Source organism: Patagioenas fasciata, chromosome 3 (genome assembly GCF_037038585.1).
Source record: "Patagioenas fasciata isolate bPatFas1 chromosome 3, bPatFas1.hap1, whole genome shotgun sequence".
In the NCBI taxonomy this organism is placed as follows: domain Eukaryota; kingdom Metazoa; phylum Chordata; class Aves; order Columbiformes; family Columbidae; genus Patagioenas; species Patagioenas fasciata.
This window is the reverse complement of record NC_092522.1, coordinates 55121058-55368018: the sequence shown is the minus strand read 5'-3', so window position 1 is coordinate 55368018 and position 246961 is coordinate 55121058. Positions and strand designations below refer to the sequence as shown.

Sequence of the window (246961 nt, the reverse complement as noted above, 5' to 3'; positions counted from 1 at the left end):
ACAATAAGATTAAATAGGAGCCAGATTATGAATGTATAGGCAGGACAGCTTGCTGTAATTAACATAAGAAAATGTTTAAGGTGAAAATAACCACTGCCTTTTCATTAAGTATGTATATTGTGGTTTTATCTCTGTTTAAGAGGCCTTGTGAATTGTATGGTAAAGTTGTCGCAGACTCTCTCTCATCTCTGTTTGGCTTTGATGCAGAAGTAGATGGAAGAAAGTGGGCGACTGTCCGGACAGGAGGGACATTTGGCATTGGGGTGTCCCCCCACTCCCCTGCCCTCGGCCTGGCCCTGCTCGCACTCCCAGGGCCTGCACAGGGATATTGATGGAAACGGTTCTCATTTTTGCTTTAGTTCCCTTGAATGACGGCGTGCCATTCGTTCACCTAATCATCCATTAACTGGAAGGTTTGTGACTGTTCAGGCCTCCCTAGTTCTGAGTTTCCTTCTCGCCCTGGTTTGGGCCAGAAGCCAGTGGGAACAACGCGAGTGCCAAGACGCCCCTAAACTCAGAGGGGTGCTCTTTGTCCCCTTTTTTGGCTCATTTTTCTGCTGGCAGCCTGTCACGCCTTCGCTGGGCCGCTGCCCCCCGCACCCCGCGCGTGGTGGGACGCCCGGGGACGGCCGCTGAGGGGCGCTGCGTCGCCCCGCGCGCGGGTCTGCACTCCAGGGAGCGGCGGGGCGAACGCGGGCTTGGAGCCGCGCTATTTGCGCCAAAAAAGGCTCAAAATAACAGCCTGCAGGTGAGGAAAGCGTTGTTCAGAATTTAAAAAAATGTTTAGAGCACTGTTATGTACGTTTCTTAGCGCTGAAAAGTACCTTAAAATATCAGGAACTAAAGGAAGGCTCATCAGTTCTTGCAGGAGTCGTCGTTGACCGGCCAGGACATGGGATGGGGGAATGCAAGACCGCGGTACGCCCGCTGCTGGAGCAGAGAGTGGGCTCCCGGGGGACACTGGAAAGGGCTGCTGCAGCCTGCAGGTGTGGGGAAAGAGAACAGGTGTGGCTTGCTGTGCTGTGATCCTGAGAGGTACCTTCAGGTAACTACTGGGTAAAGATCTAGGCAGCAAAAAGCCCAAATTTGAGTTCTAGGAACTGTCCCTCTCTTAGAGAAGTTTTTTGAATACTAGGCTGAAGGCTTAATCCTTTCTTTATATCCCCTGATAAGACTTTAAGAGTCTTACCGGAATTATTACATGCTTTTCTTCCATTGTTAAAGCAAGAGGTAATCAATCTTCTTCAGAAAGCTCTTACAAGGACTCCTCTTTTAATTACCAGTATTTTTTTTTTATCGTTACATGTATCTACAAGGCTCCATGAGAGCAGGTAAAATCGTCAGTATGATGATATACAGCTCCACAGAACCAACTGGACTTGCCACTCATGGCTCCAAGATGGCAACACTTGCGATGCTACCGCACACCTGTGAATTGGTGTGCGCAACAGGGTGGTCAGGAATTTTGTTACTGTTGGTGGCTGAACACAGTGGTGAGGGAATTCCAGCACCTCTCCTGAATGATAACCAGTCAAGATAAAATTACAGCCAAATGGTGCCTCGAGTTGAATTCAGTTTGTGGATGCTTGATAAATACAGCAAGCTTGCATTTGAAGTACCAGTAGGCATATTGTTGCTAAGGATATAAAACCAGGTATTTACTGTATCCAGTTTTTAAGCCATGATGGTTTTAACAATGCAAAGGTTTTCCTGTCTGAGAGGAAGACAGCATTTTTTACTAAACACCGATAAGATTATGAGCTTTCTCTGGCAAAAAATAGATTCAAGGAAAGCACAGATTGCTTGTTACACAAGCCAAGAACATTTTTTGCCTATCAGTGACTTGATTTCCAAGGACTGAGTCAATCAGGTTGTGGTTTGAGGTTGAGGAATTTTAGAAAATACAAATCTCATCCTCACTGGGAAAACAGTTTGTTGTTTGAGGCATACCTTAGGTGCCGAACCTACCCAAAGACAACTGAGTGTCAGGCCACTGTAAGAAAACCTGGAAAAAGAATGAGTTGTCTTTCTAGACCTGAGAAAGAGCCTTAAGGTACTAAAGGTGCTTAGCAAGCCTGAGTGCCCTGCATATCCTTACACGATGCCACTGTATGTGCAGAAGGGGAAGTATTTCCTCAGCTCCTTCTCAAGTGAAGAAGGCTCTGGTTTTAATGAAATTATGCTTGTTGTTAAGCTGACTTGTTTTGGCAGCTGATTTAATTTTTTTAAGGAGAAAAAAAGGATGCCTTTGCTGTCCCTTTGTCAAGCTGGTTTTTTTCTTAGATCAACCAAAAACCAATTCCTATTCCCTATGAGGAATAAAAGTAATTGCAAGCACAGATGAAGGACAGAAAAGCTGTATCTAAAGGGTGAATGCCTCTTAAATGGTTTTAGATGAGAACTATGACCCAAAAGTGTCAAGGATTATGAAGTGTCTTACATAATTATGGGGCAAGGTTTGTCTTTGAAGATGCTGGTTTTCATGTACTCTGCTGCAAAAGTAATCAAGTGTGTTCCATACTGGCAGAAAAGAATAAAAAAACGAAATAAAGAAGAGCAGAAAACTCTTATTGCTATAGTAACAGAAGCCCCAAATATTGGCCAATTATTTGACATTGAATTTAAGTATCATATCCTACAGCAAAGGGCCAGTTCCATAACATATGGAGATGGAACAGTTCTGCTTCAAACTTGCATCTTGATCATGGCAACACATACACATTTGCTTATTTAATTGCCGTGTTCCCACACAGCTGCAGATGAACTGAACACTGATGAGGACTTGAATAATGTCATATTTTCGCAAGTGATGAGAGGAGCACACCACTTTCTTCTGGTTTTATGATATGGGATGATGGAAGGGAACACCAGCGGGGAAGAAGAGGAGCCACATCTCCTTCCCTGAGGAATCCCACATGCATTTTTTTCCGCAACAAAGCAGATCCTAGCACCATTATTTAGGTATAAGATTTTAAAGACTAGAGAATTTCCTGTTACAGGAGAGTTTTTAAAATATCTTTTTTTTTTTTTAATAATAGAATGATCTCTTATCAAGATTTACAAATTTAAAGTAATTGTTCTTTGCATTTTTTTTCTTGTAAAAGGTGCAGCTTAGTTTTTATCAAACTTGCATCCCCAACAGAAGTAGTATTTTTTGTAAATATTCACTGACCAAGTGTCAGATTTATGGTAAAAAGCAAGGGTTTCACATTTTGGTAACAACACTGACCTCTGTAAAGGTTAAATTTAGAAAACTTTGGTTTTTTTTAGCAGAAGAGTAAATTAGTGAACACTGAAACGCTCTACATTTTAGCCTATTTCTAGTAAAACTGAGCCACCATTACCAAAAGAAAATGCTAATCTTTGCACTTTTGAGCATTTCACATACGGCATAAGTCCATTTCATTGTGTTCAGAGAAAGGTAATAAACAAACTTTGCACAACATAGCTTTACTCTTTTACTGATAGCAAGTAAGCTCTTTGTTCTGAATTGATGACCTCATTTTTACCGATTTACTCAATTTCACAGAGCTTAGATTTCTAAGAAGTGGTAATATGTACCAGCATTGGGCAGTAGTTTACTATTGAATATTATGCTGCTGATTAACTACATTGAATTTAAAAACACAGCTGCCTAATCATGTTCAATTGTTTCTCTTTTTTTTCTACATTTAAATAACTTTGCTTTGATCTGTACCATACATGTTTCCTAATTATTTGCCTTTATGCAATTGCTACATTATTTTGTTTCTGTACATGTCCCTTTATGCACTTGGATCTCAATCCTGGAGACCATCTAAGTAGAGTTAAATAGGGTACCGCAAGCCTGATAAAGATTCAAACGCTTTCCATCTGCTGTTGGATTAAAGGTGAAGTGCAGAAAGGAAGGGACTGAAGCCTCAGTTCATGTTCTATTAAGTATTTATAGTGATATTTTAAAAGTTGTAAATATAAGGGAATCCTGTCTGTAAGCCTTACTTCAGGTGTATTGTCGTTTTTGGACTTTGCATGCCTGATAACATTTACTGTTAATCTGAGCTCATCATACATTGTTGATTTTGTGTTTGCATTGATGACCTTATGTTGTAATCAGTCAAATATTACGTCAAGAATGACGTATTGGTATATGGTACATTCCATAAACTAGGTTACTTGGTGCTGCCCTGGTACATCTATATTACTCATTCTCTACTGAATTTTGGAAAGGTGCAGAGACTACATTCAGTTGTATAGGGTTGTTCAGGAACTGTACAATAGTTTTCTAAAATACTCTATATTGCTTGTGTGGTAGATCTAATTACTTACTGATGAGTCTTATGAAAAGACACCAAACATGTTTTTCCCATCCAGATTTAATCTGAGGTCTTTGTTAGTATTATCAGCTGTCCCGAGTGCACAGCATCATTAAAGAAAAGCTGTAGCACATGCCCGTTACCTTTAACACATCCTTAGGAGACTGGTGGATCGGTCCACCTAAGCATTTGGCTGCCCATGTAATTTTCCAGAGATTTCCTTTCCTGAAGATGTCTGACGGGATTCTTCTCTTGACAAAAGCTGGAAACCCAAAGTGACTGAAGAAACCTTACTACACATGATTTCCCTCCTTTTGCCTTATCCTTCAGCCAGACTGAAATATCTAAAAGGAGAAACCTATTTTGAGTGTTGGAGTTACTCTGACCAGCATGATTTAACAGAGTTATTGCTGAAATCCAAGACAGCAGTCTTGCTTTCCATAGCTGAAGTGGGTTTATTTTGGTTTTTTCCTATCTAGGGATGCTGTAGCTTTTTACATTGTAAAGCAAGAACAGTGACTGATATGAGCCAGAGGAATCCAACTCAGGTATTGCATTGCTCCTATTACTCAGTGTTACCACACAGAGGGTTCAGATACATTTTATGTGTGCAGATTTAATACCACAAAGTTCAGATTAGCCAACATGCAGAATGAGATCACAGGTGTATTTAGTCACACACATTTGTCATCACATACTATGTACTTTTCTAGGACTTTGTATCTTTCTTTCCCCCTCCTTGAAATCCTGCTGAATTTTACTACATGGATTAAAAAAAAAAAAGAAAAAATCTCCCAACTCTGCTGATACTTTAGCTAAGGTAGGAGCAACAGCGCATTTTCTAACATCTTCTTGGTCCTCAGTTGCAGCTTCAATGTGGTGCTTTGGCAGGCATGTCCAGTAGGCTGAGTATCAGTTCTGCAAACAAGTCAGCACAGGACTTAGCACACGAAGGAATGAGGACCGAGGATCTGGACTGTGAGACAGATGAGTGTTTTCAGCCCTTTTTTTTTTTTTTTAAATTACTGTTACTTTCTTTGACTTAGGCTATTGGTTCCTCCCTTTACTCTGTCCCTTGTTCCTCCAAATGTCTTCATATTTTTGCATCCCAGCCCGCATCTCTAGGCTTCCTAGCCGCATTTCCCCACAGAGAAACATTTGTCTACTCGCCCTGCTAAGGGTTGGGGACATCCCTGCTGCCACCTCCTCTCCTGCTCCCAGCACCGGGTCCCTCTCGGCCACCCCGGCTTTCCCCTCGCAGCATCCACCTCCCCGGGGGCAGCCGGGGAGTAGCACCCTGCTCCAAATGACAGTTGTGGTTTGTTTTTTGTTTGTTTGCTTTTGTTTATTTTTTCTGTTCACATAGATCTTATAAAATTCTACCATGTAATAAGCAAACTGCCTATAAGCAACAATATAATAATAGGGCATTTGATCTGCATCTTTCATTTTACGGAAAAGCAAACCCGAGTATGGGCAAGAGCTGACCCGAGGCGGGTGCGCAGCCCCCGGGTGCAGCAGCGGGCAGGCGCTGGGAGCCGCGCAGCAGCCCCACGCGGGCAGGCGGAGGCGTTGCCTCTGTTCCCTCACCGCCCCGGGAGGGAGCTGAGGGGCCGCCCTCACCCCACCGACACCCGGGGGACGGGTGGGCCCGGCCGCGAATCAGCTCCGTCGCCCGGCCCCGGTGCCGGCAGCGGCCCGCCCCGCCCGGCGGCAGGCGAGGGGCGGGACCGGCAACACGCGAGGGGCGGCCCCACCGCCGGCTCCGCTCTCGCTCCGGACGTGACCGCCGCTCCTCCGACCGCCACTGCTCCCACCGCCGCTGCTCCCACCGCCGCTGCTCCCACCGCCGCTGCTCCCACCGCCGCTGCTCCCACCGCCGCTCCCACCGCTGCTCCCCCCCTGCCGCTGCCGCCGCCATGAGCGCGGACCCCGTCGTCTTCGTCTCCGCCGCCAGGACAGCCGTCGGTGAGGGGCGGGGCGGCGGGTTCCCCCCAGGGGCCGGGCCGGGCGGCGGGTGCTCCCCCACCCTTGCCAGGTGTCCCCCGGGCCGGTGCTGAGCTCTCTCCCTCTGTCTCCGCCCAGGCTCCTTCAACGGCGGCCTCTCGGCGCTACCGGCACACGAGCTGGGGGCGGCCGCCATCCGGGAGGTGCTGCGGCGGGCCGGGCTGCGCCCCGAGGAGGTGTCGGAGGTGATCCTGGGGCAGGTCCTCACCGCAGGTACGGGCGCTGCCTCCCCACGGCCACATCCCCCCAGCGGCCCTATTGGAACAGCCCAGGTTTCGCGTTTCAGAGCGTTATTCCTTGCCATTGGGAACGTGGTTCTTTAACAAAGGCTGGAGCAGCATCCTGGGCGCTGCTCCGTACCCATTGCAGGGCTTTGGAAAGGATGTGCTGGGGGGAGAGCTTGTTTAACAGTTTTTTGGTTGGTTGGTTGGTTGGTTTCTATCTCGAAACAAGCCAACAGCGTACTTGTGAAAGTCAGTTTCTTTTCTTTGTTGCAGCATCCCTTCTCTCCCTGCCTTGTTCGTCTCTCGTAAATTTAACATCATGAATAATGGTAACTCTGAGATTTTAACAGTGAGGCCTGTATTTGCATTTATCTGCAAGATCTGTGATGCCACTTGCTTGGAGACAAATACTTTGATTTCATGAAAATGTGCCTGTTAGGGAATTGTTTGTTTTGAACGGTTGTCTCCTTTTACCAGGGTAAAGTTTAATCAGCAGAGTCATAGGGCAGGTTTGTATTTTTAAGATGAAGACATAGAGGAAATAATTTTTTTTTCTTACTTAAAGCTGATTCAGATTCTTGTCTATTTTTAGCTCACCGAATGATGTGCTCTCCTTATCCATTTCTTTGTGCACAAGGAGCTGGCATCACTTTGGCCTGTGGAGATGCAGATAAAAAATGTTTTCTTTGAAAATAGTGCTCTTATTCTTTCCATCAGGATTACAACAAAGAATAGAAGCTTTCAGGACTGTCTTTGCATAATTGTGCTTTTACTTTCCATAGGAACTTTTAGGGAAAGTTGTCCGTTCGTGATGTGCAGGAGATGTCACAAATAAACCCTTCAGCAAGTAGCAATTGAAAGGAGCTTTCATCTTATACATGTGCAACAAGCTAATGCTAATTTGAAGTTGGTGTTTTATCTGATCTGCCATCAAAATCAGAATGGCAGATACAAAACTACCAGTAGCAAGTCCCTGATCATGCAAATATTTTATTGATCATCATAAATGAGAGAGGTCACTGAGCTCCTGTTTACAGATTACTGCTGGGAACTTCTCTATCTAGCAGCTGAACACAGGAGCGAGACCTAAACTTTTGGTGGAATCAGGGTACCTGTTGTGAAAAGCGACAAGGCCAACATTTGTTTCTTAAAAACAGAAAAAAAAGAAAAATACATCCTGTTCCTGCAGGTGCTGGCCAGAACCCTGTCCGGCAGGCGAGCGTTGCTGCGGGGATCCCTTACTCTGTTCCTGCTTGGAGCTGCCAGATGATCTGCGGGTCGGGCTTGAAGGCCGTGTGTCTGGCTGCTCAGTCCATCCTGTTGGGAGACTCCAGCATCGTGGTCGCAGGAGGCATGGAAAGTATGAGCAAGGTAAAGCAAATGATTGCACTTGCATCACGCTGGCTTACTGGGAGCAAACAGTATTAAGTTATGTGGAAACCCTGTGTTTCTAGGCTAACACTCTGGAGGCAGGTTGAAAGAATAGCTTCAGTTTCTGCACTTGAGAATGAATTTGTGCATGCAACAATTGACTTTGGTAGTTGTTTGTTTTGTGGTTTGTTTTTTGGTGTGTTTTTTTTTTTTTTTAAAGACCTGATACTATAGCTACTGAAAAGGTTCCATGCAAAGACACACTAGATTTAAAATTCCATTTTAATTTCCATCTAGCCCTGTCATGTTGAATGATTTGCTTGTAACAGCTGGCAATAGACAGGCTTTTTGTGTTGCAAGAAGCCCAAAGAAGGAATAACTGGAAAAGTTGTTGTTCACCAAGCACTTTGAGCTTGGAAAGGAAGCAAAGCACTTTCATTTCAAGGTGCTCAATCCAAGGCTGTATTGAGGAATGGTGCTGGGATGGTGATCTGATGCCTAAGAAGGGGGAGGTGTCTTATGCTGGGGCTCACTAGCTTCCTATGCTGGGAGTGATGCTGACGTTTGCTGGCAGTGAAGTGCAATTGGGAACCACCTAGAGCAGCCTGGTAGGATGGGGGACCTGTGGCCATATGGCCCCAGAGATGATTGATTTGATCTATGGAGAGAAAACACTTGCTGCTTGGTGATCTGCTGCTTGGGAAATGCACAGGCCAGCTGAGAGACATCAGGGGGTAGAGATGGAGCAGACTGCCGAGGGGACTGCTGGGATTTGGGTATCTACCTGCAGCCACAAGGCAGGGGTCTGTCTCTTCAGCTGTCTGGCTGTATTGTGCACCAGAGATATGAAACTTCTCACTCTTTTTGAAATACCTTCTTGCAGGCTCCTCATGTCATTCACATGCGAGCTGGGGTAAAAATGGGAGAGGCTTCTTTGCAAGACACTATAATCCTTGATGGCCTTACAGATGCTTTTTATCAGTATCATATGGGTATAACAGGTAAGCGGTGAGAGTCCAGAAAATGAAATGGCTAACTGGGAAGGGGAAGAATTCACAGACAGGCAACTTCAAAATAAAGTATTTCATGCTGTTCTTAAGTTGTAGTCATGAAAAAGAAAGAAATCCATAATATTGAAATGCATTAAAGGCATTTTCTGCTTTGTTTGTAAAAGTACCTTTTTTTTTTTTTCTGTCTGAGCTAATAAATTATTCCCTCCGTAAAAGTACATTTTTTGGACTTCCTGGCTTGTGCCTCTTGGCATCTTATCCCACTGCATGTCTTTTGCATTTAAGCAATTTAGTTAAACGTCAGGAAAAATAAACAAAATAATCCCTGTATGTTACTGGAGCATTCAGCAGCACAGATTTATGCGGGGAGCAGAATTACGTAAAGTGTACTGTGGATACATGTGGTTCTGCACCTCCAGGTTATTCCACCCTGGATGGGATAGTCAGCCAACCGCTTTTTCAGTCCCTGCTTACAAAACAGAGTAACCTCAGAACTGTTCCCTCCTCTGTCTGAAGTGTTGTAGCTGTAGAGATGTAAGCATAATAATCCAGAGAAGCAGTAAACTCGAAAAGCTTGGTTGCATTTGTATTTAACTTGATATGCCATCTGGGAGGAGATCCTGCATAGGAATTTTCACGCTCAGGAGAAAATAGAGAATCGTGAGCAAACAGAGTGAGGAAATCAGAATGAAAACTGACAAGCTTAGATGCTTGCTACAGCAAATATTAATGACTATGTTTGTGCTTACAATTTTACAACTTGGAATTTTAGCATTTCCTGATGGCAATTTACATTTTGTTCCTATTTCAGCTGAAAATGTGGCCAGTCAGTGGCAAGTCAGCAGAGGGGAACAAGACCAACTTGCAGTACAGTCCCAAAACAGGGCAGAGGCAGCCCAGAAAGCAGGCTATTTTACAAAAGAAATTGTTCCTGTTCTTGTACCTTCTAAAAAAGGTAGGTGTGAATGGATAATGAGAGCCGATTTTGATGAAAAATCTGTTTTCCACTATGATTGATGGATGATTTCCCAGTTATACAGCCTTTTCAGTAAGCTGTTCTGTAGGTATGTAGCCGTTGCTCTCTTCTTCAACTTTAAGTAGTTATTTTTTTGAAAGAGAAACGATGCAAATGTGGAATACCTAAATGTAGCTATCTGCAAATACTCTCTGTTTTATTGGAGATGTAATCACTACCCAGGCAAACCACTGACTTAACATTGGCTCGGGTATGTTACCAAAATCAGTATTTTTGTTTCATTAGACTCCTGGCTTCACCCAACTTCAAATGGTCATGTTGACTTGGAAAACCTTGCCCACCTTAACTAGGTCAGGTTACATATATTAGGCATGTTCTCTTTAGGTTTGTTGGGGATATATTATGGAGTTTGATCCAAAGGTCTGTTTCTAGAGCAGGGGAATTCACCCAGCTCCATGTGAGGAGGATGCAACAACTGAATTTTCCTAACAGAAATCAAGAGTCAGATGTTCAACATTTGCATGGAATAGACCTTGTGGGGAAAGTTCTGGCATTAGGCCAGTTACAAACTGATGATGGGCTTTCCTGTTACCAGTTTAGATAATAATATTTGATGACACTTGACTACTCTTTGCAAGGAATAGCAAGAACAAGATCTGCTTTTATACAAGTAGACAGTATTTTAGTTGTTAGTGTTTGTGTCAGAAAACCCAGCTGTTGTCCTCCTAGAAGCAGCTGGAGGGGGGTTTAATAATTTGCACAGAGTTGGAAGCTGTCTCCAACAGAATGGCTCGTTGGTTAGAAGGAATGTGGCGTCTATCCCCGATCAGCCTGTTGTTTGTGCCAGATTTCTGTTTGAGTCAAGTACATGCAAATAGACCCACCTGTGAATATAACGCTCTGTTTTTCAGGTCCTATAGAAGTTAAAACAGATGAACACCCTCGACACGGGAGCAACTTGGAAACAGTGGCAAAGTTAAAGCCCTGTTTCCTGACAGACGGAACTGGGACAGTAACAGCAGCTAATGCCTCAGGTTGGTCTGTCTGGCTAAAAACAAAATGTAAAAGAACAGTAGTCGCTTGTGGCTCAAGGCAGAGTCTCTGCGAGGAGTTAGGCTGCCGGGTGGTTATTGCTGAATATATTTTGCAGGAAATGGCAATGATGTGTTTGACAACATAGGTAGAACTCAAATATAACTGTGGTGGAGGATTTCTTTATAGATGAATTGCGTTTTGTTTGCTTGCTTTCTATGAAGCAATACAAGTGTTTGGACAGTAACAGTGGTTTCTAATACTGTGGGTCTGGACAAAGGAACACTTAGCATTCGAGTTTGAAATTTCTACTCCTATGGGACTAACTTTCCTGCTGTAGGCAGCCTTGAAACTTCTTCCTTGGTCCTTGCACTGCATCTTCCAAAGCCTGCCCAATAACACTGATGTGCTTCTTTTTCAGACTGTGCTTCAACTCTTCCACCTGTGCTTTCTGAATAGAAATCAGAAATGTGTCACATTTACAGCAGTATAGATGTTAACCATTTTAAGTGTTGGTGCCAGAGGTCAGACTTGGCTGATCAGAAAAAAAATACTGAGCTAATCCAAGAAAAGATCTGTGATTTTTTTTGTTTTGTCCAGATTGAACTTTACAAGCTGGAAAAAATGGTGCAGTAAAAGCCATAAAACCCAACAGATACATACAAGCTGTTTGTCATTACACAGGTATAAATGATGGAGCTGCAGCTGTAATTCTAATGAAGAAATCGGAAGCTGCTAGGAGAGGTCTTATGCCTTTGGCTCGGATTGTATCTTGGGCTCAGACAGGTGTAGATCCATCCATAATGGGAGTAGCGCCCATTTCAGCAATAAGGAAAGCTGTAAGTAGTTATCTATGTGTCTTATTTAAAAACCCTTGCTTGTAATTGTTTTTCATTTTCTGGCCATGTTTTTTCTATATTCTAAGAAAAACTTACTAGAAAAAATAAACTTAAGTTAAAACAACACTTAAAATAGTGGAGAGTACATAAGATGAACATTTCTAGTGCTACCAGGCTAGTGCCTATTCATTGGGAAAAAAATTAAATGCATAGGCATATGAATGGAGTTCAGGGTTTGGATGTGTATACTAACCTAATTTGGGGATGATTTGGTCCTGCCATTATTTGGTTCTGCTGCTGTGTCTGGCCAGGTTAATTTTCACATCGCTGTCTGATTGTATTTGCAATAGTACAGCACTGAGAGAAGGGCCAGTGGGTGCACCTGCATTAGCCAGGGTGATGGTTCCCTTAGTGTTTTAGTTTGCCCTGCAAAAAGGGTTGGATCGTGCCAGCTGGATCCCTTTCAGGTGAAACTAAACAAGAAGGTGCACTCCAGAACCACATCTAACATGCTGGGACCATTATTGCACCCACTGATGTGCTCTGTGTTTGGTCCACAGGATGAGATTCTCAGCTGAAGTGCCGGGAATGAGCAGCCCCTACAGTACCACACTACTTGTTAGTACAGACTCAGCCCTGGGCAACCCCAGCTGAGGATGTGCTAAAACTGAGCTATGAAACTGAGCATAAAAAGAGTTTTTGTACAGCTGATAAGGATAGTTTTGCTTTAGTATTCTTTCTTAGCTTTATTTATACTGTGCAAAGGCCTTATTTTGTTCATCTCTGAAATGTCATAGCAATGTAGAAGCCTAACTTAAACTCACCTGAGCTCTGTGGCTTTTAACGGGAAAATCAGAACTGTAATGCTGAAGCTATTTCTTACTAGATCTCAAACTGTTCTTTTAAATGAAGAATGCTATAAATATATAGCAAATACATATTTTTGGTTGTAGAACAGACAAGCTGTGTTTAACAGTACCTGTAATCTTATAGGTACTCTGAAAAAGGGCACATCACTTCTTAATGTAAGCTTTGTAATGTATGTTGTCAAACACTTCACAACCTCCATATATTATCAGTTTCTCTCCAGAATTTTTAGTAGCACTTTATAGTGATATAATGATTAAGCCATGCATTTTAGTGTTGCAACAAAATAGTAAATCTTTAAAAGATAACTTTTCCCACAAGGTGAATGGTTTCATAGAACCATAGAATTGCTTAGGTTAGAAAATACCTTTAAGATCATAAGAGTCCAACCATTAACCTAATGCTGCCAAATCCACCACTAAACCATGTCCCTAAGCATCAGATCTACACGTTTTAAACACCTCCAGGGATGGTGACTCCACGACTTGCTGGGCAGTCTGTTCCAATGCCTGACAACTCTTTTGGTGAAGAAATTTTTCCTAATATCCAATCTAAACCTCCCCTGGTGCAACTTGAGGCTATTTCCTCTCATTCTGTTGCCTGCTACTTGGGAGAAGAGGCCAACACCCTCCTTGCTACTGTCTCTATAAGAGGCCCTCCTCTCTGACTATATGGTCTTTCTTCAAGATGCACCAGCCTGGCTGGCTGTTGTGGAACATAATTGCTGTTAGAAACCGAGTGAACGCAAGTAAAAACACAGATATATGAAACACACCTAAGCCTGTACCCAAGTAGGCAATCACACCATGAGTTTTTTAAGTGAAAATACTAGCCAAGTAATCTAAAATAGCCCCTCTGTGAAAAGCTTCAAGAGGCAACTTTCAACTTAAAGGAAGGAGAGGCTGGAGAAATGACACTTGACACCCACCACTAATGATCATTTTACTATTTCCTGTGTAAAAACCTGTATTAAGCAGAGAATCTCTAACAGTCAGACTTCGATCCTGAAAAACCTGCTTTTAATCTGTTAAAAACCTACTTCTGGAAACATTGCTTGTTCTGTTACTGGCACCACATACAGTTTGAGTCCTACAATTGCATCACCACCAATACGTGTATAAAATTAGTCAAAATTTTTTAAGAGTAACCAGCATGTTATAGCACATTGTACTGACTTCTGCTCATATTGAAAATTTTGTGTGTTGTCTTCAAGCATTCTGCCATCACCCTGGCTATAAAAAAAAAACCAAACCAAAACTAAACAAAAAAAACCAAAAAAAGTTTCCTTTGATTTTTAGCAGTGGCCTAGTATGAGCCAATTTAAGTGTTACGAAAAGCTTTCTCCAGTGCTGAGAAAAACCTGTAAGATAGTAAAGCCTCTCTCTATTTTTTCTCAGATTGACAAAGCCAGCTGGACTCTGGAACAAGTTGACCTCTTTGAAATTAATGAAGCCTTTGCATCACTATCTGTTGCAATAGCAAAGGAACTGAAAGTAAATCCAGAAAAGGTAATCAATATATTTCAGGCCAGAATTTGCCTCCTGTACTTGAGGTTTTCCATTCTGTGCAACTGGATTGTATCCCAAAGAGGCAAGAGCAGTGTTCCTGCCATCACCTTGCCACGAGCAGAAAGGATGGGAACCACAGTAGGTGTGTGTTTCCTTGAACTACTGGGCTGCAGCCTTGCTTTGCTAGCAGGCGTGTTGGTTCCTAGATGAACAGGCTGTGGCTTTATTGTAGTGGATTTGTATGCAAATATAGAGAACTGCTTGAGTAACCTCAGTTGTCAGCTTTATTGCCTTCAGAAAGTTAGGCCCCTTTCAGAAGAAATACTAACAGCTGTTGCATGCATGCTCACTTTCTCCTTCAAATGGTGGCAGCAGTTCTGGTCTTATTCACAATCAGGGACTATATCCAGTGAGGTTGTTCACATTGAACCTCAGCTTAGCTAGTTCAATGATTCCTTAACTTGACTTTCTTCTTTATTGGCTTTTGCCTTTTTTTTTTTTTTTTAGATTAACATCCAAGGTGGAGCTATTGCTCTTGGCCACCCTCTTGGTGCCTCTGGTTGCCGCATCCTTGTTACTCTTCTACATGCACTGGAACGAACAGGTGGAAAACGTGGTGTTGCTGCTCTCTGTATAGGAGGAGGAATGGGAATAGCCATGTGTGTTGAGAGATGAATGTGAATAAACGAATGACTAGTGCTAACTAGCTCTGGAACAGTTTACTAATAAACTTCTATTAATGGAGCTTGGTTTGTTTTGCCTAAAATTAAATAAGCTTACTTTATTACCTCTTGCTACTCAGTCATTGCCCTGACAAGATTAGCGGCTACTGCACTCTCCTTAGTTCCTGCTCAACACAAGGACCAACCTCATTTTCAAAAATTGATCCTACAGGAAAATTGCAGCAGCATTCAATCACTTGTTTTATTAACATTTTAGTTGTAAGAGTGGGAGGTGTAAGTTAAACAAACATAAATAAAACCTAAGTTATTCTTCAAGTGCTCCAGAGTGAACTGCGTCCTCGTAGCACCCTCTCTCTTCTTTAGTTTCAGGATGCAGTTTAATAAGATCATCAATTCGAAGAATAGTAATTGCAGCTTCTGTTGCAAACTTCAGGCTCTTAGTTTTGACCATGGTTGGTTCAAAGACACCAGCTTGCTTGTTATCGCGTGGTTTTCCATTGATCAAGTCAAGACCAATCCTGAAAAGAATGAACAGTCAGATGGAGAGGTAGAAAAAGCAGAAATACAGTTGCAAGCATGCTGCTTAACTACTACTAGGTTCCAGTGCCACACATATAGGACTGTAAGACACAGAAAGTCAGTGATCACCTACATCCTTTTACATGCAAATCACAGTTTAGTAAACTGGCAGAATGTTTTTCATCTAAGTCACCCACCCACTTAATTCCAAGTAGCCTTCCTACAGACAGATACTTGCCATTTCAGATTTTTGCGATCTGGGTTAACTTGGGCCTCATTGTGGAATGCTCTCAACTTCGCAACAAGATCTGTTGCATCTTGAGCGGCATTTACTGCCAACGTATTTGGAATTATTAAGAGAGATCTTGCAAATTCTGCTATTGCAAGTTGTTCACGTGATCCCTAGAGAGAGGAAGAAGTTTTTAAACCAATTGCTGCAACAAAAGAAAAAAATACAACCATGACCAAGACTGTCAGTAGTAGGGAGGGGTTTTCACATGCAAAACCTGTTTTTAGGTTAAAGAACCATATAGTCAAATTATTAGAGAAAGAGTAACTAATATTCTCCATTTTAAAGACGCATCTTACATTCTTTAAGATGATTATATTTTCTTGAGCCACAGAACCAACTTCTACTTTAAAATAAATGTTTTAAAATTCACATTATCCAAGTCTAACACATACACACTGTTCTTCATGTGAGACTCACCATGCTGGTTGCATAATTTTCAAGATATATTGAAAGTGCTGCCTCTACAGCACCACCACCTGGGACAACAGACTTGGATTCCAAGACCCTTTTAACAACACAGAGTGCATCATGTATAGATCGTTCCATTTCATCACACATGAAGTCATTAGCTCCTCGTAAAATAATTGACGCTGAAGTACGAGCCTTTGTACTAGGGGAAAAAAGGAATCAGAAGTCAGTCTTGCTGAACAGAATCCAAATTAAAACTATTACTGCAAAACTTTTTTGTTCTACAGCCAAGTTCAGTTGAGTCAGATTCTTTCAATATCTGAAAGAAAATCTTGACATTGTTATGCACACTTGCAGTGTATGTACACTGTACCTATTAAGTGAATATTCAAGTTCTAATATGCAAGAAACTAGTTTGAGTTTAGTCTTTTAGAGAAAGCTACCTGACAAAAGTGTGACAGACAAGATGTCTTCCCATCAAATCAGTGGAAAATGTAATTAGATACTAAGAAAGTTCTGTTCTGTATAGCCATCGAGTGAGCTCATGACTGCCAGCCAGCATTTACAGTACAAGCAGTCACATAACTGCCACACAAGTGCCATAGTCAAAATATTTAATTCACACACAAATGAGACTACAGAAGCTGAACACCAAGAAGGGATACTGAAACAGTGCAAAAGCCAACATCCAAGGTTTGTTCTTGTCAAACAAACTGATACTGGAGTCTTTATGTACCAGATAAGAGTGACATACTAAAGGGAAAATACCATGTGTGGACAGTTAACCATTGCTCCTGTTACCCATTAAAAAAAAAAAGAAAAAAAAAACACAAAAAAACCCCACACTAAAAAAAATACCCTTTTGACAATGTGGTCCATTTCATGCTGCCAAGCAAGTGACTGATCCAATGAAACCAGCACAAGTAAACCCTGTCTTCCACTATAAATCGTAAGACTTAGTTTGCACCTCCTTATTCAGATGAAATTACACAAATGGTACCCATTTCTATTCCCTGTCTGTAAGGGAAGCCAGTATGACTATACTGCTAAAAGCCAGGTAAAGGAATATGATATGAATGCTCTTACAACATTCCTAGCAATTTAATATAATTGTACTGTAAATTTTAGAAAAAGTTGTTAATAAACAAAACCTTAAGTAAAGTCTACCTAGCAATCTGATTATGATTCATAAAACAGGTGTCCAGCCCCAGCAAAAGAGATTCAAGACTTCCACTTCTAATTCTTGGTAGACTTGCATACTCTTCCCATGCATATAACTACTCATACCACTGAGATAGCATCAAAATAAAAAATGGGATTTCATCTCCAACTTAGTAGAAAGTGTACAGAAAGCAGAGTATTTTAAAAATGATCCTTACTTCTTGATTAAAATGAGCTCATCATCGCAGATTCTCTCTTGAATCACCTCTTCTGCCTGTCCCAGCATTAATGCTTCAAAACTCTCCTCACCTTCAAGGTTTGCAAGGGTTGAACATATGGTTGCTTTAACAAACAAAAAAGTGCAATTAGCATTCCATTCCAGCACGCCCTTCGCCAACTTCCCAGAACAGCCATAAAGAAAAACAGAAATTGGAAACAGAAATAAAAGGAGTATAAGCAGATTTTTCTTAAATTCAACAGCACTTCTAATTCAACAATTCAACACTCCACAGTTTATAATCAATACTACTCTTTTTTTTCTCAGCTTTTACAGGGCTTACTTTTTCACAACTAGTACAAGTTCCTGTCCTTTACCACATGACAACGTCTTCATGCAAACTTAAGAACTGACAGATAAAATCTGTATAGGACCAGAACTTTTTTCACTATGTGTTTAATGATTTAGGAATGCTTAGTTTGTCTTGAACTATATAAACAAAGTACTTAACAGAACCCTCCAGAGACTTATGAAGGTGTGCTCGATAAAGACTTCTAAATAAATGCAGATTCTGGCTCCTACTTCTACAAGAGGACAGTCTTCCCAGTGCAAGGCAGCATTTGTTTTCCCCTCTGTTTATCTTCAGCACTCAACTCTTACAGTACTTTCCTACTGTGACAAAATGATCACTTAAAAGCAACAGTCAAGTTACAACCTAACAAGAATGGCTCAGCTCTACTTATCCTCTCCTTGCATGGCTTGCAGGGTAAGAAGCAATGTTTTGAAATTCATTATTAATACTCTAACAACATCTTTTACTTACAAACCAAAACAGACAGAGACATACCTCCAGATGCCTTAGCAATTCGCTTAAGGTCCTTTTTCACAACTCTTCGTACTGCCATAGCACCAGCATCAACAAAGTATTTCAGACACATATCATCAATGCCTCCAGTGGTAAGAATAACGTTGGCACCAGTGGCCAAAATCTTCTGGATCCTTTCTTTGGTAATATCTGATTCTCTGCAAGGATAAAGCCAAAGTTATAAAAATATATTTAAGTCTTCAATCACATTCTACCACCCCATGTCTCAAAATCTTAATGCAGAGCTCCAGAAGAAGGAACCATTGCACAAACATACCTGGATTCCTCAAAACCTGTCCTAATACTAGTTCTCCCTCCAGAAGTGAAAACTTTTAAAATTAATATTTGCTATCATTGGGAAATGTAAACATTTACAACATTTCTGCCTCTTGTGCTCATCCAAAACTACATCGAGCCACCTCAACTGAAAAGAACAAAACAAGCCTGTGAAGCCCCCATCTCAGTTACTCAAAGCTTCCACGCACCTCTGCCTTATCTGGTCCAGCTTCTCAGGGTCTGAGATAACAATCTGAACACCAAGCTTCATTTTCGCTTTCTGCAGGCTGAAGTCAAGGCATGCAATCTTTGCATTGACTATTCTCTTTGTCATACCTGACGAGAGAGAACAAGGATTTTGTCAAATGTAGTTAACAGTAAATCAACTTAGCAGCAGAGACTAAAACTAATGCTATTTTCACATTTCAGATTTGTATTCAGTTTGCTTTTCTGCCTCCAGTTCTGCCCCAGTACAGAAAAATGCTTAGCAAGGACTTTCAAAGATGATTTTTTCTAAAAAAATCTCTACTATAACCTCTGTTAACTTTTTACAAACCTCATCCTCAAAATGTGAAGGACCGTGAAAAGCTGACCCAACAGTGTTGCATTCTTTAGGTCAGCTTATCAACACAGCTCTGCTAAACTAATAGTTTCCTACCAACATGGTAAGGGAGGTGCTTACGTTCCAGAAGATCAGTGTTAACATGCAGATGCTGGGTTATGTTAACTACAGTAACTTACCAACACTTTGTGGATCACTCACTACTAGCTGGCAGGCCCTAGCCTAGAAACTATGGTGAACTGGTAAGGTTTTTTACATTCTTTTTCAATTGTTCCAAACTGAAAACCTAAATGATCTGCAACTAATGCAGTCAATAAGAAAATCTATGCAGAAAGACAAAGAGGACTGAGTTCACATCAAAGTTTTATGAACCATTGCATGTTCTTACCCTGTGAGCCCACCACACAGTTCAGAGCGTAACCATTCACGAGTATGCTCTCTTTTTGGCTGCGGCCATGTGCCTTCAAAACATTAACCGAGTTGATTGGATACCGAGCCTGACCCTTCTGGTCTGTGTATTTAACTGCCAGCGCAGCATCCACCACCATGTTAGCAAAGAAATCACCATCACTACAACGCTGTTAAGGTTAAAACTGAAGAAGAAAACTAGTACTATGCTTAAGAGAAAAAGAAGTCACTGACAGTGCCCAAACTAAGAGTCAAAAACTGTTTCCAAAAAAAGAGCTCCAGAGAGGTATGGAAATGCTAGCTTTTTGCACCACTCCCTTACAGGAATGAGTTAATTCTGGTAAGAAAATTTGACAGGCTAGTGTGATACCTGCATTTTACACACCTTTTGTTCCTTAACAGAAATACTCTTCTTATGGGCTGTCTCCACTCCCTTGGTAGCACAAAGGCTAAAAATGCAGGTTTTTCTATGGCTATGAAGCAACCTTCTTTCCTCTAGTTTCACTCCCCTGGTACTTGACTTCTGCAATGCACTCTTCCATTCCCACAATGCCTTATCTAGTCTCACTAAGGAAACAATGCACTGTCAAAGCTATTGTTTTGTGCCTAACCAAGTTTAGATAAACAGTAGTATCTGTGGAAAGATTTTCACATCTGTGTTATAAAAATGACAGCTGGAATACTATCTCCCATTCGTAAGAACTGCTGCAAAGGGAACTAGGCTAGCTACTCAGTTCTCCAGCTAATCACTCTCACTTAAATAACTTGACGAAATTAAAGGATACATTCCTATAATTTTAGAGGACATCGATGTTTTAGCAGCATTAATTAGGCACTCTCTGCCCAATTCATCTGTGTTAATAATAAGATTTTCATTGATGTAGCGAACTGCTTCCCTGCAGAAGAGAGAAAAATACTGATAAAGAATTCCACACACACAAAGAAAAAAATCCTGCAGGATACGACCCCTTTCAAACGTTATCTCAAAAGAACAGAGGGACGAGATCAATTCATCTTCTAGACAGCAAAGTGACATTTTTATGTGAGACTACAGAAATTCTAAATAAATAAATAAACAAAAAATTACAAAAGAATTAAGAAGAAAGCCCAGAATACATGCCAAAAACAAAACGCTGTAAACACTTTGCACAAGAAGTCTGTATTAATGCAGTCACTAATACAGAAAGAAACAAAAAGCATGCAGTTATTGTACCTTAAAAAATGCAACTTCAACTGTATTAGTTTCTTACTTGCAAGCAAGTCGGTATCCACCAATGATGGAGGTAGGATGAATTTTCTGTTTCACTAGCTCATCTGCATTTTTCAGAAGTTCTGCAGCAATTATTACCTATTTGAAATACAAACAATAAATATATGTATTCCACACAAGCAAAATAACTACTTGCTGCTACCAAGTGGAAAGCAGAATCACAAATAGTTGTTCAATGGCTATTCAGTAGAACAAGTACTTGCAATCTGGAATTATTAATAGTTCCTGTCATTAGGTAAAAGCCACCTCATTTGCGCCCCCCCCCCCCCCCCCAAGATATCAAAAGTTTCAAGCAAGTTTTCAACATGCAACATCCTTATTAGTCCTAACACTTCAGTTTCTCATGGTTGTTAAAAATTAAGAACTTTAATTCAGAATCTATCCTCGAAACCTCAAGAAATGAAAAAACAAATATCGAAACTGAAGTAAGCAAATTCCATTCCAGAGCACCAGTTGCATATGGAGACTAGCATCTCTAAAAACCCCTCAAGTCTAACTGCTTTATTCTGTAACCTACTTTAAAAAAACATTTCTATTCAGTCAACCGCAAGGTTTATCATTCTGTATAGCTGATCCCCATTGCATCAAGATTCGTAACAGATAAATCAAAAGCAGCACTGTGATAATGGAACACTGACTTTTGGTGTATCTGCCTGTAAAACTTTCTACATACCACTGAGGTTGTCCCATCGCCAACTTCTTTGTCTTGCAAGTCTGCCAGCTCACAAAGAACTTTTGCTGCAGGATGTTCCACTTCTAGCAGTTTCAAAATGGTCGCACCATCGTTGGTAATGGTCACATCCTAATTTTCAGAAATCAAACATTAACATGATGTATATTTCTATTACGCTTTTACCGCTGTGTTTCATACTGTTTATGCAAGTAAAAGTCAATTATTCTTCGTGAATTGTCATAAAATAACTATACCAAGTGTTCAGAGCTTCTATTTAACCAGGAGTCCCACTCTCATAACAGAAATGTTATCAGAGAAGAATCTGCACTTCCTGTTTATCAGAAAAGTTTTTATGTTACAGAACTCATCATTTTGCACATACCAGATTAATAGTAGTGAAATGACTACTCTCTAATACTGTATATTATACAGCAACCTCTAAAATAGCAAAGTTTCCTCATTTGCTTGAAATACTTTAAAATATGAACTACTGCTTTTAAATTGTTATGGGATTATTCGAATCTCTTTTTGTTATTTTAGCAGGATATACAAGTCAACACCATCACAAGGCCTAACTTCAATGCAACAGTCATGCCTGTGAACTTGACCAACACTTGTAATAGGTGAGAACTTACATGTAGAAAGCAGAGAACTGTGCCGCATAAACTACAGTACTGAATTAAACTAAAATTACGTAGCGTACATTACCTGATGCTCAATTTTACCACATTTCTCCTCCTACCCCCTCTCAGAACCACAGAAAAGAACAGGTATGTGTATGTTAGACCTTTGAAGCACACCAAGTCGAAGAGCTTATACCTAAGAATACAAGTCCTCCTGACACTTCTTAAAATAAGTTTACTTACCCCAATATCATCCACCAACATCTTATCCAGACCAACTGGCCCAAGAGAACTCTTTACAATGTTGGCAATTGCAGATGCAGCAGTAACTGAATAAACAAAAAAGAAAAAAAAAGTTTTATCTTTCCAACTTCAAGACGATTCAGGTTTACAAGAACCTGTAATTCAGAAACTTCAGTTAAAGTAACCTGATTTGGCTAAACTAGTAGTGGCTTGTTTAAAGAATGTTCTGCCAACTTCATATAGGAAAAAGATACAATCAACCTTTTCCTTCAGACCGTGGCAAAAACGCTCTATCCCACAAGCATAGCCACTTAATCTGGAAATTGAAAAAGTGGTAGTTTAATGGGAGTAGTGGCAAGCCAGACCTTCACTCTGAACTTCAAACAATATAATCCATTTTGTTTTGAAGGAATAATGGCAGGTTTCTGAAATAAATAACCGTTGTATCACCCAAGTCGCCATTATTAACTATCTCAGCCATAGAATGAGGTAATTCTAACTGTTCTGTCTAAAGCATCACCAGAACTGCATGCCTCTCACGATCATCAGAAACACGCCTTAAGCTTCTTCCTTTGTGTTTTACCTACTCAGAAATTAACAACAGTCTAGAAATTTGCAGCTTTCCCCCAAAATTTAGTATAAAAGTCGGCAGAATGTTCAACATTTTCGAGAACTAGTTAAAAGACACTCATCTTGAGAACGTTCCCCACTTTCCAAAGCAGGTTATTTTCCTCTGTTGGAAAGCAACACGCTTCCGCAGCCGCCCCGGCCTCACCAAGGCCCGTCTGCAGGCCTTGCCGGTTAATGCCCTACGAGTTCGGGGTGGGACCCAGCCGGTCCCTGGTCAGCAGCCCCCCCCGCTCCCGGTGTGAGCTCCCACAGAAACACAGCCCACGGGAGCGGCGCGGGCCCGCAGTAGCCTTCCGCCTCCTCGTGGAGTCCGCGGAGCACGAACCGCGCCACCCGCCCGCCCTCCCGCCGGCAACGACCCTCCCAAGGCCCCGGGACTGAGAGCGGTCGGTGGCAGGCAGAGGCCGCTCCCGGGTAAGCACATGGCGGCGGCAACAGCCACGCCATGTTACCTCCTTCCCGCCCCTCCCCCCGCTGGTCATCAGTGTCGTGCCGGCAGCGCGCAGCCGTTACCGTTCTGCGTGCGAATCGTGTCGCCGCTGGTCCGATCGCCGAAGACCGCCAGGGGCCCGTCCATCGCCGCCATCTTCCCGCCCAGCCGCGGCGCCACACTCACACACCCGGCAGCGCGCCGAACCGCGGAATGGCCACGGCGCCGCAAAGAATGCTGGGTACCCCTTCTCCCCTTCGGGAGAGGGTGGAGGGACAGTGGCCAGCCTCGCGCGCGCGACGGGCGGGGCCACATTCTGCCTGTCCAATCCCGGGGCGCGGCACGGCCCAGGCTGAAGCCGCGATTGGTGCTTACGGTTGAACAAAGGCGCCACACCGCGGGAGGGGCGGGAGGACTTCCAGGAGGTTCTAGAAGCTCCGCTGTCTCCGGTGCATGCGCGTTGGCTCCTTTGCCTGTCGGGGGCGCGGCCCGGGGCTGGTGGGGTGCTAGTCGCCAAGGGGTTACCCTTGACGAGGACTTACAGCGTTGTACTGGGTGTGTGCACCCTCTAGGTCCCAGCAAGCGGTGTGGCGTTGGGCAGAGCTCAGGGTAACTGTAGCGGCGGGTGAGCTGGGTGGCGGCTGCCGCGCGGCAGGCAGTATCGCATGCCTGCGGGCGTCACTCGTAGCGATACAGCCGCAGTCTGCAGCCAGGAAGAAACAGTTCTGTTTTTACTAAGAGTATGCAGTTCTTGTAATGACTCTGGTCTGTGTCCCATGGCTTCGATAAGCGCTGGGAGGACGGAAGCCCGCCTACCCGCTTGCTGGGCTCAGCTGCCTCTTAGGCCCTGTTCCAGGAAGTGCAGCCCCGGGACCTCCTCACGCCCTTTTGCTGATGGAGGAGAAAAAAGAGGTTCTCTGGGTCAGGGAAGAGTTACTGCCTGACAGACTCTCCACTTTTCGCAAGGAGCTTGCGCAGGGGCTCACTTATCCAGCGGAACGGTAGCTGGCCGCTGCTACACCGAGCGGGCAAAAGAAATCAGTGCTTCCGTATGACAGCATCCACTGCGGGCGGAAGCGCTTCCGAGGCCGGCCCCTTCCCCCGGAAACCGGCCTCACCGAAATGGCGGCGCCCGGGTACCGCTGAGCGGAGGTGACTGCAGCCCGAGGCCACGGTGGGCACCGGCTCCCCATGGCGCTGAGCAGCCGCCTGCTGGCGGCCGGCCGGCTCCGGACACGTGGAGCGGGTAAGCGCAGCCCCTCCGCGGCTCGCCTTGCCGGCCTTTCCGTGCTGCCGGCGGAGGGCCGGTCGCTGGGTGACCCGGCAGCCGGGTGTCTTGGCGCGGCTACTCCGCCGTGCGCGGGCACGGTCTGTGCCGGTCTCCTGCTTGGAACGGGTGTTCGGGCTGCTGCAGGACGGGGCGCTGCTGGTGCGTTTCGGCCGGGGAGGGCGATCTGCAAGGGGAGGCCCTGACACTCTGGTGAGGGGTTCCTGCTGTCTCTCTGGACCAAAAAGTTGCGTGGCAGATTGAGTTTGCAAGCCTGTCTACACATCCTGTTTGTTAATTAGCGAGAGGATTTTTACCTTGTTATTTGGTGGTGCTGTCATTGGTTCTTTGTGTATTTCATTTTCAGTATTTTGTAAAGCCTTAGTCCTATGGATCTTTTAGTCATGCATCAATTTATATTTTATGAGTGGGTTTTGAGCCACTGTTAATATAATTTTCGTTTTTAGCCTACAGCTCACCTCATAAATTGTAGAAACAGGTTGAACTCTGGTAATCCATCTATATACTGGTGGGTTTTTTTTAAAAGCTAGTTTTGTCCTGCTAACTTTTACAAGGTGCATCATTCTGTGTTGTATTTGTTCTACTGTCTGCAGTATATTTTTTAACTCTGGGGTTTTTATTTCTTGCTTTACCTCAAGGTAGTAATTTTGCATCAACTACAGCCAGTCTCAAAGCTGAGACTGAAGTGGACACAAGCGAAAATGAGATTGTTGCCCCAGAGTTCACTAACAGGAATCCTCGGAACCTGGAGCAGTTGGCCCTGGCTAGGAAGGAGCGTGGCTGGAAAACAACATGGCCAAAGCGTGAATTCTGGCATAGGTGAGTCAGAAAGTCACCAGCAGAAATTACAACTCTGAAAGAAAAACCAAAAACCCAGCAGATGGAAATGCTACAAAATGTGCTTTTGGGCTGCTGAATCAATTGCCTCCCTTAGTTGTTCTTAATCAACAGGTATTGTCCATGTTCAGAGAACAGCAAGCTAGTATCGCATGGTAGTTGGCATATGTATTGAAGATCTTGCCATGCGATGTAGCAGTAATATTGCTTAAGCAACTGCTGCTTAGCTTAGGATTCTTCTAGTTGCGTGCTGACCATGCATCATTGTTTTATTTGGGACACCATAATAGTCTGAGTTTTTGTTCTTAGAAAATGCTAATTGCTTGTCGTCTGCAAAATAAGTTCATTTTAAACTGGGGATTCAAAATCATTATTTTGTTCTGGAGGAGAGAACCATGTCCAGTTTGTTCACACCTGGAAAGCTGATATTGCCTCAGTGCAATAGAAAGTAGTTGCTCTTAGTACTCTGTGGTTATGTGTTATGGCTTAGGATGTCGTGCTTGACCACTTGCTCATCCTGACAAGTTGTTACCCGCTGTGTAAGCAGAAGCCTTTAAGAGACTGCGTAGCAAACCTAGAGCTACATTGCAGTTACTGTTGGAATTTCAGCACATTGGACTGACAAAATGAGCCCTATTTGAATGTGTTCTCTCTTTAGATCTGGAAAAGACATCACATCCCGTGTTATTTCTTTCCTTCGCTCAGATTACGGCTTGAGCGGACGCAGCATTATGTAGAAGCCTTCGTTGAGCACTGTAATGGGGACATTGTGGTATCTGCCTCTACCCGAGAGTGGGCCATAAAGAGACACCTGTACAGCCCCAAGGGAGTAGCGGCGTGCGAAAACCTCGGCCGTGTAATGGCACAGCGCTGCTTGGAAGCAGGAATCAATTTTGTGAACTTTAAAGCTGTTATCCCCTGGGAGTATCGTTGTGACTCGGCAAGTACCCATCTCCTGACACTCATTTGATCTTTTTTTTTTCCTTTGTAAACATTATTTTTCTCCGCTGTTAGTTTTCTTACATGGCTTGACAGTCCGTTCTTGCAGTGCTCAGAAGGGTGACACTGACAAGCTTCAGTTGCTGGCATTATGCTTTAGTGAGGCTGTTAACCTCTGCCCCTCCACATAAACATGTGCTTCGGTGCTGTGGCTTTTCTTTGTACTTACTTGTGTCTCCCTGTCTTTTATACAAGATTCAGGCATTTGAAAAAGCTGTGCAGGAGGGTGGTGTCATTCTGCGTGAACCACGAAGAATCTATAAGTAGATGGAGACTGTTGGGAAAACTTTCCAGAGAACAATGAACGCTTCTTCAGGTGTGTGTAGAGGCAGAGTGAAAGTCCAGCGCTGGAAAAACTTGAAATGTGGCATCTTATAATAAAAAGTTCTTAAAGGTGTGGAAGTGTGTCACATTCTTGATTTTTTTTTTTTTGCCTTAAGGCTAGAATAAACTGTTACAGTTCAACCTGACAGACTAACAGAATTAACTTCAGAATTCAATAATTTTAAAGTATATTTTCTCTTTTTTTTGTATTTGATTTTGTGTTTGTTCTAAATGAACACCTTGAAATGCTTGATCCAGCAAAATGCAGTCATTATGTGAATGTTCAGAACTGTAATAAAGTTATGTGGTAAACTTGGTAAAAATATTAAATTCCCCTAATTCATCCTTGCTTCTTTCTTTGTTTGCTTTGTTTTCTTATCCCTCGCAGGTGGAGGGATGAGCAGCCCGTTTCCCTGCGCCTGCCCGCCGCCTGCGCGCACACGGGTGCTGGCAGCTTCCCAGCCGCCGCTTCCGCCGGCTTCTGCCTTTTTTTTTTAAAGGCGGGGAAGAGCCGCCCCCGCCGCATGGCCAGGGGCAGCGCGGAGGCCGGCGATGGAGGTGGGGGCTGCGGGATTCGAGCGGCACCTGCCGCTTCTGCGGGCCCGCATTCGCCGCGCCGCCTTCCTGGGTGAGCCGCGGGGGGCGGCCCGTCGGCCGCTACCGGCGCTCTGAGCCCCGGCTGCCGTCTTGGCCCCTGCCTGCTCTGAGGGGCGGCAGGCCCGGCGTGGGGCCAGGCCCTGGCGCCGCGGGCACTGGGGTGTGTGCTAGCCGGCAATGGCGCTGGCGTGTGCCAGAGCAGCGAAGGCTGAGGCGCCGCGTTCTGGAGCGGGCAGCAGAGGTCGGGATGGGAGTCCGCTCCGAGGTGCTGGCCTCGGTTCGGTGGGGCTCACGGAGTAGTTAGCGGGAGAACACTGCACAGAGTGAGGCAGCCACCCCAGAGGGTGTGTGTACATGAAGGTTGGCGTTCCTGCCCTGCCCCAGGGGAGAAGGAGCAGGAGGCCTCGCTTCCACAGCAGGCAGTTGTCTTTTCTCTTGAACTCATACCACTGGGTCTGAAACAGGTTAGGGTGAAGAGAGGTGCTTCAAAGACCCTCCTTCCGATACTGGGGAAATGCATGCTTCATATTTCAGATTTTTTTTGTGTTCTTTCCATCCCAACAGCCTTTGATATGGAGTTTACTGGCTTGCATTCAAGTTGCCCAGAAAATAACGAGCCCAGGTAAAGCTGTTGGACTTGAAATGTGAGGGAGACTTGCTGCTCTAGCTCTGTGAGAACAACCTGTGTGCTGCAAACCGTATTTCTACACCCCCCAATTCTGGTTTTGTTCATAGCCTGTTTGATTCCCCTGTGGAGCGGTACCTGAAGGCCAGGCAGAGCGTTCAGCGCTTCACAGTTACTCAGCTCGGTAAGTGCTGTTCTCACACAGAAAATAATCTCCTGAGGTCTTAGTGGTAACTGGCTTTTTGCCAGCCGGTGAGCCCTGCAGGTAGCTCTGCTCTTAACTCACTCGTTACAGACACATTTGTTTGCTGTGCTAGTTTGCGTGTTTGTTTTTTTCCTTTCTGCTGTTTAATACTTTCAACTACTTTAAATAATGTGAAGACAGGTTGACTAGATACTTTTTACCTGTCTAAAGTTGTTGATGTTTAAAGATTGCAGGTACAAATACAAGGCTTTTAAAACAGAGGATGCAAGCAAGAAGTAGGTGACAGCATCTCCTATTCAAGGGTGTGCCATTTAATACAGTGTATGATTAAGGGGACTATCAGAGGAAAATGAAGGCTAGTATTTCTGATATTCCTAAAATTAAAAAAAAAAAACACAGGGAAGGGTCTGTGGTAGTGAAGGGCTACAGTTAATAACCAGTTAGAGGTCAAGAAACAGCTCCAAAACTGTTTAAAATATTGTTCAAAGCCATAGACTATGTAAAATCTTAATGTGCTTGTAGCTGGACCTATAGATCTGTGTACACATAGCTGGAGATTTTTGTCACCTACTCACCTCTTCTCACCCATGGCTTAGTCTGTTTCCTGTTTAATCAAACTTAAGTCCTTTTCCCACTTAGCACTAAAAGCTTGTCCCTCTTCAGCTCTCAGAGAGCTAGGGAGCAGCCTGGCAGTGGCGGTTCCTCGTAGGATTTGCATTGTGGCATCAGTGAATGGCAAACCTACTCCATCAGGGGATCCCCACATCCCTGACATAGAGATCCAGCTAAACATTGCCATGTCAACGGAAGTTTCTCTCTCTTGCAGGGCTGGCAATATTCTCAAAAGAAAATTCAAACAAGTAAGTAAAAGAAAAAAGACAGTTTTCTGTTATAATGAAGACAGTGCAGTTGAGATTTTACGCAGAATTCTCTTGGGAGGAGTTATTTCCTGTAACTGTCTTCTAGAATTATTTTTCTTTTAATTGTAGGTATGTGGTGCATTCATACAACTTTTATCTCTTTCCCGCAACATTGGGCATTATGGATGTTGAATTCACCCTCTCTGCATCTAGCATTCAGTTCCTGTCTCATTATGGCTTTGACTATAATAAGGTATGTAATCTCTCTGCCAGAAATCTAGAACAAAGGAAGTCTGTGCAATTACAGGAGAAATTAGGATTAATATCCCTAAATGCTCCATTTCTGGGGTAAGTACCATCTTGCTGAAGTATGAATGCTTCATGTGGTTCATTATCAAGAGAGTAAGTGGTGGATTTTCTGAACTGCCATAGGGTCAATAACCACATCTTTGTCAACCTAAGACAGATTTCCTCACCTCTGAAAAAGAAAACCTCTCTCTGGTGAGATGAGGAGGTACTAAAAAGACCCCAGTGGGAGTCTTTACTAGCTGTGAAGGTGGGGAAGTCTCAGTTTACCTGCATCTTACATATCACCGCATTTCCCATAACATTCAGACTATGTCATCACATAAGAGCACTGTTCAGCAGTTTTGGACAGGAAGCATCACGATATCTTGACATTTTAAGTATCTCATTAAAGGAAACATAAAAGCAGAGCAAAAAAAGATCTTAGAGGTGGTAAAAATCCTTTTCTTTCCTCCATACATAAACACATCTTCCTTTATGTAAGAATGCATCTTGGATTACTTGCAGTTTGTATTTCCAAAGAGGATATCCTGAGAATGAGGAACACCAGCGTCTTTTAAGTATATGCCAGTTTTGGACCTACATAATCTGTTATTCTCTAACTTGCTGCAAGAAAGTCCAGGAGAGAGTAACCAACCTGGCGTATTTTTTTCCCCCCGCTTAGTTCCTCAAAGATGGAATCCCATATGTGAATGAGGAACAGGAGAAGATCTTTAGCCGGCATCTCTTAGCAGGTAGCTGGAAAGTCAGCAGGTGAGCACTATTCAGAGAAGTAGATCCTCAGTACTGACTGTGTTGACAGCTCACCTGCACTTAGATCACATTTTGTAGAAATATTAAAGCCTATTGGTCTGAATGCCTCGCTGCTAGCTGTTCCAGCACTCTGTGGTCTGTCTGAAGGAAGACTGAGATCGCAGGACACAATCTGGAGAGCTGTGTGGATGTTGGGAAGTGATGCTTTTGTATTCCTGCGGCAAGGCACAAGGCTCCCTCTGTAAAGAGCTCTTTTTCACACTCTCCCTCTTTCTCCCCAATACTGCTGTAGTGACCTAGACAGGGATGTGCTGAAGAAGGCTATTGATGAAGTGACCTGTTGGATAGCTGCAGCAGAGGAAGATGATACTATGGTTTTGCAGGATCTGAGTGGTAAGAAACAGGGTGCCTCCCTTTGGCACCTGTGGGCTCTGAGGGGCTTCATCACTTCTCCTGAACCTCTGGGGCGGCTACTGTCCTTTGCTGCCTGTTCTGTTAAACTGCTTTGTTGAGAGTGAAAGCATCTGTGCCCGTCCTACATTCACAACTCTTTGCCCCCGTCCACACCTCAGTTCCTGAGAGGCATTCATCTCTGGAGTCTACTTTTCTGCTCTGTTATGGTGATGGGTCTTTCTGTAGTGGAAGTGGGTGTCTAGGCGCTTGGAGCATGCTTTGTGGTAACCAGCTTCCATTTTGTGCTGCTTCAGAGCAGCAGCTGGAGAATTTGTAGTTGCTCTGGGTCATGACAACTTTTGACTTGTTTTAAATCCTGGGTGATCTGGTGTTCACTTTCTTCACCTTGGAGAAGGGAAAGGCGGGCCCCCTTTCCGAGTTTGTTCCTTCTCATGGGTAGCAACAAGGAGCCCCATGGAGACACATATATATGCCAGGGAGGATAAACAGGCCACTTACCACCTCTGGTAGCTTTTGGGAGCACTGTAGCAGAGCTGAGGAATTTCTGTGCTGGTTTGAAGGAGAGAAAGGTTTGTAGCAGAGGATAGTTTGTATGTTTTCTCACAGAGACCGAGTCTTAATCCTTTAGGTCAGGGAGTAAAATACAGAAAAGGTTAAGAAGGACAGAAACTATTAAAGGCTTTGTGTATTGTTTTTTTGCAGAGTGTGAAATACAGGGGGTGGGGAGTGTGCTGTGTTTTGTATCTGCTATGCCAGCTGTAGTAGATATGCTACTGATACTGCAATAGGGTCCGGCAATTGTGAGCACCTGTGACAAGAAAGACATTTATTTAAGTAAGTAATAAGAGTGATTAGGGTGTCTTTTTGTGTACTGTTCAGAAGAGGGTTGGGTTAGTTCTTTATCAGCTGTGGTTGAAAATGTGCCCGTACCTTTCATCTGTGCTTGGCTTCCGAGTGTGTTGCTCTGAAACTTTCTAAAACCACAGACAGTGTTTTTCAGAGTAGTAGCCTTCCTCCCTGTTTTCAGATAGCTTTTTCCTTTCCTCTGTGTCCCCACAAAAGCTTATTTGCCTGAAATTCTCACTGTGGCTTTTTTTTTGGGGGGGGGAGCTGGGAGGGGGATGGGTTTGGTGTTTTTTTGTGCGTTTTGGGGTGGGTTTTTTTGTCTTTTTGGGGAGTTTTGTTTTTTTCCTATTATGTATGGTAACATACCAAGGTCTTACATTCATGAGTATTTTCTGTACACTGGGGAAGAAACATCTGGTCAGTCCTTCTGTCTAGAAGAATGCATTTTCCTGAATAGGCTTGTCTGCACCTCTGAAGTTTTTACTAGTGGTGTTTGTTTTGTTGTTTGGTTGTTTTTGTTTTTGTTTTTGTTTTTTTTTTCCTCAGGCTATCAGATGTTTGAAGTTCAGCTGGTTCTGAGACAGGCTCTCCAAAATGTTTGGACACAGCCTCTTGGAGACAAGAAGGTGAGACAGTAATGTGGACTTACTGAAAAGGGGGGTTCTGTCTAGGCAGATAGAACTGATGTTCTTGCAGGGACTCTGAAATGTTGCTTATACGTTTCATGATAAGGTCCTGGAGGAAGAGAAGAAAATTACACAGGAATGTTCTGGGAAGTGTTTATTGTGGGATCTCAATAAAAGGGATCCAGAAAACCGAGTAACTTTGCTTTCTGTTTGTCCTGTAGCCACAAAATACCTTGAGGTGGAAGTGCTTGTCTTTGGGGCACTTCTGGAGGGACCCTTTCTGTGTCTCTAGACTTTGTTAGATCTCTCCTTCAATACCTCCACAAGAATGTGCAATTAGCTTCTTTTTGTGTTTTTCCCTTGTTGACTCTTGTCATGTAGTTGCTTTGAAGACTTAATCTGTTATATGGCTTGCTGTTTTGCTATTTGCCGGTTTACATTTGATGCAGTATTTTGTGAATTATATCTATGGTTGTGGACTTCTCAAAACACGCATCAGAAAACATACCAGTCAGTTGCTTAGAAGTAGATTACAGAAGTTTTTGTTGTTGGTTGGTTGGTTTTTTGTTGTTGTTTGGTTGGTTTTAATAACTAGTGTTATCAGAGTGACAGATTTACCCAGACTTCTCACCTGAAGCATAGACTTTGGGGACTCTGTGTGATTGCTGTTTGATTCTGCTTTTTGGTGCTATGAACTTACTATATTGGTGTGAAATTGAATGGTGTTCATTGTGCTTCAAAAAAACATGTGATAGGAGCCATCCCCTTATCCAGAGAAGCATTAATAAGACACCCTTAGAGCAGGTCTCTTTTGTTACTGGAGCACTGATCTCCATATCGAAGAGAAGTGAGACAGTTCTGAGGACCCAGGGGATGTGCTGTTTCTGCATTCTTCATAGCCTAGAAACTGAACTTGTCCTCAGCATTACTGAACCCCAGTAAGCAATGTACGTAGAAGTATCATGGGAGGCTCAGATACTCAATGACTCTTCTTTTTAGGTAATGGTGAAAAAAGTGAGTCTCCGGCATCGCCAGCTTCTGGAGAACTCTCTTTATGATTGCTGCCAGAAGGAGCTCATTCTCCTGTCTGCCCGTGGCTTCACCAACCTCTTCCAGACACTTGTTAAAGCCAAAAAGGTAAAATGCCTCATCCCTACTCTCTTTTTCCCTTTCTTATGTTCTATATGCAGATTACTGAATGAATTTTGGCTTCAGGACACTATGGGTGATGTGTAGGCAAAGGCTGTCCTTCCCATTGTGACTGAGCCTATAAATCTGATCACTGGAGGATTTTACCAGTGTTCAGCTGAACTGAGAATCCACTTAGCTCCTTAGGTCCACTCAAGTTGGAATGCTGCTGAGAAAATATCCTCCTTAGAGAGTCCACAAGTCTGATTTCCTGAAAGCAGTAGTGTTCTCCTATGAGCTTTGCAGCCCGAATGACTTCTGAGTGAACATGTTTGAATGCTGTCTGCAGGAAGAAAGCATTACAGCTGTTGAGCGTCCCTGAAATTGGTTTTCTCTGAGCTCTCTACAAAGTTATGCTCCAATGGGCTGTTATGTTTATATTCTTCCCTTAGCCCCTGGTGGGACACAACATGCTTATGGACCTTATGCATCTTCATGACAAGTTCTACAAGCCCCTTCCAGGTAATGCTATACTTTCTGTCCGCAGGCTGCTGCCTTTGCAACAGGGATGGGACAGAAAGCACAGTGGTCATTCACTGCCCCAGCCACCCACAGTGCTTAGCAAACAGCTGTGCTAGATGCCTCTTCTGAGCTCTTAACTGCTGGAGAGGCATATTGTTCCTCTGACTTCACCTCTTTCTTATTCATTTGAAATACCTTTGGCTTTTCCTCAGTTTTACAGTGCCTTTATTCACGTGTTTTGCTTTCAGAAAGCTATGAAGATTTTAAAAGGAATATTCACATTCTGTTTCCTGTCCTCATAGACACCAAGACTGTAACAAAATCTATCTGGAAGGTGAGATGCAAAGGTCTTTTTATTTAGAGTTAAAGCTTGTCTTTCACCCAAAGGAGAGGATATCTTTCCTCAGTGGTCTGTGGTTACAGAACTGTGAACAGTTCTCAGCGTTGCCGTGGGACGTTCTGCTTTTTAAACTTCATCTAATGCATTAGCAGGACCACTAACTGAGCTCACTTACCACGAGGTCTGTCTTGGTTGGTTTTCAGGCATGTTCTTCTTTTATAGAAATGTCCGTTTCCTCGAGTATCTAGTCTTTTGGAGGTGTATGAGGTTCTGTGCAGGTAAGTGGTGGGCTATAAAGCCTTCAGCAATCCCTTTGTTTTCTTGAGAAATATATTTCAAAGTCAGTAATTTCGTATGTTCATAATTTCCCTCCTCCCACATGTTTTTTCAGCTGCTTTTTTGTTTTTCTAAATTTAAGAGCAAAATATTTGCTTATCTTTCATATAAAGTAATTATGCAGTAAATTATGTGTTCTAAGTCAGTTCTCATAGTGTACCACCATTACTTTGGTCAGAGGTTTGGCTTGCAGACAGCCTTACACACAACTTCAGTGCTGTATGTTGCTTATGTCATGTTATAAAATGGGTGAGTTTCAGTTCTCAGTGAAAATACACCCTAATTTCAAATGCCAGCTCCCAAGAAAGAGCTGCACTGAGCCCAAAGCAGTAGCTAAATACAATGTTCAAATGGAGCACATGAGTAGATATCGGGCTGGTGAGCTTAGCTGTGATATGGTAGAAGAGTGCTCTCTCTCTTTTTTTTTTTTTTTTTTTTTTAACACTTCTTTTGTCGATAAATTGTTTTCACATCAATTTTGCTAAGAAAAGGAAGATTTTTGCAACTTTCCCCTTACCCCCTACTCCCAAGAAGGAGATGTGAAATTAGCGCTTATAGAAACAGTACTGGGATTCTGGTTATTTTTGTTTATCAGTTTCAGACTGCAGATTCTCATGAGCTTTCGTGCTTGCTCATTCTTTTATTTCAGTCATTCCATGGGTATCTTTATTAATCTGTCTTCCCAAGTTCCTCATTCAAATAGAACCATCTAGTCAACCCCTTTCCTTGGAGTTTTCCGTGGATTTTTAGTTCTGTTCACATGTTTTGCATGCAGTTAGAGCAGACTTGGTGCTTAGAAGGTTTGATCGGGGGAGGAGACTGAGAAGGTATTTAGGAGTTAGTTTTCAGGAAGAAAACTGGTCAATATTATTGAGCTAAGTATATTAGCCTTTTCACAGAATTCTACCAAAAGTCCTTTTGAAGTCTTCAGTAGCTTTTTCCGAAATGAAGCCGCTAGTCACTAGAGAACAGTAACTTTAGTGTAATGAGGCAAGAGAAAAATCTTACACATCCACTTGTCTTCAGCAGCAACCTAAATCCAACAGATCCAGCATCCCCAGTGATCACTCTTGCAAGTGACTGCTCAAGATATGGTATGTTCTTCAGTAAATCTTCGAAGTCAGGTAGCCAAAAGGGGTTTTGTTTTACTTTACGGCTGTACACATGCAAAGCATGAGTGAGGTCCAGTGGGTCTGCTGTATTTGCACCGAGCTGCCGATACACTTTTTTGTCTGGACCCAAAGCCTGGGTTCCCAAAATGTCACGTGTCCTGCATGTCCCCAGTAGCTGCTGAGGGTAGTGCAGGGCAGATTTGCATCACACTAGCACAGACGGCGTTCATGTTAAGTTGGGTTGAACTGAGCCCAACTTGGGCCTGTGAGGAGTCAGTAGCCCTTGGAAGGGGCAGGGCAGGTGAGAAACAGTGGTCCTAGAATAGAAAACAGCAGGAGTTGGTGGCTCATGTGCAGAGTTAGCGGTGCTGTGTGTGCAGGGGGCTGTGTTCAGTACATGGGGTGATCCTGGCTGCGAGGCAGATGTTTTCTGGCTTCTCTCGGCAGTGTCATGTCCTGCAACACAGGGCCTCCTACATTTTGAAGTGGTTCCTGGTTCCTGTACCATCAATAACGTATACAACACAATTTGGTTTAGATCTTCATGGGAGTTAATATTTTGTAATGTACACCTCGCTAAGCTTTTTGGTGATTTCGTGTAACTGCAGCCTTTTTGTTGGTTTTGTTTTAAAATCCGTGGTAGAAGCATTGACTTTCTATGGGGTGTAAAGGTTTCAGGGCGAGGAAGGAAACAAAGCTGAGGGTGGGGGCGAAAACCCCAAAACAGAACAGTAGTTCTTATGAATGTTTGGATTCTGAAGTGGAGCAGTTTCCACAGTGTACTAAAGGTGTTTACTTCTTTTCTAAATTGATTTTGTCGGACACTTACAGCTGAGAAGAAATCTCCTCACGAGGCAGGCTATGATGCATTTCTCTGTGGTTCAGGTAAAATGCTTCTGAAACACTTCTTTAAACTTTGTGTAGGGACTTGGTAATTCCTTTCCTGCTCTGTAGCTCTCTTTGATGCTAAGAAATATTTGTTTATATACAGTCTGTTGCTATTAGTAACCTAGCTGCACTTCAGTGAGTTTTTGCTTTCCATTTGTTTAGTTCTGTTTCTTTAGCTTTGTTCTAATGTCACCTCATTGTTCCTTCTAGTTCTTCTGAAGTCAGCTCATTTGCTACTGTGCAGATCCACAGAGTGAGTGATATTTCAATGTTTACTGAAAATTGCCTTACATGAATGGGTCCTACAGAAAACAGTTGTCAGTTCTCTCTGGCTGACTCTTTGTTTTGCAGGCTGGCCTTCCTTTTGGATAAGAGGAAGTGTTACTGGAAATGTCACTGTTCTAATTAGATTTTTATTTTATAAATCCGAAAGTAGTAGCTTTATGTCAAAGCTGACATTTACAAAATTAATTAAGGGGCCATGCAATGGCTCAAAGGATGGGAAATGGCATTGTGACTCCTTTATCCTCGAACAAGCTCTCTCAAGTTCAATTCACTTGGGTAAGGGTCAAATAATTTTCCACTAGTTTCCATTTTTGAAATCTGTGTGATTCAGTGCCTTCAGTTAAGTTGCTAAGAGGCAGCTGTTCAAATCCCTTCCCTTTGCTTGCAGCTTTTTAACTTTTGTAGAACATACCAAGATCTGAAATACCTATCTTGTCCCTAGTGACAGAGCTTCTTCAGGAGCTCTGTGCTCCAGAGACACTGTGCATCAGTGCAGCACTGGAGAAACAACACTTTGTTCCATTTTGTTTTCTGATGTAGTGATGCAGTGGAGGCTGATCCTTCTTTCTCTCAGTATCTCACCGTGTTAGCTGAGTATCTGAACGAAGTGAATTTCATCCGAGGAGGTGTTTCAAGCATTGTGCGTATGAATTGCAGGTCTGTGACCAGTTGGTGGGGTGCATAGGTCAGTCGCCTACTTGATGGCTTTGTTAGAGGAGAAAAATCCACCAGTGTCTGGGCCCACCTTAGCAGAAGTTGCCATCATATAAATGGCACAACTGATGTTTCAAAATGGCAAATGAGTTGAATTTCTGCTTTGTGAAATGTTTTCATATTGTTACCCGTTAGAGAGCTTGCTGTTTCTCTGGTGGTTTCTTCATGGTAATCGTGACAGCTTGCTTTTATGACTCATGTTCAGAAGAATCTTGGGACAAAAGAAAAATAATTTTGCATCAACAGCTGTGTTGTACAACCTGTCTTATGTGTCATGTACTGCGTATTTTCTGATTATATTAGTAGTGCATCTGTAGTATTTCTGAACTCAGAACTATGTCTCCATATTGCACATTTTCCAGAATTTTTCTGGAGAAGATGCTTCGTGCCAACATCTCCCTCTCCTGGTTGTCCATGTCAAAGGCCGGCCAGGGCTGAACGAAAGGCAAATCTACCAAGAGTTTAATGCTTTTTGTCGCTTTGATGTCAGACGGCTTTCAAAGAACCAGTTCCTTCTGCTCTCCAATAAATTTAAGGAGTAAGACTTAATTTCCTGCCCCTTGATCCTCTTTGATCTAAGTCTGCTGTGACCACTCTTGGATAAAGAGATTCCTGTCCTGAGCTGTGGGATGCTGTAGGCAGCCTGCAAGCTGTGGCTCCTGACATCTGCTTTCATTACAGCATCAGGCGTGTTCTGAGAGAGTATAAAGACCACCCTCACCTGCGGGTTTCCTTCTATCGCCGCTGGAAGCACTCTCCGAGCGTGAATTGCCTGCTGCAGTGAGTTACGGACACCACGGGAATGGGGAGGGGGAAAAACATTCCTTCCAAGGGGGCCTGGTCCTGTCCCAGCAGCAGTCTGGTGCTCTTTGCCATGTTCTTCTGCCAACCCTTCAGGAGAACAAGGGCTTCGGAAGCAGGTTTACTTGCCGACTGCTGGGTGGCCACCTGTGACATTTCAGCCCTGGGCAACTGGACTTTAATCTTGATACTGATTAACCAGGGGACGTTACCCCATGGATAGCACAAAACTACGGATATGCTATCATAACAGACGGACTTATCTTAATGAGCTGTAGTGCTAGCTCTAATAAGCTTGAGGAGTGAGAGGCAGAGTCTTCCGCTTGTGGGATGGATGCGTGTTTTCTCCAGCAGAGTCAAAAGCTCAGGAGAAAATTCCAGATTCAGAGTGCATCCCTCTCGTGAGGTCGTGACAGCAATGCTCTCAAAGGGTGAATTTCTGGACTGACACAGTTTGGAATCAAATCTCAGAGCTTAATAAGAACAAAATTGAGCCCTAAATATAAGAAGTCTAACAGCATTTTAATTCTTGCCCTTTAGAGTCTCTGGTATTGTGGCGCTGTGGTCTCTCTTGGCCTTTGTACTTGGAGGAGCTCCTTGCTCTTAATTCTGAAGGATTGCCTTACAGATGAGATGTCAGGAACACAGTTTTTATTTTTTGTGTTTCTCTGTTTTGTTTCATTTCATTCAATAAACTATGAGAAAACTATGAATAGTATTTTCAATAGTTTTATTGCAAATGTGTTTTTAAAGAGGATGTGTTGGTTTGCTTTTTGTGCTATTTTGTAATCTGTTAAAAGCACAGTCCTCTCCTGAAGAGGGAGAGAGGGTTCTTCTGATGCCTAATTTACTTTGATCCTCTGTTGGTTCTTCACAGTTATTCATAAGCCCAGTTATATCCCAGTGCTTGTGCTGCTGTATAAAACACAATTGTGTTGAAGTTTGGGAATTTATGAAATTAAAGAGGCTATTTTTAGTTTCAGTTGTAAAGCAGAGGAAATGTTATAGTTTACAAAATGAAAATGGGCGGAGTTGATGCAGAAAGTACTCTTGGGCCACATGAAGAATTCTGGTGAATAGTAAATAATTTGCAGGGCTGTCAGTGTTGTGCAGAAAAGCTGAGGACAGATACAGATAAGTGGAATTTATCAGCTTCCAATTTGTAGAATATACACAGGTTGGGTGAGTTGGCACCCATTTTTGTTTGCTTCTAGCGCACAGCACGTGAGCAGTCCTTTCTCTAAAACTATCACGAGAGAGGCTTTGTAAATGTGTTTCTCTGATATAGTTGGATTATTTGCCAGTCCAGGAACTGTGGTCTTTATTAATTTCATTCTCTGCTTAAAAACGACCTGCCGATTCATGATTTCCATATAGTGGTCTCTAGATTTCGTCAGTCAGAATTGGATGGGGCCCATGATCATCCAATACCTAGAATCTGCCTTTTAATCGACTGTAAAATCATAGAATGGTAGAATGGGTGTAGCTGCAGGGGACGAGCAGCAGCAGAAGGGCATGGCGGTGTGCCCGGAGGTCACGTGCGCTCTGCTGCCAACGGCTCATGCTTCGCTGCTCTTCAGGAGAGACAGGCAGCGTCCCTTCAGATGTGGTTCTTGAGATCTGCATGGCTTGTGGTTTACAGCTCTTACTTCATAAGCCACCTCCTAGCCAGACAAATAACTGACTTCTTGATGCCTTTTTTTTAATAACCCTTCAGTGACAGAGTTCTCTGTCACAGTGTTTCTTCAAACACCAGTGTAAGTATCTCCCTATTTATTCCGTAATGGTAGGTTTTTTTTGTCATTTAGCATCATTAGGCACCCCCCCTTGTGTCAAGGAGAGCACAGGCTCTGTGTGTTATGTAGATTTGAGAAAGCTTTCACTGAGTGTTACACATAGGAGCATGCATTTTCCCATAAAAAGCACTCTTGTTGGTTTATGATATGGGAAATGTAATACCCTTGTTCTGTGGGGTCCGGATTCAGCTAGCTGCTTAGACGTGGGGAAATACAGCCTCACTGCGCCTCGTCTTTACAGTCTGGGGTTCATGAAGCTATAGATACTGTTACCTTTAAGAAGCACAGCAGTTTTTAAGGAAGCATGCACTTTGAAGGAACAAATAAATTGTTTGTTCTGTGTTAAATTTTTCTCCTTTCCTCCCATGTTTTTGTCCGAGTGGCACACAGACAAATAATGAATTAGTTCCCTGCAGTACTATTCTCTTTCTCCTGTTTCACCATCTAGAGAAACACACTTGCCTGTGGAAGAAAGCAGAGATCCTTTCACCCCTTTCTGAGAAGTCGCCCACAGGTCATTGCTAGACCGCTATCCATCATTTTTGCCAAGTCTTGGGAAACGGGAGAGGTGCCCGAGGATTGGAGGAAAGCAAATGTCACTCCAGTCTTTAAAAAGGGCAAGAAGGAGGACCCGGGTAATTATAGACCGGTCAGCCTCACCTCTGTCCCTGGGAAAGTAATGGAACAGCTTATCCTTGGTGCCATCTCAAGGCACATCAGGGATAAGAGGGTCATTAGGGGCAGTCAGCATGGCTTTACCAAGGGTAAGTCATGCTTGACCAACCTCATAGCCTTTTATGAGAATGTAACAAGGTGGATGGATGATGGCAGAGCGGTGGATGTGGTCTACCTTGACTTCAGTAAAGCCTTTGACACAGTCCCTCACAGCATCCTCACAGCTAAATTGAGGAGGTGTGGTCTCGACAATAGAGTAGTGAGGTGGGTTGCAAACTGGCTTAAAGAGAGAAGCCAGAGAGTGGTGGTCAATGGTGCGGAGTCCAGTTGGAGGCCAGTATCTAGTGGAGTGCCTCAGGGGTCAGTACTGGGGCCAATATTATTCAATATATTCATTACTGATTTAGATGAGGGAATTGAGTGTACTATTGGCAAGTTTGCTGACGACACTAAGCTGGGAGGAGTGGCTGACACGCCAGAAGGCTGTGCTGCCATCCAGTGGGACCTGGACAGGCTGGAGAGTTGGGCGGGGGATAACCTGATGGAATTTAACAAGGGAAAGTGTAGAGTCCTGCATCTGGGCAGGAACAATCCCAAGTTCCAGTATAGGTTGGGGCATGACCTATTAGAGAGCAGTGTAGGGGAAAGGGACCTGGGGGTCCTGGTGGACAGCAGGATGACCATGAGCCAGCACTGTGCCCTTGTGGCCAGGAAGGCTAATGGCATCCTTGGGTGTATTAGAAGGGGGGTGGTCAGTAGATCGAGAGAGGTCCTCCTTCCCCTCTACTCCGCCCTGGTGAGACCCCATCTGGAATATTGTGTCCAGTTCTGGGCCCCTCAGTTCAAGAAGGACAGGGAACTGCTGGAGAGGGTCCAGCGTAGGGCAACAAAGATGATTAAGGGAGTGGAGCATCTCCCTTATGAGGAAAGGCTGAGGGAGCTGGGGCTCTTTAGTTTGGAGAAGAGGAGACTGAGGGGTGACCTTATTAATGTTTATAAATATATAAAGGGTGAGTGCCACGAGGACGGAGTCAGGCTCTTCTCAGTGGCAAACAATGATAGGACAAGGGGCAATGGGATCAAGCTGGAACACAAGAGGTTCCACTTAAATTTGAGAAAGAACTTCTTCTCAGTGAGGGTAACAGAGCACTGGAACAGGCTACCCAGGGAGGTTGTGGAGTCTCCTTCCCTGGAGACATTCAAAGCCCGCCTGGACACATTCCTGTGCAACCTCACCTAGGCGTTCCTGCTCCAGCAGGGGGATTGGACTAGATGATCTTTTGAGGTCCCTTCCAATCCCAAACATACTGTGATACTGTGATACTGTGGTCTGACCGTGCCTTCTCCCTCTCCAAGGGACAGATGTATCTCATGGAGCAACCTAGTGTAGTGAATCTGAAGACTACATTAGAGATGGGACAACTTATAAATAGTAATTTCTGTAGATCTACTAGATATTTCTACTATAAATTGGTTAAGTGTATATGTAAATACATGAAGAAGAAATGAGAGCAGGTTGAGTATATTCTAATTTTTTCCCTAGGGGAGAATTTACAGAAACAAGTTGCTTGTCTGTAATAACCCAGGGTCACTGCTCAGAGCCTTTTAAAGACATCAATGAGATGTACTAGCAGTCAGTTCCCATGAAATGGGTTAGCTGGGGGCTATTCTAACAAATCAGAGCAGCAACTTTTAGCTATGGGAATAGATTTACAAATTTTCCTGAGTGGCTGAAGATCAAGACAAAATCTCCCTGAACATTCCAGTCTGGCCATTCCGACCTCAGCTATTGCTTTTGCTCCAGACTAGGGAACTGTTATTAATTGAAGTTGAAAGTATCAAAAGTAGTTCAGGTTATGCCTGTTCCTGTGTGTCTCCTGCAAGGAGTAGGGCATACTTTTGATTCTTGTGAAGTCAATTCAAAGTGATGCAACCTGCCTCATTACTCTGGCTCTGAAGAGGTGCCTGTCAAAGTTGCTGAGTGTCCCCGAGGGCTGGCAGCTCAGAAAATCAAAACCATCTTCCTAAGACAGTGATAAAACCACAGCTAAGTCCCTAGCAGCAGTTATAGTACATCTGCTTCTCAGTGCTGAGAAACTTGTACTTTAGCTGTAATGATTGAAAGGATAATTCCAACCCCCAATGAAAGAAGATCTTAGAATTCAAGTCTTGAAGGTGTGCAGTAAAAGCATAGCCCTGCAAATGGAGCATTGCAGATCAAGATATAAAGAACAATTAGATTTTTGATATATTGATTTTTTTTTTTTCCACATGTTAAAGATTAAATTTGTCTTTTTAAGGTAACATCTCTACTCTGGTGGGAAGCCTCTCAGAGTACCTCCTATTGCTGAACACCCAGAGTGCAAGTCTTGCCGTGGAGGAGCTCAGCATTGTCTCAGATGCCCAGTCCCCTCTGTAAGGCAGGTGTGTTAAGGAGATACAGACCAGCGATGCTGGGCAGAGCACAAATCTCTCTATCTCTTGGTTTGCTCGAGGTGCCCAAAAGCACTGAATTAGAGCTGCGCTGGAGGTGTGGCATGTCTCCTGGTGGCGACGGCCAACAACTGAGATGGCTGGCTCGCAGAACCACCACAGGGGCCAGCCCAAATCCCCCCAAGAGTGCTGGTGGAAAGCCATCCATGTCAGAACACATAAGCACTGCCTGTTTTGTTATAAAGGCTGTGGCTGAGCAGCAGGGAGGGAGGAAAGCCATCTCCAAGCCCTTACCCCTGCTCCCAGAGACATGGAGCTCATGGGGCAGAAGATGGCTGAGAGTGGCTGTGGGGCACAGGCTGGGGCAGGCAGAAGGGGGAGGCTCAGCAATGATGGAGACTGGAAGGAGAACACGTGCAGGCGGAGGTGATGGAAAAGGAAGATTTTCTTCCGCATGTCCCCAAGGAGCTGTGAGTTTGTTGCAAAGCAGGAGGCCAGAAAAAGTGGAGAAGAGTCATGCTGCCAGGATGCATGGGAGACAAGAGAGGCTTTATGCCCAGTGTTTCACCCAGCTCATCTCTGCTTTCTCTTGCTGCCATGTTCAAGTTTGTGGTTTTAACCAGTTTCACCAAAACCAGTACTTTAATTATTGTGTGAGCACCTTTGGACTCAGTTTCAGGGAAAAAAACATGGAGCAGTCCAAGCTCTGAGGGGTACCTGGGCTGGGGTTGCTCACTTTTAACACAGACGCTGCAGCCACAAGTGCTCCTGCGTGACATTCAGCCCTATGCCCTGCAGCTTCGGTGGGGGAACAGAACCTGGATCCTTGGCATGAGAGGATTCTAATGTGCCTTTTGGTATCCTAACACACAGGCAAGTAGTTGAATCTTCTTGCAACTTCTCCCCAACCAGGTGAGCATATAGAGATGAACAGACTTCTTACCAAAGGCAAGATGAATATGGGGCTACTGTGCCCCCTTCTCCCTGTGTAGGACAGCCAAGGGCCCCCTCTGGTCACAGGAGTGATTGACACTGGTTCTGTTCATGGAGCAAGTGTGCTCACCCACAGACCTCTACAAGACGTTCTGCAGCCAAGCTTTAAAAGAAAATGACAATCAGGAAATCAGTTGGCAAAGAATTTAATGCCAATGCTGTAAGCTAGGCTTGTTTTTAAAATACCTGTGCAATGGAAATCTGCAAGAGGTAATGGTTACAATACAGGAGAAACACACGATGTCCTAGCAGAAACACATCCAGTTGAAAAAAAAGCACTATTTAAAACATGGAAACATGTTACTCAACACCACCTAGGCACACACAAATTGAGGAAATCCTAGAGTAGTTCTAAGTCTGGACCTGGTCCAACTCACTGACACCCCTGGCGTTCACATGGGTTTCAAAACAGTGGAAGAGTAATCGGTAATCCTTATTCTGTATTTTGTAATACAAAACTATTTGACTTGTCCCATAAAACCTGGCACTAGAGATGGGACAGAGCTGTGGCATGTTCTGAGTTTGCTCTGAAAGACGCTGCCAGAAATTTCTGCTTTGTGTCCAGCTTTTGGTTACCAAAGGTCATTCTGTCTATAATTTCCCATTGTTTAACAAGCTGCTTGCTTACAAGCGCAGCCAGCATAACCAAAACAGGCAGTTGTTCACTTACCCACCAGAACTCATCTGTCCTCTGCCTGTAACACATACAACAGACTTTGCCATTCCTACATAAATTTAAGGATTTGCAAACCCACAGGCTCCCACAGCTGCCTGCAGTGCTCAAAATTTGCCCCCTCCCCTGGGATGTGGGACTGAAGAAGCCTGATGTAATTGTTCCATAGGGCTGTTGGGTCATGGGAACCGATGCCACAGGAGACATGCTGGGCTCCTGGACCTCCCCTGCGGTCCGGCAGCCTCCAGCAGCTGGGCAGCCTCCAGGGGATGGGCTGGGGCTGGCTGCTCAGCAAGGGGTGTCTGGGGGTTGTCTGCAGCCAGGGACATCCCAGTGGAGGGGGGATGCTCTTTTTCACAGCTTGCATGGATGAATAACCTACGTGTACTGTAACTTAGCACAAGAAAAGAGCATGGTGATGGGGGACAGAAATGCAACCAGGGCTCTTCCTAATCCCATAGGCACCTGTCACTATCTTTAGACTCCCAAATACTTGGATAGTGTGGCAGACACCTCTGACTTCACACCTGCTCGCTACTGAACAGAAATGTAGAGTAGTGATGTAGAAGTCTGTGTTCCACAGTGCTTGGCAGCCTGACAGGCACAGGAAAGATGAGGGCTGCCATCATGGTGACAATGATGGCAAGTTCAAGCCTCATCTGGGGGCCCTGCTGTGGAGAGCTGTTTTGGACAGTGATGAACAAGATCAAACTGGAAAGAACAACAAGAGGGGTAAAAGGAAGGTAATTAACAATAGAAATAAAGATAATTATTGCATTGCTGTTTCTAGGACCCTTGGCAAGCAGAGCCTTTGAGTCCCTCATGTGGTGAAATCCCCCATTCCGCTGAGCAGGCAGGACAGGTGCCGAAGAAGACCGTGTGTGGGATGAGAGGGGCTCAGGCTGACTGTGCCGGTGATGTGTGGGGGACAGGACCCTCAGGCACTGTGCTGCACTGGCAGTTATCAAAAAGAAGGGACCAGCATTGTTCCCAGTGGAGAAAACAATGTCCAGCACCAAGCTCAGATAGCTGAGAAGCCCCTCTGAAACTGCAGGTGACTGCAGGTCCATTAGTATTGGCATGGAAGTCACTTCAGCAATGGTGTATGGGGATATAGCGGAAGATTTGGCGAGGAGGTTAGTTAAATGTAAATACGCTCAAGTGACTTGCACCTGTCTGTAGAAAAAGCACACACATCACACTAATTGTCTTACTGACCTTGTGTGCTTGATGAGTAGAAGCTCTGTGTTAGATAACACAGGCCTGGGAGAAACTCTGGGCACCTTATCACTGTGTCTGAGATTCCTGCTTTGTTGTGAGAAAGAGCGAGAGGCTGCGCCTGCCTGAAGCCTTGAAATACAAGCGAGCTCAGCAGGCCCAGCGATCTTCCAGCAGGGCTGAACTGACCAGCGCCTGCGTCCCCGTTTGTGTCACCTCTGCCTGGGAGCTTAGGTGTCGCTTCGGAGATCCCCCAGTAGAGAGGTAACTAAAATAAAACTTGCTCTTTGCAAATGCATCCGTGGCCTCTGGCTCTTCTTGCGATGTGCCTGCGTATGTGCACACAGATGGCCATATTTAGGACATGCACAGTAACTTTGCTCCTCTTCATCTTGAAGCACAGAAACCAGGTGATGACACTATTCCCACTTATCCCCAAAGTGGCAATGAAAAGCACTCACCTGACAAAAACTGCCTTCAGAAATAACACACTGTTTTCTCAGCCCTTGGATTCAGTCTCATTTGGTTTTGCTGGGTCTGTAATGACGGATAACACAGTCTTTGACTCTGTTAAGGCATCACTTGAATCAAGAGCTGTTTCCTCTGTCAGCAAGCAGGAGATGTTCTGCTATCAGTTTGCGTTACTGAAGCTGACTGAAAAATAACGTCATATTATTAAATATTTTAACAGGTATTATAATTCAGAGAGATTGCAAACAATTTAATTCATCATTAGTCCAATGTATTAGGAACAGTATAGTCTCTGAATGTTACTTTTAATAAACAAATTACTTTTACAAATTACTTTGGGTTTATCAAACACCTTAGAGTTAAAGCCGATACACGTTTTGTACTGTATATTCTACTCCAGCTGTTTTAGTGAGTGATTCCGAATTCCCCGTTACAGCAGGTTTACAAAGATCCCACCTCAGGCAGGGAAAGCGGAAGGTAAAACTAGCTTCTTGCTGAGACAAAGCTGCTTGTTGGTGAGGGCTTCTGCAAAGATTAGAAATAATATTCTGCAAGTTATGCAAATGTCCAAGTGGACAGTGTTGAGCTGATGGCACAGCAGAGATTCTCGTTTAAATAGCACTGCATGCAAAGAAATAACTAGAAAAAAAAATGTGAGCCTACTGATCTTAATTTTGCAGATATTAGGAATCCAGAGCCCCAAAGCAATGAAGGATGCTTCTCTTATGATAAAGATCCAGCAAATGTGACTATGTTAGCAAATTATCTGCATTAGAATACACTTCATCAGCTACTAAGTCCTTTTCATGAAAACTAAAACTAAAAACCTAAACCTAAAACTAGAAACTAAAACTAATCTGACAAAATCATAAACACAGTGAAAGAAAAAAAACAACACAGCTTGATCAAGTCTTGCTTATGTAGCCAAAAAGTCTGTAATTTTTTAGAGCATATTAAGTCATTGATCAAAATTATTTTTGTCCCTCTGTGTTAAAATGGCAATTAATGCATTGTGTTAATAAATAAATATACATAAGTATATATACATAACTCACGATATAATTTGATCTTGTGCCTTTTGCTATCTAGTGTAGTTTGCTCATATATATATAGGCTTGTACTTTTTTGTACAAGGTAAAAGTACTGAGCACAAAGTACCAAGTGTCTTTTACCCCATTCATGCTAATAACAGCTGATGAAGTTCAGTGCTTTGTGGGATCAGGGCCTACGTTTTCCATGAGTCCTGAACTTCATTGTAATTTGTCTCCCAGGATCTAACCAGGGGTGCAATGCTGATCCCTCCAGCTCTGGTGTGCTGAGTTCTATTGTTCTCTACGTTCAACAGAAAAGGGGAGAGCTTGTTTTGTTTTGTTTTGTTTTGTTTTGTTTTGTTTTGTTTTTTGTTTTGTTTTTTTATAGCCTTGTGCTCCCTGGGGCTGCGTCTCCTTGCTCTGAGACACAGCCTCAATATGTGTGTTGTGAGCAAGGGCTGGGTACTCAGCCCTGTCACCCTGACCTTCCCCAGAGAGTGCTGGGTTATCTCCTGTCCACAAAGGCAAAGCACCACCAGATCAGTCTGCTTTTAGAGAGATAACAGGGAATACCCAGGACATCTTAAAGGTATATAAATAAGAACAAAATCCTGCCATCGCTCTTTAAAACCAAGACCATGAAAACTGGGAAACAAAAAAAAATTAAGTTCAGGATGAAATCTTTATTCTAATGCATTTGATCTCTCAGTTTTGAATTACAATGGCAAAACCCCTTCAGGCTGTTTAAATACTTCTTTGTGTACTCCATTAAATAAAAAGAGTCAGAAAAATTTTAGTACTAAATGGCATTGATTTAAACAGTAAGACAACCAGTATTACAATTCAAATTACTTATTTCGTAAGTAAAGTAGGCCAGGAGGCATGTGCCATAAGGAGTCTTATTTTATGCTTGCTGTGCCCACACCTACCATCCCCATGTCTTCCTTGCTGGGGCAGGACATGGGCCTTGTGGCAGCCTCACTTGCTTTTTCAGCTACCTTGAAGGAGGAACCGTGGGCACAATGGTGTACACTGGCTATTGAAATTGTTAAAGGCTACTCTGGTCTCCAGGGAATGGTAGGAGATGGCCACCTTTTTTCTCAGACAACGCTCTTGCTTGCAAGACTTGCTAAACAAAGCAAATGGTATGCTGAAGGTTTCACTGGTCATACAGGAATATGAAGTCCCAGACATACCAATGAACTAGATTAAAGCTAAATAAGCAGACTTCATTAGAACCACTGCTGCAGACACAGCACTTGAATACAGAATTCCCAAGAGCAGAACGTGCAACGGAAAATATATCGATTTTTTTTTTTTTCCCTAAGCTGAAGTAAGTGGGAATTCAGGAGTAGATCAGAGCTCTTACTTTCCAAAGCCCAATTTATTGATATTACATTAAAAAAAAAAAAAAAAAAAATCCCATATTTAAGCTGACCATACTGCTTCCTAAAAGTATTCAGGATTTTCTGCCTGTTCTTCTCCCACCTTGCCAGGAACTGCAGTCCTGTGACAACCAGATCTGTTTCCAGTCCAGATGCACTATCATACTAGAGGTAATACAATCTTGTCAGCCAGGCCAAGGCACTCTGACACTTTTAGATAACGTTTGGCATGAGTAACCATGTAATTTCCTAACTGGAGGAAAAAAATGTGCTTCACAGGCAGTTTTCCTCAGTTTTTCAGAACAAAAATATAAATCAGGATTCAAGCAAGTTTCAGGCTTGGGGCCTGTTCCCAGTCAAGCCATGGGGGGAGCTGTGCTGGAGGTTTTGATGGGAGTTGCTGTGGTAATTAACATGTTTAAGATACATGCTTAAAAATAATTACTTTTATATTTAATAATGCCAGCATGCTAACTTTTGCAGAAAATGGGTAGTTGTGCATGTGAAGAACTGAACACGTTCAGTGGCAGCCACCACAGTTGTGGCAAAGGGGACCCCGGCTAATGCAGCTCATGACTTCTTTGCCAAGAAAGTCAGTGATGTCCCATGATCAGTAGATGAACCGTGTGGGAGGAAAAGCAAAAGGCAAAGCCAAAGCAGGTCACCATGTGTGCTCGAACCAGCTCCAGGGTTGGCATTGTAACTGGAGGGACAGCACAAAGCTTCCAAGCAGGTAACATTTCTTCGATGCTCAGTGCATCTCAAAGGTTAAGATTAAAGAGAAGGTTTTCTGCCTAAATTAGGAAAGTGAAGAAACTTCTGACATTCCCTGTTTCATGTGTATGTCTGTGTCCTGGAAGACCTCTACCAAATAAAGACTTCATGTAAACAATTGGACAAAAATAAACCATTTGTCTGAGGTAGAAGGAGCACATTGTAAGCAGGGGTGATTTTGGAATGAGTGTGTAGAGAGATAAAAGGTTTTATCGCTGGTGGTGTGACAGGAGAAAGGCATGAAGCAGGATATGATGAGACCTGCTGGGTAGAAGTGCAATGATGGGATGTCGCAGGGAGATACTGAAGATGCATGCTCTCCATACTAGTTTTACTTGTGCTTCAAGGGCTCTGTCTGCACTGAAGTAAAAAGTCACTTTCTTTTCCTTAGAGTTTTTTTCCTTTCCATCATTCTTCTCTTTTCATTTTTGCAATCTGTCAATCTTGTCTGCACTTTGAGTGGTCACAAGAAGGAAGTGAACGTCTCGAGGGAGAGCTGCAGAGCATGTAGGTGGTGAGAGAAAGGGCAGAGCAAAAAAAATAATCAAGAAACAGGCATAAAGAAAGAACAGAGGAAATTAAAAAACAAAAGCTATGGACATTGGAGTGATATGGAGGACACAACAATCATTTCAGCGCTGCTTATTCAGCTTGGTCCAAATCAACTCAGGGCTGAAAGTCTGAAACCAATGCAATGGCAGAAATACTATTTTAAGGTTTGTTTGTTTTCAGATCAGTTGTCAAACAGACAATTTGGCAGATCAGGCCTTTGCCTAGCCCCAGGAGGGTATCTCTGGCTTCTACATCTATCAGATTGTAAAGTTATCCAAGAGTAAAAGGGACCAGGGCAGAGGCCCAAAAAGGCAATGCTTCCCTTCTTTTCCCCAGTAGTGTTTCCAAATCCTCATCTGAGAGAAACAGCTTGGCTTTGACATATGAGAAAGAAATGACCCTAGAAGGGAGGGGCCACCTGTGCCCATTCCAGAAGGATTTTGACTCTTATGCAACGTTTTGTAAGGAAAGAAAGGCTTTTCAAAGCACAAACGCATAGTTCACCTTGGTGTTACAACAGCCATGTCTGAAAGTGACACAAAGGCCTGATCTGCTTGTGATACAACGGTGTATTTGAGATATGCAAGGAACAAGTGAAAATATGAGTATTGCTGCTCTGGAAGATCATGCTGGTTACTGCAGTTGAGGAGTGCTCTCAGCTGTGAACTAGAGCAGAGAATGTATCTCCTGTTGCATTAATGTAAAGGGCTGTTCTTGGAAGCCAGAAGGTGTAATTAGGCTTACTCAATCACATTTCCACCAGGGAAGTCTGTTTCACCACTGACACATGAGGATGGATGCTTGAAAAGCCTGGCCTTGTTTTGCCTGGCACGATATGCCTTCAGGAAACCCACACCTACAGTTTAATGATCATCATGAGAAAGATTTGCAATTGCAATTAGGAGACAGACAGTGCCACCCCCTCAGCTGTTTCTTCACAGCTGATGAAAATGTGAAGACTGAAGCATTTCAGCCTTGATTGAATAAAGTGCCTGAGCACAGGCTTGAATTTTGGTGATGTGATTTAAGTCATGTGCTCACACCATGCTGAATTGGGCTTTCCTTTCAGAGGAGTTAGTGGTTGGTATACCATACAAAGCCTTTGTATTCAGAAGCTCCACCCTGATCCCATCCTCAGGTGTGCATACCAGTTTGCTTAAGTAGCTGAGAAGATGCAAGAAACCCCTGTAAAACTAGTTAGCTGGGATTGGGAAGCACCCCATAGCCTGGGGCTCATTCCGTTTTGTTGGGCTCACAAATTCTGTACTGTTAACTGTGCCAAAACAGCATTAGTAGATGCACATGGAGACTATCACAGTTGACGGGAACAGAAAATGCATGTTTACAGGTCCCGGTCAGCATCCTCCTGTTTTGCCTCCTTTGTCACAGTGCAGTCATTAAACTGATGGTCGTAATCCAGGAGACAAGGACTCCAGTGACTTGTCTGCCACATGAGGGATGAATCCCACTGCCTCATCACTCTGACATGGTGCTGCATTTAGCTCTTGGGATAACCAGTTGCTGTCTCCACAGCTCTCCTGGAGATCCCCTTTATGCACAGATCATTGCCGGTGTATGGAGACAGGAGAGCATAAGTGCCATGACCTACCTCAACACTCTGCAGGGGTATGACTGCTGGTAGACCTTTTAGCACCAGCTTCAGGAATTAATTCATCTGCACGGTCCCTGGCACCACAGCAAGGCATGGCAGGAGCAAGTAGGGCAGCTGTGCACACCAGGGATGATGCCACAGAGGTTCTGTGTGGGTGATGGACCTCTGCACCCTGTCTGCAGGGTCCATGGGCTGCTGCTGGCCTGGAACTGTGGTGACCTGCCGGCCACTGACAGCTTTGAGACCATTTATGTGCTCTGTCCTTTTGCAGTTCTGCTCCTCCCCTATTAATTCTAGTATGTAATTTATTTGTAAAGGAGGGGGCAGCCTATCACCCCTCTAGTGCCTGTTTCAGGGCTCTGTCCCTGGAGTCACCTGGCAGCTCTGAAGAATGGCCCTTGATTTCTACCTGGTGTGAAAAGATAGCTCTGGTTTGGGTCTGCAGCTATCACAATGCCTCCAAAACCTTCCCATGAAAGAGATACCGTCCATGTAGTTATTTCACTAACCTATTTACCTGCTTTTTTTTTTTTTCTTCCAACCAATATGGTTTCTACACAGTCAACTGTATTCTAGTCTCTTACTGATTCTTCCTTCCCCCATCCCTGTTCCCAAAAAAGCAACAACTAAGCCTTTCTTCACCTGGGAGAGTAGTAAGTTTAATTGTGGCAAGATGTGTGTATGTGTATAAATACTATGCAAATTATATACTATACAGTCATCAGGACTATTGTTACATTCAGCCTGACAAGGAGGCCCTGTCTGGCTCTGTGACTGACACCCTGTTATCTCCTTCCATCAATCCATATTTGGAGGACTACTAAGGAAATAGCTTTGCTGAGAATATATCTCAGATCAGAATCCGGTTTCTTTGTACTACAGCAGAACAATCCACGTGACAACATAGGCGGAGAAAACTCAGTCTTTTGTGGATATTAAGCATGCCTTGAGTCATGCATGTAAACTCTGCTCCTAAATGAGAATGCATATTCCCATCAGTGGGAATGTAGGTGCATGTAAACCACAACAAGGTATTAAAAGATTAGGCCAGGAACTGGGAGAAAAAATATAGGACAGTGAGGCAGAGAAACAGGACGGATGAAGCAGAGCTACCAGCCTTCTCGCTTTTTAGCCTAAATGCCTTGTGAGCAGTTAAAGTGCAGTTAAGCGCTTCCTTGCTAGGGCTATATCCTGTGATTTTTCTGAGACTCTGTTGGCTAGGTGGCTGGTGGTAACCTCAGCATTTCTGTGCTACCCTGGCTCTCCTCTGCACAGCCAGCCCAGCCCCATTCCATCCCACCCTGGGTGCACAAGCAGACTGCCCACCTGGGACATGCGCTGGGGCCCGTCCTGCAGCTGGCTACGCTGTGGCCAGCAGCAGCTATTGCGTGGCCAAGAGCCACACAGAAATGCTGGTGTGCTGCTCAAAGGGCAAGAAAAATCATGTGTCCTTGACATCAAAAGATAGAGGGAAAGCATGACAAAGAGGAAAAAGTACAGTCCTAGAAAATGTGTTCAGCAGGATGCAGAGGCAGCAATAGTCCCTGGAGCATCTAAATTCTGAGGAAATATTTTTTATTAACAAAAGACTGAGACTTCAAGTGCTGGAGGTCCCTGTTAAGGGAAGGGAGAATGCAGTGGTGTCTTTAAATTATCCAGCTCAGATGAAGAAGGAACCTGATGTTTTCATGCAGGAAGAAGTGGAGTTCCTAAAAAATGCAGAACTTCAGTTTCTTTCTCTCCAGCTGCAGTTTGGTTGCTTGTTGTTCACAACCTAACCTCACTGTACCTAACTTATTTTGCGTTATCTCAACTCTGCAGAGCAAATGCTGTTATCAAACCAACCTATGAACAGGAGAGGACAATCAGTACTGTTTCTGGAAGCAAGAGATGCCACAGCCAATATAGATCTTCATGCTGAAGCTTTGACAAGATGTAGCACCACATCACTATGGGAGCTAGAAATCCTGAACCTGGAGTCCTCAAGAGCAGCTTTTCTTCATGTGCAGGGGCTGAATTGCTCCCTGGTTTACTGATACTTATTTCCATGCCTTGGTGATGACTTACGACAGCTGAGCATCTTGTCCCATTTCTGTCACAGGTACAAAGGAGAAAGCTAGAAAAGGTGGAAACGTAAGAAAAGCCAAGCCACTTGTTTTTACTGTAATAGAATAAAACTCTGTTCTTATTGTGTTAGTGGGGTTGAAGTAGTAGGTGAATTCCTTTTATTTTTAATATTTATATTAATGTGCTAGTTAAGCATCTCACAGATTTGAAGTTATCCTCCAAGTGCTCCCATTTTGCAGAGGAGGAATTTTGATGAGGAAGTCTGAGGCAGAGTAAGCAGAAGCCTTGTGAGTTTTACCCTCAGAATCATTGGTTTGTAGTGTTGCTACATTTATCCTTTTGCATAAAATATAATGGCATTTTTTAAAATGTATTTTAGGATTCTGTATCTACTCCAGTCATATACACTTGATAGAAGAGAGAGACAGTTCAGTGTTTTCATTCAGTGACCTTCTGGCTTTATGCAGTAAACCTACTGGATGAGTTTGTTTTGCACTTGTTTTCAAGTTGGATCACCTTGAAAAGTACAAATTATCTCTGAGTCTATATTTTGTCTTTGAAAAGAGACTAGTATTAGAAGCAGTTTAAAATACCAGAAAAACTTTACTCATAGGAAAATGTTTGGCTACTTGAGATTCTTAATTTGAAAAATTCAACACTTGGGAAAAAATCCTAGAGCAGGAAGAAGTATTTTCCTTCTGAAATGACGTTTTGATGCACTGTGCTCTGGTTCATCTCTGTCAGCCAGGCTCCCAAATCGGGTGGCAAGAGAAAAGAGAATTGTATTACAAAGTCCTATTCCATGGTACATTGTGGAAGGTTCATTCCAATAAAGGAGAAATGAGACATGGGAAAACTGGACTACAGTTTCTCTGCAGAACCACAACATGGTATCCACAATGAAATTTTGATTTTAAAATACTGAATTAATCCATAGAGTTTTAGACCACTTTCACAGTTCAGATGGAAATTCCTTTTTTAAATCCCAGCATCATACAGCAATACACAGCTCTTTCAGTCATGTCACTACAAAACTCTTTTTGTTTATTGCTTATTATCTAATTACATCTATACAGAGTAATTACATTTGCAAATATGCCATTGGATAACTTGTATAGGTGTTGCCCTGAGGAGTCACAGACCTATCCTGGCTGAGTCCAAAAAGTGTTCAGAAAAGGCTGTCAACAATTCCTATGTCATCTACCTTGATTTTTTGAAGTACAACAGCTATCATCCTTTTAAATAATTTTCCAATACAAGGCATCCTTAGCACTGTAGCTATTTCTCTTGTGTGTAGTGACAGAGCGCAGAAAGATAGGTGGACCACCAAACTGCAGCTGAAAAATCATGAATGTTCAGTGAATCCAACCAAAGAAACTAAGGTTTAACAGTAACAAACATCAAGGGTCTTACTTAACCATGTATTCCTGCAGTGCAGAGAGCAAATAAAGAATAATGGCTAACCTCTGTGATGGGTTAGAAATGCATGTAAATTATGAATATGTGATACAGAATAAGAATAAAAAGAGGTGTAAGAGAAAGAAGACGGGCAGACTAGTGCAATCAGGAGTAAAGATTATTTCAGGGCAGTCTTTCTTACTATGGCAGGCACTTCACATAGCATAGTCTGACCAGCAACTCTGTTTCAAGAAGGATTTGGACATCTGTTGATTGGAACCTCCAGAAACAACACAGGTTGAGGGACAGAGCACCATGGCACCAGACCCTTCTTTCTTTATTGGTAATAGAAGATTTCTTAGCCAATATGAGGTAACTGGATAAAACCAGACCATCTTATCTCAACCTAAACAAAGTAAAAGCCTAGTTTACTGACTACTTGGCACTCAAAGTTTTCCTTCCAACCTTTTATCATGGAAAGGTCTGACTCACCACTGTCACGAGCCTCATATTTTCTAATCCTGTAACTTCTGCTTTGCACAGCTAAATGTAAAATGATCTAAACTGTCTACACCAGTTAATCATATATGCCAAGTTATTACTTTAATTCTCATCCTATTCTCTCCCCAATGGATTCCTGTATTGTCTTACACATATAAAATGAAAATATAGAATGAAAATACTGCTTCCTGTATTGTTTTAACACTGCATAGCAGTGGTGGCCCTAATGCTTGGTAGCTCGTGGGGCTGTCAGCAGGCAGGTGACATGTATTTTCTCTTCTGATGTGTGATGATTCTTGGTATGGTGTTAGCGTTTGTGCCATCAGTGATCAGCCCAAGAGAGAAATAAGACACAATTATTTTAGCAAGGGCAGATTTCTACTGGGGACAAACCCCACCATTGCAAGGTAAGAACTACTACCTGCTACACATTAGGACTAAAGGGTAGGTCTACAAACAGTTGAAGAGCCTCTGAAACCCAAGGATAGAGGAGACCTCACATTCAATGTGGCTGAAGACAGCAGCTGTGTCAATAAGCAATGTTTTGTGAGGGTCTCGCTGTGATTTTTCATGAAGAGGGAGACAGGGAACAAAATGTTGGTGAGGCTCTGCAGGAGACTGACTGCTAACAACCGAAGTCTCAGACAAAGCATGACCAAGAGTGGATCAGAGTACAGAAAGCTGTGAGGCTGGTTTGTGAAGAAAGAGACGGCTGCTCTGCACTTTATTAAGGCCCAGGTTCCCCCTCTGCATGACACGGTGGGAGGCAGGCAGAGAGTGGGAACACATTTCCACTTGCAAACGAATCTTCTTCTAAGCCAATAGATACAGAAATATGTTACGGAAATTCTTTGAGAGGCGAACACGTGTTGGTTTTAGTAAAGATACACGTACTCTTTTTCTTGCATAGGAATACCTTTTCCATTTATTTTTATAACTTAAAAAATATGTATTTTTTCTATTCCGCCCCAAAAAAACAGAGGAAGATGGGCAAGATGGGAAGATGGGCATATTTGTTTCTCCCAAGCTCAGAGCATCACTAAGAGCTTGTCGCTTCCCAGTACTCTCCCTCTGCTCCCCACCCCTCTCTGATGTGGGTAACTTCCTGCAATTTCCCTCTGGCTGCTTCCTCACCAGCACCATGACAGGACACAGAGGTACCAGCTCAGATCCAGAACATCATGTGTGGTGCACCCAGGCGGGTAAACACAGCCACCTGGTATGGTATGGATGCATCTGTACAGCTTCTGTACCCGAATTGGCCAATTTCCCCTCTGGTTGTGGGGCTGCATGAGTGGAGGCAGCCTGAGGTTGCCCTCCCTTCCAGGATGGCTCACACCTCCAGCTGGCCCTGGGAGCTGGAGCTCTGCCCCTCCAGCCACACAGCGTGGCCGCTGAGGGCCCTGGCACACCACCCGAGCTGTGAAGGGAGAAGGAAGGGGCAACTCAAGTCAGGAGCAGGAACATCTCCACACCCTCCCACACACACATGACAGCAAGTCCATGAAGTTACATGTGAAAAATTCCTCTAACCTGCCACGTGTCTGGGCAATGCAGTAACAAGACAGACACTTCACTTTGCTTCCAAAGATTTCCAGAGCCCTGCACACTGTTTTTGGGCCCGTCTACCCTCCAGCTTTCTATCCACTATTAACTACTCTCTTCTCGTCCGTAATTTCAGAGAAGAACCTAAAATGAATTAATAATCCAAAATCAACTCTGACAGAGAGTAGAAAAGTAACCTGAAAACAGCTTTACCAAACTCTTTTAGTTGCCTGTGTGGTCTCAACAGTAACCATGAACTGCCCATCTCTCACTAGCTGCCTTATTCTTGCCTCAGACAAGGTTCTTCACAGGGTCTCAGAGCACACTTAGTTTTCAGGCTCCCTGCTACAGGCCCTAAATCCACTTTCACAAACAGGCAGCAGGTCTTATCCACCCAGAAAAAAATACGCTTAATTCACCCCTATCAACTTTATTTGCCACAATCTCTCAGTAGGGCTTCAGGATTAAGCAGTAATCCTTGTTTTTGGAGTCTGCTATTCCATACCATTCTCATAAAACCACAATCCTATGATTACCATTAACTGGATTCTAACAACCGAGCAGCCAACCAAGGAGTCTTCATCCTAACCCTGATTCTGTACTTAGTCTTAGTCTTTATCTTCTGTTTTCTTGAATCTTAACTTGTACCATAACCTCACATTTAACTATGAAGAGAGGATCCCTTCTGGCCTCAAAACTAGCTGGTGACATCTACTTTCACCTTGCTTTGCAGAACCCAGCAATAAATCCAGGTCTCATGCCTGTTGCCTATAAAACACAACCCACCAACTACCACCTTTTCAGGGAACTGGGCATATGCTAGGTTGATGGCTAATATGAGTGGGATAAAAGATGTCTAGCAAGGTCTGTAGTGTGTTTTGGATTAGGGTTACCTTAACTCTAAGGTTTACCCTAAGCTTAACTGCTACTTGAACAATATTCCAGTATCATCTGTTGAGGAGCAACCATAAGTTATTCTGGCTCTTCTACTATCTGTTAGTCTTGATGGATCTTAAGAAAGTTAGGTACTGTGTATTTGTCCCCAGTGTTCCCCAGAGTTCTCTGTTTGCTCTCCATGGCACCCCAGAGCACTCTGGGCTTTGGTCATCTTACAACCCCTCTGTTTTTCAGTGTGCCCCTCAGCCCTCCGTCAGTTGTTTGAGCCCAGCTTCTCTGTCCACACACCTCAACCTAAACCCAACTCCTAACCTTTGTTTGAGCTGAATAATTATGGAATTATTTTCAGCTGGAAAATGGTAATGACTGAACGACCAGCAGGAAAAATTGCACTGCCTGAAAGTGCTGCCAATGCTCGTGCCTTAGGGGTTTTTGTCACGGCTTGTGTAAATGTATAATTAGGAGATCTGACTCTCAGGTACACAAAGACTCTTTATATACTGGCACCTGTATCAACCACATAAATCCCTCTAATTTGGTTTATAAATCCTAGGTTGTTGAGTTTTGTTTAATGAATGGATTGTGAGTTCTTTTCAGGTTCCCTTCTGCTTCTGGGAACTGGAGGTATAAGAACATGTCATTATTCAAAGGCTCAAAGCAAAATGATAAAAAGGTAACACTGCTAGCTTCATATCTGCAAGATACTTGAAAGTGTTAGAATATTCAATTTACATCCACTGCAAGGCTGCTCTTGCAGTGGATATACATTGACAAGGCTGTCCCACCAGGTTAGTGTATGACAGAAACTTTTTAGGGTAAAACATAATTTGTGTCACATCTTGATGCATTTTCAGTTTAGATTGAAATTAACAGAGTATCTATACTGTCTGTCATGTCTTTACTGTCTATACTATTTTCTAGTCCAAGATCTATTGGGGTTCCATGCTTTGTTATCGTAGTCCCCTTGTTCAATCTGTGAATAGTTAAACTGATTCAGAAACAGCCACTCCATCTCTTAGCAGCATCTGATGTAAACACTACAAGGGTCAGCAGGCATGGGGTCCCCCTGTGCTATTCATCTTTCCTGTTATTCCTGAAGTCACCAAAGACAAGCTGTGTTCATGACCTATTCCCCTCAAGACCAGGTTTAACGCTGCTGCCCAGGCCATGTAGATGATGACTGATCGTGCCCCAGGGAGCAGCCATTAAGGAAATGCTGTGTACATGTGAGAGAGGTGTCACAAGCCACCCGCACCATGGAGACACAGAGGCCAGGGCATCCCCAGTTTTGGGTTGTGCTTGCACAGCAGACTGAGTGGGCTACCAACCCAGGTACCTAGTCAATCTTGAAATGTTAACATGTTCCTAGAATGACCCTTGTCATTACTCATATGCAGACCTGATTTTATGGGAAAATAAGAGGTTTTTTTGTTTTTCCAAGGTAGCTTGTAATTTGTGGTCCCATAGCTGTTGAACCTAAGGTGGATTACAGCTTAAGCAAATGAAAAGCAATTAGAAGTTGTTTTTATTTCACTCTGTTTCTTTCCTAACTTTATTCTGATCCTGCCTTTGGGGTCATTTATTTCTCACATTGGTTAGTAGTTTCTCCCATTTGGGGATTTGATAGTTCTAGTGAAACATCTAAAGGAGAAGACCAAGCAAACGGTCTCCTTTTTTGGCTAAGAATGTTTGTTCTGCTAATATCTGAATATAAAAACAACCTAATACTTAGGGCAAAAGCAGGGGACATCCTCATGGGATTTTTCAAAGAGTCTAGCTGCTCCTAGGCCTGTTTGAACTTTTCAGGGGAGACTGTTTAAATCTCAAGAACAGATTTTCACTTCATATGTGTAAGGTTTTTTTGGTAGAAAAATCTCAAGATACAGTTTTTACCAAGAGGAATGGATGTATGAGACTAACACAATGATGTGGCTATCTTCTTTGCTCTGTGGTTTCCTTCCTTCCTTCCTTCCTTCCTTCCTTCCTTCCTTCCTTCCTTCCTTCCTTCCTTCCTTCCTTCCTTCCTTCCTTCCTTCCTTCCTTCCTTCCCTATCTCTTTCCTTCTATTTCTTTTTCTCACCTTGTATCTTTTTTCTCTTTCTTTCTCTTTCTCCCTGTCTTTCTTGCTTTCTTTTCTCATATTAAAAAATATAAGACAAATTTACGAATCAACATGTATTTTTTTAGATGCCATTTGGTGGTACAGTTCTAAATTGAGATTTTTCCTTCAGATCTTATCAGCCCCAAATAGATTTCCTACTCACTTCACATTTGTTTGTTTAAACTATGTCTCTTGGTATTGTAGCAGCTCAGGACTTTCCATATATTGCCATTCAGTTCCCACAAGAGTTAACTCCCCGGCTCTCAGCTAGATGACTTGCCAGTTACTGAGTGATGCCATTTGAAGCACAGCCTCAGTGGATGAGCCTGGGGCCCTTTGCTTGGCATGCCTCAGACATCTGGAGCAATGGGAGAACTGCACACTTCTTTTTGAGGGAGTCATGGCACTGTTTGCTCCCCCTCTTACCAAAGGCAAATGGTTGGAAAGGTAACCTGCAGCTTCTTCAAGAAGTTCTTCAACAACTTGGGGAAATCTGAACAGGCCATGGATGTATCTGGAAGCAGAGGATTTTTTCCATTCTCATCTCTGAATGCTCTCACTTGGGAATGACCTTGGTAAGTCCAGAACGTTTTCCTCTGTTTTACTCTCCAGATAGAAATACTCCATTTATACAGAGATACGAATCAAGAACTTTCTTGAGTCTTTTCATACTTTGAGTCTTTTTTTCATACTTGAGTCTTTTAATATTTTTTCCTTTCTTATTTGTTTTAACTCTTGAAGCAGATAGCTTCTCCTTTTCTCCTGTGAAGCTTTACTACACTATCCAGCAGCACAGTGTTTGAGCACCTTCCCTCTGCACTTTTTGCAGAACATCGCTTTTGGGAAGCTTGCCACTCACTCTGGTCACTGCATTCATTTGATGCATTCACATTTTCAGCTATGTTGTTCGTTCCCTCTGACTGTGTCTCTGATGGTGGCGTGGTCAACATGCAGGTGGGATCATCATTAGCATTTTTGTACAGGTTTAAATGCCAGCAAGCCCTAAGGCTTCCCAGGTTGTTTACTGAATGCTCTTTTTCAGACTGCGATATCCTGTCTTAAGAGGCTGTTGTGAACCTCAGAAACACAGGGTTCATGAGAGAAAATTTATGACTGGGGTCAATGCCTCAGTAAAATTTATTTACTTTGCATTTGATTTTCTTAGCTGCTTGAGGATATGGGTAAATTCTCATTATGGCATGTTAATGTACAGGGCTGCTTACGTGGATGAACCAAGTCAGCTGGGCAAGCTTATTGCCACCAGTCAGTCCCTGCTAACATCAGTAAGTCAGCAAAGGTCCTGAATGCGACTCTGTATCATCACAGGGGCAGCTGGGAAGTTAACAGGGAGGAGAGCATGAAGTATTTGTCTGAAAGTCAGCTGAAGCCAATGCTGCTAATTCTCTGTTATGAGATAAAAAGAGACATACAAAAGGATAACTTGTTCTATAACTCGGCAAAATAACAGTTAAAACCATTATAACAATGGCAAGAAACCCAAACAACTAGTTGTCCTTGTGATGGGCTGGATTTGTAATGTTTACAGGATATTTGCAGTTGTGCTAAGTGTTCTGAGTGTGTAAACATGGTTAAATTATGTTATGCTATGATAAATGACTCTTAAAACTGGTAAAAATGACTGTCTCAAAATAGTAGCATTTCACCTTTCTTCCACCTCTGTACTTGGAGAGAATAAAATGCTGAGTAACTACATATCATTTTCACTGACTTAATTAAAGACTTTCCTTGAAAAGTGACACTGGTATCAATTTATTTTTTTAAATAAAAATTTATTAGTCAAATTAACTTGAAATACATACATTTAACTTAAATTTAATGTCATTAGCTTCAATGGGAGCTGAATAGACTTGTCTGAGAACTGTCTAGGGCTCTAACAAGAGCCACCAATGCTATCTGTGACCAGTAGATCGTTAAACTTTGCAATGTGATGGAGGCTTTGCTTGTCCAAGAGCTCCTTGAGGGCATCTCTTTAGCTGTGGTTTAGCAGTCATATGCTGAACCCCATAGAGATGAAAGCTCAGGATTCTTGTAGCATGATGGGCTTGGTGATCTTGAACATTGCCAAGAGTAGTTCTAACTGGGTTTCAGCTAGTGTCAGTATATCAAAGCTGATGTTCTTTTTTCTGAGGCTTTCAGATACGACCAGAAATTGAGGGTCCACAGAACAGAAAGAAAAGGGGGAGGGGAGGAGCACACAATGCTCACAGTATATTTTTATACATATTTACAGAAGGAAGAGCTGTGCTATCCAAACTTGAGCTTTCCCCATGGATGAGCCAAACATAACGTTTCATCCCAGTGAAGGCACAGAGAACATCTCAATGCACAGAAACTTTTCAACACAGGAAAGAGTCTGGGAGATATTGACCCCACTTTGGGTAATTATGGTCATCTCCTTCCTGGGTTTTTGTGAAAATGGAATTGTCCTCTGGTGCCTCTGCTTCCAGATCAAAAGAAATCCATTCACTGCGTACATCACACACCTGTCCATTGCTGACATCTCCTTACTGCTTTGTACATTTATTCTGTCCATTGAGTACATTGCTGGCTTTGGATTTGCGTATGGTTTTTACTATTATATAACCACCACACTGTCTATTGTCTTCCTTCTCGGATATAATACTGGTCTCTATCTCCTGACAGCCATCAGTATTGAGAGGTGTCTGTCTATTGTTTACCCCATCTGGTACCGATGCCACCGATCACAGCACCAATCAGCAATTGTGTGTGCAATTCTGTGGACTCTGTCTTTTCTGATGACAGTAGCCGAATACATAACATGCAAAGATGATTCAACAAAGGAACAATTTGACGATGGCAACCATTGCAAAGCACTGCTCATCTTCACATGGATTCTGACTTTCATGATCTTCATTCCTCTAATGATTCTGTCCAGCCTGATCTTAGTTATCAGGATTCATCGTAACTCCCTGAGACCTCATTCGTCAAAGCTCTACATCATCATTGTGGCCACGGTCATTGTCTTCCTCATCTTTGCCATGCCTATGAGGCTGCTGTATCTTCTGAATTACCACCACTGGTCATCTTTGCTCAGCCAGAAGAACCATGTCACCATTGTTCTCTCCACCGTTAATAGTAGCATCAACCCCCTTGTTTACTTCTTCGTAGGAAGCAGCAAGAAGAAGAGATTCAAGGAGAGTCTCAAAGTGGTTCTTAGTCGAGCACTCGCTGATGGGTTACGGCCAAGAAGCCAGGAAGTTGGCATGAGTTTGGATATAGCTGAAACAATTTTTTAAAGCTTGGGGTGTATGTGGGGGGGGAACTCTAGGGGCAAATAATTGGACTTCGACGGTTTAATAAACCACTGCAAAGCTAAAGGTATTTTTCTTCCATAGAATGCAAAAAGCAGTGGTGAAGTGGTACTATCATCTTCGGTGACTGAGCAATGGAAAAATATGGACTAGAATAACGATAACTTTTATTTGTATTTTCTTAATTATTCAAACACATGCTACATCCTGATGTGACTATGTCAATCAAAGATACCACAGTGGAAAACAAATGGGCCAACAGAGAATATAAAAAAAGGACACAGAAATATGTTATAAATAGTGTGACATTTATACAAGCACTGAGCACCCATAAATGCTATTGAAGTCATCAGGGCCTATGTGTATTTGCATTTTTGAAAGTCAAATCCACTAAATGCAGGATTCACGTTACATACTGGGATTTAGTTTCAATTGTTTCCAGCTTGTTTAAGTGCGCAAAAGAGTTGCTCCCTGGGGGAAACAGAGGAAGAAAACCCTGTATGAGAGCAAGTACCCATACATACCCACAAACATATGGTGTAGTTTTTGTCTAGCAAAACATTTAGGTAGATATTAAATAGTCAAGTTCCTCTGTTGTTAAGAGTCTGTTTTCAAAGTGTATGTTGCGTAAATTCCAGTGACATCAACATTTTTCTGGGTCCTTGGATAATTCGGTACCTGACACACAGGAGCAGCTGGCAACATAGAGATGTTGTCAAGTCACAGAGGGTTTCTGCCCTAATTATGAAGGGTGGGGCTGGCTTATCCCCAAAATGTCAGTGTTCCAGTAGGTTTTGTTATTCAAGGAGTCTATGAGAAAGTCAGTCCCAACACTTGCTGTCCCAGCCACCTAGTATTTCATGGTTCCCTGGGGAATATATATTCCCTGTGTGGTCTCCTTGTTTTATAACATTCGATTTTAGACAAACAGAAAAAAAGAAAGGTGCTTCACACAACGCATGACTGGGGCTCCACGCCAGCAACACCGTTCCAGCCGACTCCCTCCAGCTGTTGAATGCCAGGGTACCAGGGCTGGTATTTTGTGTCATTTAATTCCCAGGGCCACTCACCCAACTATAGCCAAGCTGCAGAGCACAAAGGAAGACAATAGAAAGGAGGGGTCTGGACAGAGATCTGTGGCACTTCCAAAGCGATGTCTGGGAGATGCATTTGCTTCTGGCCCCCACGGAGCTCCAAATTCAGCAGGAACTGAGACCTCCTGCCACAGGCAGAAGCAGCATCTTCAGCTTCCCGCCAAGTTTCCATTGGCACACTTAATAGCTAACTGGGGAAAGAAAAATACAACCTACCCCTCCTTTGCTGAAAGATTGCCAGTCCTGGGATAAGGAAGACGGTAGGTTAAGACTGAGGATTGGATGGGAATTTACACAGAGAAGAGATCTCAGAGGGAGAAATATTCCTTCTACGTAAGTGCCCGTTTCTCCTTACATTGAAGTGTTGTAGTGTATCACTGCAGAAAACTCAGGAAAAAGAAGAGGTTACCCTTGTATCTTCCGAATTCCCTCACTCCATCAAAACCTTTATCTGCGACAGCCCTTCTGCTTGTCCCAATTTTTGTCTTTGAAATTCTAGTCCCAGGCTCGTCACCTCATCTACCACCTGAATGGTGGCAGATTAGTGCAGTCTGCTCCTCTCCAGGGGCAATGATCTCTGTACTGCTGGAATGACAAATGAGCAGAGCAGCTCCCCATTGCCAATAGTGAGTGCAAGACATGGCAAACAGGTCTGTGGGCACCCTGTGGGGGTCAGAGGGAATGGATGTGTGTGATGTCCACATACATGTGGCATCTTTGTGCATGCACATGCTGGGGGACTGTTGAGGAAACTGTCGACACTGACAAATGCCATAAACTTGAATACTAGGGTACATCTAGCCCAGAAAAACAAACAAACAAACCAAACCAACTCTTTTCTCTAAGGCTATTCCCTACCCTTACCTCAAGTCCCTTTATAATAATCATATGGAGAGGGGCAGAGCTGCAGCTGCTGTAACCACGCATGTAACCTACTACTCTCAAAGTGATTCAAGTGACACAAGGCATATTATTTACAGTGCTTAAACACACCCAGATTATTTTAACAGGTTGGAATTGAGGATCACTATGCATGCAGCCAGGGCAGTACATCTGAAGAGGCAATGATATGCATCGGGGCAATCTGGGTACATGTGAGCTGAAGAGGTGCTTTAGGACTTTTAGCTTCTTACCCCTTTTCACTTGTGCCTGGCCATGCCCTCAAATCTTTCAGAATTCGGACTGCTGCCCACAGATCAGTTCACAGAGCAGAAAAAATTAACATTCAGCACAGGATGAACATCTAGAAGGGTGAATGAGAATGAACAGTTAACAACTGAAAAATGATTAATATTTCCCAATCTACAGATAAAAATATCTCAGGACTGTTCTTTCTCCTTTATCACGGCACCTGATGACTCGTCTTCTGCATCAGGCAGACAAGCTCCAGTACATGCGGAACTTATCAGCACATTATTCCATTATTAAAAAAAAAAAAACAAAACACCAAAACAGAAAAAAACAACAGGGAAAATGTGACACTTCGTTTGTTGCACAACAGGAATGTGATTGTCCAGAAGCCTGCAGTTAAAAAAATTATTTGTATCTGTGGGAAAGGGTGAAATAACCCTGTGCAGATCAGGTGGTGTTAATAAGCACTTTGCAGTGGTGCAGAGCTGGAAAGATTGTCTTGTAAGTAAGTAAAGTACTAGCCATGGAGTTCAGAGATGTGTATTCTGTTTTAATGCAGTCTTGGCACGTAATTTTTCTGTTCCTCCCTTTCCTGCCTATAAAATGAGGATTATTTTGTTTCCAGTGTTGTGCCTTCACATCTAAACTATAAACACTTCAGAACTGCAGCTATCTCTTGGTTATATCTTTTAATGTGCAGGGCAATAAGGATTCAATTTTGCTTTGTGGTAAGACGAGGAATCATTCAGGGAAGAAATGCCCAGGATAGTGCTTACTTTATTAAAATTCTCTTTACCAAATTTCTGCGCTACTTGATACTACTGAGTGTTGTGAGATATAAAAGTGTCATCAGAAATGCAGAGAGAAACACAGAAATGCACTTCCCTTGGGACTGCACAGAGTTTTTTGTTGTGGTAGCTACTCCCTGGCTGGAGAGGACAACATGGGGCAGGTTGCTGTACAGGTTCAGGTCCAAAACTATGCAATCAGTTTATGCAGCAGCTTTCTTCTGTAACTCACAGACTTTGTGAATGATCCTTGCGACAGCAAAGGCAGAGGGGTGAGGAGGAGCATACTGTCCAGTTTACTTCTAGCCTCGAGCTTAGCCTGGGAAATGCTAAAGGAAATTGAAATACTTCCCAGCTGTACTGGTTGCTGATGTAGGGTTTTGCAAACAGAGAGGTTCAGTACAAGGGATCACGTATTACTCCTTGAGTTCCCCGTATCATGGATGCCTGATGAGACGGTGCCCAGAGAGGGCGTTTGAATCCTTAGCTGACTTTCATCCTCCACATTCTGCAGTTCTTTCCCCACACTGCTTTCTGGACCTGCCAATACCCACCGCTCTCAGTCTGTTATGCTAGACCTGGACTGTGTACTCTTGTCCTGGTGGTGGGGTGTCCACCCCTTTGGTAGCCCCAGTGGGTATCAGCGTGGAACCTAGCTGTGTGTGCACCTCTCCTTCCCCAGCATTGCCTTGTTTCCAGCAGAAAGGACAGCTGCTGCCTGTGGCTTGCAGCTACTCCTTTAGTTCAAGCAGTGGCATTCCTGGCTTGCTGATGCTGTAGCGATGATACTGGTCAGCAGAGGTACCATTGTAAGATGGTACCTAGGTCAAGAGAAAGTGGAAAATTGGTGTGAGCTTGTGTGTAGCTGCCATAATATGCTGACTGCCATGTCTGTACTTTGCTGCTTATCTTCCTAACTGCATGCAGAAATCATCTGTTAAGATTCACTACTGGGGGCTTCTAGCTACTTAGGCAACAGGAAGGCCAGTTTGCTTTCCATTTGGTTGGCCAGGTGCTTTCGTGATGTCCACATGGGGTTATTTTGCTTTTCCAGTTGGCTCCTACAAGCCTAAAAGATGAAGCACCAGGGTCCACATTGAAATAAAAGAACTGTAGGTGCAAAATTCAAAGAAAAGGTACTGAGATCAGGTAGCATACATGATCCTAATACTTTTGCCTTGCATGTAGTAATTCCATTTTTAATTATATGACTACAACCTATTTTTTTCAAAACTGGACTCTTACCTTATTACGTACACAGTCTGGACCTGCTGCTGGTATAGTCAGCATTTCTAGAAACCTTGCTTCACTTGTTCCAGAAATATGGAGGGTAGGAAAATAGAGGGAGTGGACATGGCAGTGTCCCTCTGGTCCCAAATGCTATCTTCAGCAGTGGTCATAAGCAAACGCCTATAGAGAAGAAGAAACAGGGCAAACACATATGACACTTCCTTCTCATTCCCTCCAAGCTTTCAAGAGCTGTTAGCTCAGAAACTTCCCGGACTAGAAATCTTTGTATTTGATAACCTTCAATGGATTCCCTTCAACAATTACATCTGACCTCCACTGGAGGCCATACAAGTATTTCATGTCATTGACACTGCTTCACAGCTTAATTAAATGTTTCCTGAAAAATATCCTCCTTCAGGTTGTTTTGATCTGCCACTTCCTAGACCTTTTAAGGCCCCTAATTCCTGTATTTGTACAAAAATGCTAGCGATCTGTTCTGACCAACCTGTCTGTGTTGCTTGTGATCGAACAGATATCTTTGTACCTCCCAACAGCTATTTCTCCTTTGACTTCTTTATTTTTTTTTTAAAAAAACCCTCTCCTTGCTTTTAAGGAGCTCCTTTCTTGACATTGAGTGCAATTGTCCACAATTTTGTTACTCCTGCAAAGATCTGGCTGTATTATAGTGGCCACTGCACAGCAATGTTTTGACAGTGGCATTTTGAACCAGGTTCTATATGTTACTTAGAAGTCAGGGGATGCTTTTCTCCTCACCAGCCCCTGTGCCAGTTACTCCTTGGAGAGTTGGTGACTACCTGAACCAGTGTCCTTGGCCCCACGCTCTGACATGACCATCACGCTGCCATGGGACAGCTGCTGCCCTGCATCGCTGCCCCATGCTCTGCCTTCACAGCAGCTACAGTCCCCCTCAGCACCTTGGCTGGGCAGCCAGTGAGACAGAAAATAGAAAAAAGTATTTTTTAAATTCCAACTGGAATTTTAGTCCACAGGTTTGAAATCTAGACTAACATGTTAATCTGTAACAGTGATTTTTATCCTAAACTTTCTCCAATTTGCTGCAATTATTCCACCACTAACACTGTCTATGTATCTTTCCTCTATAGTTTGTACCTTAGTATTTCATGGTCACCCTGAAGATGTGTTCTCAAGAGTAGAAATAAATTCTCACTTGGATTCTATCATTCTAACACCATTAAGCAAGAAATGACACTACACAACTAATTTTTTTTTTTTTTTAGAATAGGAATAACTTTAAATTAGGTATTTATTTATCCGATTAAGAATTTGCTTTTATGACAAATATGGGCCTTGAAAATTGGACTTTACAGCAAATAAACATATGATAAAAGGTAAAAGATTGTTGAGGTAAAGAATAAATTAAAATATCTATAGAAACAAGTATTTTTATGTATAAAGAGTCTACAAAGATATGTAAAACTTTTAACAGTTATCTGCAGAAGATGGAGTGAACATCCTGGTGTCACTGTTCTATCTCACAAGTAAAAAGACATTTGCTTAAATGTATTGGGGAAGGGTGTTTTATGTTCTATGTTGTCTTTGATCTATCTGGATTTATTTTTTGACTCAAAGAACAACATGTGTTTCAGATATAACTTTAAAATATTATTTATAGGACAAAAGTTCTCTTTATTACAAGTGAAGATTTTCAGATGAACACATACTTCAAGCTCGCTGAAGATACTCAATTACATACTACAACAAAGTGTAATTATTTTGGTGAAAATAAAGATGAACAACCAGCAATTTTTGTTTTGGCTATTTTTTATATTTTTTTCCTTGGGCTTGGCCTGGAAGGGACCTGCCTTGAAGCAGGGGACAGGCTGGGCCAGTCAGACCAGTGTTGGAGCAATGAACAATACCTCTATCGCTAACCTTGGCACGGCTGAGGTCCTCTGTAAATATACCTCTATTTACTAACTATATTCTTTGTTATAAGCTCTCTTTTGGTTCATTTATCAGTTACCATGTATCTCTTTGAGCACAAGACTGGCCTCTGTTTCTTAGCAGCCTTCAGTGCTGAGAAACTTTTATCTGTACTTTTCCCTGTCTGGATTTGATGTCACCTCCCAAAGCATCATTCAACCACTCTGTGTGCCGTCCCTTGGGTTCCCCCTTGCCTAATCCTTAGAGCAGAAGACTTCTAAGCCTACAGCACAGCTATTTTAAGTTTTTGGGCAGTCACAGAGAAATATATGCCATGTATCTCTCATCTTTCTATCCATCCCGAGTTTTCCTACTCATACTTCCCTCCAGTTTGATCCTTAGCATAAAACTTATAAAATTCTGCAGAGGTTGGATGACTCCTACCTTGTCTACTCAGAGTCACTGCAGCCATAACCTTCTCTTGGCCATGAGATCATGTACCTCCTGTACCATTAGAAAGACAAAACACTGGCAAGAGGATTGAACAAACTTTCAGTTCACGGCCCATCATCAGACAGAGTCAGTCTCCATGTTATTGCTTTGTGTGCGGTAGCAAGAACAAAAGATAAAGAAAATCCCTCCAAGTAGTTTTACCAAAGGTTTCAAATATGAACTAGTGCTCGCATATCAAAGCAGCAGCTCCTCCAACACCTGTTTCAGAGCACAAGCTCTGAGGCTGGAGTGCACATTAGAACACTGTGAAGGTGAAAGTTACGCCAAATAATATACAGAGAAAAGTATTTTCTTTCCTGTGTGACGCAAACATTCCATCCTATTTTGGGAGAGAATGTACATGGTATGTCCTAATATTAGTGTATTTCAGCTGCTAAGGAAATAACTGTCTGGAAATATCAATATTTAGCATTAGTAAATTTTCCACCGCAGCTTTTATTCACTTCAGTAAGAGTGAACTGTAAGATTTTCTTTCCCATGATCGCATTTATCATATCTGTAAATTTCGTGTCAGTACATAAGAAAATACCACAAAACTCTTCAAGAGAGTTGTCATTCGATGTTGATCTGATGCATATTTCTTAGCACATTCAGTATCATATTTACATGTGTTCTGTTCACTTAACTGAAAAAAGGTAAGGAAAATCTGGATTACTTCCACTGACTCAGGTGGAGTTATTACAGATTCAAAACAGTGCAGTTTGTAGATCTCTCATCTTGTAATCTATATTTGCAATCTATTATTATAATCTAATGTGAATCTTTAATTGAACCATTTATACAATATTTTTATTTGTCATTAATCCTGGAATGGCTTGATTGGGTCTTCGTATTTATTGATATTTTTTTTTTACCCTAGCTCCTTCAGCAACTTGTGAATATAAAACATACAGGGGAACACAACATCTCTTATTAAAGAAATGGATTGTCACTTTTCTTCTAAATGAGTTTATATGTAACCTTATTTCTTATTCTTCTACTTCAGATATATTAAATGTTTTACAGACAAATGTAATGGAAATAAAATGCATACCAAGAAGACATTTAATATAGGCCTAAACAGATTTATGAATGTGGGTATGAAAACAAATGTGTATACATGGACAGAATATATAAATATACTCTAACAAGACAGGGCAACAGAAGAATCAACTGAATGAATTATACCACATATTTTAGTTCTCCACAAATAGCACATTATGCAAGAAATGTCTTGCATAGCTTCTTTCCCCTGAGAGGAAGATGAAGAAAGAAAATGTAGGTTGAGCCTTGATGATTTAAACAAAACTGATCCGTTAATTTTTAAGTGTGATGCTGAAGATGGTGTTTTCATTTTAGTATTCTTCATTTACAAGGGAAAGTAGTCAGAGTACACAGAGCCAGGAAAAATGAAATGAAATCAAAAATTATCAGCTGTCTTGTGACAATCAAGATGGAACAAATGACAACTTATTGCCATGCATAGTACTAATCAATTAGGTGAAGTGATTCCTGAATTAGAAAAAGTTGCTTATTGTGTCAGAATAAAAATACAGCATGATGGGGCAGTAAGTCTTCCAGATGTAAGAAGTTTCATTTATTAACTTCAGCTCCAGAAGAGAATACCTGCAGGTTTTTGCTGTGCCAAGTGGTCTTTATGTATCTTGTAGCAGCTTGCACTTCTCACAGCAGAGGAACCACAACTGTTTTCAGCTATTCTAGGTGAGGGAACTGGAGGTTAGCTTTTCCCATTATCACATCCTTCTGTCCTGATCTGCAACTTACATTGAGATAATCATATTACAGATCAGGTCCCAGATACAGGAAAGAGAAACACTTCACCTCTGGAAGTTAAGAAGTGATGGGAAAAATGAAATTACTGGAGAGTGAAAACAATAGGTTATCACATTTGGAAAGAGACGGTGATATTTTTGGAGTACACAGTTAATGGCAAAAGATAACAGCCTGGGAGATTGCTGACAAATGTCAGTTGGGAAGGGGATAGAGGGAACTGTCAGCAAATGCATTTAGGGACATTTTCATTTCCAAGGCCTGCCTCGCAAGTGGGGTCGGTGTTTGCTACCAGCATGCTTACCTCTGCTTGTCTGATAGAATGCTCTCTGGGAACACAGCAAGGTTGGCAAGAACAGGTTCACGTTGCATGCCCGTCTGGTATCAGCATGGGTCACAGAACCAAAGGATGGTGGCCAGCTCAAAGATGGTTGTCAGCAAGAGGCCACTGAGACAAAAGTTCCCGGGAGAAGAGCAGACAAAAGTGTGAAAAGTGACACTGAAAGAAAGGAGCCCAGGACTGGGTAATGAGGTTTAAATCACTGAAGAGTCTTCCACTCTACATTTACTGCCTTGGTAAGGTGCTCTGAGGTTAAATTTTTTGTGATAAATTTCTAGTGTGTGCTTCAAATGAAACACGATCAGCAGAGAAATCAAATCATATTCCTCTAACATAAAAAACTAGTGCTAGTGAAATTTCATTGACTACCAATGAAAGTACCATTGGTTTACTCTGGTGAAGTAGTTTGTATTTTACAGGCCTTGCTCTGCTTGCTGAAAATCTACCAAGTAACCTAGGCCCTAGCTGGTGAATCAGATCCTTTGTCACTATAAAATACTGAGTTCTTACTCAAGCATAAATAGCCAAGAGTCATATTCCTACAGCTAGACCAAAGATGTGAAAAGAGATGGAGAAATACAGAAAAGCTCCTAAAGATTTGCTTAGGCAATGACTCAAGACTGGCCTTGACTGGCGCCATCTTCTGATCTTCTAAGCCACAGTACGAACCAGTGTCCTTCTCAGCACAAACACCGAGTACAGTATCTAAGGACTTTCTCAACAAGACAAAGATTTCAAATAAAACCAACACATTTAGACAAAGCTGACATACTTTTACAGTTTCATTAAACAATAACAGCTAGATTAGGAAATGTCATTAATTATCTCTCTGACTGCATGGGCAGCCTAAACCTAAGTTCGTGAAACAAGGTCATCAGTCACAGTTTTCCTCAACAGTCTTCTTTTACACTGTTATAAAGCAGGGTAACTCATCATAACAAATCAGGAGGTAACTCTTGTCAAGGGCTTGCCTTTCAAAAATGCTAAAGAAACAGAGAAGAGTAGAAGTGCACCAGAAAAGGAAGGGAAAGCAGTAGAAAGCATTAGAGAAATGGTGAAAGACTGAACAAGCTACCGAAAGAACAAGGAGCATTCAGAAATAATGGCAATGGTTGTAAGATTGGGAAGACTAAAGTTTAGGTGTAGCAAGCAAGTAAAAAGCAAAGAAGAGAGAAAAACTTGGTGCATGTTGCCTCTGTGCTTTCTGAAGAACAGCACGGGTCCCTGGAAGAGCCTTATGAAGAGTCTTCACAAAGTACAAAAATAATTGTTTTATTACAGTATAGCTTACAGACAGCTAGAAATAAACTGTCTAAATCTCACTGAAGAAACAATTTCCCACAATCAAATGTAAAACCAGCTCTGGATTCTGAAAGTTTTTGTTCCTATTTGCTGAAAAGACAGAGATCAGATACGAGTGTTAAAGGCAGCTGAGACGGTAACAGTAGAAGCAAGCTGCCTTTCAGCCAGCCTGTGCTGCACAGCAGATACTGGCCACATGAAGCAAAAGTGGGAATCAGAAGAACATTAAATGATGTGACATTTGATACCTGCCAAGCTGCCAGGAAGAATCCTAGAGGACCTGTGTATTCATCACCTATCGTTGATACCCTGACTACTGAAAACCACCCGTAACTTGGAAGTTTCAGCATGAGTTTCAAGTACCCTGGGATTTAGTTCAATATAACTAGCAGTCATTGTGCTGAATATCCTGAGGAAAAGGTAAGATTATGAGATCACATTTCAGAATATTTTAACACTATCCCACAGTATCCAGTTAACTGATATGCCAATATAATTAAAGATGGATGGTAAATATTTAAATTATAATTTATAAATTATATTCATCATGAAACATTCCTGCCTATTTGTAAAACATAGTTTATGATACAAAAATGACTGACACATAGTTCACATCATTTTTTATGCATGTACTTAGCCTTAAACATGGGAGAAATTCCATGGACCTTCAGAGAACCACTGAATCCCTCAGATTATAAAAGTTAAGGAAAATACATAGGAAATGGAAACAGTCATAGGATTGGAATCTGCAAACTTTTACTTTATATTTTTACTTTAAAAGTATTTGTATTTACAATGTATATTTCATTATTTATGCAGCTCCATAGCTATCCAGCTTTAATTCACTGTTATGAATATATAGTAGTACTTCCGATGAAAGTAGAATTCCTGTTTTTCTCCTTTCTAACTGGTATTTTTTCCTGATGTTTCAATTTCTTCCCTTCTTGTAGGGTAGCTGCTCACATACTTTTCTCTGTATGCGAAGAATCCACTCTGTATTATCTGAGCCTTGTGTAAATATAGGGGCCTACGCATGGAAAACAGTATGCAGAATGAAGAACGTAACTCTGATAAACTTCTTCATTCTTTTGTCAGTAAGCAACTTTGAATTAGCTCTTATCAGATAACTGAAATTAGCTGTTTATACACTGCCAGGGTCTGAAACTGCAGCTCTTTATATGTATTTCTAATGTTAGCAAGGTGAGCAGTAAAGTCACTCACATGCTTAAATGTACACAAAGATAATTTCAGGAATAACACTCTATTTGCAGAAAGTCAGGGAGCTAATCAGATCAAAAGTTACAGTATGTCTGCCTGCACTGCTGTATGCAGTGAGTTTCATGGTCAGTACATTTTTAATTCAATTTGGTAAGCACAGACAGAATTTACCGGTAAGTCTTACGTATTTGCTCTGCTCTGTCTAGTGTGATGCTGGAACTGCCAGCAGAGTTTAAGAAACATAACCACAGAAACAATAGACTTGGTATTCCTTTTGTCTACTGCTTTTGTCCTCTTTTGAGCCTTTGAGTTCATGCCATTAAGCTCATCTTTAAACTATACAGGCTGGAGTCTTAAAAGCAGATAACTGGGATTCTTGGATTTGGATTTGGAGCTTTAAGGAATCCACTGAAGACTAAAACAAAAGAGCAAGAGTTGGCAATAATTCATCATATAGGAATAGAAAGCTGCCAAGGATAACAGCATTTATGCAGTACTTTTCATTAATATTTTTCTTAGGTTCTGAGCCAAGATAGATTGATCATCGTTTAATGTCACAACGCTCTTTCCAGCATAAAGATTGAACGTCTTCCTCTCTTCATCAGCTGAGGACATTGCTATTAGGTTAGGTTGTGATAACTCCAGAAGCTAAGTTGCTGCTACAGCTGAACTGACTTACCATTGTGGTCTTCTTTCTGTTTTACCTGCCTCCTCTTCCTCCTCTGCCCTTATACCAGGATTCATCACTTCACTAAGCTGCTAAAAGTACTGAGCTGGCAGAAAACTATTCCTTTTTTTTTTTTTTTCAGCGGGTGATTTTTTTCTGTTGGACTCATGAGTTAATTCATGAGTTGAGTGGCTTTACACAAGGACCAGCACATCTTGTGCAAGCAGACAGGCAGAGGGGACTGGGAGCTGAGGCCACATGTGGCAGTGGAGAACAAATGGCTAGACTTGAGCTGTAACTTCTGGCTGCCCTGACTGGTTGAAATTTCACAGCAGTTGAAGCTGAGATTACTTGGGGCCTACTTCCCCTGCAGCACTAGCTTCGCCCTCCTGTCCCCCTTCTCGAGCTGCTGCCAGTGTTTGTGCAGATACACAGTGAATCACAGAAGACAGACAATGGATATTGCTGAAAACTTGAGCAGAATAACCAAAACTGTCTGATAGCTTTCAGCCAGAGCAGCATCTCTAACCAGCCGACTGCCCTGCTGCACAAGAACTGATGTTACGGAAAAGGAGGGAAGTGGGATACGTAACTGAGAGAAAGGAGGAGGAAAGGTGGAGGAAAGGAGCAGATCACGGCAGCTTGGAAGAGGGTTAAACCACCACAGAAGCAGATCTTCAGAGCTGTCTTATTCCTTTGGATGCCAGAGAATGGGGCAAGAGAAACAGAAACAATTTCACTCATAGGCCTGTTACATTTCTTTGTGCAAATGGCTTTTGGAAGGCATTAATCATCAGTGAACAGAATTTCTTCACACAAGTAAGACAGCTATTTAATAAGTGTTTATTTTTCTTTCACTCTCCCTGCCTTTATGCCTCTTACCACACTCAAAGGTGCTGCTTCTCAACAGCAGTTTCATAAAAAATTAAAAGCTATGTCTCTCTTTTGAATCATAAACATCCCAGTTAAAATTTGCTGAATCCTGGAAATGATCTATTGTACAAGCTCTGGGCTGGCTGTCTCTTCTCATTGAGGCAGAGGTGGTAGGAGAACATCTCTTCCACTTCTCTGGCTAGGCTGCTGCCCTGTCCAAGCCTGCCCTCCCGCCCACGGATTGAAATGGGGGATTCATTTCCACACTAGATTCCCTGCTGTAGCAATAATTCTTGCAGCCACATAACCAACCATGTTGCTACTATCGCCTCCTCAGTCTCCATCCCTCACGGGTTTAGTTTTCTGGTCTCTCCCAAGATGTCATGGCACGTTTTGAGCAACCCCATGTAACTTCTCCCAGTGTGCCTCCAACTTAACCACTATGCCACCCACAGTGCCTTTCACAGGATGGCTCCCCGCACACCTACCCCCACCTACAAGCCGGCCAGCAGCCGGCACAGCGCAATGCCTCAAGTCCCCCTCCCGACAGCACAAAGTGGGCTGACCGCCCGCCCCCCTGCGCCCGGTGCTCCGCAAGAGGGATAACTTGTCCCCGGAGCTGCTGAGGTGGCAGCTGAGGTGGGCAGCGGGACTGCCCTGCACACCTACACCGGGGACACGGACGGCGGGCACTCCGGGCCGCTTGTCTTCTGTGAGCGGGTAGCGAGGACGCCGCTCGGTCTGGCGGCAGCGTTGACATCCGCGGTGGCTGCCAGTGGCTGTTATGCACCCGGCCCGGCCCGGCCTGACAGACAGACAGACAGACTGACAGACTGACTGCAATCTGGAATATTGTGTCCAGTTCTGGGCCCCTCAGTTCAAGAAGGACAGGGAACTGCTGGAGAGAGTCCAGCGTAGGGCAACAAAGATGATTAAGGGAGTGGAGCATCTCCCTTATGAGGAAAGGCTGAGGGAGCTGGGGCTCTTTAGCTTGGAGGAGACTGAGGGATGACTTTATCAATGTTTACACATACATAGAGGGTGAGTGTCATGAGGATGGAGCCAGGCTCTTCTCGGTGACAACCAGTGATAGCACAAGGGGAAATGGGTATAAACTGGAACACAGGAGGTTCCATTTAAATTTGAGAAGAAACTTCTTCTCAGTGAGGGTAACGGAGCACTGGAACAGGCTGCCCAAGGGGGTTGTGGAGTCTCCTACTCTGGAGACATTCAAAACCCACCTGGACACATTCCTGTGTAGCTTCATCTAGGTGTTCCTGCTCCGACGGGGGGATTGGACTAGATGATCTTTTGAGGTCCCTTCCAATCCCTAACATTCTGTGATTCTGTGGCTCACTGCCCGCCCGGGCCGCGTCGCAGCACTAATAGCGCGTAACCGCCACCCCCAAGCGCACCGTTGCGGGCCGGGGCACGCGCTCAGCGCCCGCCACGTGCAGGTTCGGGAGGGGGGGGCGGGGCGCGGCCGCCGGAGTCTCCACCCACTCCACGGCAGGGGAAGGGGCGCATCATGTGAGCGGCGCGCCCGCACATGACGGCGATCACATGACTGGGGAAGTGGGCGGGCAGCAGTCACATGACGTGCCGCTGGTCGCCGGCACCGCCTGACGTCCCGGGGCAGCCGCGTCCGCCCGGCCCGGCCCGGCCCATGGCACCCGCCACCCCCCGCACGGCGCCGCCGCGGCTCCGCCACGCCGCGCTCGCCCCGCTGCTCCTCGTCCTCCTGTCGCTGCCCCTGCGGCCGGAGGGAGGTGGCGGGGTCGCTGCGGCCCTGAGCGACAGCTACCGGGACCTGTGCAGGTGGGCAAGCGGGGGGTGGCCAGTGAGACGGGACGGGCGGCGGCTCGGGAAGGTCTTCCCGCCGGGAAGGGCTGTAGCCGGCGGGGTGCCGGGCAAGGCGGGTCTCCCGGTGCCCGTGCTTGGTCCCACACTGCGTGGGGCCGCGTGTGAGCGAGCGGGAAATGCGGGGGCTCGGTGTGTGTGTGGGGGACCGGTCCCCGGGGCCACCCGAGACGGTCTTTTCGGTGGGGGTCAGGCCGGGGAGCGCTGGGGGAAGCGGCGGCTGTGGCTGGGCGTGCAGGTATTCCGGGCACAAGAGCAAGCTCGGTCTGTGCCGAAGGCACCGCGGTGCTGGTGTGTCAGGCTGTGGGAGCCGCTGCAGAGCGGATGCTAGGGATGTCAGTTGGGGCGGGGAGCAGCCCCCGGTGGGACCTCGTCCCATGGCTCTGTACTTGCAGATGGGAAGGTGCGGAGACTTGCTCTGTTCAAATCGCCTGCGGTCAGGGCTGCTGGTTTATGTCACTGCATCCGTTCTAACGTGAAAAAAAAAAAAAAAAAAACACAACAAAAAAACCAAGAAAAACCAAAACCAAGCTTAAAAGTGGTTTGGAAGGGGCGTCACTTGATAGTCATCTTTTGACTAAGGATATCATCAGGTTCCATTAAGTTACTTGCTGGGGAGTTAAGAAAGCTTTGAGAAATGAGATCTACTCTGTGGAAATGGCACTATTTGGCATGTTTTGGCATGTTCCTACTCTGAATTCAGCCATGAATTTATCTTGGGAACAGTATCTTGCTAGTCTTCATTTCTTCGTTTATTAGCCAGAATATGCAGTGGCACTTACAGGAATACATTATCTCAATCAACGGTACTGGGCAGGCACTGATGTACACAGTAAATGTAGCGCTGAGAGCAGAGGCTGAATCACTGGAGAGAATGGGGTTTCTGGAGAGAATCTGGGCTAGGGTACTGGTAAATGATGAAACAGAGAAAAAGTAGGTTTGTTTGCAAGGTTAACGCATGAGGGGGCAAAAATTGGTTTTGTCAGATGACCGCCTGAAGTGTAGAATTGAAACAGAAATGAGAAACTGTTTTTTGGTTGCTGGAGGGAATTTAACTCCTCTGACTCTAACGATTTTTGAAAAGAAAAACAAACAAACAAACCTACCCTGAATGACCTGACTCTCAAGAGGTTCCTATTCTGAGAATAGTGTTAAGTCCTATCAATGTCTGTCTTGGTTTTGTTGCATGTCTGTGGCTAGAGGCATATTTGGGAGTGCCATTGGGAGACTTGCAGTCTCTTTTTGGATGCAAATTACTGAAGCTAGTTTCCTTTTATTGCTGGCAAGTGAAAAAGAAATTGCAAATAGATACCATAATTAGCACTTTTCCTTTTAAGATGGACTGCTTCAGAAATGTGCTCACTGTTGTGCCATGGTGGGAAAAACTGCTTTGAAGAACTTATGCCTAGTAATTTAGAATGGGTAAAGGATGAAACAAGAACTTGCAGTCTGGCAGGTGGGAAGACCCCATGGAGGTTGGTGGTGAAGTGTCATATCAGGCACAGTTGCAGAGAAGATACCAAGTGAGGGATGATGCATTTAGGTAATGCAAACACTTAAAGTACTGGCTGATGTTTCAGCCAAAAGATACAACATGGGTGTGCAGGACTAGTTCCTGACCAACCTATTTTTGCACTGCCTTAAGATGAGGTTTTGATTTCTTTTACAACAATTAAGAAAACTGTCCTGACTTTTGTGTGGCACAATAGGGCTGATGAAGCTGCAGTAGGATCTGTGTCTGGTGTGTGAATGACAGAAGGTGGGCAAGGAAAGAAAATGTTGGCGATTAGAAGAGGCACTCACTCTCCTTTAAGTAAGAGTAGATAGAGTAATACTCAGGTTAGGAAGGTGGTTTTCCAAGGAGGAGGAAGGGTGTCAAAACTGTTTTGCGCAAGAACTGTGGCAAAGGGCTACTTAAACTTGAGCTAGTGGTTTTTATTGTTTCGTGTAGCCTTAGTGCTGGTAAGCTTGGACAGTGTGGGGAAAGAAAAGCTTTAATTCTCTGAAACTTTGTCAGATGTCGTGGCTTGTAGTGACCGGTTTCATCATGCTTTCGCCTTTGTTCTTGTGTGCTCTGATAGCTGACTGTGCTGTCATGTGACTTGCAATTGGAGTTCTCTTTTTATCCTCTCTGTAGAGATGTCACCAGGACTGCTGCAGTATGAGCACCTGGGAAAGAATATAGGGAGCTGGTTGGATACAGGAAGTTACTAGTCAGTTTGGTCTGTTTTGCTGTTTTTTCCTCTTCCCCTTATCTTTCATGTGACAACACAGCAGAAACAAATTCTGGAGTTAATTCTGTGAACTGTTCTTTAAATCCATCTACTTTAAAAACAAAAGAAAACTTGACAGTTTGGCTTCACCTTCTATGTAACATTGGAGAAGTCGCTGTAAAACTTTCCTTCACTTCTGAAAAAAAGAAATTCAGGAAATGTTTATAGTTTTAATGAGGGCAGCAAATATAAACTGCTTCCTCTACATGTTGTTTTGCCTGATGATCTACCCTGGATGAGAGATGATTTGGTGACAGGTAATGTTTTCATCTCCTGTGCAAGGATAGAAGTTAGTGCATAAATTCTGTAACTTTTAGACTTGAGTGGAAGGAAAACTCCTTAAACTGCTGTACATCACAGGAGTGCTATTATGCAGAATTTCAAATTTTGGGGTTGTAACTCAAGTCTACTTTACATTTAATGTTATAGTTCTTAATAATGCAACTCCTACACTTTACGTACAGTACTGTTCATTCAGACACTGTCTTTTCAGTTTTTGTTGTGAAACCACAACTCTGCTCTTGTGTGCCACTGAAAGCCCTGGGTTTGGTGTTCAGCTTAGCCTTGGTGAAGCAGCGTGTACTGAGTACAGAGATGTGACCTTTAAGTGAACTTGCTCAGCTCTATTAAGTACTTTGACATATTTAAGTGGGAGATGTCATAAATAAGTAATTACTGGACTTATTTGCATATGAGCATGGTTGCTTCACATGTCTGGGAAGCTACCATTATAATGGCTTAAATATGATTTCTCAGCACATAAGCTTCCTATTGCTCTTGCATACTTGAACTTCAAATTGCTATACCTTTTCTTATGCATTCTGTAACATGATGTAGTAGATGGAGTTTAGAGTATGGTGTGAAAGACCAAATGTCTTTCAGATGGAGAAAGCCGAACAGCTTGTGGTGCAACTGTGAGGCTATTATGCATGATGCATATGCAAGAAAACTTGCCTGAAGACATGTACTGTGCATGATGGTTGGAAAAAGTGACAGGTAAGGTAGAGCACAGCTAAGCATGAGTTGGGATGCATTGAAAAGCTCTTGCAGCAGTGATAGCTTTGTACTGTGTGCCATTCAATGTTTCATTTTCTGTGAGGAGAACTTGCTTTGATATAGAAATGAGTTTCTTTACCATAGATACTTGTGCCAAAATGTTGACCACGTGTAATGGTCATTTCTATGGCAAGTAGTGGATCTGATGTGCTAGCTTCAGATTTGAAGTGATCGCACTGGAAATCATTCCTGAGCTTGTGTGTCTGTGATCATGCTGGTTGAACCTGCTCGTAAAGAGCTTCAGATGTTGGTTTCAACTCTGATGTTTTCATAGGTGAGAAGCTGCTGAGCATGAAATTGTGTAGATGCATAATCACGTATTGATCAGCTCTCCAGCTCTGGTTGTAGGTTACCGCGTCTCTCTGTGCTGGGTTGTCCATGTAAGACCCCTTCAGCAAAATGAGCCACTTGGGTGCGTTCACCAGAGAGCAAGCGTGTGTTTCCTTGTTAACTGTTTTATAGCTGTTAGGAGCAGGGTGTGCTCCTCTTTCTAGTGGTCGTCCCCTAGGTCAGAGTTGGGAACCAAAAACTTCAGTGTGGTTAGGAGAACAGTAGCAATGGTCTTGCTGGTGCTCTGTTGGCTTTGGAGTGGTTGAGTAGTGCTGAGACCTCAAAGTGGCTCCGGCATGGGGACGCACGTGCTGTGACAGCTGTTAACCATCTGCACCTTGTCTGACTTCAATGCCTGGGCTACTGATCTGCAAGGTAAACTAGACTTCCTTTTCCCTTTCTCATTTTTTTCAATCAGCTACTGCTTTGCTTTGTCAAGAAAATGCAGAGCTCTCTTTTGATCTTACACCTTGCTGGAAAGTAGTTTTATTTTCTTTTTCATGCCTTCACTTGAGCATCTTAAAAACAAAGCTAGGTAGCTGGAAAGGCTGACCTGCAGGGAAGGTTATTCAATATAACTTGCTTGGACCTTGCTTGCACAACTGCTTTCGACAGTGGCCAGGGTTGGCACTGCCTTCAGAAGGGGATCCTGCCTGCTGCTGCCACTGGTGCACAGCCAGACACCACAGCCAGCCAGAGCAGGAACTGGCTGAGGTCAGTCCTCTCTCCACACACATGCACACACACCTGTTGTTTTTGCACAGTTAATTTTGAGATAGGGCGGTCCCTGGGTCCAGCTTGTGTCATGTGCTGGGGCCAGCAACTTGGAGGAGACAGAGAGGAGGAGAGCCTGCATTGGGGGGTTGGTGCAGGTGTATGCTTCAGAGCTCTAACTGGGTTTATCTGGAAACAGGCATCATGTGATTTCAGCATACATACTGGACAGTTTTAATCAAGGCAGATGCCAGGTTTGAGCCCAGCTCTTGAACTGCACCAGAAATGGCTGCTGGAATGATGGCATCTGTGAGGCAGCGGCTGTACTGATCCCCCGGGACAGAGGGTGCATCCACCCCACCTCATCAGCAAAGCTGTTGCTTTTTAAAGCTGTTGGTGTAACAGCTCCCTAAACCAGATCAACTGCATTGACTCCAGGATAGCTTAAGCCCTTCAAATGAGATAACTTTGGCAGGCCCTGGTGAGGGGCTAATTACATGAGGCATTGTGGCTGGTGGAGGTGAGTGCCAGGCTGGAAGAAGCCTGTCTGCCTGGCTCAGCTGCGGTCGGGATGGGCGATGTGATTGCTAACATATTGTTTCCATTATGGGGTGCAGCGGAGAGGTCAGCTTGTGTCTTATTGGAAAGTAGAGCACATGCAACTTGAAACTATTCCCAGGCACAGATTTAGTGCCAGGAGTGTTGTGAGAGAAATAATTCCGGCTTTTACTGTGAAAGTGTGTTTTGCATATCTCTGGTGAGAACAGCTGCCTAGGCTGCATTCAGCCTGCTGTTACTCCCGATGAATAAATCCTGCCCTGCTCCTCCCACCTATTAAAAAAAATGTCCCTTGAACTTCCTTGAAAGTAATTCTATTCTGAAACTGCATTACATTTTCTTTTTTTTTTGCAACACAGAAGGTGTGGTTTGGAGCATGATCACGGGCCTGTGAAAGGGTGGAGGGAAGGGCTGGCTTCAGTGACAGCTTTGCTTCTGTTCTGTCAGCTGCTCATCTTGTTTCTGTTTTGCTTCTGGCATGTGGGTGAACTGACTTGAAGATGTTGATTTGCTCTGTTTCATAACATGGAGCTGGGAAAGCAAAACCCTTAATCTCTGAGTGATAATTCTGTTGTGTGAACGGCTTAGATTCTTGTTCAGTTCAGAAACAGATTTTAACTTTCAAATTCTTAAAACAAAAAAAAATCCCACACTGAAGAATTCTTTAGCTTGATCAAAAACTTCATGCCTTAGTGATGTATGTTACCTCTATGTTGTCTTCCAAAACCAGTCAAAAAAGAGTACTGGAGCCCTTGGGAATTTTTCAGTGTAGTGGTAACTTTCTGGGTCTTCGTTGTGAAGAAATTGAACTTTGATTGAAGTGCATTTTCTTCTGGAGGTAAAACCAACTTTAGTCTTAATCACTTGCTGTTTTCAGAGCCCTCGAAGGTACAGTCAGGTTCTCCTCTAACTTTTGTGAGTGACTTGTCAGGCTTTCTTCTCTTGCTGAAGTTTGGTTATTCTGTACTGTAGCTTAATTCTCATAATCGTCCTGCATCAGAATTGTCTTTATACACTTCAGAAATGCAAGAAAGTAGCTCAGCGAACTAATCAGTATGGTTGTAAAATGTCAGCTCTGCCTGCTTACGAGGAAAGAATAATGACAAGTGCTTGTCTAGGATTGAGACACAGTCCTTAAATCTGATTAAAAAGTAATATTACGGGTTGTTTTAGGTATGACTCAGTACCTGGTAAGTTATTTTTTGAGCCTTATGTTATTATATTTGAGCCTTTTTGGGATATAAAGGATATAATTAAGATGTAAAGATTTTATTTTTTTTCAGTTCACAGAGAGAATTCTCTTGTAGTTGTCCCTGACTTGTTCCAGCCATTAGCAGACTGAAATTAGTACGGCTGCTGTAGTATAGGGAAGCCAAAAACCTTATAGTCAGTAGTTAAATGGAAAAGTGTGTGATATCTTACTGCTGAATCTTTGATTAGAGATGGGATGCATTGGATTTGAGAGGAGTTCTCATAGGATTTAAAATGTAAAATAGCTGAACTGCTGTTTCCCTTCCTTCACCTAAGGACTGGGCTTCCGAGTGGAACAAGAATGAGTTTTCCTCCTGTGGGATCTGGAGTATGGTCACGTCAAGTGGTGAAACACCTATGAGTTAGAGATTAAGGCAAACAAACCTTGTGGCTGAAGCTTTTGGTCAACTTGTAATTTCTTGATAGCTGAGAGGAGGGAGTTGAGCTCCCTTGCTGGATTTGGTACTAATCTGTAGATGAAGACAAATGCTTGTGAGAGTCAGATAGATGCATTAAACCCTTTATGAGTTGGAAATAATGGGAATACCTACGAAGTCACTGTGCTGTCCTCAGTTTTTTTGTGTGATAACTCTGTATTAAACCCTACTGAAGTTGCCCCTTGTGACAGAGTGGAAGCTGAGGAATCTCTTATGTTTGCAAAAATCAACCCTGTGCAGAGGATGCAGGCTGCTACCAGCATCAGAAGAGCTGTAGCTGAGCTAAGCTGACAGCAAATGTTTACTGAACTGTGCCTTTTTAACAGAACTTGGGCAGAGCACTGTGCCAGCAAGCCAGGCTGCCTTAAGAACTCGCTTTACCCCTGAATTACGCTGCACATAGTTGCTTTCTTCTGTTGCTCTCGTTTATTCCCCATTGTATTTAACCAGAGCTTCATGTTCATTTACCAGTTTTTAGAGAGCTGAATTTCTGCTATGGCTGTAGCTAGCTGGTGTGATCTTTCACTGAGTCTCTTGTGGATTACTCTGCTTGTTTTCATAGAGTGGTTTGGATTGGAAGGGACCTTCAAATGTCATCTAGTCCACCTTGTGATGAGCAGGGACATCTTCAACTAGATCAGATTGCTCAGAGCCTCATCCAGCCTAGACTTGAATGTTTCCAGGGTTGGGGCATCTACCACCTCTCGGGGCAACCTGTTCCGGTGTTTCACCACCCTCATCTTCTTCATGTCTAACCTGAATCTCCCCTCTTCTGGTTTAAAACCATTATCCCAGTTTTCCAGCTTCTGACACCACCCTTCAGAAACTGTGCTTTCAATATTGAGATATATATGTATCTAAAATGTATAAATGTGTAGCCAGGCCCTCATAAACATTATTAGCATCTTGTTGTTAGAATGCTACGAGAATCTCAACCCCAATTTTGACTCTGAGGCAAGGTGGCTTAGCTGCTGGCAGACAGGGTGAGACTGGCTGCTCTGTTCCTCTTAGACTTAGCACCTCTGCTGCAGTTATTGGGTATTGCTACAGTGCAGTAGTGTGCAGCCTGCCGAAGAGGTTTGAGAAATTTGTCAGGCTCTCAAGGGAAAAGGCTCGCCACTTGTCATATGCCTAGTCAGAGTGGCCTTCACAGAGATTTGATGGGCAAGAATGGGCAGTTGGGTGTTCAAGAAAGGGGAAAATGGACCCTATGTATGGTCCTTAGGTGGTTAAACCTGTTTTGTTCTTGACCCCGACACAATAACAATTATTTCTGGTATTTACAGATATAGAACACAAATAAGAAACTTGAGTTAGTGGTGCTGTCTGCTTTATAACTTGGTTATTTCAGGGACTGACATCTAGATGATGGCAGTGCAGACAATATGAATACCAAATGATGTGTTTTTTTCCTTTTCAGTTACACGTGGCAAGCAATTGATGCAGACAAACAAGTGCTTTATAAAATAAACTTCTGTTTTGGTGTTGAAGAGTGTGGACGATCAAGTGCAGTCTGTGCATATGACATCAATAAGACCACCTATCTGTCTGTAGGTAAGTAAACGAGAGTCCTTCCTTGTAAGTAAACAAGAGTCCTTCCTTGTAAGTAGTTCAGATAGTCACTTTAATGGATGCATGGATGTGAACTTTGATATGTTAGCAAAGACTTTTGTCTCAGAGCAATGTAAAACTTTATTCTGCCTTAGATTTACCAGGGAAATTTGGGTAGACCTGATCCAGTTGCAGATAGTCACTTCACAGGACAGTGAAACTTATCTGAAGGTCTAATTAACTGTAATCTAGTGTGAAACCGTACAAGACTATCTCAAGTAGAAATAAGTGCATCTACCCGTGGTAGGCTATGCTCTGTGCACATTGTCGTTTGGAGCTCGATACTGAACACAGGATAAAATTTGAGTTAGAGCTCTAAACTATACCACAGCCTAGTGTGATGTAACATCAGCTCTTGGTTCAGAGTCAGGTTACTCTCTGTAATGCAGTCTTGGAGTATTGCTGTCTGTAAGTTGTTACACACAGAAAGGAAGTCAATTACATGTGGTCCTCTGTTGTCAGTTACACTTGTCAAATCTGCTGGCTGCCTCAGTAGTTCACAGATGTCCTTGGTATCCTGAGGAGTGATGAATTTCTGCATGCTGATCTAAATATGAAACTGGCCTATTTTTTATACACATGCTTGCACCTTTTCATCAGTCAGAAGCAGCTTGTGCTCTGAACAGTATTTCTGTACTTATTTTCATGAATGCTTTTTATTTTCAAGGTTGCTTCTGTGCTTCAGCTAAGGAAACAGTAATATATGAATACTGATAAAGAGGTTTTCGGATAGTTGACTGTTACTTCTATTAGAATAAAACAATAGCTTTCTGAAGAGTTATATCTCTTCAGACTGCCTCGTAGTCCTGCAGATCTGAAGTCTGAGTCTAACATGCTTGCCAGTCTTACTTTCCACTGACAGAGAGCATATATGAGAAGCTGTGAGTCTTCAGTAAAAGTGTTTGAGCTTGAAATGCTGAAAGATGGTGAGGAGAAAGATGATTCTTGCCTGCTAACTAGATGCTGTGCATCTGCATACTTCTGTTCTCCCCACCCTTATCCAGTAAGTGTAGAGATAATTTGTTTTCAGGCTGTGGTCAGTCAGTGCTTTTCAAACAAATGGCCAGTGTTGTGACCCAGGCTTGTAAAATCACCAGGTGCATGAATAGAGGGTATATATGGCTGCATGTGGGTTTTTTTTAATGTAGTGTGGTATATGCAAGCTCTGGAGTTATCTGGGATGACTGGTTAGGTTGTATTTGAGTTCAGGCTGCAATTTCATGTAGTAGCATCTTCTGCTTTGAGGAGCGTGACATCTCAGACCACTAGGTGTATTTCATTCCTAAAATGGTACAGGAAGAATTTTATTTCCTGCTGCTGTGTCTCAACTCATGCGGTTCAGGCATCAGTTGCCTGTGGATTACCAAAGAAGCAGCATCTGGGCTCCTGTTCTAACTTGCTTTTTGAGTGAGACTGGAATGGGGCAGGTTGAATGAGCCTAGGAAAGCCTGTTTTCTCCAGGGAAGTGTGAGACCTAGAGGCTTCTGTAGGTTTTGTTCCACCTGTGGAAAGAAGAAGGGAGAACAGAGCTGGGTGATGACTGTGAGCAGTATCAAATATTCCACTGTATGCAAACCTTGAGTGTCTTACTGCCTGACTACTACTAGATAGAAGAGGATTAGGCAACAATCGTAACTTGGTCTTGGTAGATGCTGTTTGAACTGACTTTTGAGGGTTAAGCCACAAATCCTGTACAATTAAGATAGGTTTTTAACCATTTTGCACTAAATTGAGCAATCAAGGCAGTGCAGTTAACGAAATTCAATGTCAATGGTTTATTGATCAAGTTGTCTCTTTTATTCTTGTTCATGGGTAGTCTGAGACTTATTAGTGATGCCTGCTATGCTTCATCATGCTGCGTCGAGTTGCATTGGAGCTTCAGCACCATCACACTGAGTTGAGATTGTGCTAATGGGTTATCAAGCTTCTTTATGTTAGAAAACAAACAAAACCCAAAACCAACCAACCAACCAAAACTCCACTCTTAATGAGAAAAGAAGAATCGTTTTGATCCAAGTCTAGGCAGGTGTAGACTCCCAGTTTAGATTCCAGTTACTTAAAACAGCCAAGCTGCATGCTTCTCTTCAAGCTATCAGGCTGATATGAGATTACTTGTATGCCAAAGCTGAGTGCAGCTGAAAGGCTTTGATTTGGGGGAAGAAAGGCGATTTGCTGCCTGATAAACTTCGTTACGTTGTAAGCTTTCTTCAAATATGGGCTTAATCAGATCTTTTCTTCATTCTTTCAGAAAACAAAAAGTCACTGCAAACAATCTGTGTTTAAATATCAGCTATGCAAGGAGTGACAGCTGTGGGCTTGGTTCTGTTTGTTGCTCCTGGCTTTGATGTGTGGTAAGGCTGTGTGCTGTGACAGTAACCAGTCTGTGTCTGAGGGCAGGCCTGTGACTAACAGGAACTGCGTGTCAGTGAGATGGTGCTGAGACCCCAAAGGCTTCTCCTAGAAAAAGCTTTTCAGCTTGATTGATTGACCTTAGAAGTTTTCAAGGTGTAGGCAAATGCTTAGTTCTTGAACATCAGCGAGGATGGAAATGGTGTGGTGCTTGTTTAACTTAGTGTCACACCTGGTGACTTGTGTGCCATTTAGCTGGACTACTACTAAAATGGAGAGCGGAAATATTATCGTAACTGTGTTAACCTGAGTGGTGAAACATGCGCTTTGTCCAACAGTGGTAGAAGGATGGATATGAAATGATAGCTCCTGCCTAAATGCCTCCTTCTTCTGGACAACTGACTGGATGTCTTCCATGATTGCCTTTCTCCTGCCAAACAGCTGAACAGATGAAGGAGTGAATGAGCAAAAGATGTTGTAGACAGTACCTTTGATACTGATTTAGCACAACTGCATGATGTGAAGTATCTGATGCTAATTTTTGTGAGCTATACTGGTGGATTTGTAGTGTGTTTCTTTGTGAGAGGGACACATCTCTAAAGTCAGGAAGAAACGTGAGTGATCATTAAATAGGGAGCTTGGTGTTATGGTAAAGGTAGGTGGTTGCAGTACTGGTGCTTTGGAAGGAAGCCCATGGGAAGCTGATGGTTCATGAGACTGCTTGTTCTGTGAGCAGGGATGAGTCATGTACTAATGAAGAGATTCTTGCTAAAACTTCCAGCAAGTTCCCAAACTAGTTGGAAGCATGCAAGGGGAAGAGAGCATGCAAATTGGCCCATAGTAAACAGGATGTGCTGGCTTAACTTGATTTTTCTTGATTATTGCTTTAACTGAGGAAATTAGAGTCAGCCCACAAAGTGCCTTTAGCACAATGTGGTGTGTTCTTAGAACTGAGAGAAAACTAGTGATTACAGAGCATTGAGGTAAGTCCTCAGATGGTGCTGCCATAAGCTCTCTGCTAAATTGGGGCTTATAGCTGTTTACATTTATAACTGGAGAGTTTTTAATCGTGTGCATATTGTTACTATAAACAGCTTTTGCCTAGAAAGTTGTGGTGGTTTCCTTCATTTTGCTAATCTAGGGCAGAAAAGAGCACACTTTGCCAGCATCTTCTAAGACATGGTGTGATAAGTAGCACTCTTGCTTTCAAAATAGTATGGAACTCTTAAGATTAAGAGAGCTGTGTGGTACCTTTACTAGCATCAGTGCTGGAAGTCTTAAAACCTGAAGATAGCTTTTTGATAAGAAGTGTGTCAAGAAATATAAACCACTGTCGGCCTCCAGGTGCCTAGAAGGTGGCTCTGAACTGCAGTGGTGGTGCAACACTTCACCGTTGCAGGTTCTTAACCTGCCACAAATTCTGCACACACATGTGCAAGTGCAGGTTCTGTCTGCGCTGCCATTCTTCTGTGCTGGCATGTCTCCACTCTTACCTTCCCTTGGGAAGGCAGAGGGTTATAGAGCAATGAGTAATACTTGTCGCCTTGGTTATACGGAGGATGCTGTGATTAGGTATGAACATCTTAATGTGCGTTCCTGTAAGTGCGTGTGAGCATATGCAGCATGAACAGGAGAGCCCTGAGCTACTGAGGGCATGCTGTGTCAGTTGGCATCAAATTTCCATGCTGATTGCCACTGTTTCAGCCTCGCCTGCAAGTTTGGTCGCTGTAGTCATCTGCTGCAGTCTAACAGAATATTTGTGAGGTTCTTGTACCTTCTTCCCACCCAGTTTGTTTCTGCTGCTTTTGCTCACAAGACTATATTACTTGGGTGTAGTGTAGTTTTGCTTGCCTTGAGTGAGGAGATAACAGGCTGGGCAAAGTTCCAGCAAGTGTGTTTTTAAGATGAAACAACATTTGTCCTAGGTGCAAAGCTTCTGTCTGCTGCAATAACAGATTTAACTTGCTTTCTCCCTAGTGTAGACATCAACAAAAATGGAAAGGGGGAAGCCAATCAATACTAGCATTTTGTAGTAGTCTCTGTAGTTCAACCAAAACTCTTTGCAGAATTAAAATCTATCTATCAAAAATGCCAGAGGTAACATGCTAGATCTAAAAGGGCTTGGTGTTTAATGCTAACCAAAATATGTTTGAACAGGAACATTTCAGTGGCCTGAGCTGGTGTTCACCATGACCTGTGTTCCACCTTTCCTGTCTGTGCTGGGGAGGGATGTGCAGGGCTGCAGCACTGACCCCAGCCTTCATGTAGCGTGTGAGCTGTGCTCAAGGGGATAGGAGATGCATTGGGTCTGTGTTGGGTTTGTCTGCAGGCAGCACCAGTACAGTAGCTGTGCCCAGGCAATGGTGGCTTCTTCATTACGTGGACTAGAGCTGCAATGTGTACATGCAACCCAGAAAGCTAGCTGTGTCCTGGACTGCAACAAAAGAAGGGTGACCAGCAGGTTGAAGGAGGTTATTCTTGTCCTCTACCCCACTGTTGTGACGCCCCACTGGAGTACCGTGTCCAGCTCTGGGATGCTCAGCATAGAAAGAACATGGTCCTGTTGGAGCGAGTCCAGAGGAGGCCACCAAGATGATCAAAGGCATAGAGCACCTCTCCTATGAAGACAGGTTGAGAGAGTTGGGATTGTTTAGCCTGGAAAAGAAAAGGCTTGAGGGAGACCTTATTACAACCTTTCAATACTTAAAGGGGGCTTAATGGGGCCTGTAGCCATAGAACAAGAGGTAATGGTTTTAACTAAAGAACGGTAGATTTGGACTAGATGTAAGGAAGAAATTTTTTACAATGAGGGTGGTGAAACACTGGCACAGGTTGCCCAGAGAAGTGGTAGGTGCTCCATCCCTAGAGATATTCAAGGCCAGGCTGGATGGGGCTTTGAGCAACCTGATCTAGTTGAAGATATCCCTGCTCATCACAAGGAGGGTTGTACTAGATGACCTTTACAGGTCCCCTCTGGGCAAAACCATTCTATGATTCTATGAAAGACTCTCTTATAGTGCAGATGCTATTTGTATAAATGGCATAAAGGCTGAGAAGGTGATAAATAGAAGCTGGTGGGAGAAAGGAGTGAACTGTGGTACTGGAAACTAGTTGGTAACAGTTTTCTGATAGAATCCTTTAGCGCTTGTTCCTAAGGCAGTCACTAGTTTGTAGTGGCACCTGGTGTTTGGCTTCTTAAGATTCAAAGTGTTTGCTAAAAACCTTTGAGAAAGTAGAAGAGTGATTAGAGATGTCAAGCACTATCTTAGTTTGGGTCCACTCTTCCAAACTGCAAGAACTGCACAACTGTACTCTGCTCAAAGACTGGCAGAGCCTGTCTGTTGAGCTTCTGTGAAGGTGCTGTATTATGATAACCCCTCATGTGTGTTTTTGTTATTTTTAATCCTAGGTGACATAGGCTTGCAAAAAGTTTCTAAAACTATTCTGGAGCTCAACACTACACGTAAGTGCTTGCAGCAAGGCAGTCATCACCAAATTCAAAGCAACATTAACTTCCTGTGTGGGAAAACGCTGGTAAGTCTAAATCTTGTGTTCTTATCTTCAGTGGAAATGGCATGTACCTCCAACTTGCTTTTTAAGGAGACTCACTGTACTGGATGTACTAATTACTGAGCTTCATAGCTTAAGAAAGAGCTGGTTATGTTTTAGTACCAAGTTAAGGTGACTTTCAGAATTCATTTCTGGTAGAAAATAATTGCAGATCTGCAGCTTAGCTCTGATCATGGGCTCTTCTGGGTCTTTTATGTTTTTACAGGGATTGCACTGTAGTATTATAGTAGTGTAATATGGAGGAATGAGTCAACAGTGTACAGGGTGCTGTAACAATGAGAGCTATTGTTTAAATGTTGGCTGTGCCCAAGCTGTGGACACAGTACAGCTGTTTAGTAGAACAGCAGTGAAGAAAATGCCTGACTTCTGTTATGGGTCAGCGTACCTGACAACAGTAAGTGTTAGGCTTTGTCTGCACATAGTTGAACTAACAGTGCTTACATCTGAGCTTCTGGGAGATTAGTTGTTCTTGAGAATCTGCATGAAGTATGAACGGAGATCCCCAAAAAGTTCCTAGGGGGGTGTGTGTATGCAGTTTACCTCCACATGCTTTTGGAGTCACACTTTCCACACACTTAACTGATGCCACAGCTTGGTGTTCTGTACAGACTGTGATCAGTTTACGTATTTGTGTATCAGACATAAACACTTACTAGTGCCACTGTTGGCACTGGTGATGCTGTTGCACACCCAGTCTTGGAAATCCAGCTAATTCAAACTGAATGCCAGTGCAGCAGAGAGTTAAATGCTTCCTGTTCAGTTTCAGCAGGTGACTCTTTAAATTTAAAATTATTGCTCAACTCCATCTGTAACACCAGATCATAATGATATTTGAATTTCTACTTAGCATACTTCTGACACCTGTTCTTCATGTGACCTAGGATTTTGTAATAGTGTCTGGAACAACTTGTTTCTAACGCTTATGGCAGAGTTAAACATGGCAGGAATCAGTTTAAGTAGGCTAAAGTGCTGCTAACTGACAGGATGGAGGGAGAATGGAAAAATCTGATTGTTGCCTTTCTCTAAGGAGAGACATTCAGTTGAGCGTCCAACCCTGAATCACGGTATCTTGAAATAGATACAAATGTGTATAACATGAGCCTACAAAATAAGTAGCTGAGATCAGAGGTATTCTTTCTGTGTAGCGGAAGAGATTGCTCATCAGTTTTCTTTGCAGAATAAAAATGAGGGAACTGGTAAACCATGCATTGCCTTGCTGTTCACCTATTTATACGTATTTGTATTGGTGTTTTCCGTTCTGGTAACTAGATGTGACTGGTGCTTCTGCCAGTATCAATTGGCATAGTGAGCACGTCTAAAAGATGTAGTACAATTACCGCATATTAGGGCTGACACATGTTAATTTGAGAATTGGTGCATATGCAGACTTAGAAGGATTTGGCACCTTGCATCTTCCTGAGTTTAACAACAAAACTGTTGAATAACAAACTTGCTATTAACAGGGGCTCTTAAGAAACTGCATGCCCTTGTTCTGTGACATACTGTATTCTTTTTTGTTAATCTCTTGAATAACAGAAGAAACTTCTTGCTGTCTACAGATGTAAAATAAAACTCAAGTCTGTTCTTCAAACTATTTTTTTTCCCTTTAAATAGGGTACCCCTGAATTTGTAACAGCAACGGAGTGTGTGCACTATTTTGAATGGAGGACTTTTGTGGCCTGCAAGAAAGATTTATTTAAACCTGTGAAAGAGGTAATCTATGTACTATCCATGCAGAAGTTACTCCTCACACATCTGACAGTTCTGCTCAAACCGCTTGCCCCCACCCCAAATGAATTCCAACAACCTATATAAACCTAACTTTTTTATGGGCATGTAAGGCATCTGTTGGAAGCTGATGGAGCTGAGGATTTTAAATAACTCACCAACATTTTTTGTGATCTGGATGGTTGCTTATAGTAAAGCTCACCTTAAAAGCTAGAGCAGAGCAGACTAACTCTGGATGCCTCAGTTAACATGTCTAGCTTTAAGTATTTGAGCTTCCAGAAGGAAAAACCTTTTCCGCTTATTAACTCGGCTTTATATGTACCTGTTGATAACGTCTCCCTAATTGTGTAGCATAGATTGCATGTAACTTTTTGCTCTTGTTCTAGGTCCCTTGCTATGTGTTTGATGAAGATTTGAAGAAACATGACTTGAATCCTCTCATTCAAGTTTCAGGACACTACTTGGTGGATGATTCTGATGATGACTCCTTGTTCATAAACATCTGCAGAGACTTAGGTGTGAACACTTGCTTGTGTCATGTCAGTGTATAAACTTCTAGTAGCTTGATTCTTTTCCAGTGCCTCAGTTGAGGTTTTCCTATTACCAAAGATGAGTATTTTAGGATTTGCACTGTTGTTTCAAGCTACTTTTAATGATTTGAGGACTGGTTTCCGTGAAGCCAAGTCTTACTCTCCAACTATTGAGGTGTTCAGAGATATACCCCTTCTGGACAGGTGGGTACTATTAGAAAAGTTGACTTAAACTGGGCTGAGTGGAAGAGCTCAGCTTGTCTTGTAGCTGTTCCTGTTTGCTGCCAAATAGGATCAAGATGGTTCATAGCACTTCATGTGCTCTAAATTTATTACTTTGGGCTCCAGTTCAGGCTGTTACTTGGTTCCAAGTGAATGTCCTGAGATGTATCTAAAATAGAGTTTAGGTACTTGGGTAGGTTGTGATGCATAGCTAGCACTTTCATGTCAGTTGGGAGCTATATATGTAAAGAATTAAACCAGCAAAATCACTCTCTAGAAACTTGCTGAAAAGGCTGCTTTACCTCTATACTCACACTGTGTTTTTTTACTCCGCCATTAAATATGTATTTTGTTCCCCTAATAAGGGTTCAATACTTCTACTTTTAGTGGCAGGTCTATTCTTCTAAAAATCCCGCTAGTCTGAAACTTTTTGCTGACAGCTTTGAATAGGATGGTTTATAAGAAACAAAGAAGGGGAAAAAAACCTTCCCTGTGAGGAGAGGTTACCCATTGCTTCGTATCATTTTGGTGTTGTGGAAAAAAAAAATACCACACTTCTAGAAGTTCTCAAACCTCTACAGACCCTGCAACTGTATTAGCAACAGGTAACTAGCTGCAGCTACTTTGGCAGGAAGGATGAATCTACTGTCCAAAACTGGGACATCATGAACTATCGCAAGCACTTCAGGTTTTGTCTTGTCAGTTCCACATTTTCATGTAACCCATTTTAAAGGTATTTTTAGAAGAGGGTAAAGCAATGAATGGTAACTGAGCCCACAGATAAAATGACAAAATACTTCAGGTAGAGCAGGGATTAGAAACCAAGTTGTATCTTCTATTTTCTCCATTCTGTAACAGGAAGTTCAAGTAGAGAGACCATAAACTGCCCAGCTGGTAGTGCTGCTTGCTTGATGCATGAAGGTCACGTGTATGATGTTGGCCATCCACAGGAACAGCTGAAACTTCGTGACAAAGACAGGTATGTAATTTTTGCAGTGATACTTCTGTGAACACTTCTCAATCATCTGGGCTGGAAAAAGCAATCTTGGTTAAAGGTGTGTCTTCTGAAACATAACATCAATACCACTTCAATTCTGAAGCATTGGTGGAAAAAAAATTCTTCAAATACCGGCAAGGCAGTCTTTTTCAGGCATCCTGTCGTAGTGCCATAACAGATCAAATTTTCTTCTTTGTGAGAGATACCTTTGTACAGAATTGCAAAACTCTCAGAAGTGAGGGATGATTGCTGCTCTCTGCCCACAGGCAGAAGAGTGAGGTTTGACCATGTCTGCCTACTAAGGACCCACAGAGTAAATGCACTTGGCTCTCTGTGGGTTTAGACACTGTATTTGGCTCACTCTACTGCCCAGGAGTACATCAAAAGTAGAGAATAGAGCCAGATGTTATCCTTCTGTATTTTTGCATTAATGAGTTCTTAATAGAAGAAATAGATAAGCAGTGCAAGGCTTATTGTTTCTGGTGGTGACAGAGCTAGGACGAGGGGAGACTGTTTCCTTGATGTTACCTCTGTTCTGTTTGCTGCTGCCTTTTGTGCTGAAAGTGTAGCTTGAAAGAAAACAAGCAAACAAAAGACTAAAACAAAACCCACCAAACCCCCATCCAAACAACCCAGTGTGGCTCAAGGGACTTAACATGCTGATCTTTCTGAGCTTCAGGTCATCTGAGCCTGCAATTGTACCCTGTTGGCTTCTGCAGTACTCCTTCTATCTCCTGCAAGCTGAAGAAAACAAACAAAATAAACTAGGTTAATAACAGGGAGGCCAAAGGTTCTGGCCTATCAGTGATAAGGCTGATGGTTTTGTTTTAGTTTACAAGGGCAGTTGTTAGTCCTTCTTTACAGGGCTTTTCCCCCAGCATTAAACAAGTGGCTGCAGTCTCCTGTACCAAGGCAGAAGCTTGCATCTGGGGAAGCACAAGCTTGTTCTTATATTAAAGTGCAACTAGTACTCTATAGAAAGTGCTTGGCAGGAAAGTTTATCTTAACCCTGCTAGGACTGAAGAGCTCTTCATTGCTTGAAAAATTTACGTGCTCCATCAGACCAGGGTGGCCTGAGAGGTGAATGAGATAATTGTATATCTGTGTCCTATGGTGTTGAGAGGCCAGTCAGAGGTGTGGCTGACCTGAAGCCAGACCGTCACCCTTCTGTGAGCTATTGTCTTCTGCCTCTTAGACTGCAAAGAACAGTAATGCTTAGTTGGGAAGTTGTTTATCTCCTTGTTTTCTTATCCAAGTCATCTTGCTGTTTGTCTCTCCCTGTCAGATAGTTGCTGTGTTTTATTCTCCTGTTTCTGCCTTGTCTGATCTGTCCCAGTTGCCTTGCTCCTGTCAATTTGCCAATGAGTTCATCTTGCTCTTAATTCTGGAGTCACAGTGGAAAGAGATTGTACATACAGAGGTTGAAGAGTCTAGAAGTATTGTGAAACATGAGGAGTTACTACTTCCCAAAGTTACAAGTGTTTGTGACATCTGCTTTCCAGCAGTTTGTGAGCAAAGCTGAAAGTGTTCTTGTGACTATTAGCCAAATTCTTTCTACAAATATGGGTTGCAAGGCATTGAGCATAGTCTGAACTGGGGTGCAAAAGGATGCTGTTTTAAGTAATTTTTCTAGGGCTGTTTTTAATGTTTATTTTGGTTAACTGTAAGAATAAGGAAATAAAGACCTCCATAAAAGTCACTTTCATGAGCAGGGCTACTTAGGTATGTTCTACCTGGGTATCTAGCAAACAGTGGATGTTCTTTTAAGAACATACTTTTTCTGTACAGTGCACAGTGTCTTAATGGTATTTTTGGTTTACCATCTTCTGTTTCTAGGCTGGTATTGAGTTATGAGAAAATATATAGTGATGAAGAAAAACCAGACTTCTGCCTAGGCCATAACCCAGCAGTGACGATCACTTTTGTTTGCCCATCAAAGAGGGGAGAAGAGGTAACTTTGCTGTTTTAGTTTGTGTTAAATGGTTGATCTTTAACTTTTGTGCGTATTGTCCTTTATTCAGGGCTGAAGAGAACAGAAATGCTAGTTGTTTGCAGCTTGTGAAGAGTGTGAGGTCCTAAATATACTCTTCAAAAAGTCTTTCTAGAACTTAAGAAATAAACAAGAACTTGAATAAAATTTCCCCAGGGGTGTGTTCTTTCTTGTCTTCATGAATTTGGTTGCCCTTTTCTGGGTTCAAAACTTTTATCTGATAATAGGATGGAGTTAGTATAGTGTTAATCCTTGGTGTAGAGCATTGCTTGCTAATGAGCACTTTTCCATCATCAATCAGGCTGAGCATGCTTGTAGCTCTTGTCTGTAACTTGTTTCTTTAGTAATCTATCCTTCCTCGGGAAAAACATAGCTAGCAAGTGTCCTTGCATGGCAGAAGTCTATCACTTACTAAGCAGGCTCCAGAACTCCTTTTAACTTTAAGGACACAGTTCTAGGCTAGCTTCAGTGCAGTATGATGATCACTTTGATGTGATGCTGGGTAATCTCAGCAACCCACACTCCTTGAATTGAGCCAGAGTGGCTATTGCTCATGCTCTGCTCTTTTGTATTGTGATGCTTTTGGTTGCAGGTTAGTGAAAGGCGGGACTCTTATCTGGCCAATATTTGGTTTAATGTTGTGTCCCTCATCTGACCTACATAGATACCTTACTTCACTCTCATTGCTGCAGAAACAAACCATAGGCCTTTCTTTGCTGTTGCTTTGTACTACCTCACAGCAGTGATGCACACCTGTAGTATGAGTAGAATTGCTAATGTTACTTATGCCTATAATTTATCTGATACTTACCTGTGTATCTGCCTGTTGTTGTTGTGGGTGGCAGAACTACAGATTTGTGAAACAAAGTGAATTTCTAAATATTTTACCTTGAAGTGTGCAAAACCACAACTACCTCTTCTCCTAGAGGTAGGAAAATGTTTCACTACAGAAAACACATCTGACGGAAGGAATTCACAGACGTCTTTCAGTCTTGATTTAATCTGAGGGACTCAAGGTTGCTAAAACATTTGTGTCTAAAGAGAATGCTTTGCCTTCAGAGAACACTTGATCTCTGCTCCCCTCTTTGAGTATTCCTCTGGGGCAAACAGAATTCAAGCTCTGCTTAGCAGTTTGGGCTCACATAACACGTTAAGGAAAAGTGCTTTTTAAAGTACTGTTATTTCAGCTGTCCTTCTGCTAATGCCTGATACTTTACATCTATTTAGACTTATAATAGTTTGCAACATGGTTAAGAAAAGCTGTTTTATTTCTTCTCAACACCTACTTCTGAGAGACAAGAAACAATGTTTGAACCTCTTAAGTACTTTACAGGTGAAGTTAGTCATTACTGACCCTCAAGGAATGTGATATTGTTGCTTTAAAGATCATATTTCAAATAAGTGTCTACTTGTAATTTAAATTCTGTTCACTTCTGTATCAGAGTGCAGGTCCCAAACTCACAGCAAAAACAAATTGCCGATATGAAATTGAGTGGGTTACTGAGTATGCCTGTCACAGGGATTACCTGGAGAGTAAGAACTGTCTTCTGACTAGTGAGCAACATGATATCTCCATTGATTTAAGACCACTTACTCAGTTGCCAGGTAAGCTCACTATTTTGCTTTTGTTTGTATCGTTACTGGCCAGTTTTCCAGTTCCGTGTTTGGAGACAGGAAAAATATTCTCTGTATTTATCTGGATTTTTACATCTGTTCTACTGTGTGTTAGAACACTTTTCCTTTTGTTATGCATCCAGATTATGTCACGCCATACTTAGCCAAAGATGACAAAGAGGAGTATTACTATTACTTGAATATATGTGGGAAAACCTCTGCAGGTAACTGCAAGGATGACACAGGATACACTTCATCTTGCCAAGTAAAATCTTCGAATAACCAGCAAAAAGTGGCAGGAAGATTTGAGAACCAAACCCTAAGGTGTGTAAAGGCTCTTCAGCCCTGCTGATGTGTCTGATTGATCTTTGTTTCTTGCTTTGTTGCCCTTTTTTATCATTTAAGCAATATTTGATACAAAATGCAAGTATTTTTGCTCAGTTCTTTGTAGAAAAACTTTAACAGTATACAAGGATAGCATTAGTGAATGAAGGAGCAGATGAGATTGGTAGAGGCCATTGCCTAGACAGGGAATGAACTATCACTGATATTATTGTCAGAATTGCAGATTGTGCTCTGCTGCCTCTTGCCCTCGAGTTTTGCATGTAAAGTGATAGCAGGATCAGATGTTTTAGGAGTGTTCTCAAGGAGAGGGCATCTCTGCTTTCTTTGCAAAGGCATGCATTAATTGTATCCAGGACTGCTGAGGTCTGTGATTTAGTGTTGTGTTTTGTTTTTGTTTTGTTTTGTTTTCCTACTTTTTTTTTCTACTTTTGGTTTTTTTTTTTTTGAGTTCAGGATTCCCAAATGGCATATGGAGACAATTGGTGTGAGATTGCAAAGCTGACATTATTCACCTAGATCTGATCTTCTATTCTGTTTGTAAGCACGTCACAGGCTTGTCAGAGTGATCTTCTAGGAAGCATGACTTCCTCCACCATGCAATAAACTAATAGGAACAGATATTCCACCACAGCTGGAATAGCTTTTAGAACATTCTTTATACAAACTCATGAAAAGTAACAAAAAAAAAAAAAAAAATCAGCAGATGCAAGGCTTTGTTGCAGTAGAGACATCAGTATTAATGTTGAACAAGCATTTGTTTTCCCTTTGAGACAATAAATAAGAGTATGGCTTCTGTTACATGAAGAACATGTGTCTGATCCCATGTTTCTATCTAAAACTGACTTTTTACTCAGATACTCTGACGGGGATCTCACTTTAATTTATCCGAATGGGGATGCATGTAGTTCTGGCTTTCAGAGAATGACTGTCATAAACTTTGAGTGCAACAAAACAGCAGGTGAGTTTAACAAGCTGTGATGACTCTGCTTGGGGTTTGATTTCTGTGCTTGCTAGTAGACCTTACATTCAAAGGAATGCATGTTTTGAGCTACAGCTAACACAAGGAATTAATATTGGTAGAGTCAGTACTAACTTCCATGGCTGCTAGGATTGTTTTGTGCTGTGTAGTGGCACTGAGATTCTAAATTTACATTGATCAAGAATATTGAGATATAAAAGAGCCTCATTTCCTAGCCAACAGGCAAAACCAAAAACAAAACCACCAACCAAACAAGACCCAACAAAAACCAAACCAAACGAAGAACCCAAAACCACACAAAACCCCCAAACAAACAAAACCCACAAACAAACCACAAATGCAGGTCCTATGCAGCAAAAGGATTTTTATCTTCCTTGCTCATTACTGGTCCTCAAGTCTCCTTGCTTTTCTCCCACTCTCCACTGGCAACCTAACATCTGTTTATCCATCTTCGTTGTTAAGGCAATGATGGCAGAGGAACTCCAGTGTTTACGGGTGAAGTGGACTGCACCTATTTTTTCACTTGGGATACAAAATACGCATGTGTTAAAGAAAAAGAAGATCTCCTCTGCAGAGCTGCTGATAAGAGGAAACACTATGACTTGTCACCTCTGACCCGCGTTTCAGGTATGGCAACGACAACTAGCTTTCAGTTACTTTTGTCCTGAGTTTACATATCATCTTTAATGCAGTTTTTTAGCTAAACATCTTAGAGGTCTTTTTCCAAGCCAAACGATTCTGTGTGTAATCAGCTTTTGCTTTTCTGTGAATTTCTGGGGTTTGCTTCTCTCATCCCAAAAGGAGTGAGTGCCGTATGAAAGTAGCTGTATCTGTGGCCGCCTTGCTTGCTGTTATCTTAAGTTGTTTTAAACATGGGTTGTTTTTTGTGATAGAGGCATTTTGACATGGAGATACTAGAACAATTAAACTGGATGACTTGTTCCTAATAACCCCCTGTATTTCAGAGTCAGCCCAGAACTGGGAAGCTGTGGACAGTAGCCTTTCAGAGGCTGGGAGGAAGCATTATTACATCAATGTCTGCCATAAAGTGTTGAAGAGAGGAGGAGCTTCCAGCTGCCCAGATGATGCTGCTATTTGTTCTGTAGGTGAGTTGTTTTGGTGTTGTGTGTGTGGGTGCTTTTTTTAATGTGTGTTTTTTAGGGTTTTTTGTAAGGCTTGGCACTTCCTCTGCAAATGGGTTTGGCTGCCTAGGGTGCCATCAGTTATTTGAAGAAACAGAAGTTAGGAGCATGTTTCTCCAGTGTTTCCAAAGATGTTAGAAGAATGATGCAAGTTGCCTTTTTTAACTAAATAACTCCAGGGTTTGTAGCATGATTTTGTTGAGGCGAAAACAAGCTCCAAATGGTATGCTTTCTTAAGACTTCCCATTTGGCTAGTTAATATTATCTTATTAGTGTGAACTTCACTTCTTTCCGGGGAAACAGAAGTGATTTATTTACTGTCTTTACAGATAAGCAAAACAGGAGTCAGAATCTTGGAACATTTGTATCTTCTCCTAAGAAGGTTGGAGAAAATATTCAACTTACTTATTCAAATGGAGACAGCTGTGGTGTTAACAAAAGAATCAAAACTGTCATCACTCTAATGTGCAGACCAGGTGAAAATATCCCTACCCTGTTCTCTGATCCAGTTAAAATCTGGAGTTTAATATGTCCAGGCATGACTGCTAAATATTAGCATGTGCCTTTGTCTTTTATCTCTTTCTGTGCAAAAGCTGAAGCATTGTGGGTTTTTTTTATTAGGATGATAACAGTGTAATTGCAGGTATCTAGCTCTGTTTGCCTTTTATACACGTACTCTTTTCAAGACTCTAAAGTCTCTTGAACTAAGATGCTTCCAAACATGATGAAAGTATGTTTAAGCATTTAAAGCTCCACAAATACCTGGAAGCTATACAAAGCACTTTCTATCCCTAGATTGTCTTGATGGGAAAGACAGGTTCTGAACTGAGATTAGATACTTGAACCTTCTCTTCCAATAAATACATTTTGTGTCTACACTGCTTGCAGTTTACAAAAAGAAGTAGCATTTGCAGAATTTGTTAATGTTGTTGATAATAGCCTGCTAGTTTAACCAACTACTGGGGAAATGGGAAACCTGTATTTCTCTGCCTCACTCTGAGGAAGCTGAATCCTCCAAGTGTGCTGGCTGTTAGGAAGTAGTGCATAACCTGATCCTAATAAAGCTGTTGCTTTGTGTACCAAAGCAAAGAGTTTTTGAAGAGTGTGGTAGTACTCAGGAACAGACTTAGCAGTGCATCTTTACTTCTGGGCTAAACTTCTATTGTGGGGAAGAGGATACGAAGAACCTGTGGTTCTGTTTACTCCTCATTTGCAGAGGAGAGGTACTGTAAGAGTTAATCTTGGTCTGCTGTTGGGGAGCAGTTAGTGTTCCTAGGCTTAAATTTCAATTTCCTTTTGGCAGCCTGACTGTACATGTAACACTTTGCTTTTGTGATACCAGGTGACCTAGAAAGTGCTCCGATCCTCATGTCTGAGGGTGACTGTTCATACACGTTTGATTGGTACACTGCTGCTGCCTGTGTCCTGTCTAAAACTGAAGGGGATAACTGTCAAGTCTCTGATCCTCAGGCAGGTATGTATTTATGTTCAGCAAACTGAAAGGTCATGAGGGTAGAACTTCTGTCACAACTCTGAGTCCTTTTCATGTGGAAGAACAAAGCGAGTTCAGCCTAAGCGTAAGCACCTATTAGAGCGCAGCAGTTTTCAGAACGTGTATGGAAGGTCAGAGCAGCATGAACTTCATATTCCCCTAGTGTGTGTACAGGAAAATAGGTGTAATCTATATTTTAAATTAGTAAATCTCTACAAGAAAACATACTTTTTGTATGTCCAGATTGTTTCTGGAACAACAGTTACATGGAAGGAGACTTACATGGGGGGAGGTGAGCTAGCTGTATGACTGATAGAATCAACATCTATGAGAGATGGCAGGAAAAAATTAAACTGATGAAGTTTATTCCTTCTTGATTAGGGTTCTCTTTTGATTTATCACCTCTGGCGAAGAAAAATGGGCACTATATCGTTAATACTACTGAATACTTGTTTTACATAAATGTCTGTGGCAGTGTACCGGATGAGTTGTGTCACGCAAAATCAGCAGCATGCCAAGTAACACAGAGGTGAGTAACTCTACTTCTCTTGTCTGTAATAGAAGATCTCTTGTTGCATGATGTGTTGTCTGTGTGTAACAGTGAACAATTTGCATGTAAAATAATTACTGTGCTGCCTGCAACAGATTCAGGTAATTTGCATGTAAAATATTATTTGGTAGTGCAGTAATTATGCTGCCAGATGTTTCAAGTGAAGTGCACAGCCACGTAATCTTGCTTATAGCTGGCTTTTGAGATTGAATGGGTGTGTCCATTGCTCCTCCTTGTGTTTCCCGTAGGGACTGTAAGCTGTGGGTTAACTGGTGCAGCTCCAATAAGCCAAACCACAATCTGGATTTAGTGTGAGATGGCTTCCAAGAGCTGACCTAAGGAAGCACGGCTGCACTGAGGATAAGCAGTGGCTACCTTGTGCAGAGATGGAGCCCAGTGCTTGGAGGGTGTTCTGTATTTCCATTGCTGAAAGTGCTGGACAGGCCCAGTCCCTGCGTGTACTTCTACTCTGACAGCGTTGTTGCTCTTACCTTTTACAAACCATGTCTGGGATAGTCTCTACAGCTCAGGCTCTGGGTCAGCCTGTTGCCGGAGACGTGGTACAGTGCAAACACATACAGCTATAGTTGACTGTATCTCAGTTAACTTCTAGACAGGGAGAGTTCACTGCAGACACTGAAAACCTTCTGCAGAGCAAGGTGATCAAACTCAGTCTATTAGAGCCAGTGTTAAGTCAGAGTAAAGAAAGGCTCCTGATCTAAAGCTGGTCCTGAGTTAAGAGCTGGTGCAGGCAGTTTTCTTCCCTGAGTGAGAAGACTTGCTGTTGAGCAGTGCTAGGTCTTCCAGGTATTTGCGTGGAACCAGTATGAGCACAGCATTATGGTGTCTGCAGTTTGAATTCTACTCTGGAGAACAGGATCTTGATATTTCTGTCACTCTTCTAGAGAAGGGAGTGTTAAAGCTTTCTAGATATCTAAGCAATGTACAATTCCCTTTGCTTTTCAAAGACAGACACCTGTTCATGTTTGAAGTTTCTTTTTGGCAGCATTCTATTCATCCTAGCTTGCTTATGTCTAATCAACCTTAATGTTTTTGTCTTATGGTGTCTTTTACAAACTCACCTGTGTGCTTACTGCAGATGACTTATCTTAAGAGAGAATTAATCTTGCGTTCTGTTCAGTCTCAAACCCCACTTTCTCTTTTCTAGTAAGGATCAGGTTTGGAGTCTTGGATTGCCCAGCTCCAAACTTTCATATTATGATGGTCTGATTCAGTTGGCCTACAAAAATGGTACAGCATACAATAATGAGAAGAAAACACAGCGATCTACCCTTATAACTTTCCTGTGTGACCATCAGGCTGGAATAGGTCAGCCTGAATACCAGGTAAGAAGTTCTATGTGAAGGAGGGAAGGATCTCCATCCACAAATCCTGACAATAATTGCTGCTAGGCCAGTGCAAACACAGGTTCAAGGACAGAACTATCCAGTATCTATAAAGCAAACTAAGATAAGTAGTTATTTCTCTTGATATATCAGCCTCTTGTTGCAGCCATAGAGCTTGACCACTGAACAGTGAGCTCTTCACCTGGATCCAGGTTCTTCATTCTTCTTTAGTCTCTGGGCAAAGTAATTACTGGTGCTTTTGATCATCTTGTATTTCTAGCTGAAAAAAAGAAAAAAAACCTGACTGAGAAATAACAAGTAGTAGGGCTGTGCATCCTGTAACACAGCAGACAGCAGTTACATTGCTTTAGTTGATTGGTTCTGTGATTTTTGGAAGGAGTATTTTTGGCACAGGAAATAAGAGGATCTACAACAAAACAGACCTAGAGATATCAATCTGAGAAGATATATCCCAAAACCAAGGAAATAACAAGCTTAACATATAAAGGAGTAGCTGTGATTCACAGACTGTTCTGTGTGGAAAGCCTCACTGATCTATTCTGCTGGTTTTTAGATAGAAGATAAGTATACCTACAACTTCAGGTGGTACACTGAACATGCTTGTCCTGAAATGCCACTGGAATGTGTTGTGACTGATCCCAACACCATGGATCAATATGACTTGTCAAGGTAGGAAGGTAACATATACAACGTAACTTGGCTAATTGTGGTTTAGTGTTCTGGCTGATGGCTTAGCACTGGATGAAGTTGGTTTCCTGTGTAGACAGCACCAGAAACTTCATCTGTTTTAATGATCGTAACTGCAAGTATCTTGAAATAAAATACAGTATTTTCCTCTAATATACTGACTTGCCTCCTATGACATAAATTGACTTTTTGGGGTGGTTTTGCTTAATAAAAGCATATTACTTTGTCAACCATACTCTAATTCCAAGAAGTGTTCTTTTTAATTGTAACACTTAAATATAAGGGGAAGGGGTTGGTTGCTCTGTTTCTTGAGAGTGACAGAGAAAGCTAGACAGAATCCATGAAGCAAGTTGTCTTATTGTAGAACTTTCTCTTCCTGCTCAGCTTAGCAAAATCGGAGAAGAGAGGTGAAAACTGGTACGCCATGGATAATTCCAGACCAAGTGAGCGCAAGAAGTATTACATAAACGTCTGTCGACCACTGCTCGCTGTCCCAGGATGCGACCGGCGAGCATCTGTCTGTCAGATGGAATATCGGCATGATCAGGTGAGTAGCCTTTCTGTCCCAGCTTGGAGCTGGTTTGCCAAGCGAGTGAGATCAAGTGGTATGCAAGACAGGCACATGAATTCTGGCTTCTTTGTGCAAAATACTGTGGTATTTGTGGATCTGTAATCTTGGCATAATTATTGCAGAGTGGTAGACCTCCTGTCCATGTCTTCAAAGACAAAAACTTGAATTTTTACAGGTGTTCCAATGTTGTGTTTGACGTGCATGATTCTTTGTCCTGTGTTGCAGAGGTAGACGAAGTGCATCTCTTCTTTGTAAACTGTTGTGGTCTCAGAGACTGCCAGCATTGCTTTTGGAACAGACTACTCTCATGGATATTCTGTCTTGCTTCTGGCTTGTTTTAGGTTGATCTGTAGAAGAAATGTGTTTAAAGATTCTTCATCACCCACCCCTCTGAGCTCTCCTTGGCTTTGAGGAACAATCAGGCAGAAATTGCCAAGAAAAAAAACAAGGGGGGGTGGGCTTCTACTTCTAAGTTTCCTAAGTGTAACATGAGACTGTGCTGATAGGCTGGATAGACATTTTGCCCAAGGCCTGGCTTCAGTGCTGCTCAGAGCTGTAGGGAAAGTTGAACTAGATGCTCACGAACCTGTCCTAATTCGTTCTGTAAAACAGAGAGAACACCTTGCCTGCATACTGTTGAAGAGCATGTGTGAGTGTACAGCACTATCATGGCACTTGAGCTAAAATATTACAAGTTCCCCATGCTCGCATTAGTCAGTGTTGTGTAAGGCTGGTTACTTTACATGTGAAAACACATTAGGGCTTCATTGACTTCATTGCTGGAGACACTGGAGTAAAAAGTGAGCACTTAGGGTCAACCTAAATGCAGAGTTGTTTAAAAAAAAAAAAAAGTGGAAGTCTTTGGACAGAGCTGCTTTGGAGGTGTCTTCTGTTTGTTGCTGATTTAAAATATATAGGGTGTTTCAAAAGGTGGACCCAATTTGAAATCATTATTGCTTTGAAATTGGGTCTATCTCTTTGAATTACCCTGTAGTTTCTTAAAAGTAGGAAACACCAGTTATCTTGTAGAAGTTAAGATTAGTTTGGACCTTGGTACTAGCAACTACTGTTGTTCTGATGCAGAGTTTCTGCTAGTGCTTTTTAGGCTTTGTTAAGGTCAACTCTAAGAGAATGCCCAGAGGCTTCCACATGTTGTATTTTAAAGGGCTGTACAAATTAAATCCTACTTATTGTGCATGGGGCACACTCTTCCCTAAATTCCAAAGCTGTGTAGCTGGTGAGATGAGGAAGGTGCACTATGGGCACCTTCTTGTACTAAAAATAAAAAGCAAACCACGTGGGCTTGTGAAGCTTGTCTGTTAAATATGTGAAACCTAAGTATGGAATGGGGGAGAAATATAGGGGGATCTCTACACCTTTATCTTCAGGGCTCTCAAGATAACCTTCTGTAGACAAGGTTATTGTGGTAGATATTTTCTTTTTGACTGCAACTCTTCACTTTAGAATTGCTGATATGCTTTTCTTTGTTTCTAGGTTTCTTACTCTGAAGTCACCTCTATTAGTAACCTTGGTGTTGCCAGCAAAGAACTTGTAGTTGAAAGACCTGGACACATTTTTCTAACCTATGCAAATGGCTCTGTGTGCATTGATGCTGATGGAAAGAAAACTACTTACACCACCACCATCCACTTCATCTGTTCCAGGGGCACTCTTGTAAGGACAAATGATCTTTCAGGTGTTGCTTCATCATAATGGGTTTTCCATCATATAATGTGAAGCTACATGAAGATGTGTAGTGTATAGCAAATGCATGACAAGGGAGACTTCTTGAGGACTTAAAATAGAAATATAAAAACAAAGCTGATTTAGATGCTAAAGAAGTGTGTGCCTCAGACTGAGTATTTTATCATAAGCAAGAACTAGTTATAAAGAAACAGCCTTAGTGGACAGTGGTATTTCAGGCTAGTCTAATTAGCATAAAAATACATGAGGGTGTAAGACTGAAGAATTATACATGCAAACATTGCAAACTCTCTTAAGGGAGGGAGAATATTGTAAACGTGCATCTTGCAGGCTTAGATTCAGCATCTTCTGAAGCTTGTTGATTCTAGATACATTCTTCAATCTATAAAGCTTTTGCTGATACAACTCCACATACTGAAGTTTAGGCTGAGGGGATCATTAGACTGAAGCTTGACTAGATTCGTTCTTGCTGGTTTGTGAATCTGCAGGTCTTATTCCCTTCACAAATGACACCTTCAGTCCAAGAGGTATGGTGAAAATCTGTGACTTGGAGAAATTATCAGCTGTTTGATTTTGCCTGAGAACACTGAAATGAAGTGTATATAATTAATACTTCTATTACCTTTTATTATAGCAGAAAACTTTTCAAAGCAGGTCTGGTTATGCAAGTCTAGATTCAGTGTTGAGTTTGATTGGAATGGTTGGATGTCCAATTCAGTTCTTTACTAAAACTTCATGACATGCGAAGTGTTTAGCTAGGCAAGGTTCTCGGCAGTGACCTTCCAAGGGGAGAGGGAAGCAGGATGGGAATTGTGTGCATTTGTAGTTAAGTCTTTTAGGAAAAACCTGACAGTTTCTGATGAAGTGGAATCTCAAACATGAAAAGGTGTTCGCTGTTACATTTACTCTGGTCTTCTCTCTGCAATCTGTTTCCAGAGTAGCAGCCCACGATTTATAGCTATTCAGGAATGTGTGGCCACATTCTTATGGGAAACTGAGGCTGCGTGTCCAATCAAGGAAACAAAAGATGATTCTCAGGTGAGAAAGGGAGAGATAATTGTATTCATAGTCTCAACATACTGGGTTTTTTTCTGTCTCTTCTGGTTGCTGCATTTAAGTGAGAAAACTAATTACAGTGAAGTCTGAAGTTGATCATGATGGAGTTTTGTCATATCTTATTTCTTTCTTTTTGAAGTGTTCCTGAGATTAGTAACTTCTGACCAAAGTATTCAAGTGCTCTCTTGAGAGAATAACTTACTAGCTGTGGCACTGAATATTTCATTCTCTTACAAGGTTGCTAGTAAAACCGAGTTCATATGTGAGGATATATGTTATCTTTCTTTGTGCATAGATCATCAAATGAGGCACTTTTTATTATTTTTTTACCCTGAGCTACTCAGTTGCTTCTATTAACTTCGAAGGTCTCAAGCACATCAGTGTGAAAACAACCCTTAGTTAAAATTTCCTTGCTCTTAGCTAACTTGATAGATGTCATCTGTTAAATTGCACTTTGATATATTGATATGTGGCTGATGTCAATGGACAACTGTGCAAAAGAAATGAATTAAGTGTTGCTACTGCAAGAGCTGTATTTGGGTTGCCCAAATTAAGTTTCTCATTGATATGCAGGCTAGGAATGTAATTCACTACTTTGGCTCTTTAAACAAATTAAGAGGTAAAACTTAAGCAGAAGAAATGCAGAAGGAGAAAATAATGCTGTTGTAATACCGTTCTTTTTTTTCCAGTCCTGCTCTGTGAGAGATCCAAACACTGGCTTTTTGTTCAATCTGCAGCCATTAGCTTCTGAAAAAGGCTATATGGCTTCTGGCATTGGGAAGAAATTCTTGGTAAGGATTCTGACTACACAGTTTATTGCTTGTAGATCCTGTTGTTGCATTTTTTCCAGTCTTAGTGAGCAAGTGGAGGTTTGACTCAGTCCTTTCATGAAATTTGAGTTGACAGGGAAGTACTGTGCTTGAGGGGAAGAATGGAAGATAACTTGATTAATCTCAGATGGTCTTAAAAGCGTCAAACTTCTGGTTCTTAGCAAACATAAGGTAGTTGCACTTTTGAGGCTGTACATGTTTTTCCAGTTATGGACTTTGTTGCATAATACCAGTTTATTTGCTGATACTGAAGAAATGGACAGTGGAAACCTTAATGCGATCTGCATGTATCAGTTGTCCTAGGCTGTCCACAGATGCTACTGTAGTGTTTTTTAGTTTAAGAATAAACTGGCGAAACTACATCCTGTACTTCTAGTGGGGAGAATTTGTGGACCCTGTAAACTGAAGATTGAAGATATTGTTCCAGTATTATAGTTGGTTGTCTTGCAATCTAGAAATGACAGACATATCATGCTGTTTGAAATAGTTCATGACAGTTGAGTTCTGCTGATGTAGAAATGGTTCTGTGGACCTCATTTTTATGATACAGTTAATAGAGTGTACGCCCACGTTTTCAAAACTTCTAGCTAAACATTTGTGGACCCATGCCGATGTGTGGTAATGTCAATGGCAAAATAGCTGCTGGATGTGAAGCAGAAAATCTGACATCGGTGAGGATGGTGGAATTGGACAAAACCTTGTATCTTTCTGGTGAAGGGTTTCTGACTCTTAGCTACAGAGGTCCTCTTCATATGCAATCAGGTGAGTTCAGGAAATATGCAGTGGCAATGGATTCTGATACTGTACAAACTTTCTGTGAATAGTCTTAATTCCTCCCTTTGTTCATGTGTTAAAACCTACTGGTTTTGATGTTTAGTAACTTAAATAAGCTAGTTCATATGAAAATTTTAGGGAGAAATCAGATCATGCAGAATGGTGGTGGCTCAGTTTTCAGTAATACAAATGCATTTGAAAACTTCTGGAAAAAGATCAAATACAGTACAGGATTTTGTTTTCCTTACTGAGTAGATGAAAAATATTTTTCCATGCATGAAGAAATTGATAGTTAAATTGGGAAAACAAGGAAAATGAACTCTGGCTCTCTGTGTCCAGTCATTACTTTAAGCAGTTTCATGAATAATGCTCTAAAGTTGTTTATATCTTAACAACAAAAGTCTTTTAGGAAAACGGGGTTTTGGCTGCTATGGTTATACATCTCATTTTCCCAGTTGTGATATTTTTTTGTACCTAATATACAACGGTAAACAACTCTCCTGTATTTTGCTTTGAGAGCTTCTACCATTTTGGTGACACTAGATACACTGGCAAATACTACTCCTCTCCATAATTCTACTGTTTCTTGTGGGCTGTGGAAAGGAGAGCTAAAGAGGACTTAACATATGCTGTTTAAATAGTATCAGTGCAATCATTACGCTGAACTTCTTACAAGCGAACAAAGCCCCTGGACCCAAAACTTTGCTATGTGTGATGTAATTTACAGGTTGCTGGTGCAGCTGTCTTGGTGTTTTATAAGTTCTCTGTTCTTTCAAATGTATCATGTCAAAGACCTAGGAAGCACAGTTCAGTTGAAGGTAACTGTGCTCTTGAAATGTGTCAAGGCATTCGGATCTCCCATTTGGAGGGGCAGTTGTGGCTGCTAGGCAGTTCAGTGTAGGTGTCTAAAGAAGGCTTGTATATCTACAGGTAAAATAAAACAAACAAAAACCAACCACCCAAACAAACAAACAAAAAAGCCCAGAGGATACCCACAAAACCTCAACAACCACCAACCCAAAACAAAACTAACCAACAAAACAGAAAATAAGGTAGTGTTTTTCTTGAAGCAGTTAGTAACAAGAAACTATTAGAAAATTTTGAAGTCAAGTGTTAGCTTGAACTTTTAATATTCCTGAGTGAACCAGCAGCAGATAAGTGTTTGTTTTGCAGGAACATCAGACACGTTCACAGTGACTTTCATCTGTAATGATTCATATCCTGGAGAGCTTAAGTTTGTGCGTGAAGAGATAAACAGTGCATTGAACATCCATGATACTTTTTTTGAGTTTCACACAGCTCTGGCCTGTGTTCCTGCTCCTGTAGACTGCCAGGTTACAGGTAAGTACCGGGAGTTTGAGTGGGCTCAGTCCAACAAATGTTGGAGGGAGAGAGGACGTAATTTGTTTGAAGCAGACCTACCTTACAAAGACAAGCAAGAAGCTAATGTGGATCACAGTGGTAAACTTAAGAGAGCTGATAATGGCTGTGAAAACCTTTAGTCCTTACCATGACTGGGTGCTGCTTCAGCCCAGCTCTGAAGAAAATGGGTCAATTTAGTATTGGGCTCTGGAAAAATGTGCCTGTGAATTGTGGAGTAGTTACTTGTGGGAAGTAACTGCCCAGGGAACTCTGTTCTACATTTGGTGCAGTTACCTTTTATGGCAACAGCACCTCCTCTCAATGAGTATCTAATGTGATTCTGAAAATTACTTAGAATTATGTGTGATTTCAAACCCACTACTGCTGCAAGTACCTAATAGGTCATCTTTCAGCTTACTGCATGTACCACATCTCTTTCAGATGCTGCTGGCAATGAGTATGACCTAAGTGACTTGAGCAAAGAAGGTGAACCGTGGGTTGCTATAGACACTTCAAAGGAGGCAAAGAAGCGAACATTTTTCTTGAATGTGTGCAAACCTTTGCCCTATGTGCCTGGATGCCCTGGTAAGCCAAGTGGCAAGCATTTCTTAACTTGTGCCTTCTGATGCAAGACCTTATATGCCTATATGCCTGTTCAGTCACTGAACTTGCATAGACGTGAGTGAGGTATGTCAAGGGTATAATAAAAAGAGTTTCTCAAATTGAGAGCAAACTTAGTGCTCATCAGGACTCTTGCATTGAGATGTGTGGGAATGCATTTTGGAAAAATGCATTGAGGGCAGTATTTGCTAGTATTTTTTTTTTTTTTTTAAAGGAAGGGAAGTTAAACATTGAGGCCTCCTAACTGAAGCTGGAATGAGAAGCTCTCACTGTGCTTCTAGCCAGTTTGATTTATTCAAACTGTTGCTGTAGTGTTTGATCAGTCTGTGGGAGCAGATAACCTAATGCAGTTTTCAAGATTTCAGTGAATGCAGGAGAGTAACTTCTTCTGTTCCTCAAAGGCTTTAGGCACACAATGTCTCTTATTTATGAAAACACTTCTGTTGTGTTCTGCTTCAGGAGTCTGAGACAGTCTGCTTTAATGCTCAAAGCTTTCTTAAAGTAACTCCAGTATGTTATTTTACAAGTTAACTCTGGTTGTCAAAGTCTTGCAGTAAAATACAAGCTTTTACTTTTTCCTGTAGGTGGTGCCATAGGATCTTGTGTGAAATACACTGATAAAAGCAATAACCTTGGAGTCATTCAGATAAGCCCACAGGCTGCTACTGATGGGTCATTAAGCATTATTTACTTGAATGGTGACACATGCAAAGACAAGAAGCGTTATTCGACACGTATAATCTTCCAGTGTGATCAAACAATGGTAATTTTCTGTGCCGGTTGTTATTAATAAGGATTTTAGACCTTGAACTTATTGTAACAAAAAAGACAGCGTTTATTCCTCTTGGAATGGAGAAGCTAGTTCTAAGAAGTGATATCTTGTGTACAGGCTTTTCCCTTGTCCCTCCTTACAGCTGCTTTCCTGAGCCTGTAGAATACTATAGTGAACTCTATCAGGAAATCCTGTGAGCCACCAAAAGAAGCTCTTTGCTGAAAATGAGTACTGAAATTTGATTATAGAAATCTTAAACTGTGCAACTACAAAAAAGAAAAGCATTCTGCATATATGTTTTGAGACTTGCAGAGTAATTGTTAGTAAACCTCCTTCACATAGCTCTTTTCTGTAGGGATCACCGGTGTTTGAGCAAGAAGATGACTGTGAGTTCGTATTTGTTTGGAGAACCTTGGCAGCGTGTCCTGTTCACAAAGCAGAAGGTAAATGTGGTTATTTGAGCTTTAAAATGTCAAACAAATCTGTGTAAGAAGTGAAGCTGTTTGTTTCTTGCCCTGTGAATCTTTCTGTAAAAGGTGTTGGCATGTGGAGGGATGTCTCTTCTGATCTTTAAGCCAACTAAGAATCATATCTAACATTAAAAGTACATCTTAGGTTGACAGGCAAATGTACTTCCCTGTCTAGGGAAAGAAGATAAAGTAATAGTTCCATCTCTGAATTATAGTACTATGCTGTTAAATCACAGGTAGACTTCCTAGTGTCATGTAAATCTTAAAAAAAAAATCAGGTTTCATGAGAATGCAGTTGATCCTCTGCCCGGCAAGTCATTCCTTGTTCCCCCACTGATGTCTGGAAGCTACACCATAATCTTGACCCTTGGTAGACAATGGTGAAGGAACCAGCAGGGACAGTATCAGGATTTTACAGTTCACTTCAGGGCATGCAGGAAGGAATCACAGGTTCTAATTCAAGTACTCAGTTTGCTCTTAGATGGGAAGTTGAATGTGCAGGTATCTTTTCTGCCCTTGCAGGCTTTGTTTTGCAACTTGTAGATAATGCCTTGCAAAACATCCAGACTTCCTGTAAAGGATCTGTTGCAACAGTCCTAGATGTTATTGAAACCACCAGTGATCTTGTGTGGCATAAGAGGAATGTTTACAAGCTGCTGCTCTGTAGCACACAGTTACTGTGCAGGTCACTGGTGACAAGAGTTGTGCTTTTGAAGAGAGAGAAAATTATGTCTTTAACTTGATACCAACTTGTTGGATGGTTGAGGGGAGCATAATAATAATGGGATACAATCTGATAGTTTTTTAAAAGCTTCAGAATATTGAGCAAAGGGTCAGTTTATAAGTGAGGACTCAATCAGCAGCTAAGTTACTGATGTATATCAGCTGATTAGACTCCTGAAACTAGAATTTTCCCAAACCTTTTCTGTATGCATCTTGGTAGACCCGTAAGGTGTAGCTAATGCTTTCTATGATCAATTGTTTCCTAACTTGGCAAACTTCATAGCGGTTAAAAGAAGACGCAAGATTGACCTTTAGGACAACTTTTGCTTTGGCCTTGTGACCTCACTGTTTTCTGGATAATTAAGCATGTGCTGGACTTAGTGTCTTGTTCTGTATTTAAACTTCAGCATGGCTGAGGGAAGAACCTGTGAGGCCACTTTGAAGTATATTTTAAACTACGGTGTGACTTCTGCATCTTGCTTTAATGACAGTTATAAAATAAATGTTCTGTTTGTAGCTTAGTTGCATAGTTCTAGATATTGGTGACTTCCCAAAACAAGCTTCTTAGCTGGACTAAAATGGTTCTTCAGTGTTACTACTCTGAAGTGCCAGGTACTCATTTTTGTGGCCTCTTGTGTTCCAGTAAGCCTTAAATGTCCTAAGTGTATTTGGCATGGCTCATAGATATTAAATTGTATTTTAAATTCCTTACTTTTCTTTAAAGGAGAGGATTGCAAGGTGAAAGATCCAAGGTACGGTCATGTTTATAACCTGAAGCCACTTTCCAATAAAGACATAAAAGTGAGTACAGATGAGTATGACTACTACTTCAGAGTTTGTGGAGAAATAACAGTACCTTGCAAAAAAGATGCTCACAGTGTGTCATCGTGTCAAGTTAAGAAGATGGACAATACTTTCAGAAAAGTAGCAGGTATAGCACTTGATTGAAAAGAAGTTACAGAATGGGAATATTAACCAGCATGGGATTGAAGCAACTGTGTGACACAAGCGGGGTTCTGGCCGATATAGTAGGGTGCTTTATCTCGTAAGATGTACCGCTTTTGCTTTGTGTGCAGATAAAATGTCATGTATGTAGTTACCTTGACACACAATTGGGCATGGGCTCGAGCCTGCTGTAGTGGAGTAGTACACATTCAGTAACTAGGCCACAAGTTTTAGAGGAAGGTTGAGATCTTTATCAATATTTCATTGTGCATGTTATTGCTGTCTTATGTATCCCTGTTGCCAGAAGTGTTACTGCAGTCGTGTGTATTTACTGGATTAGCTGTTTACTTTTCTTAACTCTTTGCTTCTAGGCTTGGTTACAGAAAAACTGACTTTCAAAAATGGTTTAATAATGATTAATTACACCAGTGGAGAAAAATGTCATAAAATATATGAACGATCAACTGCCATATTATTCTATTGTGACAAGACTACATCTGAGGTTAGTTTCAAAACATATACTTCCTGTATGTACTGTCTTCCAGGGTTACCACCTTCTTAACGTGTGGGAGGGTAAGATGAAGAACATGATCTAGCTTCCTTCAACGACTACCTAGTCATTTACGGGTTAGGCAGGAGGCTGAAATGTACTGTGAGGTAATAGAAATGAGGAATGTTTCTTATTTATGGAAGGTACCCTTGTCATGCCCTAGGAAAGTCAGGGCATGTTGTTCCCTTAAGGGGTGCCTGCTATTAGCAAAGCTCTTGCTGATGTTGGGAGGAGATGTTCTCTCAGAAATAACAGCCATTTCTTTCTGAGAAATAAAAGCTAGGAGGATGAATCTGGAGGAAAGTAGGCATTACATAGCTGGACCAAAATAAGCTGATTACTTGTTTTTAGTATTATGTCTCTCTCTATACTTGTGCTTCCCCTTGTTTTTAGAACAATGGTACCTAGAGTTAGTTTTGTTCTTCCCCTTGTTCATGAAGGAGGCAGAAACACCAGATGGCTGCTGCATTTTATACCAGAAGTGTACATGCAGATAAACTTGGTTTGGGAGAAGCCCTGCTTTTGTCGGGGCCGAGGCATAGTGTGGCTCCTAAGATAATATGTAAATACAAGGTCCTGGATCTTTTTGAAGCAAGAATGAGACAGTTTGCTAGCTTTGGTGTAGCTAAATGAGAAAGTAAATTCCTTTTGTATTTTCTTCTTTCAGCCTGTATTTCTGAAGGAAACTCCAGATTGCACCTACATGTTTGAGTGGCATACGCAGTATGCTTGCCCACCTGTTAAAACTACTGAGTGCTCCTACAAGTGAGTTCTTTCCACAAACTTGAAATGGAGCTGTGTGATGGCAGAAACAAATACAACCTTATTGCAACTCGCTGACATACTGCCACTTCAGCTATTGAGTTTTGACTGAGTCAGTAACCAACTGATGTGGCGTTCAATGCCAGTGCAATGTATTTTAAGTAACTTTTGCAATTTGTGCTTCAGTGAAATTAGTTTTAGGAAGAAAAATGCTTTGAGCTTCTTCTGGGGAATAAGCCTAGTATCAAAGTGAACTGTTTGGTATGCAGTTATTGATGGCTGAAATCTTGAGTATGTTTAGGTTGTTACTAGTGTCTAGTTATTATTTAACTATAGCTAATTTAAACAAGAATACGACTTCTGTCTATTTGCAACTTCCAAACAAAGCTCTAGGAAAAAGGTAATCTCCTTCTGTCACAACCAAATACTAGCTCATTAAGATTTGCTAAGTGGAGTCAAATGTGCCTAATAATTGTCCCAGAGTTTTAACATCTGGCATGATGATAGTTTTCTATGCTAAGGTAAAACAATCTGCTTTAACCATGCATTTGTGCTTGCCATACACTGAAAGCCTGCAGGCTTCAGTGAGAAGTCAGAGTTACTCTTGCCTTGGCCGAGGGCTGTGTGCATGTGGAGAGTTACTGGAGGGATTGATGGTGCAATGGTATCTCTCTGTACTGAATTAGAGGTTTGTACGGAGTGATGAGTCTGGTGCAGATTTCTTTTCCATCATGATACTCTGCTTAAAAGTTATTGCAGTAACTTAAGAATTGCAGCTTAGAATTACTTGATTTTTTTTTTTTGAAGTGCCTCTTAACTTGAATAATTTTTCTTTCTTACAGGGATGATGAAGGAAACTTCTATGACTTTTCATCTCTGACACGGCATAGAGAGAATTGGGAGGCAATCACTCTAACTGCTTCTGCACAGAAATACTATATTAATGTCTGCAAACCCTTAGTACCATATGGTGCTGCACGTAAGAGCAAAATAAAAATATAATCTTGCTGTAGCGTGAGGAGGCAAGTGTTAGGACAGTACTGCTGGCTGTTGTTCAGAGTGAAAAAATCACAAAGTAAGGTATTTGGAGACAGTGATGTAATTTCAGCACCAGAAGGAAAAGTAGATGGTCGGCCTGATTTCCATCTGCTTGGCAAATGAGATCAACTACCAGCTCTTATCTTCTTTTGATAATTTCAGCACTCTAGGTCTTCCATCCATATCCAAAGTCCACTATAGCTCTTAAGGATTAAAATACTGTTTTGGTGCAAGAGGTTAACTTCAGAATTTTCTCTATGGCATCTTCTGACTGACTCCACATTTTGTACAGTGGAACACCAGGGGACAGACTCCAACCTTTCATTCTGTAGTAGTCTCCTTCCCCAGTAGCTGTTATTACTTTTGGGGAGAAAACTAGCACCCCAATGAGTTGAGTATGGTTTGGACAGTGGATTGGAGATAATCAGCCATGACATACCTGAAAATAGAGGAGTGGAGTTTTATTTCAGGCAAGTAAGCCTTAATAACAATGGGAGTTATAATGCAGGTTTTGTTAATCTGTATAGGTTCCTGTCCTGCTGATGCTGCTGCCTCCCTCATGGAGGACGCAAAGTGTACAAGTCTTGGGGAAGTGGCTGATGGTCCCCGGTGGGAAAACGGCATTTCTACTCTGAAATACATTAATGGGGAGCAGTGTCCAGATAAAATTCGCAAGAAAACAACAATATTGCGCCTCAAGTGTGATGAAAGCAAAATTGTAAGTGGGCTTCTCCTGGTGGAGTTGAATGTTTTTGTGAGTTATTAATATCACTGTATGTTATTGGAGAATGATACACAGTTCTCATCCATTCCCTAATTGTCTGTATTTGGATGGGACCCAATCTTGTAAGCATTAGATGCAGTGCAGTTTTTGAGAGATCATGTTATATGGTTTGCCAGCACAGATTTTTATCATCAGTAATAGCTTCAAATTGTCTCTCTGTCTTGAAACACTTGCCAACCTGCAACACATTTGTATTCAAATAGTAAATAATGCTACTGGCTGTGTAGTTCTTAACTCCTGCACATCTGTGCACCTTACCGTTAAGTACTCTTCTCTTTGAGATACCTTACCCTCACCTGTTGGGTTTTCTGTTGCCCAACTAGACTGCCTTTAGCTCTCTTCTCATCAGTTTCATTGCTCCTAATAGTGATTTTGTACTGTCTTGTATATTTGAAATATCTGCAGTTAAATACTCTGAGTTAATTCACTGAACTATGATGGGCAATTAGGTCCTAGGACTGGCATTCACATTGAGCTCAGCCAGAGGCTCAGGGATAACGCTGTGGCATGCAATCTTTCAGTATCGCTCAGTAGAGATGTCATTCTCTCCACTGTTTCATGTTTAGGAATCGAAGCCAGAACTTATAACAGCCATTGAGGATTGTGACTATACCTTCTTATGGTTCACCGCAGCTGCGTGTCCTCTTAAAAGCAATGTGCAAAATGACTGCCGGGTAACCAATCCTGCAACAGGTAGGGAGGAGGCCTCAGGATTTTGTATGTGGAAGAGGCTGCTGGAAGTGTCACTACTGTGTTTGTGTTCTTGAGAGACTTAATTAGAAAAGGGAACTGTGATGTATCCTCTGGATAGTGACCAGTAAGCTTATTGGTGGATGGAAATGCAATGTCCTTTGGAACATAAATAGTCTATAGTTCTGAAATTAGTTTTACCTCCGATTATTGATATGAAATAATAACTGTTTGCCTTTCTAAGCTAGCAGTCAAGTGGAGACTGGTTGACCTACCTATTAAATTAAGTTACCAAAGCTTTTAATAGGAACAAATGCCTTACTTTTCAGTCTAATTTAAAAAGAAATAAATTATTTCCTCATCTGCCTTCAGGCCACCTCTTTGATTTGACATCGCTAAAGCGAGAATCTGGCTATACCATCAGTGGTTCACACAACAAAAAATTTGAGTTGAACATTTGTGCTGAAGCTAAAAGTTCATGTGCTAATGGAGCTGGTAAGTAACTCATCCCTTCTGATACTGTAATCACTGACTATGACAAAAACAAAGGAAATAGTTATGCTCCATTTTACAATGAAATGCAAGGGGCAGGTTTTACTAGTGTAGAAACAGTGAAGAGAACAGCTGTGTGACTGAATTGGCTAGGAAAATATTCTAAAACTGTTTCAGGAAATGAAGTGATGTATTCCTTTAAAACTTCATTCTTCATCTTAAATAGGCTCACTTCCAGTCCAGTCCTTTTAGGTCTAAATGGATGGGTATTCCTTTGGACATGGGCATGGGAGAGGAGTGCTTCTAATGCATTAATTGACTATTGTGAAAAGTAAGAGGTAGAAGAATGAAAGTCAGACTAAAATATTAAGGTTCCCACTGTTTATGTTGTAAGGTGCATTTTTGGAGGTAAGTTACATCAGACTTGATCTGTTTTGTTAATTTTTCATTCTTTCTTCAGCTGTCTGCATCACGGGTGGCCCAAAACCAATTAATGCTGGAAAACTGAGTAAAACTTTAACTTATGAAGATCAAGTGTTAAAGCTTGTCTATGAAGATGGAGATCCTTGCCCTGCAGACCCTGACCTGAAGCATAAAAGCCATTTTAGCTTTGTATGCAAGTCCAATGTTGGAGATGACAGCCGACCTGTTTTTCTGTCTTTCGATGAGCAGACATGCACTAGTTACTTCTCTTGGCATACTTCTTTGGCTTGTGAGGAAGAGGTAAGAATTTAATTCTGTGGAAAACACCTGTGGGACTAAATTTCCAGGGAAGTTAGGCATAATAGCAGCATATGTTTTAAATTCCTTGAGGGAAAGTACAGAACACGAGTACATACAGATTTTTTTACTGACACAGCAGGGATGAACAATACTTGGCAATCTTCTGGTCTGCATGGTGAACCAAGTTAAAACCTGTAGCACTTCAGAACCTCTCTGTGGAACCTACTTAGCTGCTTTTGTGTACAGCTCAAATGAAAGCCATAAGGCATCTTGTTGGGAATTGATAATTAAGATCCTCCAATGGAACAGACCAACAGAGGTTAGGTTGAATTGGGGATGGATAGCATCTCTGTGCATGGGGACAGTCTTTGCTGCCAAGCAAGTAAGTAGTAGCCAGGCAAGTTGTACATCATGATCTGCCTCTGCTGTTTAACATGTGCAGTAATAACTTAATTTGGTTAACTATAAATGAACTGGTGTTCCAGACAATACTTTGAGCTAGTCTCACTTTAGTTAATTTTAACTAGTTAAATTGTTACCAGCAGTGGGTCCACAGAGTAAAAGCCAGCAATGTTAACAGAAGGCTAAACGAACTATAGCATCAGTTCGGATCTCTTCTTAACACCTGAGCATTACGTTTTGTGAATCTGCCTAATCGTTCTCTTTGCTGCCTCGATTACTTCTAGTGTGACCATTATTCTCTGTGACAAGTTATTTTTCCTCCTCATCACTGTCCTAATACTACCGTAACTCTTGCTTCCATTTAGGAAAAACACTTCCCAGTTTTCCCTGACAGGAACTGACACATGTCTCCTTTTTGTATGAGTTCTGCTGTGCATTGCTCTAGTTTCCTCTTCAGTAGTGTGTACCATGCTGCAATACAAATCAAAAATACCTAAAACCACTGTGTTTTCCAGCCCGTTAACTCTATTCAGTCATCATTTGTGCATTTTTGATAGCTTTACACAGTGTATCCACAATTGGCCTAACTAGTTCAGTGTGTTGACCGGTAGGTAGCATTGGTAATTATTTGTCCTGAAATTAAATGGTAATTTAGTATTTGCACCGTGTCTAATATCTAAAAAAGAATAGACCACCCAAATTCCAGATAGGTTGTCTGTAAGCTTATGTCCTTTAAGAACATATGAAATAGGTTCTGAAGAAATGCAGTGCTCAATCCATCAACTTGCTATACAATAACTTTACATTGTTATGACCAGGCCTGTTTACCTAGAGGGGGTCCAATGATGTGGGGGAGATATGGAGAGGAAGAAACTGTAGGATTTACTGATCTTATGAAGACAGTGACTATGTGTGCTGGAGTCTGCATACCAGAGCTTTATACTTCTGTGGTGTTCTGATATGGACTCGATTCCAGAAGAGCATTTAAATGATTGAGGTTTTTCACATGCAGCTTGTAGGTGATTAGTGTCTATAGACAAACAGAAAATTGTAACAAATTTTGCTTTACTTAAATTTCAAGTGTTTCAATGCAGCCCCACTTTTGGCCCTATGATGTCCAGGATGATTGTGAATAAATTAGAGCAAGTAATAAAAGAATAAGAGCAGTAAAAAGTACTTTCTTGTAGGTGAAGTGCTCAGTAATGAATGGCAGTTCCCTCATTGACTTGTCACCTCTGATCCATCGCACTGGGTATTATGAGGCATTTGTGGATGAAGATATAACAGAAGTTTCTCCAGACTTCTTCATCAACATTTGTGAGCCTCTCAATCCTATCAAAGGTGTCAGTTGCCCACCTGGAGCAGCTGTTTGCATGGTTCCTGTTAACGAGTCACCAATAGTAAGTACTATGCCTGGAATCACTGAAATGTTCATTTCTCTGCTAGTTTAAAATAGTATCCCTGCTTAGAGACCTGATTTGAACCAAAGGCTTGACAATGGGTTAAAGAAATGGAACACAAAATTTATCCTGCAAAATTCCTTTTCATTGCTTTTTCCTGTGAAGAAGTATTTTCCTATCCTGAACCCCAGTGAATTCTTTGGGTGTCAGAAGATTCCATACCATGACAAATATGAAAAATTACCACAGCAAATTTTTTTCCTGTACTGCTGTGTGCCAATTATGGAGCTTGGGAAGCAGAATGCCTCTTAAATTGCCCTTCTGTTTCACAGAAATGGTGTGCTTGATCCCATGATAGCCTGTTGCAATGTAACTTTATATAACAATATATGACGGCACCATTCAGCTTGGTGTTATTGGCAAACTTGCTGAGGCTGCATTCAATCCCACTGTCCATGTCTCCATCAAAGATGTAAAACAGTGTCAGTCCCAGTACCAACCCAGAGGAGTACCATATCTCACTGGTCTCCACTTGGATATTGAACTGTTGACCACAACTCTTTGAGTGCAACCATTCAGCCAATTCCTTATTTACCAAGTGGTCCATCCATCAAGTCTGTGTCTCTCTAGTTTAGAGAAAAGGATGTTGTGTGGGACAATATCAAATGCTTTGTACAAATCCAGGTAGATGATGTCGGTTGCACTTCCCTTACCCACCAATATTGTAACTCTGTTATAGAAGATAAACAAATTTTTTCAGGTAGAATTTGCTCTTAGTGAACCCATGTTGGCTGTTACCTATCGCCTTTTCAATGTGACTTAGCACAGTTTCCTGGAGGATCTGCTCCATGATCTTGCAGGCACAGACATGAAGCTGACTACTCTGTAGTTCCCCAGGTCTTCCTTTTTTTCCTTTTTAAAAATGGGGAGTTATGTTTCCATTTTTTCCAGTCAGTGGGAAATTCACCGGACTGCCACAATTTCTCACATGTGATGGATAGTGGCTTAGCAACTTCCTCTGCCAGTTCCCTCAGGACCTGCAGATGCATCTCATCAGGTCCCATGGGTTTGTGCACCTCAGGTTCTTTAAATGGTCTTCAACCTGATCTTCCCCTATAGTGGGCAGTTCTTCATTCTCCTGTTTTGCCACAATGATTTAAAGAAGAATCTACCTGTAAGAATCAGAACCTCCCTGGCTTTTTGTTTGAGCTGCCCAATTTGTGTTTTGTTAGGATTGAAAAGTAACTGTTCTTTCAATATAGACTGTAGTTTTGAAAAGTGCAATCATTATGCTTCTGTGTAAAACACATCAGTTTGGATTGATCTGAATCTCTGGGCTGATCTGAACTCTAGATGTGTCCCATATGTGTCTTAATACATGTCTTTGCTTGTGTAGGATATTGGTCGTGTTACTGAACCTCCCAAGTTAAATGAGGCAATAAATGAAGTTTACATCACTTACAACAGCAGTACTCCTTGTCAGATAAACAAGAATTTGAACTATACTTCTCTTATTGTATTTCACTGCAGCCAAGGAACCAGTCTGGTAAGACATCTATTAAACTTCTGTTGATATTGGAGTGCAAGGGGAAGTGGGTAGTAACCAGTGTTAACTTTTCTAAAACTAAATCAAGGACTTGTTTCTAGCATGTAAGGATGGACTTATTTCAACAAGGAATATACATAATATTTGTTTTCTAAACTACCTAAATACTTTATACTTAAATACTTAGTATTTATATTTTTATCTGGTCAAAATTTCATAGAGTTCATGAACTTCAGGCTTGAGAGTAACAGCTTCTGATGGTTTCAAGGATCAAATTCCACTGAAGTAGCGTAGCGATAATGTTTTGCTGGCATTAAACTTAATGCTATATTGCACCTTGCTTAGGTCCAAAAGCTTGTGCTTGTACCACAAACTGGCACAAGAACCAGTATAACTGTAAACCCGTTACTGTGAAATGTTTCTGCTGTGTTGTAACTCTTTCCATAATCTTACACAGCTTTAAAAATTTGCATTTAGTACTTATGTTTTTATTCTGTGGTGACACCTGAACACTAAATGGAGGTTGCATGGTGGTGAGAATCTAACACTTTTTTGGATGCTTTAACAACCTGTAGAGAAGCACTTGGGTATAATGTTTCATAAACTAGAGTAGGGGTGTCAAACTCGTTTTTGCCAGGGCCCGTATCAGCCTCACTTGACTACTCCTGCGTTTATACAGTCGTAAAATTACATTGGGACCTTTCAAGGCAACAGCGAGTAGAGGTTGTTGCAGATACTTGGTGGAACCAGTTTCCGTCATCATGGGGTGTGAGCTGAAACCCTAGGCAGCTCTGAATGTTACACAGGCCATACTTAAATTTTTATTTAATATTTTAACAGAGGACACAGTGTTGTTTCTAAACCTTAACTCTATGAACTTTGTTAATGTTGTCTATTATGGAGAAACACAGTTCCCTCACGCTTTTGTTCCTGCTTGCAACTAAGCTGAACGTCAAAATCTTGACCCTAATTAATAAGAAAGTTTGCATACTTCAATTACTGCTTTGATTGTTCTCTGGAGATGGGTAGAATGTACTTCACTTTTGCTTTTTTGATACTACTTGCAGTATGAAGGTGTGGTGTTTGTCCTACAGTCAATCTGGCCTCAGTAGTAACTGAGGTTATCTGTTGGAGGTGGTGGTGGGAGGCGTTGGTGTGGTGAAAATACAGAAAGAACAACAAACTCTCCAAAAACTGAACCTAATGCATCTTGCTATGTTCTTTGGTAACAGGGCAAGCCAAAGATGATACAGAAACTTGACTGCAGTTTTGTGTTTGAGTGGGAAACTCCAGTTGTATGTCCTGATAGAGTGAAAACTTTAGGCTGCTCTGTGACTGATGAACAGCTACACTATACTTTTAACCTGACCAGCCTTTCTGGAAGATCATTTGAGGTAATGCCTTCTGGTGGTGTGATTTTTTTTTTTTTTTAATTTTTTTTTTAAATTACCTAACGCAGTGAACATTTGAAAACTGAAGCAGGGGTTTCTTTTGAGCATCCTGGGGTGTGAGTGTAAAGTGAAGCATGTGCTGCAGCTGTGATCAGTGTTGATATGTTTGGCCTCTGACAAAGGGAATATTAGAGGGAATAACATTAAGTTTTTCATGTTTGAGGGAAATTAATGGATATACTGATGGGGAAAGGAAGAAGTCTTCACCTGTGACAGAATCGTGAACATGAAATCAAGTCTAGTGAACAGACTATATCCTTGGTCCTGTGGGTGTACACTGTCTGCAGTTTTGCCATATTAAGGCCAGATTTGCAAAATTATCTTATTTTCTTCATTATGCAAGTACTGCATGAGACTTGGTTTATAAGGCACTCTGTTGTTCTTTGTAAGTATTGACTGTAGGCTTTAAGGCAACCTTGTTTGTGATCCTTCTCAGTATTTTCTGGATCCTTCACAGGTATTTTCTGGAGCCAACAGTTACCATGTTGGTGTGTGCAGTAAAGCAGCGGACTTGCCCCAGGGAAAATGCAAAGATGGAGCAGTATGTCTGACATCTGAAAGTGGTGCATCATCTTTTGGAAATATAAAGGAAATGAAAATGGACTATAGCCACCAGGATGAAACTGTCATCTTGCAGTATACAGGAGGTGATTGGTGCCCTCCAGGTGAGGTTGAAGCAGACCCATTCTTTATGCAAAAACTTGTCAGTTTTTTTCTGACTTTTTAAATACAAGGTTTTGTTGTGATAGCAGGGAAGCAACATGGCTTTTGCATACATTAATAGAAATGTGGTTTTGTTAAATCACATGCGCCATATTAATGTGCAACATCAACGTGTATCTTCTGGAAAGAGTGCAGTTTTTCTGTAGGGATGATCATAGCTAATTGTACACTACATCCTAGTTTTCTAACTGGATTTAAACTCGCTATTTCAGTGTTTCTGTTGTCTGCCTCTGCTTACAACTCTTCTTTAGTATTGAAGTGTAGGCTTTGGATATCGTCCTGCATATGGATATACCTGCTATTCTACTGCATGTTAAGAGGATATACCTTTCCTTCCCAGTGACTGAAAAGGGAGAGCTTTGTGTGTTCCCCTTCACATACAAAGGGAAGAGCTATGAGGAGTGTATTACAGAAGAAAAGAACAGGCCATGGTGTGCTACAACTGAAAACTACCAGGGAGATGGCAAGTGGGGATTTTGTAGTAACGGTAAGAACTTCCTGTACTCTGTGTGCAGGGTCTGAGCCAATGCAGGGAGTTGGCCATTATCAGGCTGGGCACAAGACCTCTGATGTAATACAGTGGAAGTAAAGGGGTAGGAGTGGGCAAGATAAGGGCTCTATGGGTCAAATCTTGACCTTACTTGAGTGAGTAGAATATTTTTGAAATAAAAAGTTCATGTCTTTAGATCATGACTGTTTGGGTTGTAAGTGATGACTCTGCTTTGATGGAAATCATTTGTTTTGGAAGGAACACCACTTTCTGAGAAGCATGACAGCTAACCCAGGGAATAAAAATGCTAGGGAAAGCATTTGTGCCTCTTTGCTTTCTGAAACAGTACCAGATCAGAACTTTTGCTGATACCACAGAATTGCTACACTAAAATCCATACCTGGAATTTTTAATGCCCACCTTCCCCCTTACAGCAACTGCAAGGAGGGAATCTACCATTATCTTCACATGTGATGAGAATGCTGGTGTTGGGAGACCTTACCTTCTGAGTGAGACACTTGGCTGTGCTGTGACATTTGAATGGAAGACTCAGGCTGTTTGCCCTCCCAAGAAGATGGAGTGCAAGTTTGTCCAAAAACACAGAACTTATGACTTGAGAATGCTTTCTTCCCTGACGGGGTCATGGATCTTCTTCCACAATGGGAACTCGTGAGTAATGAGCAACTCCCAGGGTGCAGCTTGCTAATCAGTGCAGTTGAAGTTGTCATGTGGTATAGTACTTCTGTTTTGTCCCTGTTCAGAGTCTGGTTAAATTGCTGGCAGTGTCTTAAAACTGTCGATGCTTAACACTGCATATAGACAAAAAAAACGAACCATTTTATCTAAGGAGGATGAATAGTTACCATCTTGTCTGTTGGTAACCCTTTTTAAAGGATGAATAAGACTAAACTAAAAGCTTTTTAAAGGCTTTTTTAAAAAAACTGCTAACTTAACAAAGTATAATAATTTGTAGTTTAAATGCAGTTTTTTAGATTCTTAATCACGTTGAACAAATATCTTAATGACTTAGTTTCTGTCTTTTGACTAAAGCGTGTAACTTTTTGACTAAAGTTTTAAGTAGGTCTTTTTCCCTCCATTCCTCCAAGCATCAACTTAAAGGAAAATATGAATGGCAGGAAGTAATCAAACACTCCAGCCTCCTTCCTCCAGTTAGCAAATAGAAATGAACTCGCAAGGATGAGAGCAACCAATTATAAACTTATGGTGAACAGTAGGGTAACAAAACTGTTTCATTCACTGCTTCACTGCTAGTTCCTCTGTTTTATTAAAACTTAACTGGTATAGCTCTAAAGAGGCACTGAATTTGGGATAATACTGTAACTTTTATAGCTGAAAAAACTCTTGGGTGTTTCTTGACTCAGTTCCAATTTCTAGTTTTGACCTAGGTCAAAATTAACTAGTGAACTGATCTGGTAAATGATCAATTTTGCTTTGCACAGAGTCATTTACTTGAAAATGATAGAACTAATCTGCTAAACCTTAGTACATGCTTTATTCTGTCAGCTAATTAAAGTATTTAGTTTATTTCAATCTAGCTAGCTTTCCTTGATGATTCTAAAACTTATATCTCACTTTTTCAGTTTAACGTAAATTAATTTGAAAGAACTTTTGTTTACCGTGTTCTCTATAGGTACTATGTGAATCTCTGTCAGAGGGTACATGAGGGACCCACAGGCTGCCCTGAAAGAGCCAGTATTTGCAGGAAGAGCAACAACGGAGATGTTCAAGTTCTTGGACTTGTTCATACGCAGAAGCTGAATGTGACAGGTAGTGTTACATTTGTTCCTGTAGAGAGCTAGAGATGGTTAAATCTTACAACCTAGCTATAGTGTTTCTTAAATTACGGTGAAGCCTTTATTTTGGAATATCTTTACCAATGTATCTTCTGTTTAAAAACAAAAGCAGTGAACGCTACTACTCAAACTTAAAAGAAAACATTGAAGCAAATAAACAGTCTTGACACTGAAACTGTAAAAGATGAGTTCTCTTTCAATAAACACTTTTTTTACAGTGATGGTGGCTGTGCGCTGGCAAAGGTTGCCCAAAGAGGTTGTGAAGTCTGCAGCCTTGTAGATCCTCAGAAGCTGTCTGGATGTGGTCCTGGGCACCCAGCTCAAGGGCTGTGGACCAGATGGTGTCCAGGGGTCCCTTCCAACCTCAACCAGTTTGTGATTCTATAGTTGTAGGAGGAAGAATTATTTTTGTTCATCCTGTATTGAAAGACTAGTTGTATATCCACTATTTTTTTCCATTAAGGCAGGATATGAAAGATGACTAATTGGCTTCACTCTTAAAAGTATTAAAAAAAATCTCAACCTTACTCAAGTGTTCAGTTTCAAGAATATTTTTAAAATTGCTGCTGTGTTTGTGAAATTGAGGGAAACTTTCCATCCAGCTACAAAAACAATAGGATGTATTGCATGTGTTTATTGCCCGAGTTCATTTATAAATGGATATCTTCATTTACTCTTACGTTGAAAAAATGGTGTATTAAATGTAAACATTTGTTATGACTGTACTGGTGACCTGAACACATAGTATGATGTAAATACAGAGATGTTTGAGGAGTGTTTTTTTTAAATGATCATCAGTGTGAAGGCCTCAAGTTACTGAAGTGCTGTAATTGATATATGGTCTGTGCTGGGAGGAAAAAAAAAATCCCAGAAGCTAATCTGAAGTAATGAAGCCTGGAAAAATGAGCAAAGGGAATTTCTGACAGCTGCTTACGAAAGCCTTGAGTGTCACTGTTGTTTTTTTTTGTTTTTTCTTCTAGGTGATACAGTGTATATTAGTTACTCCAGTGGGCAGGAATGTAGGAAAAACAAGAAAGTAACAACAATTATAGAACTGAAGTGTGCAAAAACAGTTGGCATGCCCATGCTGCAGAGGTGGGTAACAAATTAACATACCACTGTTCTTCATGGTTTATTCTTTTGTCCCTCTCTAGTAAACTCTGTCTTGAGACAGTGACTGTCTGTTCTGTTGGATAGTCCCTAAAAAAATCCTTGGTCTGTACTTGTAAGATGTGGATCTTCTGGAGTTTCTGCACCTGTTTGGTTCCATAAACGATTGCATTCTGCATTTATTTTAAAATTTCTGGGCAAAAACTTAAGCGTTCTACTTCCAAATTAGACAGTGCTGGGATGCTCTTGTTTTCAATATCAGTTGTAGTACGACCACCCTTAACTTTGTTCAAAATCTGTTTAGTAGAGAACACTTACTGCATATATGTGATGGAGCTAATAAAATGTGGTTTATTGTTGCCTCATACGGATTACTTAATTAGAAACTGTCCAAAGTGAGGCATATATGTATGATAACAAATACAAAGAAAGCTTGATGGCTTTTTGCTTAGTTGTGTTTTGGTTAACTGTATATTGTTTGTAGAATTGGGAAACTCAGCAATATGCTTTGTGTGAGTGAAAGAAATAGGCAGCAAAATCTGACTAGCTTATACTCCTTGTCCTAGTTAAATAATGTGCAGCACATTAAAGCTACCAAGAAAAGCCTGATGTATTTGTTAGCTAAAACACTTTGATAAAACCCTCTGATACACTGTGTGACTTCTGGAACTTCTGAAGGAGGAAGTTCAGGTGCAGCCAGGTCTTTCTTGATCTTGGAACTACAGAGAAGTGCAACAACTCAAGTGGGGTTTTTTGAGTGCTACTTGACTATTTTAGCTTCTTGGCACAATGCTTAGACAGGACATTCCCATGCATGGATTAGCAGCTGTGTGTTTTCCCTTTCCCAAGATACGAAGTATTTGTTACTGTTTCCTGGAATCATGAGGTGTCTTTTATTTGGTAGGACTGATGAAGAAAACTGTGCTTACTACATCACTTGGGACACACGTGCAGCTTGTGCTGTGAAGCAGCAGGAGGTAGAGGTGGTGAATGGAACAGTTATTAATCCTGCAACTGGCAAAAACTTCTCTTTAGGGGATGTTTATTACAAGTAAGTAAAAAAAAAAAAAAAAAAAACCTTCTCAAAAACCCAAAACAACAAAACCCCAACAGCAACCAAAAACCATACCACCTTAATCCTGTAGAACTGTACTGCAAGAAAAAAGAGCTTGGTGTGAATACTCTTTGTTGTCAAGTAGAAATAGCACTGAATTCACTGTGTACTGATGACTGAATTAAAGGCCTGTTTAATAGTGTAGCTCACATCTGGGCTTATAGCTCTGAGCATGTCTGTGTGTGCTCAAGACTAATCTAAAGCCTGCACATACTCACCTTGCTGTTAGATCTCTTTATTGTGATATATTGCTGTCTTCCATAGGGTATAGACATCAGTGCCAGAGAACCTGATGTTTTTCACCCAGACTACTTACTACTTAGCTTTTTAAATAGCACCTGTATTTCTGCTCAGAAGATCCATATGGAAGTAGGAACCCATGCTTCAGAAGCCATAGAAGTGAGAAAGGACAGCTCTGGAGGAATGGTCAAGCGTGATTGAACTCAGAAGAGGGAGGGGAAGACCAGCAGTTACACTGTACTAAACAGTGTGTGTAACTCTGATCCAGAATCTCTTATAAACTACTATATTTAATGCCAATGCTAGTGTTATGGAAGGAAATCTGCCTGTTCCAGTGCTATGGGAAGAATAAACTCTCTGCTTGCAGGGCATAAACCATATTTGAGCAAGGTCAGCCTTTGAGCAGGTGGCAAGAACAAATAGCTGTGAATCTCAGACCATTCTAATTGTAAATAGTGTTTAGGTAACACTTATGGTAGAACTACTTTCCCTTCTGGAGAGGACAGCTAAGCTATGCTATTTATTAATATCATAGCTACAGAGCACACAATATGGTTCTTAAGATCGGTAGGCTAGCTTGTGTATGAGCTGCTGAATCATGCTTTTGTCTTCAGTTTATCTTAATCCTGTGGAGGTATTTACATGTTCACATACCCATTGAGGGCATTAAAACCAGAAAAGTTTACTTTTGTGCTTTCTGAAGATGATCAGATTTATGCTAAATATAATCCTAATTTGCTGTGTTTAGGGAGGAAGCCTCAGTCCTACATGTTTTCTGGTTGCTGAATGAGTCACTTCAACTTGCTCTGGAATCCCATAGTGGTAGCAGCTACCACTGGTGCCAGTCTTATGTCTTGGCAATAATCTAAATCTGGGAGTTCATACTTAAGGATAGACCGGCCCTCTGTTTCCACAGGTTGTATACGGCTTCTGGTGACATACGGACAAATGGTGATAAATATGTATATGACATTCAACTTTCTGGTATCAGAAACTCAAGTTTCCCAGAATGCTCTGGAGCAAACATCTGCCAGGTTAAAACTAATGAACGTCGCTTTCGGAGAATTGGTTCTGCCACAAATGCTAGATATTATGTTGATGGTAAGTATTTGCCTTACTAACCAGAATTGCTTTGATACTCTGTGTGAATTGCTTCATCAGAAAATGGTTCTTGTTTCACCACCTCTGTATTAATCCATTTTGCAAAGGGATGTGGAGTCTGTCTAGCAGAATTTAGGCTGGTTTTTTGTTTTTTTTTTCTTATTGTGTAAGCTCAGTTGCAAATGTGGCCTTAAAGGGCTTCAGGCTTGACACTTGTTGAAAGACTTTGGTAGAAATGATGTGATATATAATAGAAGGCTTGGCCCCCTGATTTCCTCTGTGCTGGTGCTGCATAAGCAGTGATCTTCCTTATCTGGCTGCTGCTTCTTGTGAAGCAGCCCACTGTTCCGTAGCAACTGATGGGATCAGCTGTGTAAAAGTATAAGCTCACCTGCAGATACTGCAAAGTGTCAGCTGTTACTGCAGAACAAATGCAGAACTTTCCAGGGTCTAGTGTTAATAATGTTCCCAAGGACATAGTTAAACTACAAGGTTTTCTTCTCTTTGTAGATGATGACTTGGATGTCATATTTTCATCAGACTCCAGATGTGGTAAAGATAAATCAAAGTTTGTGTCTTCAACCATTTTCTTCCACTGCAGTCCACAAGTAAAGGAAGGCATCCCTGAGTTCCTTCATGAGACAGCAGATTGCCAGTACTTATTTACCTGGTACACAGCTGCTGTGTGTCCATTAATGTGAGTAGTTAACAATTTTCTGAAAGAAGCTCCTGTCAGCACTTTTCAGCTAAAGGCTTTTTTGTATTTGTTTATCACAGTGATTGTGAAAAAATGAACAGCCAAAAAAGCAGTAGACTCATGGGTAGATGGAATTGGTGTTTATGTATGTAATGTTTTGACACCTGACCACTAAATAGAAGCTTGCCAAGTTAATCTGGACATAAAGCTGCTTGTTTGCACAGGAAATGGAGAGGCAGGGTAGAATTTAATATTGTTGTTCTAAGTAAAACATACTGTAGCTAACAGAACATGCTGTTTCATGTTATGAAGAGAAGTAACCAGTGTTTGGGTAAGGCTTTTTTTTCTCCTTGCCTTACTTTCTGGAACACTTTAAAGTCTTTAGAGAAATAATGAGGTATTTCTGCAATTAATTATGATCATCTTGTGTACAGATCCAGGAAGGAGTAATGAGGTGACAGTGTTAAAAGCAAAGTGACTGTATCTAGGTGCTTACTGGTATTCTTGACATGCAGGCAGCCTTACTGAGAAGAATGGAGTGGCTCCTAGGACTGTTCACTTTCTGGCTGCTAGCTTTGAGACACAGGGAAACTGTTTATTCTGGTTTAAACAGGCATTTAACTATTAAGGTCTATGTACTGCCATAGTCAGTTGGAAGGTAAATAGTTGCTGTAGCTTTTGCAGCTTGCTCAGGTGCAGGTTTGGTTCTAAAACAGCAGCTTTGTGTGGATAGCTGCTGCTGTGTAAGCTCTAGAGTGCCTAATCATGCACTTCAGTCTTGACCGTAATCGTTTTCATGCGCTGTTGGAAAGCATACCAGGATGTAGGCACAGTGCATAATTTTTTTTTCAGTCGTTTCTTTTTTCCACTTAGAATGAAATGCCCTGAATTCAGTGCTTTATAGCTGTTAGGTAGAACTAGTAGAATGGTGTAGTGTATTTATTTTCTTTGAATCTGCTGTTTCTAATCCAGTTTGCTGAAAGTGGTCAATAGATCTTATTCGTCCTTTTATTCCCAATTTACGTTATTAGATCAACCAGTGATCCAGGAAGCAATGAGCACCAGACTAATCAGGAGGCTCAAGTACATAAAGGCCTTTCAAGGAGAAGTCAGGCTGTCGGTGCTGTGCTGAGTGTCCTCCTGGTGATTCTCACTGCATGCCTAATAATCTTACTGTTCTACAAAAAAGAGAGGAGGTAAGAAATTGTTGGGAGGCTTTAGAAGTTTCTTCTGTAGGGCTTTCTTCAGTGAAAGGGAAGTAGTGAACTTTAGAGATTTAAGTTCTGCTTTTCAGTTGGCAGCATCAGCTGTCAAACCACTGTGTTTTTTGAAATTCCCCATTGCTGCCTGAAGGTCCATGTGAAAGGAGCTGGAGTGCACAATTGCATTGGGTTGTCTCTATTGTGGACAACTGCTTATTAAGGAGGATAAAACAATGACAAAATTGTTAGTGTTTATCTGTTTCCTTTTATGGTGTTAAGCTGGAACCATAAAACAGCAACAAGGAACAAAGTGCAAGTCCTGCTGATTCTCTGCTTTCCAGACAAGTTTGTTTTGTTTCCTTTCTTTTTCCTTAGACATATAGGCCAGAGGCGTTTCAGAACAGTCGCCTTGAAGCTGTGGTGAGGGGGAAGATGTGCATTGTCGTGGACTGAATTTTGTTAATTAGAGTGATTCAGGGTCAAGTCACATGATGCGATAGATTGCAGCTTGCTTGGTGAAGTGCTTTATGTGAAAATCCAGTGAAGAAAAGTGAGGGCTAATAGGGGGATATGGTCTCCCTAATGCAGTATTCTTCCTCTTCTTTAGGGAAGTTGTAATAAACAAGATAACAAACTGCTGCAGGAGAACATCTGGGGTTTCCTACAAATACACAAAGGTAATACAGTGGCAAAACTGAAGGTTTTGTTTCTTGTCAAGTTTTCCTAATATCAAGCCTTTATTAATAAATAAACCCTGTTAATTCCTGGTTGTTTCAGTGTGTGCAAACCATACTGTGTGGCTCCAGGAAAGCCATGCAGCTGAGATATCTGCATTTATATTGTGAAATGGGTAAGGGGAATAGAATGGATGAATGAAGAGCGGTCTGTAAATAGCCAAATAACACATAAATCTGCAGGAAGATAAAGTGAAACAGTGATAATAACAGCATGCTATTGCAGTATAATAGCCTTATGACTAAGTTAATCCCAAGGCCATGTGTGGTGCGGGGTCTTACAATTGCCGAGATCAGCTTGTGGCAGAGCCCAGAGTGGCATATGCAGTTTCCTCTTTCCTTTTTTTTTTTTTTCTTTTTTTTTTTTTTTAGATAAGCAGTGAAGAAGAAGCTAATGAGAATGAAACAGAGTGGCTTATGGAGGAAGTCACAGCACCAAATCAAAGAACAGCAAAAGGAGTGCAGGAGAATGGTCACATTACTACCAAGTCTGTTACATCTGAAGCCTTTACCTCCCTCCATGTGGATGACCTGGACAGTGAGGATGAAGTGTTAACCATTCCAGATGTAAAGATTCAGACAGGAAGAGGACTCAACAAGAGCAAGCACCCACAAAAGAAGCCACCCAATCTTGGGAGTGATGACAAAGCTTATTTGCTGAATGGGGGAAAGGAAAGGAAAGCAAAAGCCAAGCCAGGCCAGCAGCAGACACAGAACTCTACAAATACAGTATCGTTTCATGATGATAGTGATGAGGACTTGTTGAATATTTAATAACCCCTCTTGTGCCTAATCAAGTATATATAGAGAGAATATATATTACAGGACAACATTTCCAACCAAATATGAGGACTTCAGCCTGAAAGATTTTTCTGAATTTTGCCTTTAACAAGAAACCATTGAAAAGGGAAGAAGAGAGATTTCTTGGTTGTTTACAATGATCTGTTCAGTAATGACTGGATGTCTAAGATCCAGTTGACTGAGTTAGGTTGACTCTCTCTAGCCAGGACACTTTTTTTCTTTTAAGCCTCAGCATATGTGTTAAGTGCTTGCTTAAAAAAAAGAGAAAGCTTTGAAAGGAAAGGATTAAGGTTTAATGAATCCCCTGGCTCCAGAGACTCAAGTTATCTGACTACTAGCATTTTAACTCCTTGTATTTATTGATCCTCACTACTCAGGTTTGCTTAATAGCAACATGTTCTTCCTGCCGGCAGGGTATTATTCCATGGGTTCACCCACTGTAAGACAAGGAAAAATATAATTTTTGTGTGTTGGGATGATTTGATGTAAATTTTGGAACTGGTCTAATTTATCCTGTAAATTTGAATATCCTTTCTAATTTAAACAGATCATTGGTTCAAAGGTCTTGACTGAAAGGTACAACTCTGTATAGCTTTAGCCTGAAATGATTGCTGTTCTTTGCATGACATTTTTTGGTACTAGTCATATGACTGACTTCATCAGTATTTACCTAAGCAGCTGACAAGTGCCCAAAGATATATTTTTTTTCCCTCGATTATGGCTGGACTAGGCCAGCTGCACTGACAACCAGAGTTTCCAAGGACATAGAGGCAGAATTCCTATAATACAATCTTTACTGCCCAGTTTGTCATCACCAAGAAAAGCCCAGAAAATAGAGGAGCCCCAGTCGGCACAGTACCTCTCCTGTATTAATTAAAAAAAAAAAAAAAAAAAAAAATTGGGCCAGTGGTTTTTGGTAGCCTGAGTTATAGCTCTGACGCTACCGTCCTGGCCATGGTAATTGATTTGAAATGTTGCTGGCAATGAATGCAAGTCACATTTCCTCTAGCAGCCTTGCTTTTCTCCAGGTGTTTCCTAAATTAAGTTATGGGCAATGATAGGGTTTCAAAGCATTGTAAAGTACATGTGTTGGGCAGAATTTTTTGAAACTTTTCGTTGTTCCTTTTGGCTGGCTTACTCAGTTTCAACAATGGTTTCTTTTTATAAAAACTCCATTTTGAATCAAAATAGTGTAATATAAAGTATTCAGCAATTCCAATAAAAGGTATGAAGTGGGTATTCAAAATCCCACATCTGAAGTCTGGAATTTTTCTTACAGTAGTTGTAATGTTGTACATCAGCCTGGTGATAGCTAATATTTTAATAGCATCACTCAGATGATAATTGATGTTTGACAAATATCAGAACATATAGGTAAGCCTCAATCGTATATTTTTTCTTTTATGAGACTTGGGTTTTCTTCTTCTTGTATTGTTACCAGTGAAGATGTAGATCACTTCAGCTAAAGCTGCATCTGGCCATATTTAAAAGCAGCATTTTTGATATTTCACATTAGGTTGATTTGGGGGACTAAGAGGCTTGACATTATAATTTTTGGTACTGTCAGTTACCATTGCAACAGTTCTCTGAGTGTGTGTTGAAGAATGCCACTTCCCTCAGTCCTCAAGGCTGGAATCTTGGAGTTGCTTGATCTGTGAACTGCTGCATGAAGTGACTTCCCACGTACTAAAGGATAACCCTGCATGGTCTCTTCATTGTGACTGTGCATTACAAGGCTTAGGTAAAACATATGTTCTCTGCCTGAGGGTGCTTATCTGCACAATATTGATGTATTTCTAAGAGTCAGCTGATAGCACTGAGTGACTTGGTGTCTTGTCTTGGAACTGTTGCCTACTTTTTATCCAGGCATTTGTAGGTAGATCGACTGAATCTTTTCTTTTTTAGAGCTGGGTGCATGACTTGCTTCACCAGAAGGAGGAACACGCTATGAGAATAGTGGGGACTAGACAAATACACGTAAATGGCTGGGCCAGGTGCAGAGAAGGTGACAGTCATTGTGTGACTCTCTGTGAGGTGAGCCTCTGAGACCCCCACCTGCATGGCACAGTGCCACCCAGCCTGTGTCTGGACTATGAATAGGGTCATGAGAAATCGGGAAAATGGTCCCAGTCTGTATCTGACTGTTTTATTTTGTGAGGATCTGGTGCGCACCATTACCAACTGTGTAAAACAAACAAACAAGCTAGGAAAAAAGTGATGTGAGGTTTCATTAGTGTGTTTTTAAGAGACAGCCTAATGGCTTTAAACTTCACCCACTTCCCAGGCAGGCTTTGATTTTTGGTTTCCTTGGCCCCTGGTGTCTGTGCACATCCTGCTGCCTGGGGTGGCTGTGGGGTCAGGCTGGGAGTGTGGCGGCCACGGTGCCCTTGTGTCTCCCTATCCCAATCCCCAGTTACTCATGGAGCCGCTGCAGCTGTGGAGGTGAAAGTCTGGTGCGATGTGATGTGCCAGGCTTGGTAACACCACCGTAGGTGGCTGCAGGAGCAGAGTTCTTGTTCCCTTGCTTCAGCTGTTCCTGCTGGAGAAGAGGAGGGGGCACATCTGTGTGATGCAGGAAATGATCCTGCTCTGCAAAGTGGCTTTCACAGCTGGTTAGACCACTATTGCTCTAATGGCTGCGAGACCAGGTGAATAATTGGTTCTATTTCTGTCCCTGGGCAGAGTGGCCTTCTAAACTGTCTTATTTTTGAGTGTCTTGGGAGGAGGTCTTAATTTCTTTGCATGGTTGCCTGAACCGTGCAAATCACTTTCCAGACCATGTTATTTTTTTCCATCTTTAAAATGTTACCTTCACTTATGCTTTTCTTTCTGATGGAAGCAGCTGTTGTCAGCAAAAGGTGATGGAGTAGCTTACTGCCTATCCATAAGCAGCATGAAGCACTTCTGGAGCCTGTTATAACTGGATTTTTTGGGGGTACCCCACGATGAAGTCTGCCTGAAGTCTGCCTAAAGTCTTTTACAGGCCTCCTATGGTAAGAAACAACTGTTTTGGCCAGAAGTATTGTATATTATCATTTCCCAAAGCTGTTCGCAGTACATAATTCCTTAGTGAACCCTTTTTATCTTTTCTATCACTGCAAAAAATATGGTCAGGTGAAAATTATCTTCCCTGATGTCAGCAGGGAATTTCCTTGGAAATGAAAGAGTGTGGAGAGTGAGGGGTGAGACACACGATACTGGAATTTGTGGGACAGCTGTTCTTTTGCCATTATGTATAGATATTTCTATTTCACAGTGTACTTACCTCCTCTTTTATAGAGACCAGTTGATAAGCCTTGTTCACATGTGATGCCCAGCAACTGCTACGCTAAACTTTTCATTTGCTTGCGTGTTGGTGGAATTTTCCATCTACACGTTCTCCTTGAAATGCCTCTACTTTGAGGAGCTGATTTTGCTAATAAAAATACAAAACAAATGAACACATATGTGCTCTGTTAAGGGTTAAACACAAGTTCTCTCCGGGTGAATTAAAGTCCGATTTCAAATGAAAACTAAAAAATAAAGCTTGCAACATGTAGTTTAATAATTTATGGAGTTAGTCTTGACTTTTGGTCAAATGTCTTTGTTACTTAAATAGCTTTGCTGCCAACTAAATATATCAGTGCTGCAGAGAAGACCTAGATGAGGTCTTTGGGGTGGTTTTGATGCCAAAATGCCAACACTAGATGACATTTTAGAGAATGTTGGAGAATTTGGCAAGTTCCAGAAGCAAACCTTCTTTGTCCTGTGTCTGCTGTCTGCTGCCTTCACCCCTGTGTACGTGGGCATCGTCTTCTTTGGGTTCGTCCCAGAGCATCGCTGCTTCAACCCTGGGGTGGCTGAGCTGAGCCAGCGATGTGGCTGGAGCATGGAGGAGCAGCTGAATCACACGGTTCCCGAGTGGGGCAGCCATGGGACCGGTTTCAACAGCCGCTGCAGGAGGTACGAAGTGAACTGGAACACGACAGGCGTCAGCTGCACCGACCCCCTCGGCAGCCTCGCGGGCAACTGGAGCTCCATCCCTCTCAGTCCCTGCCGGGACGGCTGGGTCTATGACTCCCCAGGGACCTCTCTTGTGACTGAGGTAAAAACAAATGTCCTCCTTCCCTTGCCTCTCCGTTACAGACAAGCTGAGGGACATGGGAGAGGGTTGATGTGGCTGAATAAACTGAAAATGGTATTCAAGCTACTTAGAGTACTCTATGGTTTTGGGGGCTTTCACTTTAAAAATAAATCAGGATCTAGGATGACAAATTTCATTTAGTCATAGAAAGTTCCACCAAATTTTTAGAGACCGTGGAAGTCAGAATTTTTCCTTCCTACATCTGACACAAACACAAGAGCAGGTAAACTCCATGTTTCAGCAACTTCTGCATTTATGGTTTTGTAAGAGGTTGGAGATAGATTTTTAGATGTGTAGATACTGTAAGTATGCTTCTTTCAACAAGGTATGGACTGTGTGATATTTAAGTGAGGAAATGAGGCATCAAATCTTTTCAGACTGATATGCACCCCTCGATGGAGGGTGACCCAGGATTTGAACCAAACAGCAGCGCAGCAGGCACACCTCACTGCAAAAGGCTAGAGCAGATGCTGTTGTCCAGGTGGCCCTACCATCATCTCTTGAGATTGTCTGAGTCTGAAAAACTTGCAGTCTGTGTGGATTCATGCAGTAATGGTTTCATATCAGTCATCTTCCCTCTTCTTCTGAAGGTAGTACAAAGCGAGGCCTGTGGGTTGGTTCCTTTGCAGGGTACCCATGAAATGTCACACACCTCTGCATGCATTTTGGCAATGTGTTTTGCTTCTGTAGATGACTTTTCCATGAAGGCTCTTGGGCTCTGTTATGTTGTCCCTTGCTCTGGCAGACAAGTGAGGGAAAGGTTAGCACGGAGTAAAGCATGTTACTTTGCTCAAAGGAAAAATCGACACATGAAAGAATATCAGTTATGTTCTTTCTAGTAAGAAGAGATTACATGAATGGGAAATACCAGGACTTGATCCTGGTTTTAATGTTGGACACTTAATTAAGTTGGTAGGGTTTCTGGGTATTGATAAAACAGGCATTGACCCAGAAACAAGTTTAAATCTTTAACTGAAGTGAAAGAGAGTTGTGGATATGAGCCAGCTCTGCATTTCACCCTTTTCCTCTAACTGTGGTTGCTCTTTCAGTTTAACCTAGTGTGTGAGGACTCCTGGAAGTTGGACCTCTTTCAGTCTTCTGTGAATGCTGGGTTTTTTGTTGGCTCCATAAACATTGGCTACATAGCAGACAGGTATGTGTGGGCCGACAGTAAAACTCTCTGACCTCCGTTATCAGGATTCGGCAGCTCAGCCTAGGCAACGGCAGAGAAATAATGTGCAACTGGTATCATCTATGCTCAAAACAAGGTCAGCCACCTGGATCTTCAGTCACACTGTTAGGAGAAAGTACTCTGTCTCCTACCTGGTGGTTTACACAGATCTCTTATGCTCTGCAAGTCCTGCAGAGCCCGTGATGACTGTTTTATGACCATATGGCCAGAACCCCCTAGTGTGCCACACCAGAGCCCTGGCGTGTTGACCCAAGCCAGAAAATGATGATTTAGAGCTTGGAAACATTTTGTTTTCTTTAGACAAACTTTGAAATAGCAGCTGATATTTGAAAGCTCCTTTCCCCCCTTGTTTCCCTCCTGCCTAGAGACTGTTAGTACAGCAGGCTCTGAGCTGCTCTAGCTGTGAAGTGCAGCCCACTCACAGCAAGACCCACACGTATAAGATTTTGGGTGGGTTAAGACTGAGGTATATAAATCTGTCATCCTAGTGCATGCAGACCTATCAGAATCATAATATTAAGCCATACTTATTTTTCATCCCATTATAATATAGACTAAATATAAAGCCAGATTACTAAACTACCTGTTCTGAAATTCGGAGATAACAGCCTCAGCCCAAATGCATGTCAATATGGGGCTATTGGTGCTCTGTAACTTGGGAAATTTTTCTTTCTCTGAGACACCTGAAAGCCTTTGTGGAATTGCAGGGCAATTGGCACAGTAAATTTTCATGGAACTGAAAAGCGGATAAGTGAATAATGGGCTAAGAATAAAAATCAATATGCACCTATGCCTTGTATAACAAAGTTGGATTTCTTTTTTTCCCAAAGATGCATGAAGTTCTTAATACTTAAAAATGCCTACATTTTCATGATGACTGTTTGGCTTTACTTGTTATTATTTTCCAATCTAGGTTTGGCCGTAAATTTTGCCTCTTAAGTACAATTCTTGCAAACATTGTCTGTGGAATCCTTCTGGTCTTTGTGCCCACCTACCTGTGGATAGTCATCTTCCGCTTCTTACAAGGGCTGGTCAGCAAGGGCTGCTGGACCGCAGGCTACATCCTGGGTGAGTTCAGATCTTCTCCAAGAGCAAGACCAGCTGCAGAAGATGACAAAAAAAAAAAAAAGCCCCGAACAAAAGCCATTTAAAAAAACTCCCAAGGCTTTTAAAAATCACATATGCAAGCTGCTATCAAGGATTTTTTTTCCCTCTTTGACTACTTAGGATTTTTTCAAGCCCTGTTATTAGGGAGAAGCAACAGTAGCCTTCAAAGCTCAAGCAAACAGTGGTATATTAGAGGTGTTACCTCAAGACAGGGTTTCCCCTACAGCGCAGCTCCGTTTTGCAGATCTGGGCCCCCAGGCCCCCCTACCTCCTCTCAGGCACTGACTGGGGAAGGCCATGGCCCTGGGGCAAACCTCAGCTGCTCCAGCCCAGCTGCAGGTGGAGCCATGACAGAGGAGGCCATTAAAAAAAGCAGGCAGAAGGTGGAGAAAATTGGAGGCATTTTTATGACACAAAGACCATTAAAGGGCAAACAGAGGCTTCACAGCCTAAAAATAACTGAAGAACAGCAGGTACTTGCTGAGAAAAATGTAAGTTGTTTGTGTACCTGTACACTTGTCTGGGGGACTGTGCACCACCAGGGTTAGGGCCAGCTCAGGGCCACTTTGTGATGCATGATAGAGCCACCTCCTCTGACTTCTCTGGTGTGGCATTCAGGTTCTTGTCAAAAAAAGGCCCAACAGAAAACTCAACACCAAGCAACGACCGAAGCAACAAATAAAAAACTTAAATGCTGCCCAGTAGAGCCTTATCCGGAGCAGGATGGCAGGTGCTCTACCAAATGGCTCCAAGTGATCCAGTTAACTGTGATGGTGGTAAAAATGTAAGTGTCAACACTCTAAACTGCTGAGTCTTTTTGTGGGGACAGCTTGCTAATGCACTTATCCAGATGTTTGATACAAATGAAATAAAAACATCTAGCCCATAGTCTAGATTGTCTTCTGCCAAGACATGACTGTTCCTTCCTGTGCATATTGTAGATGCTTGCTTGGCCTCTGAAAATTTTTTCCTGGCACAAGTTAAGTCTTCATCACTTCTTCTGTGGAATTTTATGCCATTTCAGAGCAAAAATTCCCTTTCAGGACAATGAATTGCCCTATTCTGTTATTTTTCCTCAATTATACCTTGTTACCTCTAGATTCTCCTTGAAATTGTCTCATGAGAGACAAGTCACACAGAATCAGCCCCAAAGCCCCTTTAAACTTGTCTCTTCTCCCTAAGGGCGGCCAATACTGAATGCTCAGGGAAGGGTACAAGGACCAAGCAACCTTGTTATTTTGCTCCCTGGGACACTTGTCTACCTTTTAGCTGCTTTTGGCTCAGTCCTGCTGTGAGCCCAAGGAGAGGTCTTTGTGTATTGTTTGTCCAAGAAGTATTAGCTAATCTGTGGCCCCAAAACACAGCACTTCAGTTGGTAAACAACTGCTTTCTTTTCTTTTTCTAATCGGTTTGCTTTCTTGAAATCACACAACTGGATGCAAAGGTTTGAGCTTGCCTGTGCCCGTCTGCTGGAATAATTAGTTTTAGCTCTTTATTAATAAGACTACCTGTGGGGCTATCCTGTGATGTGCTGTTGTGAAGTGTAGATGAGGTAGGAAGCCATCCATCCTGACTGGGAAGCTGCATGCCATCCTGTGGTACAAACAGTTCTTATACACTTGGAGCGAGAAGCATGCTGAAAAGGTGCACTTAGAAAACAAAATAATAGTATTTGTTATTGGGCTGGAGACTTTATGTAGGCTGCCATTAAGTTTTACAACAAAATCCATCTATGCACTTTGAGGAATTTTTTATTTACTCAGAGATTTCCGTGACAGAGGACAGTACTGGATGCCTTAGGTCAGTGTAAGAGCAGGTGCAGTGCTTTCTCCTCTGCTGAGGATTTTGGGTGATAGAAAAGCAAACCTTTTTCTGCAAACACCAGGGGACTTTTTGCCAGCAAGCCCAGGATTACCAAGACAGTTTCTGCAGAGCTTCAACACAACATCGGTCTTCCAGTGTCTCTACAGAACAAGTGACCGCTGCACCAAGTGGTCGTGGCTGAGCTGTCATTCACCTGTCTCTGTGCATGATTGCAGTGACAGAAGTTGTCGGTCCGAAGTACCGGAGGACAGTGGGCATACTCTACCAGACGGCCTTCTCTGTTGGACTCCTGCTCTTTGATGCCATCGCTTATGCCATCCCTCACTGGCGGTGGCTGCAGCTCACCGTCACCCTGCCAACCTGCTTCCTCCTGCTCTACTACTGGTAAACCGGCTTTCCTTGTACCTCTGCCCACGACCCCAAACCCAGCTGCTTCTGCTTCCCAAGGCTTGATCCTGAGGGAGATTCGGCACTGCTTTTCGGTTGTGTGTTCCTCTTAGTGCAAAGAGGAGTTACACAGCAAAAAGGAGAGGGAAATAGGACCCCTCAGCAACTGAGGCTTCGTTGCATCTTAGCTTGTATGCAGCACCTGACTTCTGTTTAAAAGAAAGACCGCTTTGAGAAACACTGGAGGAGAATGGTTTAATATCATATGTTTATCTTCATTAAACGTTTCTTAAACACAAAGGAAAAATGCCTGGATGTAATTTAGTGAATCCCACATGGAAAAGATGGTTAATTAGAGACTGTTGAATGCTAACCTAACAGGTTGTTTGCATGTTCCTTTGAGGAAAAAAGTTGCAGCTTTTTGTGGTTCAACCAGAAGGCAGCATGTGGGATTGATCACTTGTATTTTGCATTATCTCATCTCTTTTGACTGATATTTTTCAGTTGGAGTGCTTTGATTTGAGAAATTGTCTGGATGGTTTGAGAGGTTAGAAATAGTAGAAAGAGATTTGTTGTCTTCTTTTTTTCCATATTTTTGAATTGGTAAGCCAGTTCTAGCTTGTTTACTTCTTAACCTGTAATGGCACAACTGGAAAATGGCTCTCTAAGAGGAGCCAGTTTGTGGTGAAAAGACTGAATAAAATGATAATACTACTGTTATTCAAAGCCCTTCCCTGATTTATCCTCAGTAAACTCATTTCTGACTAAAGCCACAACACATCTGCTCCTCTTCCCATTTCAGAAGCAGCATACACTACTTTTCCTGATGTGGGTGGGAGGTGGGCGTAACATACAAAAAACAAAAGGAAACCAACCAACCAACCAAAAAATCGACCTGCCTCTATTCAGCCAAAGCGCTCTCTCCACAGTCTGCATACACAGGAGCACTATGTGGGCTTTATGTTTTTGGTATATAACAGCACCCATTTTCACTGTAGGTGCCTCCCAGAGTCTCCCAGGTGGCTGATATCTCAAGGAAAAAATTCAAAAGCTATGAATATTGTCAGAGAGATGGCTAAAAAAAATCAGAAAAAGATGCCTTCCGATTTTGAGGTGAGCTCGGGCTTTGCTTGAACATGTAAGCATCACAATAGTCCCTTCTATCGGTTCCTCTCAGTAGAAACTTACTGTACTTTGTACTGGATCTTCTGCAGGATGTTAAATTTGAAGAGGAAGATGGTGGAAAGCAGAGTCCTTCACTCATTGACCTTGTCAGGACGCCACAGATGAGGAAAAACACATTCATTTTGATGTACAACTGGTAAGAAGATAAAGTTGCAGGGCTGGTGTTGAAGCTCTGGTTCCAAAGGCTCCAGTAAGACATAGGCCTCTGTTCTCTGACTAACAAAGCCGGGATGCTCTTCTCTGCCCAGGTTCACAAGCTCTGTCCTCTACCAGGGGCTCATCATGCACATGGGAGTAGCTGCTGGGAACATGTATCTAGATTTCCTCTATTCTGCACTTGTTGAGTTCCCAGCTGCCTTCATCATCATCGTCAGCATTGACCGCATCGGCCGTCGCTACCCCTGGGCTGCAGCAAACCTGGTGGCTGGGGCTGCCTGCCTTGTCACAGCTCTAATCCCAGAGGGTGAGTCAGCTGAGCAAGGCCAGGTGGTGGCTTCCCATCCTGGCACTGTCCCTGGGGAACAGCACCCACCTCTCTCTCCCTGAAGTCCAGCCCCAAAGGTCCACAAATCCATGCCCACTATTGGGTGCTGCCTCCCTGATTTTCAGTGGTACTCCTCGTGCTGTGGAAATGAAATTAGTTGATTTGTAGGACCACTAATAATAAATCTCAAAGCACTTGAGTGTCCCCCATGCCACTTTGGGAGGTTTCCTGTGTTGCAGCTCATGTGGTGCTGACTCTTCCCATTCCCTCATTCACAGAGGTGAAACAAAGCCCCCTAACATCAAATGACATGAGATCAGAGGTCCTCCAAAAATAAAACCGGTGTGTTAATTGACACCCATTAAATCACTGGGATACTTTTAAATGAGTTGAATGTTTTTCTCTGCAGACCTACATTGGCTAAAATTGATTGCTGCTTGCATTGGGAGAATGGGAATCACAATGGCCTTTGAAATGGTTTGCTTTGTAAACACTGAACTGTATCCAACATACATCAGGTAGGTACATCCTCCTCCCCATTGGCATTTGGCCTGGAAACAAATAGTTGAGGCCAAGGTGTATGTTATATTTTATGCTAAATTAAACTATCCTCATATGCTTCAGAGCTACGTAAGTACTGCTGAATACAACATAGGTGGAGTAGAATTAAAATACTTTAAAAAGGTAGTTTAATAAACAGAAAAATTGTACTTTAAGTCAGGTGAAAACTCATGTGACTGAAATAAAGGGCGAAGTGGAGACTACTGGGGTGGATGAGGTATCTAAGCCCTTGGATTTCTCCTGCACAAGGGTCAGAGTTGTGATCTATCTTCTTCCATCTACAGTATTCTGATGCTAACGTGATCTCTTTGCTGTTGAACCAGGAACCTTGGGGTGATGGTATGCTCCTCCCTTTGTGATATTGGTGGAGTCATTGTCCCATTCATTGTCTACAGACTGGTGGAAATCTGGCACGATCTGCCACTGATAGTCTTCAGTAAGTGCTACCTCACCTCCTTGCTGGCCACTCCTGGGATGCAGCAGTGGGGCCCAGGTTACAAAGGGAGGGGAAAAGACACTGAGGCAGTTGCTCCAAGTTCACCAGAAGCCCCTTGCTGTCTCTACAGAGTATTGCCTTTGGTTTATAACAGCCTGGAGCTTGTTTATATATTCATGTGTCCTCTGCCCTGTTATCATCCCTTGCATTTTAAAGGAAGTTAGAGGTGAACACAGGTTTGACAGATGGCAAAAAGCTGAGAAACATTTTGATGAGATTAATATCTGGAGGATTCAAATCTGCTCTTCCATGAAGCATGTTGTCTCAGTCCAGGAGCCAAAAACCTAGGATTTCACATAATTGCCTATTTAATGGAGTACAAATGTGGCTGTTGCACTGCAGCTCTCCTGACAGTCTGTTAACTGGCTATTGTCCAGCTATTGGGAAAGAGGTTGGTAAATAAATACAGAATGAGTGTTTGCAGACTAGTGACCTGAATTCTCAGGCCAGGATCTGCAAAGCTTTTCTGAATCTTTAGATCAGCGTGTTATTTATAGAAAAATATATCCAATGGCAATACACCATTTTTAACAGACAGGACATTTAGGAGGGTGCTCAGTACTTTTAATGTACAAAGTGGGAAAAAGAAATTATCAGTGGATAAGTTAATTGTATTGTGTAGGAGATAATACATTCTATATGTATTTTCTAATTTTACATTAATAACAGAAAAACTGAATGGTTTTCCTGGCATATTCTCACACTGGAAAGGGTCCTGTATGAAGAAAGGATTGTGTGTTCAGTCTGAGATGCTCTAGTTCAGTGCATAACTCACAACTGAACCTGGCTTACTGCTGTCTCCATGTGGCAGCCGCGTCATCCAGAAGTGGCATGACAGTTTTGCATATAAAGCCTGAATGTACGCATCTTGTATGGAAATAAAACACCATTTATAGGTCCTTTGTGTCAGGCAGTAGGAAGTGGTGTCTGTGCTGGGATCTGGTATATGTTAACAAGCTCTTTGTGCATCTGTTCGATTTGAAGCTGTTGTTGGTTTGATCGCGGGTGGATTGGTGTTGCTTCTACCTGAAACTAAAGGAAGAGTTTTGCCTGAGACTGTTGAAGATGTTGAAAACTTTAACAGGTGAGTCAGGATGATGAATTCTTATCAGCCTTCATTTGAAATTGTGCAAAATCCTTCCTTGGGGAAGCCCAGGGGTTACTGGCTGCCTCCTGTACTTCCAACTGGTTGCTAATTAATTCCTAGGCTCTAGCTGGAGAGATTTTTTGACTCTTTTTACAACTTGCCTACTTAGGCATCTGAAAACAAGTAGCATAGGCCTTTACTGGCATGTGAATAACTGCACTAGTCACTGAATACCTTCATTCCTGGTCTGCTGCTCATGTCTTGCTATTTTTACAGGCAAAGTGCTCCAAAGGCCAAAAAAATCTATCTCCGTGTCCAAATGTCAGAAGTATCACACAACTGAAGATGGCATAACTCTTCCTGGACAGTCTGCTTTAGGGCACCAGCATTGAAAGGCAATTTGGAATAGATACTCTCTTAAAAGTCTTGCCTCTTTTTTTCCCTGTCTGTCCTGTAGTTACAATGCTCAGGGTTTGTCCCTGTTACTGTATAGCTGCTTCTCTCTCTGTACACTACAACAAATATTTTAGGGCTGGGAAATTTTTATACCAGCCGGGTGGACCTCAACATGGGGACAGATCTTAATGTGGGGTGGTGTAGTCCATCCAAATGAAACTTTATAAACCTCCATGAAGTCTGACTTTGTTGTTTTGTCTTATGAAGAGGCAACATAATATAACTGAGATTTACCTTTGCTGTGGAAATGAGGTGGCTACAAACCTGGTACAATCTTGTTACAACTTGCAACAGATTTGTGCAGACTTTTTTTATTTTTTGCTGGCCCTTATGTGTTACCATGTTTTTGTGAGTCCATATGCCTATACAGTAGTCCTCATTGGGATCTTATTTGCTATCCCCAGACTCACAAGGGTGGGTATGTGGCAACTTCAGAGTATGAAAAGGAGTCCATGGGAGAAAGGCTCGTAGTCCTTGATTAGGTAATAGCCTTGTTTAGTTTTCAGTGTGTAACCACTGAATTTTCTTGTCTTGCTAAACAACATCTTCATAGTGGATAATCTATAGTGGAACTTTTTTTGTTGTTTTGTTTTTTTTTTTTTTTTTTTTTTTTTTTGTTTAGAAAACTGGTTTACTATGTCTCCACAGCATTATAAATGTGTGCATGCAGAGACATACAGAATTTTATTGAAAATAATATTTTGAGACTCCAGCCAGGGGAAAAGCATTACAGCTGCTGGGGGTGTTGGGGGAGAGGTGTAGAGCTGAGAGCTCACCAGCATCCTGCTCCACTGAAGACTTAGGATGGCACTGGGGATTCAGCTGGGGAGTATTAGGGACAACATTGGGTCTGCCAGGAAATATCCAGCACCTTTCACAAATTTCCCAGTCCATCCCATTGAGCAACTGTAACAGACTTGTGGTTACAGAGGAAAACTGGCACAATGGCACAGTGGCTCCCCGTCACTGTTTGCTGATCCCTAGCACTGCTGGGACATGCTGGTTTTCAATAAGGATGCTGTAAGCAGGGCACAGGATACTGCTGCCCATTAATGATCATCTGCAGAGAGTGAGCTCCCAGCTGAGCAGAGTGTTTCTGGATTCTGGCAGGAAGGGTGAAATTCCCCCAGGGTTGCTTCCCTGTGTGACAGTATGGTGACCTTGTCCTTGTTTCCAACTGGCCTGAGCCGCAGTTGATGTTCAGTGTTGCTGTGAGGGCCTCACAGACAGGGAAGCATGTTGTCCAGTAAAGCAGGGACATGATGAGGTTGCACTGAGAAGAGCGAGGACAAACTGGGATTGACGGTATTTTGACCCTGGCAGTTGCAAAACTAGTATTTGCTTCAGGGTTAGAGGGGAACAAGCTGGTCCTGAGATGGGCAGGAGGGAGAGTGAGGATGTAATTATATGTCTTGTGGAGTTGGTGTTCTGCTGTGGTTGCAGAGATGTCTCTGCTCTGGGAAAAAAAAAAATCATCTGTCAGAGCAGCTGTCTTTATTACAGTTCATTGATTTGAAACCTGTTGAAAACTCTGCAGAAGGAAAATGAGGGAGGCAGCAAGAAGTTAAGCAAAGCAAATACTGGGATGAATGAGTAACTACAAAAGCTGACTCTCAACACTCTTACCTGTAACTCTGACATTTCTTTCCATAAGCATAGCGGGACCTACAGACATGGCAGGCTCTGGCATGCCTTCACAGACACAAGTTATAATATCATTTGCTTCTGGTGGCATCTTAACTAGCACAAGGGCAAATGTGCTTCATTTATTTCCTTGCTGGTAAACTCGTCCATTCATGTTTTGCTTTCTGGAGCTGGGAAGTCAATAAAACATGTCAAACCTAGTCCAGCTGCACATGGCTGCTCTCAAAATGCAGAGAGCCTTTGTGTCCTGGGCATGTGGTAGGAGTGGATCTCCTCTGGGGTATAAGACAAGTACATATCTTGCCTTAGATAAAACAACAGTTTGCCAGCTTTACTTCCCCTTAATAGCAGCTGAAGCTCCTAGGACTGCTGAAGCATCACTAGCTCAGTGGCAGGGCTGTCCATGGAGCTTGGGAAAGAGCTTCAACTGTCGTCTGGCTCACACAACCCAGAAAGCGCATGGGCAAGGGCTCTATCTGGGTTAACAAAAGTGGGACTGACCTTTTAAAAAGACCCTGTCCCTCACTCAGCTGCTTAAAACTGGACTATATAAGGACTGTGCCTAAAGAGAACATAAAATCTCCTTGTTTTAGGGTACCCACCAACACTGAGTTACTGTAAAAGTAAAGGGCAATTCTTTCCCAAAACCAAAGTGCCTGGTGATCTCCCTGCCATCATCTACTGGACAGCCTGGCTGCAGCTGTGGTCCAGGGCAGCACTTTCTAAGAACAGTTCTTGTGCTCTGCTACTGCTGTCAACACCAATATCCAAACACCACCACTGCTATTTGAAGACCCCACTCTAAATTTGCCCCATCAAATGTGACCACGGGCTCTGTGGTGTATCAGAGACTTATTAAGGCTTCTTGTCTGCAAGCTGTAATTTTGACATGGCTGTTTTGTCAAGGTTTTCTTGAATGCACATGTTCATGAATTGGCAGAAAATCACATCCTACAGGCCAGTACAAAGCTTGTGTGCCTTCCAGCTCCCCTGTTTATTGTGGGATCAAAGCAATGCATGTGCTAGATTTTATTTGCAATTTGCTCCAATCCCGTCACTACTGTGTGGCACTGGCTCATCTTACATTCTGTAAATCTTATAATATATGAAGAAACTGGGCCTTATCCTAGAACTGGGAGTGGCCAGGAGACAAACCCAAATCTAGAAAATATAGGCAAGTTGATGAATATTATATCAATTATGTTTTAAGTGCTTTCTGGTGGCTATAGAGAGGACATTTCAAGCTTCAAAAGCACTACAGGAGTGATTTTTTCCAGCGTGTTATTGAGGGAGATCTACTCAGAAAGCCATATCTTCTTTTTTGGCTCATCTACTCCACCCTCCATTCGCTGCCCCCATCCCTGCCTAGGTCCTTGTCTCCTATAACTGTTTTGGAGTTTGGCTGTACAAAAACCCAAACTCATGGCATTAGGAAAACAATCAGGTGTAAACACAAACAAGAATATGCTTCAATATGCAGGGCACGGTGTCCTGTTGTTGTTTGTGCTACTCCCAGTGGGTCACCGTGATGGGTCTTTCTCCCCTCACCCCATCACTGATCGCTAATGATGACATAGTTGCACACAGCCCCTCAGGTCCTGAGGCTTTGCTGCCTCCAATTCCTCTGATTCTGGAAGACCCCAGGCTGCAGACTGCTGGCAGCTGGGAGAGTGCAGTGGGGAAAAGCTTATCACATTGGCCTGGCTTGTCCCCTGCCTGTCTGGGCTCTGTCTGGGCTTGCTATGGCTGCTCTGCTGACCCCCTTCTGCCTCCCTGCCCCAACAACATCAGATGCAGGGCAAAATGGCTCCTTCGAGGTGCTGGAGTGAGTCCAAACAAGGGCAACGAAGCTGGTGAGGGATCTGGAACACAAGTCTTATGAGGAGCGGCTGAGGGAACGGGGACTGTTTAGCTTGGGGAAAAGGAGGCTGAGAGGGGACCTTATTGCTGTCTACAACTACCTGAAAGGAGGTTGTAGGATGGAAGGTGTTGGTCTCTTTTCCCAAGTAACAAGTGATAGAACAAGAAGAAATGGCCTCAAGTTGTGTCAGGGAGGTTTAGATTGGATATTTGTCCTGGTTTCAGCTGGGATAAAGTTAATGTTTTTCCTAGTAGCTGGTATAGTGGTCTGGTTTGTATTTAGTGTGAGAATAACGTGGATAACACACTGCTGGTTTAGTTATTGCCAAGCAGTCAAGGACTTTTCAGTTTTTCATACTGGACTGCCAACAAGAAGGTGGGGAGTGTACAAAAGGCTGGGAGGAGGCATAGCTGGGACAGCTGACCCCAACTAACCAAAGGGATATTCCACACCATATGAGGTCACTCTCAGTATATAAAACTGCAGGAAGAAGGAGGAAGCAGGGGAAAGTTCAGACTGATGGCATTTGTCTTTCCAAGTAACAGTTATGCCCAATAGGGCCCAGCTGTCCTGGGGATGGCTGAACACCTGCCTGCGCACGTGAAATGGTGAATGAATTTCTCATTTTGCTTGGCTTATGTGTGTAGCTTTTACTTTACCTGTTAAACTGCCTTTATGTTGACTCATGAGCTTTCTCACTTTCACCCTTCTGATTCTTTCCCCCATCCCACCGGAAGTGAGCGAGTGGGCAGCTGTGTGATGCTTAGCGTAATGGTTAGACTCAATGACCTTAAAGGTCTTTTCCAGCTTAAGCAACTCTATAATTCTATGATTCTTACCTGGGGCAGCTTCAGAAGTCAGAACTTGTAGATAAATCAATTTTTCCTTGCTTTTCTTTTGCCTGTGGAAGGAAAGGGGGAAAGGCAGATGATGATCCTGGTGGCTAACAGCATGATCCACCAAACAATCTGTATGTGTATATTCATGGAAAATTGGGTTTAACGGATGTCTCATCACTGACAATTTTTCAAATGAGGTCAGATTATTTTGAAGAGTAGCAGAATAAGGAGTAAATTGGAGAGTTTCTAGGCCTCATTGTAGCTGCTCTACTGTCTGGAAATCCTGTAGCAATAGTAGCATTAGCAACTTTAACCTGGCATTTCCTGCCATAAAAACTGTCATTCTATGTGGTTTCTAAAGTAATGTCTGGGTGTGCAGTTGTGTGTATGAACTTCTTCAAATTTTCCTAGACGCAACCTCTCCATGCTCTACCCTGTGCTACATTGCCATCCTTTTCTGGCCAAGCCGGATTCTTTCACCCTGGCACCTAATTTTTTTTATCAGGCCAAGTGTCTTTTGGCTCCACATCAGCTCCAGTAAATTTGAGCAGCTCCTTCAGTCCTCGTGCAGCTCTACTCTCACCCTGTGAGCTGCTCTGGCAGGTGCGAGTCATGCCAGAGGAGAGAGCACTGAAAACACAGCACATTCCCTGCATTGCTTTTCCAAATTTAAAACCACACCTCAGCCATTTTGGTCCCATTGTGTATATCTCCAGCAACACCGGCAGTCCCCTCACTGGCACAGTTGCATACAGGAGGTGAGACCAGGGTGATGAGCACCCTCAGGCGTGAACAGGTTACAGCTGGAAGCCACAGATGCTTAGATGGGATTGCTAACTCTTTGGGAGGTTAGTGTGACTGACGGTTGTGTTCCCTGGCTTCACTTCTCACAGGTACAACAGCCAGGTCAAGTAGGGTTTCCGTGCCATCAACTTGTTCACCTTTCCCCAAGGACCTGTCCCTTTAACCCTCTGCCTCCCCTTCCCTGGGTAGGTAGGACAGCTAAACAAGATGCCAAAAGCTCCTGCCACTGTGCTCTCCTGCTGTCGGTAACTGGCTGTGGCAAGGAGGACACGTCTGCCTGTGCTGACAGACACCTCTGAAGGCAGAGCAGCTGTACACACTTCCTAAGGAGTGACTGAAGCCCAGACCAATGCTTTTCAGATGGTGCATGAAACCACCCTCCATGCCTTCTCTTACTGTCTGGCTCCCACATAAGGTGTTAATGGATTCTGGTCAGATCATGCAGGGGAGTCCAGAGCCTGATCTTGCTACTTGGGGGTGAGTTACCCACCAGTCATTCACCGTATTTATATAACAAAACCCAACAGATTCTCGGAGATGTACAACAACTGTTTTTTATTAGCAAATTTTGTGGATATAAAGGAGAGTAGCTCTCCTCCATGAGAGGTTCCTTAATGTCATACCTGTGCAAATTTTCAGCATCTTCAATGGTCTCAGGCAGAGTTTTTCCCCTCATCTCAGGTAGGAGCAAAACCAAGCCACCGTTGATTAAGCCAATCACAGCTGCAAACACAGAACAAGGATCAAAAAGACAATGCAACAGTCACACCTGAGTTTAATTCCAAGTCACTAATTAATTCTCATTGAGACACAGCTGTCCTAACAATTGAATAAGGACTCCTCAAAGTGGTAATAACACTTGGCTTTTCATCTACATCATTCTCATTGTGCAGTAATTGCAGATATTTCTGAAGTGCATCTGAAGCCTGGAAAGCCATCCAGGGCCATGGACCCAGAGGTGATCTGGCTCCCTTGCTTTCTGCACACAGTGCAAATGAAACAGATTTTGGCTCTAGTTGTCTGTCTGGCATGGGACTGGGGTCACACTAGCTAGCTGTCATCCCTGCTGTTGGCTAGATTGGGATATGCACAGAAGGTTGCTACCAGCCCACTTGACCAATTTCACCTTCTGGCTAGTTTTAGAGCCTGCTATGACCATAGTGAGGCCAGATGGTTCATATGGGCACACTGATCTGAATACAGGCAGCAGCAGACTTTCAAGGAAGCCTATTTTTTTAGTGTGGTAGTCTTAACTTTAGGGCTGACCTGCTGCTTTGCCATGCTAAATTGCCATGGGATTCTTGACAGACTGGGCCCCTAAGATGCCGGCAAGAGACGGAGAGTAACATTTTGGTACAGGGACAGGAGACTATCCTGCTCAGACCTCAGGTCCTGTAAACATGTGCAGGTGAGAGAGGCAGAACCCAAAGAATTTCCTCCCTTGGGAAGGGCTCAGCACTAGGAAGTCAAACCTTGAAAGAGCTGTCCAAAAACACAGTGTCCCCTTCGCTGCAGAAAGGGCTAAGGAGTGACTTTGGCACCATTTCCAAACACTCAGATAAAACAGACTTACCAAACTGTGCCTTACATGTGTCCACACACACATGTGTATACATCTCGCTATGTTTTTTTTCCAAAGACAAGAAATAGATCACCAAACTCATTCATCTAGGCTATGGCCAACCAAGCCATCTTGCAGCTCTTACCAAAGACAACCAGCGGTAGTTCGTGCCAGAGCTCTGCCAGTGTGTACACAAGAAAGGGTGTTACGATCCCACCAAGGTCGCACATAGATGAGCAGACGAGGACTCCCAGGTTCCTGGAAGAAGGAATGCAGGCATGCACACACACCATGTCACCAGTTCTGCCTGAGGATGCCTCCCACAGCTTTGCACCCCAGCACCTCAGCAGGTAGGTGGACCAGGAGCCTCAGGAAGAAAAAGACAGAGAACACCCTGGGGCTTAGAAAGGGCCCGGCCACTATCGTGGTGAACATAATCAAAAGAGGGCACAGGTAGAGCATTCTCCCAGGGAGTAATACTGCACGATTAAATGCATGAGAAGGGAAAGAGACAAGGCAGGACATTAAGATTAGGCCTGTATTGGAGGAGAGATGTGAATGATCTTTTGACTTCTCCTGATTCACTGAACTGCACTGGAAGGGAAGCTTGGATAGTGTTTGGGAAGGTTTTTTACATATTCCCTCAGAAACCTGTTACCTCAGTGCTGGGCTCAGAAGTGGGGAAGGGGCATGGCTGAGGAAGGTGATGGGTTTCTGCTGCACCACCCAGCAGCTCTCTTCCACCTCTGCAAGGTGTATTTTATACATGCAAGCTCCTTTTCCAGGCCAGTGGATGAGCCACAGGCTCCTCAGCTGCATACACAGCCTTGAGTTGGCCTCTCACAGTCTCTTCCAGAGAAATACCCAGTGCTCTATTGAGCTAGCAGAAGACAGTGCACATACCTGAGAAATGTTGGATACAGCTCAGGATTTACAATGCAAATAATTTCGTAGCACATAGTAATTCCCATCCTGCCCAAAAATGCTGCAGTCATTTTAAGCTAATAAAGAGCTGAAAAGACATTGTGCACATTAAGGATGGAACACAAAACTATCTTGTTGTTTTTTTCTGGCCTTGACATAAAACAGCATTAAAGATTTAATGTAAGGAAACAGTAAGTTTGTTGTCATGGAAGGTTAAGAGGACAGCATATGATGGTGTTCCAGTTCACTCAATAAAACATTTATAACGCAATTTGCTTGTGATTCAAGCAAGTAACCAGGACTTGAAACTTTGCTATGTTGCTATCACAGAGAGAAGAAATCAATGATACAAAATAGTTTGGGTTATCTAGTACGTTAACTGAAAGCTTATGTAAGATGTCATTTCTTGCTTGTAATAAAACTAAATGGAGGGCAGCTGCAATGTGTGCTAGTTAAAACCTGTTTATCAGCAAGAGACTGTACTTTTGCACAGAGGCTTCTGATGGCTTTCAGGCTGGGAAAAGTTCGTATTGGTCCCCTGTCTCTTGGTGTGATCTCTACAATTGCTTTCACACCTGGAGCTACAGATGTCTGCTGCAAATAAACGAATATCCCAGCCTTGCATGTAGAGTCAGTCCAGGACACTGTGTGTCATGTGGGCTTTTAGATCCCAAAGTGACCTTGGATAATGGCTTCAGCTATTTTAGCTGTTACCACACTCGAGCATTGAGTTTCTCCCTTTCAGCCAGCTGAGGGGTGCATCAAACCCAGGGCAGTGTTTTGCTGAGCCACAGCTGCTGGTGACCCCTGCTAGCAGAGCCTCTGCTGAACCGAGACACCAGCCACTGCTATATGTGGTTTTCTGCGATTGCAGCTGTGGGAGAGTGTCCCTGCAGAGCCAGCCCGGGTGAAAAAAAAACCTTTTCTGAAGGGCTGGACTTTGGGCTATGGGCTTTGAAGGTGGCTCAGCTCGGGGCTGGCAGAGGCAAGTGGGGAAGGCTGGGGAGTCTATGCTGATGGGTACCTCTGCCAAGCCCCGCGGGGTGTTAAACCCTGGGCTGAGCCAGGTTGGAAGCAGCATCTTCACTAGCTGTGCCTGTCCCTGGGGCGAGATGCTGCCCCAGGCACTGCTGCTCCCTGTACCTCAGGCAGCAGCTGTGGGGCCGTGGGACTCCCACCCCTCCGCTCTCCCAGTGAAGCCCAGTGGTCCCTTGCAAAGTTCCTGAACTCCCCAGTCACTTGTTAAAATGAATTTGTATTGTCTGGACACTCTGGGGTTTTTTGCCTATGACATTTTTCTGTAATATTTTGTGGTTTTGTCTTTGTCCTCCTGTGAACTGATAGTTGTTTGGCACTGTTATGTCTGTGGTTTCTGTCTACTTGTATTCTACAAAGAAAAAATGCTTCATTTTGTGGCCCTTAAGGGACACATTGCTTTAAGACTGTGACCCTGGAGACAATGCTTAGATAAACAAAACCCAAGTGCCTGTCACTGTGGTTGCTCAACATCCTACATTTATGGCAGCCACACTGGTCATGTGCAGATGTAGAAAGCACTTATTGTACCCTGATGATGTTTAAGTGTATACATGTGCCCATACATTTTATCTTTTCTGAAACAGTAACCATAGGGAGTTTTGGATTAAAAACCTGAACTATGCATTCAAATCCAAATTTTAGGCCAGACAAAAATTGTGGACTTAACGTGACATCTCTCAGGACCTAAAACCTGTGGATTTGTCATCTGATTTGATGCCCTTTGGAAATTTAGTTTGCCCCATTTCTTCAGCCTCTCATTAGCTGGTATAAATGCTGATGGTGGGACATACATTAGCATTTATAGTATTTGTCTTAATTGGATCACAGTACTGACATGGGCCAGGTTAGCAAGGATTTCTGTCCATTTTCTGGGGCAATAACCAAGAGACAGGGAGAGAATTCATTGTTGGAAGAGGTTTGCATGACTCACTGTCTGGGACTAAGGCTGTAACAAGGCAAGCACCACCTTCCATCATGCTTGCTGCAGCCCAGGGGTAGCAACGGCCGATGCGATCCAGTGTTAGCATGAGGATGAAGGCAGCTGGGAACTCGACAAGTGCAGAATAGAGGAAATCCAGATACATGTTCCCAGAGGCTATTCCCATGTGCATGATGAGGCCCTGGTAGAGGATGGAGCTTGTGAACCTGGGCAGAGAACAGGATGCAAATGAAGCCTAACCCTTTGGGAGAGAGCTTGTGCAAAGAACTGAGATCTGCAGCTGATCAGGAGCAAGACAGGCTTCAGTCAATGACAACAATTTAGGGCACTGAATCACACTTCTTCATTTGGGCTGGAAGAGCCTTCCCTTACCAACTGTACATCAAAATGAACGTGTGTTTTCTAATCTGAGGTGTCCTGACCAGGTCTAGAAACGAAGGTTTCAGCTTTTCTGCATCTTCATTTTCAGACTTGAGATTCTAGGAGCACAAGCAACAAAAAGACAAGAGATTACAGTGGGCAGGCGAGGGAGTAGTGAGCACTGCAATTAGTATTTTCCTCTGGATTAATGGGAGGTTGAGGATTTTTAATTTGCCAGTTAAATAGCTGAGGGAAAAACAACTTCTCCAGAGTGTTTTGGGGAAAGGAAACATAAAAATTTGTATAGACAGTCTTCATGTCTGTGCAGCCACGTGTATAAGGCTGTTGTATGGTCTGAAGCAGCATTTTAAAAAGCCGACAGACAATAAATGAGGATGTTCTGGAATTTTCAGTCATGGGATTCACAAGTTTACTGTTGACTGATATGACTTAAAGGAAGAATTTTTCTTGTCTACTGGCTATTTCTGCAAGCCTCTTTTCCCAAACATGCACTGCAAGGGTTCTAGGCAGTCAAAGAGAAGAAAAATCACTTGCCTTTGCTTGAGGGAACCGCAGTGCTTTTGGTCACCTACTCTAAACCCAGAACAAGCCTAAACTTGTAACTTTATTTGTCCCCAGGTTTGCATATTACCAACAAATGCAGTTCAGTCACCTGGAAAGAGAGAGAGAACTTCTTCTTATTACCCTTGGCAAGGCGCTTAATAACTTTCAGAGCTTTGTCATTTTGCTTTTGAGCTATTAGCCACCTCAGAGACTCAGGCAGACACCTGCAACACATATAAAAGCACGGCAGCTATGGGGAGGGAAAATGCACATTACTGGTATGCAGAAAATGAAAATGGAACTGAGTTTCTCAGGCTAAGATGCTGCAGTGTATTGAGTATCCACAGGTGGTATTGAACTCAGTGGTAGTTGTGGCTGTCAATGATTGCCACCCTGATCTGTGGTCCACTTGAATGACAACATAGCCTGATTCTTTTGTTTTGTTTTTAAGGCTAAAACCTATTTATTATAGTTTGGAAAAATAAATCTGAGATAAATTCTTTTAAAATGTTTTAGAAATGCCTGATAGTCTGTGGATATAAAAAGGAATAGCTGTAAACCTGACCCATAAGCTCTTCTATGCTAAAAATAACTTTTCAAAAAAAGACCAGAAAAAAAACCCCTCCCAAATCTGTTCCCTGATCTTGATATGGAATTTTCTAAGGAGCATTTTCACTCAGTTTTTCTACAAGTAGTCAACAAAAGCCTGCTTGTTGCATTTTTTTTTTTTCTGAAAAGGCAATTTTATTAAATGATTAGAAAAACTTCTCACAGTGGATAAAATACTGTAGCTCTTGGCTACAATCCCCTGGTTTTATCGGTGTGGCACAACATTGCTGGGAGTTGTAAGAGCAGGCACTTACCAATAATAGAGCAGGAAGAAGAAATTGGGCAGCGTGACCACGAGCTGGAGCCACCTCCAGTGGGGAAGTGCATAAGCCAGGGCAGTGAGGACCAGGAGCCCCAGGATGAAGGCAAGCTGGTACATGATGCCCACTGCCCTCCGATAGTTTGAGCCAACAAATTCTGCAACTGCAAAGACAGTATGAGCACAAATAAATTGAGTTGGAGAGCTGGGGGAATGTGACTCCTGCCAGCTAAAACCACACGGACCCCCTGTGCCTTGTCTTTTCTTTGTGGTGTATAAGCATGGTTTTGGATGGGAAAGCAGAGCAACTCTAGGTCCCTTGTGTAAATCAGAGGCTAAGTCCCAACCCTTCTCCTCCACCTGTCAGCTGAGGACTTTGCCCCTGCCTTCAAGGGTGTGAGGCCCTCACTCATCAACACAGGGCACAGGTTGCTTTCTTCCTCCCACTCCTAGCTAAGAACTAAATGGGAAAATAAAATGACAGCTGGCACTTCTTTGACTCTATCTCCCTCCTCCTATATGGCTTGGGAACACAGCCTCTCTGCCTGCCAAACATGTGAAACAGGACAGCAAAAACCATTTTGGCACCAAGGCCACAAGCATTATCTCTCACAGCACCACTTGCTACCTGTCCCAGAAAAGTCTCATATGACTTCACAGTGTTTTCAATCAGTTCTTGTCTCTAGACCTTGTCCCTCATTTTGGCAAGTGCCTCTCCAGGTATGAATGCTCCCTACTTTTCAGAGATGCCCCCTAATGATTCCATTTCTGGCTACAAGCTGGTGCAAGCTTGAATCATAAACACCTGTATTTAAGCAAAGAGGTGCAGTTTGGCAGTAAAGAACCCAGTGTCATTGTCTGCTTTTGTTACACATGGTTCCTTAAAAATCGGATGACACCAGCAGGGGTCAGCCCTGCTGTTAAATGCGGGGTTCCTGCCCAGAAAGCGTACTTGCAAGCTGCCGTAACTGAGGATGTAGCCTGTCAGCCAGCCCCCCCTTGCTGACCAGTCCCTGTATCAGGCGGAAGATCACTGTCCAGGTGTAGCTGGGCCCAAAGGCCATGAGAACCCCTGAGACCTCATTGATGAGGACTGTGACCAGCAGGCAGAGTTTGCGGCCAAACCTGCAGAGGGAAAGAAGAAAAGGAGGCTTAGCTGCCGACAGGGTAGTTAAGGTGGCAAACCAAAGGGTTGGAAGAGGGTGGAGATGGTCCCTGTCCCCCTCTGCTCATTTATTAATACGAATGTGTATCTGCTCTTCCCTTTGCAACAGTTTTCGTCTCAGTGGAAGCTCAGGGCACTCCTCTGTCCTGTGTTTTCAGGTCATTCCTCACTTCTGGTTAATGACTTAGCTAATGAGTTCAAGAAATGCTCTGATATGTCTCTTCAGCCCATCTTTCAAAGCTACCACAGATTTTAATGGAAATCTTGTTCTATAACTGTGATCTTTACCTATTTTCTCAGCAACATTGGCTGACTATTGAGCTCGTCTTCAAGAGGGTTTTGTAGATCCCTGTTATTTGTCATTCCATATATCACTATGACTCACTGATAGAAATAAATTGGTCCCAAAAGAAAAAACTTACTGGAATACTGGAAAGACATCTGTTTTCTAGCTGACACATATATATTCAGCTAGAAGTATGATTTATAAAATGCATTAAATTAGTCAATGTCCTCTAACAAAAACAGGATGACAATAAATGCCAGCCAAAACAAATGTCTTCTGTTCTCTGCAGTAACATCAGCAGACCACATCGCTCAAACTTTTGTGTTGTCATAAGCCTGACATGCAGACATTTTTGAGTTGCCTTAAAGTCCAGCACAAGAGAGCCTCATCAGACCACAAGAGCACCCCTGTCCTGCAATGGCCACTTCCCAGTGCCCCAGCTCTGAATGGCAGAGGTGCAAGTGCTGTGTGTTAGCACTGACCTCGAGAGCTGTCTAGGGAAACAGGTGTGCCATTTCAAGGCACCTATGACAGTTGAATGTCAAAGTCAGTGTCCGGATGGGTGCCCAGAGGCCAATCATGTAAATGAGTAGGCCTAATGCCTCAGAGAGAAGCATGTTTGGTAAGAGCTTATGAAACCTCCCCTGAAGCATCTAAAATGTTTGCAGGAGTTGTCCTGAGTTCAGCAGGTTGCAGCAATCTCATGCAGGGAAAACTAGCTCTCCAGCTGCACTCAGGCTCTCTGACAAGAAGAGGCTGAGTATCTCAATTCTAGGAAACACAAGATTCATGGGCCTTTTCCCCAGTCCCTCTACTAAATTTGAGGCTTCTGGGATTGTTTTTGCCCTCAGCACAACTCTCTGTGGGTATGGGACTTTGTGTTGCTCCTGGGTGCTTGCAGTGCTTTAGGACCATGGTGAACTGGGGGAGACTGGCAGTGAGCAGAGCAGTAGAAAAACCCTCAGTGCTATGACATGCGTATGTGTTATCTTAGCAGCGATGATACCCTGCTCCCTCATGTCTTTTCATACTTTTGTGTGATAATAAGCCTTAGTAAAAAGATCCTTTGGTATTTTGACATGGAGAGAAAACATTTCAGATATAATTGGCTGTGGGTTTGGGAGCTCCTGTTTCTATTGGCTTGCACAGCCATACGCTGCCAAGAAATGCCTTTGCTAGTGAACATTATTGCTTAATCCATCTCTGTGCTGAAAAGGTGATTTGGAGAGTGGTGCCTCTGATGGTTACATGATCTGCTTGCTGCTGTTTCATGTCCCATCATGCCTGGATAAGCAGCTGTTACATATCCCTTCCTTTGCTCTCATGAGCTGTGCATTATTTTCCGATTGTGATTCTGGGGAAAAAGGGCTGAATACTTTCAAATTCACTAGAAGACTGGACAGAAAACAAGAATTTGGGCTTAGGGGAAAAAGAAGATGAGGAGTTGGCATACTTTTCTGATGCAAAAAGAAACCAAGATCTTTCAAGATGTATGTCAATAAAAGCAAAAATCGACATGTGTCAAACTTTGTCCTTCCAATCAGGGGACTCTAGCCCAGGATTGAAGACACAATATGTGGCCAGAAATAATTGCTTTGATAAATCACTATCTTCTGAAGACAAATATTTTTAAGCAGAAAGCTTCCAACATGGGCTGATGCACTGGCAGTAAGACAATCGTTTACTGAGGACTGGAAAGTGGTCTATGCAGTCCATGTATAGGTGAGTTTCTTCACAAGCAGATCTGTTTGTGTGGAGGAACCTGCTGGGGTTAGCCGGGACCATGGTAGCCACTTTCCACACAAAGGTGTTGTGTACAGCCCAGCCGATGATGTTTTTGCCTGCAGTGAAACATGGGGGTGGGGACCAGCGAGACAAACACAGTCCCATCCTTACTTTGTGGCATGGCTATGGGGGATGGCTGTGACCCTTCCTGTAGAGCTTCCCCCGTGGAGGATGGGGGAAGTAAAAGGAAGAGAGTGGTGACAATATCTGTCCAGCAGAGATGTTTCTGAGGCCTGGTCAGCATGGGAGGAAAAGGCTATTGCCCATCTGTCCTCTTGTATGTTCTCAGAATACAAGGAAAAGAACCCATTTCTCCAAGAGAGACTAACTCTATGGGATTGTTTACCCCATGTTACCTCCACCTCTTCAAAATCCAGTCTTAGCCTCTCATGCCATTCTACTGAAAAATTTGGGAAACACCCACAGGAAGGTCAGCTACAAAGTATTGCATTTGTTTAGAGTCTAACCTAAAAAAATCCCAGTGGACAGATTTATGGCATGATGACATTCATTTATGGCATGATGGAGACATTCAAAGCCCGCCTGGACACATTCCTGTGCGACCTCACCTAGGCGTTCCTGCTCCAGCAGGGGGATTGGACTAGATGATCTTTTGAGGTCCCTTCCAATCCCAAACATACTGTGATACTGTGATACTGTGACATTTGTGATGGAAAAGAGGTGAGGGATAATAAAGTCTAGATCCAGCTACATACAGAACCGGCTGACAAAAAGGGGTACTGAAGAATATTTAAGAAGGAGCAACTTCTTTCATTTCTGTATCTGAGAAAAACACTCCTATTTTGAAACTGATTCATGACCATCTGGATACTGCTAAAACTAACATGAAACTAATTTTTCACAAAGATAGGAAAAAGGGTGTTGGGGTGTGAGTTAGAATTTCATCTCAAACTCCGAGCTCACATCGCAGCATGCCAGTGTGAAAGAAAACAAAATCTTTTCGCTTGTGAATGTACAGATTCCCCATGGAGCCACTGAGAGATTGTAAAAGTGAAACACCACCATGGCATTTCTGTGTATCACAAAAGCCTTTGAAAGCCAGGGCTTAGAAGCTACCATCTGCTCCTTTGTAAGTGACACATGGACCTTTTGGATCAAGATTTAAGTGCATTAATTTCTCCTTTGAATCATGAGTATTGACCAGTAATGTGCAGAAAGCAGGTTAACCAGAGGAAAAAGTTCATCTCACTCCTGTTCACATACCACCTACCTGTCTGCTATGTAGCCAATGCTTATAGAGCCAATAAAAAACCCAGCATTCACACATGACTGGAAGAGGTCCAGCTTCCAGGAGTCCTCACACACCAGGTTGAACTGCATGAGCAACCACAGTTAGAAAAGCAGGAATATTCAACACAAACCATGGCTTTTTGAGGAAGGATAAAGGAACAAAACCAATGACATACAACTAGAAAACAGGCTCCAGAAAACAAACCCTCTAATTTCTTAAACCGACATCTGCCATACATCTTGTCCAGATTTTCCCAAATGATATGGAAAAGTTACACCCTAGGAAATTATTGCACAGTGACACAAAAGGAGAGGGAGAGGGGGAGAGAAACTTTGATCAGACAAATTAGAAAGTTCAGAAAAATCTCACCCTCTCCTCCCTACCCATCTGCTTGAAATTTGGAGGACACTTGGAGCATCACTTCCTTCCCAGATATCAAGGCCTGTCTCTAGCTGTATATTATCTCACTGTGTGAAAGCAGCACAGGGTGTGAGAAGCATCGGGGCTGCTCTGAGTCTTGCCAGAGGGGAGTTGAGGTGGCTGGCCTGCTCCTCAACAGCACTGGCAAAATGCCCAGGATCTGGTTGACTTTGCTCTGCAGTGAACCAGTACTCTGTAACTCGTGTTTGATTTGCAATTAACAGGTTACCAACCTGCACCCGGTGAACAGAGGAGGGAAAAAACAGTGTTAACTTCTCTACAACTGGGAATATTAATCCAGGTGTAACAAGACTTCAAACCAGAAAGTAGCATTAATGTCTTTGGCTGCTTATTTAATCTCTTTCTATCCTGTACAAGTTTGCTGGGGCCGTCCCAAACAGCTCAGATCGGTTTCCCTGGCTCAACTGACATGGAGGATGGCTGGGAGTGCTCTTCTCTGCCCCAACCCATCTCTCCCAAGGGAAAATGAGGTGGAGTTGCTTTGTAATGGTAATGATAGCAAAACAAAGGAATATCAATACACTACTCAAGGAAGCTGTGAAGTACCCAGTATCACAGTTTTTTAAGAACAGGTTGCAGAACTGTCTGTTAGGTATGGTTTAGATACAATTTATACAGATTTGGGACTGGAGGAGAAGTGGAATGGATCTCTCTTAGGGTCCATCCTATACTTTAGGTCTCTCAGTTTCTTATAGACTGTTTGTACTGGTTTGCGGGTTTTCGTTTTCTAAACTATCTGGTTTAGACACTGCAAGCTGGAGGAAAACAAGGCTGCTGTTGCTAACTCATTATCTGACAAATTTAGTCCCATCCTCTGCTTCTTGTTCATTGTGAGTATCTGGATTATCACTCAAATGTGCAGTTCCTCAGTTTGGGGTATGGGGTGCTAGCCTCAATTTGGTGAATGAAATACTGAATTATGAGAATAGTCACTGTCTGATTGATGAGAAACTTACAGTATTATCCTCCCGGGAAAAGCAATAATTTCCCAGTGTTTATCCAAATAAATCTTGGCTCTAAATCCCTAGCAAATCCTGATATTCACTATTTATTAGCAGTCAGGCTCAGGCTGTGCACCAAATCAAACTTTACAAATCCAACATCTTCTAGCTTCAAAGTGTGCAGAGAAGAGTGATTTTTCTTGACAAATTGTGTTTTACCTCGGTCACAAGAGAGGTCCCTGGAGAGTCGTAGACCCAGCCATCCTGGCAGGGACCAAGAGCGACAGAGCTCCAGTTGCCCACAAGGCTGCCGAGGGGGTCGGTGCAGCTGACGCCTGTCGTGTTCCAGTCCACTTCGTACCTCCTGCAGCAGCTGCTGAAACCAGTCCCATGGTTGCCCCACTTGGGAACCGTGTGATTCAGCTGCTTCTCCAGGCTCTAGCCACATTGTTGGCTCAGCTCAGCCACCCCGGGGCTGCGGCAATGGTGCTTGGGGGTAAATCCCAGGAAAAAAGTGCCCACGTAGATGAGAGGGAAAGTAGCAGAAAGCAGGCATAAGACAAAGAGGACTTGTTTCTGAAAGAAGTCAAATTCTCCGATCTGTTCTAAAACATCATCCAGGGTTGGCATCTTTCTATGTTGCAGGTCATTAAATTACCTGAGTGAGTTGCTTTCCAGGGCTTTGCCCTTCACTACATGCTTACATAACAGTCAAAGTGTTTGCTTAAGACTCACAAACAAATAATTAATTAACTTTGTCAATTGTCAAGCCATGCATCACAACCTTTGTTTCTCAAATGCCATATCTAAACAAACTTTGGCTTTCTTCTTTCAGCCTTTGTTGTTGCTTTGTTTTGTATACGACAGGTTTGAAATAGAAGAGCTGATGTCTTAGGTTATGGCACTTCCAGTCTGTCACTGAGAGTCCATCGGTGCACAGTATGGGGTAGATGATAATTCCCTTGTCCAGTATTTTCAGAAGCCATAAATATTATGAAAGCAATATTGTCTTCTCCCTCATACGTACATAACTGAAGAACTTTATACTCAAAATTACACTGGATATAGATGACTTCTTGCTTGCTACTTTGGGTGTGTAGAAAAAGACAATGCAAAGAAGACACAACAGGGCAGATTTCTTTTAGGCACCCAACACCTAAAAAATAGTTTTGTGTCCCAAACAGGAAGCAGACCAGCCGCTGCAGTATGAGTCGGCACTGCCGAGACAGAGGTGCCTGTACCAAACTTGCGGGGCTTCACACGCAGCTGCCCCACACACGAGGAGCTAAGGGTGGCTGTGAGACCCCACAGCAGCTCCCGTGTGCCCACTGCCATCTGCCTCCTGCCCTGTTCCCAGGGGAAGGCAACGGGCAGAGGCTGCACCAAACCACAGCCCCATCTCACAAACACTTGACAGCTATTTCATGTGAATTTGTTAGACAATGTTAATGTGTAAATGTGTACTTAAGCAATGGAGACATCCTCGGCGTCTTTTACTGAGGGGAATGATTTATGCTATGTTCCTGTAGACGCAATTGCATAAGGTCCTTTCATATTGTTCCCCATTTGCCTGCCCCGTAAACAATTAGCTTGTGTCAAATAATGTAAGCAATGATGGAAGACTGGAAGACATTCAGCGCACCTAAACATAAAAAATAATAAACATCTATGGTCAAAGATTTCTGCCTGCAAATTTTCTGCTGACAAGTTTTATTACCCATCTTCCAAAGACAGGATTTTGTAGCTTGTTTAGTGCTTACAAAGGGAATCCCTGAGCAGGCTGCTGTCACTTAGGTAATTTCCCCTGCGGGGCACTTGATCTCTGAGTTTTATGAAGCACCAAACTAAATGATGAACTTTGGATGAAAAGAGATGTGAAAAGTAATCTGATATTTTAAGCAGTTATTGATAACAAATCCTGCTGAGCCACAATGACCGGTATACCTAGGAACTGTCATGAATCACAACTGGGACTGCCACTTTGCAATAAACATCTTTCACAGCTAAGAAAAGACCAGACCTTTGACCATTTACAACTGAAATGTTTATCTGTCTTTGTTCAGGTCTGGTTTACATCAGAAGGAGAGAATGGGCTCTTCCCCATGTTAGTGTTCTAGGAACGCACTGCAGTAGCAGCTTTTAAACCTTGTACCCACCTGCACACAGACTGCTCCTCAGTGCACATATTTGATGCTTTTGTTAACAGCTAAAATCTAGGTGAGCCAAAACTGAATCAAATGCAACACGAATTGTGTAAAGCATCCTGGAAAGATGCTTTGCTCCCTTGCCTGATTCTTCCTAGTGTAGTTTCACGCTGGGGAGAGCGAGAAGGAAGACTGATGTGAGTATTGTATTCATACGCCTGTTATACTGGCAAAAGGTTTTATTGCTGCTTTTGAGGCAGATTAATGTTATTTTCTCTTGGAAAACTCCCAGTGTCACTTGTGTGTTCTCTTGTATTGCCAATAAGAAAAAGCTTGTCCTACAGTGGGAGCGATCACTGAGTAGCTTCAGATGTTGCATGATGTCCAGAGATTTTTGTTATTGACATCTGAGCTGCCCTCACATATCCTGACAAGATTCCCTGCTGTGTATGGCAACATCCGTCTTAGGGGAACTGAGTAGTCCATCACAGCAACATAAGGGCATGTGACTCTTGTCACCTGGCTACACCTGAGTGTGTTTGTGTGATCTCTTTAAGATGTTTTGGAGCAGAATTTTTTTTCATTTCACTGGATACAGGGCAGGGAGTAAGCATGAATGCAGTTCTGCTGATGGATCAGAGTGCAAGTGAATGGAGACAGTGTGACAGCTTGCCAGGCTGACATCCATACTGAGAACCTAAATGGGACCGTGTATGGACTCAAGCACTGTCCCATATCTACCCTGCTTAATCTTTACCGCTCTCCCTGTACCGTTTTGCCCAACTCCTACTGACACAGTCCTCAGAATGCCCAGGCAGGTGTGGGGTGGTGACACCAGACAGGCCGTTTCTGGTAGGAAGAGGTGAAAAGATCGCTCTGACTGGGGACGATATATACAGATGTAAGCCATGCCATGTCCTATGCCTCAGCAATAAAAAATGCGCCTGCCCATTTTATTTATTAGCACAGATGCAGCACAATATCAATCAACACATAAGGTGTAAAGCAGCCAAAGGTGCAAGGTATACAAAGCTGGAGCACCTCTGTTAGCAGGGGTTGGCTGTGCCTCTGACAGAAGATCCATATTGCCCTGCAGTAGCAAGTTCATGAAACAGTGTCATCTGTGACAGGTTTAGTGCATATAATCAGTAATCCCTTCAGTTTACAGGAGTGAAGTATTACCATGCCTGCTTTAAAACATATCAGCAATCCAAAACCTCATGGAAACATTCCCATAGTCTGACCTTCCTGAGCTTTAAATATAAACTTACAAGGTTGGGTGAAATGTGAACAAAGTGAAGGCTAAAACTGCTGAAAAAAAATATGGATGCAGGACAGGTCTAATCCATCCATACAAACAATATGCACTCATTATGATAGTCTGTATAACTCTTCATTGTCGAACAAAATTTCTAATTAAATCACTCCTGAAGACCAAAAAACTGAGGCAGACAGATCTAACAGGCTAGCTCTTTGGAGACATTCGTTTTCAGGTCTTTGAGAGTTTAGGCTAAAATTGTTTACTAGAGGTGCCTCAGACATTTCCATTCAGGTGCCTCCTGAGATGTTCTCTTACAAGACTTCTTGCATGAGTGAACATTTCCGCATTGAATTCCTTCTAGTGAGTCATTGTTTCATCCACACCATTTAGTAAGGATTTTGGTTACATGCTTACCTATGTGTGTGGACCTTATCACAGCTCTGTTTCCTGTGAGTATAACAAGAGCATAGATGTTTAATAGGGAGCTTTGGGCATGATGCTGTTTGCTGTAATACTGTGCTACCATGGGCCTGAGCAGGATGTTCAGACAGATGTGATGAAAAATCACTGGAAACATCCAAGCCAAGAGTGAGTTGTGCTACCACTGGGTTCACTGCCTGTGTATTAGGATGCAGGTACGTGAGACAGGATGAGCCAGCCTGATTTCTTGGTGTGAAGGTCCCACTCACCACGACCATGAGCCAGCACTGTGCCCTTGTGGCCAGGAAGGCCAATGGCATCCTTGGGTGTATTACAAGGGGGGTGGTCAGTAGATCGAGAGAGGTCCTCCTTCCCCTCTACTCCGCCCTGGTGAGACCCCATCTAGAATATTGTGTCCAGTTCTGGGCCCCTCAGCTCCAGAAGGACAGGGAACTGGTGGAGAGGGTCCAGCGTAGGGCAACAAAGATGATTAAGGGAGTGGAGCATCTCCATTATGAGGAAAGGCTGAGGGAGCCGGGTCTCTTTAGCTTGGAGAGGAGACTGAGGGGTAACCTTATTAATGTTTATAAATATATAAAGGATGAGTGCCATGAAGATGGAACCAGGCTCTTCTCGGTGGCAAACAATGATAGGACAAGGGGTAATGGGATCAAGGTGGAACACAAGAGGTTCCACTTAAATTTGAGAAAAAACTTCATCTCAGTGAGGGTGACAGACACTGGAACAGGCTGCCCAGGGGTGTTGTGGAGTCTCCTACTCTGGAGACATTCAAAACCCACCTGGACATGTTCCTGTGTGACCTCACCTAGGCATTCCTGCTCCAGCAGGGGGATTGGACTAGATGATCTTTTGAGGTCCCTTCCAATCCCAAACCTACTGTGATACTGTGATCCCCTTTCCTATGGCCCACTCTGGCACCTGTTGGTTTTATACTTCATTAATTAAGTCAACTCGCTAAGTAGGCCGAGGCTGATCTCAGCAAATATCTGGATAGTTTCATCCTGCAGTAGTCAGTCATAGGGGCTCAGTGAAGGGACCAGGAAGAACCAGCACAAGGGAAGGGACAGGATCACATGGCTGGGAGCTGCTGGGAGAGGGAAACTGGAAAGGAGAGAGAAGAAGCAGGATGTCCTTCTTGTAGTGATGAGACCAGCTGTCATGTAGCTTTTGGTAGGACTTTACCTGACCTAACATCAACCTTGTAAAAGCTAAGCATTTAGGCTAGAGCTAGTTGCCCATGCCCGTAGTCCAGACCTGTCCAGTCAACAGAGAAGGACATGTATCTCCAAATATAAATCCAGATGTATAGCAGGAGCCTGCAGCAGTGGTTAATAGCAGATCTGTGCACCCAGAGCTGTTAACAGCAGTTGGAGCACCACCCAATGCGCGGCTAATCTGGACGAGGTGTTGACGCATAGGAACATTTCTGACAAATTAAACAGGTCATGAAGTGCCAAGCACACGATGGGGTTGACTGCGGGTGGCTAGACAACACCTGATCATGCGTGAATTCAGCTGGGAGAAAGGTGTCAGTCAAAAAATGTTTATGCAAATTTGGACTGCCAAAGAGTCTGTAATATACCAGTGCTTTTTGTCATGGGACAGCTCTTAGAGATAAATATCTAAGAACTGACTATAGAGGGAGCCTACACACCTTGTTTTTAGACTGCTCAAATTATTTCAAGCAACATGTGTTTACACTTGGTATTTATTTGCACCATGAGAACGTATTTTATAATTGAGAGAAACAAAGTGTACTTTATGGTTGGCTCAATATACTATTAACACATTTTTCTTCGATGATAATAGCCGTATTTGGCAAAACCCCTCTAGTTTTTGATTATTTGTGCCTAGATCCAAAAGTCACAGCTTGAGCTCATTTCCCCATTGAATGCTAATTACCACCTAGTATTGCACAACCTGGGAATATCTTCCTTGGTTACAAAGACAGCTCAGTGCACAGTCCTCACTCCTTGACTTTTGCCACAGCATAGAGCATGACACGTTGCTGGAGTTTGTTCTCTGAATGTTTCGTTTCTACAGTTGCGAGGCGGCACAGCTTTTGCCAAGGGTCAAGAGTGCTGCTGAGTCACTGTGCCAGTGGCATTTGGGTGCATGAGCTGCCTGATAGCTCTGTGAGGATGGCAAGGGATGCTTGAGCTGCCTGGGGAAAGGGAATTGGCCCTGGGGCAGCTTGGCTTCTTGTGAACTTGTGTTGTGGTCCCCAGGATCCTGCTGCTTTGCTTTGACTTCCCAAGGAGACAGCAAGGTCACCCCACAATGTGCCTGGCATTTGCACAGCTGCTCTTATCGAAGGGGGTAGTGATAACAGGTTACGAAGGGGAGCCAAGAAGTCCTGGAAGCCCTGTAACTACTGGCACAGAGCCTGAAGGGTGTGCTAGGCACTTCAGGAAAAACACACAAGTTTTATTAAATACTGATCAGACCTTTCTTCTGAGTATAAGAAAGTCATCCCGGAGATGTCTGGAGAACGTGATGACATCCAGCAGCAGAGCTGATGCTGGACCTGGCTAGACCAGCCTTCCCAGCTCTGGAATGGTATGGCAAAGGCACAGTACAAGCTGTCCGCAGTCATCCTCATGTCTCAACCCAGCCTGCTGTCATAGCGACTGATATGACTGGGAAGCACACAGGTCCCAGGGCTTCAGCTTCCTGGTGAGCAATCATGTATGGCTGGAAAGAAGAAGCCCCATCCCCAAGACTTGCATCTGAAGTCCTGGGTTTGTTATTTCTTTTGCGTAGGTGACCTGCTGATACCTGCTGTAAGGATAGCAGGACTCGATACGAGACAAACAGTGCAAACAGTCAGGTATTACAAGGCTAGAGCCTACACAAGGGACTTGATAAAAGTGAGGATGGAGTGAATGTGGGGCCTGAGGCTGCAGCATAACATATGTTTCTGCTGGTGGCGAAGATAGGCAGGGTCCCACTGGGCCAGGTAGAAGGGGGGGACAGGTGGCTGCATGGAGGAGAGGGTGACTCTCTGGCTTGTCAGAGAATACTGCACTGGAGCAAACTGTCCTGACCCTGAGAAGATGGAAAGCAACAAGAGGCCATAACTGCTTTTGTCCTTCAAGACTATTGGTTCTCTTTGAAGACCTCAAACTCACTTTTTTGCCCTGCTTCAACCTGCAGCAGACTCCCCTGACTCCTCCTGCAGTGCCTGCCCCTGGCCTGACTCCTGTTGAAATCCCATTCAATCCTTGAGGCAGCCAAGTACCATTACCTGGAGCTCTGCGTTGTCTCAAGACAGCCCCAATAGTATAAAAAGTGGTATAAAATGATGCAACCTGATTTTCTGAATTTCTGACAGCCCTGCTCCTTGTGTATCACTATGCAGCTAAAAGGATCACTGGTGTGATTGTGGGCTAATGAGAGGCAATCACACAATCTCCCATATACACCATGCCAGAGTCTTCAGCTTCAGTGTCATTATGCAGATTATTCTTGGATTTTCTGTACAGTCCTGCTGCAAAGGAATAGTTTAGGGTTCTGCTCACTGCAGAACAATACTTGGATTTCTCAAAGAGAAGTGTGACTTAAAAAGAGTTTGGTGACAGTTTGACTCTATTATTTACTTTATGGGGGAAATAGGCCAATCCAAATGCTGCTTACCTTTTCTCCAGGTGCCCGTACCCATTCACGAAGCAAACTTTCAGGCATCTTCCCTCCCTGATAATTGTTCACTCCAGAGTCTCTGTCTTGGAGCTCTGGAGGCCAACTTTCAGGTGAGGCCTTCTCCATCGTGGTGCAAACTTTCAGGATTCTTCTTGCCCTGATAACTGTTCGCTCCAGAGCCTGTATTTTAGAGCTCCAGAGGCAAACTTTCAGGGGAGGCCTGATAACTGTATGCAGAGCAGGCTTTCAGGAAACAAAATTCTCAGAAAAAAAATATTAATGGAGTAGAATAGCAGGAGGGCTGGCTCAAGATGGATACTTGCACAGAACTCCAACTCGAGCACAGAAAACCAGAGACTTTTATATTTCTACAGACCATTCATACCATGTTTCAGTCCAACAGCAATATTTCACTTTGGGGTCTTCTTACTTCTCATTGGATCTTTTTCACTGATCTCACATGTGCCTTTGTTTTGTTTAGCTGTAGACATTGTTTATAGTCCATAGCCTTGTAGGTGCTGTTCTGTTTGAATAAATCCATTTCTTCTCAGCGAAGTGCAAAACAGGCCTTATCTTGCAAGTGTTCAATGTAGTTCGTAGTTGCTTTTGGTAAATAGGAGCAGAACTTCACAGCTTAAGATTTCAGAAAATCCAGCTTACTAAGTAACATGAAGCAGAGAGTATATTAAAAATCATGCAACTTTATATTTCTAGATGATTCATTATATTCAGTATGCATTTACTTCAGATAAACTATTCATATGAAACTTAAATAGGGCTCATCCACTGACCTGTGAGCAGTAAAACCATTGCCATACAGCCAGCTTATTTAGCAGGGAGAGCTCAAAGTGGCCTCATCTAGGCTGTCATATTTATAGAATAAAGTGGTTGGCTTGTAGTCAGATTGCATACAGTGGGAAAGGTATGCACGAGACTCTTTGCACCCACAACTTGTCAGTGTTCAGTATGCCGTTCTGCTTCCTTGTGGATTTCTCAAAAGGAGTTCTTGGCCTGGCTATGGCTCAAGCCTTTATTTCCTCTGGCGCCTGGACCAAACTGCTGCTGGTTTGGCTGGTGGGGGGGTCAAGTGCATCCACCACAGGTCCTCAGCTAAAGCATCATTTTAGCACTTCCATGAAATGAGTGAACACACCCATCTCTTCTGGCATGGTTATAAATTGCTTTTCACGTGACAGAAAGTCTGGAATCATACACAGCACTCATTAGAAAGAGAAGTGAAACAGTTAAAACAGACCTAGAAAAATTATAAATGGGGACCAATGAGTGCAACACATTTAGTGATAGATTTTTGGTCTCTGAGTTTGAGCATATTTTTTTCCAAAAGCAAAAGAAGTTCCTATATGTTCTGCAAGCATGAATCTTTGGGGAGTTAAGCATCATATGCACGCAGCTGTGATGCAGTTTGTCAGTGTTTGTTTATGCAATTGTTATTAACCCTGATATTTATGCTTCTAAAGGGCTTTCCGCTCAGCAGGGTATAAAGCTATTGCTTCTGTTCCAATTTCTTGTAAAACCAGTCCTTTTGTAGCTGAGAAATAAAACATTCATCTGTGAGCTTCCATTATCAGGTCTGCTGCCTCTGACACTGAACAGGTGCAAGTGAGATGCTGCCCCAGTAAAGGAGGTGGTATCTAACACTACTTGTCATGGTAGGTGGTCTTAGGTCTTGTCTTCTGGAGAAGATGAGAGCTCCCACTCTTTAGTTTTATTTCCATATCTTAGTTTGTGTTGTAAATGTTGGGGTTTTTATGCTTTGTAGTTCAGTTTTATGAACATTTGAGCATCTGTCTACACTTCTGGGAGATAATGAAACATACTGATGGCACAAATCCAGTTGCAGCTACAAATAAGAGCATGCAAACACAATCTCTCAGAGTCTGCAAGGATAAAGCAAGCTGCCAAGGAGCAATAGCAAGAAACCATCAGTAGTTTAAGTTCAAAGGGAACATACAGACCCAACATTCATGGGCAAGCAGATGGCCTTTGGTAGAGAATTGGGACTGAATGCTACAGTTTCATCATAAATGCAGAAAGTCCTGCCTCACTTTATGCCCAGGACTGCTGAAATTTCAGTGGGACTAACTAGATTAAAAGAGGCTGGTCAGAGAATTAAGGGTGGTCAGATTCAAGATCAAGGAAACTAGCTAGAAGGCAAGGCTGAAGCTAAATATATGTCATGTGCTACAGGACTTAGGAAATAGAGACCAATGTTTTCTGGTTGAGTCTTCCCCTGCAGTGGTTAATTGTCCTGTTATGCTGGCCAGCAGGCTTTGGTGCTCCACTTCCCACTGAAGTAGGTGCCTTCATGACTGCCTCCAGTGTAAGAAATGAGGGAATGGGTAGATGTTGGCAGTGGAAGAAGCAATGAGACAGTGGTGGTCACCATTAGATATCCCATTTGGGGCACTGGTAGGTGAGAAGAAGTTGCCCGCATACTTCAGTGAGATCATGCTGTTACCCCTGAGCATCCACAGCATTGGCCACCTCATGAACAAGTAGCTTTTGAAGTGAAATAACCATAGGAAATCCTAGCCGCTATATAGTGAAGGGAGAGGGTGGAACAAGATTGTTGGACTTGGCACTTCGTAGGGATGAACCATAAATCCAGCACAGGGGCACTGTTGGGCTGGAGGGGGTCCACTCTTGAGTAGGGAGGAATTGGCTATGTGAAGGCAGGGGAGCTCCCTGCAGAAGAGCCCTTCTGGGTGGACTACAACTAAGGCATTGAGTCACTCATGTTAATCGACTGCGGAAGCTCAGCCTCCAAGTCAAAGATAAAAACAAGGACAAAGTGCAGGAAGCATTCACAGATGGAGCCACAAATTCAAGTACAGGAACAGCAGTGTGTCCCTGTGTTTGTGCATGTGGGGTGGTGTGTTTGCAGGGAGAGTCTTGCATTACTCAGTGGGTGATGGACGAACAGCCACCTCGCAACCTGTGTCACCAGCCATGGAAAGAGAGATGGTCCTATTCTGGTTTCTCAAGACTGAGGGGGCAGAGCTGGCAGTTTTACAAAGCACAGGTTGTTGTCCAGGAAGGTATTTTGGACGGAGTAACCTTGTAAAATGTACGATCTGGCCCTCATTTGGAGCAAGCTGTTCATTAAGTAGAAGAGGTTCTCAATAACTTCTGAATTATTGGGCTGCTCCCATAAATACAAGAGTGAGTGGACCCTGAATGCACCAGGAAACTCTGAGCCTAAATCATCATTAAATATAACTCCGTGAGTCCCTCAGAGTAGAAGTGGGTGGCAGGGTGGTTAGTCATACCCGTGGGGACCACCCAGGTGAGGGACTATTCTTAACCACATGTGTGATGAAGTATGTACTATTACATAGATTTTTTTGGCCAGGCCATAGCTACATCCCAGCAATATTAATATTTAATTGCATCTGCCCCTCAGTCACAGCAGAAGATGCAGTGATTTCAGCTCTTCCACCTGATTTCAGGGTATGCCTCTGCTGTGACCTGCAACAGAGTTATTCCCTCACCAGTAACTCCAGTGCTGGTTCCCAGGTCACAAAGCACACAAAACTAAGCTGCATCACCTGGAGGCAAACACGTATTTCTGTTGAATTAGTGCACATGACGCAGGATCTATGCCAATTTTATGCTTTTACATCAGTTTCAAGGCTGGTCCCGGGATGACAGGCGATGCTGAAGACTGCAGTGATTCACACGTGCTCTGCTGGGCTGATTTGCACTGCCAACAGACCTCAAAGCCATGCCCGATGCAAAATCAATCTGACAGTTACCAAGCAGGGAAAAAAATATGCTGCAGACTCCCAAACTCTGATCTTATCAAGAACATCCTGTAACACTTGTGTGTGCTTTAAGGTAATCACAGGTGGCAACTGTTAAGGGAAAAGCTTTTAAGCAAGTCAGATGACAGCATGTAAGAACTTTGTTTAAACTTCCATCAGCGCTGTGATTATCTTGGGGTTTCCTGGCACAGCGTACTCTATGAAAAAATCTTTAAAAAAGTAGCCTGTAGATTGGCTAAATCAAACTGATGCATAGCAAGTGGGAAGCTGAAAGATGTCTGAAAAATTTCAGGAGCTCCGAAGAAACAAGCCAAGGTTTTCTAAGCAGGTGCCAGGAGTGATCAGTGATGCAGGCTGAGTGTGAGACCGCAGGAACACCACGTCCCCATGGATGCCCTATGGAGGTGGTGGCACTATTAGTTCAGCATTAACACTCAACAACACTGATTTTCAGCATTGCTAATCTGTACCAGAGAATGATGAGCAGTTGTGCTTCCCCCCACTCCTGAGACTGCCTTTGGTGCCCTCCTGGGACAAGACCTCCCTGCTCCCACAGTATGGGAAGCTAGCAGGAGCCTTCACCCAGGCAATGCCCACAACACTGTGGTGACACCAAGTGATTCAAACCCCTGATCTCACTCTCGCAGCTCCCTCTGAGTTCAGAGCATGATGTGGTGAGGCTTGTGCTGTTAGAAAGACATGTCTCAGTGCTGGCTGAGCTGATGCCCATGTGTGTAGGACCTCCTGCAGGACTTTCCAGCCGCCCCTGCATGTCCTTGTTTTGCTCCTTGATCCCATGGTCACACTGCCCATGTGTCATGTCCCCATTCAAACTCAGTGCTTTGCATTCCTGCTTCTTCTGCAAACACTCCTCATGATCGAGTTTTTCTAGCCAGAGAACTTTGCCTCAGGTCTCATCTTGCATCAGGCATCTGTGTTCAAACTGTCATCTCGGCTGACCCTCGGCTGGCCTGCGCCATCTTACCATGACCTGGACTGGTCACTACCTACTGCCACCACCTGCTGCCACTGCCAGCCACTGGTGTGGCACCACCAGTCCTCATCCAGCCTCAGCCAAAGGCAAATATACACATGTATATGCATACACATAGAGTGTTAGTTTATTCCTCTGAGAAAAATGAGTGGTAAAGGAAAACCGACTTCACCAGGAGAGCATCAGCTGCATGCCTGACCTCCGCCACGGTTTCATGGGCACCACAGCAGCAGACTAAGATGCTGGATGCTATCTGGGACAGCATATTCTTTGCCATACCTCTGATGTTGTTTTTCCCTGTATAGGAAGCCAACTTTATCTGAAATACTGCCTGCAGTGACAGTGCTGGAGAGACCCTATGGACACTGATGGCTTTGGTGAAGACAGACATTTTCTACCCTGAGGTCATGAATAGGCACCACAATGCTGAGTGAGAGCGGTCTGCTGAGTTGTCCTCGGAGGACTGAGGGACAAGGGTGTCTCCTGCCTCCTTAGCCCACCAGGAAGCCTTGCTCCCCTCTAGCCCTTTCATGAGGGTCTAACTCAGGCCCACTGCCTGCTGGAACCCTTCAGAGGTGGCTCCAAACCTCACTCAGCTTCTCTACAGTTACTCTATGGCTGCAAAGCATGGGAGGAGTTGAAGGCTGCAGCAGCAAGGAAAAGAACCTCTGAACCCCAGCATGAGCTGTGTTGGTGAGGATGGAGCCCTCCGTGGCTGCCATGGCTCTGGGGAAGGTGGCACAGTGGTACCTCTGCCTTCACTCACATGGACTCGCAGCAGGAGGTGGAAGCGATGTCAAACACAGAGCCAGGTGTGACCAGCTGTCCACAGTGGCCACCACTTCGTTCCCTGTCCTTGCCCTCTGACTGGTCCCAGCTCTTTCATGTCTACCCAGGGCAGGCAGAGCTGTGGGGCCACTAGAGGAGCTCAGCAGCTCTCCCCTGGGGACCTGGCCCTGCATGGTCATTGCACCAGCTAACCTGTTCCCTCTCCTTTCCTCTGTGCATTCTTTGTACACATTTGTGTTTGACCAGGTCACATGGTTTCACAGTGTTTTCAACAGATCTTTGTTCCACAAGCCTCTCTTGGCTCTCAGCAAGGCATCCAACAGTCAAACCCACCTGCAGGCAGGGAGAAAGGCAGAGGCAGAAGCAGCTACCAGCCTGGGACAAGAAGAAACTGAGGAGACCTGGTGAGAGTGAGCAGAGCCAGCCAGTGACTCTGCACCAGAGCAAACCTGTGGCAGACAATGACATTCTTCTCCCAGGGTCTTATTTCCATCCTCATTGACTCCCATACAGACTGTGCAGCTTGGTCTTAACCCTCTGCCCCCAATTTTGCTGGTTTTGCAGCAGTATCTGGTATCTGCAGTATGAAAGCATACAGTGTAGCCTCAATATTTTCTACCTGGGTCAGCAGTTCCTTTAAGCTACTGCTTCCCTTTCATCATATGCTGAATACTTCTCTTTTCTGCCATTTCCCATGTTGTTACCTTATAATTTCTCATGCAGTTATTTTGTTTGTGTAGGTACAGGTCAGGGTTGGACTTTTGCATGTATTCCTCAACAAAGCAAGCTAGCTGTGACAGCATGGAGGCAAGCACAGGTCAGTCTAGCTCAGGTGCTGTTAGTGTAAGCATCTCTACAGGCACTGTGGGGGTTAGACCTAAGGCATGGTGAACAAAACTGGTGTGGTACCACCACAGCATGCAACTGACAGGAATAATTTTGTTACTGGGCACTACTATAGTTTTTTGCACATGCACATGGTATTTTCTGACAAAGGCATAAGAAAACAGAGCTGAAGGTACAAAAAATCAGTTTGCCTTTGCTTCCCAGAAGCAGAGAGAGGAATGGCTTTACACAGGTAAAGTAGGCTGCAATTGCTCTGAGCTTTGCAGGGAAAAGGAAACTCAGAATTATCATGGACTGGTTGAGGATGGAAGGGGCCTCTGTAGGTCATCTGGTCCACCCTCCTTGCTCAAGAAAGGCCACCTGGAGCCCAGGACTGTGTGTGGATGGCTTTTGAATACTTCCAAGGGTGGAGACTCCACAACATCTCTGGGTAACCTGTGCCAGTGCTAAGTCACCTCACAGTAAAAGTTTCCTAGTGTTCAGATGAAAACTCCTGTGTTTTGGTTTGTGAATATCATCTCTTAAAACATCCTTCCTAAGATTGTGCTTTAATTCCTTCCTGGCAAAAATCTACAGCCTCTGTACGTGTAAGGCTGGACATGGCCTGAGTCAGTGAATCTCTAAATCACAGTTCGAGCTAACAGCTGGGACTGTTGTTGCAAGGTCCTAAGCCTCCTTATGTAGGTCACAAGGCTGGTGTTTCCCCCTGTACTGATGGCTTTATGGAACAGGAGAGTAATAGGAGGAGGGATTTCTCATATTGTGCACAGTTTATTGATCTATCCAGGAGAAGACTGGAATTTCCTGAAAGGTTAATCCTCAGAGGAGAGAAAACTGAGGTGGAGCAGAATAAAATAACAACAAAGTATGATGTGATGGGAAAAATCAAGGGAGAAACCTCCCTGAATATAGAGAAGTCAGTGAAGGATTAGCTGGGGAGACCATAGAGTTCCAGAAGATAAACAAGGGGCTTCCTTGCTGAAAGCTGACATATGACTTAGCTAGTGCCACCCCTCTGAGCAAAAGACTTTACCATGAAAAATGTGAATGACGTATTCCTGGTACTTTAGAATAAATTGCCATATTAATCATATTACTGAAAGAAAGGTAGAGAGAGAAAAAAAAAATTTTTCACATGTTAGTTGTGCCAAGGCTCTGGTCCGGTACAAAATTGTCAGCCACCCTTTTGCAAAATGCTGGTGAAGAGGGTGGAGGTTGGTGAAGGTGTCTTTAAGCCTCCACCAAGCTGTGATGAGGGCTGGGAGAGTGACAGCCAGGACCTTCAAAGCATGAGGTGTGTGACAGACAGCCCTCCTCCTATGCAAAAAACCGGCCTGACAAGTGTATCACCCTGCACCCTTTCTTCACCAGCCTGGGCTGGATGGGCAGTGGGGCTGGGACAGGCTCAATTCCACCTCAGCCCCATGGGAAGGCAGTGAGGCCTGCAGCCCTGCTGAAGATGAGGAGAGGATGAGGTCCATGCTCATGCCTGCTCACTGTGCAAGAGTGAAACAATCTCCTCGGCTCCGCTGGCCCAAGCACAGTTTGTTGTTGTACACAGTGCCGGAGGGGGGGTAGTTATTTGAGGGGTCAGGATGGTGCCAGCAGCTGTGCTGATGCATATGTGGAAATGATATGGTAACGTCACTATTTTCATTTATTGAACAAACCCAAAGTAAATCCCTTTTGCTTTTCTTCAGCTATCATTTTGCTAGAAATACCATATGAACTAATCCTCTAAATAATGTTTTCATAAAGCTCATCTTTGGATTAGTCTCCTAAATCTAAGTTTCAAGGAGCTGGCAGTTAGTTCAGTAACTGCTTGTTCCCTGAAACTGTTGGTTCTTTCCCTGTCTTCTCATCTTAGCATGGAAGAGGACATAGGTGGGACTGAAAGTATTGCCCTGCCCTGAAGGACTGATGGTGAGCCTGCCCCCAGGGAATGTCACTATACACAGCAGAAGATGGCACTGCCTCAGGATTTTCATAACTTCACCAATTCCTTATTCAACTGCAGATGGCCAATGTAGAGCTGGGGGAGGGAACTGTGGTCCCATCCTTTGTCCAGCGTTGATCATGTCCCTTCATCATTCGATAGCCTCAGCTCTTGGCTACTGCATGACTACAAGGGCTGATTGCACAGCTTCTGCTGCGACCAGCTGTCAAGTGGAGAAACCTCATAGTAGGAAGAGCAGTCTTTTGCAGATGATGTCTTCCAGTTCCTGGTGTCCAGGCCCTTCCACCTGCTGCCATACTTTGCATCGTGGCGACACTGCCAGGGTCCACCTGTCTGAGTTTCCTGATCACTGTTGTCCCCTTACATAAAGTCCTTGGCTAAAGTATGGGTTTGGCCTGTAGACTCTGATGCCCGAAAGCTCAGCCTAGAAATATAGCAACGATCTCAGGGGCTCCTTCTGTCACCTGCATTATTTTGTCTGGTTTAGCTTCCCAAGAGTCAAGTGTTAGGCCTTCCATCCAGTCATTGCAGGTCTGTTTCATGGGAAAATGGATACAAATGATGCAGCCTTTGCAGATACACTCAGCTTGAACTGGTCTTTGTTTCACCTCAACTTGTTGCTGAGGATTTGGAGATCTCAGACCAATATAAACAATGCTTTGATTTTCAAATGTTTGTTGAATCATTCCTGCTTTGTGTCTCCATACCAGATATTTACATATTTGTATTTTTTTTCTGACATACACTCAGGAACATTTACCAGGGAAAGGAAAATATAACAAATCTTGTGTAATAAATATACTGACATCTAAAAGCAAATAAGCATTAAAACAACTGAAAATACTGAGCAATTGAAGTACTCTGTGGTAGGTCCACATATCCAAAAATGCCCATTTTTAGTGTGCTAGGTGCTGGATCGTGAATAGCAAGGGTGCATGCCCAGCTGAGTGGCCTGATGAAAGCCCAGTCCCTCTTCCTATTAATAAAGCATGCTAATCAAGCAAGAGGTGCAAAACCAGCTGTAAAGAATTCCTTTGGGTTGGTATTGTGCAGTTACGACAAAGGACACAATGTTATAGCAGAGATAAATTACAAAAACAGTCAACTATAAATAGATTGTCACCACTAAAGGCTTCCAAAAACAACTACAGAGAGATTATAGAAAGGCGCTGAGGAATTACTGCTTCCCATCCATCCCTCCAGGATGACTCAAACTTTTGCTGGTGCATTTGGAGTGCACTGGGTCTCTGCTACAGCTCTGAATTTACCCTGCTTCTTCAGCCTTTTTTATTTGCTGCAGAGCTGTATCTTGGTTCTTTTACAGTGGCTGTAAAAAAAAAAAAAAAAAAAATCTTGCAAATCCAGAAACAGGAATTTCCTGAGGCTAAATAATTTTTTCACGTAAATATGAGATGTATACTAATTCTCCTAGATAGAATGTGATCAGCTAGATATTCAGGCTTGTGGGTTATTTTGAACCTGAATTGTCTTTTATACTAAGTCAGGCTGCTTCTACCCAAACCTTCTTCTCACAGGTATGAATGCTAGAATTTTTGTTACACTGATCAGCTTAGTGGTCTTCAAAGATCCTGAGAGTTCTCAGCAACAGAAATCATCAAAGAGAAAGGCCACAAAAAAGGCTTGTTGGAAATATTTGATATAACAGCAAACTGAGAAATGGCATGAAAGACTAATGTTAGAAACTCTACAAGGGTTTTTGCAGGTTTTTTTTTTCTTTTTCTTTAATCAAAGTCCCACTTCAGAATCAGTGAGAGAAGCAGGCAGCTAGTGAGTGGCACCCCTAGAAACCTTCACTGCACTGACACCCTCTTTGATATGTTTCACCCTTATTCTCACAAAACTGGGCTGGAAACTTGCATGCAAAGCCCTTTTCTTAGTAATTAGAAATGGTTGCCTTCCAAATTTGATGGAAATTGAGTCATTAGGGAGGGATGTACAACCACAAAAATTACAAACAAAACTGATGTAATTTCCCTCGTCTTTCCAGGCAGGACTTGAGGCAGGTGTGGCTGAGAGAGAAAGCAATCCTGCGATTCACACCTGTTTGATAATACAGGGGGACATTTTTGCTTTTTCATCAGGCCTTTACACCCATGTCTGAAAATATTCCTGTTTGTTCAGTTGTATAAAACAGCCTGTGGTAAACTTAGGTTGTCTTATCTTGTGGCTGTAATGCTCGGTTATTTGAAGTCATTAGCAAGGATCCTGAAAAACGTGCTGTGGGATTATGGCATATTTATCTGAACAGGAAGGCAGAATGTGGTGCAGACTCTTCACTGACTTCCAGAGTGACTGGGTGAGGAGGAAAAGGATAAGGGAAGCCACATACAGACAATAAAAATATGTGTGTAGGAATTCCTTTTCCTCTGGCTGCCCTTCCTTCAGCTGGCCTTGGGAGAAGCTGATGAGCCCTTTTGGTTCCTCAGCCTGTCTTGGATACTGAGCTGAAATCCTGACGAGCAGGTGTGCCTGGATGTGGTTGGAGAGCCACAGGTTTTTGGTTCTTTCCCCGAGTAGGAATAAAGTCACTGGGGAACAGACACAGGTTGTCCACGGTCACCCAAATGTGTGGCAACTGATTGTCTCTGACAGGCAAGGAGGAACAGTGTGCAAGCACCAGGGTGGTGAAACAGCAATGGGTTTGGGTAAGAAAACACAGACACACCAGGATCTCATTTGCCTTGTGGCAGGTGGCACTTTACCCCCAGAAAGAGCCTGTGCAAGGAGAGGTGTGGGGCAGCAGGGAGGGATGAGCCTGTAGGAGTTCCAGAGGCTGTGAGAACTGAAACCCTGTCTGCCCTCCCCCCTCTACACTGGGGCAGTAGAAGGAAAAGCTGAGGGTGTGAGAATGAGCACAGTTTGCGGGTGGATGATGGCCTCCTCCTCTACTGTATGTTTTTCACCTGCACATGCTCGAAATGACAGAGATAGGGGCTGTCTCTGGTGTGGTCACTGCTAGTCTAATTTTTTTCCCCTCTCCCGTGAGGAGAGAAACAGGAGTCTTTTTGATCCTGTTCTGCTTTTCCTATGACTTTCCACTTTTTTTCCTCATTTGGATTTTCTCTTCTCTCCCCATGTCCCCAATTTTCTCTGCTGTTTCAGCTGCTGTCCTAGCAACGAGTACAGAGTCCCCCTGGTTGTTGTAGTCTACAGTTCCTAGAACTACATTTATTTATACTTGTTCTTGGAACCAAGTTGGTAAAAATAGCCTAAAGGCCATGGAAATAATGAGGGAGAGGAGTATAATGCATTGTGCATTGCTTTCATGGATTGCCAAAAGGTAGAAACCCTGTTGATTGGAATTGACTTTTCCCATGTCTCAGCGTTAGCCTGCAGTTCACTAAGTTGATCTGGTGGCCTGGGAAAGGACATGCTCCATCGAGTGGATGTGCCGCCTTTTGGAAGGGAAAAAATGAACTCTGGAAGAAAAAAAGGGGGAGATAAAAGAAGATTATGAAAGTGGGTGGAGGGAGGAAGAAGAAAGATTAATAAAGTGAAGAGGAAAAAAAACCACACAACAGCAACAAAAACCAAAACACAAATTCAGTGTTATGAGTTGGAATGCGATTGTACCGCGTGTGGGAGAGGGGAACATAAACATCTCTAAATGCCCATGAAGAGGTCTCGCTCTTATCTCAAAAAAAATCCACTATTTATTTAATCTTCAAAACTGAGCTCCTATATCCTCCCCAGCCCAGCTTCTTAACGAGATGTGTTGTAACACTGTGAGCCCTATGAACACATGGTATTTCTGGGGCTGGCATCAGGGTTCTGCACTCCAGCATGGAAGAGCAATGATTCCTCCATGGGAGAGCCAAACCCACAGTATGCAGCTGGAAGGTGTGTGAAAGGTGGAGTGGTGAAGAACAATGAAGGGCCTTGCCATCTTCTGCTGTGAAACGAGCTTTGCCACTAAGATCTGTGCAACACACTTTGAGCTACTGTTGTCTGTTCTTTGTGGCAGTTTCTTCTCTGGGGTCACTGATCAGTGGAGGTAAAGGTGATCCCCAAATACAGGGCTGTGGAGACACCCGCTCCTTCTCCTGGCATGGATTGCTGAAGAGAAGGCTGGTGTGGGCAGTCTCCTGGCCCTAGGACAATGTGATGCTGACTGGTCTGCACCCCTTCTGCTTGGGGTTATCTAGTCTATAGTAGATTTGTCTGGGGGACAAATGTTTGGTGCAATATGAAGCTGCATCAAACAGTGAGATAATAGGCAGGATGGATTATTGCTGCCCAAGCTTGCCCCCAGACCCTCTTTTCTTTAACAAGAGACCGGTCTACAGAAGACCAAAGCCTAGGTCATGCTTTTTTTGCATAACTTTGTAACAGAAATGGTGCTGTTACATAGGATGTTGCTCTCAGGTGTCTGGAGACTGGCTGAGGTCACTGTTCCACTGCTTATACTGTCCCAAAGAAGGACTTTGAGGTTTTCAAGTGGTTGTCTGAACTAGCAAAGGTTACCCAGGATGCTAAAATTGTAACTTTGCAGGATTCAGTCAGATTACTTTTTAATCTGAATGTCTCATGCTATCACCCAGACATGTATAAATGGTAGTATAATGCCATGGGTGTACAGAGAATGTATGCACTCTAGACTACATAGTTTTCATTCTGTTTCCGAAATAGCTGTGACATTTGGGCTTGCAAACAGAGCTCCAACTGAAAATGCTCATGATCGTAATTTAGTTGTACTTCTATCTCTTTCCCCTCTGATCCCCTTTCATCACCGCTTCTGCCTCTGCTCTTTCCTTGGCTCGCTGCCTTTCCACTCTGCCCCCTCCCTCTTTCTGTTCTCTCCTCTGCATCTATTTTTACTGTCCCCGTCTTCATCAGTCAACGTCTTCCCTGGCTCTTTCTTCCCTTGCTTCTTTCCCAGTATGAAAGAGCATCGTTTTTTACTGTATGTATAGGGTAAAATGTTTAAAATGCTGGTTTGACCCTGAGAACTGCCCTCAAAGATTCAAAGGCATTCTCTCAAGAGGTTACAGTTACAGGCTTTGTATACAAACCTATCATCTTCCCATCCTTAGATGTGTTCAGCTCTCACAGCACGTGGAGCTGAAGTTCCAGGAAAACCTCGAGGAAGCTGAGAATTGCTTGCTGTAGAATAAATGCACTAATGCACACTCTCATGCATCCGTCATTGGGGTATTTTAGAATTCTTTGACAAACTTGAGTCTTGCAGCACACTGATATGGTGGTAAGTATTGATAAGCCATGTTTGAACAGACAAATTGAAACACAGGTGAACACTGAGGAACCAAGATCACTTTGATATCACGTATGCCAGACGGCTGAACTGATTTTACTGAATGAATCTTTGCCTGTATGACCAGCAGTGTAACTGTGGGGAACATTAGGAAAACTCCCAGATATCCTATGCTGTGACATTAGTGCTGATCTCTCTCAGCTGCTAGGTCTTCTGGCTTCAAGTCTGTCAGACTGCGACGCATGTGCTGTGCATGACAAGAGCATAATGGATGAAACATGTGATATTTTGACAACCAGCTACTAGATTATGCTTCCTTTGGGCAAAGAAAGTAACTCCAGAACGAATGTCGCAATAGTGGACTGAATTCTCACTTGACCAAATCTGGTCTAGCTCCACTGATTGTCTAAGTGGTGGCCACAGTAATTGTACCAATGGGTTTGTGAAACAGGCAAAATGCTGAGCACAGCTACACTGGTACATGGCTTACAGGGGACTAACCCTTATGATTCAGAATTGAGTTAATCCCTGACAAGGATAAACCAAACATTTTTACTGGGGTAAGGTTTGAGGAGCAGTGGAGGCTTGAGCAGACCTGTAAGAGCAGTGCACAGGCTGATTATCATGCTCTGTCCCCATTTTTTGTCTTTGTGGTGATCCCTACAGAGACAATCTCTTCCATAGTCACTGGAAGCTGTCAGGATAAACCATCTGACCTTCAACATCTCAGCATGATTGGCACCCCAATTAGCCCTGTTTGCATAAAAGAGTTTCTCTTGTTTGAAATTAACCATCAGAGAGTATTCCCACTCCTCAGACACAGACCTGGACCCAAAGGTGATGTGTTCATGGCCTCTGAGCTTGATTACTGCAAAACACCTGAACCAGGAGACAAAATTCCCTGAAAATAATCTTCTGATGCAAGTACAGCAGCGTATCCACCTAGTAACCCACATCTTTGCTGAGCTCACACCACAGCACCTGTCTGTTTTAAAATCCATGTCAGATAGCCTGTATAGCAATCAAAGCCTTCCTTGGTCTGGATCTAACTGTTTTGGAAATTGTACTTTGCTTCAAAACCATAGGCACCCATGGTCCAAGCTGTAGGTAACCAGAGACAAGGGATTGCAGGAGACATCCTTGATAGCTGCTGCCCTGTGCTCCTTCTCACAGGAGAAGGGAGTGGCCATGGACTTCATGATCCTGAACAAAGTGTAAAACACATACAATTGGATATTTGATTTGATTCAGGGAGTTATGCACAAGATGTGCTTATGTGCATACAAAATGCAATCCTGTCCTACCTCCACCTTCTCTTCTTCCCCCACACAAAAATACAGCTGAAAAGTGAAATAACTTGTTTTCCATTCATTTCTGAGAAAGAAAAAGTGGTCATTTCTCTTTTAAACATTGTGAAATTAGAATTAACAATGTCAGAATAAAGCCTTCTTGAATGTGTAGATCCAACTTAAAAAAACATATCCTGGATTTTGGACTGGTGCAGTTTATGAGCCTCGCTTATTTACACTACAGAGAGGAAAGACTCTAGCAAATTAAATCTGTATAGGTGCTGAAGTAGTGCTTTGGAGAAGTAACTAAACATTGTCCCAGTATCCGTTTCTATTTGCTGAAGGAAAGACCTCATAACTCTCTTTGAAACAACTTTCTTCCTGACCCTGCTGTCCCGCAGAGAGGCTGCATCCCTCACTGCTGCTTTTTGCAACAGCTTCTGCACTCTTTCCTTTTTAACTCTCTGCTTTATCTTGCACCTATTTATTCATCACAGCCATGGTGTGAGCTGGTATTTGTGGCTCCTCCACCCTGAAAGAGTTAACTGGGTTTATTACATAATCTGTTTAACATTCGGGATGAATAGGAAACGCACGCCCCTCCTCTCCTACCATGTGCTTGTGCACTTTAAATCGCACTCCTCCCTGGCTGTGTGTGAGCCCCACGCCACTTGACATGCCCTGAGCCTCCGCGTGTGTGCCTGTGTGTGCGCTTGGGCGCCCGCTTGCATGTCTGCTGGCAGCTTTGCCCTCTTCCCGCCCCATTCATGTCACTGGCACTGCACACCTGCGTGTCTGTGTGTCTGTGTGTCTGTGCACACATGAGAGGAGAGGAGCGAGGGGAGGTGAGACAGTCACCTTTATAGGAAGCACCAGCACTTGTTGCAAAGTGTGAAAACAAACTCTGCCACCTCTTGGACTGCTCTGAGTGGACAGATCACCTCACATTATGCCATCTTTTGATGAGGTTTTGAAGGAAGCAGGCGAGTTTGGAAGATTTCAAAAGAGAGTCTTTTTCCTCCTTTGCCAGACAGGCATAACTTTTTCTTTCCTGTTTGCCAGCATGGTTTTCCTTGGGCCGGCACCGGATGGCTACTGGTGCAGGATCCCTGGGGCAGCTGAATTAAGTGAACGATGTGGCTGGACGCTGGAAGAGGAACAAAACCTTACGGTACTTCCCCTGCACCTGGCAAATGGGTCCTCCACTGGAAAGTGTGAGAGGCTGGACATTGTGTGGGACAACTCTGTCAGCTGCACCAGCCCGCTCACCCGCTACGGCAATGACAGTGTGAGCAATCTGCCACTTGCTGCATGTCACGATAACTGGGTGTACAAACACCGCCACTCGTCCATTGTCAGCGAGGTAAGGAAAACCCCCCTCCTCTGATCAGTGGCTTTCATCCCGGTGCAGGATTCTGGCAATAAAATAGGATTGCTGCTGCAAGGGTCGTTGCTTTGGTGGCTGGTTTTCCTTTCTGGATTTGTTTCATTCTGAGTCACAAGCAAGTTGTAACAATGAGTTTGATCAAGTGTCAGCATCAGGCTTTCAGGGAAAGATGAGCTGATCTGAAGGGTAGCTCCCCAAAGCCAAACACCCCACACAGAGATTGTTCTGTCACTAAAGGAATGTCAGATTGAAAGAGTTAAGTCCTTGCAGCTGAAGAGCCTGGTGCTGTTTTGGGCCAGCAACTTTGGTGGTGTAAACCCCAAGCGTAGCTGACTGAAACCACTTGCTGATCTGGGTCACTGTAGGCTATTTGTTCTCTCTATTATCTGTACTGAACATTTATATCTGCAGGTAATAAAAAAACTGGTGGCAGACTGTGCTACTGAGATCTGACAGGAGTCAGCAGAAATAATTATGCTTAGTAAAGAAAAATTTTCCTCAAATGTCAGAGAACCGCAGGCTGTTAACACTAGTGGTAAGTGCTGGCAAATGTAGTGTCTTTTTAATGAGACCGTGAAAGGCTATTTAAGATGCTTTCCTAGGAGATCCCCTGTGTAATCTGTAGTTGTGCTGTGGATGTACTGTGGCCTGGCTCTAGCGTGCAGGCTGCACAATATAAGTGTGTATTTTAAGGTCATCCTGACAGTAACTGTCACCAATGCAGTGATGAAAACTATGAAGTGTGCTTAGAGGAGCTGGCTAGGAAATCATCAAGGTGCACTGCAAAATGTGTCGACACAGCCACGGTCTCTGGCTCCTGCCTGTCTCATGAGCATCCCACTGTGGTATTTAACCCAGTGCTTGTGCACTGGAGCTGTGCCCTCTGAAACATGGAGCAGGGCACAGCAGGTGAAGCCCTAAGCAAGCCCTGACCTGAAAAGCTGTACCTATCCCAACCTTTAAATTCACCATCCTTCCCCCACCCAGCTGGGACTGCTGGATCTGCTTGCAGGCTTCAGGTTTTTCAGAGCAGCAGCTTTGTGTCCTGAACATGGCATCTGACCTGAGCAGCTTTAGCCAAGATCTGTGCCCAGGAGAAGATAAATCAGAGCACCTGGCTGCCCTAGAACAAATCTTCAGAACTGGTTTTTGCATGTGATTGCTGAAATCAAGGCTACTTTGAAGTCTGCAAGTGATATGCAGGGAGCTGCTGTCAAACTTTGGGCCCTGAGAATGATGTATCTCTGCCTGAGTTGGCAGTGGCAGCCATGGCTGTGTGGGCAGGAGGACGAATGCTGTCCAGGAGCCTCAGTCTGTCTCTGGAGCAACCTGTGGGAAGCAGCTGTGTGGAAGGTTGTGCTGCTACCCCGAGGTACCTCTGCTAGGGGACTGCAAGGGGTTAGGTAATGGTGTCTTTTACATGGGCAATCTGTGCAAGCCATTCTCATTCATTTATTAAAAATAAAATCGAGATTCCTTTTCTTTTGTTGTTCCACCCCCCACACTATTTTTTTTTCTTTCTCCCTTCAAACTTGCTGTAGGTGAAAGCATATAAATTGTGTCCAGAAGATTGTGCTCACAGTCTGTTTATGGCAGCAGCTTGTGTATCTAGTAAAGTCACTGTGATTTTCCAGCAGCACTAAGCCACTGGGTACATCTAAGAGAAAATGAAACCAGTGTTTCTTTGTGTTGCAGCAATAAACGAGAGTGAAAGGTTCAATGTTCTCTGGCAAAGACTTCATTCATCTACACTTTGTTGCCCTGTTCTCCTGAGGAGATCCTCCAAGGCTAGGCGAAGGAGAAGGGATGAAAGGATGCTTGAGGAAGCGCTCTCTACCTGTGCTCCCAAAGGTGCGCATTGTAAAGACCAGGGAGCAACAGTATGCAAAAGCCAGAGAGTAACAGTCTGCATGTAGCAACAAGCTGGGACTGTCTGTTTCCTGGCAGCAGGTCACATCATCAGTGTCACTGCAGGTCCTAGAGGGACTCCGGTTGGCCAGGGACACCTCAGCCAGAGGGTGTTCAGCTGCGACCTGCGGGTCTTCAGTCTTGTTCCCAGTTTTGCAATATTCGGCAGATAAATCATCTCCCGAAAGGTTTGGCTTCTTAATCTAAAAAGGAAGCTTGTGGCATGCACACCCTGGCTCATTTGCTTTGAGATCAGCTATTAAAAGAAGCTTGATATCTTATTAATGCGTTATATGCTCAGTAAAGCCTATTTAAACCCCAGATTTAATTTAGTCTCTTTCCACTTAGCTGAAGCTCTAACAAATCATAACTCAATTCAAGTAGATTTGTGATCTGTTTAATCAGCTCACCAAGGATGTATTTTCTCATGTATCTACTTGTAAATGCTTCATTTTGTTAATGTGTGTAGAAATGTTTCTGTTTCTTTCAACTATCTTAAAATTTCTGTTTCTCTGTGTCTGGCTGAATCAGCTGTGGAAGTGACCAGGGGCACAGAGTTAGAAGGATGAGTTATATGACAATCTGAAGGACATATGGTCAGGGAGAAAAAGGGAAGTGGGGGGAAATCAGGATACTGAAGGGGTTCTTCTATGCTTATGGCAAGGGCAGATCCGGTGTGGGGTTGCAGTGTGACGGGGGAGGTGGAGGATAAATGCAGGCATGAAAGGCCTTTATCGGGAAAAGATGTCGTATCATAGAGCAAGTCTGGCAGCCAAACCACAGGCTATTGCCATCAGTTCTGAGCACCTTAAAGAAGCTAAATCATATGGCTGGAGGAACTGATTTGTGAAGAGTTGTGAAACGGAGGGTATTGCAGAACTTGATTTCATTGCTCTGATTTGTGCATGACTGGAGCATGCTGCTTGCTGGCCATTCTCTCATCCTAGATATCTACCTTTTGCAAAGGTGTTCACAGTAGCATCAACAGAAGGAAGCAGAGGAAAAAGCGTGACTGAGGACTGAAAAAAAGCACGCACTGCTTTGTAAGCAGTACCTGAGGTGCTTGCTGCATCACCTGCTACTGCGGGACTCCCAAGTCTCAGTGCTGGGGTACAGCAGGGTGCTGGGAGAACACACCAGGGCTTTTCTCCTCCAGGATTTGAGTAGAAGAGCAAAATCTATTAAGAAATCACCACAGAAGCAACACATGGCAAAGCCAGTTAGCTTGGTCTAGTGACAGGTGACAGAGCACTGCTAAAGTTTCCCTTTTAAAATTTTCTTTTGATATCTAGCAGGCTCTGAGAGGAGGTCCTTATTTCTGGAATGACATGCCTAAGAGTCTCTGTGCTCTGTTGCTTTAGGTCAGGCTTTTCCATGAGGGCAATCCACATAAGAGTAGGAGTTGTCCACTGGTGCTGCACACACAGCCTGGCACAGTGGTGCCTGAATTAGAGCTGAGCAAACCAGAGATGAGATGATGTAAAGGTTTCATGATATCAGCAATGTCCTTCACTATGTGTAAAACTTAGCAGCCACCCCTCTGACACAATGGTGTCACACGTGCAATGGCTCCTGTTTGCACGTGGCTCAGTGCAATGTGCTCCTGTTTAACTGAGTGCATCTTGCTCAACTCCCCGTGAAACTGCATGCGTCAACAGTGGGGTGGGAGCCCAGGGGCTTCTCAGATTTTGCCTGTCAATGGAGGCTGAGGGCGTAATTACCAAGCTAAATCCATTCCTGGCTCATGCCAGCTGATACCATCTGAAATGATACTGGTCATAGCAGGTGGCTGGTCCTGCTTGGGAGGGAAGGCTGGTGATGGCAGCACCTCTCACAGGGTGAGGAGGGCAGGAAAGGACAGGCTTTCTGTGCAGCAGATGGTGAAGAAAAAAGAGCCGAGATGCCAGGGGGCTGCAATGGACCAGGGCAGCTACAGCCTCATGCTCTTGGCTGGGGCTCTGGAAGGGAGCCCAGGTCACTCCCTGCACCCTGTAACATTTGAAGTAGGAAGCGTGTTGCCTGCCACCTCCTGCCAGGTGAGCCTTGTGAGGGACAAATATATCCAGGATACACAAAGTCAATAAACCTAATTTCCCCAGGAAACTGTGCTAAAGACTGAGTCACTGACCTTTAATACTTCTGGGTTTTGGCACTATGCACTTTCGTCCCAGTGGAGAAATTCTAGCACTCTGCAAAAAGGTAGCTGGTGACAGTTTGCAAAGCAGTAGCCATTTTATTGACATTTTTGGTGCTGATGACTCCTAGAGGCACGTGCGTGAATTGCAGTCCCGTCTGCAGGTTGAATGGCCTCTGGTAGCGATGAAAGGAAGAGGGAAGTCTGCATGGTCATCAGCAGTTAGAGCACAGGTGGCATATTTTAAGCTTTGTTGGCAGGAGTTCGGCAGAAGGGACCAGTTCCAATATGTTCTGTCTGCAGCGAACCTTCATGTCATAGATGATGTCATTTTGAGACCTGGCAACAATTTATTGCCCAAGTGTGAGGTCTGAGCTGGACAAATGATCATCTGAACATTTCCTATTGCACCTGCCGGAAATAAATCTTCTTACGTCTCTGTCAGCTGTCTCAGAAAAGAACAGTCAGTCAGCATTTGCAGAGAAACCTGTAAGCAAAGCAGTGATGTTTGTCTCATAGTTTTTACAGTCCCTCAGAAGAGGAGATGACATGGCAGTCAAGCTCAGGGTGGAGAAAGCACAGCTGGTCCTTTTGCTGTCCTCCTCCAAAGCAATATGCAACACAATTCACTCTCAAAGTTTTGATCTAATGTGATTATTGTCATTGACACAGCAGTACCCTGTCTAATTTCCACCATCATGGTGAGATTAAGTATTGGAGGGAAAGGGGAGAAGGGCAGACAGAGGAGCAGAGGGAGCAGCAGTTGCTGAATTTCTTATGAAGGTCTAAATAAGCTTTCACTGTGTGAGAGGAACTGGAACAGTTCCTTGCATGGGTTGTGCCAGTGGGGCTGTGATTCCTGTCACTGTTATTGAGCCAGCTGGTACTGGATAAGGGCTTGGGCCGTGTTTTTTTCTTATTGTTTTTAGGAAATCTGCTGTTCTCCCCCATTTAGGAGACTGTAAGTTTCTCCATCTCCCTCTTCTTTGGACATGGATAGACATAAGAAAAAATACAAGGACAGAACAGGTCTTCTGTCCTAGAAGGCTCAATGAATCCAGGTGATCTGACTAGCGGGGATGCAAAAGTATCAGCTGGGCCATGCACAGGAGAGAAACCTTCAAAACTTTCAAAACTAAGCTGTTCCTCATGCCTTGAGCCACAGTGTCCTGGGACAGGGTAAACACTGGCTCCATCTGCCTTGTTAAGTGCTCAGCTTAAAACAAGACGTGGAGAGGACAATATCCTTGCTTAGTCCCTTAGCACTTTGACAGAACCTTTGTCAGAAAGAGAGAAAAAAGAAGGTGGTTTCTCCCTTTCCATTGCAGGCACTTGCAGGGTGTTTTGCTGCAGTAAGGATGTGTGAAAGATAGGAGTTTGAAAGCCCAGAGGACAAGCCAGATGGAGAAGAGCTGCCCAGTAGCAAATAAAGAACATGCAGCAACAATCTGCATCTTCTCAGGTTTCCTTAAACAATGAATATTGCCCTAAACCTTTTGTCACTGGGAGTGAAAGGGTAAACCAGCCTCCATTTGGTCACTTGTATGAATGCCACTTAAGATATATGTTTATACGCTCAATATGCTGTTGTAATTGGGCTGAGGAATCACTGTAGATCTCTTTGTCAAGCAAAAAGTTTCATCCATAATTTTGAAATTAAATTGTAACAGGCAGTAAAGTGCTTCCAAACTCCTACTCTGAGTTGCTACATTTTGAGGAGGTTTTAAAGACGTTGTCATTTAAAGCAATGCATTTCTACAGGGGTAGGTATTCTGTAGTGTTTTGGGACTTGCTCAGTGCATAAAGGCCTCTCAACTACCAGGAATTACAAGTCTGTGATCAGTCTGCATGTCAAACTAAAATGGAAAATGTTTGCCTTCTGCCAAAGCTGTGAAGAAATGGGAAGTTGCCACAGCCCCCGTGTTTCCCAACCAGTAGTTATGTATGAACATTTCTTCTGTTCCCATTCCAGCCAGTTCCCACTCCTTTCTACAGAGATTACTCCACTAATGAACTACAGGGTAACAGTGCAAAACCTCTTCCTTCTCCAAGAGAGATCACTCAGGTGGTTTGGTGCTGCAAAGTGCACCAGCCCAGTTCATTCCAGCCACACCACTGCTACTGTAAATCTGCACTGGGATTTCATATTGATGTTCAAGCCTCTGGTGGGAGGAAAACATTCAGCACAGGGATGTATGTCAAAGCAGGAGTGTTTGTCTGCCTGTACTGCGAGGCTGTTGGGGTGGGACTGATTTTCCCCAGTCTGCTAAGGACGCTGTAGTGGGGGGTGTCCTGAAGGAGCTGGTTCCTGCTGCCTGTCTCTGTTGGCAGCACCCAGTTCTGCTCAGGATGCCAGCTCGTTGCCAAGGCTAAGAGGAAAGGAGTGCAGATATAGATTGTTTATCAATTTGGGCAGCACAACCTTTTTTGGTCAACTCTCTAAACAGAAGGAGGCTGTGTTCAGGCACACAACACTTTTTGTCTTACAGTGGATAGAAATCATGCAGGCAAGCGCAGCACTGAATGCGGAGATGAGTTGCAGGGTTGTGCTGGGTGCATGCCCTTGTGCAGTGAGGGGCTTAGCAGGGAGCATGGCCATGCTGAGGAAGAGGGCGCGCCCTTCACTGGAGAGCTGAACTGGCCAGCTGAGCTAGTTCACCTGCTTGATGATTGCAATAAGGAGCTGGCTAGCTAGGTTTTAATAGGATCTAGGTATAGCCAGTGCTACACAGGTCAATAAATAGGCAAAAAAACCCTAAGGCTTTCCTTTTCTTTCCCATATCCTTCCTCCCACACTGCAGTAAATGTTTTAGCAATTACATTTCAAGTCTCTGCAGGAAAGGGAACTGAACACAGGATACAATGACATTCCCTTTCTGCTATATTGTCCTGGGTGAGCAGTGAAATTATTCAAGTGAAAACAGAAATATTTACTTCATGGCATAGACATGCACTGCAAGGACACTGTTTGTGGTCAGAGACACCTACAAATGCACAGGAAGGACAGGACAGTAAGCTCTCCTCACTAACATCTCCTAAATGTTTCTTCAGAATATGTCCCAAATTTTGCAGCAGCAGGGGAGTGCTGTTGCAGCTGTAGAGGTGATGCTTCTGAGGGGAAACCTCTGCTGGGTTGCAGCTTGCCAAGGGCTGTGTGATGCTTATCAATGAGCCCATGTTCTCTTTTCTCTTCTGTGGCTTATTTTCAGTTGGTGTGCACTATAGCTCTTCTTCCCTTGAGGCACCAAACTGGAATGTTCAGGAAGAAAAAAAAAAGAAAACCAAAGTCAGAGAGCTGTAGTCTAGACAGACAGAGAGCCCTAGAGTTTTTACTTCTCTAATGTTACCAATTTTGGAAACCAAGTGGGATCACAGGAGGATAGTCTGGGACATATAAAGACCATATCCTGGGATTTTTTTGTATGTTATGAGAAGAACTTGTACTTTCAGGGAATGAGATCTCCTATTACTCACAGTGGGAGATGGTTACTGACAGGGATAGCTCTTCTGCTCCTTGATGCCACCGGATATTTGCATGGAAGTACTCCTGGTTGCTGAGCTCCTCACTATGTGGATGCATCTGCCTGGACATAGGAGCAGCCTGTGTGGTAAGAGTGTAAACATCAGCCTATGCACGGATGGACATATGACCATTCAGAAACTGAGAGGAAGCACCACTGTGCTCCTGTTTGAGGAGGCAGCTAGCAAGGGACATGAGAGATGTTTTGAGGGAGTGTCACATAGGAGGACTACTGGGTAACTGGAGACAAGCCGAAATCCTGGGTGAACAGATGCAGGTATTTTGCCTCCAAGTGTTGCAGATGGGGACAACTATCAGGCACAACCAAACCAGGTCACAGCTGAAGTGGTGATGGGGATCTGACAGGCAGCTTGGATCAAAAACTGATCTCTGCAGGGTGTGCAATTCTCTTTTAAAGGTTACATTCCCCTCTAAAGGTTATGTTTGCAGACAAAAAGCAAGACATTACCAGGGTGATGACTTAAATGCTAGGTGCTACGTCAAGCAAACAGAAAAGGTCTGAGAATGCTTATCTGTATCAGAAGTTATTTAAGTACTTAGAAAGTAACAAAGTGCAGGACTAATTTGGGAGAACACGGTTAGCATAGTGTCACTAATGTCTTCAGGAAAAGCTTGTAGTTTCATAGAAGTTTTCTGTATTTTCCAGTTTCCCAGAATATTTAAAATACATTGTTAGTCAAAAGCTAGTTTCAGCTGCTGCCTAACTCATCCGAAACTGTTGTCCTCTCCAGGAAAGATATTTTCCTCTCTCTCTTTCTGGCATGCATTTGTTCTTCGTCTCTCTTTCATGACAGCTTATTCATTGCCTGTTTATAGTAAAGAGGGATTAAATTATTAAAAAAAATAAATATGCTCTTTGAAAAACAATAAAAAGTATAAACCCTGAAGGTCAATGCTGGCAGCGGATGCTGGAGCTGGTCCCTCCTGGCAGCTGTGTGCAGGCTGACTGATTGCATGGGCACGGCTCCAGCGCCACCAGCACAGCCACCCACCACCTGAGCTCCTCTGCTGCCTTTGCAGCTTTGTAGCTTCCCCTTTGCTCCTCCAAGCACAGGTTGCCTTCTCGGGAGAGTGGTTCTGCAGTGCACTGAAGGTACCGAGCCGGCACTGTCCCACAGCAGGGCGGGAAATGTCCTGGCACTCGCTTTGCCATCACTTGGGCTGCCAGGACAGCTTCCTGGGTCTTGGGAAACCTGATGTGTTAGCGCAAGGAGAGCTGTAATCCCCATGCAACCTATAGGTGTTAGAAATCTGGGGTTTGGTCTCTGAAATCAAAAACTGAAATTAGGGACGACTGGATTTTAAGTGATCTACAGTGTTTATATTTACAGATTTTATGTCAGTGTAAGCATCATCTCAGTTTGACATTGCTTTAGTGGTTTTGTTATTACATGCCCATTTAAATTTTGTTCTCACACTGATTTATTGCTGTTTCTGGCAAAGCAATAATACTCTTACTCCCTTCCCCTTTCTCTCCTTGGTTTTTTGGCTTTTGAGAGAGAGTCTTTGCTCATGACCATGTTCTTCGTGAGCAATCATAACTGTCAGAGAATGTTTTGCTCTCTGACTTGGGTAATTCTATGAAGGGCTCTTAAACCTGGTCCTATCTGAAGCCCTCCCTGCTGATCTATCAATCAGCCTGATATTACTCTCCAAGGTTTTGATCTGTCAAAGATCCACACTACTTATGAGATGCTGAGTGATATTAACCTTCACTGGGAGATGACTCATCCTGCAGACCAGGGGCTCAGATCTCTATTAATCCCGGGTACTGCTAGGAGAGAGGTGTGAGGGCTCCTCTCTGCCTCTCTGGGGAATGGTGCTCCCAGGGTCACTCCACAACCTCCGCTGGAAGCCAAAAATAATGGTGCAAAGGTTTGTGTTAAGCAGTTTTCAGAGCTGCAGCACAGAGAGGCTCAAGCTGACTGACCTCTGTCAGACTCCATCGCTGTTAAGTGCTGGGAAAAGCCAGTGCATCATAGCCAGCTCTGAAGCCACCAGTAAAAAACGGCATGAGATAACAGAACATTTTGTAAAACAGCCTGTGGAATTGGGCTCTGACCTCTCACTAGAGCCGTCATCTGCACAGCAGAGCATGGGGTGTCTCCTGCTAGCACCGGTCTGACCAAAAACCCACAGGGAAGGGTGCAGCTATGTGGTGAGACAGGCAAAGAGAGTGAAAGGTCTATGCTGTGCTTTGAGGTCCTGGGAGAACTGTTGCTCCATGGTGCAAAAACTCAGCTGATCAGCAACATTCAGCATCTGAACGTCTCACCTGCACCTGAAATTCAAGCCAGGCTGGCCAGAGAAGATGTGCCAGTGATCTGCTGACTTTGCAATGTATATACTTCTCCATGCATATACAAGTCCAGCAGCTGTCTTGTTGGTCCCCATGGTGCATACATGGCAGCATTAGTGTGTCCAGCATGGGTCTTGCCTGTGGAAACTGCACCAGGCGTGTGTCCTGTGAGGCATCTAGCTAAATACAGCTCTGGCTAAGTTCGAGAGGTTTCCTTGAGCTCATGTGAGGTCACTCTTCCTGCTTGTCCTCTCTGCCTATCTCTCCATGTGATTATTTCTTTCTCCTCACACTTCAGCAGCACACTTTTGAAGCTGGTATTTTTTTGCAGCTGGTTTTTAGCCCTCTGGTAAGCTGTATTGTAGGTGGCTGCAGATGCTCCTCTGAGAGCCTCAACCTCTGCCATCAGCACAGTCAATTGCATCGCCTTCTAAAATCTTCTTTTAATGGTCATTCTCATGAAAAAACTCTGCTTTCCAAAGCTGCATCTTTTGTTACTATTTGCCAAGGTTGTCATAGTTTGAAAAAGCAATAGGTTAAGAAACATTTGAAGTCTGAAAGTGCTTCTCCATGTTCAGGCTATTTTAGGGAAGCATTGCAATAGCTCTTAACTATGATGGCTGAGAGCAGGTTTTAGTCATCTCAGAGGAAGCTGAGGTCTCTGCAGCTCTTGCTTAAGATTTACAGAAGTGAAAGCCAGATTCTGATGGCCTGGCTTGACTGAAAGGTGGCCAGTCAGAGTCCTCGGATTAATGGGATTGACATCAAAGCCATGACTTTGTTTAAAGTCATTGGGCGTGGGACATCTATCGTGTTGGGGAGCTAAGAGGTCACTAGCCAAGTTTTTCTTCACAGTTGCAAGAGCTGGAAACTGCAGATCTCAGTCACAGATTTCCCAGACTGGCAGCTTCAAAAAAAAACCAACAAAAAGCCACAAAAAAACCAAATCCTGGACTTCCAGTAAAATCATCATAACTAACAACAGTGATTCTGCTGTAGTTACTGTCAGTGACAGTGCTAATAGTTTATCTGGAACCAAAACAGAGGAGTTTAATTTATAAAAGTGAAGAATAATCCATAGATATTAGTGTGGATGGCACTTGTGTGGAGTTCAGAATATTGAAATAAATGATTTCTTCTTTAGGTACACAAATAAACATTTAAGAGTATTACTTTACGGCCTCTGGTCAGATTCAGGCTCAGTGAAATCCTATTCTGGGTGCCCTCTGTACCTCCTGCACAAACACCTTTGAAATCCAAGTCCCAGTCCCAGGCTGACCATTACAGCATGCACATGGTCTAAGATGGAGCTCAGGCTTGTGGCACTAAATTTCAGAGTCTGGAGAACTGTGAGTGACAGAAGAGACTCCTAATCTTCTCTGTAAACCACCCCATGGCTACTCCATCCCAGCACAGTGTTTGAGCACTAGTATTGTGGTACACATGCTGGTGAGCACAAATGTGTGACACACTGTGTGTGCTTCAGCAACCAGCACCTTGCTAGTGATAAAAAGATTTCTTACAACTCATGTCTGAAGGCAAAAGGGTCTCTCTAGGGTAAATGGTGGCAGCTGCTATTGTCTGTGGCTTCCCTTGGTCCTGAAGCCACATTGTCCTTAAGGTAACCCAGGTAAGGACCAAAACCTCCCAACTCCCATAAGGTCTGCAGAATTCGGCAGGCTGCAGTTGGTATTTCTTTATTCTCAGAGAATCTCTAAAGTAATTTTGAATGACATGCTGTCTGGATAACTACTTTGATTTAATTTCTGTTTTAATTCCTAGTCTCTTTGTCTTCCTCTCACCCACTTTCCTCCTCCCTTCATCCCTGCCCATCCCCATCTCCATCCTTGCTAATGAATTCTTCAGACATGCACCAATGTAATGTCGTGATAGGGAGTTACGGCTGCTACAATATCAGGAAAAGGGAAGTCTGGGGAAGCTCTGTCAAGAAAATACATATAATGTATCTGAAACTTCTCTGAGATCTGTTTTTGGTTTCCTCAGAGACCACATGGTTCTGCCTTTATCTGGAAGGCACTAAGAAAAATAATTAAACTATTTGTATAAGTTAATGTTTTCACTGAATATAGCTGTGCTGCCTTATTCTGCACTAAACAAAGTCATGGCTTTGCCTTGGCAACATATTTAACAGATTTGTGTTTAGTTTACTTTCCATATCTGGACAACTGATGTATGAAACACAGAATCCTTTTGGCAAGGAGGAGCTCTCCCTCTGTCTTCTTGATAGCTTGAAGAGCGCTTGCTACAGCTGTGCTTCCCTGACCAGGGAAGGTGCTTGTGGTTGAACAAGCACATTGGAACTTCCCCGTCCCCTTCCCCTTTCTCTTTCCCCTTCCTGCCCGGCCCTTTGCAATTTCTATAATGTTTTGAGGATTATGAGTAACCCACCAGGGGTGTTTATGCCTCTCCCTTGTTCCCACAGTATAACCTAGTGTGCGGCAATGCCTGGATGCTGGATCTCTCACAGGCTATCCTCAGTCTGGGCTTTCTGATCGGCTCATTCATCCTGGGCTATGCTGCAGACAGGTACTGTATAAGCACTGCTGACCTTTTTGCAGAGGTGAAATCACTTGTAGTGTCACCTGCAATAAGCACACATCAACATTTTGGAGGACAGGTAGATGTTCAGCCATCTCCTAGAAAGCTAGGCTCCATCACACATAACAGTTACTTGGGAAGACAAACGCCATTGCTCTGAACCTCTGTGAACAGCCAGATTCCCCAAAAATATATACTGAGTGAGATGTCATATGGCATGGAATATCCCTTTGGTCAGTTGGGGTCAGCTGTCCTGGCTGTGCCTCCTCCCAGCTTCTTGTGCACCTGGCACAGTGTGAGAATCTGAAAGGTCCTTGACTACTCAGCAACAACCAAACATCAGGGTATCATTATTCTCATTCTAAATCAAAAGCACAGCACTATACCAACCACTAGGAAGAAAACTAACTCTATCCCAACCAAAATTAGGACACCGGGTTATCAAAACCCAGACAATGTAGTCTTTGCTTCCTTCTGGTCTGGAAACTTCATGCAATACTACTTACTCATCCTGTTTGGACATTAAAATGTCATGAAAAGAGCTTTCTTGTTGTTTCCAATGTTTTCTGAGCACATCTGGACCCAGGAAGGGCAGAAGGACACAGAAATGAAAAGCAAGCATTCAGAAGAGGTTTATGGTCTGGTGTTTACTGGAGAATGTTCAATAGACATCATTGATGAAGAGAGCAGTTACTTGAGGAAGGAATGATGGGACTCAGTATGGTAACTTTCTCCATTCACACACTTACCACCAAGGTCATAGCTCCCTCCAGCCTGTCCTGAACTGTATTAGAGCTGGATGAATACTAAGGAAAAGGTGTGGGTGATATTCAGGGTTGAGCAGCCAACCTGCCCTCAAATGGGGAGCTCCCATAAGCTCTACCTCTTAGAGTAAAGGAGGGAGCCTGGTTTGTGTTCTGTGCTGATAATTAACAGAAATCAACCCATGCATTGACTGAGACCACCACTGATGATTGCAATGGCAGGGCGTATTTCTTCAGTTCATATAATACTTTCTGCCTCATTTTTCTTTGGTATCTGTAATAATATTAATAATAACTTAAAGTATTATTTCTTCATAGTCAGGAATACTTTAAAAAGTATCTGGAATGTTGTCTCAGATAACAAATTTTGAACTTTCAAGGAAAACCTCATCTTTTCAAGGATATAGTAATAAGGAAAAAAGTAGGATGGAAAAGACGGCTCTGGCTAATTTAAGATATCTCTGATCAGTGTCTGGCTGGACAGCTATGATACTAGTACCTTAGCACTGTGTAAGAGTAGAGATACTACAGCTAATTATTAAAATGAAAAAACATGTCTAGGAGTACTTGTGTATTAAGCATGATGTAGTTGTCATGCAACTGTGGATGTTGTAAATTGATAGCACTGGGGGAATGTGCTGCAGTCAGACCAGTGGACTCTTGTCTCCTTGACAGCTTTGAAAAGAACAGACCTGTCTGAAAATACCCTATTTTTTGTCCCATATAAATTCTTCTCATGAAAGCTTTTGAGCAAAATGGACAAACAAATATACTCTCAAATACTTTTTGGTAAGATAAACAGCTACATCAGTTTCCACAGTTTCTTCTTTAAACAGCAACAATAACAATGGAGAAGAGGACAGAATGGAAATTCTAGTTGTATTCCAAGGACATAGTTTTCATGAAACTACAGGGAGGTTTTGCTGGAGTGTTTTGGGTTTGTTTTTTTTTGAATTACAGGTTACCTGGGCACATCAATTAATAATGATGCGTTTGCTGGAAAAAGGGGCTCATGAATACATTAGGCAGACTTCAAAAGCAAGTGATCTGAACCAGAACATAACATTGGAAAATCAAAGAAAGCGATTAAAGAAGAAATAAGTTACTTTCACAGAACTGGCTGTATTTACTATTAGGAGACTGATACATGAAAACAGAGATCCCCAACAAAAGTTGTCCTTATTTCAATTAGATCAAAAATCTGAACTGTGAGACATGGGCCATAGGCTAGATACAAAAAGAAAAACTGTTTTCTAAAACAAAAGGGAACATGGATAGGTCATCACCAGTTTTAAAGTTAGTGACATAAAAGCAGTGATAACTACCACAGCGAAAAGAGTCCTATATCCCAAGGGCCAACCCTACAAAGATTCAGGCAGCCTTCCTTTGGAACAAGGGTGGTCTTGAAAAAGGCACTTTTAGCTCTAGCATTAAAATGAGATGCCAGGAAAAAATAACCTTTGTGTCTTTTAATGATTTTCACTATGTTTGTTTGTTTGTTTGTTTGTTTCAACAGATATGGCAGACTCCTCGTCTACCTGCTCTCCTGTCTCGGGGTTGGGATATGTGGTATCATAGTGGCATTTGCACCAAACTTTACTGTATTTTTGATTTTCCGTTTTCTCCAAGGCGTGTTTGGCAAGGGAACCTGGATGACATGCTACGTGATTGGTGAGAGCTGTTATCTTCTCTCTTTTCTGGTTAGGAAAAGTGAGGGATTTTTGGAGGACAAGGAGTCTATCTACATCTGCTCTTCATAATAGTTTTTCTTGGGAACAAAGCACTAGCCCTAGGGTCAGCACACAATGAATAACCCAACTCCATCCTAGTTAATGCATTTGTTCTTCCAAGACAAGGTGCCTGAATGTAAATTGCAACTTGACGTCATCCATGATCTGGGCTCGTGCCTGAACTGAAAGTTTGGAAAGCAGTCACTGGCCTTTGTCCAGACTGTTCTGGGGACCTTGCTGGCAGCTAAACACTATAGCGCTTCTGTACCTGTCAATGTCTGCTAATTTACTGGTACAGAGGTGGCCTCTGAGAATGGCAGCAAGTGAAAAATCTGTCAGATATTCAGTGCTGATATAGGATGTAAATAAGCATCATGTATATGCCTGCCTGATCTCATAGGATTCCATGAAGAAGAGTGAGGAAGAAGTAATGCATGAGGGCAGACTAACAAGAGTGACACGTGCTTCGTAACTGTCCAGGCTCTCCTTTCATACCCATCACTGTGATACTCAAATATGCCTGTGAGCAGCTGACCATAGGCAATTCAGAACCAATGTAACCTTTTCTGTTGATGTTATCTGAGAACTTTTATGGCTGTCTAATCTATGTACTCCAATAGGGAGGGATTAACATGAATAATTAAAAGATGGAAGAGTGAAATGTGTAGATAAAAAGGTTTTCTTATTACCTAGAAGATCACCAAGAGGATCAAAATCTACAGAGGAAGTCCCAAAGAAACCCGATACACAAACAAGAACATGGTTAATTTTAGCAGAGTCTGAGTATCTTCTGCAAGTGCTCAGAAGAATTAACTGTTTTTCATCACTGGGAAGACAGACACTTGGATGGCTGCTCTTCATTCTTTAGCTGGGAGGCTTTGCTTAGTGACAGGCTGGTCACCAGGGTCCATATTAGGATTATTTTTTCCTGAAAAGGGATAAGAAAGGGAAGATTTTTTTATAAATAGCATCAAAACAGTAGGCAGGCAGACTTTTTGATAGGTTATAGTCATGGTCCAGCAATGAAGCTCCTAGTATAGCAAGCTTACTTTTCAGGAGAAAATGGTATTGTTGTGACATCTTGAATGACAGCCAGGTTCAGAAAGAGAAACTCCTCTCTAGAGCATGAAATAGCATAACATTGAGGAAAACATCCTACTAGAGATGAGATGTCCCAGGGTCACCCAGAGTATTTACCAATGTAACATCTTTTAAGGGGCATATACAGATCATTGGTTTGGTTGCACTAGGAGGATGGTTACCATTAATACATCTCCCAAGTGACTGATCTGTGTTTCAGAACCACAACAGGCTTTCCCAAGAACCTCCATTTGCTTTTACATACAACTCAGCTCTTCCTGGTCTAGTGCTGAGCAGCTACATTGGGTTGCCCCTGAGCCATGCAGACATGATGAATAGTCAATAAAAATAGTAATGGTGTCATATGTCTCCATTGACAGCTGGAACAAATCACTGTAACTTGTAAAATTGTATCTCCTTCAGTAAAAAACAACAAACAAACAAACACGCAAAAAACAAAGACCAAAAACAAAATAAACAACAACAACACAAACACCCCCCTCACCCCCAAACAAAACAACAAAAAGACCCCAACCAAACACAAACAAGCAAACAAACAAACAAAAATCAACAAGGTAAACCCCTCTGCTTTTACTTTGAAGGCTAGGTAGTGGTGACAGTTTTGAAACAAACAAGAGACACTTCTTCATGCATTGCTTATCTCAACTATGGATCTCATGGCCATGGGATATTGACAGCAATATGGTGCTACGGGGGTTTCAGAAGTGATTAGGCACATTCACAATATAAAAAAATCCTCCAAAGAATTAAAAAAATCCCAACAAAGGCCATATTTGTTCTGGTCAATAACACAAATTGTGGCCTATATCTCAGCCTTCAGAGCAGCCAGCATAGTATGGCTAAACATTCTTCCCCATAAATGCCTTGTCCATATTACCTGCTGGGAGCAGCCACTGATGAAAGGATCCTCTAGTCTGGGGCATGAGCCAAAACTGTGCCAGGGAGAGTGCTAGCAGTTTACCACTAAGCATGATCATGATGCTATCTCACACCCCTGTTCTGACCAGATACAATTCCTTAGTAAACTTGCAATCAGAAACCCTTCTAGCTGAAGAACAGTGGGTGAATTGATGAAGTTGTGTCACCTGTGCTTGCCCTGGACAGCCTTGGTGATGTGTTTACACTACTGAAGACAAGATGCTGGGCTAGACAGACTTGTAATCTGAGATACAACTATCTTTCCTTCTGTTCCATCACTAATATTTTTCTTTTGAGTTCAGTTTGTTTCTGTGTTGGTTATTTTGACTTTCTCTCTGCTCAGTCACAGAGATTGTTGGTTCAGACCAGCGGATCATTGGGATTGTGATTCAGATGTTCTTCACCCTGGGAATTATGATTCTCCCTGGAATTGCATACTTGGTTCCCACCTGGCAGGGGATCCAGCTGGTCATTTCACTACCCAACTTCCTCTTCCTGCTTTATTACTGGTAACGTTGCAGTCATTGCTTTTGTCATTATTGCTGTTGCTCTTTGAGCATCTTGAGTCTCCTCCTGTGGTACCCAGTTTCCAGTGTGCAAGATGTTGTAGGCTGGAAAGAGGATATTTGCATATTATTGATTTTGGATTTTTGATTCTTTTTAGCAAATTGCAGACATTCATTACTTTCCTTTTTCTGCCCAGGGTTTGCCTCTCTTGTCAGCCACAGCTGCCCCTTCACAGAACCCTGCTCTGCTCCTGCTCAGCCCACGGCTTGCTGTTCATCTGGTTAACTTGACCAAAGTCTGCTTTTCCCATCAGCCATGGGAGTCCACCCTCATCTCTAATTACGTACTTAGTTCAAGTCTGAACTTGCCCTACAGGTCCCATGTGTCAGACAGTACAGCTAATGAGAAAGCAGAGCACTGTGCTGTGGTGAAATCAGTGCCAGTGAAGTGCAGTCATCCCATGGGCTAGATTCAAATAATCTAATCCACACGCCCTCTTCCTGCACACTATTCACAACATTGTCTGTCATGAATGTTTTAATGGTGAATCATCTGAACCCTAGGCTAACAGAAACACCAATCAGTAGTATTGCTTTGTGTTCAGTTTATAAAATTTGTATACATTTCTCTGTGTGTGTGTGTTTTTCTTGTAATGATACATTTAGAAATTTCCTGATCTGCCTGTACTTGGTACTACATCTGTTTAGTGTTAACTTCCATTGTTCCTTGCTGTTCTACAGTCACGCTGTTTGCTTATTGGTTATCTTACCTCTGACATCCATTATGCAAATACAATATTTGGATTTCTTACTTTTCATCTTCACAGAGTATTCATGTTTTCTTTTTTCTTGGCCGAAAGGATCAGGTGTTTTACAGGAGACCAACTGGAAAAGCAGTCCACCAAAGAGTTTCTGTATCCCAAATACTGCAAAATCAGTGTGTTGCGCATTAACACATGCAAAAGGCAAAGGACATTGGTTTGTTTGTGATGTTAAAGGGCAAAATCCCTATTTACAACTTCTGTGTTCTTACAGGGTGGTTCCTGAATCTCCACGTTGGCTCCTGACACGAAAAAAAGGAGAGAAGGCATTAAAAATAATGCATAACATTGCAAAACACAATGGGAAATATCTCTCACCACATTACTCAGAGGTACTGTCATCTGTTCGAGCTAGAGGCTTTTTTCTAAACTATCTTAACCTTTTGAAAATTCAGTTGTGTTAAAATGGATTCTGTTTATGTGATGGGCAACACTCCTCAAGTGTCACACCAGAACAAGATTGTCAGTCCCATACGTGTTTAGTTAATTGCAAGAGGGTAAAAGTGAACTGGCTGGAAAGATATGGAATGAAAAAAATGTTTGCAAACCAGTGAATCAGGTCTTTCATTTGCGACACTCCTATTTAAAAACTTGCAGGAAATATCAGAAACTAGCCTGAGCGCCAACAGTATTTCACAGCAGCTGCTATTTTAGCTGACAAAGTGAATGGACACAGCAGGATCCAATTCCCTGGCCCCTTTGCTAGAACTTCCTTTTATGACTCAAAGAGAAGATGAAGTAGAAAATTGGAATTTAAGTATAAATTTGATTCAGTCCCAATAGGGGGAAAATATGCCCCAAAGTTCAAAATAGAATCATGGAATCACAGAACGTTAGCAATCGGAAGGGACCTTGAAAGATCATCTAGTCCCTGTACTCAGGAAGCACTGAGATCACTATTTACAAAATAGGACAATATATGTTAGAATTACTGTCCTTTGACAAGTGGTCTTGATGAAACTGAAAGGACTGATGTGTTTCAAATAATGCTGTTGTGTCATTGCAACATTTGCCTTGTTCTCTGCTGAGTAGCATTACCTGATCATGTTTACCGTGGTATTTGCCTTATGGTTCAGTGACAACAACAGATGTGAACAAGGTTCCTGTTTTGCAACAAATCAGGTCTGGAGCCTAAATGGTAGCTATAGTAATGTTAGAAATCATTATTTGAACTAAGGAAAACACCTGGAGATTGCTAGCATACAGCAGGCCAGAGATGGAATATGGAATAAGAATTTCAGAAAGAAATTGGGATGTTCTTATTGAAAAGCAATATCTGTCTTTCAGTACACAATACTATCCTTTATGCTTACATACATGCATATGCATAGACATTCATTTTTATACATATACAAAATTATGATGTGTGACTTTTAACTAAATTTTCACTGAGACTAAAGGTAAAGACTTTACAATGGCAGTGTCTGGAGGAGACTGATGTGGCCTGTTCTGTCAGGAAGGGATGTGTGTGCTCTGTAAGAGGTAGCCGGCAACCTGGGTTCCCACAGCACAGTATCTTACCTAGGTCTTTCCCGTTGCTCTTCTTAAGCTAGGGAGAATCTGAGAATTTAGCCCAGCTTATCTAAAAGAGTGGTGTTACTTCACCAGAATCCTAGGGTATAATTCTGGATGAAATCCAAGCAGTTATTATTTGCACTCTTATGAAACACCAGATAGCTGTTCTCAAATCCATAGTATTTCATTCCCTTGGTGAGAAACAGGCTACATGAATCATCCAGCCAGTCCAAGCAGCTCTGTATATTCAGGACCAGCCTGCTGTAAATATAGACCTTGCGTGAAGTGCACACATGAAGAGGTACATGATAACAGAAGAAGTATCGAAATAGCCAGTTGATTTATACCAATATTCCATTATCTTTCCATTTCAGTAAGTGTATGTTAATGACAGTCCTGGCAACTTAAAGTTCACACAACAGGTTCCAGAGAGAAGCTGGGCCTGACCTATTCTGTGCCTCTTGGAATTCATGACTCTGGACTAATGATTTTATAGAGTCAAAACTAGACCTATCAGCAGAGAAGAGTACGATGAAATATAAATTTCCACAGCCCTCTGCATTGTTCATGAGCAACTTGCTCAACTGCCATAACATTGCTATAATGGCATTTCTATAAGTGTTATGTTGCTCAGGGGACCACATAAAGGTTAATGATGGGAAGGGAGGGATTGTCAAGGGAAAAAGGTGTATATAACTTACTTGGCCAAGAAACAGCATGATACTGTTGTACATTAGTGAAGCAACATGACAGAAGGAGTTTTGATGAGCAGCAACAAGCCAAGCCAGTAATTAGTGAAGTATTTTTCTGATGGAAGCCAAGACATCTCTGTGATACCAGCCAAGGTTAGGAAATCACCCTCAGCTGTCCCACAGTGCAGAATGAGCTCTTCTAGTCACGCTGGACTAGCATCTTATACAACTGGAGGACTGCAGACCAAAACCAGAGGAAGAGAAACAAATTGAAAAGACAGACTAAGGAAGAGAAAAAAGGGTAAATCCATTTATTGTCCTTGGCTGGGGCATACACACTGGTGAGATTCCCCCAGTCAGATCGGCATTACCCATTGTGGAGTGTGGCCTGAGACACGTAGTAGGAAGGCTATGCTGCTGCAACTCCCCCTCCACGTTCAGCCACGAGTTAATACACCCACTTTCCCTCTCTCAACATCAGCATTTTCAAGGTGTCAGATCAGGATGGAGATATGTGTCTTTCCCTGCTTTTTGTTTTAAGTTGCATTTACATTTTTTCAGAAGTGTCCCTGCTTGTGACCCTAAGCTAGTCACAGCTGCAGCAGATTAACCTCCACGCATCCAGATTTGTGCTGGATCTGCTCCTACAGATGTATACAATGTCTGTAATCCTTGGTGCTGTGCCCAGAGGAGAGTGAGCATCTCCAGAAAGCACATTAGTCATGGATCAAGTGTATTTCTCACATTAACAGAATTCACTTTCACAAAACAACTCCTTAATTTCAGGCAAAGTGCTGCAGGTGTGGAGAGGCAGGGAGAAGAGAGAGGCATTGTCTACCAGTGCATTTTGGCTAAGATTTTCCAGTATGACTGTAACAATTTCATTGGTCAAGTCCCTTACATGGCTTTGAATGTAGCTCCCTTACATTTTTTTTTGGCATGCAGAGACCACAGATGACCTCTGTATGAAAACAGATAAACATTTGCTTCTTTTTTTCTGTGAGTTATGACACTGGTATAGTTCATTTCTGTCCAGAACTCATTAAATTAATTATAAATTATAAAGTTTTTTTCCCCCAGTTACTTGTAATTACCCTAGCATTTTTTTTTTCCGAGCTAATTGTTTCATTCTTGGTCTCTGTCCAAAAGCAGGATGGATTGCAACCAGCTGAGTAAAGGCTGCTTCTTGAGACTGCTGTAAATCAAAACCCCCTATCCCTTTATACATTTTTCTACTATATAGAGATATATAGAAATGTATATTTCTAGTATATGTTAACTTACATGCATGTGTATTATAGACATGCATGGGCATACTGTCCTGTGCAGAATTAAGTGTGTGCAGAACTATATGTCTAGGTTATGAGAATTCTTTAAAAATTATTGCAGAAAAACTGACATGTAATTTGGTGGGACATAAAAATGACAGGGAAGTTACTTATGAAACTTCCTACAGAGTTTTCAGATAGTATATCTTTGGAAACATGGATCCTGTCATTGAATTCCTGACTGCATTGGTGTGAATAGCAAAGCTCTCCTTAACTTCAAAGAGCAAAAAGAGCATATTTTTTCCCTAAGAAAAGTTGACTTTCCACAGTGATTTTTTTTTTCATCCCTAAAAAAGTGCTCAATCATGCTTGGGGTTATTGTGACTTTATTAAGACATAAAAATATATGGTAGCAGCCATGCTGAATTTATCTTTAGTCCTTTGGAAAACTAAAACCATATTTGCACAAAGTCACAAATGATGGCTGGCAGCCTGCTTTTACAAACATAGTCGTGGCAGGTTTATAACCATAATATGAGAGAGTCCCAGACCAGTGCAGAATCACGGCAACCTCTGCCTGCCCCAGAAAGGGCTCTGGCATGCAGCAGAAGTGGCAGCACTTTGAAGAAATCTTCCGGCTCTGGTTACAGAAGAAAAGCAAGAGGGAGTAGGAAGGAAGTTCAAATAAATGTGAGGTTTTTCTCTCCACTCACAAGGTTTTGTGTCACTCACTTCGGAAAAAGTCCTGCATAAATACATCCAGCCAAATCCCACTGAAAAACATCTGTGCTACCTTGTGACAGAAAAAACGAATACAGGGTAAAACCTTTGGGTGTAGCCCTGGCTGAGCTGAGAAGACCCTTGGGCAATGCCTTGGCTTTACTCCTGTTCTCATCACAGATCTGCATGTTCCCATGTGCTTCTCCATCCTTTCACCCATGTCTCCTCGCTGTCTGGGATTGTTTCCTTGGGCTTCTGCTCCCATGCAGGCAGTGGGCACCATGGTGGTAGAGAGGTATTTGCTCCTCTCTTTGCTCTCTTAGGCCTCCTTTCAGGAGGAGGGCAATAACTGAGAGTCAGAGCAGCCAGGCTGCCTGAAATCCTCCTAAAAAGAGTGCAGCGGGTTTAACCCCATGTTTCCCACAGCTGCTTTGAGAGCTAACTGCAATTCCAGCCACAGCTGCCAGTTCTTGGGCAATCTCACCATTTGCCCCTGCCTAAAATCACCTCTGCCTTTTCTTCCTTGTCCTCCTCACCTGCCAAATCAACATACAAACAAAAGGGCTGCCACCTGGCTTGGGCATCATGGTTAAAACCTGCTGGCCACATTTAAAATCAGCCTCCATCAATGTACCTACACCCTTTCTGGCTCCGCTAGTATTCTGAATCCATAATATCCTATGGCAATGGACTTCAAAGTTTAAACACAGTATGAAATCTGGCCCTTTTCTGTCATTGTTAAACCTTCTAACTAATTATTTCATTGAGTGCCTCATTGTGACTGTAGTGGAGGAAGCTATGAACAGATTTACTATGCTTTGTAGGCAGTATGAGCACCATTAATTCATACTTTGCAAGATTTTTTTCTTCTAGGGTAAAAGCCACATTCAGCTTGGTGCTTGTGGGTTTTAAGGCCCTCTGAATTTCACCAGCTGAATGTTTTGTAGCACCCAAGAGCCTTCACAGATCTGCCCTTTCTCTCGCTCCTCTTTTCTTCCTACTGCACAACTGTGCCACTGGTTGCGTTCCCAAGCCCACTGCTTGCTGCTCACCCCCTCTCTCCCTGCTTCCCACAGCTCATCGCTTTGCCCTTCCTGCCACGGTCTCCTCCTCTCTGTCACCTCTGGCAGAAGGCAGCTCTGCTCCCAGCGACCCTGATGTGACAACGACTGCTTATTACCTTCCAAGAAATTCCTGGTCAACTTGTCTCAGTTTGCAATGAGGAAATAATTTTTCCCCTCTCAAGTCAGGATTGGGGACGTTTTTCCTGAGTTTTGCACAATCATCATTAAGGAAAGCCCACAGCTGTGTCCAGTTATAAGCTATTTCCTGTATCTGCGCACTGCTATGGAGTGCTAAAAGCAGCAAGCTGGCTTATCAGCACATTTGCTTGTTGGAGTGGAATATTGCTGAGCACCATGTTTACATAGAAACTCTGCCCCAGCACCTGCCTGACTGCTGACAGCTGACTCTACTGCTTACTTTTCTCCTCAGATCACTATTAGCAATGAGGAAGTCAGCAACCCCTCCTTTCTCGACCTGGTGAGGACTCCCAGGATGAGAAGGAACACGCTCGTCTTTATGTACGCATGGTGAGTGATCATGTCAATCCACCTTGTCACCAGGGCAGGGAGTTTTTCCCTTGTGACTTTCAGGGTCTTTCCAGCTGCTTGTAGTCATTTGTTTGTCTCTCAATGTTTGTTTCCTTTGCTGCTTAGGTTCACAAGTGCCCTGATCTACCAAGGGCTTGTCATGCGCCTAGGAATTGTCGGAAGAAACCTGTACCTAGACTTCTTCATCTCAGGAGCTATGGAGCTGCCTGCTGCACTCCTAATTTTACTGACAATTGATCGCATTGGCCGGCGTCTTCCCTTTGGAATAAGCAATATTGTGGCAGGAATTGCATGCCTCATTACTGCCTTCTTGCCAGAAGGTAATTTCCTTCCCAACCTCAGGCTCCTTAGGTCAATGACTCCTCTCTGACACTCCTCAAGCAAGGACAGAAGGCCACACAAAACCGTAGATAAAAGCAAAATTGTCTGCTGATGCAAGCAGCATCACAGTCATGGAACAACAAACCTTATTTGCTTATAGAATGCCCTGGGACATGTTATGTTTGTATTTTCGATGTGAGGTGAGAAACAGCTGGGTGTAGTCTAAAAAAATGCGTATAAAGGCCATGTACTGTTTTTGAAGGCAAATGCAAGGGAATCGTATACAAACACGAAGGGAAAATACATTCCCTGACTTGGAAGACAACGATGTAAGAAATCAGTGATTCAGCTGAGGCAGCTTGGCGGTCTTCTTATTTGCCAATAAAGCAATGCAAACCACAACATGGAGGGGCAGCAGCAGACAATGTGGGGATTGTTGCCCTGCCCTCAATCTTCTGGGGGTTTGGACAGTGTTCAGGGCCTGGAGGAAATGTATGGCTTTTGATTAAGTCATTCTTGTCTGTTTTCAAGAGCAACGAAAAGGTCTGATATTGCACACTGACTTTCCAGCACTCCTGTCTTTTTTATAAATTGTTTTCTATCTTGTGGTGTTTTTTTGTTTTTGTTTGTTTGCTTGTTTATCAGTCGCACTGGGGTGCTCACACAGTTTGAGTATTTGAGTACCCTGGCAGAGGAAGGAAGCACACGGATGTCACCCTCACCTCAGGGGTCTGATGGACTGAAGGGGATGCCAGTGAGACACTGTGGATTTGTTTTGTCTTTCTAGCCTTTGCTTTTTTTACAAGTGTTTGAAAACAGAGCTTTTCAGGGCAAATGCAGTGTCTTGCAACATGGGATGAAATCTGATGGGGGTTTGTTTGGTTGTTTTGGAAGGGAAATTACCCCAGGCATCTCATTTTTTGGTTCAGTGTAAACTGAAATGTTTTCTTGTTCTTCCTGTTGAGGTTTTGAAAAAACACAATCACTGCCAGAGCCCTGTCTGGTGGCAGAGGTCCCCTTCATGCCAGGTTCAGGCTTGTTGTTTCACTTGCCTCCCTGTAGTTGTGGTTAGACTGTCCTCTCCTAGGAGTGTCACAAAAATGCTTATTGCGTTCTTTGTGATGCCCCTCCAGAGGTCCTGGCTCTCCAGAGTGCTGAGGAGCCACACAGAGTGAGATAGGATGGCTCTGCCCTGCAGTGAGGATGTGACCATTGCATGTCCTGCTGATCTATACGGGCTCCCTGCTGATATATACAGGGCACTGGCAGCACAACAGAGCTCGAGTGGAGCCAGGGTGGCCAGGCAGAGACACCAGGGCAGTGTAAGGCCCCTGGGCCAGTTGTCCCAAGTGTAAAGCCAAGGGGAAGGGAAGGGAAGGGAAGGGAAGGGAAGGGAAGGGAAGGGAAGGGAAGGGAAGGGAAGGGAAGGGAAGGGAAGGGAAGGGAAGGGAAGGGAAGGGAAGGGAAGGGAAGGGAAGGGAAGGGAAGGGAAGGGAAGGGAAGGGAAGGGAAGGGAAGGGAAGGGAAGGGAAGGGAAGGGAAGGGAAGGGAAGGGAAGGGAAGGGGGAGGATGACCAGGAGTAGCATTATTAGGAGCATGTCTAATGTGCAATGGCTAGACAAATTATGAAGTGTAGTTGGCCTTCTCTAGAGAGAATTATTGTACTGTTGCTGCAGATGCACCTTTACAGGTAGCTTCTTTGTGACCAGAAGGCTTTGGAAGGTGACTCAGTGGGGTTTCTTACAGCATAACCTCCCCATATAAATAAATGTTCCTTTCCAGAGCACAATTTGAATGTGGTCATGGAAGCTTTTAGTATTAATTCCCCCACCCATGCTGTTATGCCACAACAGAATCTTGAATCAATCAATTGGAAGTGATTTCTGATTCTCCAAAGCAGCCTCATGTGATGCTGGAAAGCAAAAAGTGCCAGTATAGATTGATATCTAACAGCAGTGGCCCTTCAGTCTGATTTGCACTGATCCAGTGTTTCTGTGATGTAGCTTCTGCTGACAGGGCCTGGGACTATCAGAAATGCCCTGCTGGTGCAGAAAAGCATTCTTCATCCAGGTTTCTTTTTGAATGAACAGATATACCATGGCTCAAAACGACGGTCGCCACGCTGGGAAGACTGGGCATCACCGTGTCTTTTGAAATTGTCTATCTTATGAACAGTGAACTGTACCCTACAACACTGAGGTATGTCGAAAGCTCACAGAAGTCTTTCAACTTTTTCCTCTGCTTTTCCCCATTCCCTCTTTCACAACTTTTTAGTAAAACTCCATTTTCTCCAGAGTTTCCTAACTGAATAGCCACTGCTCAATGTCGATAGTGTATTCTGCTGAGAAAATTTTTGAGCTAAGTCTACATTTTTCTCCTTAAACTGTTGGTTTATCTGTTTGGTAGCACCTCTCAAATATCTGACACTGTTTTACTTTTGCAGAAACTTCGGCGTTTCCCTGTGCTCGAGTTTTTGTGACCTAGGTGGGATCATAGCCCCGTTCCTGCTTTTCCGATTAGCAGCCATTTGGTTGGAGCTACCTCTAATTATTTTCAGTAAGATTTGATTTAAAATGTACTTTTGGTTTAAACATCCTCCTCATAACAGAGCTTTTCTGTTGCATCAAAAGAGTATAGTGTGTGCCTTCATGTCCCTCTCAAACCAGCCCTTCTCAACCTTCATGCCTAGAGCAAGGGCTGAACAGAAAATCAACGAAATGTGAGTGATTTCATGGCACACTATGGATAAGCTCAGGTTTCCTTGGGCGACTTGGCTGAAGGAGCATAAAAGAAACTATGTGAGGTGCTCTAAGACTGAGAAACCTTACAGCTAATTTCTGTAACTGAAGAGAAATAAGCTTAATTTCCGAACAGTAGAGGTTAACGTTCTTTGAAAAAGTATTACTTTGGGTTTTTTGATATATACAGTTGTGGCCGTGGATGTTGTATTAGTCATAGCTACTTATTCCTGTCAAACTCCTTTATTCAGTTACATTTGGGAAAAACTGAGCCCTGTGGTTTCATTCTGTGGAATAAAATCAGTTATTTCTAACAAGGAAGTGGGAATCTGTGGCTAAACCAGATTTCCAGAAGATAGATGTGACTGGGAAAAAAGCAAAAAGGATAGTATAGAATTAGAAGGGAAACTGGTGCTAATTCAAATTGTATCTTGAAAACAAAAATAGAAAGACAAAAGACATTTTAAAAAATTACCAATATTCCAAGAATAGATGTGTATAGAGGTACTGTTAACATTATCTAATTCTAAAATTCTGCTGCTGCTGAATTGAGTTAACAGGTAGAGAATCAGAGAGGAACAGAGAGGACTGTGCAACAGTCAGAGATTTTACTTTTCATTCCAGCCTTTCTATTTGTGACTTATTACATTGTTTAAATTGTATCTGCGCCAGAAATTATTCCAAAATAACGATTCTTGAGGTACTACTTCAGACTGGCTCTCTACCTGAGTGTTCTTTCCCAATGAAGAATTTTTATTCTGAATTACATAATCTACTTGGGCCATGGATACACAAAGAGAGTATTTCAGGAAAAATCTCAATGGCTTCAAGAAACATGGATACATCTATGAGATAAAGCCCCTTGAATAACAGTGGATTTGTCTTATGTGAGAAATACCGTCCTAGTTCTCTTGCAGTTTGTAGGGATTTGCCCATATGAACTTATCTCAAGTTTTTGTCTTCTAAGATCTCACTTTTGGGGCAATTCAGGCTGCAAGTTAAACCTTAATCCTTAAGTGATTTTGGTTGGTCGGTTGGTTGGTTGATTGGTTGGTGTTTCAATAGGTTAAATTAATGTAGCATAAAAGTGTTTGGTAAGAGTAAGGTAATCAGAAATAGCTGATGTACTCTTATAATCTCTCTTTAACCTTAATCCGAATAAACTTTCCTCAGTGGATAAACCCTTATTTCTTTTGTATTTCTTTAATGTCCATCGCAGGTATTCTTGCAGTTGTCTGTGGGCTCCTAATATTGCTTTTACCAGAGACAAAGGGAATCTCCTTACCAGAGACAGTGGAGGATGTGGAGCAAATTTCAAGGTGGGATATGTATTTCTTTACGTTTACTTGGATATGTATTTTCTTTACATTTACTTGGATGAGGTTTTCTGAGGGTGTTCTCCTCCATCCTTGTCAGCTGTCATAAATTATTGATGTTTTCCAAGTATGAAAGTAAATTCCCTGGTTAGGTTGATGTTATGAGCAGGTGGTATTTTCCTCATTAGAAATGTGAACCTTCCAATATCATTAATGCAGATTGTTTAAAAACCCCATGGGAATAGAATCTATACTTTTTTCTTAGAGAAACAAGGTTTTCTTGAGCACTTCTAGAAGCAGAAGTAATAGTATGTACGAGAGATACTGCGAAGTATAACCTGCAGCTTTCTGCTCAAGAAAACCAGCCATTACCTCAAAGGATCCTGTAATGAAGGGGCCTTGATCATGGGAGCATATCCATGATTTGTGAAGTCACTGAAAAGTAATGTAGAAGATTAATTTATAGCTGAAGAGTTACAGGCACAACTTTCCACTCCTGGCACATGGCAAGCCAGACTCTTCACTGCATGCCAGGTGTGCAGGGAACCTTGACACCTTGGCTTGCTTGGCAATAGATTTCTTGAGGAACTAGAGCTATACATTAATGTTTCAAACAGTGGCTTTGCATATTACATCAACAACTTTTGCCTGCTTTAATGTACAAAGAGAAGAAAGAGGAAATTTTCTATGCAGAAAGTGAATGTTTCAGTACTGCAGCTAAGACTACGAGTTGGTCTACATATTTTCCTGTTTCTTTTACACTTACAAGCCTCTTCCCTTTTGTTTCTTCAGTCATTTTGGTAAATGTGGCAAGAAACAGAAACACCGGGACACCAACTCTTATATTTGAACTTCGAAGGACAGCGCTGTGCAAAGAACCATTTTCCCATACTGGGAATTTCTTCTCCACCTGCCACTACTTCAAAATCTGCTGCAGAATATGGATTGAACTCCATGTTCTTCTTCTGAGCACAAGGACATTTAAAACAAGCAGTGTATTTTTCTATAAATACGTAATAAATTCATTTTTTCTGAGTATGCTGTTTGCAGGAAGGGACAGCTCTGTGGTTCTTGGTTGAGAACAGAACAGCTTAAAAAAAAAAGATGCACTATCCAGCTCAGTGAGCTTTTATTTATTTCTTTATATATTTGAGCAATTTGTTCATTTCTGTTGTTACCTTTGGGCGAGGAGGGTTTGTAACAGTACTGCTTTTTTAAGATTTGGGTGACTTTGAGGAAGAGACGATGAATATTTCAACCCATTTTCGTTTGCCCATGGAGAATCTGGACAAACAGAAGATCTGATGGCTCAGGAATGAGGATGCTGATCAGGATGGTCCTTTCTTTGGTCGGGAGGGGTGAGAATCAAATGCGTGCATCAGCAGACCCTCACCCTGGTCTGCCCCACTCCCCCAGTAAACCTCTGCCACAAAACTCCTGCTTCCCTCTTTCCCTCTTTTCTGAGATATGGCAGCAGTCCTCCTCCTCTCTTTCCCAGGGCTTTAGGTGGGTGTTACATCCTACACAGGGCATTAGGTCTGCAGGTCAGTTCATCCTGCTGGCCATTAGTATATCCTTGCAGACCCATTTGGGGTTCATGTGCCACCTCATTGTCCTGTCCCCCAGCCAGAGACCCCTGTGTCTCCTGAGGGAAGGGTTTGTGTCTGCTCACCTTCATTGGGTGTTCTTCCAACTCTCTCTTTCAATAACTGATCTTTCACCTTCTAAAACATGCTCTCTGCCCAGCCCTACAAACAAAATTCCTTCTCCCTGATCACTGACAAGGTGACCCTCAATTTCTCTCTTATGTCCATTATTACTATTTGTCATCTTTCTCTCCTGAGGATACATTATTTGGGTTGTTGACAGGGATGTTAAGCTGTCTTGGGAAGATGAGCAGGGATGAGACAAGCACTTTGATTATAGAGCGAAGTGTTAATTGGTCCTGGTTGTTTCAAGCTGACACGTATCAGAATAGCTTGAGTCTGTGTCTCTGCAAGCACATAGCAGGGACAGCCTGCCTTCCTTTTCAGCTGTCTGACCTTTCTCATCAAGCACTGGGTCCTGGCCACTGACAGGTAACCAATACACTCCTTACAGTGAAGGACTTGAGAAGATGTGCGGTTCGAAAGCCATCTTGTTACCAACAGAGAATTAAATAAACAAAAGAAAGCAAATGAGCTCTTGTAAATGGCCTTATAAGCTCAGAAAATAAGTGATTTGGCATAAGCAAATAAAGGGCTGAGTTCTGAAGGTTCATACCACAAATGCCAACATTATGGTCAGTGCAGCTGAATGACTACAGCTCCAGTCCCAGCATCTGAAGAGCTCATAAAGCAAGTGCCTGCACAAGGGTATTTCCTATGGTGGGGACTGTACTGTGCATTTCAACAATTCCTGACTCTCCTTGCCTTTTCCCAGCAACTGCCCATGCTGGAGGAAAACCCCACCTTTAACAGTAATCTTGGTCTAATATTTGCATACTTTGAGCAGCTAGCGATAAAGGCCTGTCTTTCCAGGCTGTTTCTAACTCCCTCTGAGCCATAGTGTAAGGTCAATGGGATGCTTAGTCAGTCAGCAGTGATTGAAAGACATGAAACTAAATTAGCATTTCATAATATATCTGGCTCATTGGTGATATCTAGAAGACATGCCAAAACTGGAGCTACTGCTGCAGAGAGAAGAGTTCTCCTACACCACTGTGGTCTTCTGCAGACAACCATGAACTCCCTGGGGCTGTCTGGCAGAAAGTAGCCCTGGACTGGAAGCTGTGGGCTTGCACTGGCCAAGTGCCATGTCTCAGCACAGGATGGGAGCTCAGGTGCCCAGTTGAAGGGCTCAGCCCGGCCTTCCTCACAGCTGGCCAGCCCACAACGCAGGTATGGACCTTGGAGAGCCTGGCTGAGGTGGCCAGATGCCATGTTGTATGGACTGAGCTTTCCTCTTCCTTTTAGTGTTCTTTGTGAATTTATTTTTTTTAAATCAGTTTCTTAAACCCTAAAGCAGTCTGAGAAGAACTGTGAACATTGTTAAAAGCTACAGCTTGCCAAAGACATGTCAATATTATTTGCCAGCTGCTGTTGTTGGTGGACAACTGAAATGTGCTGAGAAGTGAGAGACAGTAAGACTTGTTTCTGGCCTTTCAGACTGTTTTTTGTTTTACATAACATCATGGACTGCTCAGAAGAGAATATAAGTGAGATATTTCAGATTGTAAAATGACTGGGAGCAGTCTTACAAGTTTGGATATATTTATTTTCTAAAAATCCATTATGTAAAGGACAGCAGCAGAAAACCTATGTGTATGTTCTGAATTCTAATATGGAAGTACTTAACAGCTTCAGGCAGAGTTTGTATTTGGTGATCGCTCCTGTGCTCTTACCCCTAACGGGGATTTTATAAGTTGGAAAAGCCTTCTGTCTCTGTGAAACTTTGGGTTGCCTTACGAAGGTTGTGATGTGGACAGTAACCTGCTGTACGACCAGCGGTTTTGTGAGTGTGGGGTTACACTCTTGTGGGTGAGGGAGGAGGAAGAGCTGCAGGGAGGGAGAACTCCGGGTGAAACCAGCCAGGGTCCTGCAGACCATTGGACAGGCTGCTTGTTTAAAAAGAGTTGTTATAAATTCCCACGTGTCTCCAGCCACTTAATATATTGAGCCTTATGGGAGAGTCCTACAAACTTCTACAAAGGCTGTCATGACCCACCTCTGAGAGGCACATCTTCAGGAGGGGCCAAACACGGCCAGCTTTCTTTGTCCTGCATGTGTTGTACTTCAGAGGCTCAGAGAGAAATGTTACGTGTGTAGCACACAAAAGATGGCCTTACTGCTGCCAAAGGCACATATTCAACATGACCACAGAAATCCAGGAGCTGCGTTTGTCCTGCCTGCAAAGAGATTCCCCAGACCAACAAGCAGGTGAATGTGCTACCTGGTCCAAATGTACCACTGCCACCAAATGTGCCTTGTTACTTCATCTAGTCTGTGTGAGTGGTCTGTGATAAGTAGCAATTTTTATTACCATTGTCACTCTCACAGAAGGAGAAGATCACAAGTTACATACTTAAAGAGATTATGAGGTGGGACTTCTGTAGCCATCAGGCATGTCTAAGCATTTCTGGTGGGTTTGGCAAGGGCAGCAGGGGTGGATTTGTCTGACTACAAGCCAGGTTTTAGAATCATAGAATCATTTTAGTTTGAAGAGGCCTTCAAAATCATCAAGTCCGACCATTAACCTAACACTAGCATTAAACTGTGTCCCTAAGAATCTCATCTATACGTCTTCTAAACACCTCCAGAGTTGGTGACTCAACCACTTCTCTGGGCAGCAGTTCCAGTGCTAGATGACTTTTTTTGTGAAGCAATTTTTTCCTAATACCCAATCTAAAACTCCCCTGGTGCTACTTCAGACCATTTTCTCTCATCCTATCAATTATTAACCATACTTGTAAAAGTTGATGTTGGAAGAGCTTTACAAATCAAAGATGCAACAAAGAATTTCTCGTTAGGGAAGTACTGTGCGGATTTCTTGGCTGACATAATGATCCAAATCAATAGATACAGAAAATATGCAGGAGGGTATTTGTGCCCAGTGAACCCCCTCAGCTAAAGAGGTGAGTAAGGAATACTTTATCAGAGCTGTTCCTGCTCAGGAAGGCAATGCCCCGAGATCATTGCTTCTCCCAGAATCAGAATCCTGGTGTAGAAGCATTAAGAATCACCCTGCCACCTAACTCTGTTTTATAGCTCTCGTCTCCATTGAAGTCTCTGGGAAAAAAAAATAGAACCCCTAGAACATAACCCATCCCTTTTGTATCTACATGCATACAAAAAAGTAAAAAGACAGTCTAAATTAAATGATGCTCAGCTTGGCATGCCAGTGAGCGGGCCTCTGCATTGCAGAAAGTGAGCGAGACAAGCCCCAGCCAAGGAAGCAGCTGTGTTACTTGGAGCACACAAAGCACACCCTGGGGATGCAGGAAGGATGCCATGTAGAGCCGGGGGTTGCCAGGCTCCTGTGGGGTGCTCTCTGGCTGATATCCAAGGGGTGCAGGATGAGAGCAGGGCCTCATAGGTAGCAATTGTGAACCAAGATCTCCCTGGACAGCTCATCTAAAGGTCTAAGCTATCACTTCTTATAACCACAGGCACATGTACAACACCTTCTTTTACAGAAGAAAAATGTACATTTAATGGTTATATAGTGGGATAAAGTTATATAGTGAAACAAATGAATACTATGAACAATAAAATTTTATAATACATTAAATGCATTGTCTTTACTTGCTGTAATGATTGACAGTCATTTCTCTGTCTTCACTATGGCCTAACTTTAGGATGAGGCTATTTTTTATTAACTGTTTTATATCTCTGATACAACATTCGTACGTTTGCAGATGCACGGATTTCTATGAAAATAAAAATATGAAAACACAAACCAAATGTGTTGACTTCTTTTATTTTTCCCTCCCCATCCTGTGTATTTAATGCTATCATATCTATCTAACAAAACTTCACATTCATATGAGACATGTACAGTGAGATTCTTTGTTTTGTATCATTAAATTGGTAAGAGGCTCATACAACTCATAGAAAAAGAGAAGTATTCTCCTTTCTTCATTTGCTGGGAGCACAGCATCTTGGGAAAGTCAATCTTAAAAGGAAAAGTCATTGTAGAGCCTAATATAAGATCAAAAGGCAGATGTGCAGTTACGTTTGAAATTGGGATTTTTTACACATATTTCAGAGGTGGGTAGGAGTATTGTCAAACATAGCAAACCATAAAACATATAGAAAGAGGGTAATGCACCATCAGTTGGGTTTCTTGGCAATAACTGTTAATTTATAGCAATTTAAAATAGAGGATCATATTTATTTTTCTTTCTTATGAATGATTGTAGCTTTAGTATTGCACTTGGAATCTTGTATTTCTAGCGTGCATACTGCTTTCCAGAAGAGGGCGGTCCATACCCAGGATCAGTAGGTTTCCATTACACTTTTAATCCAAGGAATATAATTGGAAACTCGAACATAAACACCGGGTTTCATGGGCTGGGCACAGCCAAGGCCCCAAGAGGTCACTCCGTGTTGGACAAATTTGTCTTGGTTCAGACAGACTAGAGGTCCTCCGCTGTCCCCCTAAACAGAGAAGAACAGGATGATTCCTTCATGGACAGCCCCAAGTGCAAGACTGGCCTTCTCACAGGAGGCACAAAACCAGAAGTAGCTCTCACCTGTGGGGGCCGCACAAGATAAAAGCAAACACTGGAGCTCTAGCCAGAGCAGGGTTCTCTATGCATAGAATCATAGAATAGTTTGGGCTGGAAGTGATCTTCAAAGGTCCAAATCCTTGCAAGGAGCAGGGACATCTTCAACTAAACCAGGTTGCTCAGAGGCCCATCCATCTTGGCCTTCAATGTTTCCAGGGATGGGATATCTAACACCTCTCTGGGCAACCTGGGCCAGCGTTTAATCACTCTCTTTGTAAAAATTTTCTTCCTCATGTGTAGCCTGAATCTCCCCTCCTTTAGTTTAAAACCATTACCCCTTGTCCTATCACAACAGGCCCTGCTAAAAAGTCTGTCTCCGTCTTTTTCTTAGGCCCCTTTTAAATATTGAAAGGTTGCAAAAAGTCTCCTGAGAGCCTTCTGTTCTCCAGGCTGAACAATCCCAAGTCTCTCAGCTCATCCTCATAGGAGAGGTGTTCTAGCCTTCTGATCATTTTTGTGACCTCCTCTGGACCGTCTCCAACAGGGCCATGTCTTTCCTGTGCTGAGGGTTCCAGTGCTGGATGCACGACTCCAGGTGGGGTCTCACCAGAGCAGAGTAGAGGGGCAGAATCACCTCCCTTGACCTGCTGGCCATGCTCCTTTTGATGTAGCCCAAGATACAATTGGCCTTCTGTGCTGCAAGCACACATTCAAGGCTCATGTCCAGTCTTTCATCCACCAGTACCCCAAAGTCCTTCTCTACAGGGCTGCTTTCAATGCACTATTTGATTTGAATGTACTTACAACCAACTCTGATGCTTGGAGACTTTCTTACCTGGCAGCTATCTGTACCACCATGAATATTCCCAGCACAGAGCTCAGTTGTTTTGACCCTTCCATTCAAAAATTCAGGGCGGTTGCATATTTTATTCTCAATTACAGGGAAACCAGTTTCCTTCAAGTAACCATCACCACCAGTTCCTTTGCAAATAAAAACAAAAACAAAACACAAGAAATAACAGAGGTAAATTAACATCTTCACAATACAAATATAGAGATATGGCTGAGCTGTAAAATAAGCATAGTCTTTATGCCTTATGCATATACTTTCCATGCATAATATGAAGTGATATCAAAATCAGTAAGCATTATCAGTATCATGGTACTTATCACCCTCTACCACCAATTAAAACCCATGCTGCACTGATTGACATTCCTGCTCCCACAGTACATCCATATGGATCCACTACCCACTGGTACTCCTGGTGGTCATTCCCAAGCCCTTTTATTTCTCTCTATCTGCATTTTCTTCTCTGTGGAAGAAAGGAGGTAGGGAGCAAGCAGTTAAAATTCGTGTGATGGGCAGAAGTCAGGAGGCAGAGAAGTGCTGATGCCCTTCTCAACCAAGACAGAGTGGGAGGTTTAGAAACTGAGAGTTGTGTTTATATTTGTGGAAGATTTTCTGAACAAGGCAAGTTGGGAGAAAACAATCATTCAAGAGAATGAGCAAACTCACCTTCATGTACTTAAGAAATAGCCTAAACCTAGAAAAACTTTCCTTCCGACTACATGAAAGCTGACTGGGGAAAAGCACAGCAGACTGAGAGATAAGAGTTAGCAGCTCCTTAGGTCTGATTCTCCTCCTTTAGTATTGGCTTAGGTGGTTTCAATTCACATGGCTCTGAGTGATTTAGGCGAATTTAAATCAGAGGGAGACAGTGAAAGAATGGCAGTACCTGATGAATTTTGATGAAATAGGTGTGCTTGCAAGCTTGTGTGGGGTGTGAATGCACTTTGGATACAAGTATATAGCAATCTCCAAACACAGAGCTTTCAGCTGTATTAATGCTGTCTCACCTTTTGTTTCCCCCCAGCCTGTCACATAGCACTCCTCTCTTCCTCCCAACACAGTGTTTTCTTTTGGCAAACAAACTGGGATTACATGATCAGTGATGACTGCTGGGCTGAAAGAAACAAACAAGATACTTGTACAGCAACAATCATTAGCACATTTATCCCTGATATCACCTTCAGGTTTATAAAAGATTGTATCTACAGTCAGTCTTTTTTCTTTTAAATCTTGAGCTCCAGGTAAATGGTTTTTCTGATGTGCGAAGCCACTTTTGTTTTAGGCTCTGATCCCTCAGAATGTGAAACACAAAGTGGAAAGATCTGAGAAGGAGAACAGTTAGAGTTTTTTGATAATAAAATTACTAATATAAATCTAAGAGAATGCTTTGGCTTAGGTTAATGCATAGCCAACAAAACCTAATTACAAAGCTACACAGGGGTAAAAATTAGTGGCATTTAACACACAGGTATTAACTTGCTCTGTCTGCATCCAGTCTGACTATTTATAAATCACTTTCAAACTGGACACTAAGTATGCAGCAGAACCCAAGTCAGTCTGACTTGCCATTGGGTGCAGCTAAGACTCAATCAAGGAGCCATATGAATTGTGCTGACCCTGCATCTGTTTTGGACCTGCATTGCAGCCGTGGAAATCAAAGCAGAAGCAGCATAAGCATCTAGAGAAACACACATTTCCTTGACACCAGGAACTACTAGTTGTCCCACCAGAATGAAGGAACATTTCAGGTGAAAGCATACCTGCTCAGTTTTAGCAGAGCAATGTCTGCTCTGTGTGGCTCCTTGAACAATTTCTCAACATCTCGTTTTTGCACTGATGCCTCTGATGCTCTTTCTCTGTGTAATCCAAGGTATACTTTATATGCAGATGGCCGTGAGGACCTATTGGAAATGATGGCACATGGTGAGCTACAGAACATACGCACAGGATGTAGATGATTTATGATGTTATTGGGCAACTTGTTTTGTCAAAGCCAGGAAAAAAACAAAACAAAACAAAACAAAACAAAACAAAACAAAACAAAACAAAACCACACAAAACCAAAACAGCTTTGGTGTAAGCTTAATTTCTTAATCCCTTTTTATGGCATATAAAATCAAATTGGGAAAAGTTATCACTTTGTTATTCTTTGTTTCTTCAGTCAAAACTCCGCTTCAATGAATCATGAATTGATTTGGCTCAATTCTCAACTGGTTACAGCTCAGGTTGGTTATTTGGTCCATTTTGTTTCTCCTGTGATTTTCTACCTAGTGTGAGAAAATCCTGTGCAGGTGATAACAGATACTTACTTTTCTAAGCAGTGAGCAGCAGTAAGAACCCACTGAGGGTCTATCAGAGTTCCCCCACAGAAATGCAGGCCAAAACTGTAATAGAGCAGAGAGGCACGAAAAGGGCATTAGTTTAAGGTGGGAAAGTTAATTCTACTGCAGTTCATCTGGTAATCTTTCTAACATGTACACCTTTACAAACTAAAGACATTAACTCCACACTGTCATTAAGAATCAACATTTTACGTTCTTTGAACAATATTTCTTACAATGACAGTAGTGTGTTGTGTGGACTTTTTTAAAGGCCTGTGGCAGTTGCACATCCCCCTGAGATCTGGAGCCTTCAATGGGACATTTTAAAGGTGCTCTTTAGCACTTTTTGTGCCCCACTGTGCCTGTCCCCATGTACACACCTAGGGTGGTACCAAGATGCTGATAGTCACATCCTCCCCTACCCCAGGGCAGGATGACTTCAGCTGGTGGGACAGGAGGGGTGGGGCCCTTGGTCAATTGACAGGGTTTTTAACAGGACCCTGAGTCAATTGACAGGGCTGTTAACAAAAGAGGTGCCCAGAGTAGTTGCAAAGCTTCCGGACTATGTTGTAATGCCCACAGCCACATCTGACCAGGCTATAAAATGGGGTCCCCGCCAAAGACACCTTTGAGATGTCTTCTCGAAGCAGTGAGTTTGTGAACTGGAGCCCTCAACTTAGACTGGGATGCCATCTAAGGAGACTTCCCAGGATTGAGAGCACCTCACCTCCTCATTTGGGTGAATGGTTATTTACTGGATATATCCTTGAATGAGTCCTTGCCTAACCCAAACAATTGTGGGCCCTCATCCAACCCAGGCAAGTGATTATTTCTTGTGGGTACCCTGGAGTGACAGGCCTCTGGTTTTGTTTCTTGTGAGTATATTCATGCATGTTGTGGATCCTCATTATTCTTATGTTGTTGTACCCCAGTAATCTCCTCAACTGATATCTGAACCTGTATTTTATGTTGTTGGAGAGCTAACTAATTGTATAAATCCTGTTTCTAGTCGGTTTATTTGCTACACTTTTCCAGCTAGAATAGAGTCTGGTTTGGAACTTGTTGTCTGCCTAAAACTGACTTTGGGGTGCCTCCGTGACAAGGCCTTGTGTGAAAACATCTAAATATTTGTTCTTAACCAGTATTTCTATTACTGGACAAGCTTACGTGCAGTGATGTATTCAGTTTTAGAGATGCTGGCTTTTATCTAGCTCTGATCACAGACAGAAAGAGATGAAGGTGGCTTTGATTCCTAGTTTTGCTAATGACTTCACCAGTAGGCTCAAACACTCACATAGAAGGACTGATCAAGATCTATACTGGCTGTACTTCAAGCGGTTATTTCTACTCATAGGATACTGATTCTACCATAGGATATAGTGACAGATGTAAAGTCATTCTGCCTTTTAGTTAAAGTGGTTTTGAAATTACCAGTTGTATTGATTCTATAGGTATTTATCACAAAACAGAGCATTCTTGATTGTCTAAAAGACTTCCTTTAAGATTAGCACACATAATACATCTCCTCGAGCTTTTTTTTTTTTTTAATTAAAATCAAGTTTAGAATTCTGCAACCACAGATTATAACATCCTATAAGAGACCAAGTTTCCTTGCACATAAAGGTAATGGGGAATGGCCATACCTTGTCCGTAGACTGATTTGCCAGGGCCAGGAGTGTGGATTGGAAATACACCCAGCAACAATCCTTTGTGCACACAGCTTTGGTCTGAACTTGGCTTTTCCACACTCATACTGAGTAGGAGCTACAGAAGAAGAAAAAGAACCACTATAACGTAATTTAGTGTCTTCGCTATACATCTACTATGCACTCAGAAAAGTAGAAAGTAAGCTTGTTACATTTATCTCTTCAGCTTTTGATTCTCTGCAGGCAATTGTATACCACACACCACCTATGTTTTGTTAGGTTACCTTCATCTGGAACACTTTAAAATGCCTGGCAATTTTTTTTCACATACACTTCTCAGTGGTCAGTGAATGACACATGAATACATCTCCAGTCAGACATAAAAAAGCAACAAACAAACAAAACAAACAAAAAAACCCCACACAGACATAAACCAAACCAAAACAGAAGGGTAAGGAGAAAGAAATGGAGAGAAAGAAAAAATAAATTCTCCAAACATCGTTAAATGTACTCTTATAGATGCCACCAACGCAAAAGCTGCACTGGCATCTGATTTTGAACTAGTCTTTGTGGTACAGCACATGAAATTTAATCACTGTCTCTGTGGAACAAAATTTTGTCCACTATAATCTCAGGATCTTTTGGTACTTCAGATGTCTCTGAGTTATTAAAAAAATGGCAGTTCTTATTTAGCCATGGGCAACTGACTCTTTATCAACACAGAATTCAGAATTTCTTGTCAGCAAAAGGAGCTAACTCATGAAATTAAAGGGAAAGGCTGTTTTCTCTGTTCTTTACCTGAACAACTTTAAAAAAAAAATATTAATGTTAAAAATAATTTGGACCTTCAAAATGAATATAACCATGTGAAAATGCCAGCAGAGAGGATAGAGCAGCAAGAAAGTCACTGTTCTTCTGGTTGGGAACTACCTCTCTTCCTGGCATAGCTTTTGTTGTTGATGGATATGAAAGGACTTCAACCCGAAATGTTGTAGAACTTTATCACGGTACACTTTGTCGCACCACTTCACTCAGAGTGCTGAATGGCTTGATTATTAGTGACAAAGACAATGGAATTTGGTTAACTATTTAGGGCCAGATGCACTTTCTGGACATCTGATATGTTACCATATCAGAGGAGGGAAAATCGGTTTTATATCCAGGACAGAGCCAGAGCCACAGGAGCATGGGTGAAAAAATCTTCCTAGGATAAGAGCATCCCTGCCTGGCCACACGCACAGGTACACCATGTGACCAGCCTGGAGCAGGGGAAACTTCTGCAGGAACAAATCTATTTCGAAACACACGGCAAAAGCCTCATGAGCTTCAGTGGGCTCCAGGTACAACTTGTGGGGGGTTTGTGACTTCAAAGGAATAAACACCATTCTTATGACTTCGGACACAGATTTTGAATAGAACTTCCCCACAGCCTGAATTTCCAATCTAAAGCTATTGCACTGTCTTAATCGCTGAATGTCCTCCAGTTGTCATGAAAGATTACTGGAAAGAGAGACACTAGTCTTTAAATGAATAATTACGGCACTTAGGAATGTCACAGTACTCCCAGGCTTTTCTTGGGTCTGTTGTGTAGCACCAAGGACCATTCACATCTCCATCAGGATTCCTGCAATACTGTAACAAAGAATAATGACACCAGCTATTAACCAGAGGACATAAAAGCCCAGGAATGCTTGTTTCAAAATGAAATCAAATTAAATTTGGGAAATATTTCTTTTTGCTTCCTTGCTGATAAGTGTTTTCCAATTCCTTTTGTCAAAATTAGTTTCATTTTTCTATTTACTCTGTGAGGTTTAGAAAAAGATAATAAAAATGAAACTTCTTAAGTTGTCTTCACGCAGTAAGGTTCACTAGTGCAAGCTTGGACCTCTGAACTCTCAAAAAGTAGGAGATCTTGATCCAGGATGGGGTTTTCTAAAGCACTAAACTTTCTACTCCTGCTTCCACTGCAGTTAGCAGGAGCAGTAGGCTCAACCCTGAGGTCTTTTCGCATCCACTCTGGTTGCATGACTCTGGGGAAGTGGTTATTGTGTAGCTGCTTTTGCACAACTTGGTGATGCCTATGAGTCCCAGGGGCAGGGGTGCAGCATTCAGCTTGATGTGGTGTGCCTGGTTAGCTCAATCACTCTTTAGGTCTTACTGGCCATACTGACTCATAGAACTGTGTGCTACCAGATGTTTTTCTAGATCCCTTTCCTACTCTGAAGGACATCCCATCTCTTACGGAAAAAGATGTTTGCTTCCCTTCCCCAAGAGTTCCTGCCAAATACAAGAAACAGACATTTGTGACAGGCAGCTTTTTGGATGGCATTTCTCCAATGTGAGCTGGAAATCAATACAAGGTATGTGATGCCACCAGAGGATTGGCTAAAGCAAGAACTAAAATAATGAAACAAGCTCTTTATATCGCCTACAGAGCTTGTCATAAACCAGGCAAGTATTATATATGGGATTATAAAAGTCTAGAGAACTAGTGATGAGTATGTGTGTTAGGAGTATGGAGATGAAGGTTAGAGATGGAGAATGGTTTACAGGATGGGTCAGATGCTTGTATATCCTTGTATGATGGGCTGCCACAGAAGTTGGAGGACTGAAAGGCAAATTAGTAGTGGATGGGGGCCTTCAACAGAGCTTCTGGGCATCTGTGTCCCCCACAGAAGTATGGATTGTTCATGTTGACAAGCATTAGCATGATCAGGTTCTTGGATTGAGCTGAGCAAAATGAATTAATTTTCAAAGACCTGGCATGAAGTGCTTGCTGAGGGACCATGAAGAAGATGGGCAAAGCTCAATGAAAGCAAGTATTAAATGAAGAGTTGCTTACATTTTTATCCAAACCTGCCCCTGGATGAGTCATGGGTGTGAAATAGTCATGGCTATGAGGTTTCTGAGAACTCCATTCTTGACAAGTCCTGCCTCTTGCAGTTTTTGCTACTGTGCCACGATAATCCTTACCGTTACCATTAATGCAATCTGTGAAATAAGGGGAAAAGGAAATGATTGTTTGCTGTGAGCTATCAGACCACGTCCACGCTTTATGGTGGTGAAGCAGAAATAAATTTGAGGAAATGCTACTAGGACTTACATACCCTACGTAGTATGTATACAAGGAAAGGAGGACACCGTAGTGTCAATGATGGCTAACAATCACATTTTTATTTTCTTCCATTTGAAACATTTTCTTCATGATCATGAAAGTTACCAATCAAAGAAGCTGAGATTCAGTTGACCCCTCATGACTCCAGAAAGCAGGACCACAAAGACCATGACTTCATAAAGTCTTTGCCTTATGGACACTGATATCTATCCAATGCCACATTTTACAGCAGGTAAAAACCAGTAATACATGTTTAGCCAGAATGATTAGCCTCCTAACCAGAAGAACATGTCATAGCAAAAAAAGAAAAAAAAAAAAGTTGCAGCACTCTAACCATCTACTGCATAAAAAAGTTGCATCTGAACTGAATAAAAAAAGCCAGCTGTTCTCTGGTGGGAAATGGAGCCCTGGAAATGTGAATGCATGGTACAGGAAGAGACTTTTTTTCAGAACAGTTGCCAGCAAAATGCCATTCCTTCTATATTTGCTGTCGTTACTAGTAGCCCATTCCCAGTAGCATGGAGGCTTCTAGTCATCTGTTTCCTTGTGTTTCCAGTGTTTCCAGATGTAGTAGATAAAATATGCGATATTAATCTAAAATCAAAAGCAGAAACCCTACTATAAAAATCTAGAAGAAAGTTTAGAAAATTAAAATAATGGATACAGTGTTATATTAAATTCCATAATTATCTAGAGTTTCCTGTCTTTCATCCTCATTATATTCTTGATGATGTTTTAATAAAACACTGCTTGCTGGTTATGAGCATTTCTGGGGGAACTGGAAAGTATTCTCACCAGGATTTGGTTCCAGTGTTGTCTGAGGAGGTTTTGGTAAAGTCACTGGTACATGAACATCACACCTCTTCAGATTGCAATACTCCCATCTCACACTGGGGTCGGTGGTGTAGCACCATGGGCGGCTATCAGCATCTGGGTTTCTGCAATAATTCTGCCTCAGGTCCCTACAAATGTAAGCATATTGTCTGCCCATCCATGCCACTGCTCTGGGGAGAACTTGAAAGAATATTTTAGAAATCAGCTCTGCTACAGAGTTAGCACGTATCATTTATCCTGTACAGTGTGCAACAGAAATTCTTTTTCCAGCATATAGAAATCAAGAAACATATGCAGAATATTCAAATATGTGAGATACTTATTCAGTAACTAACACTTATACTAGAATACTCTAGAATACTATATACAAATCCAGATAAGTAAATGCACATATGTATATTAAAGATACGATTCTTTTTACTTTTTTCAAATACATTAATAGCTTTTAAGAATAAGTAGTTGGTTTGCATTTTTGAATAAATAAATAGTAAATATTAGGAATAAGAAAATAACCCAACCGTTCCTGAAAGCTCTAATGAACTGCAGACTAGCAAGCAAAAGACTTAAACTCATGAAGAAGCTCATGTATAGAAACAGTTCATTACAGTATAAGGGAAAAATTATGATAACTCTTAATTCCTTTAGAAGCAATGTAGTGACAACTGTGGTTTGTTTCAAGATGAGGTTAATAGAAAATGTTTCCACATTAAAAAAAAAAAAAAAAGATTACTTTTATTGAGTACACTCCTTTCCCAGTTTTAAAATCAATGTTGTATAAAGATGATGCAAAGCAAAACAAAGTCATGAATGGTCATTGTCCAATGAAACATTGAAATGGGAAATACACATACGCATTTGGGAACTGCTCTGCTGTTTTATTGTGTCGGTGCGGTGACATTGAGCTCCAGGCTTGACACTTCTTTCCCGTGAGAGTAGAGGAAGCTGTGCCTCGGTAAGTCACACCATTGCCTTGATAGCACTCCTCAGTAATCTGAGCCTGCTCAGGCACATCAACAGCTGTAGTGAATAACAGAAACCAGTCCCTTGCATCTTGATACTTCGATATTTACACATGAGCACAAAAAGGCAACAGAAAACAACAAGACAGAATATTTCACTGACTGCCATAGAATGCTCTCTGTAACAGAATACTTCTCAGACTGTAGATCAAAAGGAAATTTCAAAAAATGTTTGTAAAAATGTCATGATAGGCTAGATTAAGAGCACTTGTACATCGGTTTTGCTGTCAGGCATGGGGACTTTTTTCAGCTAATGAACCAAATCATTCACATATGGATCAAAACTTCTCCACGCTAGGGGAGTGTCTGTGGCTTTGCCACAGATGCATCTGTGGAACAAGCCTGCCTTGTGTAAGGAGAATTTTCTTTTAATTGTTTTCTTATGGAGTCTTGGTTCAGTGCTCTTAAATTATCTTGGGTTCTGCTTTGGATTCAGTTTCTCAGGAGCTGGCATGTAAAGCTAACTAACTTTTCCATGGAGCATTTAAAAATTAAAAATTGGCAAAATGGGAAGACCTCTGTTACTGTAATTTTCCTGAGCTGGGTCAGCAGGTGACTCAAGACCTTCTGCACTTACCCACTAGGCTGAACACACCAGCCTGGGCTCTATGCGAGGCTCAGGAGTTCAGCTGATACATAGCAGTACCAAGAGTTACAGCAATAATACAACTGAGTTGAGTCACCCAAGATTTTTCAAAATAAACCTTGATGACCCTTCACTTCCAGATGTCTATTGTTGTGCTTACCAGGCGCCTCTGGTTCTGTCCCATCACAGGAAGGGATGGTGCAATATTCCCACCGGGCAGTTCTGTTGGTGGTGTAACACCATGGCATCTTCTCACCATCGGGATTTCTACAGTAGTTTTCCTCTAGGCTCCTGAAACAGAAAACTTGGCAAAGAAGAGCCTCTCCTGGAAACCTAGTAAAGGTTCTGAACAACAGGGGAAGGTACCTTGCTGCCTAGTTTCCTGTTGTATTTACTGGTGGGTAATTGCTACTGTCATTTACTGATGCCGTTTACTAGATTAATAATTGCAATGCAGTGGTGTTTCAGATGTGCTAACCAGTCACCTGCTAGGTTGATGGATGAACTAAGAGACTATACTACTTTACCAAGAGACTGTAGGTGTAGCACTCTGAGGCCAAGATCAGCATGGCAGAAACATAGGGTGAAAGAATCTAGCCCCAAGCAAATATCATAATGTAACTTCCTTACTCCACACTGCTTCACCTTAGCAACAATACAGTAAAAAGAGGAACTGAAGAAGGAAAAAGTCAATCAAGCAGCTCTTGAAAATCAGAGGAGGAGACACTCGTATCCAAGAACAAAGAAGTGAATAAGAAGAAATGTGCAAAAAAACTAGAAAAGATGGAATCCAGCAGGTGATGAATGTTGGTGTAACCAAGGAACTTTGCAATGTAGTGGAAGAGAAATGAATTAATGCACAATTAATAATGGAAGATTTTCACTTACTTGCAGGGATAGTTTTCAGGAGTACGAGCATGTCTGTGAGGAGACTGAGAACTCCAGCGCTGACAGGTATTTCCTGACTCAGTAACAGATATTGTGCCTCGATAGTCTTCTCCTCTTCCTGATAGACATTGACGACCCGGTGCAGGAACTGGTGGAGGTGTTGCTATTGCAGAAAAATGAATTAAAACTAAGCAGTGCCTTCTAGACATTGTAAAAACCAAAACCGCTTTGAACTTTATGATTAAGCAGGCTTTTAACTTTCTTTGCAGGTAAGGTTTAAAGACCAAAATGTCTGGAAAGGTCAAAAGGTAGAGAAAAGATCTAAAAATTTATTAGCTTTTCTTTCTTCTATTTTAAGATCTTTCCAGGCAATCAGACTGCCAACAGGGCATTTGCATCTGCCCCTTCACAGCAGCCAGGAGACAACACAACCAGGTGTTAGCGGCACCATCAGAACAGAGTTGGAAAGTGAACAAGTGGTAACACTGTGAAGAAAACTCGGGTGAAAGTGGCAGGTCCTTCAGTGCTGGGGTACAGGTGTAGGTGCAGAGTTAGAGACAGCAAGGAAGAGGTCTGGTGAGAAGCCCCAAGGAAAAGTATCATGGAAAGGACAGGCTTTTAGGGAAGAAGGTAATTGTAAATGTGGAGAATTGAATTGGAAGAGCAAAACAAAAGCCAAAAGATTTTCAGGAAGAGTGAAACTGTTTGACATTAAAAGAGGACCATCGGAAGAAACACCAGAACCACTGAACATCAAGGAAGGGAGACGTGCTCAGAATTGTCTATGACAGAAAGGTCTAGCCTCAGAAGAGCCATCAGAGGTTCATGTCCAGGTTGGGTTTTTGGGAAATCTTTTTGTGTTTTGTTTTTTTTTTTTTTCTTTGGGGTAAAAGTCATCAGTGATTTATTCTTTCTTTTATCTTTGAGGCCTCCTCCATTTGTTCTAGCTCCTTGCACCACTCTGAATGGAAGCTGCCTACATGTCTTTGTTTCTAGAAGTCAGACTCACTGCAACGAGGAATGTCACAATATTCCCAGCGTTTAGTAGGGCTGGTAGTGAAACACCAGGGTCGAGGTTCACCATCAGGATTACGGCAGTAATTCATCTTCAGATCTTTCTCTGGAAAACTGAACAGGAAAAACATTTTTTTTTTAAATGTCACTAATAGCTGCAACAATTATCAGGTCTGGGGCTCAGTGGTCTTCAGGCCACCATTGACAACAAACAACCCATCAGAGGGTCTGACTCACTTTTCTGGAAGGTATCCATGAGAATGAGGTTGCTGGGAGTCCCAGCGCTGGCACTCAAGCCCTGACTCTGTTGTTGCAACAACTCCGTGGTAGTTTTCTCCACTGCAGTGCATGCACTCCACTGTAGGAGCAAGGCACAATGAGGACAAGAGAGACATAAACTCTCTGAGAAGCTGCGTACTCATCTCAGATGAAGCTGAAGAGCTTGATCAGAGCACAAGGCTGAAGGATTGACATTTTTTGGCAAAGTAAAAGCTTATTTTTCAAGCTTATTTTTCTTGGTAATGTGACTTTGACTAGTTGATTGTGTATAAAGTATTCCATTTAAAGAAAACCCCCCAAAATTACAGACTATAGTTTTTTAAAGAGCTAAATTAAAACTTCTGAGCTATAATTGAAAAGCTGTGCCTTGCTGCTGTCACATTTTATTGACTTTTACACTAGCAACTGTCATTTGGTTCAATTCTAGGATTAAGGTGTATTAATACTCTCAGATCTGTTTTGGAGGGCTTTTGATGTCTTCCTTATCGCTGATGAAAATGTCTCTGGAAAGTATCAGGTTGAACTAAACTCAAGTTTGGAACAAATATTCAATTAAAAACAAAGGAATCTGTTGAGTCACCATCCCTGGAGGTGTTTAAAGATGTATAGATGAGGTTCTTAGGGACATGGTTTAGTGCTAGATTTAGGTTTTGGTTGGACTCAATGATCTTAAGGGTCTCTTCCAACCAAAATGATTCTGTGATTCTATGACTAGCTTCACATTCTTGAACATATCTTCCAAAAAGGGAAAGAAATCAGTACGTGTCCTGACCTTCACACTCTGGGATGTTACAATAATCAAATCTGGTAGCAGGATCTGTTGTGTAACACCAGGGTCCCTTTTCATCATTATCAGGATTTCTGCAGTAGTTTTCCTCCAGCCCTGCATTGGGATATTTTTCAGGTGTGTAACTGGAACAGAATTTAAACAGGATTAGAGAACAAGGAGAGTGTCACAATTGTTCACCTGAGGACTCTACAAACTAAATCTTTATCTGAGGACCATTTTGTAGATGTTTTTAATTGGAAGTCTTCTAATTGTTACAGCGTGCCATTGCTGAAGAGTTGAAAGTGTAGCCTAGCTATAGAGTTAGAAGTGTAGTCTAAATATGGTGCCTCTAAGACCAGTCATGCCTTTAGTACTTGCCTTTACTCCAGCTATTCAGTTTCCAGTAACTTTTGCCTGGGTGAGGTACCCTGTGGCACATAGAGAAAAGTCTCCTCTGGGACATATTCCTCCTGGGAGATGCGATGAGAAGATGTTTGGTGAAATGTGAGAGTTCTCTGTAACCTGGTTGCTATGCCTTCTCAATAGGAAGTTACTAAATAAACCCAGTTGGGTGTTTTTCATTGAATAGAAGAAATACTGCCCTGTTATTTATCTGTGGATTCACTGATAAGTTGATGCATCGCTCTCTCATCTGTCGCATGTTATGTCTTTAGCCAAGAGAAATTGTTCTTGCCCTGGTGAGATTAATGGAAAATGCTTATTTCAGCAGAACCAGGTGCTTCCCTCTCTAGTGTTTTGCTCACATAATGACCACAAAATTCAAGTGCAACTGACAGTGTCCCTATTGGCCATGCAGCCTAAATTGCAGGTCTCTGAGTTACAACTCAGATTAAAGAATTATCTTATTTTAGATAAGTGTAGAAAAACGTTTTATCAGAAGACTTTGAACACTGAACAAATGGCTTCAAAGACTACCTAGCACATATAAATGACTTAGCAAAATTTCAGAAAAAACATATAAACATACACAAAAAGGCCTTACTTTGGCTTATGGGGGGAATTATCAGCCCAATTCTGGCATGGCACACCTTTCTGAGTTTTGGCTTCTGAGCCTCTGTAATCCGCTCCTTTTCCCTGCTTGCATTCTAGAAGATAAACTGAAATTATATGTACTCAATTAATCAGTATCATGACATGTCCATTGGATTTCAACATATAAAAAAAATCTATTTTCATCCTAATACATTTAAACAGTAGATTTAAATAATAAAATATGCTATTAACATTTAAATATGTGCTATAACAAAATAGAAACACATTTTCTTTCATTGCCTCCCATGATGTTTTTATAGTTATGCACAGCAATTAAAATCAGACCTTAAAAGAGAGACACCTGAATTCAGCTGAAGAATATAACAGGACAGAATCACAGATGCATATGCATAACATTTTACCAACTTAAATAACCAATTTTTTTTAAGTTCATATAAATGTGGATGACATTGTTTCATTCAAGTTCACCATGTGATGATAGAGATTTAAGTAATTCATGATACGCTAAAACAATTACATTCTGTTTTACAAGACAAAATGGGCAGTTATTTGAAGATACATATTACATATGCTTTTGTACTCTTAGGTGCTGGAACTTAATAGTATATTCATGAAAAAAAGGAGAAAGAAGGAGTGAAGAAGAATGAACAATGAAAACCTGTCTTGATAAAAGTCAAAGGGAATTTTATTGTTGAATAAGCCTGGGGTTGTATCAGTAGCCTTAAAAACATAAACTTGTATCAAATTATTAATCAATAAGCTAAATGGAACTGAAAACTCGATGCTGTCATTTTTTTCCCCAGTAGGAGGGAGCAACCATAACCCCATTGCAGCCTTTAGGATTTCCCTGGAAGGACTGAATAATCACCTTTCCCAGCAAAGAGCTGGTGGCTGGTGAGGGGAGAGCAGCTTTGCAAGGGGTGGCTCTGCCCAGGCACCTCTGAAGGAACACAGATCTTGGCACGTTCCTCCAGCACTTCTGCATCTGCAGTTTAGGGACAGTCATTGTCAAGACACACGTCCTCTGGCTTGGAAAACTAAGCAGGAAACTCATTTAACGTCCTTCTATGCACAAGGTATATTTCATCAACCGGTTCTTCCTTTCTTGTTACAATTAAGCAATCTGTCTTTTAGGCTCTGGCCTGACTTGTCCCAATATCTTTAAGCAGTGTCCAAATCAGATATTTGTAGAGACTCGGTTTTGCATCAGCTTTTCTTCGCATCAAAGTTATACCAACGTTACACCCTTTAAATACAAATTTGTCTTATCAAAAGTGAAAAGAATTAATATTTGAACCTGGAATAAGGTCCAGCTCTTCTGTGGGCTGATTGGTAGTTTAGATCTGGATATATAGGTGTATCTAAAGGCAAGTCTTTATTTCAATGTGTATATATGGACATGTCTACTCTAGAAAATTTAGCTGGGAGCCATTTGGATCCCTCAAACAGTTTTGCAATAAATTAACATAAAAACCTCAATAACTGAACATTGAAACAGTCAAGTGCTGACTCTTTGTGTTTGCATAATCTTTTGAACGTTTATATAACCTTTAGGTTTTTTTTTCTGTCTGATGACTAACAACTAACTTTGATCCCCAAACTCAACTTATGTTCCTTGGGTTAACTATTTACAAACAGATATGTGGATAACTATTCCCAAATGCTAGCTTTAATTCTTGTCACTCTTTCTGTAAGCTGGAGAAGGTTAACTTTCTCTTTTCTAGAACACACCACAGAAAAAAATATTTTGAAAACTTTGCATTTTAAACCAATTGTCATGTTTTTCCTTGAATGCAATCATAAAGAGCAATTAGGTTTCATCAAGTAATTGCTTCAACTGAAGAAATAATGTTGATTTCAACAACAGTATTGCAAAAGCATCTGGGCATGGGAAAGGAATTTCCTTGAAGTCTCAGGACAGCAGGAGCAGCTGGAGGCAGTGATGTGATCTGCCCAGGTAAAAGCTATATTTTCCATTCTGTCCTGTAGCAGATGAAATGGGTGTTATCATTAGAATGGACACATGATTATTTGTAATTCTCTGTAAATGAAGAGATGAACAACACAAAAACCACCTGACACATGGACAATAGGATGCGTTTTTGATGTTCATGATGTATAGGTCCATCTTTTGTTTTCTGCAAGAAGATGTGCAATTTTTGAACACTTCAGTTGTGTAAAACTACAGTTTTGCACACCTTTACTGATGGAGTTCTGTTTCCCAAGAAACTAGTATCCGTGCCTATGACCTCAAAAGCTTAAAAGGATGCAGTAACAAATCCTCTCTGAAAACTGCAGGATTCTCATCCAGGTTCTAACCTCAGCAAATCCAAGGAATGTCTCAACAGTAAACCAGAATCACGATCTATCTACCGATCACAGTACTGAAGTAAAATCAGTAAGGATTATTTACATGAAAGTTGTTTGTTTAGTCTCTAAGCTCTGTTACTTGTTAATTGATCCATTCAGTTTTCCTTCTACCATAGGAACTGCAAGTCTATTAACGTTAATTAATCATGATTCTGGGATATTCCCACCAGCTTGTGGGTGTAATAAAAATCATAGAATCACATAATAAAAACCATAGAATCATAGAATAGTTTGGGTTGGAAGGGACCTTCAAAGCCATCTGGTCCAATCCCCCTGCAATGAGCAGGGACATCTTCAACTAGATCAGGTTGCTCAGAGCCCCATCAGCCTGGCCTGGAATGTTTCCAGGGATGGGGCATCTACCGTCTCTCTGTGCAACTTGTGCCAGCATTTCACCACCTTCATTGTAAAAATTTTCTTCCTCATGTGTAGCCTGAATCTCCCCTCCTTTAGTTTAAAATCATTGTCCTTTGTCTTATCACAACAGGCCCTGCTAAAAAGTCTGTCCCCATCTTTTTCTTAGGCTCCTTTTAAGAATTGAAAGATTGCAAAAGGTGTCCCCAGAGCCTTCTGCTCTCCAGCCTGAACAACCCCAACTCTCTCAGCCCATCCTCATAGCAGAGGTGTTCCAGCCCTCTGATCAGTTTTTTGGCCTTCTCTGGACTGTCTCTAATAGGACCATGTCTTTCCTGTGCTGAGGGCTCCAGAGCTGGACACAGATCTTCCAGCACCTTCTGTGTTCCCTGAGCAACAGTGCTCTTTTTTGTCTGTGGACTCTAGGATTTAGGAAGCAGGAGCTTCCTAAATTAGTGCTAGAGCACTAATGTGGGGAAGAAAAAACGGTACTGCTGCTATACTAGTAATGTGGCAAAACTCAGGTGTTAGGTAAGGGCTAACCTACCCACTTCATCTGATCCAGCCCCAATTTACAATAGGGTTATGTGAGTCTCACTGGAAAGTATATCTCAGTGAAATAACATAAAAAAGAAATAGACACAGACATACTTCTTTTTTCATAAAGAACTGCATTTGTTCTTCTGAATATCACTGCTGTTTTGGTGTTCTCAGCCAATGTTAAACACTGTTGGTCTTTACTGGTGAATAAGAAGGCCCTGTTGAAATTAAGAGGAGAGGACAATGTAAGAAACAATAGCTGGATGTGTGCATTATTGTCCTAAACACCTTTTCTAGTATTCAGTTATAATTTTAGCAAGCACTGCACTTCAGCGATGTTTGAGATTGAGTAATGTTTCACAAATCACTGAGTATCACATCTCCCATTTTCAGTGGTGATTTTGACTCTCAAGTCTTTCTACCAGACTTAGGTTGAAAGCGAGCTACATGAACCAATTATGACAAGGGATAAAAGAAGATTTATAATGTGCCAGAGTCTCAAGAGAACATGTTGAAGATGATATATATACAAGGGACCTTGGGCTTATTTCAAAAAAACTAGTGGTCAGTCAAGAAATGAGACATTCTGTGATACTCAGCAGTTACCAAGGAACAGGTACAATGCAACAAGCCAGGACCTTAAATTACCTTGTGATAACTGTTCTGAGTCATCATAAGTGAAGTAATTTAAGCACTGTGGAAAACTCTGCTGTTTGTTTTCTCAGCAAGAACCTAGTTTATACATCTGCAAAAACGGAGCAGATGGTGTAACCTTCACAATAGTATCTGAGGAAAACTCTTTACAGCCTGTGTCATTTCAACAGCTAGCTTTTCTGAATCAAAAAAAAAAAAAAAAAAGAGCAGTAGCAACATGGCATTCCGTTGGTAGCTCTCTACCAGGAATGTAAATGCTGACAAAGCTCATTCTGTAGCCATAAGATCAACTGGTATGACCCCGTTGTGTCTGTTCTTGTAAATTCTCACAGTCTCTCTAGAGGAAAGGAATCACATCTGAGCTGCTGGGAGCGATGTGCATGGGTTATCTGGGGACTGCTGATGGTCCTGGGTCAAAAATACACTGGGGACTGTTCCCTCCAATCCAAGCCCAGCTCTCAGTAATCTCAGATTTACAAGAAGGGATGTAGTGAACAAGCATGGTCCAACACACTGCTAAAGGGGGACAACAAGCCTGAAGTACTGATCTGAAATTGTTGATCTGGAGCACTGACATGAGAGTGTTGCAGTGTCAGCCTAATCTTCAATCTCTGCCTGACCTCTACCTTTCTTTCCCTAAATCTTTCCCTGCCAGAGAACATCTCTTCTTCACTGATTGTAATAGATCTCATATAATTGATTAGGGAGGTAAGGAAAACACAACCCTGTTGTTATTACAGTTTCAGATGATGGTAGGCTCAGACTTGAGGTAGAGGCTAAGAAATGAAACTTGTTAAATTCAAGTGCCAAGAGAGGGCTTGGATGGAAGTAGGGTTTCGGATTGCTAATGTTTAGGTGTCTGTCTCTTTCTGAAAGTAAATAGAAGTTGTGCAAGTCCAAAATCTATAAAAATTCAGAATAAGGGATGTATCTGCATGACAAGAGGTAATGCAATGAGCATAAACCATGCCATTATTGTTGCCCTAACTTTCCAAGCAATTAAATATGACTCTTCATTGCAAAAGGTGTCTTGAAAAAACATGTCAACCTGGTTTTCAGTATGCCAAGATGTGCATGAAGGTTTCATGATGTTTTCCAATAAAAATGCAACATAATTTTCCTGATTTCTGTTTTTCTACCATCTTTATCCATCTGTCCCGGACAGTGTTTCTATACACCTTTAATTTTTCCAGCAAACATCAGACACAGATGCTCCCAAGAAATCACTCAGAAGTTCAGACTGCTCATACACGAGGCAAACTGCCCCATAATGTGCAATGAAAGATGTACATGTGCACCAGTGGAAATTACCTGCAGTTAAACTTAATTTCAGTTTCACATCGCTCCGCACATTCTTCTTTACTATTTGTCTTATAAAGTTGCTTCTTTGGGTTGAGCAGCCAAGCTCCCTCTGTTCTCACATAGTTGTCTAGTATGTTTCCTTCCACTACAGGGAAAAAGAGAGAAAGAGGTTAAAATGAGAATGCTGATATGATTTTATTTCAATTTTTGTGTTAAAATTGTTGTCACTTAGCTGAGTAACATCATCATTGATATGCTGGAATAATTGTTAATGGTGACAAAATATGGGTTAATCTTGCCTTTCTAGTATAAGAAAGGCTAGTATCATTGAAAAGCCAATGTAATGCAGGATGGAGAACTGGTTTGAACAGTGCTTTGTATCATTCTGAAAGTCATAAGAAGAAACACAAACCTAGGGTATAAAGTGATAGGAACAGAGAAGGCAACCCAAGGAGTGAAAAAATGTGAGGTATATCAGAAACAAAATATTGGTGCCCCATACTTTGCAGAAAGTGGAGAAATGGGACTCAAGAAAGATGTGAAACAATGATTGTCCATTGTTGATATCTACCCACATGTAATGACTTCAGTTTTATCAGACATCTCATAGCTACCTCTTTCAAATGCTCTGACTCTTGAAAGAAACAAGCCATTCTCAGTCACTGGGGTTACCACTTTCAGTTCATCATTTTTATAATAACTCTGTATTCAAATTACTTAATAGTTTTCTGTATATAGACTAGGGAAGAGTTTGGCCCTAAGGACTGAGAGTTTAACAGAATGCCTGAAAGAAAAGGATAGCTGCTTAAAAAATAAAATAAAATAAAATAAAATAAAATAAAATAAAATAAAATAAAATAAAATAAAATAAAATAAAACAAAATAAAATAAAATGAAGTGAAAAAGGATCTGATAAAATTTCATGTGACAGGCTCATGAATCACTGATTCCACTAGTTATTTCAAAACATACGTGGCATTAAGAAGAAATGAGTTTCAGGAGAAAACATTAAAGTAGCTTAAAACAGTATCATAGGGATGCTGCAATACTCTCCGCAGAAACAAGAAATACAAGTAAAGCATTCCTATTATGGCACACCTTCCATGCAACCTTAATTCTGTTCTATTTGACACTTTGCAATAATATTGTCGTTAGAATTACAGCATTTGATTATTAAAATATTTACAGGGTCATAATTGATTTGGGTCATAAATATATTTTTCCCCTTTTCTGTTATAATTACATGGCAGGGCATACTACTTCAAGAAAAATGCAAATATTTACAGCCACTTGAGAAAGTATTTGCAAACAAAAGCAGAGTCTTGCTGACAAAGCCAAAATCCTATATTTTCCTACCCTTTATAAAATTCTCACTTATTTGAGAAGTGTATTTGATTTGAATGAGGTTGATTTTCTGCAAAAACAAAGCTTACAAACAAGAATTTAAATTACGGTGATCATTCTTAGCATTAAATAATAACTAGAATTTTTAATGCTGGGTCATATCTAATATTTGTAGCTAAAATATACCCTTATATCTTTCCGTCACCTTTGGTTTTAATCTATATTTTAAAACTATATGTGTAAAATGCTTGTGTCTTTTATTGTGATTTTTTATCTGTGTTGGCACACTTACAGCTGTATTTTTAACTGCAATCACAGCAAACTTAGTAGTTATACAGAGGCCTGAAAGAAGATGTGCCATCTGAATCACATAGTTCATTTAAGTTTAAAGCTTTCAGGATAGAGAATATTTATTTCAAACTTCAAAAAGAGTTACAATCTACTAAATTGAAGGAGATATAACTAAAAAGCCTTACTCAGTTCTTGTGTGTTACAAATTATTTTGTACTGTCTTCCACAAAACTAGTCTTTCAGCACCAAAAATATTGCAGAAACTAACGCTGACCAGATTTTGGCCTCCCTATCACATGGAAGGAAATATTTCCTGTTAAGATTGCAGCTATGAAAAAACCTGAAACTCTAGCATGTAGAACAACATTTCCTTTTCTTTGATGTTTTGCTTTTCACAACGCATTTACAAATCTTAAAATAATGAAAATAAGGATTAGAGTACTTGGCAATAATAGAGAAAAGAAACAACCTTAGGAAAAAAGGTTGTCGAAACCAGAGACAGCCATGTCTTCGTAGCAGGCTTTGGGGCTCCTTTCCAAGGGTGCCCCAGTTTCTGGCCATGGGGCAGGTTTGCTGGGATCCATTAGTTTCCCACACAGACAGCAAGACTGTTGTTGCTCTTCTGATGTCTCTAAAAAACACACTGGAGCAACCACAGATCTTGCTTAGTTCAACAGCAACTCTTGGTGGCCAAGCAAGACCCAAATTAAATATCTTCCAGGTAAGTGGTGACACAGGGATTTGGGGACCTACCTTCAGCAGATGGAAATTGCAAGTGTTTGGCCCCCATCTCACCTAGGCAAGCAGAAGGCAAAGGACTCTTACCTGAGCTGAGCAAGAAAAGAAAGAGAAAGGCAGCTTTGCTAATCTCCATATTGGCCCAGCTGGCAGGTGCTGGAAGTTGTGTGTGTCAGTGCACAAAGTTTTATTGACTCGCACTGGAGTGAGGCAGCATCAAACAAACAAGGCAGGTAGGTTCAGTTAATCATTCTCCCGTGCTGTGACCCCCTTTGCTGTGGTGTGGACATTCAAACAACCTTGAATTGGATGGATTACCAAATCAGACTCAATCATTTGTACTGGATGCTGGGAAATGTGAAGGCACTCTTTTGTGGAACATGTTTTTGTTCTCAAATGGTTAGGTCTTTCTTTGGTAGAGAGCAGACAGGAATAATGTTGCTGGAAAGCATGGGAAATCATAGGTCCAGCAGAATTCTAATCTCTCCTGACACTAGAGTCCCAATGGCATCATAATTTCAGCCATGTATACCTAATAATTTATAAGGACCAACTTCCACTTAATCTCAGAGTAATCATGATTATCAGATCCAGATAATATTAAGTCTGTAAACCAGTTAAATTTTACTTTTTAATTA

General features: G+C 42.6%; 9 protein-coding genes and 1 non-coding gene across 19 annotated transcripts; 6 read left to right on the top strand and 4 right to left on the bottom strand.

Annotated features, from left to right (window-relative positions):
* Window positions 1–5996: 5996 nt before the first annotated feature.
* ACAT2 (acetyl-CoA acetyltransferase 2) lies at window positions 5997–14870 on the top strand. 2 transcript variants are annotated; one of them, XM_071806377.1, is made up of 10 exons: window positions 5997–6127; window positions 6185–6260; window positions 6378–6512; window positions 7713–7894; window positions 8778–8895; window positions 9716–9859; window positions 10792–10914; window positions 11597–11751; window positions 14016–14126; window positions 14634–14870. In XM_071806377.1, exons 2-10 carry the CDS (start codon window positions 6212–6214, stop codon window positions 14799–14801), a joined length of 1185 nt encoding a protein of 394 aa, XP_071662478.1. In that variant the 5' UTR covers window positions 5997–6127; window positions 6185–6211; the 3' UTR covers window positions 14802–14870. The 2 variants fall into 2 exon arrangements, with proteins under 2 accessions (XP_071662478.1, XP_065689814.1); XM_065833742.2 differs by having other exon boundaries at window positions 5999–6260.
* A 155-nt stretch (window positions 14871–15025) lies between these two features.
* TCP1 (t-complex 1) lies at window positions 15026–23648 on the bottom strand. The gene is made up of 12 exons (XM_065833741.2): window positions 23470–23648; window positions 22327–22412; window positions 21461–21589; window positions 20768–20865; window positions 20303–20413; window positions 19498–19679; window positions 18757–18883; window positions 18254–18429; window positions 17408–17531; window positions 16038–16230; window positions 15567–15730; window positions 15026–15327 (listed from the first exon to the last, which is right to left on the bottom strand). Exons 1-12 carry the CDS (start codon window positions 23540–23542, stop codon window positions 15114–15116), a joined length of 1677 nt encoding a protein of 558 aa, XP_065689813.1. The 5' UTR covers window positions 23543–23648; the 3' UTR covers window positions 15026–15113.
* LOC136100712 (small nucleolar RNA SNORA29) lies at window positions 22542–22676 on the bottom strand. Its single transcript, XR_010651248.1, has one exon. It is a non-coding gene; the product is annotated as a small nucleolar RNA SNORA29 (small nucleolar RNA).
* Window positions 23649–23888: 240 nt separating the features above from the next.
* Window positions 23889–27177, top strand: MRPL18 (mitochondrial ribosomal protein L18). The gene is made up of 4 exons (XM_065833743.2): window positions 23889–24632; window positions 25313–25493; window positions 26217–26451; window positions 26706–27177. Exons 1-4 carry the CDS (start codon window positions 24578–24580, stop codon window positions 26775–26777), a joined length of 543 nt encoding a protein of 180 aa, XP_065689815.2. The 5' UTR covers window positions 23889–24577; the 3' UTR covers window positions 26778–27177.
* A 128-nt stretch (window positions 27178–27305) lies between these two features.
* Window positions 27306–55903, top strand: PNLDC1 (PARN like ribonuclease domain containing exonuclease 1). 7 transcript variants are annotated; one of them, XM_071806374.1, is made up of 19 exons: window positions 27306–27462; window positions 27996–28053; window positions 28167–28240; window positions 29088–29121; window positions 29251–29374; window positions 30092–30180; window positions 30473–30573; window positions 31987–32066; window positions 33066–33203; window positions 33647–33716; window positions 33965–34050; window positions 34279–34334; window positions 35422–35486; window positions 36336–36389; window positions 36603–36645; window positions 37218–37317; window positions 37754–37929; window positions 38073–38171; window positions 53627–55903. In XM_071806374.1, exons 1-19 carry the CDS (start codon window positions 27387–27389, stop codon window positions 53724–53726), a joined length of 1623 nt encoding a protein of 540 aa, XP_071662475.1. In that variant the 5' UTR covers window positions 27306–27386; the 3' UTR covers window positions 53727–55903. The 7 variants fall into 7 exon arrangements, 6 of the variants coding, with proteins under 6 accessions (XP_071662475.1, XP_071662474.1, XP_065691935.2 ...); XM_071806373.1 differs by having other exon boundaries at window positions 35419–35486; XM_065835863.2 differs by lacking the exon at window positions 53627–55903 and adding an exon at window positions 38733–38905.
* A 6271-nt stretch (window positions 55904–62174) lies between these two features.
* MAS1 (MAS1 proto-oncogene, G protein-coupled receptor) lies at window positions 62175–63592 on the top strand. Its single transcript, XM_065834521.2, has one exon. It carries the CDS (start codon window positions 62603–62605, stop codon window positions 63590–63592), a length of 990 nt encoding a protein of 329 aa, XP_065690593.1. The 5' UTR covers window positions 62175–62602.
* Window positions 63593–78024: 14432 nt separating this feature from the next.
* IGF2R (insulin like growth factor 2 receptor) lies at window positions 78025–137041 on the top strand. The gene is made up of 48 exons (XM_065834422.2): window positions 78025–78256; window positions 86338–86471; window positions 92287–92411; window positions 94062–94160; window positions 94562–94691; window positions 95786–95906; window positions 97761–97875; window positions 99357–99519; window positions 99672–99852; window positions 100728–100831; window positions 101315–101479; window positions 101818–101958; window positions 102324–102470; window positions 103337–103468; window positions 103868–104015; window positions 105205–105382; window positions 105957–106072; window positions 106475–106637; window positions 108156–108335; window positions 109302–109403; window positions 110111–110212; window positions 110839–111013; window positions 112199–112366; window positions 112829–112972; window positions 113593–113771; window positions 114136–114223; window positions 115698–115904; window positions 116290–116420; window positions 117136–117233; window positions 118073–118209; window positions 118796–118986; window positions 119619–119745; window positions 120115–120237; window positions 120695–120957; window positions 122547–122759; window positions 124156–124305; window positions 125538–125699; window positions 126214–126421; window positions 126820–126966; window positions 127404–127638; window positions 128621–128757; window positions 129764–129878; window positions 130798–130944; window positions 132164–132348; window positions 132859–133045; window positions 134077–134241; window positions 134855–134924; window positions 135354–137041. The coding sequence occupies exons 1-48, from the start codon at window positions 78033–78035 to the stop codon at window positions 135753–135755; spliced, it is 7524 nt and encodes a 2507-aa protein (XP_065690494.2). The 5' UTR covers window positions 78025–78032; the 3' UTR covers window positions 135756–137041.
* A 2319-nt stretch (window positions 137042–139360) lies between these two features.
* Window positions 139361–219225, top strand: LOC136099741 (solute carrier family 22 member 2). Of its 2 annotated transcripts, XM_065834252.2 has the most exons (21): window positions 139361–139866; window positions 140955–141058; window positions 142011–142165; window positions 144244–144412; window positions 145414–145528; window positions 145630–145736; window positions 145849–146063; window positions 146494–146602; window positions 146969–147081; window positions 148126–148225; window positions 189398–189698; window positions 202048–202151; window positions 204444–204598; window positions 207020–207185; window positions 208218–208335; window positions 213693–213790; window positions 213917–214131; window positions 216224–216332; window positions 216577–216689; window positions 218091–218190; window positions 218980–219225. In XM_065834252.2, the coding sequence occupies exons 1-21, from the start codon at window positions 139456–139458 to the stop codon at window positions 219035–219037; spliced, it is 3135 nt and encodes a 1044-aa protein (XP_065690324.2). In that variant the 5' UTR covers window positions 139361–139455; the 3' UTR covers window positions 219038–219225. The 2 variants fall into 2 exon arrangements, with proteins under 2 accessions (XP_065690324.2, XP_065690817.2); XM_065834745.2 differs by lacking the exons at window positions 189398–189698; window positions 202048–202151; window positions 204444–204598; ... (6 more) ...; window positions 218091–218190; window positions 218980–219225 and adding an exon at window positions 148505–148858 and having other exon boundaries at window positions 139374–139866.
* LOC136099644 (solute carrier family 22 member 2-like) lies at window positions 152522–166587 on the bottom strand. Its single transcript, XM_071806202.1, is given in 13 exon segments — window positions 152522–152550; window positions 153029–153090; window positions 154456–154555; window positions 155539–155651; window positions 156297–156405; window positions 158287–158501; window positions 158668–158774; window positions 159329–159443; window positions 160083–160251; window positions 161057–161084; window positions 161086–161212; window positions 164555–164658; window positions 166177–166587. Coding segments are annotated over 13 exon segments (1689 nt in total).
* Window positions 219226–223628: 4403 nt separating the features above from the next.
* Window positions 223629–246538, bottom strand: LOC139827567 (plasminogen-like). Of its 2 annotated transcripts, XM_071806371.1 has the most exons (20): window positions 246411–246538; window positions 243960–244095; window positions 242106–242212; window positions 239599–239715; window positions 238720–238834; window positions 237720–237859; window positions 236906–237026; window positions 236664–236782; window positions 235655–235817; window positions 234927–235057; window positions 234013–234178; window positions 233123–233289; window positions 232055–232203; window positions 230751–230844; window positions 229210–229330; window positions 227555–227629; window positions 227006–227146; window positions 226253–226359; window positions 225231–225376; window positions 223629–224324 (listed from the first exon to the last, which is right to left on the bottom strand). In XM_071806371.1, exons 1-20 carry the CDS (start codon window positions 246457–246459, stop codon window positions 224163–224165), a joined length of 2526 nt encoding a protein of 841 aa, XP_071662472.1. In that variant the 5' UTR covers window positions 246460–246538; the 3' UTR covers window positions 223629–224162. The 2 variants fall into 2 exon arrangements, with proteins under 2 accessions (XP_071662472.1, XP_071662473.1); XM_071806372.1 differs by lacking the exon at window positions 239599–239715.
* Window positions 246539–246961: the final 423 nt, after the last annotated feature.

Excerpts from the sequence above, each read along its gene's own strand:
- ACAT2 (XM_071806377.1), top strand. The coding sequence starts at position 6,212 with ATGAGCGCGGACCCCGTCGTCTTCGTCTCCGCCGCCAGGACAGCCGTC. Across the intron at positions 6,261-6,377 it reads CGCCGCCAGGACAGCCGTCG|GCTCCTTCAACGGCGGCCTC; the intron begins GTGAGGGGCGGG and ends GTCTCCGCCCAG. Across the intron at positions 14,127-14,633 it reads TGAAAGTAAATCCAGAAAAG|ATTAACATCCAAGGTGGAGC; the intron begins GTAATCAATATA and ends TTTTTTTTTTAG.
- TCP1 (XM_065833741.2), bottom strand. The coding sequence starts at position 23,542 with ATGGCGGCGATGGACGGGCCCCTGGCGGTCTTCGGCGATCGGACCAGC. Across the intron at positions 21,590-22,326 it reads TGTTGGTGGATGATATTGGG|GATGTGACCATTACCAACGA; the intron begins GTAAGTAAACTT and ends TCTGAAAATTAG. Across the intron at positions 20,866-21,460 it reads GCGATGGGACAACCTCAGTG|GTAATAATTGCTGCAGAACT; the intron begins GTATGTAGAAAG and ends TATTTCAAATAG.
- MRPL18 (XM_065833743.2), top strand. The coding sequence starts at position 24,578 with ATGGCGCTGAGCAGCCGCCTGCTGGCGGCCGGCCGGCTCCGGACACGT. Across the intron at positions 24,633-25,312 it reads GCTCCGGACACGTGGAGCGG|GTAGTAATTTTGCATCAACT; the intron begins GTAAGCGCAGCC and ends CTTTACCTCAAG. Across the intron at positions 25,494-26,216 it reads AAGCGTGAATTCTGGCATAG|ATTACGGCTTGAGCGGACGC; the intron begins GTGAGTCAGAAA and ends TCCTTCGCTCAG.
- PNLDC1 (XM_071806373.1), top strand. The coding sequence starts at position 27,387 with ATGGAGGTGGGGGCTGCGGGATTCGAGCGGCACCTGCCGCTTCTGCGG. Across the intron at positions 28,054-28,166 it reads CCAGAAAATAACGAGCCCAG|CCTGTTTGATTCCCCTGTGG; the intron begins GTAAAGCTGTTG and ends TTTTGTTCATAG. Across the intron at positions 37,318-37,753 it reads GAGGAGGTGTTTCAAGCATT|AATTTTTCTGGAGAAGATGC; the intron begins GTGCGTATGAAT and ends CACATTTTCCAG.
- MAS1 (XM_065834521.2), top strand. The coding sequence starts at position 62,603 with ATGGATGAGCCAAACATAACGTTTCATCCCAGTGAAGGCACAGAGAAC.
- IGF2R (XM_065834422.2), top strand. The coding sequence starts at position 78,033 with ATGACGTGCCGCTGGTCGCCGGCACCGCCTGACGTCCCGGGGCAGCCG. Across the intron at positions 99,853-100,727 it reads TTTGAGAACCAAACCCTAAG|ATACTCTGACGGGGATCTCA; the intron begins GTGTGTAAAGGC and ends CTTTTTACTCAG. Across the intron at positions 118,210-118,795 it reads AGTACCATATGGTGCTGCAC|GTTCCTGTCCTGCTGATGCT; the intron begins GTAAGAGCAAAA and ends TAATCTGTATAG.
- LOC136099741 (XM_065834252.2), top strand. The coding sequence starts at position 139,456 with ATGCCAACACTAGATGACATTTTAGAGAATGTTGGAGAATTTGGCAAG. Across the intron at positions 146,064-146,493 it reads CACAGCTCTAATCCCAGAGG|ACCTACATTGGCTAAAATTG; the intron begins GTGAGTCAGCTG and ends TTTTCTCTGCAG. Across the intron at positions 216,690-218,090 it reads GCTACCTCTAATTATTTTCA|GTATTCTTGCAGTTGTCTGT; the intron begins GTAAGATTTGAT and ends TGTCCATCGCAG.
- LOC139827567 (XM_071806371.1), bottom strand. The coding sequence starts at position 246,459 with ATGGAGATTAGCAAAGCTGCCTTTCTCTTTCTTTTCTTGCTCAGCTCA. Across the intron at positions 237,027-237,719 it reads TAACATCCCAGAGTGTGAAG|TGGAGTGCATGCACTGCAGT; the intron begins GTCAGGACACGT and ends TTGCTCCTACAG. Across the intron at positions 230,845-232,054 it reads GGGCAGGTTTGGATAAAAAT|TATTGCAGGAATCCTGATGG; the intron begins GTAAGCAACTCT and ends TCTTTGTTACAG.